Raw genomic sequence first — 266,362 nt, 5'->3', positions numbered from 1 at the left:
CTTTCCCACTTCTCTCCCTTTTTTCTTTTTCTTCTCTTTCCGATCATCAATTTTCCATGTTTGTTCCCGATTCAGTTGGGTTTTCTGTATGGAAGAGGGAGCGGAAGCGGATGCGCCCTCAGGTTCCTCCTCTGAGTTCATCTCTGATCTTGTCTATTCTTCATTCATTTGCTTTGGGGGTTTGATTTGATGTGATTTGACATTGGTGTTTGGCCATTTGGGTTTTGTTGGTTTTTTATTTGTTCTTTATAGTTTCTGTTTGCTTGTCCTCATGGATCTCTAATTTCCCTGCGTTATGCGCAGCTGATTGGTGTGTAGTTCTCTTTGTGTGAAGTTGTATTTGTGTGTTGTGATATAATTGTAGCATGGTTGGCAATCAATAAACTATTCAAAAACTATTAAAAACTATTCAAAACTAACCCTCACCCGGACCCAACCCTGAACCATAACCCTAACGGAGGAGGAGGAGATTGGGACTGCCGTCTGGGACAGGATGGCGGCTGTGTGGTGGCATCAACTTCGCAAGCACTACCCAGCCAAGGAGAGGGCTGAGGCCATGGACACGGCTGGGACTGGAACTGGGGTGGGCACGGCCCAGCCTCCTCATGTTTTGGCTCCTGATCTGTCGCCTCCGGAGCCTCTGGAGCCCGATCCCAATCCTGCTCCTTGCTCTGCTGCTGCTGCAGTCGTGGTGGCGGCGGATCGTAGTAGTAGTGACACACTTGCCCAGGACTTGGTAGGGCAAGGGGTGGGAATAAGGCAGCAACTTTTCAAGCTGCAGGCTTCCTCTTCGGCCCAGTCAGGACCAGTCACAGTGCCTGAGACTGTGGTGCCCACTGAAGGGGCCACGGTGCCTGAGGCTGTTGTGGTGCCCACTGAGGGGGTCACGGTGTCTGAGACTTCTGAGACTTCTGAGATGCCAACCGAGACACCATCCGCATCGGTGGTGGAGGGGGCAGCAGCACAGGTGGCACAGGGGGCGTCGACGGAGGTTGCAGCCCTCTGATGGGCCACTTTGCTCCAATCGTTGCTTGCCAAACATGGAGCTGCACCTGGTTTCTTGGAACTGCCGGCAGGTTGCATTGGACCCGCATGGGTGGGAGGACGCCTATTACCATTTGAGTAAGCTAGGGGCAGACTTGGTGGTGCTCCAGCAAATGGCGGTGTACACCCCCTGCGGCTCAGCACGCTTGGATCTGGGGGCCTTCTGTGTGGTCAGTGGGGGTGGATGAGGATGACACTGAGGCGGCGGGCGTGGCTGTGCTGCTTTCTCATGCAGCGGAGCACATCCGGGTCCGGAAGGTCTGGTTGGTGTGGCCTGGGCGGCTCCTGGTGCTGGACTTTGACATTGGCGACGGCCGGATGGCCAGGGGTGCACACCACTCAGCGGCAGTGGTGCGGAAGTGTTGTTTGTATGTGCTTCAGGTGACCAAGAGCGGCCCAATATGGAGGAGGCAGTGGAACGTGCTGGAGGGCTGCCTACAGACTTCGCGACACCTGGTGCTGGCCGGGGACTTTGCATGCCTTCGGGCAGAGCCAGACAGCGCCAGGCCGCTTTCGGTGGAGGAGAAGGCTGTGGCCCAGCAGCTCCATGGGTGAGCGGGATTGTTGGATGTCATGTCCCTGGACCCTTGTAAGATGGATTATCTGCCTACGCACTTTCGGGTGGCCTTCAGGGAGTGGTGGGCATCTTGCCACTGGCATCCGGGGGCTGCTGCCTCAAACACAGAACTGACGGTCCAGCACACTTTCGCTGTGGAGGCTGGGGGCAGGGAGACCCGGCTGGGCAGGGTCTGGACTTCAGCTGGGCGAGTCACGGCGGCTTCCAGGGTCCTGGGTAACCCCTGGTCGCAACATGGCATGGTGGCGGTGACTTTGGCCTTTCAGCCGACTAAACACATGCAGTGGTCCCCGCCCCAAGGAGGATCGGCCCCGCCCATCTCACCTTCGTCGGGGCCATCTCCACCAGGACCTCCACCGGGGCCTCCACAGAAAGGGCCTCCACATAACCCCCAACAACAACAGCAGCAGCAGCAGGGGGAGGCTTTGCTGAATATGGGGGAGAGGCACTGGATGTTGACCGATAAAGACATTTTGGCCTTTTGTATGCTGCCAGACATCCAGAGGATTGTGGCTCTTGCACTTTGCCGGCGGCCGGCGGCCGAGCGGGGGCACGATGGCAAAGGGGGGCTCTTGGCATGGTGGGAGTGCACCAAGAGGGAGATGAAGGATGCCTGCACTGCGGCCAAGCGGGTGAATGAGACCAAGCGGCTGGCGGCCTACCACTGTGCCACCAGACTATTTTGGCAGCTCGGTGGCGAGTGGCACAGGGCCTGCCCGCGATGGTGGATGAGGAGGAGCAGCTTCAGGCTTGCCGCCAGACGGTCGCTGAGTATCAGTGCCTGCTCATGCAGGGCAGGGAGCAGCAGCAGGAGGTGCATTCTTCCGGCCCTTTCCTGGTTCATGGCAAGTGGCAAAAGGACCGCAGGGAAAAGATGAAGGAGGGCGGCCAGGGAGGCAACTGGAAACGGTGTAAGAAGAGGGGCCTCCTGGCGGAGGGGCTGCGAGACGAGGGCCAGGAACAGGGTGGGCAGCTGTCCAAGGAATTGCACAAGGTCAAAGCTATCGTGCAGGCCTTCTTTGGAGACCACTTGGGGGAGCAAGACAGAGCGGGAGGCGGCAGAGGCCAACCAATGAGCCGAGGCCTACCTAGAGGAGATGGCAGCCAAGGGGTGGTTGAGGCCAGCATCGTTGACATATCAGCAGAAGGAGGCGTTGGACGGGCCCATCCGGCTGGAGGAGGTTGAGGCGGCGTTGCGGGTGGGCCGCAGGAAGTCAGCCCCGGGCCCCAACAGCTTTCCCTGGCCCAGAAGGTCCAGTATATCGTGATTTATTGTGTGGCGGCGGGCAACTTTGTGGCGGAGGTCAACCCCCCGCCCAGGGCCACTAAGGGCCTCTGGCATTGGCTCTTTGGCTCGGCAGTCTTCCCGGTGGACAGAGTGGTGGTGCGAGGACATGGACGGAGGGGGGCCTGGCCCTCATGGACTTGGGACTTTGGTTCTTGGCTCGGTTCCTCCTGGGCAATCTTGATGTCATGGCGGTGGCTTTGGCCCGGGGCCACCTGACCCACGGGAATGAGTGGGTGGCCGAAGTGCCTTGGGGAGGGAGGGCTGGTGGGCCCAGCTTCAGGCACAGCTTTGCCAGGGGGAGGAGGAGGAGGGGCAGGAGCAGCAGCAGGAGCAGCAGCAGCAATGGGAGGGGTGACTGGCATCACTAGCAGAGTCCCTGTTCTTGCCAAAGCCCCCACTTCCAGCATCCCCTCCACCAGTACTGCTCCCCCCACCGGGCGGGTCACCTCTGCTACTTCCACTACTGGGGCCTTACAACGAAGCAGGGGTAGGCCTTTAAAGAGCAGGGCGGACAGGCGGCATTTGCCCGACTTTGTGGTCAGGCGGTACCGGGTGAAAGTGACAGAGGTCGGTAGGGCGGTGCGGAGCTGTCACCAACAGCGACAACAGCGAAGTCTGCACCCGGTCAGCACGGCTAAGGCCAAGGGGAGGAAGTCAAGTGCGGCAGCGGCCCTTTATTGGTGACTCTTCTGGCTGGGGATGGCCCGGCCCTATGATGAGGTGAGGAGAGGGAGCCGGAGGGTCGGCGGTCAGCCTACCTCCAGCGGCAGGCCTTTCCGCTGGAGCCTTTCCAGGATGGTACCGTTCCTTATTTCCTGTGGGATCTACAATGGGTGGCCTATCATCAGGTCCTGAGTGTGGCTACGGTGCGGCAGGCGTATGGCAAGGATCCCTGGCATGGACGGAGGCGTGGCCTTAAAGCCCCCAGGGGCAGAGCGCACAGGGACTGGGATGGGGTGGGTCAGCAGTCGGGACCTTGACAGGCAGCGGTTGTCCATTCTTCTTCTTCCCTTCCCCCTCCTTCTCCTCCCCGGCCTCACTCCCTTCCCCCTCCATCCCTGCAGCCTTCGTCACAGAGGAGCACTTGACGGGGGGCCACTGGACGGGGGGGGGTGCAGGGTGCCGAAGGATGATTTATGTGCGCTGCTTTGCAGCAGTGCCCTTGGAGGACAGGCCACTGGAAGATGTGGCGCATGCAGTCAAGTACTGTCCAGCGGCATGGAGGAAATGGGCGGGCCTGGCCCTACCTGGTCTTCCAGGCCTGGGAGACGATTGTGTTGGGACTGGAGCCGCCAGGGGGATGTGGCCGGCTGAGGGCCCAAAGAGGGTGGGGGGTGAAGCCACCCCGCAAGCCCCCTTGGAGCGTGGTCCATCTTTTGAACTTTCTGATGCTGCAGAAGATCTTGGCGAATGGAGCTCAGGAAGTGCGCACAGGACTGGCGGTGCCGCTTGACAATACCTTGTGGACAGTTTTGAACAGCCTTGGCCGCGTCCGGGACTGGGAGCAGGGGACTATGCGGAGGCAGCGCTGGCTGGGGAGGTGGCAGTGGTTCTTTGACTTCAATCCGCCCATCCCTTGAACATGGCCCTCTCTTGGCATGCATTCATTCCCTCTCCCTTGTAGTGGGCTTGCAGGTGTCTGCCCTGTCCGCTCCTCCCCTTAGGGGTTGGAGGGCTGTTTTGCTGCAATAAAGAAGGCCGGTGCTACGGAAAGGGTGGCACAAGTTTGATGAGTAGGCCTATAGAGGGTTGTGCCCTGGAGTTTTTCTTTTGAGGCTTTCCTGTAGGTTCTTGAGTTGCCCATATTCTCATATACCCATACCCTTGCCCATACCCATGCCCCAATGTGCCCATGGGTCCATCTGCCCGTTTCCATTGGCCTTTGGCCTGAGGGTGGGGGTGGGGTAATAGATGTGGGGGGGGTTTCCTTCTGCTTTGTATTGACTTGTATTCTTAGTGTGCAGTTGATGCTTCTAGTTGTAGAATGATTTGCAATCAATAAATCTATTGAAATCTAACCCTCACCCTCACCCTGGACCCTGACCCCAACCCCTGGCCCTGGCCCTAACCCTGGCCCTGCATCAACCCCAAAAAGCCCTAGCACATGTTTGCTGAGAGCTGCCCTCCTCGGGCAAGAGTCTGCAGTTACTGTTCTAAATGTATTCTTTAGATTAATTCATTTATTTAAACCCTTATTTACTAAGGAAATTACTTCAAACCCACATACCTTATCCAAACAAAATTCTTGGTTTAACCTTGAGTGCAGACTCCTCAAATGAACAATATCCAGCAAACATAGAGAATTCAAAAGGAATAATACTATTTCAGTATTGAAGGAGCTTCCAACCATTAAAAAGAACTACAAGGATTTGGTAAATAGGAAGGGGAAAAGAGGCCTTATATAAAAATTGGAGGAGCTTGATAGCAGCTATAAATAACAATGATAATTCAACCTTCTGGCAGAATGTGAATTATCTAAGTAATGGCTATGTCATAGTCCCTGCATCATCGGTCTGCATAGCTTACTTCAAGAGCCTTTTCTCCTATTCTCTGGACAACCAAGGACTTATATCTGTAGCACCTCCTGTTTTGTTGAATTCCTGGTTTGCCTGCTTATACTTATTATTTGACAACTCCTCATCTTCCTAGAGCCTTCTGTTTAGTGTGGGGCCCTTTCTCCCATCTCTCCTCTCTTCCTGGAGAGACTCACAACTTCTGCCTAAAAAGTGCGCTTGGCCGGAAGCCCCCCTCCCCTTTGTCTCACCGGCTGTTTCTAGGTGAGTGGGTGGCGTGCCCTGCTCTGCCAGCTCAGTGGGCCCCTACGCGGCCCTCTCTTCGCTCTCCGACTTAAAGCTGCTTGGGCTCCCGGTGAGTGCGTGTGTGTTTGCGCGAGAGATCCCCTGGCCGCTGTGCAGCCCGGTGAGTGTGTGCGTGTGTGTGCGAGAGAGAGAGAGAGAGATCCCCAGGCCTCTGTGCAGCCCGGTGTGTGCGTGTGTGTGCAAGAGAGAGAGGGATCCCCGGGCCATTGTGCAGCCCGGTGAGTGCACGTGTGTTTGCGCAAGAGATCCCCGGGCCGCCCCTGTGCGGGATGTACTAAAACGAATGACAAAGTCAGCCCATTGGCAGCAATGGGAGAGGCTGCACAGCCCATTGAAGATAATGGGGGAAAAGAGTGTCGGTTGACTTGCATTGACTCCATTGAAAGACATTATAGCCCAAAAACGGTTCCAAAGAAAACGCGGAATGGATTTCGCAGTAAGGTTTCTAAACTGTTCTGAGGTGGGGATGACAGACCTCCAAGGGGATTGAAAGCCCCTGGGACCCACAGAGGTGTTCTACAGTGCGGATGACAGACCCCCAAAAGGATTGAAAGCCCCTGGGACCCCCAGAAGCGTTCTAGGGTGGGGATGAAAGCCCCGGGGACCCCTAGAAGTGAACTTAGGTGGTGATGACAGATCCCCAAGGGGAGTGAAAGCCTCTGGGACCCCCGGAAGTCTTCTTGGGTGGGGATGACAGCCCCTGGGACCCCCATAAGTGTTCTTAGGTGGTGATGACAGATCCCCAAAGGGAGTGAAAGCCTCTGGGACCCCCAGAAGTGTTCTTGGGTGGGGATGACAGCCCCTGGGACCCCTAGAAGTCTTCTTAGGTGGTGATGACAGATCCTCAAGGGGAGTGAAAGCCTCTGGGAACCCCAGAGGTCATCTTGGGTGTGGATGACAGCCCCTGGGACCCATAGAAGTCTTCTTAGGTGGTGATGACAGATCCCCAAGGGGAGTGAAAGCCTCTGGGACCCCTGGAAGTGTTTTAGGGTGGGGATGACAGCCCTTGGGACCCCTAGAAGTGTTCATAGGTGGTGATGACAGATTCTCAAGGAGAGTGAAAGCCTCTGGGAACCCCAGAGGTGTTCTTGGGTGGGGATGACAGCCCCTGGCACCCCTAGAAGACTTCTTAGGTGGTGATGACAGAAACTCAAGGAGAGTGAAAGCCTCTGGGAACCCCAGAGGTCTTCTTGGGTGGGGATGGCAGCCCCTGGGACCCCTAGAAGTCTTCTTAGGTGGTGATGACAGATCCTCAAGGAGAGTGAAAGCCTCTGGGAACCCCAGAGGTCTTCTTGGGTGGGGATGACAGCCCCTGGGACCCCTAGAAGTCTTCTTAGGTGGTGATGACAGATCTCCAAGGGGAGTGAAAGCCTTTGGGACCCCTGGAAGTGTTTTAGGGTGGGGATGACAGCCCTTGGGACCACTAGAAGTGTTCTTAGGTGGTGATGACAGATCTTCAAGGAGAGTGAAAGCCTCTGGGACCCCCGGAGGTGTTCTTGGGTGGGGATGACAGCCCCTGGGACCACTAGAAGACTTCTTAGGTGGTGATGACAGATCCTCAAGGAGAGTGAAAGCCTCTGGGAACCCCAGAGGTGTTCTTGGGTGGGGATGACAGCCCCTGGCACCCCTAGAAGACTTCTTAGGTGGTGATGACAGAAACTCAAGGAGAGTGAAAGCCTCTGGGAACCCCAGAGGTCTTCTTGGGTGGGGATGGCAGCCCCTGGGACCCCTAGAAGTCTTCTTAGGTGGTGATGACAGATCCTCAAGGAGAGTGAAAGCCTCTGGGAACCCCAGAGGTCTTCTTGGGTGGGGATGACAGCCCCTGGGACCCCTAGAAGTCTTCTTAGGTGGTGATGACAGATCTCCAAGGGGAGTGAAAGCCTTTGGGACCCCTGGAAGTGTTTTAGGGTGGGGATGACAGCCCTTGGGACCACTAGAAGTGTTCTTAGGTGGTGATGACAGATCTTCAAGGAGAGTGAAAGCCTCTGGGACCCCCGGAGGTGTTCTTGGGTGGGGATGACAGCCCCTGGGACCACTAGAAGACTTCTTAGGTGGTGATGACAGATCCTCAAGGAGAGTGAAAGCCTCTGGGAACCCCAGAGGTCTTCTTGGGTGGGGATGACAGCCCCTGGGACCCCTAGAAGTCTTCTTAGGTGGTGATGACAGATCCCCAAGGGGAGTGAAAGACTCTGGGACCCCCGGAAGTGTTCTTGGGTGGGGATGAAAGGACCTGGGACCCCTAGAAGTTTTCTTAGGTGGTGATGACAGATCCCCAAGGGCAGTGAAAGCCTCTGGGACCCCCGGAAGTGTTCTTGGGTGGGGATGACAGCCCCTGGGACCCCTAGAAGTCTTCTTAGGTGGTGATGACAGATCCTCTAAAGGAGTGAAAGCCTCTGGGACCCCCGGAGGTGTTCTTGGGTGGGGATGACAGCCCCTGGGACCCCTAGAAGTCTCCTTAGGTGGTGATGACAGATCCTCTAAAGGAGTGAAAGCCTCTGGGACCCCCGGAAGTGTTCTTGGGTGGGGATGACAGCCCCTGGGACCCCTAGAAGTCTCCTTAGGTGGTGATGACAGATCCCCAAGGGGAGTGTAAGCCTCTGGGACCCCTGGAAGTGTTTTAGGGAGGGGATGACAGCCCTTGGGACCCCTAGAAGTGTTCTTAGGTGGTGATGACAGATCCTCTAAAAATGTGAAAGCCTCTGAGACCCCCGGAAGTGTTCTTGGGTGGGGATGACAGCCCCTGGGACCCTAGAAGTCTTCTTAGGTGGTGATGACAGATCCTCAAGGGGAGTGAAAGCCTCTGGGAACCCCAGAGGTCTTCTTGGGTGGGGATGACAGCCCCTGGGACCACTAGAAGTGTTCTTAGGTGGTGATGACAGATCCCCAAGGGGAGTGAAAGCCTCTGGGACCCCTGGAAGTGTTTTAGGGTGGGGATGACAGCCCCTGGGACCCCTAGCAGTCTTCTTAGGTGGTGATGACAGATCCTCAAGGAGAGTGAAAGCCTCTGGGAACCCCAGAGGTCTTCTTGGGTGGGGATGACAGCCCCTGGGACCCCTAGAAGTCTTCTTAGGTGGTGATGACAGATCCCCAAGAGGAGTGAAAGCCTTTGGGACCCCTGGAAGTGTTTTAGGGTGGGGATGACAGCCCTTGGGACCCCTAGAAGGGTTCTTAGGTGGTGATCTCAGATCCTCTAAAAGAGTGAAAGCCTCTGGGACCCCCGGAAGTGTTCTTGGGTGGGGATGACAGCCCCTGGGACCACTAGAAGACTTCTTAGGTGGTGATGACAGATCCTCAAGGAGAGTGAAAGCCTCTGGGAACCCCAGAGGTCTTCTTGGGTGGGGATGACAGCCCCTGGGACCCCTAGAAGTCTTCTTAGGTGGTGATGACAGATCCCCAAGGGGAGTGAAAGACTCTGGGACCCCCGGAAGTGTTCTTGGGTGGGGATGAAAGGACCTGGGACCCCTAGAAGTTTTCTTAGGTGGTGATGACAGATCCCCAAGGGCAGTGAAAGCCTCTGGGACCCCCGGAAGTGTTCTTGGGTGGGGATGACAGCCCCTGGGACCCCTAGAAGTCTTCTTAGGTGGTGATGACAGATCCTCTAAAGGAGTGAAAGCCTCTGGGACCCCCGGAGGTGTTCTTGGGTGGGGATGACAGCCCCTGGGACCCCTAGAAGTCTCCTTAGGTGGTGATGACAGATCCTCTAAAGGAGTGAAAGCCTCTGGGACCCCCGGAAGTGTTCTTGGGTGGGGATGACAGCCCCTGGGACCCCTAGAAGTCTCCTTAGGTGGTGATGACAGATCCCCAAGGGGAGTGTAAGCCTCTGGGACCCCTGGAAGTGTTTTAGGGAGGGGATGACAGCCCTTGGGACCCCTAGAAGTGTTCTTAGGTGGTGATGACAGATCCTCTAAAAATGTGAAAGCCTCTGAGACCCCCGGAAGTGTTCTTGGGTGGGGATGACAGCCCCTGGGACCCTAGAAGTCTTCTTAGGTGGTGATGACAGATCCTCAAGGGGAGTGAAAGCCTCTGGGAACCCCAGAGGTCTTCTTGGGTGGGGATGACAGCCCCTGGGACCACTAGAAGTGTTCTTAGGTGGTGATGACAGATCCCCAAGGGGAGTGAAAGCCTCTGGGACCCCTGGAAGTGTTTTAGGGTGGGGATGACAGCCCCTGGGACCCCTAGCAGTCTTCTTAGGTGGTGATGACAGATCCTCAAGGAGAGTGAAAGCCTCTGGGAACCCCAGAGGTCTTCTTGGGTGGGGATGACAGCCCCTGGGACCCCTAGAAGTCTTCTTAGGTGGTGATGACAGATCCCCAAGGGGAGTGAAAGACTCTGGGACCCCCGGAAGTGTTCTTGTGTGTGGATGAAAGCCCCTGGGACCCCTAGAAGGGTTCTTAGGTGGTGATCTCAGATCCTCTAAAAGAGTGAAAGCCTCTGGGACCCCCGGAAGTGTTCTTGGGTGGGGATGATAGCCCCTGGGACCCCTAGAAGTCTCCTTAGGTGGTGATGACAGATCCCCAAGAGGAGTGAAAGCCTCTGGGACCCCTGGAAGTGTTTTACGGTGGGGTGACAGCCCCTGGAACCCCTAGAAGTCTCCTTAGGTGGTGATGACAGATCCTCTAAAGGAGTGAAAGCCTCTGGGACCTTCAGAAGTGTTCTTGGGTGGGGATGACAGCCCCTGGGACCCCTAGAATTCTCCTTAGGTGGTGATGACAGATCCCCAAGGAGAGTGTAAGCCTCTGGGACCCCTGGAAGTGTTTTAGGGTGGGGATGACAGCCCTTGGGACCCCTAGAAGTGTTCTTAGGTGGTGATGACAGATCCTCAAGGAGAGTGAAAGCCTCTGGGACCCCAGGAGGTCTTCTTGGGTGGGGATGACAGCCCCTGGGACCCCTAGAATTCTTCTTAGGTAGTGATGACAGATCTTCAAGGAGAGTGAAAGCCTCTGGGACCCCCGGAGGTGTTCTTGGGTGGGGATGACAGCCCCTGGGACCACTAGAAGACTTCTTAGGTGGTGATGACAGATCCTCAAGGAGAGTGAAAGCCTCTGGGAACCCCAGAGGTCTTCTTGGGTGGGGATGACAGCCCCTGGGACCCCTAGAAGTCTTCTTAGGTGGTGATGACAGATCCCCAAGGGGAGTGAAAGACTCTGGGACCCCCGGAAGTGTTCTTGGGTGGGGATGAAAGGACCTGGGACCCCTAGAAGTTTTCTTAGGTGGTGATGACAGATCCCCAAGGGCAGTGAAAGCCTCTGGGACCCCCGGAAGTGTTCTTGGGTGGGGATGACAGCCCCTGGGACCCCTAGATGTCTTCTTAGGTGGTGATGACAGATCCTCTAAAGGAGTGAAAGCCTCTGGGACCCCCGGAGGTGTTCTTGGGTGGGGATGACAGCCCCTGGGACCCCTAGAAGTCTTCTTAGGTGGTGATGACAGATCCTCTAAAGGAGTGAAAGCCTCTGGGACCCCCGGAAGTGTTCTTGGGTGGGGATGACAGCCCCTGGGACCCCTAGAAGTCTCCTTAGGTGGTGATGACAGATCCCCAAGGGGAGTGTAAGCCTCTGGGACCCCTGGAAGTGTTTTAGGGAGGGGATGACAGCCCTTGGGACCCCTAGAAGTGTTCTTAGGTGGTGATGACAGATCCTCTAAAAATGTGAAAGCCTCTGAGACCCCCGGAAGTGTTCTTGGGTGGGGATGACAGCCCCTGGGACCTCTAGAAGTCTTCTTAGGTGGTGATGACAGATCCTCAAGGGGAGTGAAAGCCTCTGGGAACCCCGGAAGTCTTCTTGGGTGGGGATGACAGCCTCTGGGACCCCTGGAAATGTTCTTACGTGGTGATGACTGATCCCCAAGGGGAGTAAAAGCCTCTGGGACCCCCGGAAGTCTTCTTTGGTGGGGATGACAGCCCCTGGGACCCCTGGAAATGTTCTTAGGTGGTGATGACAGATCCCCTAGGGGAGTGACAGCCTCTGGGACCCCCAGAGGTCTTCTTGGGTGGGGCTGACAGCCCCTGGAACCCCTGGAAATGTTCTTAGATGGTGATGACAGATCCCCAAGGGGAGTGAAAGCCTCTGGGACCCACGGAAGTGTTCTTGGGTGGGGATGACAGCCCCTGGGACCCCTAGAAGTGTTCTGAGGTGGTGTGAGAGCGCAGTTGGCGTAAAGGTCGAGTAGCTCAGAGGTTTGTTATGACCGTCTGTGTCCTGGCGCGATAGCTGTAATCTACCTTGGGAACCAGGCTCTGCCTGGTACCCAACGGTGCCTTTCTGATGTTTATGTGTCAACCTGCCAGCTCTCCCTTCACTTGACTCCTCTTACCTTTCCCTGTAAGTTGCCGCATTACAGCTTATGCTTCTCATATAAACTGCTTCTTAGACTACTCTGTTTGGATGCCTGTTGTTTTGGGATTTGACAGGTGGACTCAGACATTTCAGGTGGTGATGATGACCCTGTAATGTATGTGCGTCAGTTAAGACCATAGCGAAGGAAGCCCAGAAGCTTGAGTCCTGGGCGAAGGCTCCTAAGCCCTGCTCGCATGATTGGCCACAGCCAACACATCCCATTGGCCCTAAGCCAGGTCATGCCATTGGTGAACTGGGGGTTGTTTTCCCCCTATCATGGATCAGGGCGGGAGTGGCCACCGAGGGCCAGGGGTGCATATAAGCAGAGTCAGGTTGTACAGTTCCTCAGTTCCGTCTGTTCATTGCTGAAATCAATAAAGCTGCGTTGTTGTTGGAACTCCGTCTCGACCTCGTGTGTCATCCCCACGTGGAGTTAACAGTGGCGACGAAGGCTGGTAGGCAGTCCATCTTGCTAACGAAATCACTCTTGCTGAAATATCCTGCGATTCTCCACGACATCACAGTGCCTGGTAGGCAGTCCAGCTCCCCTTGTTGACTTCACTTCGACACACCAGAGACGCAACACTTCACTAACATGGCTACCTGGGGGTCTCTGGAAGAATTCGACCCCACGAGGCACCACAGACCGCCTGTGTGCGAGCTGTGGTGAGTGACACGACCGCCGCTCCTGCCGGTTCCACGACGCCTCTTGCCGGGCTTGCGGCAGGGTCGGCCACATTGCCAAAGTCTGTCGCTCGACGCCGAAGGGTCGGTCTTCGTGCCCAGTCAAGAAAGATGGACGACGACGAGCCCACCAGCGACCGCAGGGGTCGCCGCGATACCGAGCTGCACAGCGTCTCCCTCCACAAGGTGCACAGGGCAGACAAGGTCTCCATCGTCTTCGAGATCGGCAGTGCGCCTTGTGAGATGGAAGTGGACTCCGGGTTGGCTCTCTCCATTATATCGCTGGACAAGTACCGCGACCTGGGCCGTCGCACCGCCTCCCTCCCCGAGCCGCGACCATCCCGTGTCACCATTTGGGACTATCAGAGGCGCCGGGTGCTGGTCCGGGGGGAGGCCCGCATGCCCGTCCGATTCCAGGACCGTTCTAGGTGCCTCTGCCTCATTGTGGTCGAGGGGCCTTGCGCGAGCCTCCTGGGGCTCGACTGGTTTCCGGCCCTCGGCCTTCACATCGGCGGATTCCACCGCATCAGCCTGACCGCCCTTAACGACATTTGGGCGGAGTTTGAGGACGTGTGGAAGGGCCTGCTGGGCTGCTACAAGGGGTTGCCAGTCCGCCTGCATGTCGACCCCGGCGCTGCGCCCATCTGCCTGAAGCCTCGCTGCGTCCCCTTCGCCCTCAAGCCCCGGATCGACACAGAGCTTGACCGTCTCGTCGCTCAGGGTGTGCTGGTACCGGTCCCCAATGCCCCCTGGGAGACCCCAATCGTGACACCGCTGAAGCCCAACAGAGACGTCCGCATCTGCGCGGACTACAAATGTACTATTAATACAGCGCTGCGGCCGCACGCCTACCCCGTGCCCGTTGTCAACCACCTCCTGGCCTCCCTCGCTGGGGGTCGGGTGTTTGCCAAACTGGACCTCACTCAGGCTTACCAACAGCTGCCCGTGGACCCTGAGTCGGCCGAGGCACAGACAATTGTTACTCACCGGGGTGCCTTCCGATGACGCGCCTGCAGTTCGGGGTCAGCACGGCCCCAGGCATCTTCCAGAATTTGACGGAAGACCTCCTGAAGGGCTTGCCTGGCATCGTCCCATACTTTGACGACGTCTTGATCGCTGATGACGAGCTCCTGGATCATGTCCACTGGGTGCTCCGCTGTTTCCGAGATGCCGGGCTGACGGTCAAGCGAGAGAAGTGCCAGCTGGGCCTGCCGCAGGTGGAGTTCCTGGGCTACTTGATTGACGCAGAGGGCATCCATCCCATGCCCGACAAGATCAAGGCGATCCACAATGTCCCGCCGCCCCAAAGCAAGCAGGAGCTCCAGTCGTTCCTCGGCCTGCTGAACTTTAACCACGCCTTCCTCCCTAACAAGGCGTCGGTTGCCGAGCCGCTCCACAGTCTCCTGGACAAATCCTCCCCGTGGGCGTGGGGTAAGTCGCATCAACGGGCGTTCGAGGCTACCAAAGCCCTCCTGTCTCCCTCCAGCTTGCTCGTCCATTTCGACGAGAAGCTTCCCGTTGTGTTAACATGTGACGCCTCGCCCTACGGCGTCGGAGCGGTTCTGAGCCACCAGCTGCCAGGTGGTCGGGAGGCCCCGATTGCTTTCTACTCCCGGACCCTCTCCACTGCGGAGAGGAACTATGCGCAAATTGACCGGGAGGTGCTCGTCGTCGTGGCCAGCGTGAAGAAATTCCATGACTATGTTTATGGCCGCCCCTTCACCATCATCACCAACCACAAGCCACTTTTGGGGTTCATGCCAGATCGACAGACGCCGCAAATCCTGTCCCCCGCATGCTCCGGTGGTCGATTTTTCTCAACGCCTACAACTTCCGGCTACTGCACCGCCCCAGGTCCAGCATCGTGAACGCCGACGAGCTCAGCCGTTTGCCACTCAAGGACTCCGACCCAGACCCGTCCCCGGCCTACAACGTCATGCTGCTGGAGACCCTGCCTGAACCGCCCCTACATGCCTCGGACATTGCAGCTCACACAGCGAAGGACCTCACCCACGTTTTGAACTGGGTGGGGAAGGGGTGGCCAGCTGCCAGGCCGGAGGGCGAATTCAAGCCCTTTTGCACGCTGCAGCATGAACTCTTGCTGAATAAGGGGTCTACTCTGGGGGAACCGCGTCGTGGTTCCAGCCAAACTGCGCACCAAGGTCCTGGAGGCCCTTCATGCCTGCCACCCGGGAATAGTGCGCATGAAGGCCCTGGCGAGGAGCTACGTTTGGTGGCCGGGCATAGACGCTGCTGTGGAGGAGTGGGTGAGCTGCTGCCAGCCATGCCAAGAGTCACAGCCCGAGATGATGCGAGCCCCGACCCACCATTGGGAGTCCACCCACAAACCCTGGTCCCACCTCCACATAGACTTTGTGGGCCCGTTCCAGGGCAAAACCTTCCTGATCGTGGTGGACTCCTACTCCAAGTGGCTGGAGGTCGCTGGCATAGGCTCTATGACCTTGCGAGTGGTGGTTTGGGAACTGCGGAAGCTTTTCGCCACCCACGGCTTGCCAGACACGGTGGTCTCCGACAACGGGGCCCAATTAACGTTCGCGGAGTTCCAAGGGTTCTTTGCCAAAAACGGAATCCGCCACACAACCTCAGCCCCGTTCCACCCTGCCAGTAACGGACAGGCAGAGAGAATGGTCCGCACGACCAAGGAAGCGATGCGGCTCATTGAGCGCAATGACTGGGACAGAGGGCTGGCAGAATTCCTCCTGTACCAGCACGCTACGCCCAACTCCGCCACCGGAAAAAGCCCCGCGGAGCTCCTCATGGGCCGCCGGGCAAAAACGCCACTTGACCGGCTACACCCAGACCTTGTGCCAGAACGCCCTCACCACCGAGAAGAACCGGCAACCCTACGGGTCGTGGAGCAGGATGCCCCCGTCTATGCCCGTAACTATGGAATGGGCCCAGCCTGGATTCCGGCTACCATGCAAGATGCAACCGGCCCGGTATCCTACCTGGTTGCCACCCCCGAGGGTCGAGTCCTCCGGCGACACATCGATCAGCTGCACCGCTGACTGCCTGACAAGCCCGACCGCGCCGCTGCCACAGAGCTCCGGAGCTTCCCAGAGTGCCGGAGCAAGCCACGCCAGCGGAGAGCGAGCCGAGCGAGGAGCGCCTGTCTGCCAGCATGCAAAGAGAGCTCCTGGAAGCCGTTTCTCCCACCTCCTGTGAACCCGGGCCAACCGCTGCCAAAGACGTGGCCCCAGCACCCACAACGCCAGTTCCGGTACCGCGTAGGTCGCAGTGGTTACGAACATGACCAAGCAACCTGAAAGACTTTGTGTGCTCGTGAGTGTTTGAACTTGGGGGGGGGAGGGGTGTAATGTATGTGCATCCGTTAAGACCATAGCGAAGGAAGCCCAGGAGCTTGAGTCCTGGGCGAAGGCTCCTAAGCCCTGCTCGCATGATTGGCCACAGCCAACACATCCCATTGGCCCTAAGCCAGGTCATGCCATTGGTGACCTGGGGGTTGTTTTCCCCCTATCATGGATCAGGGGAGGAGCGGCCACCGGGGGCCAGGGGTGCATATAAGCAGAGCCAGGTTGTACAGTTCCTCAGTTCCGTCTGTTCATTGCTGAAATCAAAAAAACTGCGTTGTTGGAACTCCGTCTCGACCTCATGTGTCATCCCCATGCGGACTTAACAGACCCCTCAAGGGGAAAAACCCCAGCGACCCCTAGACGTGTTCTGTGATAGGGGTTACAGCCTTTGGCATGCCCAGAAGTGTTCTGAAGGGGGTATGACAGCCACCCAAGGGGATTGAAAGCCCCTGGGTCCTTCAGAAGTCTTCTGGCATCCATTTTATACATATATGTTAGCTAATTAGTTGACAAATTTGTGGTTAGAAAATGGAGAATACAATTAATTAAATGTAAACATATTAGACTAATGACAATGTTTGGTAGTTTATTTTTGAAAATTCAAAATGTGCTTGAACTTACTTGATTATATACATCAATAGATTTGTTAACATAAGATGGATTCCCTTGTTCCTCTCCTTTTTCCTTTTTGTACCCTTGTCTTTAAATGAAAACATTAAATAAAAACAGAGATGTTCTGAGGGGGGGGGTTAAAGCCCATGAGACCCCAAGAAGCTTTATGAGGGCGGTGATGACGGGCCCCCAAGGGGATTGAAAGCCCATTGGACCCCCAGAATTGTTCTGAAGAGGGCATGAAAAACCCTGGGACCCCCATAACTGTTCTGAGGGTGGATTACTGACTCCCCAGGGGATTGAAAGCCCCTGGGACCCTGAGAAGTGTCCTGAAGGGGGGATGACAGCCCCTCAAGGAGATTGAAAGCCCCAGGGACCCTCAGAGGTGTTCTGAGGTGGGGATGACAGCCACAGGGATGGAATGACAGATGCTTGAAGTACACTCAGTGTTCGCCACCTTGAATAATAAATTGTACAGTGGCATGAAATTTTAATAAATAATTCGGGAAAGTGTGTAGATTTCACCAAAATGGTTCCATGATTCTTAACTTGCCTATTAGAACCTCTGCAATATTTCCTGATGACATTACAATGTGTTTCTGTAATTCTCTAAATTCCCAACTTCCTTTTTTTTAAAAGTGTCTATCTACTATTATTGAAAATATGTTCCCCCCTTATATCTCAGCAATGAAAAGGGCTAGAGACTTTCCTGTTAAAATGAAAGCTGGAAATTAAGATATTCTGCAAGATACATCGTTATACCAGAAGACCGATATAATGCTGTTCATTTGCAGATAAAAAGAGTCACGGTCCCAGAGAGGGTTGCCAAGTCCCTCTTTACCATCGCAGGGGTTTTTTGGGGGCAGAGTCTGAGGATGGCAGGGTTTGGGGAGGGGAAGGACTTCAATGCCATAGAGTCCAGTTCACAGAGCGGCCATTTTCTTTAGGTGAGCAGTACTCTATTGGCTGGAGATCAGTTGTAATAGCAAGAGATCTCCTGGAACTACCTGGAGGTTGCCAACCCTAATCCCAGAGGGGGTTAACTACTGCTTCCGGGAAAGGGGAAGGTAAGATGGCTTTTGTGTGGGTTGGCCAGGAAAAATTCTACTCACATTACATCCATCCAGGGTTTGCTGAGATCTTTCTCAAAAATTTGCAGCCAAGCAGATTTGGGAAGAGACAACCAGGAAAAACCCCAGGAGATGCACAAATGAACAATGATGCAATCCCTGGGATTAGATAACAGCAGGAATAGGCGGCAACAGACATTAAATTCATAATGGTTCCACAGAAAACAGTGGCATGCATTGCGGATACTTCAGAACAATATTTTACAAATAAAAAAGCATAAAGAGCATGCTTTTATTTACCCTTGGGGATCTGTCATCACCACCTCAGAACATTTCTGGAGGTCCCAGGGGATGTCATCCCCACCCCAGAAAACTTCCAGGGGACCAACGGGCTTTCACTCCCCTTGGGGATCTGTCATAACCACCTCCGACAACTTCTGGGCGTGCCAAGGGCTGTCATCCCCACCCTAGAACACTTGTGGGGGTCCCTGGGGTTTTAATCCCCTTGAAGGGCTGTCATCACAACCTCCGAACCCTTCTGGGCGCGAAAGAGCCTTTAACTCCCCTTGGGGATCTGTCATCACCACATAAGAACACTTCTAGGGGTCCCAGGGGCTGTCATCCCCACCCAAGAAGACTTCTGGGGTTCCCAGAGGGTTTCACTCACCTTGAGGATCTGTCATCACCACCTAAGAAGACTTCTAGAGGTCCCAGGGGCTGTCATCCACACCCAAGAACACCTCCGGGGGTCCCAGAGGGTTTCACTCACCTTGAGGATCTGTCATCACCACCTAAGAACACTTCTAGGGGTCCCAAGAGCTGTCATCCCCACCCTAAAACATTTCCAGGGGTCCCAGAGGCTTACATTCCCCTTGGGGATCTGTCATCACCACCTAAGGAGACTTCTAGGGGTCCCAGGGGCTGTCATCCCCACCCAAGAACACTTCCGGGGGTCCCAGAGGCTTTCACTCCTTTAGAGGATCTATCATCACCACCTAAGAACACTTCTAGGGGTCCCAGGGGCTGTCATCTCCACCCTAAAACACTTCCAGGGGTCCCAGAGGCTTACACTCCCCTTGGGGATCTGTCATCACCACCTAAGGAGACTTCTAGGGGTCCCAGGGGCTGTCATCCCCACCCAAGAACACCTTCGGGGGTCCCAGAGGCTTTCACTCCCTTAGAGGATCTGTCATCACCACCTAAGAACACTTCTAGGGGTCCCAGGAACTGTCATCCCCACCCTAAAACACTTCCAGGGGTCCCAGAGGCTTTCACTCCTTTAGAGGATCTGTCATCACCACCTAAGGAGACTTCTAGGGGTCCCAGGGGCTGTCATCCCCACCCAAGTACACTTCCGGGGGTCCCAGAGGCTTTCACTCCCCTTGAGGATCTGTCATCACCACCTAAGAAGACTTCTAGGGGTCCCAGGGGCTGTCATCCCCACCCTAAAACACTTCCGGGGGTCCAAGAGGCTTTCACTCCCCTGGAAGATCTGTCATCACCACCTAAGAACACGTCTAGGGGTCCCAGGGGCTGTCATCTCCACCCTAAAACACTTCCAGGGGTCCCAGAGGCTTACACTCCCCTTGGGGATCTGTCATCACCACCTAAGGAGACTTCTAGGGGTCCCAGGGGCTGTCATCCCCACCCAAGAACACTTCCGGGGGTCCCAGAGGCTTTCACTCCCTTAGAGGATCTGTCATCACCACCTAAGAACACTTCTAGGGGTCCCAGGGACTGTCATCCCCACCCTAAAACACTTCCAGGGGTCCCAGAGGCTTTCACTCCTTTAGAGGATCTGTCATCACCACCTAAGGAGACTTCTAGGGGTCCCAGGGGCTGTCATCCCCACCCAAGAACACTTCCGGGGTCCCAGAGGCTTTCACTCCTTTAGAGCATCTGTCATCACCACCTAAGGAGACTTCTAGGGGTCCCAGGGGCTGTCATCCCCACCCAAGAACACTTCCGGGGGTCCAAGAGGATTTCACTCCTTTAGAGGATCTGTCATCACCACCTAAAAACACTTCTAGGGGTCCCAGGGGCTGTCATCTCCACCCTAAAACACTTCCAGGGGTCCCAGAGGCTTTCACTCCCCTTGGGGATCTGTCATCACCACCTAAGGAGACTTCTAGGGGTCCCAGGGGCTGTCATCCCCACCCAAGAACACTTCTGTGGGTCCAAGAGGCTTTCACTCCTTTAGAGGATCTGTCATCACCACCTAAGAAGACTTCTAGGGGTCCCAGGGGCTTTAAATCCCCTTGGTGGTCTGTCATCCCCCCCTCAGAACGGTTTAGAAACCTTACTGGGAAATCCATCCCGCGTTTTCTTTGCAACCGTTTTTGTGCTATAATGTCTTTCAATGGAATCAATGCAAGTCAACCGACACTCTTTTTCCCCATTATCTTCAATGGGCTGTGCAGCCTCTCCCACTGTTTCCAATGGGCTGACTTGTCATTCTTTTTAGTACATCCCTATATATATTGTGTAACATTAGACCTATAGTGATTTGTTTCAGTATGATCAGATTGTGTGCCATCAGTGCTTACTTTGGTGCTTAATTCCAATTATTTAAGCACGAGGTTTTCTTTTGAATACTAAACCTCCCGGTGGTGGCTGGAGACCTGGCAACCCTAACCTCCCCCCCACGCTCGCCAGGAGATCTACACCTGATATGGCCCCCGAACGAAGTTATAAGTGTGCAAATGGCCCTTGGCAGGAAAAAGGTTCCCCACCCCTGGTTTAGCTAGACAGAATGCTAACCCCTCTATGGTTATGCAAGGCAGAATTTTGAATAGACCATATCCAGACAGGACCTGTCCTTGCTCTTCTGGCTCTATTGATTTTTCGGTTCACGCCCTTTTGGAATGCCGCTTTTATGACGTTCTTAGATCACGTTTTATATCTCCCCTTTTAACATATCAATCTAATGTCTCGGTCTGACACAATTCCTTTTTTATTAATTGACAGGGATCCCAATGCTACATTGTCAGTGGCAAGATTTATTTCAGTCCTTATATCCCTCAAACATTAGATTAAAAATTACGGTGTTCAAGATCAATGGATCAAGGAGCTTCTAAGGGATAAAGGAAAGGAAAGTTAGGGTTAGGGCTCAGGTTCTGGCTTAGGTTAAGGTTGGAGTCAAGTAATTTAAAAATATTTCTTGGGATAGAAGTAAGTAGTTTAGGGTTAAGCTTCAGGTTATTGGGTTATTGGCTGTGCAGATTTTTTTAATGCTGTTTTAACAGCTGCTGCCAGCACAGCACCAGGATCTGTGTAACTGAAACGAAGCTGTGGCAATCAGTTTGGTGAGGGGCTGAGGCTCAGTGGTAGAGCATCTGCTTGGCATGCAGAAGGTCCCCGGTTCTCCAGTTAAAGAGGCTAGGCAAGGAGGTGATGTGAAAGACCTCTGCCTGAGACCCTGGAGAGCTGCTGCCGGTCTGAGTAGACAATACTGACTTTGATGGACCAAGGGTCTGATTCAGTATAAGGCATCTTCATGTGTTCATGTGGCTGTTTCTGCCTCTTGTAGCTGCCATTTTGTTGCTGCACCCACCATGCTATGTCAGAATTTCAAATGTCCATACATGCTCAAAATGTTTAGGCTTAGGGGCCTGTTCTACTGCTCTGTTGAGTAAGATACTGAGCAGCAAGTAGAGTGTACCAGAAGCCTCCTGGAATCCAGGATATAGCAATCCCGTGACCTGTGGAATAATAGTCCAATAAGCCAAAGAGTAAGCCTGAAGGTGACATGCTTCACTCTTGTTTCTATACTCAATTACTTCAGGAAAGAATTGTGGAGCACAGAAGCTAGCCCAGCTTAATCTGAAATACAGCTAAAAGGTTTTGGGCTAGCACAGCCAGTGGAATAGCCTTAATACGTTTCCAACGTGGTCCTGGGCCATCTGGTAGTTGTCCAAACTGGTGGCAGCCAGGACACTATTTGATAGGGTGGACTGAGGGGTGAAGTAAGGGTGTGAGGTACTGTGGACATAGCAACCCTCTCCTGAAATCCCGAAAGAACCTACCTGACTGGTGTGCTACCAATGGTCAGCACACCAACCCTTAGCACCCATCTTTTTCTTTTAAAATCCCACTATCCTCTTCATGGAACCCAAGGCTGCATCCACGGATTCCCCCCCGCCCGCCCGCTCCAGGCACCAACCAGGCCATGATCTGGTCAGCCTCAGAAAGGCGACTGCGGCCATTTAAGCATGGGAGCTTTCGCCTTGGATTTGCTGCTATCTAGATGCACATTTTCCCCATCCAAATTCTCAAAAATCAGCCCCCATGCAGAGTTTTGAGAATTCAGATGGGAAAAATTTGCATCTACACAGCAGCAAATCCAAGGCGACACCTCCCATGCATAACCGGCCTGTATCACAGACACAGAATATGGTAGGTAATTGTTTTGAAGGAGTTCCAATGTGTGCCCGAGATTGAATGCCCTGACAGACAGGAATGATGTCATTAAGGCCCTAGTACACAGCTGACTTATGGCTGATGGTTCACGGTCCCAAAGGCTTCTGGAGAAAAAAGCCCTGTTATAACAAAATGCAACCTTCAGTGGAACCTGTAAGAAATCCACAGCACTGTACCACTTCCACTTGGAGAAATAGGTATGGTCAGGGAGGGCTGGAAAAGGTACATTTTGAAATTGGGAGGGGATTTCCCTTAGGCTTGGCCATAGGATTGCCCTCTGTGGTCAGATTATAGTGCTCAACTGCTCCAGGGCATGAATGATCTTGTCCCATAGGCTCTGTCAGTTAACAGAGAGATTACTCAGGAACCACTATCCCTTTCAAGGGTATTCCCTCTCCCCACACACACACACACTCTGCCCAAACCACATTAGAAAGAACAAGGGCTCATTGTTTGACATCTGTAGGAGGATAGTTTACAGTTGCATGGCGGCACAGATTTGTGCCGAGACAGGGCCTGCAGCCTGGCAGGTCCCATGCCCAGCTTGGGCCTAGAGGCTGCCCTTGCATTTGCAGGCCTGAAGAGGAGAGGGAGGAGCAGGGGGAAAGGGAGGAAAGTAAAATTTAGATTTATGCCACTGGCACCCTCTAGAGGATGCCAGGCCTGTGCCAGCCAGTAACACTGTAGATTCTGCAGTTTTCCTCCCCAGAGCTATGTGGCTACTTCCAGGCAGGGGCAGCCGCTGAGGGGCTGTGGAGCCCTCCAGCCTTTACACTCCCTTATGTAGGCCAGTGCCCTTGCAGACATGCAGTTGATGCTGCTAGACAAACGATGTTACTGCCATTGTTGCAGATATTTTCCTGCCAAAATGAATCTTCTTCCTCATCTAGGTGCTACTGATGCCCACCTTTGGCATTCTGCGCCAACCTTCCCCAGCCCATGATTTCTACCATGCATCAGGGGCCTGTTTTTGAGGGGAGAAGCACAAGTGCTTCTGGCTCTCTGCAGCTACACACACTTTTGCAGGGCTCATCGGTCTGGCTGCACGGGGGAAGAGTTCCTTGCCACCCTGTTTGGGGAGGGACACGGCGACTCCACCCTCTGTGGGAATGAAACCGTGGACAGCTTCACTGATGCAGGTTGCCCTTCTATTTCTGAAGAACAGTTGGTTTTTATACCCCGCTTTTCTCTACCTTTAAGGAGCCTCAAAGTTGCTTATGATCACCTTTTATCCCCCACCCACCCACATCAGGCACCGTGGGAAGTAGGTGGGGCTGAGAGAACTGTGACCTGCCCAAGGTCACCCAGCAGGCTTCATGGGGAGGAGTAGGGAATCAAACCCGGTTCTCCAGATTAATCTTAATCTCTTATCCACTACACCATGCTGGTTTACCTATGTCGCTCCTCATCAGGAATGGAAAGCATGAGGGAATATAGAATTGGACAAAAGAAAGCAATGTAGAAGACAAATATGCTGTGGTAGCCCAGCTCAAGAGCTCCCACAAAAAACCTTGGCAGGCAGGAAATGAACTGAGGAATAGGGTAACCTCTGCTACTGGGGACAGGAAGTTTGAACCTAAGATCTCCTCCCTAACTGACTGGTGGGAATCACCCATACTACGATGCCCTCCTCCTCAGAATAAGCATGGGCAACCACAAGGTGGGCACCGGCTGCCAAACCACATTAAAGTGAAGCATGATAATGGAAGAATTTATCAGATTGCCACATGTGCCAGCGTGTTTCTCTGGCCCTTCTGAAACACAGCTGCTTTACTGAGCTGCCAATTTAAGAAGAGCCCAGCTGCTGTCCTCCAAGTACCCCCGAATAACAGGTTGATACAGTTAGACTGCCTTTGAAATGGGAAGTGCTATTTCGACGCCATTGCCCTTGAGAGAGCTGACCGCCCTGACCTTGGTTACTCTTCTTCAAAAGGAATCTCCCCCAACACCCATTGCCACGACTTGTCTAAGAACTCTCTCAGCCCCACCAACCTCACAAGGTACCTCTTGTGGGGAAAGGAAGGTGATTGTAAGACCCTTTGAGACTCCTTAAAGTAGGGAAAAGCGAGGTGTATCAACAGGCATCACTTCCAGATTGCAAGATGTCATCGTCCTGCTGTACACTACATTGGTCAGGCCACACCTGGAGTACTGCGTGCAGTTCTGGAAGCCTTACTACAAAAAGAATGTGGAGAGAATAGAGCAAGTGCACTGGAGAGCGACGAGGATGATCAGAGGCCTGGAGTCCAAGCCCTACGAAGAAAGGCCGAAGGACTTGGGAATGTTGTCTGGAAAAGTGGAGGTTGAGGGGGGACACGATTGCCCTCTTGTCATTTGAGGAGGGCAGCGAGCTGTTCTGTGTCCTGTGGGCAGCAGAGGATAGGACTTGCAAGAATGGGTTAAAATTTTTGGCAGAAATGTACCAGCTGGATATTAGGATATTTTTTTAACAGTAAGAGTTGTTCAACAGTAGAATTGGCTGCCTAGGGAGGTGGTGAGCTCCCCCTCGCAGGCAGTCTTCAAGCAGCGGCTGGACAAACACTTGTCAGGGATGCTCTAGGCTAATCCTGCATTGAACAGGGGGTTGGGCTAGAATAGAATCATAGAAACATACAGGTGGAAGGTACCCTCCAGGGTCATCTAGTCCAACCCCCTGCTCAATGCAGGAAATTCACAGCCACCTCCCCCACCCAACACACACCCAATGACCCCTGCTCTATGCCCAGAAGATGAAAACAAACACCCTCCAGGATCCTTGGCCAATCTGGCCTGGAGGAAAATTGCTTCCTGCTCCCAAAGTGGCGATTGGAATTAACCTTGGGCATGTCAGAAAAGACCACGAGAGCCAAGCACTGACGCAACCCTTCCTGCCCTCCCTTTCATTATCTGCCTAAGTTCACAGAATCAACACTGCTGTCAGATGGCCATGTAGCCTCTGATTAAAAGCCTCCAAAGAAGGAGAGCTCACCACCTCCCGAGGAAGCCTTTTCCACTGAGGAACCACTCTAGCTTTCAGGAAGTTCTTCCTAATGTTTAGCCGAAAACTCTTTTGATTTAATTTCAACCCGTTTGTTCTGGTACGACCTTTTGGGGCAACAGAAAACAACTCCGCACCATCCAGTATATGACAGCCCTTCAAGTACTTGAAGATGGTTATCATATAACCTCTCAGTTGTCTCCTCTCCAAGCTAAACATACTAGATGGCCCATATGGACCCTTTTAACTCTATGATTCTATGAACCCAATAAGGATGACAGTTGCCAAATTAGACAATAAAACTGTATTTTGTTTGTTTGTTTTTAAACAGACATTTGTACACTTTGTTACAAAACTGTAGAGAGCTACAACTTATTTTAAAAATCACTTTTTGGTCGGCAAATATTGTAAAATCTTTGTGTGCAATTACTGTGTATTTACAAGGTTTCCTGTTAGTGATTTTCAATTATTATTTAGACAATATCACACAGTCAACATAGGACATGGCTTAAGATAAATATATTAGTAAATAAATATTCTGAGAACATCTTTCCATAAATGAAATGTGCTGCTATACATATACAGAATATACATCAAGTAGTTTTCTAGCCTTAGAAACATTAATGGAGAAAGAGCCCTTTAGCCATATTACAAGTCTTTACAGTAAACTTTATACAAAACGGTTTAAGTGCTACAGAATAGTTTCATTTTATTTAAAAAAATCATTTAAAATAGTGCCTCATGAGCCCAACAAAATGGCAATTGTTATTTTAATAGGAAGGCATTTGGGATTAAAAACAGCTAATTGACCGTACTGACCCCTTTGCCCTGAAGGAGCAGCAGCCATGGAAGCATCAGACACCCCACGGCCAGGGAGAGGCAGGGAAAGAAGTTCCAAGGGAGGAGGAGGAGGGGAGGGAAGAGGAAGAAAAGAAGGAGAGAGAGAGAGAGACTCTGACATTCGGCTGTTTGAGCCCATGGCGCTCCCAGGCAGCCGACTAACGTTCTCTTGCGCAAGGGGCTCAGCTGAACAGGTGGTCCCACCCCCACCAGCTTGCTAGCCCTCTTTCATGGAGCCAGCAGTGGCAAGGTGGCCTTTTGTCTCAGAGTGACTCCGCTGCAGGGAAAGCACATGTAGAAAATGAAACAGGGCCTTCTCATTCTGCCTCGCCCCACCTGTGCTCCCTCAGATAGAAAAGAGGCTAACAGGTTGGACAGCTTGTAAATCTGACCTTCTCTATGAGTTAACTGAATAAATGCAGTACAAGGTTAAAATATTGGGATATTTTCAATGTAATCACTGAAACCCTCCATTTTTCCTATTAGATGGGCACAAAATGAAGTAAAATGCTGTGAACAGCCATACTGGCCTACGCAAAATCCAGAATAAGAAACAAAATCATGTGATACGTTTTACTAAGGCCAATTCCAACAATGCAAAACATTGTGTGTGCTTTCAAGTTCCACAGAGCCCCTTGTGCCAGTCGGCAGCTCAAACCTCACCCAGTAACACCCCACAATGCCATGGTCCCACCACATTACTGTGGGAGGGGGCAGGTGCCAGGCACTTCCCATTTAAAACAGACGCCTCCCACCAGGTATAGTTCAGCAGTCTCGCAGAGCACTGATGACACACGGAGAGAAGTACAGAAATACTGCCTGTGTACCCGCAACCACACATACACCCAACAGTGTGCCACCTGTCCATCCTGGCTACACAGAAAGGACACCGTCTGGAGTCACCTGGGAGCGGCCTGTTCTAGTCAGGAGCCATTGTTTCCATAGGAAACGATTAACAGCTGGCAGTGAGTGACTACAGGCATGAATGTGATAATGCTAAACCGGGGAGTGGGGGCCCTCCCTCCCCAGGGCCCAAAGGCAGGCCAGCAGGCACTGGGCAAAGGCCCTCGGAGCCCGTGGCAACAAGTCCCAGTAGCAGACCAAGGTTAGTATGGACAGGAGACACCAGGTACTCTTCCCATTTGATCTCAATCCTTGCTTGTCTCTCAACAGAATCACTGGAATTGCTCCCTCAGAAGCAGCCGTTGCCTTTAAACTAAGCTGCGTCCTGTGACCTGGCCTGGCCTGGGCGTGGGGGTGGGGAATCTGAGCTATTCATCCACTGGTAGCAGGTGGAACCCGCCCAGAAGGGTTCACAAGAGCAGCTATTTTCCCAGCCCCCACCACTGGGGCTGGATTTGCCATGAGGAAGGAAGGGCAGGCACTGAGGACTCAGCCAACTCGTAGCCTTTGGACAAATTCTGCTTCAAAGTGCTCTTTGTTTTCGAAGGCAGTCCAAGACTCCCTCCCTGAACAGGACTGCAATCCTGCTACGCAACGTGGCTTTAGTTACCCTAGACAGATGATGTCCTGCGACCATGGGTGGAGCAGTGGTCTCTAAAGGACACTTTGCGTCAAACAGCCACATGGCACGAAGTCTGCCCTGGACAAGCTCATGCCCAACACCACGCCTTCCGCTGGGGAGATAGCACGTAGCCTTCTCCAGTGTCAACTGCCATGAGTTAGCCAAAGCTAAACAGTTTTGAAGTCCAGCAGGAATGGAGAGTCCTCCAAACCGGTTCCTCCTCAGGTTAGTCCCCAGCCGGATATCTCCCCATGGAAGAACAATCTGCAAAGACAAAACGGGGGTCAGAAGAAGACAGGACAACAGCCACCCCGCTGAAGGGTGCGGACAGGGCTTTTACAGCTACAGATTAACAAGCAGCCAATAAGAACAACCTGCTCACAGGCAGCTACAATCTGTGCTAAAACCTGCCTCAGTTCTTTGCTCAGAAAAGGTGACACACAATCAAAAGCGTTAAACGAATGCCTAGTGTCCTTTAGAGACCACTGCTCCACCAATGGATTTCCCGTCACCGGATAAGCAGTACTGGCTTAAGAGACTGTTGGGCTCCCAGAATGGCCCTGGGAGGCCAGGCCGGGCTCTGATCTCCACTGGCCTCCCGTGCCATTGGCTGCTGTGCCAGCTCATCACCGTCACCCCATATCCTCTGCATTTGCACAGGGGCAAATATTTTTTAAAAAACATGCTCAACCCACCACTGCCACATCCATGGCAATCCCAGGGGAACCCAAATGGGAGCAATGTCACATGCCTAAAAGACCCACGTTCCTGAGCTCCATCACACACACACCCCAATTCCCCAGTGCCACAGCTGCCCCCCCCCCCCCAAGCAGGGCCAGCTGCAGGCAGCACAGACTCAAGATAAAGCACTCCCCCCCCCACCACATGCTGGGTCTGCCCATCTCACCTGATATCCAGGGGCCTACTGCCTCAGAACAGCTCAGGGCAGGGGTTGCAAAGAGCCCCCGGGCCCCTTTCTGCAGAGAGCCTCTGGACTGGCAGCGCAACTCCTTCTCCTGCTTACTGTGCACCTCCCCTGGAGCTGGCTGCAGCCCACAAGTGTCCATCTCAGGCGGTCCCTCCCAAGGGCCGCTGTCTCCTGGGCATTCTGCAGGCACAGCTGGCTCACAGTCTCTGTCCTCGGGAATGATGGTGATCCGCTGGCTTAGGTCACACACCCCCGAGTAGCAGCTCGGCAAGGAATCCTCAGCATACAAGTACTGCACATTCACGGAATAGTCCTCTCTGTAGCAGGTGGCTTGGCTGGGGCTGCTGCTGCTGGTCACCTGCTTCTCTTCATAGAAGCAGCAAGGCAAGGCCTCACATTCCCCCCCCTCCGTCCGAATACTGTACAAGCCCTGGCCTCTCCCTGCCGGAGGCTCTTGCCCAGGGCCACCTCCTGTCCAAAAGGGCGGCCCCAGGAGCAGTGTGCTGCGTTCCACCTCCCTGCCCCCCGCGGACTCCTGGCGGCAGGAACAGGCTTGCTCCTGAGCTCCAGCAAGGGCTTCGAGGCTGCCCTCCGAGATGGCGCCGGGAGGTTCCCTGTGCTCCAGCGAGGAGCTGCTGCTGTAATTCATCTCTAGGCTGCAGTCCGAAAGCTGGTCCCCTGCAGAGGCGGCTGAGGCGGGGAAGCACTCGCCGCCCCCAGTCAGGCGGGATGAATGGAGGCCTTCAACGAGAACCACGGCCCCTCTGCTCAGCCCACCCACTTCGCTTCCCCGGCAGGGGCTTTTGCTGCGGTAGATGTACGGGTCATAGTCACTGCTCAGCGAGCTGCGGAAGGTGGAGCAGCTCCCGTAGACGCCCTGGTTGCTCACCTCCGTGCAGTCCACCATGGAGTCACTGGAGGAGCAGCGGCAGCACTGGGCGGAGCTGCTGCTGCTGCTGTCACTGCCCGGACAATCCGCCAGGTAGCCACTGCAGACTGAGCGGTGGCCGTGGTGACAACCAAAGCTGGAAGTGCTGCTGCTCTCCAGGTGGGACGAGGGGGCGACATGGACCACCGGGGGGAAAAGCCTGCTGCCCACAGGCTGGAAGGCACGAGCGGGGGCCTTGGCAGCCATGCCCAGGGGAAGCGGGCCACTCTGCTCTGGGTAGCTCAGGCCTTGGAAATAGTAGTGCTGAAACATGGTTCCGTACTGCGAAAAACAAGCAGGTTTGGGAAAGGGGTGGCCGCTGAACCTGGGCCTCCGGAAGGGGTGTGCAGTGGGGCAGGCTCTGTGCTCCACCCCGCATGGATGGGTGCTCACCGTGTGATCCAGGTGGATCGGCTGGTAGCTTTGGAGGAAGGCAGGGGCCTCCCCGTGCCGGTCCACTGTCAGGACTGTGATAGGGTTCCCATGGTTGTCCATACTAGTCCGGGTTGGGTATGCGGTGATTTGATTGGTTCTGTGAACTCGGCCGGGATAATGAACCGGAAGGATCATTGGCCGCTGCTGCTGCCGGCTACGGATCTGATTCGCAAATTCCTCACACATCTGTCCTGGAGATCCTTTCTTCTGCTCTGTATAATGACATTATTTATTTTTATTACTTATTTTTATTATGTTTATTTCATGATGACAGCTGCCCTGAGCTCGGTCTCTGCAGGAAATGGAAAGTGAGGCACAAACCGGGAAAAACAAACAAACAAACAAACAAACAAATATAGTTTGAGTCGGAAACTTCAGCGAGGATAGGGTAGCTAAGCTCAGCTGCTGTTTTGGTGTATCTGTTGATTTCGGTTTTTTTTTTTTTAAAGCCATACATTTATTTAATTTAAAGATAGGATATAAGCTAGGCTACATATTAGCTGATTTTTGAAGCATTCCCAAGACTTTGAACGAGTCCTCTTCCCACTGGGGAGCTGCTAGTGTACCTCCTACTAGCCAGCTTTGCAGGTGGGCACACTGGAGCACACACACAAACTGGACAGAGGTGGAAGGAAGAGCAGTTTCCCTGTGCCAATGAATGGACACCTTCCTCCACTCTTGACTTACATTTCCCTAGACGAAGGACCCAGGACCACATGAGCACAGCTACAGCATCTTGCCCTCAAGTCACCAAAGAATTCCTAGGGGGCCATTCAAGGCTGTGGACTCACCAATGATGTTGTGACGACAATGTGGGCATGTGTGATGCTGCAGAAGCCACGGGTCCACACACTTCCTGTGGAACCGGTGAGCACAAGGAATCACACGCAATTCCTGCAGAGGCAAAAGGGGAGGTCAGCAGAAGGATGTGACTCTAAGCCTTCCCCCCAGCCAGCACTGGGCTTCCCCAGACAGAGAAGCAGGGCTTGCGTCTGCCCAGGCAATGCTGGGGTCTAGCTGGCTGGTGGCTTCACCTCTTGCCAGTTCAACCACATGCTAACTATGATTCCAATCTGACGTGCCAGTGAGCTCTGCAGCTGTTCACGCCACAGGTTCAGCAAGGAGCTCCCTGGATGACTGTGAATGGGATTGAGAGGGTTGGCACCTCTCTCCCTGCCAGGAAAGCCAAAACAGCAAAAAGAGACAACCCACCCTCTGCAGAACAAATCTTCACTTCTGCTGCCTGGGAAAGACCGCCCTCCACCAGAGGGGAGACTGGCGGCAGCATGCTCCTCGTGTTGTATTACACAGCACACCAGCTGTTCCAGCCAGCCAAAGGCACAATCCCCCCTCTGCCCCTACGTGTCCCAGAGGAGTCCAACAGCCCTCGCACCTCCCCATCAATGTATTTCTCCAGGCAAATGGCACAGTCTGAGGTAGAGCTGCTGCTGAGTGTATCCAGAGCCCCACAGCCCTCTTCGGAGTGCCCTTTCAGCTTGGATTTGAACTTCCGCGTCTCCATCTTTTCCAGTGCCTGCACAGCGAGCCTGTTCATGGAACTCTGCAACAGACGAAACAAGGAATTTACTCCAAGGTGGCCGAATGACCTCCTCACCAACTCCCTGATCCAGCATCAACAGCCGAGGGGCACAGGCCCAAGGAACACAGGTGTGACCACAGACAGCCACGTCCACTAGCAGGGGTGGGGAGGATGACTGGAGCGAAGACCCAGGACAAGACACACTGCCGAGGAAGCCTGGGGTAGGAGCAGGTACTCCTGACGGCAGTTTGCATTCCTGAGAGACCCCCAATCTGCATCACTACACAGGGCAGGGCAAGTCCAGAGCCTCCCTCCACCACCACTTGCTCATCCTATGCAGTAGAAGCAACACGGATGCAGACTCACTCGACAAACAAGCTGCACTGCCTGGGACCCTGTGGTTTACAAGACACAATATTGATTTTGTGAAATGCAGAGAGGCATATCTTGGGTGCTTCCGAACCGGGGTGGGGGCACAGGGAGGGAGGCAGGACTCATCAACACATGCCCAAGGATGGGACTGAACTTCTATAGCAATGTAGTAACTCACAGTAGTAGTATTCGCAGAGGCAATAATGTTTCCTAATGGGATTGAATAACCACTTGGATCCTGGTCTGGGGTGCCGCATCCAACCTTCTTGCCCTCCTTCAGCCATAAAGCCGGGCTGACTTCCAGCCTGGCTGCCCTCCCACTGCCTTGCAGCCCCCGGCACCCAGCCCACCCTGCGTATTCCCACTGTTTTTCAGTTTTGGTGCAGGGCGCTGATCAGCAGGTCACCCTCGACTTCTTCTGTCTTTACCTTTCATTTTGCCACAACCTTCTCCCTATCTCCCAAATTCCCCAAAGTTCCTTTTTCCATTGCTTCTAACCTGCTCTCCCCACTGGTCAGGCCAAGACTCAATCAATACACTGAAAACACTGATAGTCCCATGGGTGAAGGGAATGAAGGAGCCAGGACATCTTCTCTTCCCCTTCCCCCACCAACACCAAGCTGGCTAGTTTTCGACATCTGAAGTTTTCTGCAGGTTGTATACAGACCCAGGGCCCACCTCAGAAGGCCCGAAATAGCTGTACGTCAGGCTTTCTGGGAAGAGTCCTAAACCCAAGAACATCAACTGCAGGGCGTCTGAACGTTGCCTTTAGTTGCCAAGAACACAGGGTGCTCTTCCAAAAAGGACTTTGAGAGCAGAGTCACCTGGACAGAAGCCTGCAGGACAGCTTTGCGAAGGTCAAAGGCTTGCAGAGTATACCTTCCTAAAGCCCCACCTATTAAGAGTCAGTCGCCCCTGAAGGGCCACTCAGTGCCAGTGACATGATCACACCTCCCAAGTCCTAACGTGGCTCTTACCTGGCTGCGGCGCTGCTTCAGTTTGATCTTGACGAGAAGAACAAGGCAAACAAGAGACACCACCACAAAAAAGGCCAAGAATATCCCCATGTCGAAGTATTCCGTAGGTTGCTTGGAATTGAAAGGGACAGGGTGGGAGAAAGAAAGATAGACAGTTTAGCTCTTTTCTGCTCAGCAGTCACACAAGCAGAGAGTGTTAAGGGGACAGGATGCAACAAAACACTGGAACAAAAACTGGAAGATGCGGCAACATGACTGTGATACAGGAATGCTGTATAAACTACTGGACACCTGCAGACATACTAGAACCACCTCAATAAAACACCCTGGTTTTCCAAATGCACAGCTCCCCCACACCCAACCCTCTGGCCAATACTGAAGTAGCACAAGGAGGTCTGGGCTGCTCAGGCCCCACCGGTGGGAACGGCCCCACCAGCACTGAATGGGCGGTGAAATCTGGCATCAGCAACATGGCAACCGTGACAGCTGAGCATCTTCGCTGTTTCAAAACACTGCTGCAGATGTAAGGAAATCCCATATCCTGGAGTCTTCCTCTGGTGGCAAAGAATTGGGCCTACTGTATCCGACTTCTCCTTACTTACAAAATGCATCACAAGACAGAATCATAGAGTTGGGCCATTCGGGCCATCTAGTCCAACCGCCCCCCCCCCACTCAATGCACGATCCGCCTAGAACATCCCTGACAAGTGTTTGTTCCCCCCAGGGAGGGGGAGCCTCACCACCACCTTCCCATGGCAGCCAGGGAAATAGTGGGGGAGGGGAAACGACATTAATATTCACATGAAGGCAACTTTCAAATCATCGCTCCCTGAATAAAATCTCACCCAATTCCCCTCCTTACTACAGCCAACATCTCAAATGGCTTTTGTCCATGCAGGTCTCAGCCTAGTGTTTGGGTTGTGTGTGTTAATTGCACCCCCTCCTCCCTTTTGCACCAGCTGAAAAAGCTAATTGGAGTCAATCCATTTGCTACAAGAGTTTTACCACTTCAATTAAGCACATTTGTACAAACGCAGCATCTAAGCAACAATTATCTGGTAGCCCTACATACTCTTAACTTGGAACCCCACAAACCTGTGCCAGGGTGGGCAGCAGTTCTATTGATCCAGCAACCCACTGTCAATCTCGCCTACTTCTACTACAGACTTTCTTTCAGGACTTCTGCAGCTAGTCACAGTCTCTTTGTGACAACTAACAATCAAGAGGCCTCAAAGAAGCCAAGAAAAAAGGCTTCTTCCCATCCACGGCCTGAAGGAGCGATCCGGGGCACTTCCACAGCATTCCAACCTGAAGTAATCGGCTTGATTTTATTAGGTTCTTATGACCTGGCAAAATCCCACCATGTCCTTCAGACTATGGCATACCGGCAAGGGGCCATCTCTTGAAAACCTGCTGTCCAACTCAACCAAACAACCAGATTTTACACCAGCACAGTCAACAAGACCACTGACAGTGCCGTCTGTTAGGCAAGCCTAACGGGAGCTTAATTCGAAGCCCTGCTAAGCAGTTAGCAAATGACACTAACAAAAGCTCCACTTCCAGCCCCATTTGGGAAAAGGGAATTGGGACCAATAATCCATCTGCTAAAAGAGTGCTCCAAAGCCAGCATGGCCCTGATGGATGTCTTACCGGTGGAGGCCGGTGCTGAATCCTGGCCCGGGCTACCTTCTGTTTGTTAACAATGTTCATCAGCTTGACTGCATCAGCCCCCTTCACATACACGACTGGTCTCTTCAGAGGGTCTTCCAAGCCTTGGTTCAACTAAAAGAAAATGTGCAGAGTTCAATCCCACTCAAATCCTTCCACCCAAACAGGCCTCACTTCTTCCAGTGAGAATTTCAAGGGCAAATCACAAGAGGAGCCTTACTGGATCAAACCAGAATTCTACCGCCTACAAGATCCTGTTTCCTGCCCTGGCCAACCTGGCCACGACCCCATGTAAAGCCTCTCAGCCTCTGCCGGTTCTGGACGCCCAGCAGCCACCTCTGCCTACAGGGTCCCACCTAAGCCATCACAGGTATAGCTGCTGATGGACCCGTTCCCCATTCATCTGTCTAGTGCCCTGCAGAAGGGGTCTAAGCTGGTGGCCATCACTATACCCAGTGGCCACAAGTTAATTATGTGTTGTGTGAAGAACTACTTTTTCTCCGTGCCCTGAATCTTTGGCTCACCAACTCCACCGGGTGTTCCCATGTTCTCGTATAACGGGAGAGGGAGAGAAAAGGCCCTCTCTCTCTGCATCAGACATAACCACATCAACCTCCACCCTGTCCCCCCTTTAAGGTTTGTTTTTTTAAACAAAAGAGAACAGGGGAAGTTGGCAAGGAACAAACCCCACAGCTTTTAAAAGTTAACAACCCCTCGCCCATAATGCAATGCTCTCTCGGTCCCCTTTTCCACCCCCACCCCCCAGCGAAGGAGCTGTTGCATGCACATCATGGTCTGCGTCCGCAAACTAGGCTGCATACCTGATCGATGGCATCTGGATTTTCAGACACATCAAATATGACAGCGGTGGCCCCTCTTTGCACTGCCCGCTTGGCCTACAAGAAGAAGGGGAGAGGAAGGTGTCACCTCACTGCCAGCTGACCTACCTACGCTCCTGGCCAGCTAGCCCAACCCAGCTCAGCGCAGCCTGGAGGGGCTGGCTTCCTGGCCTGGCCCCCAGCAGGCTCCTCCTCCAAGAGCCGGAAGGGGGAGAACTGCAGGTAAAATTGGGCAGAGAGGGAGCCAGAGCAAGAACTGGGCATGGGGATGGGTTAGTGGCCCAGGGAGAAGGGGAAGGAGGGGTGTGGCACGCCCTGCTTCGCTTCACACCTCCTTTCTGCCTGCCTCTGCTCTCTTGCTGGGGGGGGGGCAGCAGACAGACGCCGGCTCCCGGGGATGCTGCTGGGGTGGCCACCAGAGGTCAGCCTCGGTCCAAACGAGCGCAGGAGAGACCCTCTGTTCACACAGGACCCTCCTGGAGCTTTGGCGCCAAATTCTGCCAGCCCTCCCCATTTTTCAAAGACCTGCAACTGCCAGTGGGGGGGGGGGCTGCAGACTCAGGGCCCATAGGCAGACAGGGACCTCCCGCTTTTTCAAGGGAAATGGGCACCCTTCAGCATCCATAGAAGATCCCTCTCCTATGTACCCAAGTTCACACAATCCCCCCACCCCGTGCAACCTAGTCACTTTCACACAAAAAATTATGGTCTTTCCCCCAGAAAATATCAGTCACCGCCAGCCCTCCCTCCCCACCAAATATGCACTGGGGGTTGACTCACTTAACTACTGGTTAGGGGGAAATGTTAAGACACTTCAAAGCTCACACTGACCCCCCCCCCCCGCGCAGATTGCATTGGTAGGTGAAAAGTACCTTAAAATACATTCCAGAAACGGGGGGGGGGGAGGTTTCAGATCCATCAGGCCAGAATCAGTGGAAGGCCGGTTCTCCCCTCCCCCCAGCCCCTTGGTCACCCTCCTGCTGCTCCGGCACCAGCAGTGGTCCGTCAAGCCAGGCGGGGGGGGGGACAGGCCCCCTCCCCGCCCCCCGCCCTCCCGGGCGGAGGAAAGCAGCCCCTGCCTGGTCGGGCGGGGGGGGGGCTCCCAGAAGCCGGAGCCAGGCGGCGGCGGCTCCGCTCCGGCATTCCGCGGCGCTCCGCTCTCCGCAGCTTGGCTGCAGCTCGGCCTGACCGTCCAGGTTTCCCTGGCAGGAGATCAAAGCGAAGGAGCCACAATCGGCCCACAGAAGACGCAGAGCCCCCCGCCGCCGCCCCGCCCCCCCTCTCCGGCAAGCTTTGAAGTCGCAGCCCTCCGCCGAGCAGGCTGGGACCTGAGCCCGGCAGCGAGGGGAGGCGACGCGGGCGTCCAGCCCCACCTCCCCTCTGGGGCAACCCCGCTGCTGCCACTGCCCCCGCCCCACCAAGCGAGCGGCGGGGGGGGGAAGCGCCCCCTTTTCTCCCCCGCAGGAGGCGCGCCGGGCGCTGGCCAGGGCCTCCCCCCACCCCACCCCACCCCACCCCCCGGCCGAAGGACGCTCCGGCGCCGGACAGCGAAGCGACACGCGGGGCGAGCGCTCAAGGCACACCCCTCCCTCCCTCCCTCCCGGGCAGCGCACCCGCCGCGCGCTCAGGGCAGCCCGGCCGGCCGCCGCGTCTCATCCTCCCCGCCCGCCCGGCCGCCCACCGCCCGGTCCCACCCGCTTCTCCGCGGGGCCTTGAAACAACGGGCGGGGGGGAGGGGGAGAGAGAGAGCAGCCCCTGCGCGCTTTTGCTTCAGCTGACGAGTGGTTAGATGCTGCGGGCCGGCGGGGGCCGAGTCTCCCGGCTGACCGGCGCCTGCCTTCACCGGCCAGAGAGGCGGCCCTCCTCCTCTTCCCAGCGCGCCTCCCCTCGCCCCCTGCGCCTGTGAGCGGCCAGGAGAGGCAGCCCGGCCCTCCCCACCCCCACCCCCACGCGCTCTGCAGGTCGCCAGGCTCTGGGGAGACCCAGCCCGTGTCTGGCCAGCCTTGAGGAGGGGGTGTCCTTGGGACACAGTTATCGGCCCCTCAAGCCAACCACCAAGCCGCCCTCGTTCGAGCGGCCTGATTCGTTCTCCTGACAAGGCCTCACTGGAAACGTCTCTTTCCACTGGAGCAGAGACAGAGCTGTGTTGCAGAGGCCTCGGGGCAAGGATGACAGCAACACCAACCCAGAAGCCCTGCCCTCGAGAATGAGGGGTCTCCCTTTGCCAAAGAGCCATTCCACGGCAGGACCAGCCGGGGCAGCTGCCTCGCAGGCCAACATTTCTGGTTACCGCGAGGCAAACTGCCTGAGGATGGTTTTCACTGGCCTCGCTTTGCAGCCAGCCTGAGGAAGAGTGAGATAAAAAGCCGTGTTAAGACTTGGGGGAGCGTCGGCTGGCGGTCCTATTCTGGCCTCTGGGAGGTGCCCATTTCCCGCAGGGCTCTTGGCGCTCTGGCTCATCCGTGCCTGTTTGCCAGGGGGGGGCTGGGCCCTTCTCCCCAGCAGGACTGGAGCAGATGGCTGCAGCTCACTGCTGGCAACAGAAATTCTAACTTGTAGGAGGTTAACTACCACCATCAAACAGTCAAGCAGGCAGGCAGGCAGGCAGGCAGGCACCCAGTAGGGACGGCAGCACCACTCGCAAACGTCAGGAGCCAGTTTCCAATCAGAGCCCTTTCTTTCCTCTTTCTCCCACAGTCAAGTTTGGTGCCTCCGGGACAGACAGGATCCTCTGGAGGGCATTTTTCCAATGTGTGTTTGGGAGATCACCCTCCGCATGCAAACTGGGCAGCTCATCCAGGAACCCCTCCTGAACAACCACAGGCTGTTCCCAAGCTGTTCATCTCCATGCCTGAACATCCTGGCAAAGAAATAAAACAGCCAGTCAAAGCAACTACTTCTAACATGGAACCCACTGTCTCCATTCTTTCTCTTGGTTCTGCTTGTCAAGGAAGCAACAAAGAACCAAGCAGGAAGTAAAGACGGTGGTTCCCTTTTGATCTTCTAGGAACTGCGTCCAGCTGCCTCAAAATGCAAAAAGAGCTCAGTACCTCCTTATCTTACTTCTGAGCTTTCTTCCCACTGCCTTGTGCGCCCCCATAATCCTGCCTCCCTGCCCAAGCTCACATCATGGAAGTAGGTACATCTTGAAAGCAGTCAGAAAATGACAACACTGAAGGGGACCGGGTAAAGGGCAGGACAAAAAAAAAGAATAAAGCACTTCTTTGCACAACACAGTTATTAGAAATACACTGCTCTCTGCAATATTATGACAATATTATGCGCAATATCAAGCAAGGAAAGGGAGGTTGATTGGACTGGAACCGATTTCCACAAACAGATTTAGGGAATAACACGTTTTGCTTATTCCATGATCTCTGGTGACCCTTACCAGGTTCAACGTCAAACTAACTAGTCCATTCTGCCTGGCAAACATGTCCCACAAATTAAACACACTTACAAAATATGCTGGAAGACACTTCCAGTTTCCAAGCAGCCTTACCCAACCAGCTAGTGCTTTCTTCTGAGACCATTTCCTGACCTCTGCTCTGCACCAGGTAGCCTGCTCCCAGAACTGGGCATCTTTGTTTGGAAGGATTGAGATGGCAGAGGGCAAACAGGAAACAGAGGAACACACAAATACACGAAGAGGCCTTACATTAAATCAGGCCCTCAGTCCATCAAGGTCAGCCTCCTCTACTCAGACTGGCAATGGCTCTCCTCCATGAACATGTCCACTCTCCTCTTAAAGCCTTCCACGTTGACAGCCATCACCACATCATGGGGCAAGGATTTCCACAATTGAGCTATGTGTTGTCTGGAGAAAAACTTCCTTTTGTCTGTTTTAAATCTCTAACCCTCCAGCTTCAGGAGAGGAAAAAAAAGCTTCTCCCTGTCCACTCTCTCCATACCATGCATAATTGTATAGACCCCTATCATGTCTCCCCTTAACCGCCTTCTTTCCAAGCTAGGCAGCCCTAAGCGCTTTAACGGCTCCTTATAAGGCAGTTGCTCTAGTCCCCTGATCATTTTGGTTGCTCTTTTCTTCACCTTCTAGAGCTCTGCAATATCCTTTTTTAGGTGTGATGACCAGAACTGTACACAGTATTCCAAGAGTGGTCTCACCGCAGATTTGTACAAGGGCAGTATGATAGAAACAGTTTTATTCTCTATTCCTTGTCTAATTATGGCCAGAATGGAATTAGCCTTTTTCACAGCAGCCACATACTGGGTTGACATCTTCATCGAGTGATCTACTACCACCCCAAGATCGCTTTCTTGGTCTGTTGCTGCCAGCACAGATCCCATCAGTGTACACGTGAAGTTGGGATTATTTGCCCCAATATGCATCACTTTACACTTGATCACATTGGATCTCATTTGCCATTTTAATGCCCACTCCTCTAGTTTGAAGAGATCCTTTTGGAGCTCTTCACAGTCCGATTTTGTTTTAACCACCCTAAATAATTTGGTGTCATCTGCAAACTCGGCCACCTTGCTGTTCACCCCCAACTCCAGGTCATTGATGAACAGGTTGAAAAGCACCAGTTCCAACACAGATCCCTGAGGGACCCCTTTATTGTGTGAACTGACCATTGATTCCTACTCTCTGTTTCCTATTTTTCAGCCAGCTCTCAATCCATAAGAATTGTCCTCTTATCCCTTGACTATGAAGTTTGCTTAGCAGTCTTTGGTGGGGGACATTGTCAAAAGCCTTTGGAAATCCAAATACAGCGTCCACAGGCTCATTGCTGTCCACATGCCTACTGACACTTTCAAAAAACTAAAAGGTTAGTGACACAGGACCTACCTTTACAGAAGCCATGTTTGGTTTGGCTCAGAAGGCCTTGCCCTTCTATATGCTTGACAAGTCTATCTTTAATAATGCTTTCCATCAATTTACCTGGAACAGACGTTAACTGGCCTGTAATTTCCTGGGTCCCCCCTGGAACCTTTTTTATAAATTGATAATTTTTTTATAAATTGATGTTACAGAGGCTGATCTAAGGGACATGTCACATATCATTGTTAGAAGTTCAGCGATTTCCCATTTGAGTTCTTGAAGAACTCTAGAATGAATACCGTCTGGTCCCAGCGACTTGTTAGTTTGCAGTTTGTCTAGACATTCTAGGACTTCCTGCCTTGTTACCACTATTAGCCCCAGTTCATCATTCTCCCCTCCCCAAAACCTCTGTTTAGGAGAAGGACCCTGCCCTGTATCTTCAACAGTGAAGACAGATGAGAATTCATTTAGTTTCTCAGCAATCGCTTTATCCTCCCTTATTGTTCCTTTACTCCCATTGTCATCCAATGATCCAACCAATTCCCTAGCTGGTTTCCTACTCCTAATGTACTTAAAGAATTTCTTATCATTGGTCTTGATGTGTTTAGCACTATGTCCCTCAAAATCTTTTTTTTTTTTTGCATCTCTAATTGTTTACTTGCATTTCCTTTGTGCAGGTTTGTTTTTGTTTGCCTCATTTGGGCAATCCAGTTTCTGAAGGAAGCCTTTTTTTCTCTAATAACTTCCTTCACCTTACCCATTAGCCATGGTGATGACCTCTTGGACTTAATACCACCTGACCTGACCTGCAGTATACAATCTAGCTGAACCTATAGTATTGTGGTCTTGAGTAACCCCCCAAGCCTTTTCCAGAGATTGAACCCTCCTAACTGTTCTTTTCAACTTCCTTTGTACCACATTTCTCATTTTAGAGAAGTTTCCTCTTTTAAAGTCAAAGGTAATTGTGTGAGATTTCCCAGGCACTTTCCCACATACATATAAATTAAATCTGATACCACTGTGGTCACTTTTGCCAACTGGCTCATCCACATCCCTCACTAATTCACTGGCAGCACCACAGAGTATTAAGTCCAGGGTCGCCTACCCTCTGGTTGGGTCCGTGACCAACTGTTTGAGGGCACAGTCACTGAGGATGTCTAGAAATTTTATCTCTTTGGCTTGACTGGAGCATGCATTTATCCAGTCAATGAGAGTAGTTAAAGTCTAAACTAAGGGACATGGATCAACTGATTTCCAATTTTTTACCATAGAGAAATTGTTCAAACATCTGTACAATCAAGTGGATGTTGATAGGTGCTCACGCCAACGTGAATCCTATTGGATATACACTTTGCAAACTTTGGTTCCCAAGGATCTAAATAAAAAAAATATGACCTAGGTGCTTTTGTGTGAAGGATTGTTGTTAGGACTTACTGGCACTTTAAGAGATTTTTTCAAGTGGTTAAAGGTACGCAGTTGATAGAATTTGTAATTATATAATGACCCTGAGAGTGGGTAACAGTGCAAATGGAATGAGGAGTTTGTCAGATTATGCATCATTTTGGACAAATAAGGTTAGTACGAAGTTTGATATTGTATGTTAACTTTTATGATTATTAGATGCATCACTGTATGAGGTTTTGCATTTGATTATAGACTGATGTGAAGTTCTGCTGAAGATTTTTACGAAATGGGATCAGGAGCCGGCAACCAGTCTAGTACCGAAGAGATTATTTATAGCCATTTTTCTATCGATACTGAAGAGATTATTTATAAATTTATTTATTAACTGAAATACTGGTGTTGCATTGTTGAAGAAATAGCCACAACATATGGAAGAACAAGCTCAAGGATTGTATATGGACTCTTGATTCTATGCCAGTAGAATTATTGTGTATTGTTACTTTGGATGTATTTCAGTCAGTATATACAGGTAGTTATAATGTTGGTACATAATTAAATCTATGAGTATTGTCCCTTAGCCACATGTGATTGTATTTTGGTGTTTGATGATAGTTAAAGTTATTACTTCATCACCTTTGCATGCTTCCCTGATTTCATTCTCCATTTCGAGATCACCCTGAGCATTTTGGTCAGGGGTCACCACCTCCTCCTACCCCATTAGGGTAGCTAGCATTCCAAGAGGGATGAGGGGGAAGAAAGTTCTCTTCCCAGTAACCACAGAAACAGGTTCAGTAGGTTCCCAGCCTAAGAACCAAGCAGCAGCGACCACCTTCGCCATGTCTCTCAACTTTCTCTCTCACACACAATCCCCTCCCCCCAAAAAAGAGGGGGATGAGGACAGGGAGAGGGCAGCCCCTCAAACACAGCTGCCACCATGCCGTGAAAGGAACACCAAACTGATGCTGACACACAAAGCTCTCCCTCCCACTTCTCACAGGAGCTTGTGTGAACAGCTGGGCACCCAGCATGGGCGTCAGCTGTAACCAACCACCAAATGATCTTCCTAGACAAGAACTAGGTGGGTTTAAGCACAGCAGGGCTCTGCGGCTGGAAGTGTCGAGTGCAGCACATGCTCCCCCAGCTGCCCTTGCACCCAATGGCAGGCCCACGAGCTCAACAGAACCCTCTCCAGTAGCCTTTTCTTCCATGACCACAGTTGGACTCTACAGGATATCAATGCAAAAATAAGCAAAATAAAACAGCTCCTGCCTTTTTACTTAATAAGCACACCACCCCCTCCTCTGAGCTTGTTGAGCTGAGGACTTGCTCAACTCAACAAAGGAGAGGCCCCTTAAAGACCAACACAACACTGACTCCGGCAGGAGCTTTCGTAGTCAGAGGTTGCTTTCTCAGATGCCTGTGGAAAGGCGATCATTTCAGAGATACTCCTAAGCAACCCAAAGAAGGGGGGGAGCTGAAGCTGCAAGGTTTGGTGTCTTGTCTTGCCATAAACCTTTTCAAGCCAATTCCTTATGTCAGTGACTGAAACAGATTTCACTGCAACACATAATGGATGACCCAAGAGGACAGAGGTTCCAGGCTCTGATGAAGTACAGATAAAAACATAAAGAAGTAGGACAAATGTATTTATTTACCAAATCTATGCCTCACCTTTCTGCCCAGTCAAGGGCACCACAGTTAATGAAAAAGAAGCAGTCTGAAGCCTACAAAAATTAACTAACATCTGTATGGGGCTACAGTATGATGCAACAATTAAAATCTCTAAGAGGCTCTCGCCAGTGTGGTGTAGTGGTGAAGATCAGCGGACTCTAATCTGAAGGACCAGGTTCGTTTCCCCGCTCGTCCACATGAAGCCTGCTGGGTGACCTTGGGCGAGTCACGGTTCTCTCAGAACTCTCTCAGCCCTACCTATCTCACAAAGTGCCTGGTGTGTGTGTGGGCGGGGGGCGGGGAGGAAGGGATTGTGGTTGTAAGCCGCTTTGAGACTACTTAAGGTAGAGAAAAGCAGCGTATAAAAACCAGTTGTTCTTCTTCCAGGATGGTTCATGGAAATGGAGATAGCTGATGCCAAGCAAGAGTTAATCTCCATGCCTAGAGATGGGAAGGATCTGAAATTTCTGGAGCCGTGGAAAACAATGTTCCTCTCCCCGACAAAGGGTTGTTTTCTTAAATAATTACTTTCTTATCAAATCTAAACTTATTTTACTGCTTCAACAGCACAAATACGTCATTTAGAACATTTAGCATATAAAATTGTACTATTTGGCATACTAGTGGATTGTAAAAGTATAAATGCCTTCGTGTTCTACAAGCAAAACCGCAAGTATATCCAATACGAGACAGACAGCGCAGCAAGAAGAGACCATCTACTCCCATATGAACCTGACTGATCACTTCAGTCATCTTTGGAGGCCTTGCTTTAGGTGTCCCTACCATCTGAGGCTAGACATGTGGCAACCCGGGAAAGGGACTTCTTAGTTGTGGCACCAGCACTCTGGAACTACCTCTCCAAGGAGGTTCACCCGTCTCCCTCTATTGTTGTCTTTCACCAGGGCGTGAAGACTTTTTTGCTTTGTTGATGTTCCCTCACTAACTCTTATTAGCCCTGCTCCCGGTGTGTGTTTTATGTGTTTACATGTTTTATTCAATATTTATAGTTTTTTATATGTATTAATATTAAAAATGTTTTTACTGTCCAACTCAGGGACCCTAAGTGGAAAGGTGGCTTAGAAATGTTTGAAATAAAATAAATAAATAAAATGCTACACTTTATGCTACCTTAGCGCCTCTGAGGAGCCCTGTGGCCCAGAGTGGTAAGCTGCAGTTCTGCAGTCAAAAGCTCTGCTCACTACCTGAGTTCGATCCCGACGGAAGTCGGTTTCAGGTAGCCGGCTCAAGGTTGACTCAGCCTTCCATCCTTCCGAGGTCGGTAAAATGAGTACCCAGCTTGCTGGGGGTAAAGGGAAGATGACTGGGGAAGGCACTGGCAAACCACCACGTAAACAAAGTATGCCTAGTAAACGTCGGGATGTGACGTCACCCCATGGGTCAGGAATGACCCGGTGCTAGCACAGGGGGACCTTTACCTTTAGCTCCTCTTCAGTTTTTGCCATATGAGAGATATCAGGTAACAATGGATGGCATCAGAAAATTTTCTTAAAAGTTTCCCCTGTTCAAAGTTTTCTGGAAAACCCCTTGCTGTGAAGAGCTGCTCAGACTCTAAAACCCAGAACTGACATCACTTGAGCCCCACTGACTGACTACTCCAGAGCTGCCACTACACCAACCCGAACAAGCCACTGCAGATGTATTTAGACTACAGCAGGAAGATAATTCCTTCTGCAGTTGTTTTCTCAACACCACAACCCCCCCCCCACTAACAAAAGAGAAACATTGGAAAGGCGCAAAGTTGGCTCATGCCACTAAATACAAAGTCGAGGCTACTTCACAGCCAGTAAGCTGCCAACACCCACCTTTCACTAGATCACCAACAACAGGGGAAAAACTAAAGAGCCATTAACCAAACTGACAATGAAAAGGCTTAAGGACTTCCGGATCAACCCAGATGCACTTTCTGGCCCAACTGAAACCTCCCAAAGGTATCTGGCTGGCCACGGTTGCCGGCCTACATGGGCCTTGTTCTGATCCTGCTGACGGGGTGGATTGGGAGGGGCACCAAAATGGCCCAGGCTTAGCTTGGCCCCAGGGGGCAGCAAGGATAGGCAGAGGCTCATCCCACTGCCTCGTCCCACACCGCTAAGGAGCCCTTGAGGACCTGGCTTAATCATGGCCAAACAGCAGTGATCCAGGACAGCAGCCCATGGGGAACGGCCCGCCCCCATAAAGGCCAGCTCTCTCTGGAGGCAGCTCTTGCACAGAGGCAGAAGGCAATCTCTGCCATCGACGAGAAGGGGGGGGGGAAGATGAAAAACGAGAGGAACTGCAGATACCACAAAAGGGTGACGCTGACCTTTCATGGACCTCAGCCACTCACAACAGATCTGGGAACACCACCCAAGGGATGCACTCCTAGATGTCTCATAATGTCACAGAGAATGCCAATACATCTCTCAGTAGATGAGACTACTGCAATGTGCTGTTTGGGAGGCCGCCCTTGAAGTGTCTGGATGCTACTCCTGGAACAGAAAGCTGAGGCCAGAAGGCTGACGAGAGTGGAACTATATCCACTCCTATTTTATTCCACCCACATTGGCTCCCAATTTGCTTCTGGGCCTATTTCAAAGTGCTGGTGTTGACCTTTAAAGTCCTTATATGGCTTGGGGCCAACATACCATAAGGATCACCTGCTCCCATATGAACGATCACTGTGGCCATTGCTAGGTAGGCCCTGCACTGTGTGCCCCCCACCATCTGAGGCTAGTCAGGTAGCAACCAGTGAAAGGGCTTCCTTGGTTATGGTGCCAAAACTCTGGAATTCCCTCCCCAGGGAGATCTGTCAGCCCCCCTCTGTCATCATCTTCTGTCAGCAGGTGGAGACCATTCTGCATTGTTTAGCGTTCCCTCATTCACTTTCAGTGTCCCTCCATCCATCCAGTTTATGTCTGTGTCTCTACATTTACATGCCTTGTTAAATTGTTTCTTATGTCTTCTACATGTTTATTTGTATCTTAAAGCTGGTTTGTAGACTGATATTTTGGCCGCCTGGGGCACCCTATATTGGGTGGGAAAGCAGCATACAAATGTTTTTAATTAACAAACAAAATGGCGTACTACTACCCAAGGGTTACTCCCCAGCATCACCTGCAACTTGACCCAGGAGCCTTCCAGATCATCAGGCTGCCCTTCAAACTATTTCTGCACCAAGTGGCTGCCTGAACTGCTAATGCAGCCAAGCCAGCCCTGAGCCACGAATAGCACGGAGACTTCAGGTCTCCAGATGGCCAACACGCCCTTGCAGTCTCTCTGTGGCCTCTGCAGTGCCCCCAAGATATTCCGGGATAGTCAAGCATCTAGAAAGAAACAAGTACATGCTTTGGCCAGGACTGGAGCCAGCCAGCTCCAGCAGTGATTAGATCCCACTGGCTCAGCAGCCGAGCTCCTGCTTTGCGTACAAAAGGTCCCACAATCAGTGCCTGCCATTTCCAGTTGCCAGATCTCAGGCAGTAGGTGCCACAAGAGACCTGTCTTCACCTGAGACCCAGGACATCCACTACCAGTCTGAGTAGACAATACAGACGCAGATGGACTAACGGTCTGACTGAGCGTCACGCCACTCTGCATGTTCACAGAACATCCATCTTTTTCAGGGTTGCTGCCAGACCCAGCAGTCATTTTACAACTAAGAAATGGAACAGATGAAATATCCCAAGGCCCTGTCCATTTGCTACAGCTCTGCCTTCACAAGAGCTCCCATCACGCATCTGCACAGATTAAGGAATTTCTTCACTCCATGACCGTTCATGTTTGTCTGTGCCAAGCTCCTCTGTTTGTAAAACTGCTTTCCAAACAAGGTGATGTTAGGCCCCCACTCATTAACTTACCTCAATCAAATGCCAATGGACAGGGGCCACAGATGGATGCCTTCCCCACTAGCTGTTGGCTCTGCTGGCACACTGAAAACCTTTCAAAAGTAGAAGTCTTGGCTCAATCCTCCCCGCAGACTATCTGTCCACCCATTCTGATTACCCTGAAGAAAGGAGGGTGCATGCCTTCCTTCCTTCCACCAGCTGCAAAGTCAGTCTCTGTGACCAAGACACAACAGAGGTTCTACTCCAGCAAGGCCTCAGCTAGCAGCCCTTGGGGCATCCCCAGCAAACAAGCTGCTCTGAGCCGGCAGCCTGCAAGACTGTGGCCAAAGAAGAGAGGCACCCATGGAAGAAAATAAGAGGGCAGCCAGAGAGCTAGCCGTCACATGCAACAGGCCTCCTCTTTAGTAAGGAAACAAAGAGTTGTGAAAATATTTTGGCACACAGGCCTCAAAGAGTCCATGATTAGGATGAATCTGCTTCATGGCAGATTCACTGAGGTGGGCGGCAGACTGCCAACTGGGACTGTTTCACTCACATGCAACCAACACGGAATCCAGCCCCTGCATGGCAGGCAGACGCCCCACGTGTCCCCACCAGTCAGCCCAGAAGCCACCCTGAGACTACAGAGGGGTGCGCAGGAGTGAGCCCCACAGCCAGGGACAGCTGCAGCCCTCTGCTCTGGCTTGAAGCTGGCCGTGTTATTTTCACACCTGCTCATTTAAATTCAAGGATGCAACAGAATGCCATTGGCCAGCATCTCTTAGCAGTACCTTCCACATGGCAAGGGAATACTTAGATTTATTGGGCGGGTTCCTTACCTTGCCCAGAACAGTGAGGCAGGGTTTGGGCTCCAGCTCTGGCTGCTCCAGTTTCACTACTCCAACCCAGCCATATTCATACAAGTCCTCTTCATCGTTGCTGTTGCAGAGCCCCAGTGGATGCATCTGGATTCAACAAAGGAGAAGACGAAGCCTCCATGAAGCAGACAAGGAGAACAACCCCCAGGCCCAACCACAGGCCTCCCTTCCCTCAGAACAGCTGCCCAGGCGTTACTGTCCCAAAGAACACTTACTGTAGTTTTCAATAATTTATTTATTCAGAAAAGGACCACAAAACATGGTGCAAAACATCCACGTGGGAACAGCCCATGCTACACGTCAGAGAGCTTTTCCAGTAGTGAAGTCTTTTTGAAACTCATGTTCTTCAAGAACCAGCTTCTGCCTGTCTGCTCAGTGGGATATACCTTAAAAGCAGTTCCAATATGAATTCTTTCCCTTCTCTACAGTCAACCACAGGAGAACTTCAGTTTTCAGTGTTATAACCAAATACTATGGGTAGGAATGCGGCTCTTCAGTCGTCATTCTGAGGTTTTATACAGAAGACAATTCCAGAGAAGAAACACTCCTGCCCTCTTTTTGCTCCACAACATGCCTACATTCTTCCCCTGGCGGGGGGACTTCCGGCACCAGCAAGACTTCCTCCTCACCCCCTTTCCAAGGTTTCCAGGAGCTGTCAGCTACAATCTGGCCAGATCTTCTGTCTCCTCAAAGCACAGAGCTGACTGTGATGTGCAGGGCTCACCTGCTTCTCAGCAACTGGCACCAGCATCTTTTGCTTTAACCATTTATTCACAGGTTTGCTCATATATTACAAAACATAGAAATAACATAGCTATGGAATACAAAGACTGACGTGTATACTCTATACATAATTATCAATTGGGGAGTGGGAGATTGCCTATCTAATTGAGCCAAATCTTCACCTTTTTAAAGGGCAGTCAATCTGATAACCATGTATATTTCTTTACAATTCATATTCCATTCTGCTGTACTAGGAATAGGATTGATTTCCCACAGTCGTGCATATAATTCTTGCTGCTGTTATCAAATGCAAGATTATATTATGTTGGGTTTTTCTTTAAGAAGAACAGACACATAGTTTAATAGAATAACATCTGGCGAATAAGGAAATTTCACCTTCAAACCTTTTTTCATACACTCTACCACTAACAACCAATCTTCTTTTGCCTTTGTACACAGCCACCACATATGCATGTAGTCAGTTTTCGCAGACCAACAATAATAAACTTCGGTTTATTAATGACAAGCCACAATTCTTTTTCAGCTGTTCTCCCAATCTGTTTCAAATGTTATATTTTGGAAGTTTGTTTTCAAGAAAAAGCCAAGCATTCACCTGTACTACTTAATAAACACGCAACTTCTTTTAGCAATAATGATATTTTAAAATGAAGGGCATCATGTTGTCTCTGAGGACATGCACTCTTCATCATAAGAACACACATTTTCTTTTTTAGAAAGGGATTGCACATGGCAATGCCTCACTCACGGCAATGCTTCCACAGCCAAGGCCCCTTTATTAATTGTGTGTATTTATCACACTACCGATAACAACACTGCTATTGACAGACTATCACAGCTAAACTTTCAATGCTGCTCACAGAAAGAAAATAATCATCACGCAAAGCTGAAATTCTGGGATTCAGGTGAAAGCCACACTTGGTTATTACCACCTATGAAGTCGGAGTGGTGTTTCACTCTCAGTATGGCAAAACAGAGCAAAAAACAGTTCAACTGTCTACTAGAAGTCACTTCAGCCTGTACCTCCCTAGGACCCCAGAAACAGTTACAGTTGTTAGGGCCAAGCTATTGGTAACCAACCAATTCTGGCTTGAGCTATAAGGTGACTGTGAGCAGCAGCAATGGATGTAGGAGCTCTTGCCCTTGCAAAGAGGGGGAAGGCCATTCTCTTCCTGCTCCTGAAGTGGAGAGTCCCTGCCCCCATTCTGACGCAACAGAGAGGGCTTCAGCCAGATGTGTGCAAGAAGGGCTCATTTGTCTGCCCTACAAGGATCCCTGGACCACTGGTTCCAGTATTCCAGCTTGAAAAATGCTGAGCTGGAGCCGATGCATCTTTGCTGAACCAAACCGACAAGCCCATCATTTAAAGCTGAAGCTATGAGAAAAGTCAGTCGTTAATCTATATTTACTGGAGCCCCCCAAACTGTTGTGCAAATGCAACCAACCTGGCCCTTAATGACTACTGCTATATCGGTTTAAACACTGCCTGCCACCAGCATCTGCCCTGGAAGAAGATTCCCTGACACCATCAAGATGGAGAGCCAGCCAGCCACCCTAATTATGAGATGACAGGCAATACCCTTGCATAACTATGACGATCTAGAGTTTGCCCGTCTAGGCCAGGGGTCCTCAGCCTTTTGCAGACACCTTTGGAATTCTGACACAAGGCAGAGGGGCACAACTACAAAATAGCTGCCACAGTAGGTGGAGCCAACCACAAAATGTCAGGTTATATATAAACCACAATAGTAACTCTTCAGCATTTCAGGCAGAAGCTCTGTTTAACAGGATGTCTTTTAACCGACACAGCCAGTCAGAAGCCCTGATGGGGAAAAGACCCGCCTGGCCCCGACAACCTTCTAGAGCACTGGGCAGGGCACCGGGAAAGGTGTTGGTGGGTGCCATGGAGCCCACGCGCACTATGTTGGGGATCCCTGATCAAGGTTAAAAAAAGGTTTGGCCAACAGTGAAAGCAGAGACACACACCCCATACACACACCAGGAATATGGGTGGGAGGAAACGCTGTCATAAACCGTGCATGCACAACAGCTCCGTTTCAAAGGAGCTCGTGGAGCAGAACCACTTCCCAGCGCAAGAAACCCACTTGCACAGAATTTCCCAGTCTCAACTTTTGTCATGGAAACACCTGTGCTGACCATATGGCCAGACATCCCTCCCCATAGTATCTGTCTGTGCGCAGGGGTCCTTCCCTACAAGTACTCCGCTTTTCTAAAACAAAGCTTGCAAATCAGGTGGATAAAAATCAATGATTATTATCACAGATGCTTCGTTTTGCAGTTCTCAAAACTGAGAATGTGTGTCTGCAGAGATAACATGTGTGACAAACAAGGAGTCAATCACTGAGAGAAGCTCAGAAAAAAACTGTCAGGGAGTGGGGAGAGCTAAGAAGCTCACACTCTCTTTTCTCTAAAGAGGGAGGGAATCTGTTTTCAGTAACCTGCGCGTCCAGTAGCTGTTCTTTGACTCTGGGCACCTGAGGGTTCAGATTTGCCTGTGCGGTTGTGGAGCAACAAGCAGAGATTGGGAGGAAAAGGGTCCCTTTCTCAGGTCCCTGGAAGGGAATAGGCTCTGGGAAGGAGATATTCCAGATACGGGGTTTTGTTAAGGGATTACTCCCACAAAACTGGGGTAGATCTATAGAAAGGACTGGAAGAGAGTTTAGAGGGACAATCTCCATACTTCCCTGTTGGATAGGCAGCAGAGTCTGAATAGTAACATTTATAGGAAGTTCTGTGAACTGAATATGGGAACTTAATTTAAGAACTGTAATTCTGTACTAACTAAGCCATCTAACATCTATGCCTTCTCAGTAGTAAAACTTATAAACTAGCTCTGGTTCTATACCTTCCCTATCTACCGTTTTCCCTCCAAATCCATCCATTGTACAGTGTTTAATAAATCTCTGTTATTTGGTTGTTGAAAACGCCTCTGGTGTCTCATTTCTACTGAAGTAAAATAAGTAAAGGGACTAAGGAGAAAAATTAAAACTCCAATTGAACATTTAGGAAAGCAGTCTCTCTCTCGCTAAGTATGCACGGATCGTGATAACATGCCTCTCCTTCACAGCAAAAAATGTTATAAAATAAACATACAGAGTAGAGAAAAAAACCTTAATCCCATTGCTCCTTTGCAAGTCTATGTACACAGAATCAACCCCTTACCCCTTAAGTGCTAAGTTTCAAGAAGGCTCATTGGAATGGAATGGATCTGAACAAGGAGCTAGGTGTGGGGAGGGAGAGGCAAGCAGTAAAAATGATGGGGAGACCTTTTGAGTAGAATTCTCCAGAAATCTTGGGATCTTTGTGTGTATAACCAGAGGTTTGTCATATTATTTCTCCCTGGAGGAGAAAACCTATGAATGGCAGCAGGCCATAAAAGAGACACAGTTTGGGAATATTTTAATGAAGTTCCTCTACCTATGGGTAAGGCAGGCATGTGTGCAAAATGCAAACACCGCAACAAGGAAATGCAAGGCCTGATGGCCCATATGAAGCAACATCATGGGAAGTGCTGTTTATGTTGAAAATCATTAATTAAATCTAGTGTTACTGACTTGTGTTGTAGATCGTGAAAATCTACTCTTACTGACCAGTGATTTAAACCATGATTTAAACCTATTTGATGTAAATCATAGAATCATAGAGTTGGAAGGGACAACCAGGGCCATCAAGTCCAACCCCCTGCACAATGCAGGAAATTCACAAATCAAATCTACCCTGTTGCAAACAGCTTCTAATCCTTTCCCACTGGCCACAATGGCTGCTTGACAAAGTTTAAACAGCCACTCAGAATGGGACAAGCACCCTCTGAACAGGTAAGTCAGTAATTAGAACCACCCCTGAGGAAGCTTTCCATATGAAATCCCTTGAAGAAATAAACGGAAGAAGATTGGCACTTTTTATCCAAGGTCACAATATTTGTCCACACTCCCAAGGGTTTAAAATAACTTCAAAGAAGGCCGCACAACTGTAAGTGGGTTACTGTTACACAGCAGCCAAATGCTGAATCAAAGAAGAGGGTATAAAAGCCACACACTGTAACCACATCTCCTAAAAGAAACAAGCCTGGCGATGAAACAGGGGAAAGCTTCTTCTCTTTTGTCCTTTTCTCATCTGCAGCATAAAATAAGAGGCTGAATCCACTCTTAAAGACACAGTTACTAGTTCAAAAAAAGTTAAATCCAAACAGATTCCACTCGCTTTCCCGCCACAGCACATGCGGCAAATTACCCTCAGAGTCTGAGAACTAGGGCTTAAGTTTCTAGATCACAGGTACTTTTCGAGTGCAACAGACACAACCTGCATTATAAAAGAAATGTTCTGCTGCATGCTATGGTTTCGGAAGTGCCTGCCCGTACCAAGGCCATCTTCCAGGGCACTGCCACTCTCACCTTTCGGTCAGCAGCTTTAGAGGACTTGTATCAAAGTAACAGTCTTCTCTATAGTCCTGGCGAGGGGGGGGGCACGTCACGGCCCTTGAGATGTACAGCTGGCAGTACAGATGTGAAGGCACAGATGGAAAGCACGGGGGGGGGGAAGAGATTTTTTTTCCTTTCCCCACCCTGGATGTTTTCACATTTCCCCCCTAGAAAAATTAGAGATATTGAGGAGCTCTTCAAGACACACCTATGAAATACTGTCTCTTTTACAATGAGTGAAATGCTTTTATAACAATGTGTTATCAAAAATGTGTACTACGAAGATTTCTATAAGACAATCTAAAGCATAAATGATAATTCCTGTGTAAACGGCAGAAGCTACATATTTTCAAAGACATGTACATTATCCAACTGTGACTACAACCAATACACTATAATGTGATAATAATAATCTGTAGAAGGATTCCATTTTTCAACATAATAAATATGCTGCTGGTCCTATTGCGACAAAAAAAATTATCTTTTGTTCCCTACAAAAGTTGTTTCCTATGTTCAAGTTTTGTTTTTTCCTACCCTTCTCAAATGGCAGAAACTAAAATATATGCAGAAAGGTAGTTCAGAATGCAATAGTTTGCTGCTCTGTTTCTCATGGACTGGATGTGCATTCAGTTTTCCTTCTAGTTATGTGAGTTTCCTAAGTTCCATAAATATGCCAATCACAACATAACATGTTTAAGCAGTGAAATATATTTAGGATTGATAAAAAGTAAGTATTATGTATGCTTTCACATTCCCCAAACTTTCAATTTTCACCACGGTTTCAAAATTTCTAGTTATTTTACACTTCTAAACAAAATTATTTGCCTTGACTGGATAGCCCAGGCTAGCCTGTTCTCGTCAGATCTCAGAAGCTAAGCAGGGTCAGCTCTGGTTAATATTTGGATGGGAGAACACCAAGGAAGCCCAGGGTTGCTACGCAGGCAATAGCAAACCATCTCTGAATGCCTCTTACGCTAAAAACCTCACAGAAGTCAGCTGTGACTGGATGGCAAAAAATAAACCTCTTTACTTAAGAAATGTATGCCTTGTCTTCTTGCACAGGGCCTCAAAGGTGGCTTAAAAGAAATACATGCAAAACAAAAACAGGAAAAAATAATTTAAATTACTTCATTTTTTTAAAAAAAGCATTAGCCTTTATAATAAAAAAGGTTTTTCACCTCAATAGTGATTATCAAGTTATCAACGTGCATTTTTATTTCAGAAGCATCTGACACAAAAGTGCAAATGCTAGAATTAAATCCGTGACGAAACCAATAGCAGCAAGGTCCAAGAAACACAAGAAATTTTTCTTCACACGTAATTACCTCAGAGAGTCTGCTGCCACAATATGTGCCAGTGGCAACTTTCTTAACTGGCTTTCTAAAATGGCCAAAAAACCAAAGCAGACATGCCTGCTGATGATTAAGCCAACACCGCCAAGCACAGAGGGCCGTCTGCCTCTGACCCCCAAGAGGCTCTGAGCTAGGTAAGCTGTGCAATGAATGACCAGAGGTTCTTAGATGTGGTCAGAGCAGATCAACGTGTGTCCATGATAAATTTAAGAGAAAGAAATGTTGATATCAGGTAGTTCCCATTTTTCAGTCGAAATGTTTTATCAGTACTAAAGTGGGGGAAAATATCCTACCTGTTTAAAAGAATGTGGAAGTCTAACATATTAAACACAGAAAATGAAGGATATACTGACTCTTCCACAGTTGCATGCTTTGGTAACCATCTATATAACAGGTGGTTGGTCTTTGAAGCATGTAACTGTGGAAGAACCCTGCATGTCCTAGAAAATGGCAGAAAATGTTTCATTGTAAAATCTCAGAACAAGAATGGGAAACATTTTTTACAATTTGTATTGATAAGAGATAAATATCAGTATAATAGAGTACTTTTATAAAATAATTTATGGTATTTTACTCCTTACAAATGGAATAAGTCCAGGAAAACAGTATAAATGTTAGAAGAGTGGATCTGTCTCTGAGCATTTTAGCCACATGAGGTAGACTTACTGTGGAAACAGAACATGTGACCACATACAAATTACCATTTACTGCAAAGATCATACCACTTGGTATCAGAGGTGACCCAGTTCCTGCAGTAAATACAAAATATAATGTATGGTTTGTTAATGGCTGCAAAATTGTTAATCACAAAACATGGAGAAATGGTAAAACAATTAACATCAAACTATGGATTCAAAAAGCATGTTTTTGGTGACATTATCTTGGGCTAAGAGAACTCTCTAGGGATGGGAGAACCCTACTTTATCAAATGCTGGCAAGCTTTCTTAGATTTTTGGTATGGAACGCCTGGCTTGGTTATTGATTTCTATCATAACTCTTTGAAGCAATTGCGTGATTCACATGTTATAATTCTCAGAACTATAAGTAAATGAAAAGTGAAGAACCCAAGTGCTCACAGCACACCCTGCCAAGGGAGGGAGGGAGGGAGGGAGGGAGGGTTGCTGTGAGGGCTATGTGTTCTGACTTCTCATCCCAACCCCTTTGAACTCGTAAAAAGCAGTTCACACCTCCCCGTGCCTTCCTGGGTCTCACGTCCCATCTGTCTTGCCCAGGTGCCAGCTCTCCCTCCCCTGCTGCACTTCCTGCCTACACTCCCTCAGGCCGAGTCCGGCCTTGAAGTGCTGATAGCCCTCACTGTCTCCTTGGAACTGTTTGATGTTTTGTATTGCACCAATCTGTCTTACTGTTTCTCACAATAGGAGTGTGAACCTCTTGCCCTGTAGGAGATATATACTGTAACCCCGATAAGCTAGTTCACTTGTAACTTTGAATCCGTGTCTGCTCATATCTTCTGAAGCCTTCAATAAATCCTTTGTTTCTGCACCAAGTCTGAGCAAGTGATTTGGCGAAGTAGCACAGGGGATTGGGACTCTCACAGTTGCGTGTTGGCTTCCCAGGGGCATCAGGCTGCCTGCTTATGGAAAAGTGATGTGAGTGAGAGGGACCCTTGGCTCGATCTTGGACAGCCCTTTCTTTGCAGTGCTTTACAGCCATTCATTCCCTGTGTCCAAGAGCACACGGGACTAGTGAGCTCTGCCCAGAGGCTGCCTCTTCTCTAGGACTCTCTGCCCCTCACAAGATTCAGCGGTGGACTTGATGCGAGCAACTCTGATCCACTCAGAGTGATATTGCTCCAACCAGCAGCAAACGGAAACCCCGAGCTCACGTTAGCAGCGTGGCCTCAGTTCAAGTCCTACATTGCAGAGACCAAGGCCTCATAAAACCAGGACAATTAAGACAGGCTATTCTCTGTAGGGATGAGAGGTGGGAATCGCACACGTGGCAAGTCTGCCTCCCAAAAGTACAAGTGCCGCAAACAAAAGAAAGCAGTTTGTTAATGTACCGGGGAATGTTGGGCCTTGCCCCCATCTGCCACTGTCCGAGGGTGCACAGAGCCGAGAGGGCAGGGAGCTGCTCCAAGGAAAGCTGGCCCTTCTCCCACCAGGGGGCGGGGGGGAGGGCAGGCCAAGCAAGCAGGCACTGGTGGACAATGCCGCACGGTGCCCAGGGCCGCTACTTGCTGCAGTATGGCAGGCCACTTCTCCAGGGCCCTGGGGAAAGGTCCTGCCTGGCCGCTGCCTGGTTGCAGCAGCAGACTGTGGCACTCAGGGCTCCTGCCTGCTGCGGTGCCATGCCGTCACTACTTCAGGGCCTGGGCAAAGGCCCCAGCCAACTGGCCACTTCACTGCAGTGGTGCCTGGAAGCACTTCTTGCTGAGGGATGCAGCTGGACTTCTGACATCACAGGCTCCTTCATATCTAGGACAGACTGGCGCCCCAGGCTATCGCCTAGGCACATCTAGTTGGGCTGACTGCCCCTGCCTCTCCTCTCAACACACACATCTGCTCTGGGGAACCTCACCAGGCTCAGTCAACAACCACATCTTCCTGTTGGAGAGCCCAATGGCCAACGTACTGGAAGACCTAGCCATTGTTATGGAGGGTGGGCAGTTGGAGCACCTTCTATCCCTGGAAGGCAGGCATCTTCCACACAGCCACTTTTCTTGTCTCCCATGCCCTAAGCAAAAAAAAGGGGGGGATAAGGCAGCACTCACATTGGCACAAGGACACCCTGCGACCACCACACACATCTACCTGGGTGGCTTTTCACATTCAGAAAGGGATCTGGGAAGGACCCAGCCAGAACTCTGGCACTCCAAAGAGCAGGGCCACTCAAGCAGTGCACGGGTGACACCCAGAACCACTGGGCCTGCAGGTCTGCACAGGCAAGGTGCTCCTGAGAAGATTTCCGGGGAGCCAGCCAGGGCCGGCTCCAGCATAGCCCAAGGTGGGGCAGCGGCCAGGGCTCAGGGCCCCCGCCCAAGCTTGCCTGCATACCTCCCGTGCTCCCCAGAGCTGCAGGGGAAGGGGAGTGCAGGCGGAACACAGCAACAGCGCTCCCCAGCCACACAAGCCCCCCAGCAGCACTGGGAACGGGCCCACAGGTGGTGCGTGCAGCTGTGAGTATGGGTGGGAGAAAGATGCGCAGGCCAGCAGGCAGGTGGGTAGAGGGTGGCTGACGGCAAGGCCCTGGGCACAGTGCTGGGGGCCCCAATCCCCAAAACAGGTCCTGGGGCTAGCCACCACCCCACACAATCTTCCCTGTCACAACTTCCTGCCTAGCAAACTACACTGGGGTTCCCAGCAGGCATTTACAAAGATTAGAGGGGAAAGAGCCCGCCCAAGGCTGGATTGATAATTGAGGTAAACTGACCATCACAAGATGGTTTAATTTTTAAAAGTCAACAAGGACATTTATTCAGAAAGATGCACACCCCTGAGGTAAAGATTAACACTTAACTAGGAGTTGTGAAAGTTAGGCTAGACATGTGCTCTCTGTCTCTGGCAAGTGTGTAGCCAAGGTTGCCAACTCTAAGCTGGGAAATTCCTAGAGATTTGAGGGGTGGGTGTTTGGGGAGGGGTTGGACCTCACTGGTATATACTGCCCTACAGTGCACCCTCCAAAGCTGCCATTTCCTCCAGGGGAACTGATCTCTGTAGCCTGGAGATCAGATGGAATTCCAGATCTCCAGGCCCCACCTGGAGGTTGGCATCCCCATTTACAATGCGTAAAACACAGCCACTGCAACTGAGTTAACACACCGGACCCAATAAAGCCTGCTGGCCAGCCCAGAGGGAGGACCAAAACCCACGATCTGGGTGGCTCCACAGACCTCCCACCTGCCCTCCTCTCAGACCAGCCTTCTTGCCCAGCCCTGCCCACCGTCCAGCTCCCAGTTCCTGTTGGCTCGGCCAGAGTGCCGCCCCCGCTGGCTCCTGGGTTGTTGAGGTGCACTCGTGCGCTCCACCTGCCACAACGGTCCACTCTCAGGAATAAGGATTCTTTCAAGGAGACACCAAGCTTTTCCTTTCACCTCTTCGGCGTGTCCAATAAGCATTTATATTGGAAAGTGTGACCACCAGAGCTGGCTCTCCTGCAAGCAGGCCCTGCAGAGAGGGCAGCAGCAGCAGCTCCCCCCCCCCCAGGACTGTCGGCCAGAGACGGCACCGGGGGCAAGACGATCCTGGGCTGGGAGAAGCACCTGACTAGTACTCAGCCTAAGTGTAAGGGGGAGGGGGGGAGAACCTTGGCAGCCGGGCTTTCACGGGAGGGGGGGTCAGCTGCATGTCAGAGCAGCTCCACCAAGAGGCCGGGGCAGCAGCCCCTTCCTCACCAAAGGTCTAAAAGCCACTGAAGTCTGACACACAGCTAGACAGACCCCCGTCACGAATGTGGTAGCTCTGGATTTCCTCCCCTGAACAAGGCTTGGACAAGGTGGTCTACAGGACCCCTCCATGACATTGGCGTGAAACACACGGGGTTAAAACTTTAGACAACGAGCTTGGCCACTGCTTCCTATGGGCCTCACAAACCCTGGCAAACTAGGCACGCTGCTGGTTTCCAACTTATGGGCACTCCACGAGCTTCAGAGCTGAGCAAGGGCTGGTGCCCACACCCCAAAGGCACCATTCCCATCTCAAAGCCAAGCCCACGGACACTCCCCTGCTATCTTCAGAGGGAAAGATTCAGGCCACCCAATGGAAGGCTCTCCAAAGCACCGTCCAGCCCCTTGGGCACTGAGAGCAGCTCGACTCGAGTCCAGAAGCACCTTACAGAGCAACAGGATTTTGGGAGTCAGAGCTCCCTTCGTCAGGGGCCTGGGAAGTGACCGCTCCTCTTGGCAAGGAAGCCGCTGTGGAAAGGCAGGCATGGCCAAATGTAGTTGGCTCCTGGCCCTGCTCTCGGCTGGGTGGAGCAGCAACTGACTGACCCAGCGGCATTCGGGCAGAAACCTCAAACCTTCCAGCGCTCCATCTCAAGAGCATGGAGCCAGCATGTAGTAGTGAGTGTTGGACTGCGATCCAAGTTCAAATCCCCACTCTGGCATGGAAGCAGGCATGCTGGGCCAAGGGTGACCTTGGGCCAGTCACATACTCTCAGCCTAGCCTACCTCACAGGATTGTTGCAAGGATAAAACAGAACAGGAGAGAATGTTGCAAGCCACTTTGAGCTCCATTTGAGGAGAAAAGTGGGATATAAACGACATAAATAAAGAGCCAGTCATCAGTGACCACGGGCTGACTTGCATATCATTACTGGTTTGAACTGTAAGCAAGCTGGGCTGAGAAGCAGGGTATAAATAATAACAATAATGTGTTTTATCCATGCAGTCTATTTGCACCCCTCTCTTCCTCCGTGAAGCCCACAGCAGTATGCGTCGTTCTCCTCCTCTTCGGCTTTATCCCAACACCCCGTGAGGTAAGTTAGGCTGAGAGTGAACGGGGGGTGGGGGGAGGTCACCCACTGAGTTTCAGGGCAAGCAAGGATCTGAACCCTCGTCTTGCTGGTCTTGTCCAACACTCTTAATCGCTCCCTAGTGTCAGCTTACCAGTCATCCCAGGGTTGCAGACAGAAACCTGTGATGAGTCCAGGTGGCCTGGAAGAGGCAAGCCAGAGAGACCTTTGGCCAGACTGGAAGGAAGGAAGAAGAAGAGAAGGCAAAAGAAACCATTCAAAGAAGAAAAAAAACCTTCAGAAATCAAGTTGCCTACTCAGAAGTTTCACTGTGTAGTCCCAATAAGTAACAGTTGTGGGTGGGAAGCTACTTATTTAATATAAAATGTGGTATGTTGACCCAGTGGAAAAACTCTCTCTCTCTCACACACACACACACACACACACACCCCGAGGTGATCAGAGACTGCCAAAGAGCTCCCTCTACTGGAGAGTCCAGCGGGTTCTTTGCACCTACACCGCTTTGTGTGTGAAAGCAAGGAGTCTCTGCCACTGAACAGTACACCTGCTCCCTCACAAGCATCCTCTCCTTAATCTCACCCAGCACTGAAAGAGAGGAAGGGGGGTGGGGGCTGAACGGAAGACCTTATCTGATGCAGCCAGAGGTCTGGTGTGTGTGTGTGTGTGTGTGTGTGTGGGTGGGTTCTCTCTCATTCAGCCAATGCAGCACATTGGGTCAGGTGCCAGATGGGGACCAGAGAGAGCACAGCAGGTCCAACCCCCCCCCCAATCCACCATGGGTGGAGCGACCTTGGGCCAATAGCTCAATCTCAGCCTCACCGACCTCACTCTCAGGGCAATTGCTGTGAGAATAAAATGGAGGAAAAGAGGACGGTGTGAGCTGCCCTGAGCTACCGAGAGGAAGGCGGTGATAAAAATGTACTATATAAGTAAAAACGTACACACACACCCCACCCACACTGGGGTTTTGACTGACCAGCTGTGCCCGTTTCAATTCAAGGCAACAGGCTCCCACTTCGTTGTGATGAAATATTTCAAAACACAAGAACATAACAAGTATTCATGGATATGCCCAACTAAGGCAAAACATTCACCTGCAACAGTGAAAAACCCAAAAATCCATTCAGGAACTGTAAAGGAATGGATTCACAAGTCCTTCCCTGTTCCTTCTGAAAGGGCTCCCAGGAGGTTTGAAGAACCAAGTCTCTCCTTAGCGGCAGCGGCACCCCTTTCCCTGGCTCCCCAGGGGTGCCAAAAACAAATGTGCCTGGCTCCATCTCCTGTGGCAGCAGTTTTGTGACTGTGCCCATCATGCCGTATTAGAATTCCAAAGGTGCCCACAAGATCAAAAAAAGGTTGGAGACCAAGAACATAAGAACATAAGAAAGGCCCTGCTGCTGGACCAGACCCAGGCCCCTCAAGTCCAGCAGTCTGTTCACACAGGGGCCAACCAGGGGCCTCTAGGAAGCCCCCAAACAAGATGAGTGTGTTGCCCTGCTCTAGGGCTCCTAACCTGCATGAGTGTCCAGCTGCACCTGTCCCTCCTTCCAAGACCAACTCACCTCACACAGAACTTCAGCTTGTTATTGGAATGCCGAGTTTTGCCTCATTCCCAGCTTCCCCCTGGGTGGGACTGCAACACCCGCCCTCCGGTTTTTCACATGAGTGTGCTGCTTTCTCCCCTAGTGTGCAGCATTGGGGAAGACGGGAGTGTCTCCTGTGAGCGTTGTGCTGCACGTCCACTTGTCCTTGAGTCTGCCCTCCCCTTGCCTGGCAAAATGACACCCCTCAGGGCCTTCTTCTCCCTTGGAAACGGAAACCTTCCAAATGTGGACTTTAAATCTCATGAAGAAAAGAAAGGTATCAGGCCTTGCTGAGGGGGGCGGGTGAGGAAATCTGGACATTACATTTTCAAATTTTGTGTCCTTGCGTGTGTTCAGAGAGAACCACACAAAAATCCTGGACTTCACTATTTCTCCCCCGTCTCAAACCAGATGTAAACGTGTTGTAAAACACCCCTTAAATACACGCGTGCTCAGATTATGTTCATGGGCAGCAGGAAAGTTTTATTTAGTGGTACACTAAAAGGTCATGCTAGGAAAAGTTGAGGGCAGCAGGAAAAGAGGAAGACCCAACAAGAGATGGATTGACTCAATAAAGGAAGCCACAGCCTTCAATTTGCAAGATCTGAGCAAGGCTGTCAAAGATAGGACATTTGGAGGACTTTCATTCATAGGGTCGCCATGAGTCGGAAGCGACTTGACGACACTTAACACACACACACACACACACACACACACACTAACACTAAAAGGACAATTAGCACACACATTTGGGTTCTGAATGTGTGTGTGTAATTACAAAAGCAGAAACTTGACTTAAATGTAATTATTTCAATGGGTAATTTTTTCCAGTAATTTAAATTATTTAGAGCAATCTCCCCCCCCCACACACACACACACGTGCCTTAGTTTCACATTACAGGCAAGGACAGACAGCTCCAGAACCCCTGAGCTGGTCCTTCAAGCATTTGTGCTTCGCCCAGTTGGAGGAACTCTCCTCGCCCAGCCAGGAGCTCAGCGGCTACACATCCAACACAGGTACTTCCGTGCCCTCCCCCCCACCGCCCCCCTCCACCTCTACTAGAGCCACTTCCCCTCTCTGAGTAAACAAGGGGTGCCTTTGTCTCTGTCTCTCTCAAAGCGGCTTAGAAACCCGTCTCCCAAGCTCCCATTACATCAGCAAGAGTCTTCTGGATTTCTGTATCAATTCTGCCTTCCCGAAGCTTTGAAGAGCCCGTGTGCTGGGCTGTGGTTCTACACTTTGATCTTTCCATTACGCTGCCGGAGGGGAAGAGCTGATAATATCTGCTTTGCCTGCACAGTTTAGGGCAACAAAGAAGCGACCATTCCTGCCCAGCGACAGATGTGCTAAAAACGGAAGCAGCAAGCACTTCCCTTGGGCAGCTGGCTCACACATGTACCTACATTCAGAGCCATGCCTGCACACAGGAAGACCACATCTACACAACCAGCTCAGCACCAGAAGCAAGTCCCCCTCACAGCTCCCTCCAAAAACACACAAAACCTGCTTCCCCACGAAGGGCACGAGAAGCGCTTCTGCTCACACAGTGTGATCATGGCAGCCAACAAGAGCCAAGAGGTACCAGTCCTCACGGACACTCAGCAGTGCCGGAGGCCCACCAGGCAGCTGGCTCACGCTCTTTCCTGGACTGTCCCTAGACTGCTCAGACACCCACGCTGCTGGCCTGCCCCACCAGCTCCCCCAACATGGGCAGAGTTCTCCTTCCGCAAGACCAGAACCTCTGCCTTCCCAGAGGTTATATATTCTCACACACCCCCAGAGAGACTGGAATTATATCAAGCTTTAACCCCTGGCTGGTCTGAAAGTGGCTCCCTCATGATGCTCAAGCACTGTGGATGAAGGAGGAGCCTCCCCATCCACTCCAAACAATGCTGTTGTCATAATTCTACACTACAGTATCAGAAACTGTAACTAACACACTGGACGACAGACTCACGCTTGGGCCAATCTATAAGAGCTGCTTCTAACACCCAGAAAAAAATCAATAAAAGCAACCCCACAATCGACAACAGGTTTAAAGTAACACCAGGAGGATCAACAACCAACCAGAAAACCACCAAGAGAGAAAGAGCGCAGCAACCCCAAATGAATGAAGCCGAGGTATACTCAAAATCCACATCAAATCTGTACAACTCAGCAGCCAAACAACATATCACGAGTAATGCTCAATAGTCAATAAAAGCCGATGCTCAAACTGTCTGGGAGGGAAAAAGAACTAGTACATTTTTATCCTGACCTTGCACAATTCTCTCCCTTCTTTCATTTTATTCTCACAACAACCCTGTGAGGTAGGTTAGACTTGAAGAGAGAATGATTGGCCCAAGTTCCATGGCAGAGTGGGTGGATTTGAAGCTGAGGCTTCCTAATCCTAGCCTCTAACCACTGCACCACACTCCCTCTCATTCAAGTCAAAGGCTGGGCAACAAATACAACAAAAAAACAAAACTATCTCGACCCCTGGGTCCTAAAGGAAAGCCCGGCAGGTGCCAGTATGCCACGGAGGGTGCACCCCCACCAAAGAAGCCCTGCTGCTGGGTGCCACCTACCCTCACTTGTCTGGGAAGGGCGTGAGGGAGGGGGACCTCAGTGGGTTTGCGGGATAGTATGGGAGGAAACGGCCCTTCAGACACTCCGGCCCTACATCGTCAGCAAGGGCTTCGAAGGTCAGAACCAGCACTCAAAATTGCCCAGAAGCCATTGAGCTCTGAGGCACCAGCTAGAACAAACACATCTTGGGGGGAGCCGGACAAGCAAGAGAAGCCATTCAAAGGATCAGTGAAAGAACTGTAAACAGACTGGGAAGGCAATTACATACCTTTTCAATGCACCTGAGGCTTCCTCACACACGCCCAACGCTGAAATAGCACAACTCAGACTCTTGGAAACTAAGAGCCAGAAAGCCCCCCAATTCAAATTTTCCCCCTGAGTCAAGCCCCTCTCAGCAGTAGACCATTTGCATGTCATACATCTCTGGTCTGCTGAACTAATCAGAGGCCCTCTGAGAGTCCGAACATTCACCTGTGCATTGGCATTTCTTTGGGATACCAACCAGTCTCTTTCACAATGAGTAGCCAACACCACGAGTAGTCAACATCCAAGAGAACTGGGAAATTCCACCAAGCATTTGTTGAAAACAGATGATTCCTTAAGACCTGCTGAGCTTGTGCCAACAGTGAGCACAGGGCAGAATTGCTCCCTGGACAAAGGGAATAGGAACCACAGGTTGCAGGCTACTGAAAATAATCTAGACTTAGGACAAACAAGACAGATGCTATTGCAAACCTGCTGGAAACAGGGATACATGTAATGAGGGTGGCCGGCCTGTGTGGAGCTCCAGACCAGCTGATATACTGATGGCCAGAAAACAGGACCACCCTAAACGCAGAACGGGTCATGCTTATCAGCTTGTTGTGTGCCCCATGACTCTGGAACTTTGCAGCAGGGGTTGGGAGAGATTTCCTTCTTGGGGAAAAGAGGGGAAGGGCTCCAAGGAGGGCAGCAGCCACAACGAAACCTGAAGTGGTGAGTCCTCCCAGACCAAGCAACCCAGTCCCTGGTCCCAGTGCACCAATGTGTGAGCTTTATGGGTGATCTGTGAACATTTCAATTATCAGCAATGTTAAGATGAATATCCTTAGTTATGCAAACAGGCTTTCTCACACTAGCTCTTCATTGATCTCTGGTTCTGAATTGTCATGTAGCTTCGCTCTTTAATTACAAATAGTGGCTGACAAGTCTTATGGGCCAACTGCATGATCTTTACACCTGAAATACCTCGAATAGTAAAAGGTGTTCCATTTGTGGACCACAAACTGAACATGAGTCAACAGTGTGATATGGCAGCTAAGAAGGCCAATGCAATTCTGGGCTGATCAATAGGAGTATTGTGTCTAGATCAAGGGAAGTAATACTACCACTGTATTCTGCATTGTCAGCCCTCACTTGGAATACTGTGTCTAGTTTTGGGCTCTACAATTTAAGAAGGATGTTGACAAGTTGGAGCAGGGCCAGAGGAGGGCGACCAGAATGGTCAAAGGTCTGGAATACATGCCCTATGAGGAGAGACTTAGGGAGTTGGGTTTGTTTAGTCTGGAGAAGAGAAGGTTGAGGGGAGACATGATAGCCATGTTTAAATATTTGAAGGGATGCCACGTTGATGAGGGAACTAGCTTGTTCTTGGTTGCTCCAGAGACTAGGACACGGAGTAATGGATTTAAACTAAGAGAAAAGTGATTCCACCTAAACATTAGGAAGAACTTTCTGATCAACAGTGGAATGCCCTGCCTCGGAGGGTGGTGGAATCCCCATCTTTGGAGGTCTTTAAGCAGAGGCTGGATGGCCATCTATCAGGAGCGCTTTGATTGTGGGATCCTGCATGGCAGGGGGTTGGACTGGATGGCCCTTGAGGTCTCTTCCAACCTTGTGAACTTGTGTGTGTGTGATCTTGCAATTCTTGGTCAATACAAAAACAACTAAAGGACAAAATGTTCAGTACACAAGATTATCAGTGCTGTTTTGCCTCAATTCTCCCGCCCAAACCATCACCAGCCCTAAATATATGAACTGCATTTGGAACTTGGAGGGCTTTAAGAGGGGAGTGGACATATTCATGGAGGAAAGGGGTATTCATGGCTATTAGTTAGAATGGATACTAGTCATGCTGCATACCTATTCTCTCTAGTATCAGAGGAGCATGCCTATTATTTTGGGTGCGGTGGAACACAGGCAGGATGGTGCTGCTGCAGTTGTCTTGTTTGTGGCTTCCTAGAAGCACCTGGTTGGCCACTGTGTGAACAGACTGCTGGACTTGATGGGCCTTGGTCTGATCCAGCAGGGCCTTTTTTATGTCCTTATGTCCTTAGCCCTGGCCAGCTTCTAGCCATGGTAGCCCTCAACTCTGGATATGGGCAGCATACCTAAAGCAGGGTAGTCACAGCTAGCAAAGGCATTTGAGTCGTGGCACATCACCAAGCATGCTGCCTACAGCCAGGAGCCACCAGCATCCTTTGCAGACTGACCCCACCCCAGCCTTAGGAGCACCCGGCCTGAAGGGGCAGGAGGAGAACAGCTCGCCTCTTCCCCCTCTGAGCCAGCAGACACCCAGGAACTGCCAACATTCCCATCTAGCATCGCCAGCCAGGGTGGTGTCGTGGTTAAGAGTGTCGGGCTAGCTCCTGGGACACCTCAGTTTGAATCCCCACTTCTGCCATAGAAGCTTGCTGGGTGACCTTGGGCCAATCACACTCTTGCTGCCTAATCTAGTTCACCAAGTTGTTGTGAGGATAAAATGGAGAGGAGAATGCGGTGAGCTGCTCTGGGTCCCCTCTGGGGAGAAAGGTGGAGTACAAATGAACTGAATAAAAAGACCGTAGGAATTTTGTGCAAGCTATAAAGCAGACCTTGGTCATTTATGCATGGTCGCTTTACCCTCCTTTATTTCCTGTTTCAGCCAGGATCAAATTTTTCAGTATGCACGTTACCTCATTCCTTGGAAGCTCAACGCTGTTTCAACGCTAAACGAACCCAGCTTTTCCCATTCCTCTTCTGGCCCGAATTAAATGGTTCATCCTGGCTCATTCCGGAGTCACAGAGCGTGCATACTCTGTTCTCGGGTGGAGCTTCGCCCCACCCTTTTCCAAACCCCTCTTCAAAATGAGACTTGCTATTCCTTCATGTTTATTTGGAGCACCCAGAGCGCTGCACAGACCTGGGGGGGGGAACCAGCTGACTAGCGCTCCCATCAACATACTGGGGGGGGGGAGAGAGAAATATGGCTTCACCAGCAGTCCATGAAAAATAAAATTTGGAAGATCACTTGTCTCCCCACCCCTCCCATCTCATTTTATAGATCCTTTACTAGATTGAGTAGTTTTTAATATTTTTGTGGTCCATCTTGAGTATTCTTGAGAGGCAGACTTTAAATGCTGCTAAAATAAGTGGGATCTCCACAAGCCAAACCAGAGTTCCCCCTCCCCTCCCCCTCCCATATAGCCCCTGACCTTCCACCAGGGGCCGTAGACAGCCTGTTCTGGACTCTACCTTTGCACTGCTGTGAAGGGAGGGAGGGATGCCTGGCTCCTGCCTCCAGACACACCACATCGCCCGGGACACCACATTAGCCAAACATCTGGCAGGACAGATACAGCAGCCAGCAAAACTGTGGCAGCAAGCAGCCCATTCCAGCCCATCTTAGTCCCTACACCAGGTTTTCCCCTCAGCCACTACTTGCTACACTTCAAAAGAAAGTATTTTTGAACAGCCCAGCAAGGAGTGTAAACTGGCCAGCTGCTTGCAAAGCAAAAGGAATTAACCCTTGCACACTCTGCCTCTTCTGCCTCCAGCCAGGGTGTCTTGGGCGGGGTGTGCGGGGGGGGGGGGAGAGGAGTCCTCTTTGCTGTGAGTAACCATCCTACAGAGCACAGCAGCTAAAAGTGCCACTCGGGGCCCTGCTTCAGACACTCAGCAGCGGCAGCTCCACCACGAAAGAGAGGCCTGGCTTTGCATCACCCAGTAATACCAACACACATCCATCTATAAATATCCTCTCCTCTCCAGCTGGAGGTTCAAAAGGATCTCAGCTATTCATCACTTCAATGGAAACTACAGCTTCCAAAATGCCCCTTAGATCCTTCCGTGCAGACAGGGATCCAATTCAGTTGCCAGGAAAGCCCCCCCCACACACACACACACAGCCCTCTCTCACATCAGTGGGCGCAGCCATCTCTGGAGGAGCAATTTTCAGACCCTGAGCCACCCTCAGACCCCAGCTCTTTGCGGGGGGGACGGGGGGGAGGTCGGCCACTGCCTCCGTTAAGCATAGCCCAGATCCATTCTCAGGCATTGGCTGGTATCTGCCTCACAGCTCCATCCCAGTCCCCAGCAGGAGCATCTATATAGGAAACGGATGCCACCCATCAGTGATGGCTTAGCCCAGCAGCTAAGCCGCCTCCCGTCCATGTGGATTAGGAGGTCTGTCCTTTTAGGAGAGATCTGACACATACCTGAAGCTCTGCGATTGCCAGCCAAGTCCGCTCTTCTGCTGCAGGGTTTATTTCTTTCTGGACTCAGCTTACATTGGTCAAATTCCAACCCGTATCATCAGAGCAGTAACAAAACTCAACTATAAAGGATGTTTCAGCTTCCCAAACTATGCAACCCAACACAGGCCAAGCTGGGAGCCAAGGATCTGTTTACGAGAGGCTGCCCTCTCGCCAGTCAGTCGGCAGCAGCCATTTATGAGAAGACCAAATGTTTCCTTAGCATCACAAATCTTCTGCTTGAGTTCAGAGGAGAATAAGGCCTGACGGCCCTGGGTAAAAGCCCATCAGCAGAATCCCGAACAGCATTCTAGGGGCACGTTTTCAACTGAGTGACCACTGCAAGTTCTCTAGCCTCACAGCACACCTGCAGACCCCGCAGTGCGTGTGCCCACCCTGTACTCTTCATTTATATACCACCTTTGTGACATTATGGAATTCAAGAGGTCTCCTGTCCAAGCACAGGTGTGCTTCACACCTCAACAAGGCTGCTGTCTCAGGGCACAGCAGTTCGGGAGACGGGGGCCTTTTTACGGCAGAACTTGCGGCATTTTAAATTGCAACGTGGGCCCAATCCTAATCAGGCCTGCAGCACGGCAGGACCTGGGAGGGGTTCTTGTCCCCTGCCCTTTGCAAGTGCTGAGACAGGCTTTGGGCACTTGAAAAGGTGCGGGGGGGGGGAGAACACAAGAGTGTGGTCCTGCCACACTGTGGGCCTGGTCAGAATCAGGCCTTTGTGGCATTTTTAGATGGCCCAAGTTCAACTGTAAAATAACAGCACTGACATCCACAGGTGAGATCATGGATGCCATAATGCCTGGCTGTTCCCCCGGTGGCTGCCCACCATACCCTGGCTGGATGTGCACATCACAAGCCCACTGTGGCTTCCCCATCTTGGGAAGGGAGTCTAGGCAAAGAGAAGGGGACAGCTCAAGGGGCAGCAGGCTCCTAGGTGACTACAGCTTGGGTGAGAGATGCCCATGTAACAACCCACCCTGCTGGGTACAACCTGGTGCCCAGCACTGCCTCTCCGAGGGGCTGCCCCAGGTGAGGAAAGGTCCCACCTGGGGATCAGTTAAGCTCTCTTTGCCACCCCTTCAGTCTCGAGGTGCCATTGCCAAGGTTTTAACTTACAGGAGGGAGGAACAGTGTGACTTTCCTCCATGCCCTGTGTTTCGTGCAAGGAAGGTCCCAGCTTCCCCGTGTGTGTGCAGACCTGCACACCTGCTCAGCCGCGGGAAACACCCCACTTCCAAGTCCCTCCTCTCAGACTACTTGTCACAGAAAAGTGCGAAGAAAAGCAGGAATTTATTGGCAGATAAAAAGAAATCGGAATCAGGACAAGTTTGCATAAATAAATCCCCAAGAGGCCTGGGACACTGAGGGCACCCAACTTAACTTAATGCCACACAAGGTAACTAACGGCGATTTCTGCCCCCTTCCTTCCTCCCTCCCCCTGAAAAGGACAGGATTCTGAAAGCTACCCTGCCTGCTGCACTCAAGCCTCCAGCAACCAAACTAAACCAACCACTCTCCCCCCCCCCCAACGGCCACCAGAGTTCTGGGGAAACATGGTTCACTGGCACAAGCACCGTCTCCTGCCAGCTGAAATGGTGCATGGCAACAGACGGACACAGGCAGCCTGCTGCTGACCGGAAGAGAGGTGTGCTGCTGGTAATCCAGAAAAGCCTTCTGCACCCTGGAGCAGACCGAGTCCGCCTGCTAGAGGAAAGGCTTCCAAACCTCCAGGGAACCCTTTGAAGCCAGAGCAACAGGCTCAGATGGCAGCCTGAACAGGCTTAAACCCCCCACCCCCGGAACTCCTGCCTGTGCTAGTGGAGCAGCGAGGGGCTTGAGCAGACGGTCCCTGCCCGGCCCCGCCTCACAATCCTAGAACGGAAGGGCAGCAGCAACTGGTGCCAACATGATGCAGAAACATTCAAACAACTGAGGGTCAAAGCACAACCTGGTGAACTGAGCCTCACGGGCCAGAAGAAGAATTTTCTCATTTACTCCCCTCCATGTAAAACAACAACAACCCCAAAACACCTCAGGGGATTCACCGTGCCCCTCGGTTGTCTGCCGTGTGCCTGATTTCCACACCCGGCTGTGGCATGATGCCCTGCTACAGCATCCCACCCACAAAGCTCACGTTGCCCTCGGTGCCCCTCTGCAGCCCCCGCCCTCCTTCCCGCCCCTACCCCTGGCCAGAGCCCTGCTGAGCGGTACAAGATCCCTGGTTGACGTTTATTCCACAGGCCTCCACTGGCAGCACCAAGACAGACCACTGGAATTATGATCTTCACTTTCTTTTCTGTTTAGCAGACGCACAGCCCAGTGATCGCAGAGCCGCCTGCTGCCATCAGTCAGTGTTCTGCTTTCAAACAGTGGGGACTTGGGGGTATCCCATATCAACCCATGTGCAGGCTGTGACTCATTCATGTCGCATTAATTTCACAGCTAGTTCTCAACGATGCTCTTGTGTGCCCACTCAGCCATCGCCCAGAGTCCTTGTCCACTACCATCCTGACAGGGGTTGTTCTAAGTGCTGGGTCATCCCAGCAATGGCAACAAAGCCCCTTACTGTGTGAACTGACAAGAGCGATACCTGGTGCAAAGGAGTGGTCAGTTGGCATGGCCAGTTACGTGCTACTTACTTTTCGGCATTACGGAACTTCACCACCACCCTCTCTCCTTGGCTCCCCGGTGAAATGAAGAGGGCAAGAGGAAATGTCCTCCAGTTTCACTGCTACCTTACAACATTGAAGCTTAATCCCAACAAGACGGAAGTGCGACTGGTGAGTGGAAGGTCTAACCCAGGAATTAAGGTATCACCTGTCCTGGGTGGGGTGGCACCCCCCCCTTGAAGGAACAGGTCCGTAGTCTGGAGGTCCTCTTGGACCCAAGGTCTCTTGCCTGAGAAGCAGGTGGCAACCATGGCCAGGGGTGCTTTTTACCAGCATCAACTGTTTAGCCAGCGGCGACCTTTCCTGGGCAGAAAAGATCTGGCAACCATGATGCATGCCCTGATTACATCTAGATTAGACTACTGCAACGTGCTGTATGTGGGGCTGCCCTTGAAAAGTGTTCAGAAACTTCCATTGGTGCGGAACGCTGTTGACTGGAGTGGGTCGTGGGGACCACGTCTCTCCAGTCTCAGCTCACCTGCGCTGCCTTCCATAATTCCAGGTGCTGCTCTTGACCTTCCCAGGTCCAGCCTGAGGACCTCCTACTTCCTCATGAACCTGCTTGACCACTGCACTCACTTTCGGGGGCCCTGCTTTGGGTGCCCCTGCCTTCTGAGGTCAGGCGGGTGGCAACCTGGGAGAGAGAGGGCCTTCTCAGTAGCGGCCCCCAATACCCTGGAACTCTCTCCCCAGGCAGATTCCCCTTGTCCCCTCCTGCTGCTGACTGCCGCCAGCAGGTGGAGGCTTTTTCGTTTGACTTGCCATTCCCTCAGTGATCCTTCCTTCTTCCCCAATGTTTTAAGTGTTGTTGTTTTTACCTTTTCTACTTAAGATCTGGATTTAAATTGTTTTAATGATGTATTTGTGTGTGGGTTTTAATGGCTTTTAAAATGAGATTTTAATCTGTATGTTTTAATTTGTTAGCCACCTTGGCGGCCCTATGAGGGCAGAAAGGCGGAGTAAAATCTTGTTGATACAGTCATAACAAATAACTTTTTAAATTACAATTATCACTGAACAATCCACCCCTCGTGCAAGTATCTGCCTTTGTGGGGGGGGAATCCCTCCCTCAATGTCAACAGCTACCAGTTGGGGTATCAAAGCTAGGAGAAGGGAGACCCTGTGCCCCCCCTCCTCTTTTGTCCAGAGCTCCCTTCCCTCCCCTGTCACAATAGGCCAGCCAGCCAGCCTCCCTCCCTCCCTCCCTCCAGGCAGCCAAATGGCCAGCAAGTCACCAGCTGCTGCCCAGGAAGGGAGGGTGGGCAAAAAGCCAAGCTGGCTGGAGAGGGGCAGGGCAGGCACGCCTCACCACACCAAAGCACTGCAAACACCCAGGAAACGTGCTGGCCACCACCACTCAGGTGGCACAGGGTGCTAAAGGGACTAGGAGGAGCGGGGCTCGGACCCTGACTCAGTCATAAGCTCTCTGGATCCGTCACTGTCCTCAGAGAGTTGTGAGGGTAACTCGGGATAATCCTCAGGCAAGAGGGTGGAAACCAGAAACGAGAAAGAACATTAAGCATATATCGACATACAGGCACTCGCACAAGATCCACAAGCCTCACCTACAGCTACATCTCGAGGCCTGGATTCACGGATCATTTCTATGAACAGAAGGATTCCCAACCACGAAGTGAGACTTCCTCACTCCCCACGGCTGCCACCACACCACTCCAGAGCTCTTCGGGGACGGGGGGACGGACGGGGGGCTCAGGAGCAGTACTTGGTGGGCATTTTGGGCCACAGCAGAAGGGGAGGGGGAAGCATGCTCCAGGGGCTCTGAGGCCTCCTCTGGGGCACCTGCAACTGCCCATGCTCCTTTCTTCCCAGTCACCTCACACCAAGACACACGGGCAGCCCTTGCTCCAGGGCCTCCACACTCACCTTGCCCCAAGGGAGCCTTCCCAGCAAGGCAGACATGAAGCCCGCAGCCTGAACTATGCCATGCCAGCCTTGCTCACTACAATGAGGCAGCTCGTGGAGGCAGGCGTTCCACTGCCTGGCACCACCGTGAGCAACAGAAGCATGGCCAGCGCGAAGCCACGGCACGGCCAGTGGCCTTCCTGGCTCAATTCATGTGGCTGTTTATTGGTTTATTCTTTGACTTCGACCCCTCCGCCATCCCCAGAGGCTAACAATGTCAAAAACAGAACAACAACATAAATCAATAAAACTATAAATTATAACCTTATAACCACTGGACCATTAAAATGTTGCCATGAAGACCCTCCCAGCTCCAAGAGCCACATACGGCTATTTAGCATCCCATGGCCACTTCCCACATGTAGGGGCTTGACTCTGGTGTGGACACTTCCAAGCCAGATAGGCCCTCTGGCATGAGGAGATGCATCCACATGTAGCCAATGCACAAGAAATTACTGGGGGTGGGTAGCTGTGCTCATGGGCTCAGTGCAACAGGTCGGGGGTCCACTTCTCAGCCAAGCCCCTCTGCATTCAGGGCAAAAGCTCCAAGCAAAATGTCAGACCAGATTCAAGCAGAAATGCGGCTGCGACTCCAGCCAAAGGAAGCCACTCCGGTGGGGCCGCAAGGTCTTCAGACCGTGCTACAATCCCCCTTGGGGTCTGGAGGGGGTCTCAAGCTTCCAAGGGGCCTCTTGCCTTCTTTTATTTCCCCCACCCTTTCATTTTCCACAATGCCCAAAATAAACAGCGAGCCCACAAAGGATACAAGATGAAAGGGAGAAGAACCCTCTGTTTCAGTGTAAAGAAGAGCAAGCTGGAGTGATCTGAAGCTGCCTGGAAATATGCGAGATCAAAGCAGGTCTCGTTAAATTAAAAATGCTGTCACACAGATAGGAACTAGCCGCTAGCAGTGCCGGCTTCAACATGCGCGAGCCTCTGATCTGAGGCAGAGGGAGGATCAGCAGCACAAGGAGCCAGCCACACTCCCCACAAGACGGGGGTGGGGGGTGGGGATGAAGGGAAAGAAGTTCACCAGCAGCAGACAAGTTTTAATAAGGATATTAAATACCTTATAAGCAAGCTATTAGAATTTAACTCTTTCAAGGCAACCTCAAGGCTTTCTCCTGAGAGGCCGTGTGCCGGGCTTTTCCTGATTCCCCCCAAGTTGGAGCACGACACAGACGAACGAGCAAAAGCCTGAGTCTCTGTGCAGCTTGCAGGCACTGCAGGACCCAATACAAAAAGTGGACAACAGTGGTTGCCATCTTAAGGGCCCGACCTTCCAAAATGCATAGATGGGGATTCGCTGTAAGGCAGGGCAGCTGTTCTGTATCCACCAATACCATCTTCCCATGTCTCTAAAGGAAAGAGTTTGTATGTGCTAATTCATTTGGGGAGAGGACAAGGACTCCGTGGCCAAGCGCCTGCTTTGCATGCTGAAGGCTCCAGACTGAACCCTGCCATCGCCAGTCAAAATAATCAGGCAGTGGGTGGGTGATGTGGAAGAACCCTACTGGAAACCCTTGAGAGCAGCTGCCGGTCAGGGTAGACAGGGCTGACCTAGACAAACCACACTTATTATTACGTGTGTCTATTTGATCAGCACTGATTCTGACCTCCAGAACACCACCCCAAAAGCCGGGTGGGGCCACAGAGGCTGGCTTCAGTACCTCCTCCTACAGAAATGGCTTTGTACAGCATCTTTCCACAGACTAGGTGGGCTTTCCTCAGATGCTAGAAGAGGGTCTTGACAAGACACAGAAACAACTACTCATCTTTCCCCACCCCCACCCCGGATGAACAGGTTACGCGCCCCTTCCCATGAACGCCTTGCCCACACTCACCCACAAACAGGCAGTTCAAGCCGTGGAACAGTCTACCTTTTCCATCCACATAAAACCAAGTCTGGCCATAGCTATGACTGAAGAACTAGAAAAATGCACAACACCTGACAGAATTTAGATTTTCCAGATGTTGCTCTTTGAGATCACATTAAATAAAAGTTTTGATCCCACATGTGCTAAGCAAAAAGGCCGCTGCGTGTCCGAGAAGCCAGGACAGGCCGTGAAGGCTAATCTGGGGACACTGAGCCTTTATGTCCAATACAGGTAGACCTTCAGTAGAACTGCTCTTCCAATCTGGATATACCTTGACACATTCTAAACTACATACCTGGTTCCATCTGCTTTTTAAAGAGTTTCAGCACATGAGAAGTCATAATTTGAATGCCTGCTGCAGCGTTCGCAAAGCAACCTTCAGTAAATCTGCATGTGTCAATATTAGAGATGAAAAGGCCATGGAGGGGACAGAAAAAATTGTTTGTTTGTTTTTTACAATTTCCCACATTCCACCACCCACAACTTCTTTTTCCATCTTTCCAAATGAAATTTTGGGGAACACTGGAAAAAAGCTCTTATGGAATAGTATCTCTTTCAGAATGAGTGAAAAGCCTTTAAAGACAAGGTAGATCTTTCTGAAATTTTGTAGAAAAATCTGAAATCTTAAAAACAAAAATACACTGGAGTGTTAAAAAAACCCCAAAATAATAGAAGTAGCACCTGTAGCTTTAAGAAATGAATGCCCTTATGTGGCTGTTGACAGGCAACCACAACAATGTTGCTAGCCTTCAGTCCTGGTTTCTGTTAGTAGACGGAAGGGAGAGAGGGGGCATGTTTTGGCCTCTGAGGGAGAACTGACCAGGGCCATGCCCACCAGCAACCACTGGCTGACTTGCATGACTCATCCAGGCCCAGCCGCTTGCTGTTGTTCAACAGGAGCCACCCTAAAAAGCCGGTGTGGTGCAGTTGTTGGAGTTTCAGACCAGGATCTGGGAGACTCAGGTTTGATTCCCTACTTTGCCATGAAAGCTCACTGGGAGACTTCGGGCAGCTTACACATCCTTGGCCATAAAGTGCCATAAAGTGCTGTTGTGGGGATAAAATGGAGGAGAATGACTTAAGCTGCTTTGGGTCCCCATTGTTAAGAAAGGTAGGGCATAAATGAAGTAAATAAATAATATAGCTGAAGATGGGGGGCAGATAAAAGGTTGAATGTTTGGTGGGTAGGAAGGAGAAAAGGAAGCAGAGAAAGGTGAGGATATCGGGGTTGCCAGGAAAAGGTGTAGAGGAAAGAGTGTGGGGGAGTGGGGTACAGGGAGAAGAAGTGAGGTGCCCTTCCTCTGAGAGTCCTTGCGGGTTCCCCAACACGCAACTGTGCCCAGTCTGGCAGCTGCCACCACCCAGTTTTCCCAGGGAGAGGCTCTGCCAGGAGGAGGGAAAGCTGAGGACAGGAGGGCAGACACAGGCAGGCTGACTGAGGGGTGGGAAGGAGAGAAGGAAGCAGGAAAAGGGGAGAGGCTATGGGGTTTTCAGGGAAGGGAAAGAGATAGGGAAAATGAGATGCCCTCCGCAAGTCCTGGTGGGTACCCCACTTGTATATTATAATAGTCTAATTTATAAAAGACTCAGCATTTAACTTGATATCCAATCATGCTGGTGGTCCTATTGTGAAGATATGAAACTGTTTCTGTCCAAATTTCTCTTGTTTCCAACTGCTCAGGGTTAGCAATTTACGGCTTGCTCGCCCCCTCTCAACAAGTGTATTCATATTTTTGCCTGCAGAAAACTACGGTTGCAATCCTGAGGGCCCTTTCCTGGGAACAAACCACATTGGGGAGCCCTTGTGGTGTAGTGGTTGGAGTGTCAGACTAGGATCTGAGATGCAAAAGTTCAAATCCCCACTCTACCGTGGACACTGGCTGTGGGGGACCTCGGGCCAGTCACATATTCTCAGTCTAACCCACCTCAAAGGAATATTGTAAGGGCAGGAGAAAGATGTAAGCCACTTTGAGTTCTCATTGAGGAGAAAAGTGGGGGTATAAACTAAGTTTTAAAAAAAGATTAACAAGTAGACCTGCTTAGGATTGCTCTCTACAGCCCTTATACGTTTAAATTCCTTAAACGTGCCACATAGTAGTAAGCAGTTAAACAAGTTTAGGTCGACAGGAAAATACTGCATATATTTCAATGTTTCCCCAAATTTCCATGTCTTTAGTATTTCCAAAAACGTTAAATCTCTACTCAATATAGAAGTGTATGTATTAATCAGCCCTTAGTATGCCTAAAGGTATGTAGAGTTGTGTGGTATAGCCTGACCTGGTCAGGTCTCAGAAACTAAGCAGGGACAGTATTTGGATGAGGGAGGACCCAGGAATGCTCTGCAGAGGGTGGCTGTGGCAAAACCACCTCTGCTTCTCACTTGCCCTGAGAGCCCCTTGATGGGCTTTGCTATAAGTCGGTTGCAACTTGATGGCACAAACATACATACGTACACAGTAGTAGAAAACAGCAAGAGTCCAGTAGCACCTTAAAGACTAACAAAATTTCTGGCAAGGGTATGTATGAGCTTTTGTGAGCCATAGCTCACTTCTTCAGATACATACATAGTATGCCCCCAAAACCTTACATCAAACTGCCTGAGAAGGTAAAAATTAGAGATCCATGTTAAAAATCCAAGGGGGTTGTAAAGTTCCGTGGGCAGCCTTGGATAACTCTCCTCTGTCTAAGTACCGAAGAGGATACAAGGAGAAAAGGCTAAAGATTGTCTGTAACTTGACTTGAGCAAGGCTGCATAAATATCATCCACCCCAGTAAGCAAATGATCCTCCTCCAGATAAAGGGGATACCACAACACTTGCAGTACCCAACAGATAATCACACTGGGCAAAATCCTGTATTCACTCTTCACTGCCATGGGAGCCACCCCTTAAAGAACTAATTCCAACCAAGGAACAAATTTTGCCACGGTTTTTGTTCTCAGGCAAAGCACATTTTCTACAGCTTTGGGTTATCTGGCACACAGAACACCCCAGAGTCAGTCTCCACCAAACCATCTCCACTGTGAAGAGACGGTGCACGGCCTCTCAGATCCCTGAAGACTAGTCAGCTGCCAGCCAACCATGCTCATCGCATTCTTTCAAGACCTACTTGCAACCACCAGATTTAAGAAAACAGGAGACAGACCACTGGGAGATCACTTGCCCAAGGGGGGGGGGCGCAGGCAGGTGGCACGCCTGGCTACGGAGCCTGCCCACCTCTCTGATGAAACGCCCCAGAAACGGCTGGCCTGCCCCCCACCACAGCCCCATGTGCTGCTTCGGAGGCAGCTGGGCCAGTTCAGCCTTGGCACTTCTTTCCTGGTTCACACACTCTGACACCTAGAATCAAGACCGATGACACCACTGGGGCACGCAGAATCCAAACAAAAATGGTTTCCCTGCCACACAACTGGGGGTGGGCGGGCGGGCGGGGGGAGGAATAACCACACACCCACAAACATTGGGGCACAAGTAGTTAGCAAAAGAGGGGAACACGCTGGGCATCAAATGTCACTGGCTTTGTGCACGTGTTTTGACAAGCAAACGACTGTGAATCCAAAGCCCGGCAATTTTGCCACCCGCGTTATTAGCCCCCAAATAGCTAGTCCGCATCCAGGGGGACATATTGACCACCCCCTACCCCACCCAGGCGTCCCTCGTGTGGAGACACCCGTAGGCACCACCCAGCCGCCGCGGGCTTCTGGAGAAGCTCCCCTGCGGGGGGGGGGGGTCCCTGACCACGCACGTGGGCTGCTCGCCCCCCGCCCACCCCCTCGCAGGTCTAGCCCGGAACCCGGCCTAGGAAGTGGGGGGGGGGGCGTCGGAGAGGCCCCAGAGCAAGGGGGACGGGGGGACGGGGCGCTCCCGGCGGAGGGCAGCGGCGAGCCCCACCGTCCCTCGTGGCCGCTCTCGGCCCTTCGGGACGGGGTGGGGCGGAGAGCGAGAAGTAAGGGGGCGCGGGGCGGGCCACACACACACACACACACACCCTGCGGCTGCCCCGCCAGCCAAAGCGCCCTTCCGTGGGTGGGGGGGGCGGGGGGGGCAGGGGTCCCGGCGGGCGGCCCGGCAGAGGCCCTCCCCGGCCCAGCGGCCACGCGTGGAGCTCCCCGCCCCGTCCCCCGGTCCGGCCAGGCCAGGCAGGCCGCGGGTGAAGCCGCCGCCGCCGCCGCCGCCGCCGCCGCCGAGGGCCGTCCCGCCCGCCCGCCGCCCGTAGGCAAGCCAGCGCGGCCAGGCAGGCATCGCCCCGCAGCGCGCCCTTACCTGCACGATCTCGCCCTCGGCGCTGAGCGTGGCCCCCGCGCGGGAGAAGCGGCCCTGCAGCCCGGTGGTGTAGGTGGTGTAGTCGCCGCCGGGGCTGGACTCGAACAGCACCACCTCCACGAACGCCGCCTCCTGCCCCGACCCCGCCGCCGCCGCCCGCGCCGCCGAGCACGGCCAGCACGAGGACGCCAGCACGGCCAGCACCAGCGCCAGCGGCGCCGGCGGCGGCGGCGGCGGAGGAGGACCACCCCGCCGGGAAGGCCCCGCCGACCGCGGCCGCAGCAGCAGCAGCAACGGCAGCCGCCTCATCGCCGCCGCCGCCGCCCGGCCGCCGCCACAGCAGGGGGGGCCCCCCGCGCGCCGCTCCCGGCCGACGCCGCCCCGCACAGGGCGCGCATCGCTCGACGGGCCCCGCCGCCGCCGCCCGACGGGCCGAGCCGGGGCCCCCTCTCGCCCGCTCTGCCCCCCCCCCCCGCCGCCTTGGCTCCGGCCCCGCGGGCCTCGGCTCCCCCCTCCCTGCCTCCTGGGCTGCGCGTCTGCTCCGGGGCGGGCGGGCCGGGGCCGGGCCGGGCTGGGCGAGCTCCGTGCGCGGCGGCGGCGGCAGGCGGGGAGGCGACGGGCAGCCCCTCCTCCCTCCCGCGCCGCTTCCCTTTCATCCGCCCCACGTGACGGGGCTCCGCGGGGTTATCCCCGCCCACCGACCGCCCCCCCCTCCCAGGCCCAGGCCCCGGCCTGCCGTGGCCGCTGGAGCCGCTGCGGCGACCCCCCTGCCCGCCTCCACCCGGAGCCCAGCCGGCCAGGCCAGGCCAGGCCCGGCGCGCGGGGGGCGGGGCGAGGGTTGCTCCGCGGCCTCCGAGGGGGGGAGGGACTGCCCGGGCGCCGCCGGAGGAGGAGAAGCGTCCCGTGTCCCGGGAGGGGCAGCAGCCGGGCCGGGCCCCCCCTTCCCTCCCTCCCTCCCTCCTCGCGCTGGCCGCTGATCCCCTCAGCAGCGGGAGGGGGAGGGGGAACGGGGGGGTGAGGCCCGGCAGGGCACTCGGGACCCCCCCCACTCCCCCAGTGAGAGGGGGCGGGGCGCCGGGGACAGCCTCCCCTAGCCGTGGGGGTGGGAGTGCCGGGGGGGGGGAAAGCAGCCGCCCAACCGCCACCCCCCTCCCGCCTTCCCGCCCGGGGCTCCCCTCCCTCAGACGGGCCACGGGGGGGGGGTTCACACCGCAGCGCCGCCCCCCCCCGTCTCCCGCCATTTTGCTGGAGGGATTCGCTCCTCTCCCCCCCCCCCCGGGAAAGCGGGGTGGGGTGGTGGGGCTCGGGCAGTAATATGTGTAAATGCAAGTTACAAAGTCTTTACACTCTGTTACAATGTATGCAGTAACAACATATTCAGTTACAATGTATGCAGTAAAGCAAGCAAGTCTTACATACTATTCAGTTTTAAAATCCAAATTTTAGAATAGAACAGTCAAATAATTCTGATTTAGTTCAAAGTATCTAATTCACAATATCTAGAATAAAATTCAAAGCCATACATACCAATACCATCTTTGAGAGATATCTGAAAATCTAGCCTTTCTGTGCCTGAATTTATTCTGTTTCAAGCACCTTGAAAAGGAGTTGTCTTAAAACCTTTCCATGTATTGTTTATTGTGAACCTTGGGGTCCCTGCACGGAACAAAAAAGTCCTCGTGGTCCCTGGTCCCAAAAAGGTTGGGAACCACTGCTTTAAATGGAACAGGTGTTTTCTCTTAGTCCTAAATAGAGTTTGTTTAGAAGTATAACAGCATCACGATTTCAGCAGAGTTCATAAGTGTAATGGGTTCAGATGGGTACCGTTCTCTCTCTCTCAAAAGTTCCTTAAATGGACCTGGCCAGAAAGGCTTAATTTCTCACTTGCCTCTGGCCAGTGATTTCCACACACAACACAGATTTATCTCCCGCTTTACAACACCTCACCCCACCTCATTCCTCTTTCCCACCCTGGACAAACTCTCCCCTCCCCCACCATATCCGGTCAACTTCGCCCCCCGCCCTTGGGTCCGGCCCAATCATAACACACTTCAATCACCCACGCAGCCCCCCCTTCCTTACTGTAGAGGCCTGCCTTTCTAAACCACAGCAAGATACATATAAAACCCCACATTAATACATGCAGCTAAAACACACACAGTGTTTCTATATCAAACCAACACAGGGGGTGAAAGCAGCAGGGTGCAACTAGATGCTGCCCTGGCAGATCCTGGAGTTATGCTGGCGTAGTGCCCTGGAGTGGTGTCACACCAACTGGTCGACTGTGCAGCTGTGCAGCAGCCTGCTACCACAGGGCCATGTGTGCGCAAGAGGTGTGAATGGGGGCAGGCGGGCGGGAGGAGGAGGCTCCTTAAACGGCCCCAGCCGCACGGTTTGTGCTGTTGACACAAAGATGCTATGCCTACAAGACCTGTGGCATAGGCACCCACGTCCCGAGCAGGGCCCACCCCCTGAGGCAAGGAGGGTGTCAAGTGGCTCAGTCCACAGCCACTGGCCCCCTACCCCCAGCTCCTGATGCTGCAGCCAATGCTGGCCCACAGTGGGCAACAGAAGCCCAGGTTGGGTCCAGCCAACCTCACTGCCATGTCACCCTGCTCCACAGTAGCTGGACTTCGTGTCCTGCAGCACAGCGGCAGCTCAAACACGTACCCAGGGAAAGGAAGCTCCGTACAGCAGGCAGTCTGCACCAACCAATCAGGTGTTAGAAACAGCTGCAGTGGGCCAGCAGGTCACTGCCAAACTGTGCCCTCCCCCCCCCCCCATAGACACACACAGCAGCTCAAGTATGTGCATGTTCCTTGCAGGCACTCCAACCAGGACCAGCCAAGGCAGCGGGCTGCAGGCACATGCCACAACACTGGGACAGTGGCCAAGGATACCCCCGGTACAAGGCAAGGTAGATGTGACGCCACTCATACAGTGTGGGCCCCCACCCACCCCCTGCTGCTACCTGCCCCCCTCAACCCCCACAGCTTGGCTGTCCCCCAAGCTGAGCTGGATTACGGTGGTATGCAGCCGCATCCACAGCACACGCACCAGCCCAGTGCCACACTCTTCATGGCCCAAGGACAACCTTGGTCACCGCCACCCTGCGTGTGCTACAACCCAGACGAGGGGGACGTGGTTCTGAGAGGCAGGCACACGTGGCTGGTGGCCGTCGGCCCCTGCAGTGTGGGAGTCTGCTGACCATGTAGTTCAACCCCATGCAAAATACCCACGGCCCTAGCCCACGGAGTTAGATGCGTTATCAACCAACCACCTCTCTTCCCAGGCTACACCCTCTCTTTGGGCCAGCCATGTTCCCTGTAGCGATGGGGTGCTACCCATGGCTCTCCCCGGGTTCGATCGCCTCGAACTTCTCCACTGGGGCCATGGAGTGTCTACGTGTCCTCACCCTGTCGAGATGGGATATGAAGGAGGGGATGGTCATCCTTCAGGGCTTGGGGATTCACAAAACCCCAGGCATTCGGGGATCCCCATGCCATCACAGCCAGCAGACTTCACCTCCTTGGATGGGGGTGGAGGATGCAGGTGGAACCGTAGCTGATGTGTGCACAGAAGCACCTGGCAAGGGTGAGGCCAACAAGGGCATGCAGGCTGGGGTGTGTGTGTGGGGGGGCAAATGAAACCATGCAGCTTAGGCCCACCCCAGGTACGGTGCCCACTGGCTGAGGCTGGTGAGGAAGTGCCTGGTCCCAAGGTATGGGGACCACTACCCACACAGCACATCGCCCCCGCCACTCCCCAACTGGGCTCACAGCAACAAGATGCAGCCTAGGGCACTAGTGAGCTCTGGCGTGGACACCAGCCAAGCAGAGTAGACCAGGAAAGATGCCCAAGGAAGATATGGTGCAGTAGAAAGGCACAGTTACTATCCCCCTAATCCCAGGCAGGGAGGACCTTGGGGCAGGCTGGGCACAGTTCCAAGCTCAGCAGAGAGTTTCCTCCATCACACATGATCACGGGGGTAGGGACCACTCACCCTCATTGGGTGCCCCCGTGCCCATCGCTTTTGAAAGCAAAGCCCCACAGTCCCCCTTCTGCGCCACTCCCTCCCAGTTGCCCCAGTGTCCTTTGCACCCTGTCCTTCCCACACACACACACACACCCTTTTGTAGTTTACTAAGGTTCCAGCAGTCGTTTGGGGAGAGTGTGGAACTCAGAGGGCCTCCCCCTCCTCCTGGCAAGAGCATACCTGTGTACATATTGGACAGGTTTGTAGCTTGGGCATGCTGCTGGATCCTGGCCTACAGTTAGAGGCCCAGGACTCCTCTGTGGCAGGTGGAACCTTTTATCAGCACTGGCTGCTATGCCGGCCACAGCTGCTCCTTGAAAAACATTATCTGGCCATGGAGTGCCAGGATCTGATCGCATTCACGTTCGATTATGGTAATACAGTCTATATGGGGGGTGCCTTTGAAAACTGTCCACAAACTTCATTTGGTCTAAATATGGCAGCCAAGTCTACTGTCAGGCTGGATGACAGGATGCTATCAGCCCTGCCCTGAAAGAACTTCACTGGCTGCACATTTGTTTCCATGCACAATTGAAGGTGCTGGTTGTTACCTTCAAAGCCCTAAATGGCTCAGGGCCAGGTATTTGAATTGCCAGCTTCCCCGTACAGTTCAGACCATCTGTTCAGATCCTCCTCATGAGCCCTGCTTTCTCTGCCCCACCTACAGAGGTGAGAAAGAGGGCAGCTATGAAATACCCTCGTCAGGCTTCCTTGGTGCCATTCTTGCACTCTGTGGGGTACCTCATCAAAACATTTTTTTTTACCTAGACTTTTTGACTGAGGTTTTTAAATTTTTCATGGTGTTTTGCCATCAGCTTCTAGCCCAAGGATGTTCTATGAATATCAGTTTAGGCTGGTAAACATTTTGTGCTGTTTTTATGCTCTGGCTAGATTTCCATTGCTGGATTTTTATGGCTTGTTTAATAATTAGAATGCTAATTTTGCAGTTTTTATCATGATTTTATCTTATTTTCATTTGTAAGCTAGGTCTCTGAAGAGGGGGCATATAAATGTTATAAATAAAGAAGCCAAATCCAAGTTTTCTTAGCCCTTGCTTCACACACTCTCAGCAATCTTGTCTCAGGAATCCTGTCCCAGAGAGCCAGCGTGGTGTAGTGGTTAAGAGCTGTGGTTTGGAGCGGTGGACTTTGATCTGGAGAACCGGGTTCGACTCCCCACTCCTCCACATGAGCGGCGGACGCTAATCTGATGAACTGGGTTGGTTTCCCAGCTCCTCCACATGAAGCCAGCTGGGTGACCTTGGGCTAGTCACAGCTCTCTTCGAGCTCTCTCAGCCCCACCTACCTCACAGGGTGTTGTGGGGAGGGGAAGGGAAGGTGACTGTAAACCGGTTTGATTCTTCCTTATGTGGTAGAGAAAATCGGCATATAAAAACCAACTCTTCTTCTAAAAATAAAATAAGGACAAGCGACGTGAACAGGGGTTTGGAACACCTTCCTGACTAGGAAAGGCTACAGGATTTGAGTCTTTGACAAATAAGACGAGGAAGAGATATAATAAAGGGTTATTAAGTATCATATCACCCCTATGCTGAAAGAACTCCACTGGCTGCCCCTTTGTCTCTCCGCACAATCCAGCGTGCTGGTTCTTATCTTTAAGGCCAGGCTTGTCCAAACTGTGGCCCAGGACGGCTATGAATGCACAACACAAAATCATAAACTTACTTAAAACAAAATGAATTAGCTAGCATTACTGTATTTTATGTGTGACCCAAGACAATTCTTCTTTTTCCAATGTGGCCCAGGGAAGCCAAAAGATTGGGCATCCCTGTTTAAGGCCCTCAGAGGTGTGGGCCCAGCGTCCCTGAAGGACAATTTCTTGTCGTATTTGGTAGCAGATAGGGTTGTCGAATTTTTTTTTTTGGCAAAATTCGGATTTGGCAAAATTCAGCCCATTTTAATTTGGGAAAAGCCAAAGTCCAAACTCCCCCGATTCGGATCGGTGGAATTTGGCACCAAGTTCTGAGTTCGGGGGAAAATTCAGCCAAATAAAGCCATTAAAAACACATTCGCGCCTTTCCGCGGCTCCGGGGGGAGCATTTTTTGGGGATAGAGGTCCGAAACCTTCAGGGTAGCTTGAGGGGACCCTTCTTGCAAGAACCCCCAAGTTTTGTGAAGATTGGATCAGAGGGTCCCGAGACATGGGGCCTGGAAGGGGTGCCCCCCCAAATCGCCTACAGGAATAAAGCCACTTAAAACACATTGGCGGCATTCCGCGGCTCCGGGGGGGGCATATTTGGAGGTAGACGTCCCAAACTTTCAGGGTAGGTTGAGGGGACCTTTCTTGCAAGAAACCCCAAGTTTTGTGAAGATTGGATCAGAGGGTCCCGAGATATGGGGCCCAGAAGGGGTCCCCCCCACCCATCTGCCCGGCCGGTGGTCTGGCTGCCTCAGCAGTTGGGCCATACCATTACCCCGGCCCGGGGGAGTAAAGCCATTAAAAGGGATGTACTAAAAGGAATGACAAGTCAGCCCATTGGAAACAATGGGAGAGGCTGCCCGGCCCATTGAAGATAATGGGAGAGGGGAATGTCAGTTGACTTACATTGACTCCATTGAAAATATATTACAGGGGATGCAATAAAACGAATGACAGGCTAGCCCATTAGAAACAACAGGAGCGGCTGCACAGCCCATTGGAAACAATAGCAACCAGCCAGAAAGAGACTCACTGACCCACAGTTAACTCCAGACAAAGTTGGCAACCGATGAAAACAGGAGAAAGCACAGTCCCACACAGAGGCAATCAAACCCACCCCACTTTGACTCCCCCACACACACACACAGGAAAAAAGTTATAAAAGCCCCCAAATGGGTCAAACTGTGGATGTCTTCTGTTCCAGCAGAAGCAGGGCAGCAGCAGCCTTTGTGCTGCACTTGTAGGCATCCCAGAAGCAACTAGTTGGCCCTTGTGGGAAGCATGATGGCAGGCTAAGTGGACTGGTCGTTATGATCCCACAAGGCTCTTTTATGTTATTGTGTTCTTGTCCCGTAACTAGACAACAGAGCACATCACTTGCCGGGAGTAGCCAGGCCCATTAACTTACTATTGGCCAGTGTGAGTTTGGCGCTCTGCAGGGTCGGCCTGAGCCCCACTGCACTGAAGATTTACCGGGGCAATGTCACCTGGGTCTGAGCAGAGTGGCTCCTGTGATGCCGCCAGCCCTGCTTGCTTCAGCACCATTGGAACGCCCCAACCTGCCTCGGGTAGCAGCCTCGATGTTTCTGCCTACTGCCTAGTCCCGGCTGGCCAGCTATAGGCCAGCCTCACTCACTGAAGTGACCAGAATGGGAGCATTTTGAAGAGCCACCTCCGGGAATGGCACATTTGTCCTCGGCCTCATGAGAGCCCCAAAACCAAAGGAGACCAGAGAAGCAAAAGACATTGCTGGGCCTGAGTCTGCTTTGCGAGATGGGATGGTTCCGCCTTCTGGCGACAACACACGCTGTCTCAGCTTTGACCACTGGAGGGCCTCATAATAAAGCCAGGCTGCCTAGGCAGAAATTAAACCTACGTTGAGGTTTGGACAGGCTGTAGCTGTACAGGAGTGAAGGAAAGCCATTCTTCACATGTCGAGGCAGTCTGCCACCCAGAAAGGCTGGATATACACATGTACAACAAAATAATTTTCATCAATCAAAAAGTGTTTTTTTTAAAAATCACTGCAATCCACACTGAGGACCAACTTAGACCAACTTTAAAAAAACTGATGCTCATTGTAATGATCTCACTCCCAGAGAATTTCTTCAGCTTCAAAGCCGAAAGGCAAGGCTCTCTAAATCCACCGTTTTGAAGAGCATGCATGGCAGGAATAGGCATGTCCTGTAATGCAAGTCTAGGAGCCCCAAAGTGGCGCAGTGTGGTCAGCTGCAGTACTGCAGTCAAAAGCTCTGCTCATGACCTGAGTTCGATCCCGACGGAAGTCAGTTTCAGGTAGCCTGCTCAAGGTTGACTCAGCCTTCCATCCTTCCGAGGTCAGTAAAATGAGTACCCAGCTTGCTGGGGGTAAAGGGAAGATGACTGGGGAAGGCACTGGCAAACCACCCCGTAAACAAAGTCTGCCTAGAAAATGTCAGGATGTGACATCACCCCATGGGTCAATAATGACCCGGTGCTTGCACAGGGGACCTTTACCTTTATAATGCAAGTCTAATAGCACTGTCCTAGAGGCAAGCCCCACTGAAGAAACTTGCGTAGGATTCAGTGAAGACCTCCTTAGGAGTGCACAGCTAAAGTCCGGACTTAGACGTGTCGACATTTTCCATGAGGAGTTTGGCCTTTGGAGCAGCTCCTGGTCATTATAGCTCCTGGAAGAGGGGCACCTTGAGTCCCAGGTCCTGAGTATGCTTCTTGCCTCGCTTGCGGGACTCCCAGGGCCTCCTGCCTGCCCAGTGCTGGAATCAGAGTGCTGAAAGAAATGGTCCTTTGGATCTCATTCTTCAAGAATAATTCTAGAGGGGCAGGAGTGCTAGTCTGCTGCAGCAAAAATAAAGAGGAACATTGTGGCACCAGCAACATTTTATCCCAGCACAAGCTTTTGTGGACTAGGGCACACTTCCTCAGGTGCAATTAATGGACCCTTGCTCTGCAGACCAACTCCACAGGAAGTATGAAAAGAATCAGGAGAGTCACTGGGCCATAAAATGCAGCAAGTCTGCTGTTTGTTTCTTTTTATACACCCTACATAAAAATGCGGGGTTAGGGTTAAACTCCCGTTTCTCTATCCAGCAAGGCAATTGCTTTGGTCACACGATTCAAGTGCGAAAGGGGCCTGCTCACAGTTCCCCCGGAGGCTTGGAGCTGGGCCCACTGCTGGCACCTGACAGGCTCACCTGCTCCATGGCACCAGCTCTAACCTGCAGGGTCTGCTCCTCAGTCTGAGCACAGAGGCGCAGTCTGCCCTGTAGGATATGACTTCTCAGCAAAGGACAGGCACGTCTGCCCATTACCAGGAAAAGACAGAATTGCATAGCTGTTGCTGGGAATGCAAACAGCCAGCAAAGCTACCTCCACAGCGCTGGTGTTGTCATGGAAGAAGAGAAGGAGGCGGGGGGGGGGGGCTTACCTTGGCAGAACAAGGGAAGCTAACAGAGCTGTGCAGTTGCTTCCAGAATGCCAGGGGCAGGGAGGAAAGACCCAGCGACAGTACAGTCCCAACAGAGGCCTGCGGCATGAGCGGCAGGAACCCCAGAATCAATGCACTTCAGTGCACACTACAGATGGGTGTGCGAGACCCAGTGTGTCACTGATGCACCATCTGCCAGGCAGGGGGACAGCAGACATTGGGGCACCAAGAGAGCCCCCGCAGCAAAGTCTATGACTCCCCGCTTTAGCCCACTAAGGAAGGGTGCCTAAGTAGGAGAGGGGATGAATGGCTCCATGCCACAGGGGAACGAAAACATAAAGGGGAAGAAAAAACTCAACCCCAAAAAGCCAGGTACTCAAAGGAGGTTGAAACATGGCCTAATAACAGTAAGAATACCAATGGGTTACATAAGATAAACTAGCAGAACCTTAACACAATACAAATTTTAAAAATATTTTCAATAAAGCCAAACACATATCGGCCACAAGGCCTTCCTCAGTGGTTCATATTCATAAAATACACACCATAAAGTAAAAGTATTTAAAATACAAAGTAGAACATCACTGAACAAGCTTTAAAACACTCACAAGAAGTAGGGCCAGTTCATTAATCCAAGTATTTCCCTCTTCAATATTGGAATAAATTAGGACCATCGACAATCATTGTTCAGATTGCTGTTGTTTATGGCCCAAATATCTCTCTAAGTAAGATCAGAGAGAATCATGGCTCTATGGCATTTATATCCCCCATCAGGAGCCAAACGACAACAGACCAGACCGGTGGCTGCCTGGGCCACGATGGTGCAGGACCTCAGCTGGAACAGGTGAGATGGCAGCCCCATGGCAGAGTGGCAGGATCCAGATGGGTCACAGCAACTAGCCCATATTGCACCAGGAATGTCGGCCTCCTGGTCTGCTCCCTGTTCAATCACTACCTTAATAGACACCTGAGACATAGGTGGCAGGGTCCGCGGATGCCCCATCACCACAGAGGGGGCTCCATTTGCTGGGCTACTACCCTGAGGTACATGCCCTGCCCATCCAAACAACACTGGCCCATCCCGTGTGGAGCAGCACTCCAACTGCCCCTGCTCCACCTGCTGCTGCTGCTGCAGAGGGCTCCAGTTCTGCAAAAGCAACGGGCTCTGAGGGATTGGTCAGCGGTCCCACAGAGGAGGGTTGTGCAAAAAAATAATAATTAATTTTTTAAAATCGGTAAATTTCAGGTTCAGGTTTATTGGGCCTGGGTTTTTTCAGTAAACCAAATACACATACCAGTAAATTGCAGAATTTGGCTTATTTCCGGGTTTACTGAAAAACTCAGGCCCATTATAGTCTATGGGGATTTTTTCAAAGCTCCTGTGGGGGCATTTTTGGAGGTAGAGTTCCCAAATTTGCACCATGGCTGCAAGGGACTCTTCTTAGACGGTCACTGATGTTTGGTGAACTTTGGGACATGGGGTCTAATTTTATGGGCCCGCAAAGGGGTCACCATGTGAAGTGATGGTATCGCTTTACTCTGCTCTGGTTAGAGGGTGGTTTTTAAGCAGAGGCTGGATGGCCATCTGTTGGGAGTGCTTTGATTGTGGGATCCTGCATGGTGGGGGGAGGGTTGGGGTCACTGGGGATGTGGGGGGGAGGTAGTTGTTAATTTCCTGCATTGGGCAGTGGGTTGGACTATATGACCCTGGTGGTCCCTTCCAACTATGATTCTATGATTCCATGACCTCATTTAGAGTATTGTGTTCAGTTTTGGGCACCACAATTTAAGAAGGATGTAGACAAGCTGGAACTTGTCTGGAGGAGGGCAACAAAGATGGTGAGGGGTCTGGAGACCAAGTCCTATGAGGAAAGGTTGAGGGAGCTGGGTATGTTTAGCCTGAAGAGGTGATATGATAACCACCTTCAAGTACTTAAAGGGCTGTTACATAGAGCAGTGGTTCTCAACCTGGGGCCATATGCCCCCCCGGGGGCGGGGCTAGGATATTCCAAAGGGGCCACAAGTGAAAATTGTGTAAATGGGGGGAGGGCACAGTACAAGACTAGGGGGCCACAGAGGGAAGTGAGAAGTGAAGAAAACAGAAGTGACCAAGAAAATAAAACAGAAAAAAGAAAACAGAGGAGTGAACAGGGAAGTGACCGTGCTTCCCAGTGAACAGATCGCCATGCGCACTCTGTGGCAACATTGCTGTGACCACATGCTGACACTGTATCTAAACACAGGTTTCATTTTGGAATACAATTTGTACCTTCAGTGGACTGAAAACCTAACACATGACTTTCTTCATTGCACTTCTATGCATCGTTTGCAACTGTGGATTTTTGCATCGCTGTAATCTTGTGCAATGGTGTACTCCCTTGTATGTGAACATTGTTTTTATTAACATGCTGTATTCCTTTTTGTGGAGTATTTTTTGCAAATGTCAGTTTCCCAATAAGAACTGCATGTGTGGATTTTGTGTGGCTGTTTATGCCTCTTTGTTCCTTTGCTATTTACAAACAAAACATTTAAATAGCTACCTTTCGAGGGTAGGACAAGGGGGCCACAGGAAGGAAACAAGGTCAGAAGGGGGCCACGGTTAGAAAAAGGTTGAGAACCACTGATATAGAGGATGGCGCTGTTTTCTGTTGCCCCAGAAGGTCGGACCAGAACCAACGGGTTGAAATTAAATCAAAAGTGTTTCCGTCTAGACATTAGGAAGAATTTTCTAACCATTAGAGCAGTTCCTCAGTGGAACAGGCTTCCTCGGGAGGTGGTGGGCTCTCCTTCCCTGGAGGTTTTTAAGCAGAGGCTAGATGGCCATCTGTCAGCAATGCTGATTCTATGACCTTAGGCATATCATGAAAGGGAGGGCACCTTGGCCATCTTCTGTGCATGGAGTAGGGGTAGGGAGGCAGTTGTGAATTTCCTGCATTGTGCAGGGGATTGGACTAGATGACCCTGGTGGTCCCCTCTAACTCTATGATACCATGATGGATGGTACCAACAGCTGTTTAGAGGTCCAGAGGACTCAACAGAGTCCATCTCTCAGCACAGGTCACCCACCAGGGACGCCAAGGCTGTTTCAGTCCCATAACCAGGCCTAAAACCAGACTGGAAGGGGTCTAAAACTTAGCCTCATCCAGGAAAGCTTGAAGTTATCCAGCCAGCACCCAGTCAATCAGCTTGCTCAAGAATGGAACATTGGAGACTGGTCGATAATTACTGAGATCTCCTGGGCCTAGAGCAGGCTTCCTTAGAAGTGACAAGGAGGCTTAAGTACCTCTCAGACCCAGCCAGCCAGCCTTCCAAGTAGATTTAAGCAGCCAGGAAGGGTCATATATAACCTCCAAGGAGTCTGTCCACATGCTCAGACTGAATAGGTGGGAAAGTATGCAAACAACTGGACACATCAGCACCTTGGTGCCATCTGACCTTGCTAATGTAGAGTCCAAGTTAGAATGAATACGAATGATTCTATACTCAACAAGTGGAATTCACTGCCAGTGGAGGGGATGATGGGCCATGAGCACAGGTGGCTTTGAAAGGGGGTTGTGCAGATGTGTGGAGGAGAGGCCCCTCAGCCACGGGGACAGAGACGAACCACTGCATATAAAGCCAGCAAACCTCTACGCACCAGTGCTGGGAGGTAGAAGCGGGGAGGGCCCTATTGGCTGGCCGCTGTAAGAAACAGGTTGCTGGACTAGATGGGACGCAGGTCTGATCCAGCAGGGCTGTTTTTATGTTTCTATGAGCCAGCTGGGCCCAGGAAATGACAGTACCAGCCGCACTCTGCAGGCTGAGGCCTTCCCCCTCCCCAGTGCACATGGAGCAAATACTTGCCCTGACTGCCTACACCAACTCCTGGCCTTTATCATGGAACAGAGAAGGACCACCGTTTTTGGGGAGCTGCTTGACGCTCAGCATCCTGGCAGCTCAGCAGGGATTTCTGGGGGGGGGGGGCAGTGGGGGGGGGGGAAGGGCCTTCCCAGGCAGCAGCTCCGGTGTTTATTCACCACGCTGCGCCAGTGGGCGCCTGCCAAGCCTCCTTGGGTACACGGACTCCCCTCGCGTGCGGGAAGGGATTCCGGTTCCAAACCAGGATATGCAAACAAGCAGCAGCCCGTTGCAAAGCGATTGAAGCAGAACCGGTTCAGCCGGCAGCCCCTGGAGCGAAGCCAAGGTGGGGGGGGGGCTGGGGGGGCGGCGCCCACGCGGCTGGATTCCCACTGAAGGCGACATTTCTCTCTCTCCCCCCGCACCCCCCCCGAATAACCCCCCGCCAGCGGCGGCACCAGGATGTGGCCCCGGGGCGCTTCTCCGGCCAGCAGGCCTCCCAGCGACCAGCTCCGCTCGGCACGTCGACTCCCCACCCGGCACGGGGGTGGGGGCCGCCGGGGGCTTTTGGGCCAAGGCGTCGGTGCCCCCTCCCTCCCTCCCTCCTCGGAGGCGCAAGAGGAGGGGCCCGGAGCGGGGGGGCCCAGCCCCCTGCAGCCCCCACTCGGGGCAGCCCCGCCTCCTGCCTCCCGGGCCCCGCGTGCGCCGGCAGCCAGAGGACGAGGCCTGCGCGGGCCTCTCCGCAAAGCCGGGCCGGGCCATGGCTCGGGGCGAAGGCCCCGCGGCAGGGAGTTCCGCGGGACGCGCGCGCGCCGCGCACTCCCGGGCCACCAGGCCACTCCCGCGCCTGCGCAGTCGCGCCCGCCCCTGCGAGGCCGACGTGGCGGCGCGGGCGCGGCCGCATGACGCCACCGGGAGCGACCGCCCCCTCCGCCAATCGGCGGCCTGCTCCGCCGCCTCGTCACCTCGCGCCAGCCAATCCCCGCCGGCCACGCCGGTTGGGAGGCGAGGCGCGGCCGCCGGGGCCGCAGTCGGCGCAGCGGCGGCCCAGCGAGCGGCACGCGGAGGAGGAGCGGCGCGGAGGCCGAGGCGCGGGCACCGAGCAGCAGACCGCCGCCATGCCGCCCCTCCCGGGCCCCGCCGCCGCCCCGCAGCAGCCCCGGCTCCTGCCGCTCCCCGCCGCCGCCGCCCCCCCCTCGCCGCCGCCGCGCAAGAGGCAGCGCCTGGCCCACCTCAGCGCCGAGGAGAAGGCCCTGCGCCGGTGGGTGGGGGGGTGGATGGATGGGAGGGGGGCGGATGGATGGGAGGGGGGGCGGCTCGCGCGCCCTGCCTTTCCTGGCCGTGCCCGACTGACGCGCCCCTCCCCCACTCTCCCCCCCCCCAGGAAGCTGAAGAACCGCGTGGCGGCGCAGAGCGCGCGCGACCGGAAGAAGGCGCGCATGGGCGACCTGGAGCGGCAGGCCGTGGAGCTGGAGGCCCAGGTGGGTGCCGGGGGCGGCGGGGGAGGGCTGGGGGCGGCGGCGCGGCGGCCTCTCTGACTCACACTTCTCTCCCTCCCTCCCTCCTTCACGGGGCAGAACCAGAAGCTGCTGGCCGAGAACCGGGCGCTGCGGGAGCGGACGCTCAGCCTGGCCCTGGAGAACCGGACGCTCCGCCTCCGCCTCGGCCTCCCCGCCACAGAGGTGGCGCCCCCCCCTCAGGTGAGCCCGCCGCCACCGCCCCCCTTCCCCTCCTCTCCCCTCCTCCCTGGCCTGACGGTTCTCCCCCCCCCCTTCTTTTTCTGGCAGGCGGAGGCGCTGGAAGACGTGGCTGAAGAGGAGGAGGTGGCGCCGTGCCAGGTGGAGGTCGGCCTGGGGCCGGCGACCGGGTCCGCTGAGTCTGCAGTACTTAGACTACGTGTTCCTCTGCAGCAGGGACAGGCCCAGCAGTCGTCGCCCCTCTGGGCTGCCTCCGCCTGGATGCTGACAGCAGCCCTGGCTCTGAGGTGAGGCGGCTTCGTAGGGCCCCACGGCCACCGCTCGTGACTGGGTGGCAGAGGGGCTGGCCCTGGAGGTGGGGGCCGCGGAGCGCCAGGCAGGCGCCGTTCTTCTGTTGCTGACGGGTGTCTTTTTGCTTCCTGCAGTCTGATCTCCTCTTGGGCTTTCTGGACAGCCTGGACCCAGACATGTTTCTCCCCTTCGGAGGCCCAGAGCCTGCCTCCCTGGAGCAAGTGCAGCAGCAGGAGGAGGACGGAGGAGAAACGGACCCCCTATCACCCTCTCCTAGTTCCTCTCTGGGGGCCTCCTCACCCAAACTGGAAGCCATTAATGAACTGATCCGTTTTGACCACGAGTACACCAAGCCCTTCATCTTGCAGATTGCAGCAGATGAGGTCAGCCGAGCTGGTATTGTAGGCAGAGTGGAGAGAGTGGCTTCTTTCTCCTCTGAAAACGTCCTCCTGGGACCCTCTCTGTCCTTGAAAGAGGAGCCCATAGACATTCTTTTACCCAAGCTGGGGATCTCACACCTGCTCTCCCCAGACGAGAAGCCGCTGATGGATGCCTCAAGCGATTCAGGCTACGAAGGCTCTCTCTCGCCCTTCAGCGATCTGTCCTCTCCCTTGGGCGCAGACTATGTGTGGGACGAGACTTTTGCCAATGAACTCTTTCCTCAGCTCATCAGTGTCTGAGCGCCTGTGGGCCCCTTTCCAGCCAAAATTGCAAAGGTTATCTTTCAGGAACATTCCTCTTCAAAGTGTTTCAGCAGAATTTTCAAGTATTGGTCCCTTTTGTACCTACCCTGTTTGTGCCTAAGTAGGGTTTTGAAGGTCCCCTTCTAAGAAATGGAGACTGGATTAGGAGTGGAAGTGATCATTAAGCAACGCCCTATGCCCCTGAGGGATTCTTTCCAGTTATGTAAATAAACATTAGATTGAGATGTTTTGGAAAAGGAAAAAAAAAACGGAAATAGCTTGTTTTTCTGCTGTAAAGTTACTGCCATTAAATGCAATACCACATGCCTCTTTTTCCCTTTTATAAAGGGGGGATTGATTATGATGAAAGGGGTAGTGTTTCTTTAAGACATTTATTAGCTGCCTTTCTGCCTTGCGGAACCTCAAGGCAGTTTACAAGAAGTATTTATTTTTATTTACATCATTTATATATAGTCCACCTATCTCACTTGGACTCAAGGCTGATCACACAGTCCATACAATTGACAGGATAGGACATTTCAGTTAACAAAAAAAGGTTAGCGTTGTAGAACCAATCAGAAATCTAAAAACAACTGAAGCCTTAACATGATATAGAAATTGCATAGTAGGATCTTAATTTCCGTAAGCTAAACACATCGGGTACTATCCTTAACGACTCATCTAAGCTCTGTGAATAATTGAGTACAGTGCAACCCTGTTGCCTGCATAAATAAGGTCTGTTGAATAATTCAGTTTGGGAGTTTGCGGAAAGGCAGGAGAGTTGATAACTATTCTTTGCCTTCTCAAGCAGGCCATTCCATAAGGTGGGGGCCAAAACAGAAGGCATGCACATGAGCAATTGTTTTTGCCCATTTGTGGGTTGGCACCTGCAGAACACTTTACTCACATGAGAAAACCTGTTGTGGCAGCACAAATGGGGAGAAGTGGTCTTGCAGATACGAGGGTCCAAGGCCACAGAGCTGCGTGTGATAGCCAATTCTTTAAATTGATAAACAGCCTGTGGAGTGACTGCAGAGTGAAGGTAATACACACACACTGTCTAGCTTCCAAACGAGTTTCTGAATTGATTTTGATGGGAGACCTTTGTACAGTGCATTACAAGTAGTTTAGTGTGGGTGTCTCATCAGCCATGCCAAGGTAAGGGGCCATCTTAAGGGCTACGCTTAGTTGGAAGAAAGCTTTTTTTGGGGGGGGGGTTGGTTAGTATAAGGAAAGGTGTTTTCTCTAATGCTCAAAGTGCTGGTGGGGAACGTCAGGCCTGCCATTTAAGGCCCGCAAAATCATTTGGTCTGGTCCTTTATGGGTCCTGGCAGATCTCTAGCTCAGAAGGATCTAAGATTGGCAATCCACCCCCTCCCGCAGACAAGAACAGCCTCTAAGAAGGATGAGAGTTTGTTTTGCTGAGAAAAGGAACTTTTCTCTTTCCCCCCCCCCCTTGCAGAAGAGTCATTAGCTACAGAGCTGCTAGGACCACCCAAGAAACGTAACCCTTTCCCACCTGGGCCGTGGAAAAAAGTATTCCCTCTGTACTACAAGAGGGCTGGGGGCAGAAGCGGCAACAATGGAGAGGTTAAAGGAGGCAGGGCCAGAACGTGTGTGTGTATGTGTTGGGGGGGGAGTTCTTAGCCAGTGCATCCTCATTTCATCCCTGCAGGCAGAGGTAGCAGGAGCTGGCTGTAGAATTCGGTGCCAACCATGTGGAGCAGGAGCAACTCCAGCATGCGGTTGGACGGCTACGCCTGGCTGGTGCAACAGACCATCCTATGCCACCAGGTGGGCAAGTGCGCCGCTGGTTAGATGCCTGCTTGCCCATGCGGGGGGGGGGGTCATCTGGGGCAGCTGCCTGCTTGGGGCTTGGTCAGCTAATTTTTAAGTTGATAATTTTGTACGGCCCGTGAATGATGATATAAATATCCAAATGGTCCTTGGTGGAAAAAAGGTTCCCCACCCCTGCCTTAGGGTATATCTGAAGTTTTGGGACGGTGATGCAGGCAGGCTGAAAGATGGTAGCACTATGGGATGAAGGGAGGTGCGACTTCATGTAACAACTGTGCAGGAGGAGAAAATGGGGATAAGAAGCAAGAATCAGAAATCTGTCACTACCAGCCAAAAGTGCTATGCAAAGTAACAGCCAGACAACCACCAGAATGGTCCACATGGGTTGTCAGTAAGGAGCTGCGGGTGGCAGAAAGGAACCTCTCAATTTTATCTTCACAGCAACCCTGTGTAGGTTAAGCTGAGAAAATGACTAGGTCAAGGTCATGCAGTGTTTCTGGCAAACAGGGATTTTGAAAATGTTCCCAACAGTCCTATGAACGCAGGGTGGTGGAGTGTTTAGAAATGCATTTGTAACAGATTTCTACTTCATGCATTAGAGACAAAACAAGTGAGTTTCCTGAGGTTTAGGAGCTTGTGTAAAACTTACCCAGTCTCCCTTCCCCATTGCATCAGATAACATCTGCTCTAAGCAAGATCGTATCAGATGCAAACCAAATTTGTCTCTACTGTTCAGCAGTTGAGGTGATGGCACTATTTTAAAGCAGAGTGGAATTCATTGTTGAAAGCTCTTGCTCCAGTGCTTGAAGCAATAGCCTAACGCCAAAGACTGGGCCAGGCCAGTCTGCTGTCCACTCCCAGCCGCTGCTCTGGCTCCTGCAGGCAGAAGGCACCCGTACCTGTCCCGTTCTTTGCTGAAGTCTAGAAGATCTCCCCTTCAGCCGATACAAAATACTTTTGAAGCAAGTTTGTTCAAATGTCACAGCCTCTTGTTCTGGCATTAATAGAAAGCAAAGTTGCCCAGGGACCCTTTGTTTTAGTCACCAGCGAGTACATATTAAGCACTGAATGGTTCTGCTTGCGCCCTGCCTGGCACACCTGTCACCTGAATATCAAACACAATAGGAACAGCAATAGCCAAAGCTGTGGCTTCAAGGGCAACTGTATCAGCTAATGAGTGGTTGTCTGCTATTACAGACAGCATCTCATTATTTCATTTGGTTAAGGTTAAACTGTCCCATCTGAGAAAAATGTATTTCTTTCACAAAGTGGCTCTTATTGCTGCAAGGTACCACAAGAGTAACACAGTGACAAAACACATCACAGTCTCCTGCCCTGGAACGTGTCTCTGTGTTAACTAGGGAGTTGGAAGCACCGCTAAAACCAACAGAGCTTCACTAGCTGAACATGCATGTCCGCCCTGAAAGTAACTACAGTACGTTCGGCGGCAAACTGATGTTTGCGCCCCCGCAAAACCAACACACAGCACTGTAGAAACATTTAAAAAATGTATTGAGAATGAGGATGTACAAATAATGATTTGGTCCAACATAAGACCAGAATCAGATGCATCTTAGTTCAGAGCAAAAAACAGAACCACCCCAACCACCTTCCTCGCATGGCACACAAAACAGAACTCAACCTGACAAACTAGGGAAATGAATCAGCAACCCACAATTCAGAAGAACCAAGTCTAGCAAGATTTAGACCAGCTTATAAAATACCGTATATACTCGCGTATAAGCCCAGTTTTTCAGCCCAAAAAAAGGGCTGAAAAAGCTGAACTCGGCTTATACGCGGGTCAATACGGTAGAGGGGGGAGGAGGGAACTTACCACCGTCACCGCCGCCGGGCCCGCGCACCTTTCCCCGGCCGGCAGCAGCCTGGAGGGGCCTCCTGCAGGCCCAGGAAGGCTTTGCCGCCGCCGCTGATTTGCCGCCTCTCCCGGTGAGTAGGGGGTTCAGGGGCCCTCCCCCCCTTGGATGGCACTGGGGTCGGGGTGGGTCGGGAGGGCGACCTGGGGCAGGGGCGAGATCATCCCTGCGCTCTAAAATGGCGGCCGCCATTTTAGAGCGCAGCATTACCGGTAAAGGGAATTTCTTATTGACCCTCGGCTTATACGCGGGTCAATAAAAAATCCCCTTTTCTGGCCTCAAATTTGGGGGGGTCGGCTTATACTCGGGTCGGCTTATACCCGAGTATATACGGTTCACAAACCTTGAGTATTTCTTGCAAATTCATTCAGGTAGTTGCTGGCTTGTTCTGCTGAGCCAGTCACATGGGCTGCAGCTGTGCAGCGGCAAAAACTGAGGGATGAAGGATTCATCAGGAAGCAGCAGTACTTCCCTCTTTCCGTGCCCTCTCATCAATATTCAGAGGGCTGTGAATTAACCTTCATAAAGCAGAACTTCAGCAAGGCAGTTCCTGACCAGGCGAATATAGATCTGCCAGGGCCACTAAATCCCTATTCCTATGTTAAGAGAGGTTCTACCTCGCATATCAGTCACAGATATCAAGGTTCTGATGCCCTCTGAGGGAGAGCAAGCAGCATCCTTTCACTTGCCTTAGGATTCCCCAGCCAATTACTTTGTGACGTTTTAGCGGAGTGTACAGGGCACCCTTTCCCACAGTGAGCAACTTGGCCTCTCCTTACTTATGCCAGGTCAGGGAGAAGCTGCAGGCCTCTTCAGCTGACAGGGATGAAACAGAAACTGCAGCAAAAAAGAAATATTTAAAAGCAAGACAGGTGTACACAGATAGAAATCAAGATCTAACATGCAAATGTTATGCGATAAGCTTATTTCAGATTTATGCAAAGTATTAACGTTTAATCCTATATCAAAGTAGAAATGCTCTTTGTATATTAGCCATGGAGGCTCACAGGTGTTGAAGGTAGAATAAAAAAATGTTTAGCAAATGGGGCAACTAAACACAAAGGTAAATGAAGCAGAAGATCCTAACGTCTCACTCAGGGAAGCAACCAAGAGGCAGCTCTGATACAGCCACTGCCCAGATTGCTGGCGTTAGTCAACTGTGTGGCTTTCTGGCACCCCAAGGAACTTCGTTTAGACATCCTGATCCAGAAGAAAGCAGTTCTGCGCTTTCCCGAGTGAAAGACTCTGCCATTTGTGGCAGTCCCTTAAGTGGCCATGAATCATACACCTTAGACAGAAATTAAAACTGATCAGCTCTTTCAGATGTTTCATTCTGGATGGCTTTAAATCAGCAATCATGTCTGGGTTAGTATAGTCAAAATCCACTTCTCTTGCATCTGCAGGAGGCTCAATGACCTGACAGACTGAAGCTACGCTTAGAAAAAAAGTATTTTCCAAATATCTGAAATACATATTATATTTATCAGAATCCTACTGAGAGCCCTGACAAGTGGATCTCCAATGAGACCTCAGAGGCCCACTAAAGTAAGCAGCAGTTCTGTGGACAGAAAATAAGCTTCAGTCTATCAAGCCCCTTGCTAACAATGCTTGAAAGGTCACTTTTTCCCCCTCAAAACACTGACCCAGCTGCAGGGCTCAAGAGATGGAAAGAAATATGTTTACAGAAGGCACCTGTCCCCGTGCAACTTAATTTCACCTTGTAAATCAGCTGGCAGCCCTTCTTCACTGGGGATCAACACTGAACAACACTCATAGCTTACCGGGCATAAAGGATGGCCTGAGCCCTGGCAATTCCTGAATTTTACTCCCCAAATTAGCAATGAACTAGACAAACCAAAATTTCTGTCTCTTGTTTAAAAGTCAGCTTGTTTTCTTGGATTATAAAATGTCTTTTTCCATCTCCTTGACTTGAAGCCATCCCATACGTCTGACCCCTCCCAAAAGATACACATCCTTCTTTTCCTGCACATCCAAAGGGTGAAGAAATATCAGCAGGCTTCCTTCCACCTAACCTTTGTCCCAGCTTCTACAACTCCATCTCCTCTTCTGAGCACCCAGTAGGAGGTTCCACGGCGCTGTAGAAAGCGGAAGGCATCTCTGTTGGCTGCAGCTCAGAGAACTTTCCTGTCTGCAGGCAGAAAGCAGCTCCAAGGGTTGCTGGTTTTGCAGGGCACCTTTCTGCCGTCAGCTTGTAGTTTTTAACAGAAACAGCCTTTGCTTTTTTGGTGAGGAATTCAGGGAGAGGCTTCCAGACTACTAGCTCCATGGAGGGACGACTCCTGGGTGGAAAACAGCACTTGAATCAAAATGTTCATCTGTGGGGAAGGACTTGTTGCTTCCTCAAGGCAATGGCAAGTGCTGGTATTTCAGCCCCTCCCCACATTTACACAGTTCCCCTTGTTTTAGTTCTACCACTTCGCAAGCCAATCAGAAGTCTTCAACCCCACTTCCTCAACTCGAATGCTCGGGCCCCCTGTCCCGCTGAAGCCAACTGACACAGGATGGCGGCTCAACGGGTTAGGCAAGATACAGCAATTGCTGCTTTAATTCAGGACCAGGGGTCCCGTTCTGCCTCAGTGGCACAAGTCCTGCCTTAGCCCCTTCCCAGCAGGCCCCTTTGGTCTATGAGTCACCACAACTTACATGGACTCTACTATTTTCTTTGTCAGGTCTCCAGTGTAATCCCTCTTCAGTCCTGTTTTAAGTGTGTCGGACAGGACAAGGGTGGGCAAATTGCTGAGAGGCGCCTCCACCAGCCCATCTTCGTCTTCATCTTCATCAGTTATCCTGCAAGCGCATAAAAGAAACAGGCTCACAGCTGTGGCGTTTGGCCAGACACCACGAGCGTGGCTGCCCACGGAGCTCTGCTCGAGGACAGCTTCTCCCTATCCCAACAAGTAGCAAAGTTTGAAAGCATCTGGCGGTTTCTCAGTGCGATGTCTAGAAGCACAGAGAAGCCACGCACATGTCACAGAGCTTATCTTTTCTGGCAGTGTTTGAGTTCCGGGTTTACAAACCCCTGGGAGCCGTCCTCGTGTGCTAACTGGAGACAGCAGCCTCGCGTCCCACTCAGACCTGCTTCCCCAGGGAGCGGCTTAGCCCCTGAGCAGGAGAGCCGGCCTGCACAGCAGGGCTCTGGGCTTACCTGGCCTCGATCTCCTGAAGCTTCCTGCGGGCAGCCTCGCACTGCTGCTCACCCGCTGCTTGCTCCATCTCTTCGCAGGGGATTTCGAGCGGGCCAGGTGCGCGAGGAAGGCCGCTGGGGCACTGGTGAGGCGTCTGGCCCGCGCAGAGCATCCACTGCTCCAGGGCGGGAGTCGGGGGGCAGAGCTCTGCTTCAGCGGGCCGCTTCTTGCTTGCAGGACAGCTGGGGAACCAACAGCTCAGCTGGCATCCCCGCCGGGCAGCGCTGCCATGGGACTGACCGGGCAAGGGGGTTGGGGCCTGTCCTCCCTCCCTCCCTGCGTCCGGGGTGGGGGTGCAGGGGCCTCCCTCTCCCCCAGCACCCTGCCAGAGAAGGAGGGCTCTCCAGGGGGGTGAAGCTCTGCCTGAAGCCCCCTCCCTCCCCCGCAGGACTCACCCCTCGGGCTCGGCGTCCATCCTGTGCTTCCTCCTGCAGAAGAGAGAGGCACTGGAAGCGGGGGGGGGAGAGAGGGGCGGACCAGACAGACAGACAGGGCGACGGGGCCCCGTGAGGAAGCCGGCCCCCCCGCCCCCGCAGGGACTTACCGAGGGTGGCCCCCGCCCGCGGGGGCCCGCGAAGCATCCAGGGCGGCGGAGGGGGCCGCGGCGGCCGCCAGGCCCGCTCCTGCGGGTCCGGGGCTGCGGGGCGGCGGGGCGGGGGCCGGCGGGGCCCCCCAGCGCGCAGCCCCCGGCCCAGCCCGCCCTCGCGCCGAGACCCCGCCCACGCCCAGGCCCAGGCCCGCACCGCCGGCCCGCACCGCGCAGCCCGACACCAGCTCGGCCAGGCCCCGGTCCAGCGCCGCCATCGCGCCACGGCAAGGGAAGGGAGGGAAGGAAGGAAGGAAGGGGCCCCGCCGGCGCCCCCACCCCCCGCGGAGCCCAGAGAAGCCGCCCGGAGGAGGAGGAGGAGGAGGACGCCGCCGCCGCCCGGGGCACGCCGGGAGCTGTAGTCCAGCCGCTCGCCTTCCTCGGCCCCCTCCACTTCCGCCGCCGCCGCGGCCGGCCTCGCCATGGAGATGCGGCGGCTAGAGCGGCCCTCCCGGCGCCACCTGCCCCGCCCAGGAGAGAGGGCGGGGCAGAGGGCGTGCGTGCGTGCGTGTTTGGGGCGGGGTCTGACTCGCACGGGCGACGCCCCCTTCCCTCCCTGCGGCGGGCGCGTGGGCGCGTGCGCCTGCCGGCTCTCGGCTTCGCCGCCTCTGCCCCCCAGCTGTGTGGCTGCCGGTGAGCGCAGCAGCAGCAGCAGCACCACCACCCCGGCCCCGAGTGGGTGCGTGGGGTCTGCGGGCCTGGCAAGTCTCTGGCTGCGTTGCGGGAGGAGGAGGGTGTGCCAGCTGCGGCCCCCTGAGCACCGCCCGTTCAGCGGCCCCGCAAGGGGAAACGCCCACCCCACCCCACCCCCCTCACCCGGCGGTGGGCTTCTGACCCCGACCCAGCCAACCGGGCCCCGCGGGACCAGGGCGCAGCCCGCAACATGCTCAACGGGCGCTTCCCGTCGCTGGTAGCTTTAACCTCTCCCAAAAACAGGAGCTTCCTGGTGCTGTTTATTTCCCAATCTTTGTAGATTAATTTTAAACAAAATATATAGACTACTTCAAGTCTCAAGGGACTTGAGAATGAATAAACAAACATGGAGAATTAGGCAGCAGACCTCCCACAAAGATGAAAGGCCTGGGACATCCCTTCTTAGAAATTACACCCCCCACCCCACCAGCCCACCGCCAGAATGAAGATATGTTCTGTTTCCGATCCTCCTCCTCGTCTCTAGCAACACCTCAAAACGTTCTCCTAACCTCCCCCCACCTTTTCTCCCTGCAGGTTTCCCCCCTCCCCCTGAGATCAGTCTGGGCAGAGGCCTGAGAATGCACAGAACCCTCTCCCTGCCATCTCCTGCCTCAGTCCAGACACACTGCAAATCCAGGAGTCGCTTCTGAGCAGTGGCCGGGGCAGAGCTTCCGGAGCCGACAGTCCCTTCAACTCTCTGCTGCTTCTTCGTTTTCCTCCTTGCCAGCACCCAAGAGGACTTTTTTCAGAAGACGCCTTTACCAGTTCAGTGGAAGGAAGCACCTTGGTGCTTGATCAGGAAAGGATATTAGCACGTGAGATTTAAAGAAAACTCCTTCCCTGCCTCCCTCTCCCCCTAATGTCATTAGGCTGGGAAAAGGAAGCAGCTAATAGTAAAAGCATTTCTCATTTATAATTAACTCCAATTAACAATTAAGATGAGTTCAGAGAGAGAGAAAAAATCAGCAAATGCATTTTGAAAGCATGTATTTTACACCAATTTATTTATCTCTGAGAAATTATATAATTAGGAGATTAATAATAATAGTTTCTAGGTATCCCCTAAAAACAACAAACATTACTGGTGGCAGACTTGAGCCCGTTACTCGCACATACAAAAGAGACAAGGGCACTAGAGGGGCAGGGCAGGAATCTTTTTTTTTAAAATTCAGGGTAGGAATATTTTCTTTAAAAATGGGACAGTTGGAAGATTTGTGCTTGGACATCTGGATACTAGGTGCAGACATGGAACCAAAAGCACAGCAGAACTCCAAAACAATTGTAAGAGGCGTAGAAGTGTGCCACTGCCCAAGTGAAAAGAAGCAAACCTCAGGAATTTTCCACAGTTCACCAAGTCTCTACATTCTTAGCAAGCAATTCTTGATTCAGCAGCGGTTGATGTGCAAAAGGGGAATACATTTTACAATTATAGAAAAATCTACAGCAGCCATTAAAGAAGTTGCTCCACTTTTTCACGTTGGAGTCTGAGTGGCACGTTTAGGAGTTGGCAGTTCTTCCTTTTCATGGCGCCGTTTTCTGCTTGTGGATGGCTGGAAGAGCAAGGGAGAACAAAATCTTTCTCCTGCACCTTCTGCAATAAGCAAAATGCATCACCAGCAGCAGCAGCAGCACTCAAGAGCAGCACACGACAGGCCACGTCCATCACTAGCATGCACTACTTGGAACAACACTCATCGACATGCGAGACCTGCTTCTTTCAGGGGAGTACAACCCCCTCCAGAGCAGGAGTTTTTGGGAAACTGTGGTTCAGTGTTAGCGAAATGTATACCCTGGGAACCTAAAATAATAATATTAGGGTGTTTGAAAGGTTATGTGGATCTCCCAGATATGGAACTAGTTTTAGGCTTGTTTATTGCTGCTATAATAGTTATAGCAGCAAACTGAAACACACACACCATAAATTAACAGTATATTGCCTTACTGACAACACTAATATTTTATCAGGAAAACATTTAGAACTATTGTTGGATTTAATAAAACATTGAATGGTGTTTATTATTGTCTGGATAAGATTTGTGAGTGATAAGGTTTGTTTGTTCACTTTTAATGAATTTTTGTAGATAATTTTGTTTGTGATTCACCCACTCCCGATACAAGTGTTTTTCTTTTTGTGTGCAAGTATTAGAAAGGAATTTTTTTTAAAAAGAAATATCTACCAAAGCTGGAGCTTCGGACGGAAGCACCAAGTCATTCATTTGTGTCAGCAGCTGCTGGAACCGGTTCTTCATACTTTTATCCTATGAAGAGTAATCATTAAAACACACTTATACTCGTTTTCAGGTATAGGGCTCACAAAGCAACAAACACAATCTAAAACAATGTGATGCTGCGGGGAGGGGTATTATTTGCATTTTCCACCTCAGGTACCCAGATCTCCTGGGCCGGCAAACAAACAACACTGGGGTCTTCAGCAGAAGCAAAAACGAAGGGTTCACTTTGCCTCTCATTGTGGAAAGCCCCAGGTCAGTCCGGCAGAGCCAAAATTCTGCCTTCACACACCCCCTTCCACAAGTGACCAGCCTCGGTTCAGAATCACTTCACCATGACAGGAGAAAGGCAGAATATATAAATACCAGAAAAGACCATTGCCTGCCATTGTGCGTCCTTAGTGAAGATACCGCGCCCAACACTTTGGCTTCCCCCATGCTGTTGTCAGAAGACCCCTCTCCACTCCATGTTGCTATTCTTTCGGAACTCAAGAAACATCTTCCCCATTCAATGAGGAATTTTAAGGATATCATAAGTGTCTCAGGCTTATGTCGTCACTCAAAAGGTTTCCTGACAAGAAGCTCCCTTCAGCAACAACATAGAGGTTACTATTTACATGTACAGGTACCTGAAGCCAGGGGTGCGCCAAGGCTTGTTCTATTTTGAACCGTTTGTCAACATCCACTGTCAGCAACTTCTGCACAAGGTCAAAGGCTGGAATGAAATGCAAGAGTTTTTCCCCTTCACTCGTCACTGTTAGTTGAAAAGCCACAACTGCCCCTGTGGGGCCCAGCAGCATTCTCAAGTGCCCCGTGCCACGCAAGACTACTTGCGAGCAAGGCCACGGTGCCATCGTTCTGTTGCCATCCATAGCCTGCTCCATCCCCAGGTGTCAAAGCGGGTGGCCATTTAACGCAGGCACAGCCAGCTATCAAAAAGTTCAGCCTATGACATGCAGGCTCCAGGCAATTTCCCTGCATTTACCAGGGAAGCACCAACGGCATGGCAAAGCATGTGGTCATTTGCTGCTGGAGACCCTGCATGCAGAAACCTGCTGCCACAGGAATGTCACTGAATAGAGAACAGCCACGAGCAATTCTCACATCGAATCACAATGAGCTTCACTTTTATACAGACCATTAGATGCTACAATTACGTTTATGTGCAAATCTATTCCTATTGAACAATCTAACAACAGGCCTTCTCATTTATCCCTACAGAATCACAACACCATACCTTCTTTTGATACGGGTTTCCATTTTTCTGCACAGTAGACATATTCACCCCGGGTGATCTGTTCTCTCAAAGATAGTCGAGCATTTTGATCCGAAAAAGGTGGATAACCAGAGAGGCTGTTCAACAAACACAAGTAGGGAAAACAGGGCTGAAGGACAGGAGAGAGAGCCCTGCAAGGGCTGCAGGAGCCCAGCCTGTGGACGGCACAAGTCTCCTGGGGGGCTTTTGGCACCTTGGGCCAACTTTGGGTAGTTTGTCAACCACAACTCTGCTTTGACAAGTGTAACTTGGCCTCAGTTACTCATGCTCTGATCACATGTATGTTATTTATTAAATAAATTTTAGAAAAAAACAAAAGTACATAGCTAACTTTACATAAACAAGTATCAATATATAATATGCTAATTTTTATTTATACACACACACACAAATAGTCTTATACACCACTACACTTAATACAGACACCATTTCTAAAGTCTGTTTAATAGTTCTTTCAGTCAGTGTGATGCAGCAGCAAAAAAGGCTAATGCAGTCTCGGGGTGTATCAACAGGGGCATAACATTCAATCCCAATATGTCACAGTCCTGCTGTACACTGCATTGGTCAGGCCACACTTGGAGTACTGTATGCAGTTCTGGAGGCCTCATTTCAAAAAGGATGTGGGCAGAATGGAGTGGGTGCACAGGAGAGCGACGAGGATGATCAGGGGCCGGGAGACCAAGAAGCCCTGCGAGGAAAGGCTGAGGGACCTGGGAATGTTTAGTCTGGAGAAGAGGAGGCTGAGGGGGACATGATTTGCCCTCTTTAAGTATTTGGAGGACTGTCACTTAGAGGAGAGCAGGAAGCTGTTCCTGTTGGCAGCAGAGGATAGGACTTGCAGTTAAAATTACAGATGGAAAGGTGTGTGTGCGTTAAGGGCTGTCAAGTCGCCTCCGACTCATGGCGACCCTATGGAAAGGTACCAGCTGGATATTAGGAAAAAGTTTTTTTTAGAGTGGAACAGTAGTCGGCTGCCTAGGGAGGTGGTGAGCTCCCCTTCACTGGCAATCTTCAAGCAGTGGCTGGATAAACTCTTGTCAGGGATGAGCAGGGGTTTGGCCTTGATGACATGTATGGAGAGGCAGCGTGGTGTAGTGGTTAAAAGCGGTACCATCCTCTATATGACAACCCTTCAAGCACATGGAGATGGTTATATCATCTCTCAGTCGTCTCCTCTCCAGGCTAAACATATCGACTTAATAATTTTATATCAATGCTGATGTAATTTGACTTAATACAACTAGATTTTATGTATTGCTCCTTTTAGCTAGCCTCTGAATCATTTAAATGCTGCCACTTACACGATTAGCATATTTCTATTGCTGCTGCTTATTTTTAGGGTACTGTTGGGGAATGCTTTGCAATTTTTATTTAATTTTGAGGGACTTACTGTCTTCACAAGTAAGTCACCTTGGGAATCACTGTTTAAGAGACAGAGATATACCATTTTAGTTAACGTTCCACGGAGTTTCCAACTACGCTCAGGATTGCAGCCTTAGTTCCCTGGCGAAAGGACAGAGCAAAAGCACAAAAGGAGAAAAAATATTTTTCTTTCCAGACTAACATTTAAACATGCTCAGTCGCTCACTCAAAGGCCTGCACAAAACTGCAGCAGGGAGTTTAACGAATGTATAGAACAAGTTGATGAAAAGTGGGAGTCATTTTACACTTACATGACTTCCAGTTAGGTAAATGAATGACGTACTGACTAGTTCAAAAATGTATAATAGGTAATATTTCACTTAATATGTCTTAACTATCTGGTAAGCAAATCTCAAGCTTTTATATGCCATACTTCTAAAAGTGTAATACCTAGATAATCTGGATGATATTTACATTTCTATATTCACATTTCTATAATCATTTTATATTTAAACACAGGGTACTATATTTGATTAATACATTGGCTGTATTTGACTGAGTTTATCTTCTAACGGAAACTGCTATATTGTTTTTATATATTCAACGTTTTACCCCGTTTTTCCTTTTTGTATCCCACCAATTATATAAATAAAAAAATAATAATTAAAAAAACTGCAGCAGGGAACAACCTGCAACGAAGCTCTTACCACATAAAGAGGATCACTCCCAGGCTCCAGCAATCCACAGATCGTCCATAGCCAGCTGTCCCAGCAGAAGTTAGAACTTCAGGAGCAAGATAATTGGGGGTACCACATAAGGTCTGCATTAGGGATGTTTCCCCAAGAATTTTGGACTGTCCAAAATCTGTGATCTTGCATGAAGGAAATTGAAAATAGATGAAGAAGTCAAAAGTTGCTGCCCCACACTTTTTGCACCTGGGACACTATGTACAAAAACCTCTTCTAGATAAAGCATTTTTGCATTAAAAAGCAATGCCTAGTCTACATGGCAAACCCAATGAAATCTGCATGACTGGGTGGAAGGGCGGTAGATTCTCAAACAAGAACATCTACATGCTACACATGCTGCTCCTCCACACATACCTTGCACTGCATGTAAGGACAACCTCCTCCCATACTGTCCAGCCCCCCCAGCAAATACCGTCTTCCCAAGCTTTGCTCTGTGCCCATCTGCAGGAGCAAGGCGGTTGGCGTGGCAGCCCGAGGACTGTTTTATGAATGTTATTTTAGGCTGCTATTTTTAGAAGCTGCTGGAAGTCCCATTGATCAAGAGGAAGCTAGCTATAAGTAAATGCGGTTTATGGCTTGCATTGTCATGACCTGGATAGCCCCAGGCTAGCCTGATCTCGTCAGATCTCAGAAGCTAAGCAGGGTCAGCCCTGGCTAGTATTTGGATGGGAGACCTCCAAGGAAAGCACCAGGGTCGTGACAGGGAGGCATGCGGTGGCAAACCACTTCTGAATGTCTCTTGCCATGAAAACCCAACGGGGGCTGCCAAAAGTTAACTGTGACTTTACGGAGTGAAAAAAATGGCTTGCATCATTATTCATAATTTTTTATGTTATTGTTTTCAGGATTTTAAAGTATCGTTTTTATTTTGTGAGCTACCTCAAGCAGGTCTCTGGAAAGGCACCGTATACGTTTCCCACATAAGTGAGACCCAGAATGATCTCAGAAGTTTCATATGAAAAAATTCTCAACCTTAAATATTTCATTACCTGTTAAAATGAGAGTACCCCTTGGAAAGCAGCTAACATTTACAGTCAAAACTCGCTCAAAGCAACTACATTTGAGGCAAGACAAATGGGAGGGGGTCTCCTACATACCTTTACAAGACAGTTTTCCTCAGGAGATGATAAAAGCACATTCTCCAGCTTTAAATCCCGATGAATAATTCCACGTTCGTGAAGGTACTTGGCAGAGGGTCAAAGAGAAAAATGACTGTGCATTGATCAGATTGTTACAGGGCCTGTGGATCTCAGACCTTTGCATAGACAATCAAACATTCCTTAAAATAAAGTTTATAGCATCCTGCATCACCTAGCTAAGCCTCTAGCCAGTTTTAATGACTATTCTAGTATTTTATACGTATGCTATATTTTAATTATTCCCCTAGGGTGACTTTATAACCATCCATCATACCAGTTCTAAACTGCAAGTAGAATGCACAGAACTGATCTTGAAGGACACGGTGTGTGTGTACAGGCACGCGCACACACGTCTATTTCCCAAAGCTTGACCAATCCCAGGCAGCGGGGGCCCTAGGAATGTTGCTGTGGCACCTAGTATTTCCAGAAACGGTTACATCATAGCACCTCTCATCAATTCTCAACTGAAGTAGTAAGGATTCGACTCCCCAGTTTTTCCACTGCCAAAAAAGGAGGAAGGAGCCCCCTTCCCCACATTGAACATCAAAAAAGCTATGTACAGGCTCATAAGATCTGCATGGACAAAAACCATGCAGAACAGAGCCTGTAATGAGGGGAACTCGTGGAAATTGAATGAAAAAGCTGACTGGATCCAACCCAAGTTTATCATTTCATACTGAAACGTGTTTTGTTGTAAACATGTGCATGAAGTTCTTGTCATTGCTTGTTTATACATAAACTTAACTTTATGTCAGTTATTGGTGGTGGATGACTTTATTTCTTGACCAGCTGCTTTCTATATTGGCTCAAATATATAATTAAATGTAGCTTTTTAAAGCAATAATAGAATAATGAGTGTCGGATCATGGAGAACTTTGACTAGGGTTAGAGGTTAAGTTTTTGCTCTGGTGATGACAATCAGGGTTACCCCTGTATTTATTTATATACTACAACACTTTTGTTATAGCTTTAATAAAACTGCAAGCAACTGTAAAGCAGGATTAGGTTTTGTGGCAGAAATAATTAGAAAGCATGATCATTAAAATTAAAAAACCAGAAGACTCAAAAAATTTGTCAAGTCCATGTATTTTTTTACACACACTTTGTCAGGGACAGAGGGTGTTGCTGGGAGAAAGGTTCTCAACTCAACACACTTTAGTATGTGGGGTCCCTCAGGGTGGGATCCTGCCTCCAATGCTCTTTAACATCTATATGCGCCACCCTGGAATTTTGGGCTTGGGTATCATCAACATGCAGATGCAAATGGACGGCCAGCCACGTGCCACCCCAGATACTCTGGCTAAGGGTTTAGAGGCCAATGGGTGAAATGGATGCAGCAGAGTCAACTGAAGTCAACACTCGGCCACTTGGTCAGTCTTTTCCTTCCTTTCCTTTATCCCAGGGGTGGGGAACCTCCGGCCCGCGGGCCGGATGCAGCCCGTGAGATCATTGTCCGGGCCCCCACCCGCCTGCCGAGGTCGGGAGCTTCACGGCCCACCTGCTGAGGCCGGGGAGCTCCACGGCCCACCTGCCGAGGCCGGGGAACTCCACGGAGCTAGCTGTCACTAGCCAGGCCCTCATCTCAGCACTTCGGGCTTCACTGGAAAGCCGGAGCACGTGCACACAAAGCTGAAGGTTGATTGGGTGATTGTGGGGCGTTTCCCCCAAGTCTCCCTGCTTCCTGTTCCTTGCGAGAGAGAGAAAACATGTGCCTGGCCAGCTCTCTCGGCAGCCCAACTTTGTTTCCTTGGCCCCTTCCCCTTCGCCCGTGCCCTACAGGCTTTTTCCAGGCAAGCGAGTGGCTTACCTTGAGTTCTTGCGACAGCGAAGCCCCTGCCTCCATCCTCCCCCACTGCCTGCGCACTTGCCCCACCATGGCCTCGAGTTCTTGGGACGTCCGAGGCCCCTGCCTCCATCCCCCCCGTCGCCTGCGTGCTTGCCGTGCCACTTGCTGAGGGTCCCCGCCCAGCCCTCCCTCTGCTTGAGCCCCTGGCCCGCGCGCTTGCTGCGCCACCGCTGAAGGGTCCCCCCCAGCCCTCCCTGTGTTCCATTCCCCCGGCCTGCGCTCTTGCCGCGCTGCTGCTGCCGCCGCCGGAGGGTGCCCCCTTGCCCTCCCTGTGCTCCATTCCCCCAGCCTGCGCGCTTGTGTATGTGCGTGTGTGTGCGAGATCCCCAGGCCACTGGTGAGTGCGTGTGCGTGCATGTCCGTGCGTGCGTGCGTGGGGGAGTCTCCCACCCTCTTTCCTTCCTTCTTTTTCCTTCCTTCCTTCCCCTTCCCTTGCTGCACCACCGCCAGAGGGTCCCCCCCAGCCCTCCCCGTGCTCCATTCCCCTGGCCTGCGCGCTTGTCAAGCTGCCGCCGGAGGGTCACCCCCCAGCCCTCCCCGTGCTCCATTCCCCCGGACTGCGCGCTTGCTGCGCTGCCGCCGGAGGGTCCCCCCAGCCCTCCCTGTGTATGTGCGTGAGATCCCTGGGCTGCTGGTGAGTGCGTGTGTGTGTGTGTGGGGGGGGGAGAGAAGCCTCCCACCCTCTTTCCTTCCTTCCCTTCTTACTTTCCTTCCTTCCTTCCTTTCTTGCAAACCTCCAGCTGGTGGTGTCAGGCCTGTATCTCAGTTACTTTGTTTTGCTTTCGTTTCTATCGCTGACCTGACTACTGACTAAGCTCAAGGACAAGCCTGCATACCGAAGCCTGTTTGAAGTCCTGGGAACAGCAGCTATGTTTGTGTTCTGTAATCACTTGCAAATATCCTAGCCTTTATACTGCTGAGTGTTAGACAGCGAGCTCACTGCTGTCAGCTTTTCTTCATGCTCTGTACTCCTATTTAGACCAAGTAAAAACCAGCTTCTTTTGGACCTGGCTGTCTCGATGTGGTTTGTTTTGGTTCTGATTTAGGCCAAGGGCTCACAGGTGGCTGGAGATCTTGCAACCCTAGCCTCTTTCCCCCGATCCCCACACCGGGAGATCTATGCCTGGTATGGCCCCCGAACGATGTTATAAATGTGAAAATGGCCCTTTGCAGGAAAAAGGTTCCCCACCCCTCCATTATCCCCTTCAGGGGCAGCGCAGCAAGCGCGCGGGCCAGGGGCTCAAGCAGAGGGAGGGCTGGGTGGGGACCCTCAGCAAGTGGCACGGCAAGCACGCAGGCGCGGGGGGGGATGGAGGCAGGGGCTCGGCCACCCCAAGAACTCGAGGCCATGGTGGGGCAAGCGCGCAGGCAGCGGGGGGGGGGAATGGAGGCAGGGGCTTCGCCGCCGCAAGAACTCGAGGTAAGCCACTCACTCGCCTGGAAAAAGCCTGTAGGGCACAGGCAAATGGGAGGGGTCCAAGGAAACAAAGTTGGGCTGCCGAGAGAGCTGGCCAGGCACATGTTTTCTCTCTCACACAAGGAACAGGAAGAAGGGAGACTTGGGGGAAACGCCCCACAATCACCCAATCAACCTTCAGCTTTGTGTGCATGCGCTCCGGCTTCCCAGTGAAGCCCGAAGTGCTGAGATGAGGGCCTGGTTAGCGACAGCTAGCTCTGTGGAGCTCCCCGGCCTCGGCAGGTGGGCCGGGGGGCGGACAAAATGATCTCACGGGCCGGATCCGGCCCGTGGGACGGAGGTTCCCCACCCCTGCCTTAGAAGCTTCTTGATCCATTGATCTTGAGCAGCATATATCTAATGTTTGAGGGATATAAGGACTGGAACGAATCTTGTCACTGACAATGTAGCCTTGGGATCCCTGTCACTTAGTAAAAAAGGCATTATGTCAGACAGAGGCATTAGATTTATATGCTAAAAGGGGAAAGATATGTGATCGAAGTTCCTCGAAAAAGTGGCATTCCAAGACTGCATGAGCTAATGAATCGATAGAGCCAGAAGAGCAAGGACAGGTCCTGTCTGGATATGGTATATTCAAAATCCTGCCTGCGTAACCATAGAGGGGTTAGCATTCAGTCTAGCGAAACAGAAGGCTCTAGAAAGACGAGTTGTCAAATAAGTATAAGCGGGCAAACCACGTGGTGGTGGTATTCCGAAAAACTGAGATGAACAAACATGGCGAGCACAAAAAGTAGTGCTGTTATAATCAAGCTCTTTAATGCGTTTTAATTTTGGTGAAAGCTTCAGTTTTCCCAAGATCTAATAACATATCCTGCGAGAAGCCCAACAATGACAATTTCTCATCTAAGATTTTTTGCCATGAGGATTTAAAAGGGTCGTGCTTCAGAGAAGCTAGGAGCCCCTCAGTGCTAAAGTGCAGTTTAAGTTGTAGCTTAAAGGCGACCAACCATGCCCTGGCTTCGAGTGACATTTGGCCATACTCGGAGCAAAGGGTAATGCCAGCAACACATTGAGGGGCATTTAAGAGTTTTCATAAAAACTGAAGCAATGGACGATCTGTAGATTCCTTGACAACAGTTATCCAAATGACAACACCAAAAAGAATACTTGGAATGATTTTTAGATTGAAAACCTGAATAGCCCCTGGAATATATTTGCCACCTTTGGTATGGAAAAAGTTGATAATAGCACCAACCCCAGGTTTAATTTTGTTGGATACTCCTTTTTGATGGGCATTCCCGTTTAGGTTATGGGAAAAAAGAATGCCAAGATAAACAAACTCCTTGACTTGGTCAACCTCAAAGCCGTCTAATACCCAGCAAAAAAGAGGCATTTTAACTGAAGTTAGTCCACCAAAGACAGAGGTTCTGTGGCTAGTTCGGAGTGGTTCGGAATGGGAGATTCAACTCCCAACCCTTGATTGGGCACAAGTGATACCTTCTGCCTCAATCCAGAGTTTGGGTGACCCTGGATATCGCCCTTTCATTGGCGGTCCAGGTTGCAAATGTTGCCAGGATTGTCTTTTTTCATCTTCATTGGGCCCAGCAACTAATCCCTTATCTGTCCCACTCTAATCTAGCCACTGTGATCCATGCAACAGTCACCTCCAGACTGGACTACTGCAACTACGCAGGGCTGCCCTTGAGGTTGCTCTAGCAATTACAATTTGTCCAGAACGCAGTTGTGCGGGTCCTTACAGGGACCCTCCATGGAGAACACATGTATGACCAGAGCTCCATCAGCTGCACTGGCTCCAAGTTGAGTACCAAATCCCTCTAAAGCCCTAAACTGCCTGTGACCTTCATATTTGCGGGACCGTCTCTCCCAATGTATCCCTCAAAGAGCATGGCGCTCGGCTGGAAACCATCTTCTGATGGCCTCTGGCCTGAAGACTCTCTGGCTGCCTTCAACCAGCATCAGAGTCTTCTCGGTGGTGGCTCCTAGCCGGTAGAACTCTGTCTAATGAGACCGGAGTGTTGCAGGACCAATTCCGCAGAGCACGAGACGAGATGCTCCACCAGGCTTATGGTTGAGGGCAGTGGCTTGCCTCCCTCACAGGACCCTTCCTTGGACTCCCCCATTTCTCCTGAAGACTCCTCTAGCGTTCTTTCTGTCAACAGCACCACTGGTTAGATCTCAGCTAGAGTACTGTGTTCAGTTTTGGGCACCACAATTTAAGAAAGATGTAGACAAGCTGGAACGGGTCCAGAGGAGGAGGACAACAAAGATGGTGAAGGGTCTGGAGACCAAGTCCTATGAGGAAAGGTCGAAGGAGCTGGGTATGTTTAGCCTGAAGAGGACAAGACTGAGAGGGGATATGATAACCATCTTCAAGTACTTGAAGGGCTGTCACATAGAGGATGGTGCCGAGTTGTTTTCTGTGGCCCCAGAAGATCAGACCAGAACCAACGGGTTGAAATTAAATCAAAACAGTTTCTGTCTAGACATTAGGAAGAATTTTCTAACAGTTAGAGCGGTTCCTCAGTGGAACAGGCTTCCTCGGGAGGTGGTGAGCTCTCCTTCCCTGGAGGTTTTTAAGAAGAGGTTAGATGGCCATCTGTCAGCAATGCTGATTCTATAACCTTAGGCAGATGATGAGAGGGAGGGCATCTTGGTCATCTTCTGGGCATGTAGTGGGGGTCACTGGGGGTGGAGGAAGTTGTAAATTTCCTGCATTGTGCAGGGGGTTGGACTAGATTACCCTGGTGGTCCCTTCCAACTCTATGATTTTATGATTAGGGTTTTTTATTGAGTCTTGCTGGAAAATATAGATTTTAATATAATATGTGAAATGAAATTAGATGTGGGTGCCATCTTTTAGTCAGGTTTATAATATGTGGATATTGACTGGTTTATATTTTTGTATGTTTTCAATTTTATCTTATGTTTATTGTATTGTTGATAGTTGTAAGCTGCCCTGAGCCTGGCCTAGGCCAGGAAAGGGCAGGATATACATCTAATAAAATAATCAATAATAATATAGAACAAAAAATATTTGAGGACTCCACACTGGGAACTCATATTGCAAAAAATTGTCATCCCCTCCCCCATCCCAACGTTTTTTTCTTGAGGCAAGGACAAAACCCCCGAGAGAGAGAGTAGTGCAAGATTGCCCGGTGTCCCCTCTGGAACACGAGAATCATGGACGAGGGGAGGAAGAGGAAGGGGCTTTTCTCACCTAGAAACAACCAGGCAAAGACTGGGCTGCCGCACACCTTTTCCACTTGAATTGGGGCCGGAGGCAGCAGTAGAAATTTATTATCGTTCTGTGTATTCTACAAGTGCTGGAGAACAGTTTATTCTTCAGACTCCACGGTCCAGAGTGAAGATCTTTTTTTGTACCCTGTATCTTGAATCAGTAAAGATATGAACAATTCTATGCAAATGCCCTTGTTCATCCCCAGGTTTACTGGAAGGAAACACAAACGATACTGCCTTGAAGTAGTACAACAGCATAAGGCAGGTTCTCTTGGTACCAATCAGCATTAGCAAACAACATGAATAGGAACTACAGTAGTCAAGACGGGGCCACAATCTTGAGAGGCAGCCAGCCACAATGATTTATTTTGCAGCACTGAGAATTACCTGCACAGCCAACAGCATCTGATAGAAATAAAACTTGCAGATCGCTTCACTCAATCTTGCTGGGGGCAGAATCCTATCGAATAGCTCCCCCCCTTCCATCCTGAAAGGCAAGTGGAGAGGAAGACCAGTTTCTTAACAGTGTTAATACAGGAACAATTCAGAGAACTGATTCAGCCTAGATAAGCTTTGAGTAGTTTAACCTCATTAAGACCTTTCCCAGAGATCTGGCTCTGAGTGCACCCCACCCCCCACCCCCATCCAGAGGGGAGGCAGACAACTACCAGGGACAAGGCCTGTCCTATGGCAACCCCTGATCTGTGGATCCCTGATCTCCCTCTCCCATCTCTTTTCAGCTTTTCATTCATAGATAGCATTTAGGTGAAAGTTTTCCTCATCTGGCCATGGTTTTCAATTTATCAATTTTGCTCCTGATTTAATTTGTTGGTATTTTATTGTTTTACTTTTAGATGCATTTTTAAACATTCTGCAACCCAACTATAAACCAGGCCTAAGAAGGGAGGTACCAGTATTTATGAATAAATAATAAAACGTATTTGTGTGGGCAAGCAAAGATAGGAATGGAGGGTTGGCCTCCCCCACCCCACAAAGCTCCGGAACACAAAGCTCTTGGAAGCCAGATTAAATTCTAGCAAGGCGAAGGGGGAGGAAAGGCAGCCCTTATTGATAGAAACCCCTCTGAACAGAGACGCTTTGCCCACAGCGTGTAAAGTAAATACTTCGCTATGGCAGGAGCTTTTACTGCCAAAAGACTCCATCAGATGCAGAGAGTGGATACCAGACAAGCACAACCTAAGAGAGAGCCAGCATGGTGTAGTAGTTAAGAGCGGTGGTTTGGAGCAGTGGAGTCTGATCTGGAGAACCGGGTTTGATTCCCCACTCCTCCACATGAGTGGCGGACACTAATCTGGTAAAGTGGATTTGTTTCCCCACTCCTCCACACGAAGACAGCTGGGTGACCTTGGGCTAGTCACAGCTCAGAGTTCTCTCAGCCCCACCTACCTCACAGGGTGTCTGTTGTGGGGAGGGGAAGGTGGGGAGGGGAAGGTGATTATAAGCCGGTTTGAGTCTCCCTTAAGTGGTAGAGAAAGTCAGCATATAAAAAACAACTCTTCTTCTTCTTCTAAGCCCAAGTAATCATCAAAATCCATTTCCTACTTTGCCATTACAGTAGAATTGCAAAAATAGGATTGCAAACAAGAGAGGGAAATCATGACCCTTTCGTTTGTCCATGTAACACCAAACCATGATTGGATTTTTACATCTGAATCAAGGCTGCTTCTGCCAAGGACCAATGAAGAGGCGCCCATGCTTCCCGCTACAGATCCTCCTTCTGCAAAACCCAGTCCAGATATCAATTCCCTTTCTTTAAATCGAATCCCCAATAATCTAGGGTGTGCGGCCATAGTTCATTGGTACAAAATCTGCTTTACATGCAAAAGGTCCCTGATATCTCTAGCTAAAGGGACCCGTTGGTAGGTGACGCGAAAGACACCCCTCCCCCATTTCAGGCCTGTGAGAATCCTTGAGCAGTCAAAGCAGGCAAGAGTGACCCGTGAGAGGCCAGCAGGAGTCTGGCAGCTTCATGGGGATGTTTTTTTACTACACTACCAGGTCAGTAATTCCCTGAAAAACTCCTCAGTCATTTCCATTTAAATTGCGGGGCTCGAGAACTCCTCCCTGAAGCAATATACAGAAACACAAATTCAAATAGGTTACTTACAGTTCCAACACAATGTAAAAATCTTTTCCTTCAAAGAAGTCAATAATCTTTATCAGGCAGGGCTGTAGCAAGCAAAGAAGACAGGAAGAGATCCGAGCCACCCTCAGAGAAAATGAGAGGAAAATTAAAAAAGAAAGGGGGGGGGAGAGATGAAAATACAACAAATGCACTTTGTTTTTGCAGCTGCTCTTCAGAGAATACTGTAGAAACTTGTGGAAAATGTGAGGCACATATATCCACGCAGAAGCTGCAATTTTAGGAATGGATGTCTGAAGAACTGAGGTGATGAAAGATGAACTTCTAGGATTATTAGGCAAATTGTAAACTAGTAAATCCACAGGTACAGATGGCATGCACCCAAGGGTTCTTAAGGAATTCAGATGTGGAACTCTTGATTTGCTGACAAGAATATGTAACTTGTCACTAAAACTGGCCAGATTACTTTATTAAATAAATAAAAAGACTGAAAAGTAGAAAATGTCACCCTTTAAAAAAAAGGGGGGTGTCCAGAGGAGATCCAGGGATTTACGTCGAGTAGCCTAAAATCTTTCCAGGCAAATGAGCAGAACCTGATATTAAAGAGAGAATTATTAAGCCCATTGAGGAATGAGCCAAACAGTCGTTGGCAGATCATAGTACATTATTCAGAATGGTGAAGACCAAGGTGGACTGCCAAGAGCAACAGGAGGATCTCTCTCTAAGCTAGGCGAGTGGCAAACAAAGTTCAAAGTGAAAGGTGATACATATTGGAATAAAAAAACAACAACAATCCTGATCTTAAACATATTCTGATGTGGTCTGAACTGTCTGAGTCTCAGATTAAAAGAGATCTTGGGGTTGCAGTGGAAAGCTCGACAAAAATGTCCACCAAATGTGCAGCAGCAGCGAAAAAGGCAAACTCCAGGCTAGAAATTATTAGGAAAGGGACTGCAGATTGAACAGACAATATTGTACTGCCCTTGTTTAGGTCTATAGTGCATATAGGAAATCCTGTGCCCTGTTTGTTTGGCCTCTGGGGCAGCTGATTGGCTGCTGTGTGAAATAGGATGCTGGACTAGATGGACCATGGGTCTGATCCAGCAGGGCTCTTCTTATGGTCTTAATCTCAATACAAATGAAAGGTTACGAATGCAAGACCAAGGGACAATTGGCAATGCTATGCTCTGTAATTGTAACATCGCTGGAGAGCCAGGGTGGTGTCGTGGTCAAGAGCAGCAGACTCTAATCTGGAGAACCAGGCTCAATTCTCTACTCCTCCACATGCAGCTTGCTGGGTGAGCTTGGATCAGTCACAGTTCTCTTGGAACTCTCTAAGCCCCACTGACCTCATAAGGTGTCTGTTGTGGGGACAGGAAGGGAAGGTGACTGTAAGCTGCTTTGAGACTCCTTAAGTTAGAGAAAAGCAGGGTATAAAAACCACTTCTCCTTCTTCTTCAATTAGATTTGCAGAAGAAAAGCAAAACAGAATTTCTCAGAACCATAACCAAGGCTTTACTGATGACAAGATGAAAGAAAACGAAGATGAGCAAAGCTCAAGTAACAAAGTAGATACAGTTTTATAGATACACTCACATGGTCAACTTTCTTCAGAATCTCCACTTCTGTTTCCACATTAAAAGGCCTTTCCTGCTTTTAAACAGTGAAACATCCAGTCACTTGAAAAGCACCAGCATCAGCCCAACCACTTCATCTGAGGCGCAGCGGCACTTAACACAGCAACAGGAGAAATCACACCCGCACCACACCAAGACTGACACCCTCGCCCAGGGAGTCAGAGCAGAAGGCAAAGCCCCCCACTCTGGTGTACCTTTCCAAACAAAAGACCCAGAGGACTCAAAACACTTGCAACTTCACAGACCATCAGAAACAAGGACACGTGTCCACGGAGAGGAGAGCTTCAAATCCAAAAATTTACACCCTGCCTCTCCAAGACCTTATTCCCTGCTGAGCCTGCCCCCCCTCCCCACTGCAAAGGTGCCACACCCTCAATCTTCAGGAATTACCTGTCTGGAGCTGGCCAACCCTCATGTGGTTTTTTTTCCCCGAGGGGGCTCCTCTTTTTGAAGCTGTTTTCGGCATTGTTATGTTTTAGAGTCCTACTTAATTATTATTTTAATTTTATTCATTTTTAAAAGGGGTACAGAAAAAGAAAAAAGGGGAAGAGACAGGGGGAAATTTTACAATTCGTTTTGTGTCCATGCCCGTCAAAACCCGTCTACAAATATACTTTTATTGTTGTTATTATTATTGATCTTTTGGAGATACAGGAAAGTGAAGGGGAGGGGTTGAGCAGGGGGAAAGTCCTATTTAATTTTTGCCAGGGTTGTATACAGGGGTTATAAAGCGTAATTCTTGCTCTTGATGTTTTATTGTTGATGCTAATTCAACCGGATGGGAGACACAGATTCTTCCATTAAGCTCTTCTTCCCAGCTGTGGTGGCTGGAGGAAGGAGGCAGCCCTGAGAGAGCCTCGTGAGCAGAGGGCAAGGGAAGGCAGCCAAGCTTGGAGCCGGTCTTTACATTTCCCCACTTATTACGGCCTGCTCCTTCCCCTTGGGCACAGTCGGGTGGGACCACATGGTTTACGGGAGGGGAGGAGCAAGTGTACAGAAGTGTGTCTTGCTTGCTGGATCTAGAGTTATTTTACCAGCAGAGTTATTGTGCTGGCTGTTTGCCCTTGGACAGCTGCAGCCAGCACACTTCCCTTTGAGCTGCCACCGCCAAAGGTAGCTGTTTAAAGGTCGCTGGCAGCATCAGTGCCAGGGGCTCACAGTCAGGCACGCTTTGCCAGGCACTTGCTCTCTTTCGCTTCCACTTTGCTGCTGTGCTCCAGCTGCATGCCACAGCATTGAGCTGCTAATTCCGAGGATTGAGGCTCATCCCCTCTGCCCCATGCAAGTGCCTGTATGGGCTGCCTGCTGGGCAGAGCTGGAAACGGCAGTGTGTGCATGAGAGTTAGGAGGTCTATGCAAGTACAGAGTTTGCATTTTCAATCTAGGGGGTTTGTGTGTGTGTGCGTGGGGGGGTGAGCCGTGTCTCCTCTTCCCAACCTGCTTGCACCTTCACCGCAAGTGGGCTGGGAGGAAGCACAGAAGCCCTGACCTCCACCACAACCGCCTTATCACCTTTCTCCTTGTTCCTCCCTGGGCAGGGACAGCTGCTACCCTTGCCCACCCCCCCGCACGCAGCAAGTCAACGGAGGAACAGCAGTATGCCGCCTGTGCCTGCAGACCCCCTCCCTTTGTTTTCAGACTTTTCTGCAAACCTGGGGGGGGCCCTCCAAGTTTGCAGAAAAATCTGTTTTTTCCCCTCTATGGCCCGTTATTTGGATTTAGGTTTCCGCAGATGGGGCCACAAGCTGAGTGTTAGAATATATGATATGTATACAGAATATATGGTATATGTGTGTGTATATAAATAAATATGTATATACTTACAGTTTGTGGCAAATCATCCATCATAAACCTTGACTTATTTATGATTTTGATAGCAACTTTGCGGTCGGTGGTTCTTTCAAAAGCCCACTTCACCTCTCCACAGGCACCACTAGCAGAAAAATTAAGTCTTTTTAGATGGTGAATCTTTGGAAAAAAACACATACTAAGTTCCATACTACTGGAGTGCCTGAACACAAGTTCTCCCCCATTCTCTCCGAAGTGAGCAAAGACTGCCACCTGGCTAGTCCCAGGCTCACCGCGTGGGGCTAGGAAAGGCAAGTGGGCAAGCTGAATTTGGATCTCATAAACAGGAAGAGGCCCTGGAAGTCACACATCCAACATGCCCCTTCTGCTTCCTCATACGTGGCTTTGATGTCGAAGATTCCTGCATTCCCGACGGGACATTATTTGACATTTCATCACATTTTGGGGTGTTATGGATGAGAACAGAAGGAGATGGCCTGTGTTGGACTTCTCAGTGTTTGTGAAGATATTGGGGCTGGAAACTCTCAAGTTCCCTGTGATAGGCCAGGAGTGAAAACCCTGAATCTCTTTGATATGCTAGTGCCTCACCATCAGGCTGAGTAGGCTGTTGCTGCCAGAACCCAAGACCCAGACTAGCTAAGACACTTTCACACATGGAGGAGGGAGGACTGAAAATGAACTGTCCCTTCTGTGTGTGTGTGTGTGACCACAGGGAAAGTGTGACCAAGCAAATGACGCATACACCCAATTTGAACCTTCCAGAGGGAGATCAGATGCTCAGGCTCGGTAAGTTCCAGCTTGGGTCAGCAATCTTTCTGTTTCATTTCTTTTATTAGTCTGCACCCTAGTGCTGCAGCCTGTATTTTATCTAGAGTTTTGCCAGTAGAATAAAGCTTGTGTTTAAGAGAAAGTGATTGCTTTGATTCCAACTACGCACCTCACTGTGGCTAACGTTATCTAAGCAGCCCTGGTTTGGATGCTCCTCTTGGCATCCAACTGCGGAGCAGTTGAGGAGGTGGGAGCAGGGAGGAGGTGGTGGTGGTCTACTGAAGGGAAAGGCTCTAAACCCCATTGAAGAGAGGGCTGGGGAGCAGTCCTGAGGGAGTCCTGCTGGGACAAGAGAGCTCCCTCGCCAAAATCACTCCCCCCCCCACAGCCCCTGAACAGGGCTGGGCGAGGGCTCTTTGCCTGAGCGAGGGCAGCCTGCTGGGCGCTGGGGCCCAGGCCTCTCCGCAGGAATCATGAACGGCAGCTCACTGGGAATCTTCCAGCCTTCTAAGTGCGGCATGGAGGGTGTGTCGACCCATATGGTACGTGGTCCTACCCTGGGAACCCTGAACTGGGTGGCAAGGGAGCACAGAAACATTTTAAATAAACAAAAAAAATGTCGGTGGCTCATCAGTTGGGCCACACACCCCTTTTGTGGTTTGCTGGAGCTAAAAATCAGGTGTGTACGGACGGCCTCTTTCCAGGTGGGGATTGAACCTGGAGCCCTGTCGATGCCTCCCAGTGCCAGCCCACCAGGTCACCCCCATCTGCTTAACATTCCCAGCCTGGTCATACACAGCTGGTGATGCCATCAGAGCAGACTATGGAGGGGTGTGTGCAAGACTTTGCTGGGGGGCGCCGTTGGGTGCTCCCTCCCCTATGTCTAATGTCCCCCTGCCTGGCAAACAGCAAGATGGCTATGGGCTGAGACCCAGGCACTTATCTGTGGGGGTGCCCTGAAGTGCTCTGGCTCCAGGGCTCCTGCCATGTGACTCTGCAGAGGCCGTTGCTGGGTCTTTTCTACCCATCCTCTGGCACTCTGCTGTGGGGGGCAGGGCGGGCAGGCATGGTATCAAGGGCTACATCTGCAGGCAGTGGTGGGCTGCACCTGTGCCTACCCCTCAGAGCGACACCATCAGCCACCACTGCCTGACTGGAAGGTGTGGCTGGAATTGCCAAGGACTCCCAGCACCCTTGCGACACGGAAGGAGGCATGTTGGTTTCCCCACCCCCACCCCGTGGAATGTCGATAGGGAACAGACCAGCGACGCCACTGCAGTGCCCCCCCCCAGATTGGTCTGCCCATTTTAGCCAGTCCCCCCTCCCCCTATGAAAGAGAATTAGATCACTTTTGGAACTGCTTTGCTGCATGCTACACCCCTAAGGGCAGCATCACACAGGAATGAAGCAAGGAAAAAAACCCTCTCCAAAATATATCCTGCACCACAAACACTACTCTAACTTACCTTCCCAAAGTATTTGAGATGATGTATTTCTCTCTGAGCTCCTTGGGATACTCTAATTGACTGTCCACCATGAGATCAGAAAATACAAACACTGGAAAAGTAAATGAACAAGGCAGCTTTGCGGTTACTAACATCCTGGCTCCCATTTTACTAATCCAATACCCACTACTATAAAAGGGGGAAATAATTTCAGGAACTTAGTAACTGCAGTTCACTTTGTATCTGAACACTTAAATAACTTCTAAGAATCATCAACCATGGTTACATTCAATCATCCATAATTATCTGCCAGAGAAAGAGACCCTCTAGCACTGAAGAAGTTCCGCCACGTGCCATGGAGCAGGACCGTACACAACTGTTGTTTCTGAAATGTTCATTACTATTTATTTATTTAATCTGCCATTTTCCTTTCTGAGACTCCAAGTAGATTACACAGATTGTAAATGGATACAATCTGTATGAAGAGACATCTAATAAGCCACATACTATGATGAGGATTAAAGACATCTGAATGAGCCTAGCATATTAGACATGATATACGGTGCAAGTATAATGCAGAAAAATAGTATGAAATTAAGCAGAAAACAATGCAGTGCAGCCAATAATATGCAGCCAACAGAAAATACATCCTAAATGACAATGGGGTATAGTACACGTAGTCCCTTTCCCTTGATAAAGCGCCTTCCTGAACCATTTGGGCATAAGCCCCCATTACATTAATAGAAAAGCTTTTCCGGAACAACTCTACTTTACACAGTTTGTGGAATGACAGAAGGAAGCACAGGAGGGCCTTCTGACCTCCTCAGGCCAGCCCATCTCTAACAAGCCAGAGAGCCAGCCTAGGAACAAAATGACGGCTTTTCCATGACGGGTTTGGCCTGAGCCCTTTTCTCCAAAACAAATCTAGGAAAAGGTTTTCAAAACTATTTCATAAAACTGGGCAGCAAAACAGGCACGAAGGTTGGTGGAGAAGCCCCCCTCCTTCACAATATTAATAGACCTCATGTGATCAAAAGACAGTTCAAACAGACACACAAACCAGAAAAGCATCATTTACAAAGGCAGTTATTTGCCTAGAACAGGGGTGGGGAACCTTTTTTCTGCCAAGGGCCATTTGCATATTTATAACATTGTTCGGGGGCCATACCAGGTGTAGATTTCCTGGTGTGGGGGGGAGAAGCTAGGTGTTGCGTACAGGCAGGTCTGAGTCTCTGCTTTCCACACAGCAATGGATCGGTGCTGAAGGAAGCAGATCCTGACGCGTATTTTACTCTTGCCGGGAGGGGCCGGCAGCTCCTTAATAAGGACAGAAACAGTATACTCACTATACAGGAACAAGGTCACAGACACAAGCTCCTCGCCCTTAAGGTCTTGGCTGCAGGCCACGGCTTTCTTCCAAGTTCAACAGCACGGCAAATCGGACTCTAAACGAAGCTTCTCAAGATAAGAGACAGGCGGCATGCAATAACATTGCTCCCACGAGGCACTTAACGGTCAGTCCTGCTTATATTGCCTTTGTGACTCTCCAGGTGTTTCAGCTCAACTGTCGGCTTCAGACTCTGATTCCTCCTGCACCAACTTACGTCTTTTGTCCAAAAGCCGGGCCGACTTTCTCCTTTGCTGCAATGCCATTCTACCTTTTACTCTTCTTCTCTCCACTGGTGGAGGAGACCCTGAAGGTGAAAGGCTTTCTCTTCCCTGTTCCTGTTCTCTTGTTTCAGCCGGCCGGTCTTCTGGCTCAGAGGCCCCGTCTTGCTGTTCCAGTGTTATCTCTTCAGAGGGAGTGAGGGCTTGTTCTGCCACCTCCTCTTCTTCTGAAGAGTAACTCTCAGGCTGACTCACGACACCAGGGTTGCCAGGGTGGAGCCTGAGGAGGGCAGTGTTTGGGGAGGAAGACTGCATAGCCATAGAGCCCAATGGCCAAAGTGGCCATTTTCTCCAGGGGAACTGATCTCTATTGGCTGGAGATCAGTTGTGGCTGGAGATCTGCTATTACCACCTGGAGGTTGGCAACCCTAGAGGAGACTATGCAGAGAAGGCTTGGAGGGTGCCTCTGCTCCTCCAGGTCTTCCCCCTCCTCCCAGGTGGGAGGGCAGCCACCGGTGGCCCCAGGCAATCGAGGTGCCAGGAGGGCGCAGCTTGAAGCCTGCGGTCAATCTGCGGGGAAGGAAGGAAGGAAGGAAAGAAAGAAAGGAAAGAAGGAAGGAAGGAAGGAAAGAAAGAGAAAGAAAGAAAAAGGAAGAAGAGAAAAAAGAAAAAGAGAGAAAGAGAGGGGGGAGAAAGAAAGAGACAGAAAAAGAGAGAAAGAATAGGAGAGTGACAGAAAAAGGAAGAGAGAAAAGCCTTCTCACACACACACACAGCCGGCTCCATGCGACCGGGCTTCAGCCTTCCCCCCTCCCCCCCATCCACAAAAGTCCTCCACCTGATCGGCTCCCATGCGCATGCTCCGCCGCCGGGAGTGGCTGGCTTTTTCCTCTTCTTCCCCCCTCCCTCAGCAGAGAAAGAGGTTTAAACTGTTGCGCCGTGGCATGCAGGAACGCTTCGCCTTCCCAGCTTGGGGGAAGTGTCTTTCTCCCTCTCCCCTCCTCTTGCCGATTAACAGCTGACAGTCAGGGAGAGGGGGTTTAAAGGGGATGCAGCATTCCTGTACGCTGTGGCTTCAGGGAGGGCTGTGCTGCGCTGTGTTTCTGTGGCAGGGCCCTGGAGCTCCCGAGGGCCACTGAAAATGGCCTGGGGGCCGTAAACGGCCCGCGGGCCTGACGTTCCCCATCCCTGGCCTACAACTTGAGCACTGTTGACGGAATCACAGACTGAACACACAAGGAAGCACACATCTTACCTTTGTTAGGAGTCTGAGCAAGAGCAATCTCAGCATTGTGCGTCAAGGGAAGTTTCTTCCCCTTCCCAAGGAGCTTATCATTGACAAACGTGCCATTTAAACTATGGTCTTCAATATAAGCCACGTGGGAGTTTCTGGGTCCTGGTTCCTTGGAGAAAGACAATTAACTACCCTGTGCCCAAAGGCAAGGCAGCCACAGCTGAGCTGCACACCAAACATCACGACCTAACTTCAGGCCACAGCACTTCCCCACACACCACACTTGGATACAGCCAGACAGCTGCTTTATCTGAACCCTCAAGAGAAAAAAAGGGCAGCCCATATCTCTTGCAAGCAAAAATCAGAAGGGTGCGAGGGTGTGCAGCACCAGCTTCAGACTGCACTGAATCTTTTGGATATCCACACACAACCCAGGAACTGTCGCATTAGACCACTGAGGGCTTCTCTTTCCCTGCAGAAAGGGGCACCAAGGCAGAGCACAATCATATCAGTCAACAGCTTAAATTAAGTATCTCCCACAACACCCCAATATAAAACAACATAAAACTGTCTGCTACCCTATGGCCCTCCTAAAAATAAGTCTCTCAGGCCTTCCTAAAGGACACCAAGCTCCTGACCTCTTCTGGCAGCCTGCTCCATACGGTTGGGGCCACTACTGAGAAGCCCTGAGAGCAAGCAGAGGCTATTCTAACAAGAAGCTATTAATCAAAGGAGCACGGCTGGGAGATGCGGGTGGCAAGAGAATTGCAATGCATCTGGGTCATCTTTAGAGGCCCTGCTCCGGGTGCCCCGTCATGATATACATGCAAAACATGTGCACTCTTATGTACTTTTTACAAACTTTGTAGAAAGTCCACCAGCCAGTCAAGAAATGTACAGGATCTTTGATAGCTAATTAATGTAGCTGAAGAAAGAGTAGAATCATTGTTTTTAAATTACCAGTAAAGTGCTAAATATAACCTTTTTATTTAATCTCACTGCAGAAAATTAATGGATGGTATCAGATATATTTTAGCACACCTATGCATGCTCTCATTATTATTTTGAGAACCAGTCATTTACATATAGAATCATTGGTGACTGTCACTTTGTCTATAAAAAGTGTCACACAGAGTTGATTAGGATTCTGTTGAAAGAAATCGGGGTGGGGGGGGGGCGCTTCCAAAGCATTCTAAGATAGTTATTTGAAATCTGATTTGCTTTGAAGCTCATCAATTCAATTATACTCGAGAAATGTTAGGAGATCTGATTTCCTTGCATGTGGCTTTTCAGTACTTGTAGGTTTAATGTTTTTTTATTATCTTGTCTAAAAAATTGTGTCTTTTTTCACTAAAACACCATTACCTGCCTGAAGTTTCTGTTTGGTTTTGCTGGGACAAGGTTAAACACAGAAATAATTACTGTATCATACATATAAGTTTCCCTCTCAGTGAACATTATCTATATAGATCCTTTTGAAGTCTCTGTGGACACTTAACTAAAAACAGGGAGAAGCTTTTCTCATAATACTAGAACACAGGGTCATCTGCTGAAGCTGGAGGGTGACAGATTCAGAACAGATAAAAGGAAGTGTTTCTTCACACAATGCATAGTTAAATTGTGGAACTCCCTGCCCCAGGAGGTGGTGATGGCCGCCAACTTGGAAGGCGTTAACAGGGGAGTGGATACGTTCATGGAGGAAAGGGGTATTCATGGCTACTAGTAAAAATTGATACTAGTCGTGATGCATACCTATTCTCTCCAGTGTCAGAGGAGCATGCCTATTATCTTGGGTGGTGTGGAACACAAGTATAACGGTGCTGCTGCTTCCTGGAGGCACCTGGTTGGCCACTGTGTGAACAGACTGCTGGACTCGATGGGCCTGGGTCTGATCCAGCAGGGCCTTTATGTTCTTAAAATAATTTTTCATACAAGCTAATTGGTACAGGCTTCTTAGCAGGATACAGGATAATTATCTCATTGCACCACCACCACCACCCCCCCATCATGATCTGAGGTGAGACCAGTGGCAACCCGTGAAAGGGCCTTCGTGGTTGTGGCATTAAAACTTTGAAACACTTTCCCCGGAGAGATTCCTCTACCTCCCTGTATGGCAAGGGTGTCAAAAATAAGGCCCGCGGGCTGGATCCTGCCCTTTGAGCGCTGTTATCTGGCCTGCGGGCCAAGGCAGTCTCCCCCCACTCCCAGGTTGCAGGGGCCTTCCGATCCACGGGGCTCGCTGGCTGGGACCTCCACATGGAAGTCTGAGCCCGCAGGCAGTGGGGACTGGAAGGTGGGGGTTACAGTGCAGCGAGATCGCCCTTCTCCGCCACCCTGACGTTGGGTGCTGCTGGGGAGGGCGGTGAATGTGCAGGGCTCACCAGCCGAGGCGGCCACACACATACACCCCAGTCCCAATCTGGGCTGGTGAGCCCGCTGCGGGCTGGTATGCATGGCCGATCTGGACTGGTACACTTGGCCCGGCCCAGCCTAATGACAATTATGTGATATTCGGCCCTTGTAACAAATGAGTTCAACACCCCTGGTCTATGGTCTCGTACTGGCAGGTGAATACTTTTTTGCCTTAACTGCCTTTCCCTCGCTAACTCTTATTATTAAGTCCTCCTCCCTGCTTGTGTGTGTGTTTTTTGCATGTATATTTTCTTTAATTGTTTAATATGTTTTATATTTGTACTGAAATGCTTTTTAATGTTTGCTACCTAGGAGACCTTGAATTGGGTAAAGGCATCACAGAAATGCTCTAAATAAATATTAAGGAAAAGCCACAGAAAAAACCCTAACAGAAATCAGAATTTACTTTCTATAAGACAAAAGAAAAACTGACCCAGTTCAAACTTACTCTGAAGATGCGGAAGTGCTTTTTGCTGCACTGTTTGTACAGCTCTGTGTGCGCCAAATTCAGCCTTGTGAAACTGTATCCGCAATCCGGGTCTCTGCCGAACCAGCATTCATTGCTCAGGCAGTCTGGGGTGGGAGCAAATATTTCAAAACACAGGGAGTTATCAACAAGTGAAAATCGCTCCTGGCGACTGGAACCTGTTTGGTATTTTCCCACCTGAATCAAAAATTCTGAGAAGATGAAACCCACCAGCGCCTTATCTGAAAGGGGCTTATGAGCCCCGCATCCCGTTCCTTGCAGATAAAACGTTACGGCACCATAAGAAAATCCAGAGGTACACTGATCCGTTTGAGCTTTCATGGGCCATAAAGACCCAAAGGCAGGATTTCCCCCCTCCTGCTCTCTCCGCTCCTCCCACCAAGGACTTTGATAGCAGTGTTCCTCTGGAAAGCTTGGGGGGTGCGGAAGAGTCCTCTGAAATAGTCTCTTGAAATGAGTGAAATGCTTTTGAAGGGAAGGCTTCTCTCAGGGACAGCGCGCAGATCTTTATGCAAGACGGTCGGCAGCGTCTGCTAATAATTCTCACTTATCCTTAAGACGTGGGCGCCGGGGTTCCCGGCGTTATTTGTTTAGATGCAACTCATGGGGGGGGGGGGCTTAACGTTTGCAGCATTATAAGATTGCGCTGGACCAACTTCAATGACCGTATGAAACACTTTTTCTGTCCAAATAATACACCTCCTTGTTTCTCCTCACTCTCGGGTGGCAGGAAGGAAAACACCCGCTGGACCTTTCAGTCCGGGGGGGGGGGGCGGCGGGGGCGGGGGGGGGGGGCACCCAGCGTGGGAAACCCGCAGCAGAGTCTCGCCCTCTGGGGCCAAAGGGGGTCGGGGAAGGGCTCGGAGGAGGGCCCTGCGCGGGAGGGCGGGAGGCCCCCCCCTCTTTTAACCCCGCAGGCCGTGCCGGGGAGGGGGGAGGGGGCACCGCCGCCACTCCCGGGTCCAAAGGAGACGCTCGCTCCATGAGGCGGGGGAGGCCGCGAGGTCAGCCGAGCCCCCCCCCCCGCCAGAGCCCTCCGAGTGGGGGTGGGGGCGGGGCCCGTACCGAAGCTGTGGAAGCCGGGGCGCAGGGCGAAGAGGCGCCCCCAGGGCTGCTGCGGCGGCGGCTCGTCGGGCTCCTCCTCGGCGATGGGCGGCAGCGACTCCGGCGCCGGGAGCGTCTCCAGCGAGCTCAGCGTGCCCGAAGAGGACGACGACGAGGAGGCGGCGGAGGGCGGCGCCTGGCTGCCCCCGACGCCGCTCTGCGAGGGGGAGGAGGCGGCGGCGGAGGAGGAGGAGGAAGGGGCCCCCGCTGCTGCTGCTGCTGCTGCTGCTGCTGCCGCCGCCGCCGCCGCCGCCGCCGCCGCCGCCGCCTCTCCTTGGCGGCCGGACATGACGGGCAGCCCCGGCCAGCACACACCTTCCCTCCTTCCCTCCCTCTTCCTTCCCTCCTTCCCGCGCTTTCCGTCAAAGCCGCTCGCAAAGGGCGCCGGGAAGGGGGGGCGGGGCCGGCGCGGCGCCTGCTGGGAGCTGTAGTCCCAGAAAGGGGGTGCGTGCGTGCGTGCGTGAGTGCGTGGGGCGAGCCAGGCGAGAGGCCGTGTGGGGGGGGGGGATGTGGCGGCTGCAGCGGCGGGCGCTGGCGGTGCCGGTGTGGGCGGCGCTGCGGGCGGCCTCCCCCGGCGGCGTGGGCGGGGCGCGGGGCCGGGGCTCGTCGTCGTCGTCGTCGTGGTGCTGGCGGTGCGGCGGGGCCCTGGGCGGGGGCGGCGGCGCCTCCTGCTTCTGCCCGGCCTGCCGCGCCCTGCAGCCGCCGCCCCCCCTTCACGGCGCCGACCTCTTCCGCCTCATGGGATGGTGGGTGCGGCGGGGGGGGGCACCCACGGGGCGGGGGGCGGGGAGCCGGGGGGGTCTGGCATGGAGGCTGACCTCGCGGCCCCCCCCCTCTCCCCCTCCCCCCCCCTCCCCGCAGCGAGCGCTCCTTCCGGCTGGACGAGGCCCAGCTGCAGCGGCGGTTCCGGAGCCTCCAGCGCCGCCTCCACCCGGACCGCTTCGGCCAAAGCACCCAGGTCGGTGGGGGGGGGGGGTGGGATGGGATTGGGGGGGGGCTGAGACGGAGCCTCCCTTCCCCCCCTGCTAGCCGGGCGGAGGGGGGAGGGGCTGACCGCCCGACTGACCGCCCCCCCTCCCCCCCCCCATACGGCGCTGCCTGCAGGCGGAGCGGGACTTCTCGGAGCAGCACTCGGCGCTGGTGAACCGGGCCTACGGCACCCTCCGCCGCCCCCTCAGCCGCGGCCTCCACCTGGTGAGCGGGGTGGGGGGGGGAGGAGAAGGGCCCCAAGGGGAGGGGGGAGAACCCGGAGGCGACCCCCGCTGAGGTTTTGCCCGGTCAGATATGGTGGGAGGGAGGGAGGGAGCTCCCTCCTGCTGATTGGCTGCCCCCCATGCTCTTAATTTTGAGCACACCCCCTCCCTCCTGCATTGGGGGTGGGGGAGCTGCTTTCTGCTGCCCCCTTCCCGTTGGGCGCCTGCACATGGCTTGTCCGGTAGCCACGGTGATGGGGTGGAGGGTGCGGCCCACGCTTCACACGAAATGAAGGGCAGGAGAACGAGGCCAGCCGCACTGACCGATTGTGAGCAGCCTCAAGACTGTCAGACTGAAGGGGTTGCCAACTCCCTTGGTGCAGCAGGGCTCTTGTTTCTACGCACGCTGGATTGTCGGAGCACAGGGTCGCCAGGAGAGCCGCCCACGAATTGGGCACCTGCACTGGTTGAACAAGCATCTGGAGCAGCTCTTAACGGAGCAGCAGGGTGCACATCGGTCAGCTCTGGGGCTGCTGTCAGCTCAGCACAGTTGGTGGCACTGGGAATGCAGTCCTTCCTGGCCTCTCTTCCTGTTGGATGGCTACCTGTCCAAAGAGATACAAGGGTCCAAAGAGATACAAGACAGGAATCCTCCATTAGGCTCAGTGGCCCCTAGCGATTCTGCCTTCTCCCTGCAGCGTTGGTTCCCTGGTAGCAGCTCACAGCAAGGGGGGTGGGGTTCCACAGGCTCCTGTGAGCAGTGAGCCAACACCCATCCCTCGTAGGGAGTCGAGGTGCAACGGTGTCTGCCCCGGGGGCTGGGGATGCGCCCTGGGTGGGCTCAGGCTCATGTCAAGCGATGGGTGTCGTGGCTGTTTGCTCAGCAGGCGGACAGAGCGGACAATGTTCACCCCAGACTGCAGCTGTGCATTCCAGATCCCCCACCGGCAGGGGAGGGGAGGGCACAGGCAGTGTTACTGTGCTGGTAGCATAATGATGGAGGGCCATCGTTTCTGTCCGTCTCTCCACTGCCAGCTGCACCGTGTATGTCCTTTGCGCTACCGGGAGTGCTGGGAGTCACAGTTGTTGAGGCAGCACCCAGAGGGGGCAGGGTCGGCAGTTGCAGCGACCCCATGTTGAGGTAGCTGCCCCTTGCTGTGTGGGGCGTATCGTCCTCCCACAGACGTACCGCTTGGCCCTGGTGGAGCAACAACCCGCCCCCCCGCCTTGGCGCCTGTGACTTGAGGTGCTGTGCCTGTCGGGGATAGGCAAATGCAGCCAGGGTGCTAGCTGCCTGCTTTAGAGGCAGGTACTGCTTCTCTCTTCTTTGTCTCCAAAGAGCCCATAGCATAGGCTTCTGAAGGGAGCCCTAGGCCTCGTGCCCCGCTATCTGAGCTCTGTGTGTCTGGGTGGGGTTTATATAGTGGTTGGGTGACTGGCTGCATGTTTAGTCAGTGTTCTAAGTTTCACCACTGCTTGGAGGCAGGAAGGGACATGGGAGCTCTTGTATTCCCCCCCCCCCCCGCATTCTCCTTGTATGGGCTGTAGGGTTTTCACTGGCGTACTCTTATGGCAGTATCTGGCAAATATCAAGGACGGGGAGCGGCTTAGGAATCTGACTGAGTCCCCCTCTACACATGGCAACCCCCAGATACTGTCCGTGTCAATGCCAGCATAGCATTACATCGGTATGGTGAGACATTTGTAGCTGGCATGTCTTTGGGATGTGCTCGTATAATTAGGAGGTACACCTTGGTGCATGGCCTGGTCGTCATCTTGAGTCCTTTTGACACAGAGCTCACAACTGGTCCATAAGCCGATGGCCCGTCCAGCTGTTTTTAATTGGAAGATATGCTTTTGCAGATGTGGTAATTGGAGGCATAGACATCTGTGCCAGTTGACTGTGGCAGTTCCGTACACATTCCTTTACAGAGGTTTGTCCTCACAGTTAAATATCTTGTGCAGCGCTGGGGTGGGGGTTGTATTTGCAGGAAAACTGGCTTTAGGTGAGGAAGCTTTAAACAGAGTTGTATTCTTCATTGCCAGCTGGAGTTAAATGGGGTGGAGCTGGAGAAAGGAACAGACAGTGAGGCAGATCCTGAATTCCTCTCAGAAATCATGGAAATTAACGAGAAACTGACAGAAACGAACAATGAAGATACAAGAGAAGAGCTGGAAAACTACATTGCAGGTTTGGGATGGGATCGTGGCAGGAGAGGGTTGCCGCCCACAGACTGCAGAGGGGCCAGTCAGAGCTAGTTCTGCATTTGCCCATTTTGACCATTAGCCCCTGCAGAACAAAGATTGTTGTGTGCCGCCACTGGACGTGAACTGAAATTTCTAGAACCCTCGTTAACCTGTAAACATCAGGTTAGTTACACAATTGTGTGGGAATTCATGTGCGCCAGCCGTACTGAAACAGGAAACCACCAGTGTGGCCATTGAGTTCTGTGCCAACATCATGGGAAGACATGTAAAAAAAGTGGTTTCTGTGCTGGATTCTTAACGAGTGCTTAAAATGTGGGATGCGCTGCTGGAGGATGTCGTGACGGCCACAAGCATAGAAGGCTTTAGAAGGAGAGTGGACAGATTCGTGAAGGACAGAGTCTAACCGTGGCTGCTAGCCCTGGCGACTTAAGGGAACCTCCACATTCAGAAGCAGTTAAACTCTGAATCCCAGTGTCAGGAGGCAACATCAGGGAAAGGCCTTGACCTCTGAATCCTGTTGTTGGACCTCTGGAGGAAGTAGTTGGCCACTGAGTGAGACAGGATGCTGGCCTAGATGGACCCTCACAGGTCTGATGCAGCAGGGGTGGTCTTATAGGATGCCAGTGAAAAAGAATTCCAGGTGAGCTGATGGCAGTGTGTGCATGCTCACCTGCCACATCGTCAGATGATCAGAGAATGTTCTTATTTCTAAATAAATAAAGTGGGATGCTCTTTGTGAAAGACAGCTTCAACTTGTTAAAGCACAGCTGCTTCTTTAGTGTTCAAATCATCTGTTTCGCTCTCTTTCAACTTTCTTTAAAGCTCCCTACATTCTCCCCCCAAATATATTTTGCAGCATTGGTGAGGCTGAAGGTGTGTGGGGGTTTAAGCTTTTATCATCTGAACCCATCCCTGTCTTTCCTTTATAGCCAAGCAAGAGGAGCTGGCCAGAGTTGTGGGCCAAGCCTTTGACCAAGGTAGGTCTCTCCCACCTTTGCTCCATGTGTGGTTGCAGAGGGCCTGTTGCAGTGTGACCCTGTGCCATTCCAAGCAGCACTTGTCAGGGGTACTGTCACCTGCCATGTTGCATTCACAGGGCTTGTGGGACTTTGTGCTCACCAAAAAGCTAGTCTAGACTGCAAGAAGCAGTTTCCTAGAAACTCCATGAGATCCTCTTACTTGGGAATCTTAAATCTAACCGTTTGCAATTTTGCCTGTCTTTTTGTGCCTAACAGGACGCTTATTAGCTAGTCCTGTTAGACGCAGGGGTAAGGTTTTAGACATGCCTACTGGCAAGAGCCACCCAGTTCCCAGAAGTAATTGAATTGCTACATCGCAGCTGGTTGCTGTTTGGGTTAAATATTAATCTACCTCACCACTATTGTCATTTTTGGAGGCCCTACTGGGGTTAGACAGGTAGGGACCTGCAACCAGGCCTTCTCTGTCATGACACCAAAATTATGGAATTCCTCCTCAGGGAGGTTTGTCTGTCCCTCTCTCATCACCGTTTCCCCCAGTGGGTAGGCATTTCTTTGTCAATGCCTCGTTCCATTGATATGTATGTGTTTGTTTCGTTGAATTGTTTTTTATTGTTTTAATATGTATGCATTTTAAAATTTGTTTTAATGTTTTTACTACTTGCCATCTCGAGAACCATGAACTTGGTGGAAAGGCAACATAAATAAAAGCTCAGTATAACCCTGCTTTTTCTTTCTATGCATTGCAGATGATCTTCAGAAAGCAAAAAAAGCTCTGGCCAAAATGAAATATTTTGCCAACCTGGAAGAAAAGGTGAAAAGAACAAAGATCCCTTCCTGACATCACATTATTCATTGTGAAGAGTTTTTACCATTTTAATATTTCCCAGGTAACTGACAGCGCTAAACCCGTTGTGTGCAGCTCTGGGTTTTTCTGTTCCTCAGAAAATATAAAGAGGCCCTGCTGGATAGGACTGCAGGTTCAGCCTCCTTCCTCCCACCAGCTGCCTCCAAGCAAGGCAGTCCACAGTCACCCCTGACGGCTGAAAGGCCGGGCACGCTGTCTTGGAGCCTGGAGGTTCCAGGGGGACACTGTTGCTAATAGCCATTGACAGGCCAAGAAGAACAGGGACCTTGGAGCAAGGGAAGCGGGTGCTGGTCCATGAAGGTGTGTTCTGGAATAAAAACGTCTTTCAGCTGCTGCAAGAGTCGCCTCTCTTTGTGCTGCCATGGGAAAGCCACTTCAGCCAGGGGCTGGCCACCACCTTACTTGGCAGCCCTCTTCGCTTATGACTGCTAAGTTTATTCTGGAGACTTTGGAGAGGATTTAAAAAACCTTTCTAATAGTTCAAATACATATTATTTACCAGGTAACTTTTATCCAGGTCCGTTAACAAATTCCATAAGAACGTGAGTTCTGCTAGGTCAAACCAGTGAGGGTCCATCTAGTTCAGCATCTGGCTCCTGTATCAAGTGGCCAACTGGTTGCCCTGGGGGGCCCAGCAGACAGGGCATGGAGGCCGCAGCCCCTCCCCCGATGCTGCCCTCTTAGCACTACTGTTCAGAGGTTTACTGCTTTTGTGTACGAAGGTTGTGTTTACTTACCGTAACTACTGATGGGCCTTCTGCTGCATGAAACTGTAAACCCCTTTTAAAACTATTTTTGTTCATCGCCATCACTATGTCTGGCAGCAAATTCAGTAAAAACAGAGTTGCAATCCAGGGGTGGGGAAAACTTTTTTCCACCAAGGGCCATTTGGATATTTATAGCATCATTCACGGGCCATACAAAAGTATCAACTTAAAAATTAGCTGACCAAGCCCCAAGCAGGCAGCTGCCCCAGATGACCCCCCTGCGCGCAGGCAAGCAGGCATCCAACCAGTGGGGCACTCGCCCACCTGGTGGCATAGGATGGCCTGTTGCACCAACTGGGCGTAGCCATCCAGCCGCACGCTGGAGTTGCTTCTACTCCGCATGGTCGGTGCAGAATTCTACAGCTGGCTCCTGCTACCTCTGCCTACAGGGATGAAAGGAGGACACACTGGCTAAGAACTCACACACACACACACACACACACATTCTGGCTCTGCCCCCTTTAACCCCTCCATTGTCACCACTTCCACCCCCAGCCCTCTTGTAGTACAGAGGGAATACGTTTCTCCACGGCCCGGGTGGGAAAGGGTTAACCCAGTTTCTTGGGTGGTCCTAGCAGCTCCATAGCTAATGACTCTTCTGCAAGGGGGGGGGGGAAAGGTTCCTTTTCTCAGCAACACAAACTCACATCCACCTTGAATAGAGGCTGTTCCTGTCTGCGGGAGGGGCTGGATCACCAGTCTTAGATCCTTATCTGCCAGGACCCACAAAGGGCCAAACCAAATGATTTCGCTGGCCTTAAACGGCCCCGGGCCTCACGTTCCCCACCCGTTGCAATCCTTTCCAGCCAAAATAGGTTTATGCTCTGCAAGGCCAGTTTCAAAGGTTTGCTGCTGGTTCTTCAGGATGATTTGCAAAGTGAAGTTCTCGGTCATCTTAATAGCTGGTCTGTAGTTGATTCCTATGAGGAGTGGTTGAAATGCTTAGGGCAGTTAAGCTTGGAAAGAAGGCGGTTAAGGGGAGACATAATAGAGGTCTATAAAATTATGCATGGTTTGGAGAGAGTGGACGGAGAAGCTTTTCTCCCTCATCTGCTGAAGCTGGAGGATGAGAGATTCAAAACTGATAAAAGTAAGTATTTCTTCACACAACACATAAATTGTGGAACTCCGTGCCACAGGATTTGGTGATGGCTGCCAACTTGGAAGGCTTTAAGAGGGAAGTGGACATGTTCATGGAGGAGAGGGGGTATTCATGGCTACTAGTCAAAATAGATACTAGTCATGGTGCATACCTATTCTCCAGGATCAGAGGAGCATGCCTATTATACTGGATGCTGTGGAACACAGGCAGGATGGTGCTGCTGCAGTGGTCTTGCTTGGCTTCCTAGAGGCACCTGGTTGGCCACTGTGTGAACAGACTGCTGGACTTGATGGGGCTTGGTCTGATCCAGCATGGCTTTTCTTACGTTCTTAATCAACAAGAGTGTTAGTCCTAGGGATAATAGGCCCTGATCCCCCTAAGGAATTTTGTTGCTGTTTCCTTCCTTGTTGAGACCAGTTGTTAACTCAAGCCTCCCCATCTCCTTTATGCAGATGTTCAAAATCCCAGTCAAATAATTATGAGCATAGAATGTGAATCTTCCCAGAATCCCTAAAATCCATGGGGTATCTGCTGAGCTGGTGACTTCTCCTTTGTCCTTTTTATCTGCTGTTGGCTCAGCTGTGTCAAGCATGGTGGCAGATGTCTAGATAGCAGGACCTTCCTTGCAGGTCGCTCAGAAAGGGCTGCTTTCTTTACATGAGGACAGTAGTCAGGTTGAGGAAAAGTTGGTTTTTATTGAACTGAGACCTTGCGCAGGCTACAACATGTGCTGAGGAAACCCAAGCATACAAATCGCATGGGCTGCAACCCTGGCATCAGAGTTCCACGCAGGTCCTCACTATGAGAGCCTGCTCTTTGCCGTTGGCTGGTGGGCCTCGCCTCTAGAACTCACAGCTAAGTTGCCATCTCTCGCATGGTTCTCCCTCATGCTCTTGGGTTCTTCTGCCAAAGTTGCGCTTATGAAATTCTCTCTTAATTTCCAGAAAGGTTTTATTCTTTGTCTCAGGAATAACAAAGAATATAAAGATGGCAACCAAGCAGCATTCCACCAAAAACACAAGAAAGCAATACTGTTTGAGACCTTTCTGAAAAACAAAATTGAACATTTGAGAATAGGTATGAATTCAGAATGAATCTTCGCTATGTGTAACTGAGCATCTTGCATTTTCTGGCACAGACAGCGCTCTCCATATTGATCAAATGCTTCCCCATTCACCCAAATTCACTAGATGAGGAAAATGCCAGCAGTGTTTGTCTTGCCATGGGTATACACCCTTTATTTTACAATTGCGCCACCCTTTATATTACAATTTATTTTTTACTCCACTTATTTCCCAAATGGGGACCCTCAGCAAGGTCAACCCACTCTCCAGTTAAATAAAACGAGAGTCCAGAGGCATCTCCTAGCCTAGCAACGTATATCCCACTTTCCCACATACAACAGATCAAGTCAGCTCTGGCAAAGGAAAGCTTCTTATAGAACATACAGTAAAAATACATAACAATATATAAAAATATAAAATACATATAAAATAGAATATAAAAAGTCTTTCAGGTGCCTCTGGATTCCTGCTTTCTTTTGCTGCTGCAGACAGACTAATGTTCTCCAATTGTGAAGCGTCCTTGACCCAATACAAAAAACAGCCACTGCCGTTGACTGCGTCAGTGGGAAAGGCAGCTGAGGCCATCCTTGCCCAACGGACTCCTTGTCAAGCTGCACCAGGTAGTTGCCCCGTTTGGCTTCATCTGCAAGCTTGAGGCAGACGCCAGCTTCTCCCCAGCAGCAGGAGCCACTTCAGACAAACTACTGAGAAGCACCGAAGGCATCTGGCGCTGGTGGGTCTTTTGACTGCGCTGATAGGCAAGTGCCACACAGCGAGATTGGAGCTCGTCAGAGCTTTCTCGGTCACTCCGTGTTTCAAGAGAAAGCCAGCGGGGCTGACCCTGCCTATTTCCCAGTCACTGCTTGGTGACTTCACCCTCAGATGAGTTCGCCGTTGTTTGCTACCTTGACACCATTTTTAATTTAACATCCAAGAAATTCTAGGTATTTTAATTAGCTGTATCTTGTCAGGGTGGGTGTATGTGAGTGTGAGGATTTGACTTACTGAAGATTATTAAAAGCTTCGAAAACATCATTCAGATGCGTTTCTGGGTTCAGCAACTGTTCTTGTCAAATTTCCTTGTGGGAAATGAAGGTGGCTTCTAAAATAAGTAGAGCAGAAAGGAACAGGCAAAACTCGACCATCCCCTTGATCAGCAAGAGCTCTCTGTTTCATAGGGATCGATGGGAGGGCCTCCAACCATGTCTCACTGAAAGGTGTGTGAAGAATTCCTTAAACAAAAGTCCCGGGGCACCTGAAGGTCTGAAAACATTTCTTTCAATATGAGCCTTTGTGAGCCACAACTCAGTTCTTCAGGTGTGTGAAAGGAAGACTGCCCCACCCTGGACTTTTGTTTTATTTTGCAAAGACAGACCAGCATGGCTATTCCTCTGCATTCGTGAAGAATTCCCAGTCTGGGTGGGAGGTTTTTCTGCTCCCGGGGAGTGCCTGCCTGCCTGCCTTCGGTTTCTTGGGCAGCCTCGCTTTGTCTGCCTGTGCATTTTGTCAGTTTGGGAGGGGCCAGGGCTGAAAGAGGCTGCTTCTTGCTGGGGCTCCTTGTGAGGGGCGATGCCAAACACCTGGGAAACGTCTCTGGCAGAAGACGGCAGAAAACAGGGCAGAACTGTGGCCTACGTACCACTATAAAGGGGAAGAGCATTCCAACGGTGAAGAAGCTCAGCCAGCTCATGGATCCGGCAATCATGTAAGCAGCAGGCCGTGAAGACTGAGTGAACAGCTCCGCAGTCAAAATCCCTGTCACTCCACCTGGGGTCAAGTTCACAAAGAGTCGGTTATGGCAAGAACAGCAGAGGCAGGTTTTCCGGGGCCATTTCGAGAAGCAAAAAGAAAACTGCTTGCAAAGGCCAGCCGCTTGTCTATGTCTGCAGGGTGGGGGAGGTTAGTGGAAAGCGGCTTGAGGTGCGAAAGGATTCCTGAAGCCTGTTTTGACACCAAAACAAGATCATGAAGAACAACCACTTTTACTGACTAGGGCTTCAATGCAATCATAACAGTAGAAATGAGCACCTAATACAGTCCCATCTCTTGAGCTATGCAGAGATGGATCTGAGGGGAAGGACAGCTGGGAATTGCTTCCCTCTCCCCAGAGGGTAATAACTTAAGTGCCTGAAGCAGGCAAATCAAGGCAGTTCTTCTTTTGGCAGTTTTAACCTGTTTTTATCTCTTTAAAAGACCGGGTATGTGGCTTTTCTCTCTTTGCAACTTGCTCTTGTATTCTTAGCCACCTTGAGGCTAAGAAGATGAAGTGGGTTATGAATATTTCAAACAAATAAGTAAGAGATTTAAAGAGCCAACAGCACATCACATTGCCACTGAATGAATGGCTTTGCTTGAGCCTTCAGTCGGGATCCTGGGGGCACCAGGTTTCCACCCCCGGAGCCCTTGTTTGTGTTCATTGCGGGGAGCTTTTTCAGTAAACTGCCGAGTGCTTTGTAGAAGGGTGGGATCTAAGCAAATACAAGCCAGGGCCTTGAAGATACCCTACTGGGCGGCAGCAAAAAGGTTTCTGCACCACTAACCCAAAGCCAAACACAGGAAATGGGTACCTGGTCCGAGCCCGAAGCTCAGGATGAAAGCGAATATTGAAGCCATGCTCAGATACGGTGCCCAGGTGTGCGACTGGAAGAGGAAAATACACATGGTTGGTTAGCTATTGCTGCTGCTGCTCTGCTCCTTTAGCAAAGGACCGGTGGGTTCCTTACATCCCCCACCCCAGCACTGAGCCAGACCGTGGGCAAGGGTCTCTGGAAGCTGAGCCAGACTGAAGTTCAGCATGGTTTCTCCCCCCCCACCACCACAAGCTGCACAACCAATAAGACTGAGAGGCTGTCCAGCCATTCTGGCACGACAGCCAAATGCCCTCCCATTCTCTTTCAGCCTCACAGACGGTGAGCATGTACAGGGCCATCAAGAAGCACAGCAAGGGGGACAACCCCCTGTATGGGGGCGGGGAGAGATCCCACAGCATTCTTTGTTGCAGAGTATTCTCCAGCCTACCTGGTACGTCAGAGAGCAGGTCAACACGACACACCACACCGTCATCAGGGAGTAGCCCCCCAGGATAAGACGCCTCCTCCCCATGGACTCAACCAGCAGGCCCTGCAGGGAGGGAGACCCCTTTGTGCTCAGCCCCAAGGACCCTTCCTTCCACCTCAGAAAACCCCAATCAGAATGTGTGCCACTTACGCAGGTGAGGGCGGTGAGGCATTCACAAGCCCCTGTCCCCAGAGTCACATAGGGGATCTTTGCTGAGGGGATTCCAGCTTCCGTGAAAACATAACTTGCATAGAAGTAAATCTATGGGAGGGAACCAAAAGCAGAGGGTGCGGCAAGTGACCAGGGAGGCAGTATCGCTGGCAGTCTGTGCTCGCCTGTGGCACAGGGCTCCTGCCTTGAATGAGCAAATCATACTTTTGACAGTTAATAAATACCGCCAAAGGCACTGCCGTAAATTGTTGGCCCCTGTAAGGAGTGACTGCAGCTAATTAGGCCTCAGATCCTGGCAGGGAGGGAGCTGGAAGCGCCCACAGGATGGCAAGAGGATACAGGTCAGCACGTGTTGCACCAATTAAGGAAGCCAACTGCAATGGCACTTGCTTGCAAGATGGACAGCCTGTTCTGTTGGCTGATTAAATAAAAAGGTGGGATAGCCTTGAAAAGGACAGCTGAGCAACCTGACTGGTTTCCCAACATTCATTTTGGAACAAGGGAGGTGTTGGTGGTTTACTTGTTTTCTGTGATATTCCAGAGGCATGGCTGTTTCCTGATTGATACAAATCTGATCTACCTTCGGGTTGGTTTTTCTGCCTTTGAGTGCTGCCTGTGTAAACTCTTCTCTGTTAGAGAGGCAGGTCCTTCATCTCGCCTTTGTGCTGTTGCTTAGGTCTTGTCTGCACTTCTCTGCACTAGTTTTGAACTGTTTAGCTCTCATAGGTTCTCGCTACAGTATCCTGCGGTTCCACCAAAACCGAAGGAAATCTGTCATTTCCCAGTACTCTCTTAATGCCAAAGTTAAGAGTTCCCAGGATTCTTTGGGGAAAGCTTTGACAATTCAGCCGGTTCTAAGCTGGTTTACATTTAGGGTGTAGCTGAATAGGAGGGGACCCTGATTCTCTTGGGAGGTGGCGTGTGTGCTTGGTGGGCTCTGGGGTCCACAGAGATGTCTTTGGGGGCAGGCTGGGCCTGGTTCTCACCGCGTTTATCCCGCTCAGCTGCTGGCCCATTGGCATGACAATGACGGTGATGAGCTGCCACCTGATGCTGCGGTCAGTGAAGAGTTCCCAGGGCTTCTTGGGCTTCTCACCCCCAAGGGCAACGCACTCCCTCTGAATGTCCTCCATCTCCGTCTGGTATTGTAGAGGGCCATGAAAGCTCTTCAGAGCTGGGAGGGGACAAGGCGAGACGCAGGGCCCAGGTGAAATCCCAAGCACAGAACCTGTGGCCCCTTGGAAAGCAGGCAAACCTGCAGCTCCTTCTCAGTCTGGATCGCATTTGCCCTCCCAGGAGCCCTGTGAAAAGGTCAGGTAGGTCGCCGTGATTCAGAGCGTTTCAGCCTTCACAGAGGGGACTCTGCTGAGGAGGAGGGATAAATGACTTGCCCAAGGCAGCACAATGAATCTGTGGCAGAGGGCTGTCTTGAACGGAAGGCTTGGGAAACCCTTCCTCCTGGATGGACCCCACTTCTTCCCACAGGCTAGATGCTGTTGGGTAACAGGACACGGCAGGCGAAGTCCGAAGAGGGGCCTGGGAGGAAATGGCCAGTAGCTATCAAGTCGCTTTGGACAGGAAGGCATTCAGGGTGCCGAGAGGCACTCGGGAGCGGGAAGGGAGCCAGGGCTGTTGCTGAGCTCCAGGGGCTCCTTCTGCTCTCGTTAAGGATGTGGATGGACACACGTCAGATGTGACTTACCTTGGAGACATTTCAGCTCATCCCCTCTGTCAATTAAGAGATACCGGGGACTTTCTGGAAACCAGGGAAGGGTCAAGAGTTGGAAAAAGGCTGGGAAACAGCAGCTTGAGAGCAGAAAAGGCCAGTACTTTTCTCCGCCGAGTAACTCCCTGTGAGAAGGGAGTTATTACTAAAGCTAGAAACATGAAGCAAGCAGAAGAATAAGCCTTGCTGAACTGAGGAAGCAGCTATCTAAGTCTCCCTCAACACAACTTCTGCCATGGGAAGTTCTGCCTCATCGACCTTTTGGAATTCCCTGAGAGAGTCAAAAAGCATATAGAGGGGGGGGGGCATCTGGTAGCCATTATAAACTGAGACTTTGATAAGAAATCCCTCCTCAAAGGCGTCTGAGTTAACTTGGAATACAATGGCTATGTCAATTGGCCGCAGTAAAAGCAAGGAGAAGTCTGTAGACCCTTCGAGGGCTGATCTTTGGGTCTGTGGCCACCGTGAGGACGTTCAGTCAGACGTGCCTGGGGAGCCCCTCAGTGGGAGTAATTCCCAGGCAGGCAGGCAGGCAGGCAGGGTCTGATTTGCACGGTGATCACGGGGGGCGTGTGGGGAGGAGCTGAAGGCTCTCTCCCAACACTGTTTTTTTCAACCTGAATTGGTCCCATGGGGCCAACATTTGCCACACTGGGGAAATTTACACTCACATATACATTTTCCCAGTGGGCAAATAGTGGCTCTGGGAGGAGGGGCTGTTTCAAGTCAGTAAAATGGCAAACTTGGCCACTACACTACTCACTCCTACAGCCAAGTCATTTATGAACAAATTAAATAGTACCGACCCTGATACTGATCCTTGTGGGACCCCACTGCTCACTTCCCTATAGAATCATAGAGTGGGAAGAGGCCATACAAGCCATCTAGTCTGACCCCCTGCTCAATGCAGGATCAGCCTAGACATCCCTGGCCAGTATTTGTCTAACCTCTGCTTAAAGACTGCCAGCGAGGGGGAGCTCACCACCTCTCTAGGCAGCTGATTCCACTTTTACAACTCTTACTGTAAACGCCCCCCCCCCCCCAATATGCAGCCTGTACGTCACCACCTCCCTGGGTAGCTGATTCCACTGTAAAAAACAGCTCTTACTGTAAAAAAAAAAATTATCCTAATATCCAGCTGATACCTTTTCGCCTGCAATTTAAACCAGTTATTGTGAGTCCTGTGATCCTCTGCTGCCAAGAGGAACAGCTCCCTGCCCTCCTTCAAATACTTCAAGAGAGCAATTCTGTCCCCCCTCAGCCTCCTCTTCTCCAGACGAAACATTCCCAACTCCCTCAGCCTCTCCTCCTAGGGCTTCTTGGTCTCCAGGCCCCTGATCACCCTCGTCACTCTCCTCTGTACCCACTCGGTTGTGTTCACATCCTTTTTGAAGTGGGGCCTCCAGAACTGCACACAGTACTCCAGGTGTGGCCTGACCAATGCAGTGTATGGTGGAACTATGACATCTTGCGATTCGGATGATATGTCAGAACTGTCCATTTTTTCCTACTCTTTTCTTCCTACCATTTCACCAATTTTTAACCCGTAAGCAGACCTGTCCTCTTATCCCATGATGGCTAAGTCTACTCAGGAGTCTTTGGTGAGGTACCAGAATCTCTGGGCTCTACCTGGAAGTTGGCAACCCTGAAAATAACAGATTGTAACTTAGAAAACTCACTGCCACAGGATACTGCAATCACTGCATGGCTTTACAGGGTGATAAGAGAGAGAAGAAAGGCGCAAAGGGAGGAAGACCCCTTTGTCGGCTGGGTGTCCAGCTCTGCTTGTGCCTTCCTATCCTGACCCATCAAGGGAAAGAGGGTGCTGACCTGGATGGGCCCTACTGGGTCTGATCCCGCAGGGATCCTCTTAGGCTCTGTGCAGGAACAGAATCAGCCCTTCCCAGGTGATGCCATGGCTGGAATCTGGTGCCACTGCCCATCTGCCCTTGGTGCAACAGGCCCAAAGCCAAGCCAAATCTTGGCAGGACTACTCGGATCTGAGCAGCCTCCCCTTGGTCCCCTCGGCCATCACAAAGGGACGTCGGCACTCACCTTAAGCCAATGACTTGTCCTGTCAGAATCCCCCCGGTCAGAAATATGGAGCTGCCCATGGTCATCGCCCCCCGCAGGTGCTTGGGGGCAGCTTCTCCAATATAGAGGGGCTGCAGGCAGAGGCCGATGCCTGGAAAGGAAAGAGCTGGGTCACTCCCAGGGCCTTCCAGCCTAGCCACACATTGGCCATTTCACCCCCCCGGTGCCCCCTACTCACAGGTAAATGCTATTTTATTTTATTATTTTAAACATGTATACCCCTCCTTTCTAGCTCTTGGTACCCACCACAGGTGAGCAGTTCCAGAGATCCCCTCTAGATGCAGTCTTGCCCTTATTTGCCACTGCAAAAAACATTGCTAGATGTGCAGCGCACAGCCTTCCAAAAACTGGAAAAGTAACACTAAAATCTTGTTAGCCTTTGAGGAGCCAGAAGATTCCTGTTCATTTGTGCAGCAACAGACTGACATGGCTGCCTCTCTGGAACTAAAATCCTTGACTCTAAAAAGCCCCGTAAAAGCTTCTGTCATCAAAGAATGGAATTATGATTCCAAAAGAGGAAAGAGTAGGGCTATTTCCCTGTGACCTCAGCTGGCACTCTGCATAGTGTGTGTGGGGTCGGGAGGAGGATACACACTACAATCCCCATTCGTATCCCAAGGGCAACAGGGGTGGGTGGGGGAATTGCTTCCTCCCAGGACCAAAATCTGTTGCTCAAGGTGCCCTCGAGAGGCAGCTTTCTCTCAAAACAGAACCACCTCGTGGATCGGGAAGTCATCAGCACGCCGCACCTCAAAAGCAAATACATTTTGAGCTAACTAAGAAAGAAGACTACTTATGAAAGATTAATCACCGGAGACTTAAGACATTCATTAGCGGAAATTTATAAATTGCTGTTACAATATGAAACTGAAACAGAGCAAGTAAAATAAAATGGTTGCGAAATTTGGGAAGAAATATAAACATGAGACAGTTTACGGAATGCCAAATATTGAGATAGATTTGCGATAAAATGTGTTTTAGGTAGTGCATCACACCACCAAGACATAGCACAAGCCAACAGAGACTTCAATGGGAAATGCTGGAAATGCCATAATACAGATGCGACATTCAATCATTTGTTGTGGACTTGTAGGAAAGCAAGAAAATATTGGATAACAATACATGATGAAATGCAAAAAATATTGAAAATTAAGTTTGCGCTAGATCCAAAAGGCGTGTTATTAAATATCTTGTCAAGCAATATGCCAAAAACTCCAGTGGGTTTCTGGAGAACATGGCAGCCCCACAGGGCCTCTTCTGGAGCTGGCAGGTGAACTCTCCTTTCTGTCACAGGCTGCGTGTCTTTGCGGGCTTGGTGATCCAAGTGGATTTAGCAGCCCTGAACTAAGATGCATGAAGAATCAGCCCAAGAACTCTATAGAAATATGGTCTTGCACCAAGCCCTGTTGCAATTCCACAGAGGAAGCTCAGCATAGCAAAACTATCCAGCTAATCAGAATCACTGATAAACACGTTCAGCTTTACATTTACTATTACAAAAGGCTTTTACCTGTGTTTATGCCAATCAAAAATCTCCCAACAATTAGTAATTCAAACAACCCTGTCGGAGAGCTCAAACCCATCAGAAGAGCAGCAAGGACAGCTATGAAGTTGTTCATCAAAAGGCCTCCTTTCCTGTAAGGAGGACAAGTGTGGAGAGAATGAGAGAGAGAAGTCCTTTGGTTAGACCCCTGGGAAATACCAGCATGGGCAGTTCCCTGTCCTCCTTTAACCCATGACAGACACCTTAACCAGCACACCATGCTGTCTCTCACCGAAAAGCATGCCTTGTAGAAAATCCTGATCCTGGAATTAAACTAAACATTTTTGCAAAGCTATGTTTCTGGACGAAAAGCTAAAGTCAGAAGGGCCATGGTTCTTTTCAATAAAATGTTTGCTAACGAGATATGTATTCTCTTCAACTTAATATTATGACTACCATCTACAATACGTGTTTTCAAATGTCTACCATGTCTTCCAATGTAAAGTTTTTCATGGGGACATTTCATAACATATATAACCTGTGCAGAATTACATGTTGTAAAGTCCTTTAGTACATATATTTTCTTATCCAAAGTATTGATGAAACATCTCATATGGCATGTACATTTGCAAAAAAATACAATTCCCACAGGTAAAGTGTCCCCCAGGGAGGATTGGTATCCAGTAAAACCCTTTGATGATTCACACATTGATAAAAATTGCTAGGAATATTGGCAAGGACCAGGAAACAGAGGTCTTTTATGCATGGCTGTTTCTCTCGCCTTCACCTCTCCGACGACCCCGGGTCCCTGCCTGGACCACGCATGCCGCCTCTGACCGCCAGAGGTCGCCCCACTCTGCCCCTGCACTTCCCTGCATTTTCAGGCACCTGGTTTATCTTGAATTTCAAAACGTGGGGAAATGCAGGCGGAGAGCGAGGCGACCGCCGATGGCCAGAAAAGGCACGTGCACAATCCAAACAAAGACCCAAATCCACCAGAGGGGTGATGGGGAGTGAAACAGCCATGCATAAAAGACCAGAGTGACAATGAGAAGGCTGGGGGGGGGCTGGATGGGGGCCGGCTCAATATGATGCTTCTTTTCGGGGGGGGGGGGATGCTGTTGCTTTTTGCAGGACTAATACAGGACTGTGTGTGTATTGAGGGGGAGGCTGCATTCTTTAGATGCCTGAATTACAAAAGACCCTGTAAGCCTCCAGCAATCTTTTCTCAAAACAGAACCTGCCTCTGAAGGAAGTGGGGTCAACTCACTCGTTTGTGGTAAAACAGAAATGCAGTGGACTCGACTGCAATATTAAAAAAACAGAAGCAAAGCCAGCCTGTGCAAAATATTTGTTCTGCCCTTAATTGGGGAGTCTGGAAAGCATTTCCTCCCCCATCTAATCCATATGAAACCCTTATCATGAAATCCTGTCTAATCTTGGAAGGACATTTTGCTACACCCCTTCCCTTTCTGAAACAGTAGCAACCCCCTTGCTCAATGAATGACTCCTCACTCTGCTGATTCATGAATCACAGAAGCCCCCACCCCTCCCTTCTGCACATCAATTCATTTTTTCTCTGAGATGATCATCTACTTATGGCTCTCCAGGTTTACTTTGGACTGAACAAGCTATGCATGTCACGACTCGCTGGCATTCCATCACTGAATTTGGTCCTGAAAAGGAACTGTGTGCGTGCACAGTGGTGGGTTTCTGTATGGACGGAAGCCAAAGCAGTGGGGAAGGGGAGGGATTAACTCCTCTGAGCAATTTATCCAATGGTGGTCTTCCTAAAATAGCAAGGGTGTAACCTGCCTGTGGGCTTTGGACCTCTGGCCACTGATGAAGGCCTGAAGGTCCTTCTCCAAGCATCCCACAACCGTACGTAGCTACACAGGTGTAGCTGGATGCCGGTCCACACGGGGTGTGTCTGTACTCTGTACCCTGCATGGCTAGCAGATGTTCAGGGCAAGCTAAACTTAAAACTGGGCAGACTGCATGGCTGGAATTCAAGGGTCTGTCTTCCAGAGGGACCCCTGTATTTCTGCTGACAAGATTGAACTGGGTTCAAATCTCCACTCAGCCATGAAGCTCACTGGGTGACCTTAGGCCAGTTCATACATCTCGCTCTAACCCTAACCCCACAAAGCTGTGCAAACTGAAGGGAGCTCCAAGGAGAAGGTTGTATAGGGTACACTGAAAAACAAGCAAAATGTCCTGGTTTTCCCAAGATGCTTCCCTCATAATGGTTTGGGATTTTTTTGAGCTCTACTAAAGTACTATAAGAAACACACCTCATAGAATCATAGAGTTGGAAGGGACCACCAGGGTCATCTAGTCCAACCCCCTGCACAATGCAGGAAATTGACAACCACCTCCCCCCACACACCCCCAGTGACCCCTAATCCATGCTCAGAAGATGGCCAAGATGCCCTCCTTCTCCATCATCTGCTTAAGGTCACAGAATCAGCCTTGCTGACAGATGGCCATCCAGCCTCTTCTTAAAAACCTCCAAGGAAGGAGAGCTTGCCACCTCCCGGGGAAGCCTGCTCCACTAAGGAACCGCTCTGACTGTCAGAAAGTTCTTCCTAATGTCTCCTCTGTTAGAAAATTCTTCCCAATGTCTTCCTAATGTCACCACTTCCAGGATGGAACTCACCTCCCCATCCGGATGGCCAGCCTGCCTCCCAGGTGTGCCCCAAACAGGCCTCCAAGTGAAAAGATGGATGCCACAGTGGACCAGAGCAGGGTCAGCATGCCGGGACTGAGGGTTGCCCGATGGCGCTCCTGCCAGCTTTCGTTCAGGAACTTGTGGATGTGCTGAAAAGGCAAAGAGGGCACCTGCAGTGCAGCCTGTTTCACGCTCACCGGACGGCCCTCTGGGCAAAGTATGATGCTGGCCTCCACAGGGGAGCCCACAGCCCTTCCCAGAGGGCAGCCAATCACACGGCAGCCCACGCCCAGGGAACTGGGGAGCTTTTGTGTGGGATTTCCCTGCCCTGGATGATGTCCAGGAAGCTCACCTGCCCCCCCCCCCCGGCCAGGAGTCTTCACACTGACCTGCAGGAACGTTCCAGCCTGATTTGAGGCGGAAACCGAGCCCAGCCCGGCCCCTCACCACCCGTGGCACCCCCCCCCCTTTGTGGGAATCAGCCTGGGGCTTTGTGCTTGCAAAGGTTAGCTTCAGTTGCTTGCTGGTCCCAGGCAAGAAGTCCATGGTGCCCCCCCCCCACCCGCTGGGCCCCCATCCTCTCCTCTCTTCAGTCAACCAAACACAAGGCCGACTGCTACAGAGCTGGCCTGGAGCACCTCCCTCCCCCCAATCTCATCGGGTCCTGCTTCTGCTTTCACACGCTTTGACCTTCCCATGGTTATTTGGGTTTTAACAATCTTAACAAGCATGAAATGTTACAGTAAACGGACATTGCACAGTTTAATCAGAAAAGTCATCAGCTGATACATCTGCCTGTCTCACGTCAGAACGCCCTCGATTAACAGCGGGGAGGCCAGGCCGACACTCCCAGCCTGGAGCCAGTTTGCCCAGCCTTTGGGTTTCCTTGGGCGTTGGGAGCCCTTTAGACTTAGCCAGTATGAAGAGTGGGATTCTTGGAGTTTGCTTTCATCCCCTGAGCTATGTAGGAAAGGAAGACCCCCTCACCCCCAGTGGAAGAGGGATACGGGAAGCCAGGCTGAAGCACAGGCCCTCATGGCTCGGAAATGAATCTGGGGCATCCACTCTGGGTGGACTGGACCGGGGAAGCGGAAGCAGGGTGACCCTTCACCAGCCAGCCAGCCACTCCTCGTGCCATGCATATGGAAGGAAACGCCGAGTCCTGCTCCATTGGCAAGGCAGGAAGCGTTTCATGCAAGCCACATCCTTTTCAACATTCTCAGAGTCCTTTTCAACGTTCCACAGCACCTGAGAACCAGAAATAACCCCACCGCCTGCCCCTGGCCGTCTACAGTGTCAGCGAAGAGACACCCCTGACTTCAGAGATGCTTACCTCGGTGGGAGCATTGATTACAGACACGTTGTACCCGTACTGGAAGGTCCCTCCGATGCCAGCTGCGCACATGGCTAGAAAGAGAGTCCCAGTGGGGAGCTACAGAAAGAAACAAGGCAGCTCAGCAATCAGGACAGCCAGGTCTGTCGCCGGGGTCATCTTTGAGGGGAAACAAAACACATGCACACACACCCCGCACGGCACGGCGCCCCACGCATGCTATCTTTGCAAAGCAAAGACAGCGTGTCACTGCCTCGTGCGTGGTGGTCCTGAGAGCTGGCCTGGTGGGTCTTCCCACAGGCTTACCAGACGAGAGGACAGAGGCCCCTCCCTTCACGCCTGCAGCTCTGTCTGGAGAGCAGGCCCTTGGCCGCAGGAGATGGGCGCCCCAGGGACCGATGCCCTTCCCTGGCCCCAGGTCCCGCTGGGCATTTCCACGAGAGCCAGGAGAGAGCCAGCTGGAGCGAATCTTCCTTCGGTTTTCCAGCACACGTGTGGCGTGTCGGAGCCCAGCGGCCTCCGTTTGGCCACGAAGCCCTGGAGGTTTTTCTGCTGCCTGCTTCTCTCCCCCGGCCCCCCCAGCTAGCAGTGCCTTTATTCTCTTTGGTATTAATGGACAGTCACATAGTGAACAGGTGGGGATGCAAAATTTAACAGAGCCCCATTATGTTGGGAAAGCGTCAGTACGTAACAGCTGCTTGCTGGGCGGTCATCGCCCAAATTGTAGGGTTATAAACCAGTGGCCATGGCACTGCCTTTAACAGGATTTCATTACGCACAAATTTAAAATCTTTATCCCACTTTTACATCCACAAAGAGAATAATCATAATAACAATACTAAAAATAACATGTTACCTCAATGACAAAGAAGCATTAAACAAACAAAAAACCACCAACCAACAAAAAAGTACACCCTGGGCTGCTGCCGAAGAGGATTTAAACACCCCTGGGGCCAAAGGCAAAACTGCACCTTCTTGATATCTGGTTTGAACATAAGCCGAGAAGGCAGCTAACAAATCCTTCATGGCGAGCTACAGATCTTCGGCACCTTCACCAAAGATGCCTGTCTTTTAAAAAAATATTTTGTTTTTTATGAATATATAAACAGAACAGAAAAAAGAGGAAAATAAAAGCCGTATCACAGCAACAATTACGATTACATCAAAGAAAAAAATGTTTTTATGGAAGGACAGCACAGATAGAGTGGCGATAGCCGGGGGATGGGAGGCAGAAGTAGAGCACAACCCACTAGTAAAGCCCTCGGCCAGTGTCTAGAGGACCCAGCTAGTTGCTGGGGGCCTCCAAAGACTGCTGACCAGGATGGATCTCGGGCTGATTCAGCAAGGCAATTTCTTCTCTTCCGAAGCCTGGGTGCAGGTTCAGGGTCACCTGACCCCGATGAGTTGTGTCTTGCTAAAAGATCCTGATGCTGCATTCTGGCTTTGAAAAGTTAACACACGTTAGTGGACCACACGGATTTTAGTTAAAATACGAAGGCAGCGTGTGTAACTTGGAAGTCAGACCGCTGTCGGGCTACAGGGTAGAATGGCCTTTGACTAACTCTAGATTTGCCAGCTTGAGCATTTCAGTTCCTGAGGTCAGAACGTTTGAGGGGCAGCAAAGTCCCTTGAAGGGTAGCATCATTCAATTTTCCTCAAGGGTTGAAAAGACAGCTTGGGGGGGGGGGAGAGAAGAGAAATGGCTTGAAGGGAAAGGGCTATAGTTCCCCCGAAATCTGCCACTGTGGGGGATGGAATGCAGCAGTCAGGGCCTGTTCCAGGTGGCCCCTCATTGCCGCTGCGGAAGGCAGCACCAGGAGGATGCCTGCCTGCATCTCCCAACCTTGCAGTGGCTTTTGGTGAGGAGGACGGCCGGGCCTCTTTGCCTGAGGAATAATCCCTCAGCATGTGACTGCAGGGGCCAGTCGAGCACACGGAGACCCGCTGCACGGACTGTGGGCACGGTGGTATCTTAACATGAAGGCCACCCCCTGGACTGGGACGGATGTCAGGAGTCCAAAGGCGGAGGCCTCGACCTCCCAATTCACCTCTCTTCCCTCTAGTCTAGCCTCAGGCCTGGCAGACAAAACTTTGCTGCGGGTAGATGCTGAAGAGTCCGGGGCCGGGCTCTGCCCCCCTCCTTCCCTCCCACCCAGCAGGCAGGCGGGTGGGTGCGTGGGCAGGCAGCTGAGGCAAGCACCGTGCCGACAGGGCCCGGTGTGCCTCTCAGATGACTGAGCCATGACTGCTGATGAGAGCTCATGACTTCTGCCTTGTGATGGTGCTATAGGGAGATCAGTGGGGGAACGAATCCCCCCCACTGCCCTGCTGCCTGTCTAACTGCATGCTGAACACCTCTGGAATGCCAGCCCACATAATTTACCCATCCCAGGGCAAGACGCCGGGTTTGGGGGTGGACATTTTTCAAGTGACAAACAGTTCCCATGCTCACTGTCTTGAGAGTAAAAATCCAGTCGTTTCCACAACAGACAGAAAACTAAACTGGGATGTTCAAAGTACAGTTGGAACAAATGTTCACTTACATACACACATCTTCTGCATCCCAACCAAGAACCTATGTAAGGATGTCAATAAACTGGAAACCCAGAGAGAGCCCCTTTGAAAATGTTGCCTCCTCACCGGTTCCGCTGCCCCTCAACACTCCCCCCCACCCCAGCTCATGGAACAGCCTGGCTGACGGCCGCCCGGCACCCTTCTGCAACAGTTTCTGCCTGCAAGCAACTCATCTGAGGTTTGCACAGCGGGATGATTAAGAACAAAGCAAAAATTATTACTAGCCCACCCCCCAAAAAAGGAGTAGTAGCAGCAGCAGCAGTGGTTGTCCAAGGAGATCCCGTTTGACTTCCACCAGGGAAGGCAGGAGGTTCCAGAGATACTTTCTCAGTCTTGCCAGGCACAATTGAACTGTCTGATCACAGCAGTCACCCTCAACTTATGGAAGGATGGCACAGCATGTTTTAATAAATATATAAAAGGTTTTTGTAAAGTTCAGGGGGGAATGCCTCAGGGCTTTAAAGAAATCTCCTTGGGCCATGCAGCTGGGGCCTCTGCATGCTTACTCACAGGTCAGTCCCGCTGAGCTCCACCAGTTGCTTCGGACTCAATGCGTGGAGGGCTGTGCTGCCGGAGCCAATGGAATGGCACAGGATTTGTGCCCCCTTCCCTCTCCGCTCTGCTCCCCAAAGCCTCCAACATGCCTTTGCCCCTCGGGCAAGGGCTGCTTACCTTTCTACGGGGTCCAGTGCTTTTCAGCAGTGGCTGGTACTCCATTTTCAGCACCGGGCTGGTTGCCCTCCCTGAAAAGGGGACTGAGCTGCAGCAGCAGACCAAGAGAGATGCCCAGCAGGGACGGGAAGGGCCACCGGCTCTGGCTCCAGCTGCTGGCGACCCGAGCCTCTTAGCCCTGCCAGCCCACTGTGGCGCCAGCATAGCCCCCACCAGCCACCCAGGAAGTCAGGGCACTTGGGGGACTGCTTCTCTCAAAAGAGCTTTCTCGTGAGAGTTCGCAGCTAAGGGGTGACCAATGTGCACATTTCCTAAGCAACTGAAACAAATGAACTACAGAGAAATGTGCAAAGAAAAAGCTCTTTATCAGAAATTTCTCCCCAAACACTGCACACACACCATTGAGGGTTGGGGAGAAGCGGAGAAAATTACCTTGTGATTTGCCCTCTTCCCTCCCGTGGCTCTTGAGCCGCTGGCAGGGCGCTTACAGCGTTCCATGGGTCATGAAATTAGGAGTGCAGCTAATGAAATCTGCAAGTGTGAAAGCCGCACACAGACCTGCCCTCTGATCAAAGCCGCCGTTCCAGCACAAGTAAGAAAGGGACGGAGCTCCTCATCTGACTCTGATTTGGCACGCTGGTGAGAAGGGCTGGGGGGAGGGCTGCGAATTCCTACTGGGCGCACGGCCCACTGCCAGAAATGCAAGAGAAGGGCTGGAAACGATTTAGAGCCACGTCTGGCCCCTTCGGGTGATCCAGCAACCTTTAACACAAGAGGAAACGCAGGGTGGGGCTGTCCAGACTGGAGAGGTGAAAAGTCTGGGAACTTTGAAGCCATGGAGAAATTGGGCAGGGGGATTGCAATGCTTAGTTTCCTATCAAACCTAATAGAAACGTATAAAATGTGCATGATTTATTACTTAGTATATAAAATTATACTATTGGGCATATTTATGGAATTTACGATTAGCCATATTTATTAAAGTTATTACTGGAAGTCCTTTTTTTAAATTTTTAATAAATTTTTAAACAATACAAAATACATCAATATAGACAGCTACATAATAAGAATAATATATCTATGAAAAAATTCAAAGACTAGCCAAACATACAATTAATACATTCTTATTACAATTATCTTAACCATTATGTTCCCACCTCCCTCCACCAGTGTACCCTTAAGCCCTCCCACCACTGTGTTGAACTTCCGGAGAAGTGTCTAAACAGTTTGTTAATAAATCAGTTAGCGTAAGTAAAATTACAAAATTGATTCTACAACTTGTTCACTATACACATAAAATTCATTTTTGCCAGTTTATCCCAATATGCGAATGCTTTGGACCACATATTTTTAAAATCTTCCATATCCTTCCCCTTCAGGGAATCTGTTAATTTAGCCATCCGCACGTATAACCATAGTTTTTCCCTCCAGTCCTTAATTAAAGGTCTATTTACAAGCTTCCAAGATTTAGCAATAACCATCCTAGCTGCTGCAAAACTATATTGGCATATGACTCTATCGTTCTTATTCATATTTTCTCTAGGAATTCCTAATAAACAAAAAGCTGGATCCATATTTACTTTACTATTAATCAAATTGTTTGTCTCCTGCACTACTTGTCTCCAGAATTTTTTAATTTTATTACAAACCCACCAAGCATGCATAAAAGTTCCTTTGTCAGTTCCGCATTTCCAACATAAATCAGAATTTCCCATCTTAAATTTACTTACCATCTCTGGTGTAATATATCATCTATAAAACATCTTATACATGTTCTCTCTTATTTCATTAGTAATTGTAAATTTAAATTCTGTTTTCCATAACCTTTCCCAAACCTCCAATTAGGAAGTCCTAATTGGAGTCTTTAAACTAACATTTTATGGGTTTTATAATTGTTTTAATTGTATTTTTATGTTTTTATAATCTTTTGTTTACATTACAAGCCGCCTTGAGTTCTACAAGGGAGAAAGGTGGCTGACGAATGTTTAAAAATAAATAAATAAATAATCTTTATTTTCTATTAGAAAAATTGCGAGTGTACCTAATCCTTGAGGGGGAAAAACTGCAAACTGCTACGTCCTGTGGCTGCCCCAGAACCACAGCCCGGGTAATACCCGCTCTTGCCACCTGAGAGGCAGGAAAAATCAAAAGTTGAAGGCAGAAAACACATTCTGTGTCTTATTTGAACAGAAACCCCCTCATTTAACAGAGTCATAAGAAGTAGTACGACTATCGACATGTTTGGATATTAAGCTAAATTATGAAGCTAAACTGATTTAACAATATATTATTAAGGAGTTCAGTATTTTCAATCTTCCAAGCACATTTGAGCATATTAATTGCTGCCAGTCCTATTTACATTTAAACAAAAAAATCTTGAAAATGTTGTACATCTACAGTTTAGACCTCACCTAGAGTACTGTGTTCAGTTTTGGCACCTCCACTTAAGAAAGAAGTAGACAAGCTGGAACGTGGCCAGAGGAGGGCAACAAAGATGGTGAGGGGTCTGGAGACCAAGTCGCATGAGGAAAGGCTGAAGGAGCTGGGTAGGTTTAGCCTGAAGAGGACAAGACTGAGAGGGGATAGGAGAACCATCTTCAAGTACTTGAGGGGCTGCCATATAGAGGAGGGTGCCGAGTTGTTTTCTGTTGCCCCAGAAGGTTGGACCAGAACCAACTGGTTAAAATTAAATCAAAAGAGTTTCCAGCTAAGCATTAGGCAGAACTTTCTGATGGTGAGAGCAGTTCCTCAGTGGCACAGGCTTCCTCAGGAGGTGGTGGGCTCTCCTTCCCTGGAGGTTTTGAAGCAGAGGCTAGATGGCCATCTGTCAGCAGTGCAGATTCTGTGAACTTAGGCAGATCACGAGAGGGAGGGCAGGAAGGGTTGCGTCAGTGTTCAGCTCTCATGGCCCTTTCTTACATGCCTATGGTAATGCTGACCGCCACCTTGGGGTCATGAAGCAACTTTCCCCCAGGCCAGTTTGGCTAGGGATCCTGGAGGGTCCCCCCCCCATCTTCTGGGCGTGGAGTAGGGGGTCACTGGGGGTTTGGTGGGGAGGTAGTTGTGAATTTCCTGCATTGTGCAGGGGGTTGGACTAGATGACCCTGGTGGTCCCTCCCAAGTCTATGACTGTGTTGGGGGAAAAGCCAGTTTTTTGTGGCGCCTCCCTTCCTGTGGTCCAGACCGGTCACCCCATGCAGAACCGTGCTGGAGCTGCCCAGGCAGTCTGTGGGAAATGAACGGGAGGAACCGGAGCTGGAGGCCGACGGGGGGTTGACGGGCAGCGAAGGCCGCCTGGGGCCCAGCTGGGCACCCCGGCAAACGCACATCCGCAGAAGGGGACCCAACTGGGAGCCACTGTCCGGGCGGGGGAAGGCCGGCCAGCCAGCCAGCCGGCCGGCCAGCCAGGGGCCCCGAGGGCGGCGGCGCTCTTGGTGGGCCGGCCTAGAGAGCCCATCGAGGGTCAGAGCCAGGCGCTGGTCAGGAGTGTAGAAAGAGAGCGGGGGGGGGGGGGGTCCCTGGGGCTGCAATGAAGGCCCCAAGCGGGGGGAAGCGCCCCCCCCCGCCGGCCGAAGGAGCGCTCTAGACCTGGAGATACGCTGGGGGCGGGCGCGGGGGGGTGGGGCCTCTCCGTCCAGTTTCGGGACACGTGGGCTGCTGCAGCGCCAGCGCGGCTCCTTTGGGGTGGGGGGCTGTGGCCCCGGCGCGACCCCAGCGGGGGCTGTCCTTCCAGTGGCGGGGGTCCCGGGAGCCTTCCTCCTCCTCCTCCTCCTCCTCCTCCTCCGCCCCAGCCCCGCTCGGCCTCAGTGCCGCCCGCCGACGGGCCAGCCCGCACGGCCCCAGGGCCGCCAAGGGGCGCCAAGGGGCGCCAAGGGGCGCCAAGGGCCGCCAAGGGCCGGCCGCCGGGCCGGGGCCGGGGCGTCGGGGCTCCGCCAGCGAGGGGCGCGCCGGGGCCGGAGGCCTCTTTCGGGGCAGCCGCCGCCGCCGCCGCCGCCGCCCCTGGGCCAACGCCCCGCCTGCACTTGCCGGGGGGGACGGGGGGGAGGGAACTCGCCCGCCCATCCCGGGTCGCAGGCGGGCGGGCGGGCGGGCTCTCCCCTGCGGGGCGGGGCGCCTCCGAAGTGCCCCTCCCCCCCGCCCCCCCCGCGAGGGGCCGGAGCCCGAAGATGGCGCCGGTCGGGGAGCGGGGCCGGGGCGCGCTCGGAGCCGCGTGAGGCGCCCGCGGGGCCCGGCTCCCCCCCTCCCTCCGCCCGCCCGCGCGCGCGCGCCGCCCCATGGAGCCACAGGCGCCTCCGCGGAGGCTCCGACGGGGCGGGCGCCGAGGCAGCGCGGGGGACGCCGAGCACTCTCCGACGCGGCCGCCTCTTCTGGCCCGGGTGAGTCCGAGGGGAGGGGGGCAGGGGGGCCGGCCGGGCGGGCGGGCGGGCGGGCGGGCGGGGGCCCCTTCCTTCCCTCCCTCCCCAGGAGGCTAGGGACGTCCGCGCCGCCGGACCCGCGTGCGCTGGGGCTCGTTGGGGGGGGGCGCGGGGCCTCCCCCTGCCTCGGCCCCGCCGGCCAACGGGCTGCGGCTCCTTCCGACGGCGCGTCCTGCCGCGGGGATGGGGCTGGGCCGGCCTCGGCGTCCAGGGGGGGAGGGAGAGAGGGCGGGGGGGGGAACCTCCTTGCCTGCCTGCCTGCCTGGAGGGGGCGGCCCCCAACCTCGCCGGCCCCGGCGCCTCCGAGCCCAGCGCTGGCGGGAGGGGAGGGGAGGGCGCGCTGGCCCCGGCCTCCCCGGGCTGAGACGTGAGGCGCGCCGGGCTCTTCCCCGGCCTCCCCCGCGCCGGTCCGGCTGGGGCCCCTGGCCAGGAGGGTGTGGCGGGGGAAGAGCCCCCTCCCCCCGCTGGGCGTCAGGGCCCCCGGGGGCTGCCCCCCGCCCCCTCCAGGAAGGCCTGGCCAGCCTGCGAGGCCCCCCTCCCTCCCTCCCTCCCTCCCTCCCGGGGCTTTGCTGCGCCTGGGCGGAGGGTGGCCGGGAGTCGTCCGTCCGTCCGTCCGTCCGCGCCTCCCGCGAAGAAGGGCCGTCCGGCCAGCCCGCCCGCCGGCCCGCCCGCCGAGGAGACCCTTCCGCAGCCCGGGCACGGCGGCATGCAGCTGACCTGAGCAAACGGAGCCCGGGACCGACCCGCCCCGTCCGGTCAGAGGCCAGTGGCGGCGGCGGCGGCGGCGGCGGCAGCTCCCGGCCCCTGCGGGGAGACGCCGCCTCTCCTGGCCCCGGCGCAGAAACAGCCTCCGCCGGCCCGCCTGGAGGAGGAGCAGGAGGAGCAGGAGCCCGGCTGGCCCCTGCCCGGGGGGGGGGGAGAAGCGGGCCCCCTGAAGCCCCGCGCCCCCCGCCTGGATGCCCGCCAAGCCAAGCCGTGCGTGCGCGCGCGCGCGGCGCTCAGAAGTGCCCTGCCCGGCCCACCGGACCGGCGAGCAGGGCCCCTCCCGTCCAGCCTCCCGCCTCAGGCACAGGCCCGAGAGGCCCTGGCCTTCCTCCCCCCCCCCTCGGACTAGCTCTCACCCCCTTGATGAGCTGGCCTTGCCGGGGCCTGGCTCCCTCCCCCTCCCCCGGCGGCCCAGTCCACCCTTGAACCACCGCTCCACGAGTGGAGGGCGGGGGCTCCCTGGTGACCCGGGAGTTCTCCACGTCATGCCTACTTGAATAAGCCTCTGTCCCCTTTTCCCCTCCACTGTCTTCCTTCTAGAACAGGGGTGGGGAACATCAGGCGGGGGTGGGGTGGGGGTCTGGCCCTTTGTGGGTCCTGGCACATCTCGAACATAAGAACATCAGAAAGGCCCTGCTGCTGGGTCACACCCAGGCCCCTCAAGGCCAGCAGTCTGCTCACACAGGGGCCAACCAGGGGCCTCCAGGAAGCCCACAAACAAGGCGACTGCAGCAGCACCGTCCTGCCCGTGTTCCATCACAGCCACGATAATAGGCCTGCTCCTCTGATACTAGAGAGAACAGGGATGCGGCATGACCAGCATCCATTCCAACTAATAGCTATGAATACCCCTTTAGCTCAGAAGGATCTAAGGATCTAAGACTAGCAATCCGCCCCCTCCTGCGGACAGGAATAGCCTCTATTCAAGGCGGATGTGAGTTTGTTTTGCTGAGAAAAGGAACCTTTTTTTCCCCTTGCAGAAGAGTCATTAGCTATGAAGCTGCTAGGACCGCCCAAGAAACTGTGTTAACCCTTCCCCACCCAGGCCTTGGAGAAATGTATTCCCTCTGTACTACAAGAGGGCTGGGGGCGGAAGTGGCAACAATGGAGGGTTTGAAGGAGGCAGGACCAGAATGTGCGCGCGGGGGGGGGGGTGTTCTTAGCCAGTGTGTCCTCATTTCATCCCTGCAGGCAGAGGTAGCAGGAGCCGGCTGTAAAATCCGGCCCCGACCATGCGGAGCAGGAGCAACTCCGACGTGCTGCTGGACGGCTATGCCCGGCTGGTGCAACAGACCATCCTGTGCCACCAGGTGGGCAAGTGCACCACTGGTTGGATGCCTGCCTGCTTGCCCGCGCCGGGGGGGGGTCATCTGGGACAGCTGCCTGCTTCGGGCTTGGTCGGCTAATTTTTAAGTTGATAATTTTGTATGGCCTGCGAATGATGTTCTAAATATCCAAATGGCCCTTGGTGGAAAAAAGGTACCCCACCCCTGTTCTAGAATGAGAGGTTCTCCAGGATGGGGGTTCCACCTCCCTCACCCCCCTCACCCCCCTGGTTGCCCTCTTTTGCAGTTTTTCCTGCTCTGCGATATCCTTTTGAGAATGAAATTAGGGAAGCATGTAATGAAATAGAAATAATGGGAGACTTTAACTACCCTCATATTGACTGGATAAATGCATGCTCCAGTCAAGCCAAAGAGATAACATTTCTAGACATCTTCAGTGACTGTGCCCTCAAACAGTTGGTCATAGATCCAACCAGACGGGAGGCGATCCTGGATTTAATACTCTGTGGTGCTGCCAGTGATTTGGTGCAGGATGTGGATGTGGTTGAGCCAGTTGGCAATAGTGACCACAGTGGCATCAAATTTAGTTTATATGTAAGTGGGAAAGTGACTGGGAAATCTCACACAATTACCTTTGACTTTAAAAGAGGGAACTTCTCTAAAATGCGAAACTTGGTAAAGAGGAAGTTAAAAGGAACAGTTAGGAGGGTAAAATCTCTGGAAAAGGCTTGGGGGTTACTCAAGTCCACATTATTAGAGGCTCAGCTAACTTGTATACCACAAGTCAGGAAAGGTAGTAATAAGTCCAAGAGGTCACCACCATGGTTAACGGGTAAGGTGAAGGAAGCAATTAAAGAAAAAAAGGCTTCCTTCAGAGACTGGAACGATTGCCCAAACGAGGCGAACAAAAGCAAACACAAGCTTGCACAAAGGAAATGTAAGCAGATAATTAGAGATGCAAAAAAAGATTTTGAGGGGCATATCGCTAAACACATCAAAACAAACCATAAGAAATTCTTTAAGTATATTAATTCACAGTGGGTAGCCGTGTTAGTCTGTTTGCAGTAGTCAAAAAGGGCAAGAGTCCAGTAGCACCTTAAAGACTAACAAAAATATTTTCTGGTAGGGTATGAGCTTTCGTGAGCCACAGCTCACTTCTTCAGATCTTCTTGATCTGAAGAAGTGAGCTGTGGCTCACGAAAGCTCATACCCTACCAGAAAATATTTTTGTTAGTCTTTAAGGTGCTACTGGACTCTTGCCCTTTTTAAGTATATTAGTAGTAGGAAACCAGCTAGGGAAGCGGTTGGACCATTGGAAGACAATGGAAATAAAGGAACACTAAGGGAGGATAAAGCGATTGCAGAGAAACTAAATGAATTCTTCTCATCTGTCTTCACTGTTGAAAATACAGGGCAGATTCCTTCTGAACAGAGATTTTGGAGAGGGGAGAATGAGGAACTGGGGCAAATGGTGGTAACAAGGCAGGAAGTCTTAGATCGTCTAGACCAGTGATGGCAAACCTTTTAGAGACGTAGTGGCCAAACTGCAACCCAAAACCCACTTATTTATCGCAAAGTGCCAACACGGCAATTTAACCTGAATACTGAGGTTTTAGTTTAGAAAAAACAACTCATACATTAACATCCCCACTTCATCCCTGCTAGCAGAGTCGCTCTGCACAGGATCGCGCTGCCAGACGGTCTCCGGGGGGGAACGCCCCTCACCTTTTAGAGCGCATAGTGCAGGTACAAGTAAGGGATGCGTTGCTGGAAGTAGATGGGCAGGCCACGCTTGCAGCGCCGCAGGCAGGAGGCACGCCACAGGACGCACCCAAAGAGATCCAGCTCAGCCAGCCCCTCGTCCGGCACGGCACTAGGGCCCGGCTCTCAAAAGGTCGGCTTCCCGAGCCAAGGCTCCCCTGGTGCCTCACCGCCGCTGCCACACTCCTGGTGACAGTGCACCTCTCTGTCGCACAGCAGGTGGTGGAGGCGCAGGCTGGCCTCCAGGGCATGGACACTCTCCTTCCAGCCCTCGCCCTTGTACTGCTCCAGCACGTAGGCATGCTGCAGCGGCAACAGCTCGACCGCTGGGAAGCCGTGGAAGCAGTACTTCTACTGCGTGCCGGCCAAGGCGGCCAGCAGCAGAAGCAGCAGCACCTGGCTTCACTGCTTCATGCCCGCCCTGCCACCGCCTGCTGCTGCTCTACAGCCACTCGGCCGCTTGGAGGCCCATTGGGAGGCTCCGGGAAGCAGGGGGGAAAGGAAGGCAGGACGCAGGCCTGGGCGGATCCCGCAGGATCTTAGCCAGCGGGCGAGGGGAGGGACCAAATGGCCAAAACGCATGGGAGGTTTTGCCTTGGATTTGCAACTCTCTAGATGTGCTGGGGCGATGGCGCGAGTGCCCACAGAGAGGGCTGCGTGCCGCCTCTGGCATGCATGCCATAGGTTCGCCACCACTGGTCTAGACAAACTGCAAACTAACAAGTCACAGGGACCAGACGGTATTCATCCTATGGGAAATTTCCCATTCATCAAATGGGAAATTGCTGAACTCCTAACAAAGATATATAACATGTCCCTTCCATCAGCCTCTGTACCAGAGGACTGGAGAATGGCCAATGTAACACCCATTTATAAAAAAGGTCCCAGGGGGGACCCAGGAAATTACAGAAGAGTTGGTTTTTATATGCTGACTTTCTCTACTACTTAAGGGAGACTCAAACCAGCTTACAATCACCTTCCCTTCGCCTCCCCACAACAGACACCCTGTGAGGTAGGTGGGGCTTAGAGAGTTTGGAGAGAGCTGTGACTAGCCCAAGGTCACCCAGCTGGCTTTGTGTGTAGGAGTGGGGAAACAAATCCAGTTCACCAGATTAGCCTCTGCTGCGCATGTGGAGTTGTGGGGAATCAAACCGGTTCTCCAAATCAGACTCCATGGCTCCAAACCACCGCTCTTAACCACTACACCACGCTGGCTCTCTAGTTAGCTTAACATCTGTTCCAGGTAAATTGATGGAAAACATTATTAAAGATAGAATTGTCAAGCGTATAGAAGGGCAAGGCCTGCTGAGCAAAACCCAACATGGCTTCTGAGAAGGTAGAGTTTTTTGAAAGTGTCAATAAACATGTGGACAGGAATGAGCCTGTGGACAATGTGTATTTGGATTTCTAAAAGGCTTTTGACAATGTCCCCCACCAAAGACTGCTAGGCAAACTTCATAGTCATGGGATAAGAGGACAAGTCCTCTTATGGATTGAGAGCTTGCTGAAAAATAGGAAGCAGAGAGTAGGAATCAATGGTCAGTTCTCCCAATGGAGGGATGTGAGTAGTGGGGTGCCTCAGGGATCTGTGTTGGGACCGTTGCTTTTCAACCTGTTCATCAATGACCTGGAGTTGGGATTGAACAGTGAAGTAGCCAAGTTTGCAGATGACACCAAATTATTTAGGGTGGTTAAAACAAAATTGGACTGTGAAGAGCTCCAAAAGGATCTCTACAAACTGGAAGAATGGGCATTAAAATGGCAAATGAGATTCAATGTGAGCAAAGTGATGCATATTGGGGCAAAAAATCCCAACTTCACCTATACACTGATGGGATCTGTGCTGGCAGCGACAGACCAAGAAAGGGATCTTGTGGTGGTAGTGGATAGCTCAATGAAGATGTCAACCCAGTGTGCGGCTGCTGTAAAAAAGGCAAATTCCATGCTGGCCATAATTAGATGAGGAATAGAGAATAAAACTGCTGATAGCATACTGCCCTTGTACAAACCTGTGGTGAAGCCACACTTGGAATACTGTGTACAGTTCTGGTCACCACACCTAAAAGATATTACAGAGCTTGAGAAGGTGCAGAGAAGAGCAACCAAAATGATTAGGGGACTAGAGCAACTGTCCTATGGGGAGCTGTTAAAACAGGGCTGTTTAGCTTGGAAAGAAGGCGGCTGAGGGGAGACCTGATAGAGGTCTATAAAATTATGCATGATTTGGAGAGAGTAGATAGGGAGAGGTTTTTCTGCCTCTCCCATAATACTGGAACGCAAGGTCATCTGCTGAAGCTGAAGGGTCAGAGATTCAAAACAGATAAAAGGAAGTATTTTTTCACACAACGCATAGTTGAATTGTGGAACTCCCTGCCCCAAAATGTGGTGATGGCTGCCAACTTGGAAGGCTTTAAGAGGGGAGGGGACATGTTCATGTAGGAAAGGGGTATTCATGGCTACTAGTTAAAATGGATACTAGTCATGATGCATACCTTTTCTCTCCAGGATCAGAGGAGCATGCCTATTATCTTGGGTGCTGTGGAACACAGGCAGGATGGTGCTGCTGCAGTTGTCTTGTTTGGGGGCTTCCTAGAGGCACCTGGTTGGCCACTGTGTGAGCAGACTGCTGGATTTGATGGGCCTTGGTCTGATCCAGCAGGGCTTTTCTTATGTTCTTAAGTTCTTACCATGATCAGAAGCTGCACACATTATTTCCGTCTAGACATTAGGAAGAATTTTCTAACAGAGCGGTTCCTCAGTGGAACAGGCTTCTTCGGGAGGTGGTGAGTTCTCCTTCCCTGGAGGTTTTTAAGCAGAGGTTAGATGGCCATCTGTCAGCAGTGCTGATTCTGTGACCTTGGGCAGATGATGAGAGGGAGGGCATCTTGGCCATCTTCTGGTCACTAGGGGTGTGGAGGGGGGAGGTAGTTGTGAATTTCCTGCATTGTGCAGGGGGTTGGATTTGATGGCCCTGGTGGTCCCTTCCAACTCTTATGATTCTGTGATTCCAAACGAGGCCACAATATAGTTTTATACAAGGGCATAACAATGTTTACTGTTTTATTTTCAGTTCCTTTCCTAATAGTTCCTAGCATGGAGTTTGCCTTTTCTACTGTACAGTACACCTGGGTCGACATTTTCATCTATCTTTCCACTACAACCTCAAGATCTCTTTCAATATTGGTCTCAGCCAATTCAGACCTCATCCACATATATTTAAAATGGGGAGGGGGTTGTTCCAATATGCATTACTTAACAATGAATTTCATTTCCCATGTTGTTGCTCACCTACCTAATTTAGAGAGATCTTCCTGGAATTCTTCACGGTCAGCCTTGGTTTTATAATTTAGTGTCATCTGCAAACTCAGCTACCGCACCACTCACCCCCAATTTAAAATCATTTATGTAGCACCAGTCCCCTTGTTGATCCTTGTGGGAGCTGTGGCTCACTTTCATCCATTGCGAGGACCTCCCATTTATTCTTGCTCTGCTTCCTGCCACGGAATCCCAAAGAGGGCCTGCCCCTCTTATCCCATGACTGCTAACCTTATTCAGGAGTCTTTGGTGTGAGGTACCTTATCTAAGGCAGAAGAAAAGAGCCAGAGCACCTTAAAGACTAACACAATTTCTGGCAGGGTGTGTGGAGCTTTCGTGAGCCACAGCTCACTCCTTCAGCTTCGCTTCTTATCTAAGGCCTTTCGGAAGTCCATGGCCCCGCGAGGTCTGCTGGATCGCCCGTACCCACTTACTTGTTAACCGGCTCAAATAACTTGAAGAGGTTGTTGAATCAGGACCTTCCTTTTGCAGAAGCCAGGCTGATGGTCCCTCAGCAGGGTCTGTACCTCAGTGTGCTTAATAATTCTTGCTTTAATAACTGTTTCCACTAACGGAACCGCAATAGACGTTAGGGCTTCCTGGCCTGTAATTTCCTGCGTCACCTCTGGACCCCTTTTTAAAAATTGGTGTAACATGTGCTACTCTCCATCCATCCATCCATCCATCCATCCATCCATCCATCCATCCATCCATCCATCACAGAGGCTAGTTTTAGCGACAAGTTACCTTTGCTGGTTAGGAGCACAACAGTTTCACATGTGAGTCACCTAAGAACCCTCGGGCATACACCATCTGGACCTGCAGACCTACGAGTTTTCCCTTTGCCTGGTAGTCTTCAAACATCATCTCTTGTAATCTTAATTTGAGTCAGTTCTTCAGACCCCCTTCCCAAAAACAGCAGCTCCGGTGAGGATGCGTGCCCCACATTTTCCACAGTGAAAACAAATGTAAACAATTCAACCTGTGTTTGTGCCACCTCTCCATTTTCTTTAAGCAATCCTCTTATGCCTTTGTCTCCTGAAGGCTCAACCGCCTCCCCGGCCAGTTTCCTGCTCCTGCTATATTTGGAGACAGGCTGAAAGTTTGTCTTTCTGTTTTCAACAATCTGCCTCTCAAAGTCTCAATTTTGCTCATCTTATTGTCAACTAACATTTGTTTTGTCAGAACCTCTGCTCCATTCTGGTCTCCTTGATCAGGGAAACCTTCCATTTTTTTAAAGGAAACCATTTTACTTTTTATGGCTTCCTGGACTTTTGTCTTCTTGATGTTCAGCTGTAATTCTGCTTTGGCACTTTCTCCTTTAACCTTCATCAGTAGTTGTTTCAAGTCTTCACTGTGTTCTGCCAGCAATGTGATGTCATCTGCATATACCAAATTGTTAATGTTCCTTCCACCAATTTTCACTTCTCCTTCATCAAAATCCAGCTTTCCTTATGATATCTTCTGCTTAGAGATTGAAGAGATAAGGAGATCAAATACATCCTTGTCTGACACCTTATCCAACTGGAAACCATTCTGTTTCTCTGTATTCTGCCCTAACAGTAGCCTCTTGTCCAGAGTACAGGTTGTGCATCAAAACAATCAGATGTTGTGGCACACCCATTTCCTTTTAAACCAATCATCATGAGCCACACAGTCAAAAGTAGCAAGAGGCTACTGTTAGGATAGAATATGGAGAGACAGGATGGTTTCCAGTTGGCAAAGGTGACAGACAGGAATGTATTTGATCTCCCTATCTCTTCAATCTCTATCCAGAAGATATAAGGAAAGCTGGGTTAGATTTTGATGAAGGAGAAGTGAAAGTTGGTGGAAGGAACATTAACAATTTGGCATATGCAGATGACATCACATTGCTGGCAGAACACAGTGAAGACTTGAAACAACTACTGATGAAGGTTAAAGGAGAAAGTGCCAAAGCAGAATTACAGCTGAACATCAAGAAGACAAAATTAATTATTACTGGGGAAGTTAAAATTGTTCAAGACTTTCTATTCCTTGGCTCCATCATCAACCAAAAGGGAGACTGCAATCAAGAAATCAGAAGGAGGTTGAGACTGGGAAGGGCAGCCATGAAGGGGCTAAAAAAGAGTCTTAAGTGTGAGGATGTGTCACTGGCCACTAAGATCCAGTTAATTCATGCCATAGTATTCCCTATTACTATGTATGGGTATGAAAGCTGGGCATTGAAGAAAGCTGACAGGAAGGAAGTTGATTCCTTTGAAATGTGGTTTTAGAGGAGAGTTTTACAGATACAGTGAACTACCAAAAAAATCAGTGGGTTCTAGAGCGTATCAAGCCAGAACTCTCCGTAGAAGATCAAATGTCTAAACTGAGGCTATCATAGTTTGGTCACATTATGAGAAGAGAAGACTCACTGGAAAAGACCAAAATGCTAGGAAAACTTGAAATGAGGAAGACCCAACTGGAGTTAGATTGACTCGGGTTGTAAGACCTTAGCAAGGCTGATAATGGTATGACATTTCGGAGGTCATTAATTCACAGAATCACCATAAATTCTTGATTGTGCTTACACATGCACACCCACACAAGCACAGTAATATCATGGATCTCTTCAACAATGAACCATAGTTGCCTGCAGTCTGACCATCATTGCAATTTTGGACAAGTTATACACATGAAACCCATCTTGTGTCACTTAAGAAATGAATAATATGCCTTTGAAAATGCAATTTTACTTATTGATGTAATTAATGTAAAATATTTATACTCTGCCTTATCTTTGTAAACTCAAGGTGGCTCTCAAGTTTCTTTTTCTCACTAGAGTCAAGCCGCAGGGAGATCTCGTTTTTGGGCTCCTGATTTTACCTCTAGGGATGAGAGGGAACGGGAGGCTTTTTGGAGCAGGAAGAAGTGCTCTTTGTTTTTGCTGGCTTAACCCCACTGAGGAATTAGAAGCGAGCAAGAGGGGGTCTGTAGGAGGCAACCGGGGGGGTTGGGGGGAGGACTACCATTCTTCAATGTTTTGCATGGTCCCCAGGAGGCATTTTGAGGGAAGAAACAGCAGAGACACCTGACCATTTACAAGCTTATTTTAAAAAGAATTGCAATTGCTAAAATAAAACATAGAATGCATCTCTTTTCCAGAGGAAAATCTGAAAATGGAGGGTAGGGGAAAGGACATTAGAAAAGAGGGTCTCCTCTCCTTCTTTCCCCCCAATTTGGCTTCAAATGGCTTTCTTTCAGCTTCTAGCTGTGATAATTCCAGCTCTGCACAGGATTCTTGGTGCCACAGGAAATCCTGCCCTGGGAGGTTCAAGATGTGACCGTGTCATGCGTCACCTTTTGGGACCTGCCACAGTGTCCAGCTGCCCTAAAACAGGGAAAGGGGAGCAAAACTGGGCAATGGCTTCCCCCGCCTCTTCCATCGGGTGATCACAGAGCAAGAGAATTCAGCCCTTCAAGCAGCAGAGCTTGGAAAGCCCGCAGGCAACTGGTTGGCTGGCAGAGCAGCAGCTGCTTCTTCCTCTAAAACGGATGTCCATGAAGGTGAGAGCAGGCCGTTGACCTAGACCCTGCCAGGAGTCCTTCCAACGAGGAACTTCTAGTGGCTTATGGAGCTTTTGTCCCTCAAAAGCTGTGACTCTGACGAGAGCGGCTGAGGGGCACAGCTGGAGATGCGCATCTCATTTATGGTTGGGATCAAATCACGCCAATTCTGCAGTTGTGCCGTTGATTACCACCCCATTTCCAGATTCAGTTCCAGGTGTCGGTTATTCCCTAGCTGCTGCAGGACTGCCTGTTTGTTGAGATGCTCTACGGCGGCTGCAAAGGCTTCTGGAGGTGCTGCCCTGAAAACGGGTGACACCGGTGGTGGCCCAAGGCCGGCCACCTCCAGCTGCTGGTCTTCCTTGGCAGAATTCTTGGTTTTCTTTTTTCCTCCCCTTAGTGCATTGCTTATGAAATTGTATTATGCTGCACCTTTGAGGTATTATACTGTTTTTTTATTTCATTGTCCCGTAAAGGTGTGACCCACTTTTACTAAGCAGCGTTCTTATATTTCACTCATCTTCATTTTTTGTTCGTTTTATAATTCTGTGATCCACTCTGAGTCCCTGCAAGAAAGGTGGACAATCAAGGAAATGAATAAAAGAAAATGGAAGAGAAATAAGTCTTGTGGGAGCTGATTAATTGTGGCTGCTGCATGCCAGGCGATGCGAGGACTTGGGGCTTGCCTGGGCCTCCTTTGTGTGATCGGGGCTTGTGTTGGGTGGCAGGAATGGGCTGAGGGGATAACTTGGATCTGCGCCTGAACGAGTCTTCTGGCTTGGCCCCTTCCGTGTACGGTCTGGTTATCCTGTCAGCAGAGGTTTCGTCAAGGGCTAAGCAACACCTGGCCTTGGCACGGCTTTTAGTTTTAGAAATGGTGCTTTCTCAGACAGCTCATCATTGGTTAAGCTCTGGGAGATGTAAGTTTTAGTGTTATGTGGTTTGCTGGTGCTGAAGCACAAGTTTGTTCAAGCACCAAAGGCCAGAATTGCTTGGCGATGCCACCGTCGCAGGCTCTCTCCAGCATCGGCAAGCGAAGCCACTTTTCAGCTGAGCTTCCCGCAGGAAAGTTACTTTGTCAGTCCTGTTTGAGAGCTTCACATCCAGAGCAGGTAGGAGGCGGAGTGGAGGGGTCTTAGTAGTCTCTGCTGTGGTCTCTGCTGTTTACTGCACTTGAGGAAGGACTGCAAGAGAACCAGGGTGCTTTCTAGGAGCCCCATGACACCACTGCATTTTCTCCTCAGAGGAAGTGGACAGGAAGTTAATGTGAGGGAGGTGAGCGTGCCCTCCCAACTTGGCTGTTTTACTGAAGGTCACTTGCCTGTAAGACCCTAATGACCGGGGAAGCCCTTTCTTAATGCATCTTAGACAGAAAGTGATACTATCTTAGCAGTAGTGTGCGCGAAAAGGATTTTGGGGTCTTAGTAGACCAAACACTGAACATGAGTCAGCAGTGTGATGCGGTATCTAAAAAGGCAAATGCGATCTTGGGCTCTTATCAACAGAAATTTAGTGTCCAGATCATGCAAAGTGATGGTATCGCTTTACTCTGCTCTGGTTAGACCTCACCTAGACTATTGTGTTCAGTTTTGGGCACTGCAATTTAAGAAGGGTGTAGACAAGTAGGAACGTGTCCAGAGGAGGGCAACGAAGATGGTGGGGGGTCTGGAGACCAAGTCCTATAAGGAAAGGTTGAAGGAGCTAGGTATGTTTAGCCTAAAGAGGAGAAAACTGAGAGGTGATATGAGAACCATCTTCAAGTACTTGAAGGGCTATCATATAGAGGAGGGTGTTGAGTTGTTTTCTGTTGCCCCAGAAGGTTGGACCAGAACCAACGGGTTGAAATTAAATCAAAAGAGTTTCCGTCTAGACATTAGGAAGAATTTCCTAAGAGTTAGAGCGGTTCCTCAGTGGAACAGGCTTCCTCGGGAGGTGGTGGGCTTTCCTTCCTTGGAGGTTTTTAAGCAGAGGCTGGATAGCCATCTGTCAGCAATGCTGATTCTATGACCTTAGGCAGATCATGAGAGGGAGGGCACCTTGGTCATCTTCTGGGCATGGAGTAGGGGTTGCTGGGGGTGTGGGGGGGGGAAGTAGTTGTGAATTTCCTGCATTGTGCAGGGGGTTGGACTAGATGACCCTGGTGGTCCCTTCCAACTCTTATGATTCTAGGAATCTGCCACGTGTTGGTCCTGGGCAGGGAATAGCCGTGGGGAGGAGAAGGGAGGCGCATGGGAAACGCTAGGCCGCTCTTTGGGCCAGCAGTCCTGGCTCTGCGGTAGGAGGGAGCAGATGTCTCTCTCTGCAGGCCCAACAGTCCGCCTGCATTGTGTTTGGAGAAGGTGGGCGTGGGCCAGTCCTGCATGCGCATCACTCTGACTGTGGAAAAACCTCTGCGGTGTCGCCCAGCGAGGCAACTGAGAGGACCCGCCTGCCAGCTGCTTTTCACGTTGGTGTCACAGGTGGACCAAAACCATCGGTCAGTGACTTGGCTGTGGCTCTGGTGCTTCACTAATGCCTAGATGGACTTTCAAGAAGGACTTAGATGAGTTAATAACAAGCCACATGTGAGCCATGTAAAAAAATGTATTCATGTTGAAAAGTGTATTGCCTCGTTTCACTTGCAAAGTTACGAAACACTAGCCTGGAAACACTGACCTCGAGAGGGAGGCGCCTATTGCGGGAGGGGGGGGCAGGGGGTGGGTGGGTGGGAAGGCATCTGGGCCTGGCAAGAGGCAGAAAAAGGAGGGAAGAGGACTCCCAAGATGGAGACTCAGCTAGAGGAGAAGCTGAGGTGTTTTTCCTCCAGATGTTGTGGGGAGTTGAGAGAAGAATCTCCAGAGAAGGAAACAGCTGGGGACGCAGAGAGCGGCAGCTGGCAGAAGAGCGGCCGTCTGCCGGACTGAGCCTGTTCGGCTCTGAGTCTTCCTCTGGGCCTCCTGCTGTGGCGGTGAGGTCAAGCGGCTTCCCTCCGTGACCGTGAGGAGAAGGGAACCTGCCGGCCGGCCGCCTGTGAGTCAGAACCCAGAGACCGAAGAGACTTCCTTCTCTTTCCCCACTGACTTTGGGACTGGTCAACATAATTGCTATTCACGCTGATTTATTTCACACTCCAAGTCTGATATTATTGTTCCCCTCCCCTCTCAATAAATGTTACTTGTGTGAGTGTTGAGGCGTTTCAGGTTTTGAATGGGGGCATCTACAATCCTGCGGTCACTAACCTGGCCCTTTTCACTGCAAAAGGGGTTACGCTCATAACCCCCTTCTGCCACGTGATTTTGCTAGGGTGGCATCATGGCCAGCAATGGCTGTGAGCACCCCTGAAACACATGAAATTGTTGACGCCTGGGAGTTAATTGTCCTCCTTTTTCACTTGCAGATTCCGTTGCTGGGGTCCAGGACCTTTGGGGGGACCAGCCCTGAGGCCCCCCTGCTGAGCAAAGCAGAGTTTGTGGAGAAGGTTCGCCAGAGCAACCAGGCCTGCCACGACGGTGACTTCTGCAAGGCCGTCGCCCTTTACAGCGAGGCTCTGGGAGTCGATCCTCAGAACTGCATCTTGTACAGCAATCGCTCTGCAGCCTACATGAAGACCCAGCAGTATGACAAAGCTCTGGATGATGCCATCAAGGCCCGGCTCCTGAACCCCAAGTGGCCAAAGGTAGGGAAGTCTGGCAGGCTCCCCGCGGGGGAGTGGCTGCGGGCGCTCAGCTGCAACGATGGGCCTGACCCTCTTTGCTCCGTTTGTGAGGGATGAGGTGTGCTGCATTGTGCCTGGAGGGCAGCCCGGGAACACTCTGGCTGGGCCAGCCTGCCTCTGCAGTGGGGTGTGGAGAAGGGCTGTGTGTTCTGCCTGTGTTGGGAGAAGGCGGGTCCCCCGAGCCTGCCTCTGACCACGGAGGGTCACGTGCCAGTCTCACGTGCCTTTGCCAGATGCTGCCCACGCTCTCCCAGGCTGCAGATTTGTTGGCACTGGTGTTCTGCTCTCCCCCTTGAGAGATCCGTGCGCATCACATCCGGTCCCCAGGTGGGCGGTATCCCCTCCTTGGAGCTGGCAGGGCCGCTGCTGCTTATTTTACGGTCCTAGCAGAGCACATGGTGGTTTCTGAGCACCATGGTTAAGTGCTGGATGCGTCCTTTCAGAAAGGCCCTCAGGAGTCTGCTCTCTGTGCTCCATTGGTGAAGCATTCCATCCTGGCACAGATCCCCTGGAGATCTTGTTTAACGGCTGCACATCAAGCCATTTCCCGGCATCTTGGTTATTAACTGAGCTCTCTTAGTGTCCAAATGGCCACTGTTGCCTGAGTATTGGAATTCAAATGCCTGGGCATTTGTGGGGGGGGGGGGGTCTGGCGGTCTGTCTGTCTGTGGTGTTTCTTCGTGAAAATCGGCCTGCAAGAAGTTCCCTTGACTTTGCAGGACATGGCTGTAGCACCCATTCAGGCTGAACAGCTTTCCTCTGTTTGTGTGTGCCGTGCCGGCAGGCTTGAGTGCTGGTGAGTGGTGGAGCATCCCTTGAAGCTCTCTCTTGAGAGGCCTCTGAACCTTGCTGGGTCTGTAGCTCCAGGGGTGAGAGGACCTTTACATGCTTTTCCTGCCAAATTTGCTTCCCCCCCCCCCCCCAAGCAGCAGCATGTTTCCTGCCTAAGGATGAAAGAGGATACCCACTGTATTGGGGAGGGGGTATTGGGAAAGGGGCTTCTTTTCCTTTTTGTTCTGCTTATGGTGGAAATGGCAATTCCTCCATAACTGTTTGTCTGCGATTGTGCTTGCATTTCCATGGCAACCACAGGGGTGTTACCCCACTGCCTCTGGTTATATGAAGGGCATTAATCCACTTAACATTGTAGGGAACTGTGGGAATCGAGATTAGGAGGCAGGAAGTATCTTTGCTTTCCTGAAATGTTTGCAGCTCCTATTTGTCTGTTTTTATTTGGAACCCCCGTGTCAACGTGAGAGGCAGCGCGAGTCTTTTTCAGGTTGTAATTTCCCTTTGTCCTGCATCGTGTTCAGAGCAGCTGAAGTGAGTGGCCAAGCAGGGCACGGGGCTGCCGCTGCATTGGGAATCAGAAACCCACACATTTCACAGTGAGCTTTGCTGCTTGATCTGATTGCACACCAGAGCTTTTCCCTACCTCGACAGCCCAACAGCAGGGGGTCTCCTGCGTCCATGTCTGATTAGCCTCTGTGGGTTCTTGGGACCGATAGGCCCAGTCATGAAGGTTTCGGAAAAGGTGCAGTCCAAATTTTTACGTGCAGTTCTGCAAGTACCGAGGTTCGTCCCAAATGCTTTGATTCGATTGGAGACAGGTATGATGAGGATTGAAGCCAAAATCCACCTCATGTCCTTTAATATGTGGACTAAGCTAAATGAACAGAAACCAGGCTTGCTTGCATTGATTACTCAAGACACATATCAGTCCAAATGGTTCAAGGAGGTGCAACTAAACTTAAGGAAACTAGGGTTCATCTGCGTGGCTTTTATGCAGTCCCACATTGGGACTGCGCAGGCCAGCCACGGATAAGATTGGTCAGTTTCTAGCAAAATCGAAAGTGAGAGTGCTCCCCCTCCCCTCGGGGCATGCAGCCTTCCCGCCCAAACGGTCACATGACCAAGGGGGAGGGAGCACTCTCCCCTCTTTCTGCCGCCACGGAGAGAGAACGTGTCTTTAGCTTCTCTTCATTATGGAGTCTAAAAAGGCTCCTCTCTTCAAAACTTGCCACTCTTTGGGCACTAAAATGGCTAAAACTGATTGCCATAAAGACTGCCTTCTTTGTCTGGGGGAAGGTCATATTCCTTCCTCCTGTAAGAGCTGTGCTAAGCTCACTCTGAGGCATTGAAGGCATTGAAGGCCCGGACTGATCATCTGAAGTATCATCTTTACATAGAGTCCCTTCGTCCGAATCCAGGGGAAGGTACTTCCAAATGGCTGGCTGACCCTGAAGAACGGGCTTCGACTTCCACAGAGCTTGCGAAGAAACTTCCTCGTCGGGAGACTCGACAGGATGCCGGAGGTACGTCTAAGAGAGACAAATCCTCCCTTCGGTCATCTAAGAAAACGAAATCCATCATTAAACTGGCCACATTCATTGCCCCGGTCGTTCCGGAGCACCAAAAGCCTCCGTTGAAATCGCCTCAGGGCCGATCTCAGTTGAAATCGCCTTGGCGCCACCGGTGAAATCGCCTCGGCGCCAATCCTCGTCAACGTCTCCCCAACACCAATCGAACTCTCCTCTGCGCCTATTGTCGGTCGTCGTTGATGTGTCTCTGCACCAACCAACACTGCCGATAGTTCTTGAGGACACGCCTCCTCATGATTCCCTGGCTAACCCCTCTGCTACGGTTCAGAGCGGGTCCCAGGATGATCATCAGTTCTGCACTCCTCCTCCAGGCTCTCCTGCCATTGTCATGGACACCAATGCAGAATACAGAGGTAGTATTACTTCCCTTGATCTAGACACAATACTCCTATTGATGCATCGGCCTTCTTAGCTGCCATATCACACCGTTGACTCATATTCAGTTTGTGGTCTACTAAGACTCCCAAATCTCTTTCACATGTACTGTTGTCAAGCCAAATATCTCCCATCCTGTACCTGTGCCGTATGTTGTTTCTGCCTAAGTACCTTACACTTCTCCCTATTAAAATCCATTTTATTGCTTATGGTCCAGCTCTCTAGTCTATCAAGGTCATTCTGAACTCTGACCCTGTCCTCTGGCGTATTAACTACCCCTCCCAGCTTGGTGTCATCTGCAGATTTGATTATCATGTCCTCTAGTCCATCATCCAAGTCATTTATAAAAATATTAAATAGTACCGGTCCCAGGACAGACCCCTGTGGCACCCCACTGGTCACTCCTCTCCAGGATGAAGTTGTGCTGTTAATGAGCACCCTTTGGGTTTGGTTGGTCAACTAATTACCAATCCACCTATCAGTAGCAGTGTCCAGCCCACATTTTACTAGCTTTGCTTCAAGAAGATCATGGGGGACTTTATCAAAGGCTTTACTGAAATCAAGGTAAACTACATCTACAGCATTCCCTTCATCTACCATACTTGTCACTCTATCAAAAAAAGATATGAGATTAATTTGGCATGACCTGTTTTTGAGAAACCCATGTTGATTGTCAGTGATCACGGCATTACTTTCTAAGTGCTTACAGACCGTCTGTTTAATTATCTGCTCTAGTATCTTACCTGGTATTGATGTCAAGCTGACTGGGCGATAATTGTTTGGGATTTCTCCCCCCCTTTTAAAGATGGGGACCAAATTTGCCCTCCTCCAGTCTGCTGGAACCTCTCCTGTTCTCCAGGAATTCTCAAAGATTATTGCCAGTGGTTCGGAGATCACTTTGGCCAATTCTTTTAACACCCTTGGATGCAGTTCATCCGGCCCCGGAGACTTGAATTCATTAAGAGTAGCCAGGTATTCCTGTACTATCCCAGTGTCTATATTATGCTGTAATTCCTCTACTGCATCCTCTGCTCCATTATTCCCAGGTTGAGCACTATTTCCCTTTTGGGAGAAGACTGAGACAAAGAAGGTGTTAAGTAATTCTGCCTTTTCTGCCTCCCCTGTTAATAATTCACCGTCCTCTCCACACAGTGACCCAATCATTACCTTGATCTTCCTTTTGCTCTGGACATAACCAAAAAACCCTTTTTTATTGTTTTTAACTTCCCTGGCAAGCCGGAGCTCATTCTATGCTTTAGCCTTCCTGACTTTCTCCCTGTATGTGCTGGCTACTTGTTTGAATTCCTCTTTGTTGATTCCCCCCCTTTTCCATTTCTTGTACATACCCTTTTTAAATCCTGTCTCAACCAAAAGTTCTTTAGACATCCACCCTGGTTTCTTCCAATTTCTACCATTTTTTCTCCTCATTGGAACTGATACAAATTGCACCTTCAATATCTCAGTTTTAAGAAATTCCCATCCTTAATGCACTCCCTTCTCTTTCAGTATTCTTACCCATGGGATCACACCCAGTAGTTCCCTAAATTTATTGAAATCAGCTTTTTTAAAGTCTGGAATGCATGTCTGACTACTCCTGGCTTCTCCTTTCTGCTGTATAACAAACTCCAGGAGAACATGGTCAGAGCATCTTTTCCAGGAGAATATGGTTTTCCAGAGCATCTTCCTTGGCTTCTCTGCTGCGCTTGTTAAAGGGGCTAAGATTATTAATGGTCTGATTCTGTATTCTTGCTGGTGACCCTGAATAAAATACTGTGTTTGTTTAAGATGTTGCCCAAAGAAACACCTTATTATGGTGGTGGTGGTGGCCCCCCGTGATGGAGCGGATCAAGCGCCCGTGGGGGGGATCCGAGGAGTCGCTGCTGGCGAAGCAGCTCAGAGGGATGCCCGGGGGCGCCTCTCGTGGCCGAGTGCGCCCTCTGGTGTTTCTCGCTGAGACTGTAGAGTCACTAGAGCTGCCCGCCGCCTCCTTGAATGGGGTGGAGCGGGGAGAGGCCTGGCGGGCATTCCCTCTCGTGTGGTAGGGAAGGAGACCCCGTGGCTTTCAGGCACCATCGTCTAGGCAAAGTCAGGCTGCTCTTCAGCACTTGGACCCAGGATGCAGAGAGAGGCCAGCCTGTCTGTCCTGGCGCAGCCAGGGAGGGCTTTTCCTGTGGCTGGGGGAGGAGGGAGAGACGGTTCTGTTGGCTTGCAGAGTTCTCATATTAGAAAGAAGAGGCCTCAAGTGGATGTCCCTGTACTCAGCTCTCCCAAAGTCCTGAAGATAAAGAAGCGTAGTCATAGAACTATAGAGTTGGAAGCGACCACCAGGGTCATCTAGTCCAACCCCATTCACAATGCAGGAAATTCACAGCTACCTCCCCCCCCCACACTTCCAGTGACCCCCAATCCATGCCCAGAAGATGGCCAAGATGCCCTCTCTCTCATGATCCCTGTCATAGTGGTGCTCTGGAGCAATGCAGGGCCTGAAATGGGCCTTGCCAAAAGTAATAAGCCTGCGGGGGACCCGAGGGCGAAAGACGATGGCACCTTCTTGACAGCACTTGGCTCTATGCCTCCTTTCATGTTGGGTGCACATTGCTGAATATTGGCCCAGATTTGAATCTGCTAACTGCCTGCTCCTGATCTTGCACTGGTAGTTCTAACCTGCCTGGCTTATGAGTTAAATCTAGCCTGTGTTTAGCTGACCGGTAGGTTGGCTCAGTGGAGGGAGTTCAGTTGAGGCCATGTAGGATTAAGGGGGAGAGCGGCTGCTGAACCCGTGGAGAGCTGCTTCTACTGGCAAGAGCTCGTGGTGCCTCCTCTTGGGTCAGGCCTAGTGGATCAGTTACACACTAGCAAAAACCCCAAAGCAGACAGACGGGTTTAGAGGTCTGCCTGATCAACTGGGATGCCTCTCCAGCTGTTGCAGTCAACTGCTGGTTGATGACCCGAGACAGGGAAGCCGTAGAAGACCAAAAGGCTTCATTTAAAAAGTGGGAGGTTTTCTCCCATGGAGTGAACAGAAAGGAGCAGAGGTTCCGGCATAAGAAACGAGGAGCAGGTGGCTAAAAACATGGATTTATTTATAATATCAATGTGCCTGCCTTCCTCCTGATCACGTCAGGATCCAAGGCGGACCCGAGGAAAATATATCCCACACTTTCTGCTGTCGCGCCTTCGGTTACTGGCTGCAGGTCAAAGTATTGGTTAGCAATGCAGCCCTTAACGGCCTTAAACCCACGTCCCTGTGGGACTGCCTCTCCCGCTGCACTCTGCTGTTGACATTTGCTCATTTGAGCTGCACCTTATATCAGAAAGCTCCTGGGCACAGCAGAGGTGGGTAATCTGCACCAAAACCATTACCTGAGCTGGGCATTACCTGAAGCAGGGCATTGTCTTCAGAACAGCACCCCATGCCCAGTATGCCTAGATCCAAGAGAATGCCCAAGAAATGGGGGAATGAAGGGTCAGTGACCAGAGCCAGTGTGGTGTAGTGGTTAAGAGCGGTGGTTTGGAGTGGTGGAGTCTGATCTGGAGAACCGGGTTGGATTCCCCACTCCTCCACATGAGCGGCGGAGGCTAATCTGGTGAACTGGATTTGTTTCCCCACTCCTACACATGAAGCACGCTGGGTGACCTTGTGCTAGTCACAGCTCCCTTAGAGCTCTCAGCCCCACCTACCTCACAGGGTGTCTGTTGGGGGAGGGGAACGTGATTGTAAGCCAGTTTGATTCTCCCTTAAGTGGTAAAGAAAGTTGAAATATAAAAACCAACTCTTCTTCTTCTTCCTCCCATTCCCATTATACTGGCACTTGGGGGCACTGCAACGACTTCAAGGGGGGAGGACGGAGGCTTCCTCTCGGATGGGGACCGTGATTCGGCTCTGCGCCCTCATGGTAGCAAAATGCCAGTCGAGCCCTCTGTCAGCCGCTCCAGTGAGGTAATGGAGCTGGAGGGAGCAGATTCGGGTGAAAATGTGCCCAAGAAGCCCCGGCTCATAGCACCCGGCATAAAAGGTGCGAAAAAGAAACGCCCCGTGAAAACATCAGCCCTCGCGGTCCCTGCCGGACCCCATGCCGCCGTTCAGCAGACCCAGGGAGAGTGTTCCCCTGCCGCTCCAGTCAAGAAGACTTCAGAGGCTAATGCTCATCCTCATGTGGACGAAGGTGTGAGTAAAAAGCTGCTTACTCACCAGGAGATCGTGGCTATGATTAGTAAGGCAATGCAGGAGCATTTTCAGCCAATGCAAGCCCTGCAATACTCCATGCCTCCTCCTGGGTGTTCCACCTCCCTGGTCAATTCCCCTTTGCCCTCCCAGACCTTTATGGATCCTTAGAATCACAGAGTTGGGAGGGACCATCAGGGTCATCTAGTCCAACCCTCCACAATGCAGAAATTCACAACTACCTTCCCCCCACACCTCCCCCAGTGACCCCTATTCCATGCCCAGAAGATGGCAAAAACAACAATAAGCCTCCAGAATCCCTGGGCCAATCTGGCCTGGAGGAAAAATTGCTTCCTGACCCTAAAGTGGTGATCGGCACTACCCTGGGCATGCCAGAAAGGGCCACGAGAGCTGAGCACAGACACTGCCCTTTCTGCCCTCCCCTCTCATGATCTGCCTAAGGTCACAGAATCAGCATCGCTGACAGATGCCCATTTAGCCTCTGCTTAAAAACCTCTGGGCCTGCTTCTTTGCCTGGGCAGCATGTTGGGACTAACCCCCTCCCATTTGCATCTGTCTTTTTCTTTGGATCAGGAATCTGCCTTTGTAGATTTGGGGAATGTTTCCTTGGAGTGGTGGGCTTTTCTCTGCCCCCCCCCCAATGGCAACTGGGTTGGGGATGTGAGCCTGTCATGTGACCGCAGGGCATGCAGCAGCATTCCTTGAATGTTTTGCTTTCCCCTCCTTTTGCTGCTAAGCCCAGGTGTTGGTCATGCGACCAGTTTGTGGGGGGTTGTATGAGGCTGTGCCTCACCTCCTTTACCTTGGGATGGTGCGTGTTGCAGGAGGGGGCAAGGTTGCACCGATGCGCTTTGCACGTGGAATTCTCTCCCCACGTTGCCCATAAAAACTTGTGGCGCAAAGAATGTGACTCGACCAGTGAAGCCTTTTCTATGAATAGGGTTCTTGTTTTTAATTTGATGAGCAGGGAACTTTCCAGCTCCATTCCCCTCTCTACAATCTGTCTTTAATTTGCAGGGAGCTGCATTCCAGTTTTTCAGACATGAAACTGTTTAATGGGGTTTTCTTGGCTCTGCTGGAGCGCTCCGGTTGTGTTAGTTTATCCTGAGACTTAATATGTTCACCTCCTTGCAAAGTGTAGCTAGATACACTTTTGGGGGCTACTTTGACAGATTTTTCTTTGCCTTTCTTGGTAGCTTCTTATTTTGCTGTGGGAAGTAGCAGTGTGACTGGTCAGATTATTTCCAGTGTTGAGTTTTGCTAAAAGTAGAGTGGAAATACTCTGTGCGTCCTAGACTGTTTTTGCCAGTGCCCTTTGGAAATCTCAGCTTTCTCCTAAATGGACCCAAATGGCCCAAATAGCTGGCCACCCAGAGACTAACAGGCCATTCCCAGGCGAGGGGCTTGAGCGGGGTGTTGGCATGGCAGCTTCGATGGATGATGTAAACCCATTTCCACCTGGATTCAGGCTTGGACTTGGGAAGGAAACGGTGTCTTGGTTGCCCTGACTAATGACTTTCGCCAGGGGAGTGGGATGGATGAAGGCCGGTAGACTGAAGCTCGGTCTGGCGAAGACAGAGGTGCTGCTGGTCAATGGAGAAGCGGCTTCAGGACGGCGGAGTCAGCCTGTCCTGGAGGGAGGGGGGCACTCTCCCCCGGAAGGAGCAGGTTCACCGCTTGGTGGTGGTGCTGCTGCTTCGATCCTGGCCTGTAGTGGGCGGCTGAGGTCTCCTCTGTGGCCGCTGCTCCTTCTGTGAGCTTGGAATGATGACGCCAGCTAGGGCTGCTCCTCAAAACAGCCTGTGGCGCCAGCCCTGCTCCCTGGGCATGCTTCTGCCATTCGCCATGGTCTGGGGGGAATTGCCTAGCCTCAGAAAGGGCAGGTCTCCTCAGGAGGACGGCCGTTAACCCGGCTGCAGTGTTGGTTGCAGAAGCTTTGGTTTTATAGCTGCAGGTAGATACCAAGAAAGGCTCTGGGTAGGAACCAGGTGCTCTGGCTACTGAGCTGTATGGATTCGAGGAGCTAGAGGCAGTCTTGGGCAAAGCCTATGTGTGAAGCTCTTTCTGTTTCAGAACAGCTACCAAAGATCACTTAGGTCCAGCTCCGATTTCTCTTCATGGGTGAGGCTGCCACACACTTCCCATGGGTGACTGACTGCCCTGTGGAAACCACCACCCCCCACTTTGGAATGGGTACTCTCCATCTGCACCTGCCAAAGAGGGGGGGGGGGAGGCCACCTTTGCAGCAGTAGCGTTCCAACAGAGCTCATGTCCCAAAGAGACCCAAAGAGACGGAGAAGTAAAGAATGGATTATCAGCAGAACTTGGGAAGTTGCTGCTTACTCAAGTCTGTTCTAGCATCTAGTTAGAATGGCCCTGTGGCTGGAACCATTCTCTCAGGAGTCCAGCACAGGTGAGTTGACACAGTTTTGGTGTGCCAAAAGGAAAGTGAGAGCCAGCGTGGTGTAGTGGTTAACAGCAGGAGGACTCTAATCTGATGAACCGGGTTCGATTCCCCACTCCCTCCCCAGGAAGCCTCCTGGGTGACCTTGGGCCAGTCACAGTTCTCTCTGAACTCTCTCAGCCCATGCGGAGGCCGGCAATGGCAAACCACTTCTGAACGTCTCTTGCGTTGAAAACCCTATGGGGTCCCCATAAGTCAGCTGTGGCTTGATGGCACACACAACACACCTGCACAAAAGGAAAGTGAAAACGGGTGAAGAACGAGGCACTTGAAGAGCAAGTGGGGGCAGGCAAGTCAAGAAAGCGAGTCCTCTGGCTGGGTTACGTTAGAGCAGTGGTATCCAGGGGCTCGGGAGCCACATGCGGCTCTTTGACATGCCCCCTGTGGGCCTGAGCACCATCCTCCAGTGCAGCCCCCACCTCATATTTCAGGAAAGCGGGCAAGGCTTGGGCTTGGCGGGTGGTTTCCCCCCTTGAAATGGCCACTGCTGGAAGGTCTGGAGGATAAGTAAGCTGTGAGCCAGGGAGGGCAGTCCAAGGCCCAGTGTCTCCAGCAACCCCCCCCCACACTTCCTTGCAGCCTCAGCCCTCTCAGCTGTAGGGGAAGGGGTGGAATCTGGGTGGACCTGACATGGCCAATGGACTGTTTCCTTGGAAGGAGAGGCCCCCCCGAGAATGCTGCATGCTTTGAGAAAAGGGGCTGAGCGATCCCCCCCCCCCCGCACTTCGGCTGCCCCAAAACTCTCTACTCCAGAATCTCTGGATGGGGGGGGGGGCTGCGGCTGCACGCCTGGAGCGATCTCTCTGCACAGGATTCTGATTCTTTGTGTGCCCCATTCCCATGTTTATTTTATGTCGGGTTTTGCTTTCCTTTCCAAAACGCATTCAAGGAAATTACATTTTTATCATGCATTCTTTGGATAAGAAATGTATGCAACTGTATTTGAGGGAGTAAATTTTTCATGACTAGCACATGGATACTAAATAAAAAATGACAGCTTCTTGGATGTGGCCGCGCTCTAAATGTGTGCCTAGAAATAATGAAGTCTGTGACGATCTGGAAAAGGAACAGCCCAGGAGAGTGGCAGATGTGTGTGTGTGTGTGTGTGTGTGAGAGAGAGAGAGAGAGAGAGTGGGGTCCGTGGGCTTGGGCTCCAGGAAGCGTCAGTGGGGCTGTCGCTTTCCAGGCGTCATTTGGGGGGGGGGACGTGCCAGATTTCTGTGTCATTTGGTGCTGTTGGGCTCCGTCTGTCCTGTTTGTCTGTCCTGCCAGGGTTTGCTTTTCCTCTGGAGGGTGTCCAGGTTTTAGATTTGCAGTTGCTGCACATAACGATGAAGCTGGGCAGAGGGGGAGTCTGGGCCCAGGAGAGGCGCGTGGTAAACATGATTCCCTAGCCTGCTCCCCCCCCCCGCCCCACTATACATTCCACAGCTCACTGCACGTTTCCATTGATCCCTGATCTTTGAAGCAGAGGCAGGAGAGGGAGAAGCTGGACTCGTGAATCCTTCTTTTCCATTTTATATGCTATGTCCTGACGGTTCAGTGGACGGCTCTGTTTCTTCTGCGGAGAACAACACAGATGGCAGCTGCAGCGCCTCCTATCGCCTGCTGCTGGGAGGGGTGCAGCCACGGGGGTCCCCCGTGGGATGGAGGGCGAAGCTTTCACAAGCCTTTGCAAGTTCTGTTGGATCTCCAAACCTGAAACAGAAGTGGGTGCCGTCTGGTTATCCTGGCTGCTTAGATCAGCCAAGCGCATCCACAGGGGGGCGGGGGTCTTCTCCTAACAATGGCTCAGAGTTAGAGCAGAAAGTATCAGGTTCAGGCCCCAGCCTCTCCCACTGAAAAAGAATCAGGCAGTAGGTACTATGAAGGACCTCTCTCTGCCCGGGACCCTGGAGAGCAGCTGCCATCGGTGCTGACCTTGATAGGCCAAGGATCTGACTTGGTAGAAGGCAGCTGCATGTGCTTATTTTAACATCAAGCCAGAGGTGAAGGAGACCTCCCCCCCTCAAAAAAAAAGGATTGAATGCCCACAACCAGAAGCAGCTCATGCTGCAGACCTGCTGCAGGCAGGCATTCGACCCACAAAGATTTCACCCCAGACACGCAAGGGCCGATTTGGCCACCCTGGGCCTTATGCACAAAGGCAGGTAGCAAACCCCCGCCTCAGGGAGAGATTTGGAGAGGGTGGGGTGCTTGACCCTTTGTCCCTTTGCCAGTTTCCCACTCCAGGTTGTTGTCTGGCCACTTTTCTTCTTGCAGGACTCCAAGCGTGTGATTGGAAGGAGGCCGAAGGAGTGGGGTGAAGTTTACCCAGCCTGGCTGCCTCTTCTGAAGAGGGCCATCCGTCCCATGGGGCTCCACATTGTACGGCACGCACCAAAGCTATTGTTTGTTGAATCAGTTTAGGGGATTTATGTGCTGCCTGTTGAAAGACCTGCTTGAGATGGCTCACGAGGTAAAAATGCAATGGACGCAGCACTTGCGTAGCAACAGCAGAGCAATCCTGTGGGCCGTAAGCATCCTTTGCGCCTTGCATGGCTCTTCAGTTGCCTCACCCGGTCCATGCTGCAGAGGAAGGAAAACAGAGCAGGGAAAACCAAATTAAAGGTATGCGTCATGACTAATATTCATTTTGAGTGGTAGCCATGGATAGCCCTCTCCTCCATGAACATGTCCACTCCCCTCTTCAAGCCTTCCAGGATGGCAGCCATCCCCACATCCTGGGGCAGGGAGTTCCACAATTTAACTATGCGTGGTGTGAAGAGTGTCCCAGGAGTTTGCCTCTGACCTCACAAGGCAGCATCCACAGAATTCTCTGCCAGAAAGTAAAATCTTTTTGATCCCTTGAAGCGTTCTTGAATTTATAAAGTGTTATTGTTTTTCTCTTTGAATTGCTTTTTGTTGTGGAATAGTTCAAAATGCTTCACCCGGGTAAGAAAATAGATGAATTTGGGCTACCTTTCCAGCCAGTTCTTTTAAAAATTTGAAATCCAAGACGTTTACAGAAATTAAAACAATATATGCCAAACAGATTTTTAAGAATTGTAGAGACCCAGCATCCCTACTCAACAGTATCTAGTAGGACGCTTGGCCATCTTTGACTTGCGTTTTGTGATGATGCTCTTTCTGTCCCGATCCCCCAACAGTTCTTTCCAACAGGACCTCTCGGTGTGCAACAGTAATGGTGAAGGGGCAAGGTTTGTAAGGCTGCTTTTTAGGAGAGACGGGGTGTCTGGCCAGTAAGCTCTGGAGATGGAGCAGCGGGAGGGACATTCTAGCCAGTTCCACAGGAAGCATCAAAGAGGCCCTTGTGTGCAATCCTGGCAGTAAAGTAGGTAGTATAAAGTCAAACAATGCAACAAAGAGGCCTGATGACTTGGTGCTGGCAGCCAAACAGATCTTTCTCTCTCCCCCCCCTCCAGCTACAGTGAGAAAACTGTGACTCTCAGCAGAAATTGGGGGAGGGTATATGGCAGAGCACATGATGTCCAAGTTGTGGCAGCTGGAATATTGCCTGTAAATTAGGGGTGGTGGTGGCACTTTTGCCCTCTTATGCAAGCAACACACCCAATATGGTAGAAGTGGCTGGTTTTACCTCTCTCTCTCTGTGTGTGTGTGTGTGTGTGTGTGTAAAGTGCCGTCAAGTCGCAGCCGACTTACGGCGACCCCTTTTTGGGGTTTTCATGGCAAGAGACTAACAGAGGTGGTTTGCCAGTGCCTTCCTCTGCACAGCAACCCTGGACTTCCTTGGTGGTCTCCCATCCAAATACTAACCAAGGCCGACCCTGCTTAGCTTCTGAGATCTGACGAGATCAGGCTAGCCTGGGCCATTTTACCTCTACCCTAAATTAAAAAGGGCAGACCAGGGGACCATGATGCTTCTGCTAGGCAAGACTCAGGATTTTCACTTTACCCACAGTAGAAAAGCATGTCAGGCACACTAACCTATATTCAAAAAACAGGGTCTTCCATGTACAACTTGTGTTTACTTACTTTAGTTACAGTCCCGCTTTCTCACAGACTCAAGGTGGATTACGCACTGTAAACAAATGCAATCAGTAGGATGAAATAAGCAATGTAATAGGACAGGGATGGCAGAAATCTGCATGACCCTCCGTCGTGGCATTCATGGAAGAAGACGGTAATCTTGAGGAGTGAGGGGGATATGCAGCAGTTTTCTCCACCCTCACCCCCCAATTATGTAGCTTTTGCCAGCCCAGACTCAACATTCTCTGTCTGCATTATCTCTTAATCCTTGTTTTGTTGCATTGTTTTGCTAAACTGTGCTTCTCCCCACAGGGGAGTAGGAAGGAGGACTGCAACCCTATCTGTACTGGATGCTGGTCCACTTCCAATTAGCCTGGGAGAGTCTGACATGTTTCACTCTTCCCCAAGGCCAGTATAACTAATCCCTGCAGTTAAATGTATAAAAGCCTAGGGAATAGTTTAGAGATTTGAACCTCAGCCCAGACTGATATCGTAGAATTGTAGAGGTGGAAGGGGCCATGCAGGCCATCTAGTCCAACCCCCCCCCCCCCGCTTAATGTAGGATCAGCCTAAGGCATCCCTGACAAGTGCTTGTCCAGCCTCTGCTTAAATACTGCCAGCAAGTGGGGTGGGTGGGGGGAGCTCACCGCCTCCCTCGGCAGCCAATTCCACTGCTGAGCTACTGTCACTGTAAAATAATTTCCCCTAATATCCAGCCAGTACCTTTCCACCCTCCTCCTTTTTTGAAAATTGGGATACTGTTCGCCCTCCTCCAGTCTTGTGGCGCATCCCCCATCCTCCAAGAGGTCTGGTGGTCAAAGGCTCCACAAGCTCTCTAGAGAGTTCTTTGAGTGCTCTTGGGCGCATCCCGTCCGGGCCGGGGGATTTGTGCTCATCCAGTGCATGCAGGTGCTTCTCAACTATTCCTGTCAACCATATCCTGAAGCAGTGCTGAGCAGTTTCCTGGGGTGGGGGGTCTGCTGCTGTTCTTTGGGGTTCCCCACAGCTGAAGGGACAGAAGCATATTATTTTCTTGCACAGACTCTTCTGTAGATATGATTTTCTTCTGTAGACTACTCTAGATTACCTAAATACATTATTTTCTTTCATCAAGTGTGTTCCTTAGAGGAAAAGAACCATTCCATCTTTGAAGTATACCCTCTGCCTGGCATGTCAAAGTCTGATGCCATGGTAAGAATGGGACAACCACCCTGCTGGATCATGCGGAAGTCAGCATGGTCCAGCACAGTGACCAACCAGATGTCTCCTGGAAACCCACAAGCAGGCATGAAAGCAGCCCCCTCCATATGTTCCCAGCATGTGGTGTTCCAAGATATACTCATTCTGAAGCTGGAGGGTCCATTTAGTTCTATAGGAGCGTTACTTTTGGTCCTGCGAGGAGGGGTGGGCTGCAAAGACTAAATTAGCAGCTCTGGAAAGGAGAAAGAACAGTGAACTTCTTACTCTGTCCTGATGGGCAGGTGTCTGGAGGAAGTTTCCACACAACACAAGAAGGTCTCAGTGAGGGTCTGAAGGCATCAGGGATGTGGCCTGATTCCCCTACAGAAGTGTGGCCTTGCGGAGAAAGGAGTATCAGACTTCTGGAATTTCTCATCCGTTAATAGCTTTGTATCAGACTGCTGGACTTGATGGGCTTGGGTCTGATCCAGCAGGGCTTTTCTTACATTCTTATAAATCAAGTTGTAAAAATCTTAAGCAAGTGATCTTTTTATCATGGCTTAGACTGACAACTGGCTGAGAATGAAACGGTAAAATGCACTGAACCCTTCAAACTGCAGGGGTCAGGGCTTTTGTGGGGGTGGTTGGTTTGTTTTTTTAATGCTTTGCTTATAGGAAACAGCGGAGCAGACAAAGGGTGGGGCTTCCTTCCTTGCTTCCCAAAGGGTTTTCTTCTAGCAGGAAGCTATTAAATGTTGGGGGGGTGTTAAAAAATGGTCATGTCCCCCCCCCGCCCTCATTCTGAAGTGGTGCAGTCCCTTGCCCCTGCCTCTCCTTTTTGGGCTGTACAGCTACCCCAGGCCTGAAGTTGAGGGAGGTAGGTGGATGCTGATCGGTGAGGGTTTTGCTTGGAAGATTTCACGTCTTTATGTTCACATTGCAATATTCTTGGCAGCAACAACCGAGGAGGCTTCTGTTGGGTTTGGAGATGCTGCTTGGCTGCCTGTCTTCTCCCATCTGTTCCCAAGGCTGCCTCCTTCCACTAACACAGGGCGTGCTGTTGTAGACTCTTGTTCCGGAGCAGCGTGGTTCAGTCTGACCCAGCAGCAACTGCCCCCCCCCGCTTCTGTGACTTTGTGGTTTGTCTTAAGGGCCTAACAGCCGCCAGATCCTCTCCTGATCCTGCTGTCTGGAGGAATTGCAAGCAGATGCCCCTCCTTAGGTGACCATTTGCAGGCAATTGCTGTCTGTGGTCAAGCCTCCTTGTGCAATGGTGTGGTGGAAACGGGGGAGGGGGTTTCTCCTTGGCCCACCTAGAGATGTGAGGTCCTGGGAAAAACCCAGAAACTATTGGGGGTGGGGGAGGTTGTCCTTGTTGTTTTTCCTGAAACCCTTTTCAATTTTTCAAGCAGAAAAATAAAAAATGTGGGGGATCTCTTTTTTTAAAAAAACAAGCACCTACAAAACATTTTATCTAATGTGTAGGTTAGATTTTAGTAGGGCAGACTTTAATGAACTAAGAGACATGATGAGAGTAATTAATTGCAAGAATGTTGGAAGGAGTGACAAGGACGATCAGGGGCCTGGAGACCAAGAAGCCCTATGAGGAAAGGCTGAGAACTTGGGAATGTTCAGTCTGGAGGAGATGAGGTTGAGAGGGGGACAGGATTGCTCTCTTTTAAGTATTTTAAGGGCTGTCACTTAGAGGAGGGCAGGGAGCTGTTCCTGTTGGCAGCAGAGGATAGGGCAATAAAAAGGTAAAGGTCCCCTGTGCAAGCACCAGGTCATTCCTGACCCATGGGGTGACGTCACATCCCGACGTTTACTAGGCAGACTTTTGTTTATGGGGTGGTTTGCCAGTGCCTTCCCCGGTCATCTTATCTTTACCCCCAGCAAGCTGGGTCCTCATTTGACCGACCTCGGAAGGATGGAAGGCTGAGTCAACCTTGAGCCGGCTACCTGAAACTGACTTCCGTCGGGATCAAACTCAGATTGTGAGCAGAGCTTGGACTGCAGTACTGCAGCTGACCACTCTGCACCACGGGGCTCCTATAGGACTCACAATAATGGGTTTAAATTGTAGGTGGAAAGGTGTGTGTGTGTGTAAAGTGCCATCAAGTCGCAGCCGACTTATGGCGACCCCTTTTTGGGGTTTTCATGGCAAGGTGGAAAGGTACCGGCTGGATATTAGGGGAAATGTTTTTACAGTAGGAGTTGTTCAGCAGTGGAATGGGCTGCCTAGGGAGGTGGTGAGCTCCCCGTCACTGGCAGTCTTTAATCAGAGGTTGGGCAAACACTTGTCAGGGATGCTCTAGTCCAGAAGTTTCCAAACTTTTTGAGACATGGAGCACCTTTCAGGAGGGAAATTCATTACGGAGCACAGGCTAATTGGAAGTGGCCCAGCATCCAGCACAGACAGGGATGTGGTCCTCCTTCCTACTCCCCCTGTGGGGAGAAGCACTGTTTAACACAGAAGGTACGCTGCCAGAAGGTACTCTTGTCCGCCTCCCCAACCTACTTTTCCAACAGCCAGGCAGGGACCGTGAGCACCCCTAAACCTTTAACATACTCTGGAAAAATGGTATGAGTCTTTTTCTGTCCAACTAGGCCATGCTTGCTTGTTTGCTACGGAAATTGTTCAAGTTTTGCTTTTCCCTGGTTGTCAGATGGCAGGCCCCTTCTGGATGCACACCTTAACGTGGTGAGGGGGTTTGTGTGTGTCAGGGAAGCTGAGAGCAATACCGTAAGGGGTCTAGACTCTTATCAAGAGACTAAACTCTTAGCAGAGTCACTCAAGACGGAATGGTCACAGCTGAGACACCAGACGAAGATGCATCCACCCCCTTAAGGGATCAATGGCCACATCCGCAGAAGAGAACAGGCAGTTCCAATGGGGATGGGGGCAGAGGAATCCCTGAAGGTTAGCTACTGGGCAGCAGCAGTAGTGGAAGGTGACACTGGCGGGAGATCTTTTGTAGACAACGGCAGTGCCACTACGGCTAACTCTGGTTAGTACTTCGCAGAAGAAGGCACTGGTAAACCACTTCTGACCAACCTTTACCTTGAAAACCCTATGATGAGACAATCCAAAATGAAAAAAAATATAGTGCTGGAAGATGGGACCGCCAGGTCGGATGGCACTCAATATGCTACTGGGGTAGAGCAGAGGACAAGTACGAGTAGCACTGTTCTTAATGATGCGATTGGACTAAAGCTGAAAGGACGTTCAGTGGTTGACATGAATAGATGCAAAAGGAAAGTCCGAAGCTGTTTGACGCATATAATAGGAACATGGAATGTGAGGAGCATGAATCAGGGTAAGCTTGAAATCGTTAAACAAGAAATGGAACGTATGGACATTTCAGTCCTGGGAGTAAGTGAATTAAAGTGGACAGGATTAGGACATTTTCAATCAGAAAATTACAAAGTGTTTTATTCAGGGAATGACAAAAAGAGAGGAAACGAGTTGCTTTAATAGTGAGGCAAGATGTAGCAAAGGCAGTCAGGAGCTATAATGCAAAGTCTGACCGAATAATATCAATCAGACTTCAGGGAAAGCCTATCAACGTAAGTATCATTCAAGTTTATGCCCCAACTACAGATGCTGATGAGGAAGAAATTGAAAGTTTTTATGCCAGTGGTTCTTGTAGGTTATCCGGGCTGTGTAACCGTGGTCTTGGAATTTTCTTTCCTGACGTTTCGCCAGCAACTGTGGCAGGCATCTTCAGAGTAGTAACACTGAAGGACAGTGTTACTACTCTGAAGATGCCTGCCACAGTTGCTGGCGAAACGTCAGGAAAGAAAATTCCAAGACCACGGTTACACAGCCCGGATAACCTACAAGAACCAATGAACTCTGACCGTGAAAGCCTTCGACAATATTTTTATGCCAGTGTTCAGGAAGAAATTGATCAGACACCTAAACAAGATATGCTGATAATCATAGGTGATTGGAACGCAAAAGTAGGAAACAAAGCAGAATCAAATGTTGTTGGCAGATTTGGGCTAGGAGCACGGAATGAAGCAGGAGAATGCCTCATAGAATTCTGTGAAGACAACTATCTGTTCATTGCAAACACATGTTTCAGACAACCAAATAGACGATTGTATACATGGACACCACCAGACGGCCAGTATAGAAATCAAATAGATTATATAATTGGAAGCAGAAGATGGAGAAGCTCTATTCTCTCAGCCAAAACAAGACCAGGAGCCGACTGCGGTACAGATCATGAATTGGTAATATCGAAAATCCAGATAAAGCTTAAGAAAAATACCAAAACATTCATAGCACCGAAATACAATCTAAGCAATATTCCGGAAGACTTTAAAGACCATGTAAGGAACAGATTTGCATTACTGAGTTCAAGTGAATGTAAACCTGAAGAACTATGGGTGGTAACTAAAGATATTATCAAGGAAGAATGTGCAAAGACTATTCCTGTAGCCAAAAGAAAAGAAAAACCTCGATGGATGTCTGAGGAAACTCTTAAAATTGCCAGAGATAGACGAGAAGCAAAAGTAGAAGGTGACAGAAATAGAATCAAAAGTCTAAGTGCAACGTTCCAGTGACTCGCACGTAGAGGCAAAGAGACCTATTATAATAACCAGTGTAAAGAAATAGAAGAGAACAACAAAAAAGGAAGAACAAGAGATCTGTTCCACAAGATCCAAGAAATCAAAGGGAAATTTAAAGCAAGGTTAGGCATGCTGAAAGATCAGCATGGAAATACATGGACAAAATAAAGAAAAGGTGGGAACAATACACTGAAGAACTATACAAAAGAGATGAAAGGATAAAAGATTATTTCCAAGAAGAATCTTTTGAAGAAGAAAAACACAGTTGCACTTACCTGTAACTGCTGTTCATTGAGTGGTCCTCTGTGCAGGCACACATGGGATCTGCGCATGCGCAGGCCAGCTGCAGGAAATTTTGACTATCAAGCTTATCTGCCTAGAGATAGGGACGCTCCCCCCTCCCCTCTGCCAACGGCTCTTCCCGCCATTTGGTGATGTGACAGAGGGGGGAGGGAGCGGCCATCCCTCAGTTCTCACTTCGCTGCCGTGGGACCACCACAGAGAGCTGCAGCAGGCCACAGAGGGGAAGGAGGGAGGGATGTGTGCCTGCACAGAGGACCACTCAATGAACAACAGTTACAGGTAAGTGCAACTGTGTTTTACATTGTCGTGGCCTCTGTGCAGTCCCACATGGGAGAATAGCAAGCTAATAAACACAAGGAGGCGGGAGTGAGGCTTCAAAGCTCAAACTTTATTTAAGAGCAGACATGAGAACAGCCTTACCCACTGCTGCTTCCGCAGACACGTCCACATCCATTGCATAATGCTTAATGAATGTTGACACAGATGACCAAGTGGCAGCTCTGCAGATGTCCCTCAAATCCACTGAGGAAGAAAAGGCTGCAGAGGATGCCTAGGCTCTGGTAGAATGGGCCGTCACCTGCAGGGGGCATACTTCGGAAGCAAGGTCATAAGCTCGCTTGATGGCCTGTGTCACCCACCTCGAGATGGATTGAGAAGAGGCCGCTTTGCCCTTTTTTGGCCCCGCAAAACAGATGAACAGATTGGAATGAATCCTGAAATGCTGGGTGCGGTTTAAATAAATCAATAAAGCCCTTCTAACATCCAAAGTGTGAAGTGTCTCCTCCCCAACAGTCGAAGGGTGTGGGAAAAACTCAGGTAAGGTTATCTCTTGGGATGTGTGAAAGGTGGAAACCACTTTGGGAAGGTGTTCTAAAGTAGTGCGTAGCACCACTCGATCAACATGGATTTGAAAGAACGGGGGGTCGTGACGGAGAGCTCGCATGTCGCCGACCCTCTTAGCTGAGGTGATGGCTACCAGGAAGGCCACCTTGTACGATAGATAGTCCAAACCACACGAAGATAGGGGCTCAAAAGGTTCTTTAGTTAACTGAGAAAGAACCAAAGACAGACTCCACTGAGGAATCACCTGCTTAACAGGAGGAAAAACATTATTTAAACCCTTCAAGAACCGCTTACGTAAGGGATGCAAAAAAAGGGAATTGCCCTCTAGCCCTTCATGGAAGGCCGAGAGGGCTGCCAGGTGTAGTTTAACTGACGAATTGACTAAACCACTCTCTTTTAGAGAGAGCAAATAATCGAGAACCTTGGGCAGGGGACAAACGAAAGGATCTAATTCAGCTGCCAGTGCCCACCTAACAAACCTGCTCCATTTAAGCTTGTAGGCTTTCCTGGTGGAAACCTTGCGGGATGATAAAAGAATCTCCGCCACCCCGTGTGAGAAAGATGAAACTACAGAATCAGCCAAGCTGTTAGGTGCAGGGAGGGAACATCGTGGTGCCTCACCTGACCTATTGCAATCAGGTCCGGCACAGTTGGGAGGGGAATGAGTCTGCCCCTGGCCAAGTTCCACAGAATTGGGAACCAGGGTCTCTTTGGCCAGTATGGGGCTATTAGAATGATGGAGGCTCTGTCTGACACAATTTTGCTCACCACTCTGTTGAGCAGCGGAATTGGGGGGAAGGCATACATTAGACTGCCGTGCCATCTCAGTTGGAAAGTGTCCCCTAGGGACAGAGGATCCAGAGATGCGCGTGAGCAATATCGAGGACACTGGGCGTTGCTGCCCGTGGCGAAAAGGTCTATGGTTGGCATGCCCCACCTGTTGAATATGGGTTGTATGTAGCGGGGATGCAAAGACCACTCGTGAAGGTCTGATGTGTCCCTGCTGAGAGCATCTGCGGTGATGTTGTCTGTGCCTGCTACGTAGATGGCAGAAATAGACACGTCATGGGCAACCTCCCAGTTCCATAGTGTGATTGCCTCTGTGCAAAGCGCTAAGGAGCCCGTGCCGCCCTGCTTGTTCAGGTAGTACATGGCTACCTTGTTGTCTGTAGCCACAAGCACGGTCTTCCCCGTCACGATACCTGCAAAAGAAATAAGCGCGTACCTTATAGCACGCAGCTCCAACAAGTTGATATGTAAATTGGACTATGAGTGAGACCATCTGCCTTGGGCAGTCAACCCTTCACAGTGGGCGCCCCAACCGCCCAAAGATGCATCAGTAAATATCTGGACATCGAAAGAAGGGGAGCCAAAAGGCATGCCTGATAAAAGATTGTCCGCAACCGACCACCATCTTAGGGAACGGAGAACATATCTAGGAATGGAAAGTCTTTTCCATTGAGGATCCACATTGATTTTAAAATGACGCCGGAACCAGTTTTGCATTGGTCTCGTGTAGTCTAGCCAGGGGAACTACAGCTGTGGTAGAAGCCATCAGACCTAGTAGTTTTTGAATGGTCACCGCTTTCTGGAATCTGTTGCGCTCAAAGGCAGAGACCAGGTGTCTAATGGCTGCAATCCTCTCGGGGGGGGGGGAAGAGCTTGCCCACCTGAGAATCGAAGATAGCACCAATGAACTTGATGCGCTGTGTAGGTGTAAGGTGGGATTTCTTATAATTCACCACCAACCCTAAAAAGGAAAGCAGGTCAATTACATCAGAAACCGAATCCTCAAGACCTGACTGGGTATGGGAAACCAACAGCCAATCATCCAAATAGGGAAAAATGGTGTGGCCCCTCATAGAGAGGTAACCCACCACCTCTGCCATGCATTTGGAAAAAACCCTGGGGGCAGTAGAAAGGCCAAAAGGGAGGACATTGAACTGATAATGAACCTGACCGCAGGTGAAACGAAGGTACCGCCTCTAACTCTCATGAATGGCAATATGAAAGTAGGCGTCCTTGAGGTCAAGGACCTCAAAGTAAACTCCTTTTGTAAGAAGTAGGCGGATATCCGAGACGGACACCATCCTAAAGGTACGAGTGTACATGTACTCATTGAGGTCCTGGAGGTCTAAAATAGGACGCTTACCACCGTCCTCCTTGTCAACCAGGAAATAGCGTGAGTAGAAACCGTGATGCAGGGAATCAGCTGGCACCACGGAAATAGCTCCTTTGTGGAGCATTTCAAATACCTCTTGGAGAAGCTCAGGAGGAGCAGGGGTATGCACGGATAAAGGAGGACCACATGGAGGCTGCAAGTAGAACTCCAGCATATATCCTGATTTTATTATTGACAGGACCCAACTATCAGTAGTAACATATAACCAACAATGCAGAAAACCTGACAAACGGTTAAAGAAATTCGGGGCTTGAACTACGGCCCTCCCTTGGGTGGTTAGTCATACTGACCCCTTCTTCCCTAAAACCCTTGGGGAAGACTGTCGATCCCACTTGTTTCCCCTGCCTCTGGGAGGGAATTTTCTCTGCTCCTGAGGCGGGTAATGTGGTTTAGGTTGCTGGTAGCTGTACGAATTGGGCCCAAATCTAAACCCTCTCCTGTAAAAGGCGTTCTGCTTAGGTTGATATCTAGGTTTAGATGTGGATGTGGCAGGAGTTTGGGTGACCCCTAACGATTTAGCCATTGCCCTATCCTTCTTGAACTTGTGAAGGAATTCGTCTGTAGATGCATGAAACAGAGCCAGCTCATCAAAGTTCATGTCTTCCAGACGTAACTTCGTGTCATATGGGAGATTAGAGGAACGAAGCCAAGAATGGCGCCTAAGGACAATGCTGGAAGCAATGGACTTACTGGTTGCATCAGCTGCATGCCGAGCTGCATAGAGCTGATGACAACCCAGTTTATACCCCTCAGCCTGCATGGCTCTACCTATGGGCACCTTATCCTCAGGGAGGAAATCCATCAGGGGCCCCACCTTTTCCCAGAGCAGCATCTGGTAACGAGCCATCAGAGCCGAGTGGGAGGCCACTCTTAGACCCAAGGAGCCTGCCGAATAAAAATGCCTCCCTAGCACATCAAGTTTGTTCCCCTCCTTATCAAGGGGTGGCTGCATGAGGACCAGGTTTTCCTTTATTAGGGAGAGTCTCCGCTATAAGGGAGTGTTGGGAGGATGTTGATATAAGAAAGAGGAATTCTCATCCTCCACCCTGTACAGATTCTCTACCTTCCTAGGAATGGGAGGGTAGGAAGCAGGCTTTGCCCAATTTTTAAGGGCCACTTTCCTGATCCCTTTAACCATAGGAACTTTAACCGGTCGAAAATAGGAGTCTTGGAGGACATCCATGATAGGGTCGGACTCTTCTTGTTCCACCAGAGCCGCCACAACCCCCAACGCATTGGCCATTCTGGTCAACTGTTCGTTGTAGGAGTGGGTATCCTCAGTGGGGGAAACTGGGTAAGGATCCCCACAACATCATCTGGAGCTGTGGTCAAAGCAGACTCGAAATCTCAGAGTCATAAGAATGGTCGTCGGAGGTGTAGTTGAGAACTTGCCTTGGGGAGGCGACATGGCGCGTCCGGCTTGAAGGTTGCCTTCGCTACGGAGTGCCTGATCTCAATGATCGCTGGTTACCCGATGGTTCCCTGTGGCGGGGGTGGTATCGGTGACCCGGACGAGAGGAAACAGAATCAGACTCAGAGCAGTCGATCACCAGCACGTCCCTGCTGACCGAAATAGGAGAGCGACTACGATGAGAGCGACGGGAGTGGTATGAAGAAGATCTCCGGCGCCGCTGAACATGAGCCGACTCATTCAAACCACGGAGCCGGGGGGAGCATGCTGTGCTGTGTCCTGGAGATCTTGCTGCGCGGTGCATAGGAGACTTGGCACCCCTATGCTGAAATGGAGAGGAGCGGCGCTGAGCCGGCTCCAAGGCATGGCGCCGATGGGGCGCGTCCGTGCGGTTTGCAGGCGCCGCTCGGTGCCGCGGAGGGGTAGGCGTGCGGTGCCGAGGCGACACAAGATCCTGGTGCCTGGTTGATGTGCAGTGCCGAGATGAGCCGCGGACCTGGTGCCAAGGGGTCAGAGAGCGCCACGCCGAGTTGTGTGCACCCCCCCTGCTGGCGTCTGGGGTCCGGCGAAGAACGAGAGGCAGACCTTCGCGTCGAGCCCGGCGTGCGGTCCCTGGTCCAGCGTCTGGGTGAATCTGGAGCTGAGCGAGACGTCAATCTTCCGGTGCGAGAGCCCCTGGAGGCGGGCCGTCCGGAGCCAGAGCCCTTGGAGGCAGGCCTTCCGGTGCGGGGGCTTGGCTGTTGAGCGCTGTGTTCTCGGCTCCGAAGCTCAGAGTCACGGTTCCGATGTGACTCGGCCCCTTGGGAGGTATTTGCTCCCTGCGCAGACTGCCGCCGCCAGACGACCCCCCGCTCCTGGACGAACCACGACGACGGGGTGATAGCAGAAGACGTGGAGATCGAGAAGTGCTGCGGCGCCGGGAGCCCGAGCGACCGGAGGCAACAGAGATGGGCTGCGCCGCTGGAGAGCAATGGAAATTCCCGCCTGACGAGATGCCCTAGAAGAGGGAGTTGGGGGGGAGGGCGACCTCTTGGAGTGCCCAGATAGCCCCTTAACATGGCCGTCAGGGTTAGAAGACACTGGGGAGTGTTGCCGAGGTGATACAGACGGACGGGACGACCTGGTACCCGCAGCCGCGGGTTGCTCAGAGACCGAAGACCTCTTTCTACCCGCCTTTGAGGTAGGTCTTGGGGAAATGGGGGCGCTGGAAGTCGACGGGTGGTTGCCCCCCCCCCCACTGGATTGTCCCATGGCAGGAATTCCGGGGCTTTGCTTATCGTAGAGCGCCCCTTTCAGACGTCTTGCCCAGTCTTTATGGGCCCTCTTAGTTAGGCGGGAGCAAGCCCGACAAGCAGACGGAACATGAGTCTCCCCCAAACAAAGAACGCACCTATCATGGTCGTCCTGCCGTGACATGTTGGTGCCACAGGCAGAACACTTTTTGAAAGGTGCCATAGTAAATAAATTACCAGAGACTGCAGACAACGAAGCTTAATAAGTCCTCTTCCCACGGCGGCGAAAAGAGAACTGAGGGATGGCCGCTCCCTCCCCCCTCTGTCACGTCACCAAATGGCGGGAAGAGCCGTTGGCAGAGGGAGGGGGGAGCATCCCTATCTCTAGGCAGATAAGCTTGATAGTCAAAATTTCCCGCTGCTGGCCTGCGCATGCGCAGATCCCATGTGGGACTGCACAGAGGCCACGACAATGTACCTACAGTTTTAGAAAGTGAAGTGAAAGCTGCATTGAGAGCAATCGGGAGAAACAAATCACCAGGAGCAGATGGGATATCAATAGAGCTATTCCAAGCCGCAGAAACAGAGTTCATCAAAAATCTTGACAAGAATATGCCAACAGATATGGAAAACAAAACAATGGCCCACAGACTGGAAACGATCCATTTACATTCCAATTCCCAAGAAAGGAGACACCAAAGATTGCAGCAACTATCGGACCATTGCATTAATTTCTCATGCAAGTAAAGTGATGCTCAAAATCTTACAGCAAAGCCTGTTACCATATATGGAATGAGAAATGCCTGATGTTCAAGCTGGTTTCAGAAAAGGAAGAGGCACTAGAGATCATATTGCAAATATACGCTAGTTACTGGAGCGTACGAGAGAATTTCAGAAGAAAATCAGCTTGTGTTTCATAGATTACAGCAAAGCTTTTGACTGTGTGGATCATGAAAAGCTATGGCTGGTTTTAAAGGAAATGGGTGTGCCACTACATCTGATCGTTTTAATGCGCAACCTGTACTCTGGACAAGAGGCCACAGTTAAAACAGAATATGGAGAAATGGAATGGTTTCCAATTGGCAAAGGTGTCAGACAAGGATGTATTTTATCTCCCTATCTTTTCAATCTATATGCAGAACATATAATTAGGAAAGCAGGATTAGATTTAGAAGAAGGTGGGGTGAAAATTGGAGGGAGGAACATTAATAATTTGAGATATGCTGATGACACTACATTATTGGCAGAAAATAGTGAAGATTTGAAACGACTACTGCTAAAAGTTAAAAGAGAAAGTGCCAAAGCAGGACTACAGCTGAACATCAAAAAAACAAAAGTAATGACTACAGGAGAATTACACAACTTTAAGGTTGACAATGAGGAAATTGAAATTGTTCAAGACTTTCTATTCCTTGGCTCCACCATCAACCAAAAGGGAGACTGCAGCCAAGAAATTAGAAGGAGATTGAGACTGGGAAGGGCAGCCATGAAGGAGCTAGAAAAGATTTTGAAGTGTAAGGATGTGACTCTGGCCACCAAGACTAGATTAATTCATGCCATCATATTCCCTATTACTATGTAAGGGTGTGAAAGCTGGACAGTGAAAAAAGCTGATAGGAAGAAAATAGATTCCTTTGAAATGTGGTGTTGGAGGAGAGAGTTACGGGTACTGTGGACTCCCAAAAAAACAGAGGGTTATAGATCAAATCAAGCCTGAACTGACCCTAGAAGCTAAAATGACTAAACTAACGCTGTTGTATTTTGGTCACGCCATGAGACAACAAGAGTCACTGGAAAAGACAGTCATGCTAGGAAGAGTTGAGGGCAGCAGGAAAAGAGGAAGACCCAACAAGAGATGGATTGACTCAATAAAGGAAGCCACGGCCTTCAATTTGCAAGATCTGAGCAAGGCTGTCAAAGATAGGACATTTTGGAGGGCTTTCATTCATAGGGTCGCCATGAGTCGGAAGCGACTTGACGGCACTTAACACACACACACAGAGATGGCAGAAACTAAGATACACATGGAAAGACAGCAATAATTGCATCGGTTTGCTGTTCTGTCTCTTAAAGATTGTTTATATTCCCAGTTTTGATTGTAGGAAACTACAGTTTCCCCCAGAATTTATTTTTTGGGGGGCAGGAGGTGTAGATTTTTTAAAAAAATCCCTGTGGCTTCCAGATTTTTGGGAACGTTACCTCTCCTGGCCCTCCATTGTGCCACATGGGCCTGACTTAGCTGGGATGTAGCTTCTGATGAGCTGAGTATACCGGCTCGGGTTGCCACCGCTGGCTGTCACCCCCCTGCTCTATCAAGCTGAATTTCCACAGAAAGGAATTGCTTGTGCTTTCTCTCCCCCCCTCCCCAGTGCAGCTGGGGGCCCAAAAGGACATTGGCTAGGGATGCTTCTGCCGGAGGTCGGTCGAAGGAAGAGCCAGGCCGGCTGACGCTCTCTTCTCCCTGCCCCAGGCGGCGATTCGCCGCTGATCCTGGGTTTCCCTCGCTGTCGCCTTTGGGCAATAAACCGTTCCAGGTGTGGCCCCTGTTGCAGAATCAGTCTCTGTGCAATGAGAATCCAGCCTAGGGTGGAGTATGGAGTGCAGGAAGGAGGAGAGCCTTGAGAGTGGAGGCAGAAAGCTGGTGAGATGGAACCCCCCCCAGAGAAATATCAGAAGGGCTTTCAGCTGCCCTGTGGGGAACTAAACCCCTTGAAGGAGGGAGGGGAGGAGCTATGGGGGGAGGGGGTTGTCCAAGGAAAAGGAAAGGGGGAAAGGAACTGCAGAGAATATGCAGAAAGGGAGGTTGCACGTGTAGGAGAGGAAAAGGAAACTGGTGCTGGGGGGGGGAGTTTGGAGCAAGATGCCAGTCATTGGCTCTTAGGAGGGAGGGAGCTTGCTAGGTAGGGTGGTGACCTTTGTGCTCTCCCTCCCCCCGCCCCCGCCTTCAGACACGGTTTTGGTGGTCTGGGCATGCAGCCGCTGAACTTTGGCATGCAGGCAGAGGCATGACGTCACTGAACGGGGAACATGAGCCCCCGGGGCTACTAATGGCAGTGAGTTCAGCGTCGGCCAGATGTGTGTGCTGGAATGGAAAAATCATCCCTGCTAAGGAACCAGGAAGGGAAGTCAGAGGGCCTCCTTGAGATCAAGGGACGGTGCCAAGAATGAGCGTTCGTTCGCCACAAAGTTCCTCCTTCCTGATTCCCCAGCTTGCTGGGCTGTGTGTGTGCGTGTGCGTGTGTTGGCTTAGTGTGGGAGCATCCTGTCTAGAAGCCCTTACTCAGCATGTTCTTCCTTTCTGCAGAGTGGAGAAAAATGAGGAAAACTCTCGTTTTGTTACATTGTTTGTCTGGGTGATGCACAGCGACTGAGAAGCAAATGAATCGAGTATTCGTGTGTCTGCCAGATTCTCTTTGCCTTCTGTTAGGAAAGCTCAGGGATCTGCAAACGGCCAGCGGGATTCCTCATTCTGGTCACAACACGAATTTAGCCTTGTGGCCAGTCCTCCTGAAGGTCGCATTTATTTTGTACCGAGCATCGTGAATCAAGACACTTCATTCTCCAGAAGAACAGGCGTGCCTGATATACAAAACCAAAAAGAGGTGTGCCCGCTGGAGGTTGGCCGTGGCAGCCATATTTGTGGGCTACAGCTGAACAAAGAATGCTTTTGAGAGGACAAAGCCCCTCCCCTCTCCTAACGGGGACCGACCACAACTTAATCCGCTGAAGGAAGGACGAGGTGAAGAAGGCGAGGACAGAAGACTACCCTTCCAAGGGCAAAGATTTATTTCGTACTGAGACAGATGGCAGGGCCTACAGAAACGGCTGCATCCGAATCCAATGCAAACTTTGCCGTTCGTCAGAGCTGCTCCGGGTGCTCTCTTGGCCAGGGCCTCATTGCCCCTAGAAGGCAGGACCTCTCTGAAGGCCTGAGCTGCAGCCTTCGTAGCCAAGTCACTTTGGTCTGTAAGGGGTGTCCAGAGACCACTAGTATTTATGGCCGGCTCCGGCCCGGGGGTGATATACGCCAGCCAATGCTTCAGACCTCAACAGCATTTGTTTCTGGGTCATCGCTGTCCAACGGAGGACTCACAGGACAGAACACTACTTCTGCCTTCATCGGTAATGTAGTCTCTCTAGAGGTGGGCCCATTGAGACAACTTGGACCAGGTTATTGTCTTCTCATCTCCAGAACTTCATATTACTGAGACGACAGATGCCTCTCTCTGGGGCTGGGGGCACCCACTGTGACAGAGATTCCCTCAGTCAAGCATAATAGGCGCAAGAGAGGATGCTCCGTATCAGTCACCTGGGACTTCTGGTGGCTCAAGAGGCCCTTCGCGCCTCCCTCCCAAGGCTCCATGGCAACGCAGTCCACATGGCCACGGACAGCGCAGCCAGCATGTGCTGTGAAAAGAAACGGGGTAGAACAGCATCCGTGTCTCTGCTGCCTGTGGGAGAGATGCATGCGTGGAATCCAGCCTCCTGCCAAGCCCCGTCCATTATGCTGCACGAGACACACCATCCTTCCGACACAGACCTCCTCACACCTCACCTGAACGCTGTGTTGTCAGTGCTGCTCCCCAGCAGGGAAGGTCCCCCATATCTCATATTGTTAATGTTTCTCCCTCCAATTTTTAACTCCACCTTCATGCTGCTTCTGAGTCATAACGTGCATCTTATTCATGTCATCCCGGCAGAATATTCAGACAAACACGAGGCCCTTCCCTTTCCCCTGCTTAGCCTTGTAAATCAGCTAGTGAAGACTTCGCCAAGGGTTATGGGAGCTGTTGCTGACTGTTATAGTATCCTTTGCCAGATCCCTCCAGGGACCCCAAACAGAATGAATGTTGTAGCATGCTTACATTTCCAGAGTATGGAGGAGAGTTTTGAATAGACAAAACAGATCTTTTGCAAGACAATAGTTTTATTGTGCAGTAGTTTGGGGAGGAGGGAGCTTGCATTTCAGTGGAGTGCACTGACGTTATGGCTAAAGCAGCCGGGCAGGTCTGATAAAGGGGCCAGCTGGCGGCTGCAGCCACCTTTGCCTGGTTTCCTCTGGCGGGTGGGCGGGCATCCCAGGACCCCCTGCAGAAATGCAGGAAGTCTGTGCCTTTGGGTGGGCTGGCTTTGTGAAGTTCCTGGGTGAGTGGAAAGCCACCCCCTCCTCCCCCGGGAACAGCCAGAGCTGTGATTTCTCCGGCTGGTTAGCCAGAAGGGACTTACAGGAGTGGAAGATGAAAATGGCTGCTGGTGTGTCCGTGAGCCAGTTGCAGAGCAAATCGGCGTGTGGAGTGTTTCCCACTTGGATTCCTGCTGCCACCTGTGGCGTCCCCCACATCTTGGAAGCAGCCAGTGCTGTGACGCAGCGGTTCTGGAAATGGCTTCCCTTCCTGGAGAGGGTTGGACCTACTTGGGATTTCTGTGTGTGATTCTTATCAGGATTGGCTGTGGCAAGCTGAGGAAGTGGATTTGCACAGTGCTGTTGCAGCCCCAGGATTGTACCACAGTCCAGAAACTGGAGCAGAGCTGCTGGTCCCTGCAAACCTCACCCACCTGTTGCTTTCTGGAGCATATTTTGTCTATAGTGCCTCAGCAGATCTTTTCCACAGCTGATAAAGGCCTCGCAGGGGCGGTTTTGGCTGCTAAATAGAGCTCTGCCCTCTTGGGGGAGGGGGGAATAGAAACCATCCCCTCTGCATTTGCTGGCATTTTGTCCTGCTCAGCTAGTACATCCCACCTAGCAAGCACCTTTGCTGTCTGCTAGGATGACGTTTAGTCAAACAGAAGCAAAGAAGATGGCCTATAAATAGGCGATTCTCTGCTCTTCTGGATTTCCTGTGAATGGTTAAATTTGATGAAGTGCTAATGACGAACGATTAAATTATTTGTTTGTCTTTGCCGCTTGGGGCTCTGGGCAAATAAGACGATCCCTCTCACGATGCAGCAGGTTCTGGAAGGAAACCCGCCAGTGCCCATTTGTCTTCTCTTCCACCTCTGTGAACAGAAGGAGCTGCCCTCTGCTGACCACTATTGAGGTCAGTCCCACTCAGCTCTTTGGGATCTCTGGTGGCTGCAGCAGCCTTTCCCGCACTCTCTCCCTCCCCCGGGGGTTTTGAAGGGGGGGAGGGGGTGCTGCCCTGGGCTGAACCAGGCAAAAGGCTGCGGCATCCCTGCTTCCCTCCCCCCCCCCCCCGCTCTCATTTGTTCTCTGGGATTCTCATTTCCTGCTGGCCCTTTTCCTGGTGGGCAAGCCCCTCCCCACCTTTCCCCTGTGTTTCTCAATACTGAGAGTTTCCTTCCTTCAGCTGTGTAATTTGTGGCACCCTGATGGCTGTCCTGTCAGCTGAGTGGTGGTCCTGTCCGTGGTCTCCCCCCCCCCAATTCCTGCTGAGCACCCAGGACCAGGCTATTGCCAGAGACAGTGGTCTGCATTCAGATGGGATTCCCAGGGCCATTTCCAGCCGAGGCTGCGCCACCCCCCCCCCCCACTCTCTCCTTCTGCCTCTCCCTGCCCTGGTGGGCCGGCCAGCCAGCCAAGCTTCAAGCTGATCCCAGGACAAAGGCCCCACAGAGCTTATCAGAAAAGGAAGCCTGAAGCTGGCATGATAAGAAAACCAAGAGTCATGGAAGAAAGATGTGAGGAACTAAAAGGATATTTCATCCAGCCGGGAGGGTGGAGCCTGCCCTGAACTTGGAAAGAGGAAATGAATCTGGGAGCCAAAGGGGTTAATAGAGGCCGTTGGGCATCCTGGTTCACTGGTGGTTGTTTTGAAATCAAGTCCTGATGACTTTTCAGTAGGGGTGAATCCCAACCCTTGATGGAAATAATCCATTCATCCATAAAAGCTGGGGCTGCATTTTTGGACGGGCCTCTCTGGACCAGCTGCTCAATATAGACGGTGCTGCTGCTGCTGCTGTAAACGGGTCGGATCTTCCTGACTGAGGCAAGGCCTGAAACGGGCACCCTTCTTCCAGCCTTTTCTGGCTGCTTCAGACTTTCAGAAGTTCTGTCTTGGTTCTGGTGGCTCTGTTTGTAGAGCATCTGCTTGGCATGCAGAAGGTCCCAGGTTCAATCCGCGGCATCTCCAGTTAAAGGGACTAGACAAGTAGGTGATGTGGAAGACCCCTGCCTGAGACCCTGGAGAGCTGCTGCTGGTTTGAGTAGACAATACGGACTTTGATAGACCGATTGATTCAGTATAAGGCAGCTTCATGTGTTCATGTGATCAAGGGTGTGAAATGTGTTTTCCCTCTGTACTCTCCTTTCCGTTCCCCCTTAGAAGCTACTTGATTCATAAATCTTGAGCAGCATAATTCTCAATCTATTGTTTAAAACAAGGGTGTCAAACTTATGGAGGAGCTGTAAAGTTTAAGCAGTTTAAGCAGGCAGACAGCATGGAGGAGGGATTCCAAAGAACTGAGATGAGCTAACGCAATGAGCAATCTCTTTAATACCCTTTTTTATTTCGGAGAAAGCCTCTGGTTTCCCAAGGCCTCTTATATCCCACGGTATGCCCCTCAATGACAATTTCTCATCAACATTTTTTGCCATGAGGATCTATATGAGTCATGTTGTTGTTTTTTATAAAAAAAACCCACTAGATATCCCTCAGTGTTAAAAAAAAAAACACCACAGCCTAAATTGTAGCTTAACAGCAAATCACCATGCCCTCTCTTCAAATATGGCCAAACTCAGAATGAAGGACAACACCAGCGACACACCAAGGGGCAAAATCTTGTCGAAGGCTTTCACGGTCAGAGTTCATTGGTTCTTGTAGGTTATCCGGGCTGTGTAACCGTGGTCTTGGAATTTTCTTTCCTGACGTTTCGCCAGCAACTGTGGCAGGCATCTTCAGAGTAGTAACAGTGTCCTTCAGTGTTACTACTCTGAAGATGCTTGCCACAGTTGCTGGCGAAATGTCAGGAAAGAAAATTCAAAGACCACGGTTACACAGCCCGGATAACCTACAAGAACCACATCAAGGGGCATTTAACAGCCTCCTGTCCCCCTCTGTGCTGCTGGCACACTGGGCCAGGTGGAGGGACTGGGTAAGGAAGCCCTTTCCCAGGTGTTTCCTTGTTCTGGATTCCCAGCGTTTCCAAGCCATTCACACACACACACACACACTTGGTTTTCTTGGTTTTTGCATTTGTGTGCGCTGCATTCTCTTCCTTGCATTCTGCAGACTTCACTCATTGTGCATCTGCTGAACAATGCAGGTCTTGATTCCTTGCATGGAGGATTTTACTGCTGTGTTGTTGCTTATGACATTAAGGAGAAATTCTGCCCGCAGCAAAAGTGTGTGTGTGTGTGTGAGAGAGAGAGCATTATCCACCTGGAGCAGAATTCCACAGTACAAGCTAGAGGGAATAGAAGACACGCCCCCCCCCCAGCTGTTGAGGCTCTGGTGGATTGGGGACAACTCCCCTGCTGGAGGTCTCCCCCCACCCCATCCCGTTCTTTACAATTTTTGTCTATACATCTCTGCGTGAATAAATGTGGTCCTGAAAATTGGTACGAAAAGCAATAGGGTCGGGGTTGCCTGGCAACCGGGGGAGGGGGGCAGAGCAGCAGGCTGCAGGAGGGATAAGCCAGGCGGAGGGGCTGCAGAGTGGGAGTGGAAGGGCGGCTGCTTTGCAATGGTGGGGGCGGGGGGGTGGGAAGAGGCATTCCCCCCTCCCCATTTAAAGCCATGTTTCCACCCCTGCTTGGTGCTCCTGGGGTTGATGCCGTGTCTTCAGGGTCCCAGAGTGCCGGGTGGCACACGTGTGAATGAGCCAAGGGAAGCGGTCCCTCTGCCCATAGCCCTTCTGTTCCAGACCACGGCTTGCAGTCTGGACTGTGGAAGAGGCCTTGTGGTCCTGCTGAGCTCCTTGAATGGCAAGTGGTGCGGGACGCTGTCTTGTCTCTCCCCCGATGCTCATTTGTGGAAAAGAACTCCTTCCAGTTACAGGTGGTTGGGGCCAAACTAGTTAATTCGCTTTCCTTGCAGCCACACAGCAGATGTGGGGAGAGCACCACCCCTCCCAGAGCCCAATCAGGCTCCAACTCATCCCCCCCCAAAAGTGTAGTTTGGCCCTTGGAAGGCAGGAATCTCCTTTTTTTGAGAAAGTTACTACCATGCTGGATCAGGGGAATGCTGTAGACATAGTTTATCTAGATTTCAGTAAGGCTTTTGATAAGGTTCCACATAGTATTCTAGTTGACAAATTGGGAAAATGTGGTTTAGATCCTATTATTGTTAGGTGGATCTTCAACTGGTTGACAGATCGTACCCAAAGAGTGCTAGTTAATGGTTCCTCATCCACGGGGTGGAGTGACTAGTGGAGTTCCTCAGGGATCTGTGCAGGGCCCTGTGTTGTTCAACATCTTTATAAGTGATTTGGATGAAGGAATAGAGGGGGTGCTTATTAAATTTGCAAGTGATACTAAATTGGGAGGGGTAGCAAATACGGTAGAAGACAGAGCAAGATGCAGGATGATCTTGACAGGCTGGAGAAGTGGGCTAGAACTAATAAAATGCACTTCAACAAAAACAAATGTAAAGTTCTTCATTTAGGTAGGAAAAATCAAATGCAGGATGGGCGAGACTTGTCTGAGCAGTAGTGTGTGTGAAAAGGATCGTGGGGTCTTAGTAGATCGAACACTGAACATGAGTCATCAGTGTGATGCGGTAGCTAAAAAGGAAAAAGCGGTCTTGGGCTGCATCAACAGAAGTATAGTGTCCAGATCACACGAAGTGATGGCATCGCTTTACTCCACTCTGGTTAGACCTCAACTAGAGTACTGTGTTCAGTTTTGGGCACCACAATTTAAGAAAGATGTAGACAAGCTGGAACGTGTCCAGAGGAGGGCAACAAAGATGGTGAGGGGTCTGGAGACCAAGTCGCATGAGGAAAGGCTGAAGGAGCTGGGTATGTTTAGCCTGAAGAGGAGAAGACTGAGAGGGGATATGATAACCATGTTCAAGTATTTGAGGGGCTGTCATAGAGAGGAGGGTGCTGAATTGTTTTCTGTTGCCCAAGAAGGCCAGACCAGAACCAACGGGTTGAAGTTAAATCAAAAGCGTTTCCTTCTAGACATCAGGAAGAATTATCTAACAGAGCGGTTCCTCAGTGGAACAGGCTTCCTCAGGAGGTGGTAAGCTCTCCTTCCCTGGAGGTTTTTAAGAAGAGGTTAGATGGCCATCTGTCAGCAATGCTGATTCTGTGACCTTAGGCAGATGATGAGAGGGAGGGCATCTTGGCCATCTTCTGGTCACTAGGGGTGTGTGTGGGGGAGGTGGTTGTGAATTTCCTGCATTGTGCAGGGGGTTGGACTTGATGACCCTGGTGGTCCCTTCCAACTCTATGATTCTATGAAAGGGAACTTATTAGGCCACACCCCTTCTCCCCAGGGCTTTTCCCACTTCAAGGTGGTGCTTGGAGTTCTCCTGAAAGGTGCATCTGGTCTCCGTACTACAGCAGTCAGTTCCCCTGGAGGAAGTGGCAGCTTCAGAGGGTGGACACGCCGATATATCTTAAAGTCTAGGAGAAATGGAAGTTTTAGAGTGGCTACAGAAGGAGGGCTTTAACCACCAGTTTGCAAGGAGAAGTACATGTGCTCTGAAATGAAACTGTCTGCTGTGCTCTGCTAAACCCAGGCCCCGAAGGTGCCCTCTGCACCCACTCTGGACCTGGCAGTGAGAAAGCCCGTCCCCTGACCATGGGCAGCCAGACATCCTTGAGCGATTGGCACGGTGGCGGGAAGGCTTGCCTGAAGAAGGAACGCAGCAGGGAGGAGGAGGGGCTTGAGAAGGAGGAGGGCCCCAGGCTGACTCTGGAGGGCTTTAGCGGAAGGAACCAGCCCTTTAAACTGGGCCCAGAAGCATATAGGCAGCTGCATATTGTGCCACAAGAAGTTTCCGAACCATCTGCAAAGGCAGCACTGTGTACAGCGCGCTCCACAAGTCCAGTCTGGAGGTTATGACAGCAGGGATCCGGCCGGCCGATTACAAACAAGCATCCCGAAGACCAGCCTGCTCCCGAAAAGCGTGTTCCGCTCTGTCCAGAGCAGTAAGGAGGCCCATTCCCTCCAAAGCAGCAGCCGGATCCAGCTGGGTCCAGCTTCAGCTGGCTCTTCCTTAGCCAGTGGGCCAGGGCCTCCCCAGACTTTTGGCTCCGAACCCAGACACTCTCTTGGGGAGGCTTCGGGTCAGAGGACCACTGTCTGCATGAGGGCAGAAGACCGTGGGGTGAGGGTCAGGCTTCTAGTCTGAGGATGGCTTTGGATGCACATCTTGATCAGATTAAGTGTTTCTGAGGCTACCCGACTGCCTGTGTGCCTCCTGGGAGTAGGTAGCAGGGGGTGTGGTGGGGGCAGGGCTGAAAACAAGGCCATTTCTATTCAGCCTTCTAAAAGTCTCACTGAGGTAACCGGAGCTTGTTAAATAACCAGGTCACAGCTGAGGTTGCCCATTAAAGCCGTCTCCTCCTACCTGGAGATGCAGTGTTTAAGGCCTTGAACGGAAACAGAAATGGCTACATGTTTCCTGTCCAGTGAACCGCAGGAATGAACAGGGTGCCTTGAGAGTATCCTGTAAATAATTCATAGGCTCAGCATCACAGTAAAATAGTGCTGCATTCAGGACACGGACAGCTACCAGCCGGGAAAATCTCTCCTGGAACTGGCCGGGTGGGGCGGAGCGGGCAGGCAGGCAGCAGTATAGGGCGCTGGGGGGGGGGGGCTCCTGTGTAGGGGCCAGAGGGAAGCAGCTTTTTCTGCCTGGCTTGTCCCTGGTGAGAGGCCAGCAAGCCTTGCATTGGGTGGGCTGCCTGTGGCACAACGCCCTTTAGGGGCGAAGCAGCGATACACAACTCGCACAGTTCTGTTCCTCAGTTGTGAAACAGGCTTTGGAGTCAGCAGAAGCCCTGGTGTAGTAATCATAATAATCTGCATTGCTATTCAAGAATCCATGAGGATCCCACAAGATTAATTAAAAACCACAACACAAGTTAAAAATAACGGTGTTCCACAGAGACCCCGCTGTGACAGCAGGAGGTTTTTTTTTGGGGGGGGGCTGGCCTCAGCATGACCACTCACTGCTTGCCCCTCCCCCTGGGAGACCCTGTTAATTTAGCCCAAGCTGCTTTGTAAACCATTAAAAGTGTCAAGATTTATTTATTTGGCAAATTTATATGTCACATGATCTCCAGAGCCCTGCTTGAGGTGGCTTACAGTTAAAACAGTAAACATAAGAAGAGCCCCCTGGCCTGGTCAGACCAGTGAGGGTCCATTTTCCTCCAGGCCATATTGGCCAGGGATCTTGGAGGGATTTTTGGCCCATCTTCTGGGCATGGAGTATGGGTCACTGGAGGTATGGGGTCGGACTAGATGACCCTGGTGGTCCGTTCCAACTCTGTGATCTAGTCCAGCGTCCTGTCTCACACAGTGGCTCACCAATTCCTCTGGAGGTCCAGCCCCAGGGCACAGAGGCTGAAGCCTTCCTCGATGGTGCCTCCCAGCCCTGGGATTCAGGGGTTTGCCGCCTCTGTAGATGGAGGGTCCTTTTAGTCCCTGTGGCTGATGCCCCCCCCCCGCCACAAATCTGTCCTTTTAGAAGTCATCCACGCTGGTGGCCAGCACTGTGTTCACTGGCAGTGAGGTCCCACCAGATAATTACTCGTTGAGTAAAGAAATATTTCCTTTTGTCTGTGTTGGAGTGGTTTCCCAACAACTTCACTGAGTGCCTCCAAGTGCTAGTATTTTGGGACAGGTGAGGCTGGGAGAAAAAGGATTGCTCTGTCTCCTTTCTCTGTGCATAATTTTATAAACCTCTATAATGTCTCCCCCCCCCCCCCGCCCCTGCGGTCCTCTCTTTTTGTAACTGGGCAGTCCCAGGCTCTTCAGCTTTTGCTTACAGGAAAGGTGCTGCAACCCCCTAATCATCTTGGTTGCCCTCTTCTGTACTTTTTCCAGCTCTGCGATGTCCTTTTTGAGATATGGTGACCAGAACTTCACACAGTATTACAAATGAGGCAGCACCATAGATCTAAACAGGGCATTATAATGGCCATTTTATTTTCAGCACCTTTCCTAATAACCCCCAGGGTGGTGTTTGCCTTCTTCACTGGTGAAACTGAGAATTGTGTGATCTCTGGCTCATGCTGGAATGAATGCTGTTAGCCCTTAAGGTGCTGCTTATTTCAGCAGCAGCAAGAGGGAGTTTGTCGTGTGAATAGTGGGATCACTGAATTTGTAGTTCAAGTAGGGAATAACCTGACAAGCATATTTATGAATGGAGAAATGGCAACATTCGTCTGTATGTTGGGTAAAATTCCGACATGGTAAGTCAGTCAAGGGACCCTTTTATTTCTGGCACAAGATTGCTGCACTTTCCTTCCTGGCAGGGGAAGGGATTGTGGAGGCTGACCCGAGAGGCGGTCAGTTGAGCCTTTGAGTCATGGGTTCTTTTTCCGACCTCCGCTGCTTAGACCCTTCCAGGGCATGAAAGCGCCGGGAGTCTGGAGGGGCCAGACCAGGCCTGCTGCCACCACTGTAAAGTCATGTAGAAGTGCCACAAGGGCCCGATCCTGATTGGCCCCACAACGTGGTGCTCTTGACTCCCCCCCCCCCGTGCCCTTTCAAGTGCTGAAACGGTCACGGGGGGGCGAGAGAGGGAGAAACCAGCCTCCGCCTACCCAGCGATTCTAAAAGGATGCCCCCCCCCGGGGGTTATCTTGCCTGCTTGGTTCCTCTGGGTGGCAGCCGAGAGGGAGGGAGTCCTTTGGGTCACCACCCATTCGATGCCCGGTTGGCTCAGAAGCGTGTGAAGGGAGGGGGCGTGGGCATGCATGCCCTCCGGCTCCTGGGAGCGCCCCGGTTGCTGGGGGGAGCTGGGCTGGCGCTGCTCCAGTCTGCCCTCGAAAGCACCCCAACGTGCCCTGGACCGAGGTGGTCGCCCCTCCAGGCCAGCCTGGCCCGCTGCGGGGAGCGGGAGGTGCCGCCGGGGACGGGCCCTAGGCTCCGTGGCCGCGGCGCTCCCCGCGGGCTGTGGGGCTCCGGCTTGGCCGAGGGCGGAGCGGAGCGCGCGGCGGGGGCGCTGGGCGCCCTGCGTGGCTAGCCCCTCTGCCCCACGAGAGGCCAGGCCAGGCCTGCCGGGGTGGGGTGGGGTGGGGTGGGGAGCGCGCGTGCTGCCTCCAGGCTTGCGGGGGCCCCTCCAGCGTCCGCCAGACAGGCGGGCTGCAAAGGCAGCGGAGCCTGCCTCTCGGCGCTCCCCCTCGCCTGCGCTGGGCTGGGCTGGGCTGGGCGGGCAGCGCTAGGGCCCGGGGGGCGCGGCGAGGCGAGGCGCGGCGCGGCGCGGTGGAGCCGGACCGGGCGGGCGGCGGCGCCACGGCCGAGCGGCGTCGGGGCTGCTGCTGCTGCTGCTGGCGGGCGGGCGGGGCCGGGGCGGCCGGCGGGACCGTCCTTCCCCTGCGGGCCGGGCTTTGCGTGCAGCCAGGAGGCCCGGCGGCGGCGGCGGGCGGCGGGCGGGGGGCGGCGGGGGCCGCCACGCAGCGCTGGGCGGGGAGAGGCGCGGCCAGAGGGGGGGCTGTCAGGCGGGCTGGGCCGGGCCGGGCCGGCGGCTCGCCTCCCGCCCCCTCCGCCGCCGCGCATGGGAGCTGGCTGGCCGCGGCCCGGCGGGGAGGATGGGGCGCCGCCTGCCGCGGCACGTGCGGCTCGGCCTGCGCCGGCCCGGAGCCCCCCCGCCCTGAGCCCCCCGCCGCCGCCCCCCGCCCGCCGCAGCCCCGCCGCCGCCGCCGCCGCGCCTTGACGGTCCGCAGCCCTGCCCTACAAATATGATGAAATGGCAGCCCCGGAAGAAGGTGAGCCCCGGCGGGGGCGGGGGGCGGGGAGGGGGCCGGGGGCGTCCCCCCCACTCCCGGCGCAGCGCAGGGCGGCGGCGGCGGCGGCCCTGGGCGTGGTGGGCGCCGCAGCTGGCAGCGCCCCGGCCTGGGTCGGGCCATGGCCTTATATGGCCGCTTTGTTGGGAGCGGCGGCCCGCCGGACGGACGGCCGGCCGGGCAGGGCAGCCCGCGTCTTCTGGACGGGCCGCCGGGGGACGGCAGCGCCTCCCCGCCACAGCCCTTTGTGCCTGGCGGCGGCGGCGGCAGCAGCAGCAGCTGCAGCAGCAGCCCAGCTTTCGTGGCCGCCGCCGGGCTGCCGCCGCCGCCGCCTTTGTGCAGCCGCGCCCGCCGGCCGGCCGGAGGAGACCTGGCGCCGCTGCGCCCCGGTGCCACGCGGGGCTGGCGGGCGGGCTGGCACCCCTGCGGGGCGGGCGGTCGGCCGCCCGCCCGCCCTCTGGAGGCGAGGGCCGGGGTCTGCTTCCGTGGCCGGGCCGAGCGCGACTGCAGGCCGGAGTTGGGGAGGCCTTCGGGGCCCGGGCAGCCGGCCGGCCGGCCGGCGGGCAGGAGGGCGGCCCGGGCGCGGGAGGCGCGGCGTCGGAGAGCCGCCGCGGGGCCGGGGGCCGGGCTGCTGGCGCTGCGCTCTCGGGCTCGCTCGGGGCCGGGGGCGTCCGGGCTGCGAGGCCTGCTGGGGCGCGGCGCGGAGGGGCTTCTGCGGGGCCGCGCTCGACGCCTTCGGCCGGCCGGGCCGGGCAGCGGCGGGGAGGAGGAGGCGGCGGCCGCCGCCTGTGCCCCCCCCCGCCGCTCCGCCTGCCGCCCCCACCCCCCCGGCGCCGAGGCCGGGTGGCAGAGCCCCTGGGCGGGCAGTGGGAGGGCGGGCAGAGGGAGCCGCTCCCCGGTTGCCACCCCCCCCCCCGGGAAACGGCAGAGGCGCTTCTCTGTTGGGGTCATTGGAGCCCGGCTCCTCCTCCAGGCCCGCAGAGCCGAGTGGCCAGGCGAGAGGGGGGTGCTGCTGGGCTCTTTTAAGTCATCGTTGGCAAACCCCCAAGAGAGGGGCTGCCCTTCCCTGTAGCCGGGGGCTTGTTTGACCCTCTACTCTGGCTGCGGGTCTACAAGAGAGCAGGAGGCAAGTCAGGGACGGCGCCGGAGGGCGTGCCAGGAACTCTCAAGGAGTCGGCACTGGGCCATTCGAGAGTGTCCAGGTGCTCTTGGGGACCACGAGTGGTGTCTGAAGGGAACCTCCCCACCCCGAGGCAGTCACCCTTGGAAACCCAGGGCCAGGTGGCAGCATCCGGGGAGGGGGCCTCGGCCTCTCTGCCCTGTTTGTTGGCCGTTCCTCCAGGGCAACTGGTCGGCCCCCTTGGGGGACAGGATGGTGGACTAGATGGACCCTCACTGGTCTGGCCCACCAGGGGTCTTTCATTCCGAATCCTGGTCTTTTCTTTAAGCAGCAGGATTAAGTTCAACAGAAAACTCTGCAAAACCTCCCCTCCCGTTCCTCCGCTGTACTAGCATGGTAGGAGCAGCTCTCTTCACTTGATGGGGCTGGGTAAATTAGCCCCCAAGGAGCGTCCCCTGGCTTCTAAACTGTCAGGTTGAGGTGGGAGGAAGCGCAGGGAATGCCTTGGGGCTGTTCGTTAAAACAGGGGAGCCGTCCCGTTGGATCAGGCCCGTGAGGGGCCGCCTAGTCCAGCGTCCTGTTTGACACTGGCCCCTTGCTCAGCAGGGGCAACCATCAGGGCACAGAGGTCAAATCCTGCCCCTGGTGCTGCCTCGCAGCACTGCTTCTGAACGTGGAGGTTCTATTCACTCACCAGGGCTTTAAATGGCCGATGGTCATTACTACAGCCACTGACAGCGAATTGCGCTATTTAATTACTTGTTGAATAAAGTGCTTTCCTTTGTCCATCCTGAATCTTGCCCATCAAGTTTACTGGGTGTCCCTGAGTAATTGTCTCCTTCATTTTATCATCACAACAACCTGGTGAGGTAGCTTACAATGAGTGTGTGAGATTGGCCCAAGGTCACCCAGCGAGCTTCCCTGGGAAAGTGGGGATTTGAACCCAGGCCTCTCAGATCCTAGTCTGACGCTCGAACCATGACACCACACTGGCTCCTTACCCGCTTTCTCTACCCCATGCATAATTTTATAAACCTCTGTCACGTTCCCCCTTAGCTGTCCCTTTTCTAGACCCCAAAGTCCCAGATTCTCCAGCCTTCCCTCCGAGGGAAGGGGCTCCAACCCCTGGACCATCTTGGCTGCTCCCATCTGCCCTTTACCAGCTCCGCGGTGTCCTTTTTGAGCTAAGGGGGCCATCCGTGCTGCTCAGTGAGGAGAGGGGAGGTCAAGCAGGCAGACTGGTGGCTGGGGAGGGCGAGGCGGGGCTCTTGTTCACAGGGTCTCTTGACGGTGTGCTGCTGCATTTGGGTGCCTGAACGTCTCCTGCCCGAGCACTGGGACTTTGTGTTGAGGGTCTGTGCCCGGGATAGACTTCATTTCCTAGCCAAGATCAGTGTCTGAGAGCCTCTCACGGACTGTAGGTGGTGTCCGGGTGGGGGCACTTCGCTCTCCTGTGCTTTCCTCTTATATCCGTGGTGGGTGCAAAGTGGGCTTGGATGTGGCAGATGTGGGTACAAGTCCTGCATCCTCCACAGACTCTTGTGTGGCACCTTGGGCAAGTTGCTGGGAACGAAAGAGCATAAAGCTCTTGATAGCATGCAGTCGTTCACTTTCCTATGGGAGATTTGGGTCGTAGTCCTGCCATGCACCTTCAGGCCAGTATCTTCATATCCACCTGTTACCAGCTGACGTAGATTGCATTCTTAGGCTGAAACCAAATGTACCTACAATTCAGGAACGGTCATGGTTTTTCCTCCCATAGAATGGTTTTCCTGTCTTCAGAGTGTAGTCAACAGACTTCCCAGCCAATGATCCAGAGGCGGATTGAGTTGCCCATTTTGCCATATCCCCGTTTGCTTAAGACAGACCGTCGGCCTCTTTGAAATCATCGATTTCTTTCTGGCTTTTCTGTATTGCTGCATCGGAAAAATAATCCTGTTAAAGTGGGTTGCAGACAATAAAAATCACAACATACTGTTTTTTAAAGGGGCTCCTTGAACATTTTGAAGTGTATACATCAGCTGAAATGCATCCACCACAGCCCCCCCGCTTTTAAGTTGAAAAACTGTTCCAGGGAGTTGTACAATCATCCCCAGTTGCTTCTCAGCACGATGCACGGAGTAGCAGCGTCTCTTACTGCTGAGCTCGGCCCTGGCCAGCTCTTTGAGGCGAACTTGCTGTGTGCCCCTCACGCACTCACTCTGCTGCTGCTGCTTCAGTAATGCAGGCCGCTCACACGCACGCACACACACATGGGTTGTTTGCTGGGGCTTGGATCTTGGCTACTGATGGGAAGCGATTCCTGCCACCCCCCGCCCCCCAGCAAACAACCCATGTGTGTGTGCGTGCGTGAGTTTCCCCCCTCTGTGATCTTTCCCTAACCTGCTTTGCTGTGATGTTTTGGGAAAGATCACAGGAAAGCTGGGCTGGCACCCACGCGGGTGGGAAAGGCTGGCTCTTTCTTGTCCTGCCCATATCGGCACCATTTCCCCCGCCCTGGTCCCCTTTGTTCCTGCCACCTGAGGGTGGTTTTGGTTTTGGTTTTTTTAAATCAGCAACTGAATATCCTCAGAGTGTTGACAGCCATCTGTCTATCAGGTTCTTTGAATTCCCAGCTTTCATTTTAAAAAAATCTCTTCATCCTTTCATTGTAGAGAGATGCCATTCCACTTATACCTCAGTAAGAAAAGGGGCGAAATGAAAAATGAAAGCTGAGAATTCAAAGAACCCGATAGACAGATGGTTACAACTTTATGATGATATTTAGTTGCCAGTTTGTTTTTTAAATCATCTGAAAAAGCCCCTGGCAGTGGGGCAGGGAGGAAATCAGCACCTGCTGCTGGGTGGGGGGGACTGGAGTAGGGAGGCTGTGGGGGGAGACTCTTGCCACGTAGAATCCCCATTGCCGCTGCACTGTATTGGTAGCTGTCGTGGCGCCCGGGAAGCAACACCAGCCCATCCCTACACAGAAAACACTGTAGTTGTCTGTAATGGGTTTACATGTCTTTGGAGCGCTCTCAAAAACATCTAACAATTAAAACATGAAATCCCAGGTAGGGATGGGAGGGGCTGTGGCTCAGTGGTAGAGCAACCGCTTTGCATGCAGCAGGTCCCGGGTTCAAACCCCAGCAGCATCTCCAGTTGGAAGGACCAGGCAGGAGGCGACGCACAAAAGCCTTTTCTGCCTGAGACCCCGGAGAGCCGCTGCCAGACTGAGTAGACAAGACTGAGCATGGTGGACCGAGGGGTGTGTGCGTCTGATTCAGCGGAAGGCAGATTCCATATGCATGTTCAGGACCCAGATCGGTGGTCCTTCTCCTAGTGGTTGCCTCACTCTTGCTGCCGCCTTGCAGGGCCATAGTGGAAGCCCCAGTGAGCAAAGTGGGGTGTGTGTGTGCGGCCTTGACGAGCCTTCTGGCTGGACCTTCTCCTCATCAGTAGATTCGCCCACGAGGGAAACCTCTGGAGCGCTCTGTGCACCTGCAGTGGTGAAACATCACAGGCCGGCACGTTCCGTTCAGTCGCCGCTCGATCCTCGCCTAGAAAAGAGCAGCTACCCGCTTCTGCTGGCCTTGAATGAAACTGTAGAAAGGGAGACGGCTGGGCAGGTCCTGACTGTAGAGGGCAAGAGGCAGGACCTTCGACCCAACCTTTGGACCCTGTAATATGTAAAGGGTCCCTTTCTGAACTCTGCCTTCCCCCCCCCCCCATTCGTGTGACCCAGTTAAGCGTCTTGGCAGACTGGGCAGAGCCTGCAGCTCTGTGTTGCCCTGAGGCCAGCCTGCTGGGCGAGGGATCTGCCTCGAACAGCCACACTTGCCCCGTCTTGGAGCACACAACCGAGAGACATCATCCCTACACACACCCACTCTGCTTGCATTCCCCAGAAGAATGAGACTCTGAAGTGGATCCTTTCACTTCTCCAACCCCAAAACGTTTTGGAAGGTCGCAGAGGCTTAATTATTCCTTAGGCCAAGCTTTTCCCACCCCATAAATTTCTTCCCTTCAGACTGAAGGCAAGCATGCCAGCGTTGCTTTGGAAAAGGGCGGATGGTATTGGTGGCAGCACTGAGAAAAGTAGGTCAGAGGAATTCATTTATACTTCAGCTGACACAGAGTAAATCATCTGCTTCATGTATTTGTGGGTAGATTGGTGATTCCCCCCCCCATTTCCCTAGATTTTTAGACAGATTGTGAGTTCTCAGCGACACCCTGGTGCCTTCCGGTGATGGCCATGGTAGCGATTGATGCTTCCTTCTGGCCAAATTTCTTCCTTCTCCAGTGTGGGGCTGAGGGCCGTTTCAAGCAGATGGCTAGGCAGACTGGTGGGTCTGTTCCACAGGAGGGGGTCTGTTGGAAAAAGGGTGCGTGTCTCTGTGTGTCCTGGCATCTCTTTGCTGCCTTTCCAAAGCGGTGCTTATTGCAGCCGGCCAGGGCAGTGAAGGCGCTTCGCCCTGCTTGCTGCCTGGCCCCCCCGGGGCACTGTTGCCATGTCTGGTTGGGCGGCCCCCAGCTGCAATGCAGGACATCGCTGTGGAGGGCAGAGGAGGCAAAGCTCTTGATCACACCTGGGAAGTCTTCCCTCTGAGGAAGTCTCCCAAATCTGCCCGAGCAAGGAGACCATTCTAATTCCCAGGGACCAGGTTGCATGACTTCCGGGCTCACCCAGAGGCCTTATTATCTGAAGAAGCAGAAGAGTTGGTTTTTATATGCCGACTCTCTCTACTATTTAAGCAAGAATCAAAGTGGCTTACAATCACCTTCCCCTCCCCACAACAGACACCCTGTGAGGTAGGTGGGGCTGAGAGAGCTCTAAGAGAGCTGTGACTAGCCCAAGGTCACCCAGCTGGCTTCGTGTGCAGGAGTGGGGAAACCAACCCAGTTCACCAGATTAGCCTCCGCTGCTCATGTGGTGGAGCGGGGAATCGAACCTGGTTCTCCAGATTAGAGTCTGCCACTCCTAACCACTACACCACCCTGGGTGTGGGGCAACTGTTTTTATGGCAAAGATGCTACAAATAATGACCAGGGGGGCGGAGCAGGGTTGGAACAAGCAGAAGGCATGGTGTTGATGAGGTGAGTGATGAGGGGACCTTTCTAGACCTGTCTGTTCCAGCTGCCACTTGGGACACCCTCCATGGTGTTGGCGACTCAAGGAAGAATCTCCTCTCCTGGAAGGCATGCACCCCGGGGCGGGGGGCGGGGGGTCTTTTGCAGTGGGCGTTCTGTGTTCCCTTTGGCTTGAAGGGTGGCTGGCTGCACGTATACAGGAACTGTGGCAAATTGTTCTGTTCTGGGGTCTCGTGATTTGCCAAAGTGTCATTCCTGTCCTGGCTGGCCCAGATTTCGGAGGAGTGCATTTGAGGTTCTTCACAGAGGTCTGGCTGCCAGAGGAGGACATGTGCCGGTTGGGAAGCAGCAGCAGCACTTGCCTGGGGATGGAGGGATGCCATGAAACGACTTCTCGCTTGGGAGCTCCCTCCTGACTCTGGTGGCAGCGGGGGGGGGGGGGCTAGTTGGACTGCCTTTGTGAGGACAGTGGGGCTGAAGGTCTTCTCCTCCTCCGGAGATGGGGGGCGGCTGCTGTGGCCGGGCAGGAAGATCAGGGATCTGTGAGTCCCTCCCGCCCCTTGGCCACAGCTGGGCCTGACAGGAGGGCGAGAGGGAAGTGTTGGGGAGCTGCCCCTGGCCAGAGGAGCAGCGAGAGATGGTGCCGGTATCCTGATGGGTCCTCAGCGGGGCAGTGGGGCGGGAGGGCTCCAGCTGGGTGGTGCTCTTGGGGTGTCTTCGGCGCAGAAATGCACAGAATCTGCTTTCCTTCGGGTCCTTGTTTGCTGATATCCTTGACAGGAGGCTTGATACACCCCTGGGGCTTGTAGGAGGGACTGGGGGGGGGGGGAGCAGGTTGGCCAAGCTCCAAGCTGGCCCGAGCTTGAGAAAGAGACGAGGGGCTGGAATTGGTTCCGAGGCTCCAGCAGGGGTTTGCTCACGCAGCGGCTTCAGGAGGCTGGGTGCTGCTGTATCTGTTGCGGGTGTGTGTGTGTGCGTGCGCATTTCTCTTGGCGTCCTTTGTTTCCCAGGATTTAAGAGACTGAAGGGAGCTCCGTTCTGTGTCTTCTTGCTATTGCTTGTTACGTGCTGGGTTACCCCCGCCCAGAAAGAATGGAAATTTTGGGGGGAAATTGAAATATATGCAATACTTACTTTCATATCAAACAGAAACGTCTCTTAGTGATTTAACGACAAGAAATGCATTAATTATAACTTAGTCTGCCTGTAAAATTGTACCATTAGGCATATTTATGGAATTTAAAAGTGTAAATACCTTCATTTTCTGTAAGAAGAATTGGAAGTATATCCAGTATTTGAGAAAGAGTTTGCAGAGCGCTGAACCCGCCCGGTGGGACCGAAGCACCTGAATCTGACATTTTTGCCATCAGAGACCTTTTCTTGCTGTACATTTGGAATCAGTGCAATGCTTTTTCCGACAAGGTTTTTCTCTCTCAAAAAGGCAAAGTGTTTCTCAGGAGGTTTCTTCCAGTGCTGCCCCAAATTGACCAATTTTTCCATTAGAAAGGTCTCAGACTTTTTTAGGCTATACATTTTGCATGTAAAAACCTTGCCTTAAGGAGCATCTTACACATTCTAAAAGAGACAGCATTTCATAGGAATTTCTTCCATGTTCCTCTAATTTTTCCATTTTTTTTGGGAAACCCCCCCAAAATGTTCCCTCCCCTGAATTTTCCTTTTTTTTTTCGTGAGCCCTAGCACCTCTACCCAGAGCGAGGCTTTGGAAAGCATGGGGTGGGGGGAGGGTTTGCTCACCCTCTAGTCCACCACCCCAAGAAAGCCATGGAAAAGTCCCCAGAAGATTCTTGGAAGCTGCAGTGTTTTGCTTGGCTTGGAGCAGTTTCTACAAATGCTGCAACAGCTGTTGCCATGTTTTCCCTAATTGCCCTAAGGAAAAAGAGCCAGACAGAGTCATGCCTTTGGGTTGTGCACACCCCTGGCCAAGTGAGAAAAGAATCAGGCCTGACAAAGAGGCTGCCGTCCGCCCTGCCCTCCCCCCCACCGTCACAATCCACTTGGGAGGGGAGCTCTTTTCCTAGGGAGATAAAAGGTTGTTTCCACAGGCTGACCCTGCCCTAATTGACGTTGTCGCATATGTGTTTGTGGGAGCAGTGCTGCTGCTTCCTTCCCCTACACACCGTGCTCTCCTCTCCGGTCACTGGCCAACTTTTTACCATTAAAAAAAACTATTGATTGTTTGTATATTACTACAGAGTTAAAACAGTATAGCAACATCATGACTACCAATAATAATAGTAATACTAATATATAATATATAGTCAAAAGAAGACCCTGAGATCTCCATTTCTACTTGGTCTGACGAAGGGAGCTTTGACTCTTGAAAGCTCCTACCCAGAAACTCTCCGGTGCTCCTGGACTCGAATCTCACTGTCCAACTGCAGGCCCATGTGGCCCTTCCCTCTAAAACTACCAATAACTAAAACTCAGCAAAAAGGCTGCCAGCAGCACGGAGAGGAAATGGTGCCGAATGCGGGTGGGTGGGTGTCCTGAAATCCGAACCTTCGCTTCCACACTTCTCTAAACTGGCTTTGGGTTCAGTCTTCCAAGAAAGATCCATACCAAAGCAGGTTTGCCGAAAATCACAGTGGAGGCAGAGAAAACCCTGGAGGTTGGCAGAAGCACAATTATGGGGTGTAGAAGCCAAAATGAAATCTGCAGTTATTTGGGCTGGAGGGGGGGATGTGGAGCAAGTCTGGTTGCCAACTCTGGTTTGGGAAATATCTGGAGATTTTGAGGGTGGAGCCCTGGAGAAGGTAGGGTTTGGGGAGAGGAGGGGCCTCAGTGGGGCATAATGCCACAGTCGGCCCTCCAAAGCAGCCATTTTCTCCAGGGAAACTGATCTCTGTTGCCTGGAGATCACTTGTAATTCCAGGAAATCTCTAGCCACCACCAGGAGGTTGGCAACCCTAGGAGGAAGGGCTCCGTGTGGAAGCAATCAAAGATAGATTCGTGCACCAAGCAGAACTGGATGTCAATTTGTGAAGGGCTTCCAATCTTTGCAGTGAATTACCCTGCCTCTCTTTTCCCTAATAAAGCTCTAAAAAGGGATGCATGGATGAGAGTTTCCAGAGTGCTTTGAACAATACTTGAAATGGACATTTCTGTAGAAGAATTCTCTTAAAAATGGATTTGCCTGAGCTGCAGCATTTAAATGAATGTTGAAGACACCCAGTCTCTGAATGGAAATAGTTATCTCCTTGTGATACAGCGAAAGCAGTTTCTTTTCAGCTTTCACATGAAGCTATCTGGGGTTGCTTCCACATGCAGGTTTTGTGCTGGTTTTGATCCAGACTGGCATGGGATTTTTTGGGAGCACCAGCACGATGTTTCCTAACCACCCACTTTCTAGGTTTTCCTTTTCTTTAGTGTGATCTTTCCCAAACTTGGTTTGAGATTATCATCATTTTGGAAGGAGCACAGCCACACACTTTGCTGGGCCGTGCGGAGGCGAAAGTGTGCATTTTTTTAAGGCCCCCTCCACACTGGCGCCATTTTCTTAGCCTCAGCCCTCTATGTCCACCATTTCCCTCTTTTAAAAAAGCTGAAAAAGCCCTCGGGTGGTGGGGAGGGTTGTGGCCCCCATGGTGGGGGTCAGAGGCAAGGAAAGAGCTGTGGAAATGGCCGTGCAGGTGAGAAGACCTCTGAGAATGGGGTGGAAATCGCCTCCCATCGGATGTTCTCTTGAAGATTTCCTCCCCCCCTGCCCTGATCATGGAGGCCCCGGCCCCAGCCAGTGTGGAGCCCCTGGATCAGGCAAAGGGTGCCGTGCCTCTGAGCCTGCTGGCGTGGGCGATGTGCTGCAGCGTGATGCTGCAGAGGCTGCTGTTTGTGGGGCTTGAATCGTGCTCATTTACTTCATGTGCTGGGCGCACAGTAGGTAAAGGCATAATGGCAGTTGAGACATTTCGTGGTTTGTTAGCTCCCACTGAAAAGAGAAACCGGAGTACGGAGCTGAGCTGCACTGGGGCCACATGATAGTTCTTGAGACCCTCCAGAATGGCTGGCTTTCTCAGTTGAATGGAGACAACCACTTCTCTTTGGGCCTCCTGGGCCTCCTAGATCTCCCTTCCTGTGGTCTTGCTTTGCAAAGGGAATTAGGCGCTGAACCAAAGACCGCAGGGTGTTCCCAGACCCAGCGCCTCATTTTCAGCCCTGTTTGGGTAGTTGCCTCTGCATCCAAGGAGAAGCAGGAAGACATGGACCTTCAGAGGGTCTCACAGGAGACACAGGAGGTCCAGAGATGCAGACTTAGATGCATTACAAAAATGGCAGACCCTCTGTGCCTCAACTTTTTCAAGACAAATATCTCTAGAAAATGATTCACACGAGAAGCCAGAATGATTTACAAATAAGGAACCTTGATTGGAACTTCATTTGATATTTAGATAGAGTTTCTGCAAGAGGTTCTTTGGTATTCAGAAGGCACCCAGGAAAAGCAAGAGGCCCAGTGTTTGCTCCCTGCATGACCTAGAGATCAATTATTCCACTTTGTTCTCTCAGAAATCTAAGTAAAATGCTTCCCAAACACTGTTCTGAGAACCAGCGTGGTGTAGTGGTTAAGAGCGGTGGTTTGGAGCGGTGGACTCTGATCTGGAGAACCGGGTTTGATTCCCCCACTCCTCCACGTGAGCAGCAGAGGCTAATCTGGTGAACCGGGTTGGTTTCCCTGCTCCTCCACATGAAGCCAGCTGGGTGACCTTGGGCTAGTCACACTCTCTCAGCCCCACCTACCTCACAGGGTGTCTGTTGTGGGGAGGGGAAGGGGATTGTAAGCCGGTTTGAGTCTCCCTTAAGTAGTAGAGAAAGTCGGCATATAAAAGCCAACTCTTCCTCTTCTTCTGCCTTCAGAGATGGCTTGTGATCAAAGTGCTCCAGGAGAATCTCAGTTGGCTGAACAGGCAACAACATGGCGAATGAAATTTGGTGTAACTAAGTGGTGCACACGGGAGAAAAAAAATCCTTACTTGAAATATATACTGATGGGATACGAAGTGGCTAAAACTGAGAACGAAAGAAACTTTGGGGTTGTAGTGGACCATTTGATGAAGATGTTGGTGTGTGACAGTGGTGAAAAAGGTGGCCCTTCATGCTGGGGATTATTAGAAAAGGAATTGAAAATAAAATGGCAAATATTTTAATGCCCCCACATATAGATCTGTGGTGCAGCCTCATTTGGACTACAGTGTACAGTTCTGGTCTTAGTGCATCTGAAGAAGGGTATTACTGAGCTGGAGAAAGTGCAGAACAGGGCAACCAAGACAATTAAGATGTTGGAGCGCCCCTTTCCCATGAGGAAAGGCTGAAGAGTCTGGGACTTTCCAGTTTTTTAAAAAAAGATGGCTAAGGGGGGTGGGTGGGACATAATGGAGTTTAATAAAATTATGCCTGGGATGGAGAAAGTGGAAAGAGAGAGCTTCCCCCCCCCCCGTCCTATAATACTAGGACTTGGGGGCACCCAATGAAGTTGATGGGTATAGATTCAGGTTGGACAAAAGGAGATTACTTCTTTACTGAACCAGTAGTAAATTTGTGGCATTCCCTGCTAGTGGAGGTCATGGTGACCAGGAGCGTGGTGGTGGTGGTGAAAAGTGCTGTCGAGTATCAGATAAGTTATGGTGACCCTGTAGGAGTTTCAAGGCAAGAGACATTCAGAGGTGGTTCGGCCATCACCTGCCTCTTCGCAACAACCCTGGTGTTCCTTGGTGGTCTCCAATCCAACCACTAACCAGGGCCGATCCTGCTTACCTTCTGAGGTGTGATGAGATCAGGCTAGCCTGGGCCATCCAGGTCAGGGGGCCAGGAGCCCCGGCAGCTTTAAAAGCGGATGTGGCAGATTCGTGGAGGAGACGTCTGTCATTGGGGCCACTAGCCATGATGAGTGTTGAGGGAACGGCTGCATACAAGGCAGCAAACCTGGGGGGGGCGGCAACATCAGGGAGCGGCCTTGGCTTCTACGCCTTGTTTGTTGGCTGCTGTGTGAAAGGGTCTTCTGGTCTAGATGGACCACGGGGGCGGGGATCTGATTCGGCAGGGCACACCTTATGCCTGTGAATTCTTCAATGGTTTCAGGCATGCCAGCCCGCTAGATGGGTGCCAAGTGCTAGTGCTCTGCCAGCTGCCCTTTGCTTGCCTAAATGTCCTGTGGGGACTTTGGGTGACCCAAGTGGGGGACCTGACTGGATCTCTGTTCAGTTCTCGAGGCTGCGCAAAAGGGCCACCGGGAGTTGCAGCTGACGGGCATCTGAGAATGCCACTTCTTTCTGACTGGTGAGAACCTGAGGGCAGCCGGGCCTCCTTGCTGTGCTGGGAGATGTGGCCATCCTCGTCAGAGTGGCCCAGAACTGCTGCTCAGATTTTCTGCCTTGTTGATCAGTGCCTGGCACCATGGCAGCCCCCCACCCCTCGGGGCCTGGTATGGTGCAGGGTGGCCTGCTGAGAGGAGGGAAGGAAGGGGAGTCCTTCCTTCCAGGCCCAGCAGTGGCCACGGGGAATCACTGCCAGCTCTAACCTTCCGAGGGGTAAAGGCCTGCTCAGGAGTAGGTTAAAAGCCCTGGAAGTGGGCGTGGCAGGCAGGGAGGAGGTGGCGAAAAGGCCCGGGCCAAGGGGAGAGAGGCCAGGGCAGCGAGGGCAGCCCGCTCGGCCTGGGGATCTCTGCAGTCTCCCTGCTGCAAAGCTAGGTGGCATTCTTGGCTGAAAGGGCTGCAGGCTGCGCACCAGGGACTTTGCAGGCACAGCAGCCCTGGGGGGGAGGCTGGGGGGGGCAGCTAACTCTGAGGAAGGGGGGAACAAGGTGGGGAGCCTGGATGGAGGCCTTGGCTGTGCAGTTGGCTTGTGGCTGTCCTGGCTGAAATGTGCCTGATAAGCTCAGGCGTTTACAGCTAAAAAGTGAGATGTGCAACTAAACCAGACCCGCGGCTGTTCCCCGGTGGCTGATTGATGTTGGTGAGACTCCCGGGAGAGGAAAATCCCTGATAGGGAAGTGGCCTCAGTCCCAGGGGCTTGACAGCTTATTACGTGGTTGGTAGAGGTGTCTGCTGCACAGAGACCAAACCAGCTCAGAGCTGGCATAGCAGGTGATTTGGACAAGGATTGCTGTTGCCTCTCTGGTTTTGTCTTGGCTGTTCCAGTGCAGCGTGGGGAAGGCAAGGTAGGGGCTTTCCTCTGTGTAATGCCGAAGAGCTTCTGTGAGCCCCTCTGGCAGGAGGAGGGCAGGTGTCGTAGGGAAGGAGCCCTCTGCTGCTTGGTTCCCAGTGCAAGAGCAGGTAGACACGCTCAGATGCTCCAGGAAACAGGGTGGCCACTTTTGAAGCATCTCAAGCCATAGAAGAAGGATCAGGCATACCTCTAGGCTTCCAGCTGCCTTGACCCTCTGGCCAGGAGTCCTTGCCAGCAGGGTTCGTGCCAGCTCTCTCGTGGGAAGTTTCCTCACTCCCCACCTGGTCTCTTTCCTCCTCCTCCACCTGCCTGTAGTTCATCAACTGAACAGGACATGCTTTGGGCCCTGATGAGGTTGCAAACATCACAGAATCCTGACTTCGCAGAAGTTGCAAACTTCACAGAATCAGATGAGCATGCCTATTATGTTAGGTGCTGTGGAACACGGGCAGGATGGTGCTGCTGCAGTCGCCTTGCTTGTGGGCTTCCTGGAGGCACCTGGTTGGCCATTGTGTGTGAACAGACTGCTGGACTTGATGGGTCTGGGTCTGATCCAGCAGGGCCTTTCTTATGTTAACTTGAAAGGGGCCTTAGAGTCCATCTAATCCACCCCCCTCCTCAGTGCAGGACGTCTGAACCAGAGCATGCCTGACAGAGGGCTGTAGAGGGAGAGTTCAGCCCAGGCAGTTGGCTCTGCTGCGAAACCACGCTGACCTTTAAGGATTTCCTCCTGGTTTCACTTGAAATCTCCCCTCCTGTAACTGAAGCCAAGTAGATCTCAGTGTGCTCTCTGGAGAAGCAAGGTGGGTAACGACTTGAAAGCCTGTCTTGTTCTCACTATATAGGAGAGGGAGGATCTTAGACCGCCAGGTAGCATAGAGCAAGCCTGATTTGCAAATGGGTCCTAGACAGGAGCTGGAAACTTGCCTCCCTCATTCTCCGAGTCTGTAGAATTCTTGGCAGCTGCTCTCTCAGCTGCCAAAGCAGGCGGGACTCTGCATGTGGGCGTGTGTGCTTGCTTTGGGGGACCTGGGCTGTGGAGAGATGCTTTGCCTTGTCCCTGGAGTTCATTCGAGCGGCCCTTGTACGGCGGCCATGTGCAGCTGTTCAGACTCCTTGGTTGGGATATCAGAGCGTTTGGATTCCACCTGCTCAGCACTTTCCTTCCTCAATTGCAGGGCGGCCTCGGCGACATATTCCGTTCGGCGCTGGAGACTCGCTGCTCGGCAGCCACAGGGAGCTGGGTGCTGATGGAGCGTTGCTGAAAGCGCAGTGTGTTTTCCTCCACAGCAACCGACCTCCTTAATAGGCAGTCTAGAATAATGATGGGGAAGGAGTTCTAGTGGGCCAATTATGGACATTTGTGGTGGCTTTCCTCCCAAGTAGCCTGAGGTCCGCGAAGCCTGGGGTTTTTTTTTGGAACGTGTGTGTGTGTGTGTGTGTGTGTGTGTGTGTGCGTGCGCGCATGTGTGCTCAGATGTCTTGGGTGTGCTCAGGGACAGCATGTACTTCTCGGCAAAAGGGTCCCCAAAGCCACAGGACTTCCCAGTCCTTAATTTCCAATGTTCCCTCCGTTGCTGAGGTCTGTTCCCAGCAATCTCCTGTGGGCATGGCGGTGGGAGGTCCCAGAGCTGCGTGTGCCCGTGGGCAGTTGCCCAGTGTCGGGGCTTAGGGGAGGAGTCCTGGAAGGCAGGCCGGAGAGGCAGGGGACCAATCGCAGCAGGAGAGCTTTGGTGAGTGGACGGCAGGGGAGGAGGCTGAGCGCAGAGCAGAGAGGCTCTCCTGTAGCCAGCCAGAGCAGAGGGGCTCACGGGGGCAGCAGCTCCCCTGCGAGAGAGATGGTGCCCAGGGGGCACAGGAGGCCTCCTTGCTCAAGCCCTCCCCCACCTGTGCTTGTGGGCAGTTCCTTCTGTGCCGGTGCTGTGTTGGGACCCTACACTTTAAATAATCCTGTTGCCATGTCCGGTGCGGTTTTCTGGTAGGGCACCTTTTCTGTTATCTCAAATTTTTGGAGGTGCCCTTAACCAGTTTGCGATTCTGTTCTGGGTTTGTTTGTTTGTTTGTTTGGGTTTTTACTGGAATTGTTGGGTATCAGAATAGCTGCTTGGTGGCCTCTTGTCCCTCTCCACTCTCTTGCCTCCAGGCCACTGTCTTGTATGAAAGCAGACCTGGCCTGCGGAGTTCTGTAACAGCTGGTAGTTGGCTAAACCTCTTTGGCCTGCGGGGCCCCACAAGGTTCCATCCTGTCCCCGCTGGTTGTCTGGCAGTTTGGGCTGTGGGGGGCAGCCCCCACCAGTATGTGGATGAGACTCAGCTTTTATCTCGCGCTTCCAGCTGATCCCAGGGAGGTTGTGGATACCCTGAGCTGCTGCTGCCGGGAGGCAGTTTTGGAGTGGATGTCGGCTAATAAACGGAAGCTTAATCCCGACAAGGTGGAAATGCTGCCGGTGAGAGGAAGGTCTCACCCAGGATTCAAAGTGTCACCCGTCGTGGTTGGGGATGCCTCCCCCTTGAAGGAACAGGTCCATAGTCTGGGGGTGCTCTTGGACCCAGGCCTCTTGCTTGAGAAGCAGGTGGCAGCTGTGGCCAGGGGTGTCTTTTGGCCCCCTTTGACTGGTTAGCCAGACCAGCCTTTCCTGGGCAGAAAAGATCTCTGGCCGCTGTGGTGCGGGCCCTGGTCACATCTCGGTTAGATCACTGCAGTGTGCTCTTGAGAAGTGTTGGGAAACTCCAGCTGGTGCAGAAAGCAGCCGCCCAGATGTTGGCTGGAGTGGGTGGCAGGGGCCGCTGAACTCTAGTCTTGGCTTGCCTACACTGGCTCCCAATCTGTTTCCAGGCATCACTGGAGGCGCTGGGGCTCACCTCTAAAGCCCCGCATGGTTTGGGACCAACATACTTGAAAGACTGCCTACTCCCCGATGAACCGGCCCGACCACTACAGTCATCTTCCGACGCCCTGCTTTGGGTGTCCCTGCCTTCTGAGATTAGGAGAGGGCCTTCTCGGTCATGGCACCAAAACCCTGCAGCTCTCTCCCCGGGGAGACACACCTGTTCGCTTCATTGCCATCCTCCACCCGTGGGTGAAACCTTTCTTGTTATGTTTGGTGTTCCCTCAGTGATCCCTCCATCCTGCCCAACCTATGTTTTTGTATATATATTTAGCTCTGGTTTTGTTTTAACAATTTTTATTGGTTCTAATAGTTTTTAAGATGTGGTTTTATTATGTATGTTTTGATTTGTGAGCTGTCTGGGTGACCCTTAAGAGGGCAGGAAGGTGGTGTGCGTTTTGTTAAATAAAGAAAGAGACAGGTCTGGGATCAGGAGCTTTGTGAGGCCCTTGCGAGGGTGGCCCAGGTCTCTGCCTGGGCGGCTGCGCCGGCTGCTACGGCTGCTGCTGCGGCTTGTTTCAGACTCCAGAAGTTGTTTGTTTGTCCCAGGTGTTGGAGGGGCGCCTTCGGCCCGTAAAGAGGCCAAGACGGAAGGCAGGTGCCTTTGAAGCGTCCACTCTGTGCCTGTGTCTGCACAAGTTCCCATTTTGTCCCTTCGTTTGGTGCAGGGGCAGGTGGGAGAAGGGGGCCGCATGAGCACAGAGCGGCATCAATTGCACGTGGCTGTTGGAAGCGACGCTTGCTCCCTGCGGATCGGATCCCAGATTGTTTTTGTTAGTCGAGATCTGCTCTCTTTAGGGGCCATGTGGATTTCCCGGGGTGGGGGGTGGGCTATGTGTGATTCAGAACATTTTACACTTGGGGGAGAGGGCAGTGCGCTTCCATGCCTCATTGGTGTATGCTGAAGACTTTCATTTCTTTGACTGATGGAATTGCTAACAAAGGCCTTTGTCTTTGTTTTGCTTGGGAGGTTACAATTTTTTGTCTGTTGTGGAGCCTCCCAAATCCATCCACACTGGGACCTTTGGCAGTAAAAGTCCGGATGATTCCGTGGGGGGAAGAGCAGCTGTCCTGAAAGGCAGTCTCTCCCCCCACCTTGATGGACTGAATTTTAGTGTGGTTTCCCAAGGAGATGTTCAGTGCATCCTGTTAGCCATTGTAACTTGGATGTGGAAGATGCAGAAGGAAAATCCAGCACTGTCTATTCGATATGTAGAAAGCAAGTCCTGGTGTACTCCAGTTACAGTTGTCAGAGGATTCTTCTGAACCGAGACCTTGAATTTTTAATTTTTGCTTTCTCGGGCTCCCTGAAGAGGAGGGGTGAAATGGGGCATGAACCGCAACTCCCCCTCCCTGTCTTGGGCTCCTTTCTGGCTGTGTGCCTGGCCAAGGGTTGTTCGGCAAGGGCCCTGCGCTGGAGCCTCAGTCCACAGTGAGCAATGTGCCCCATGCAGCAGAGCATGGGGGCAGGCCCTTCTGGCCTTTGCAACGGGGCTCCACTCTGGGCTCCTGAGTGCTGCGGGGACCTGACGTAATCACAGGCTTGCCATGGCCCCTGTCCCAGTGCGCCTGCGCTAGCCCGGTAGTTTCTTGGCAATTCATTGTTCTGCAAAATGTCTCTTTAAAATATTTCAGGAGTTACAGTAAAACAAACCCATTTTATTAATATCTGGAGCTTATGGACTCCAGATTTAAAGAGCGAGGGACTCAGCAGCAGATTTGGCCCTTTTATTAATGAATGAACGAGACTGCACTCATTTGTTTGACTTGACTTGGCTGTCTGCAGCATCGCCTTCTAGACAGACAGCGTGGCACCCGGAGTCCTTGACGTGACACTTGTGAAGGGCAGAGTCTGAAGAGGTTCGGCTCTGGGACGATTTGTGCTTGCTCGGCTGAAAGCCCTTTTGGGCCCCTGGGGTATGCAGCCGAGTCGAGGTGCCTGAGGGCAAGGGCGTCCTTTGGTGCAGCAGGAAAGGCACAGAGGGCATCGCCCAGCTCACCGAAGCCCTCAGACCAGCCGGCTTCTGTTTCTGCTCCCTACACAGGGACAGCAGTTCAGGCGCCGCTCTTCTGCGGGAGGGCTGACTCCCCCCTTCTGGTCACCTTGGCTTGGTGTGGCTGCATCGTGAGGCTTAGAGAGAGAGGCCTGTGCTGGGTTTCCATTGTAACTTGCTCTCTGTGCAGGTTCTCCAGGTGGAATTATTTATCATGCCCCCAATGGCCACCTGCTTGGCACTCTGCCAGAGAGGATGAGTGGCAGAGGGTGGCAGCGCCATGAAGCAAGGAGAAGCAGCTCTCCTCTGCAGCCGGGCTTGCAGGCGTCTTCTGTCTCTGTAGCGCTCTTGCTGGAGCCCACACCAGGATCGGCGGGCACTTTATAGAAGGCACGGAAGCCGCCCATAAGGAACCCCGTACTAAATAGCTGGAGAAAAGGAATTCCACCTGGGTGGCCTCTCATTTACAATAAGAGTCGTACAACTTGCAAGTGGAATTGATTGTATTACAAGAGATTTTTAAAATTCTAAGTTGTGTTACCTCTCACCAGTTCAACAAATTGCAAATAAAATGTTGACCTAGTTTGAGAGGGATAACCAAATTTTAGGGTGCACTGAGATTAACAGTATAAAAATAAATAAAACAAATGAAGGTCTCATGGTTGGGTAGGATTTCCATAATCAGAATGAATATAGCCTTGAAGTTTCTGTACAATTTTGATACAAGTGTTGACATTTTTCTTCAGAGGCTGAGGTCCAGCCGTGCACAAGCAGAGAGACATAACTGGATTTCACACGAGGTTTCCCACAACACTCAGCGCTTTCTTCCCTGTATGTTACAGTGCCAAGAAATTGGTTGCCCCAGATCTGGTGTAAGCAGAAACATAAGGGAGGAGACCGTAAGTCTGATTTAAGCGCCTGCGGCTACCAGCGTCTTTTCCTTGTGCTCTTTTTTTACTCTGTGTTGCTCTCACAGAACAGAGAGCAGGCGTTGGAGTTCCCTAGAACGCTAATCTGCCTGAATGATTGTTTCTTGGCGGTCTACCTTCCTCATTGAGATTAGTGCAAAAATAAAAAAAGAAGCAGCCGGTGGGGGGGAGAGGGGGTGTTTCAGGGTCCACGCATGATGGAGAAGCCCAAAGTCTGGGAATGTAGTCTGGAGATGTAATTGACCTTTTGCTGAATTATGGTGGTTAAGTGTCCAGTTCACAGGAGAAGAGAGTCACACCAAAGTCAGCACAAAAAAACACAATAAAAACAAAAAACAAACCACCCACAGAAGAGCAGTGGTGTGTAGTGAGAATGAAAACCCATTTTATTTGGGGAGAGCCTAGTGTTGGGGACAGGGGGTGCACAAAGGATGCTTCATCCTTGCAGTGAGGGCAGGGTCTGGCTGGCATAGCAGAGGGGTGGCCGGTGAAGCACAGGCATTCTGGCAAGACGCCCCTTCTTCCACCCAAGGGCTTGCTCACCTCCTTCAGTCTTTGCTTTCAAGACAGCCCTGTGAGGGAGGCAGGGCTCAAATACCGCTTCAGGGGCTGGGTAGGGAATTTACACAAGTCTCTTGTGTCCAGGTCCCCTGCACTGGAAGGAACTTGGCAGACCTCCTCACCAGAGACATGCCTTTGTGGCTTTTGTTTGCTCCAGAGAGAGTCAGCCGGAAACCCTGGAAGGGACAGGCTGGCTGCTCAGCAGCAGTGGGTACTCGCAGGACCCCGTTGTGGGCTACGTGCTGAAGAGAAAGGGTCCAGAGCAGCGGAGTGGGGCTTTTCATTTTGCGATTGGCAGTTCCAGCAGGCAGGCATGGAGGGAGGGGTGTCCCCCTTGGCTGGGGAGGGGCCGTGGCTCAGTGGTAAAGCATCTGCCTGGTATGCAGAAGGTCCCAGGTTCATTCCACAGCACCCTCAGTTAAAAGGACCAGGAAGCGAGTGATGAGAAAGAGCTCTTCAGCTTGGGATGCTGCAGAGCTGCTGTCAGTCTGAGTAGACACTACTGTCCTTGCTGGACCAAGGGGGTGGGGGGGGGGCATCTGATTCCAAATAAGGCAGCTTCCTCTGTGTTCTTCCTTCCCCACTGGGCTGAGGTCTCTCCAGACCCTCCTGGGGCACTGCAGCTGCAGTAATGATGTCAGTGAGTAGCAGAGGTTCCATGTGAGCCCTGGGCACTAATTCAGCACATGTCCCACTGGGGCCTAGGACCAGGAGGGCTTCCCTTCCGGCTGCTCCAGAAACTTCAACTGGTCCACAGTGCAGTGGTGCGGGTCCTTACGGGGACCCCTTGGAGGGCACACATCCAACCAGTGCTCCGCCAGCTACACCAGCTCCAGATTGGGCACCGGATCAGGTTTAAGGGTTTGGTATTGACCTTCAAAGTCCTAAACGGTCTGGGACCATCATACCTGCGGGACCGCCTCTCCTGGTACACCCCTCAAAGAGGGCTTTGCCCAGCTGGGGAACATCTGCTGGTGATCCCTGGCCCCCAAAGCATCCAGCTGTCCTCAGCCAGGGCCAGGGTCTTCTTGGCTCTGGCCCCGGCCTGGTGGAATGCCATGCCCAATGAAATTTGAGCCCTGCAAGACTTAAAGCAATCCTGCAGAGCTTGTAAAACTGAGCCTTTTCGCCAGGCATATGGTCGAGGACAGCGACGTGGTCTTCCGTTGGTCTTCCATCCGGCTAGCCTCTCCTCCCCCCTCCTTCGCCGCCTCTGCTATGCGCCCGCAAATGATGTAGCTTGTTATGCTGCTATAGTATTGGTGTTTTTATTGGCTTTTACTATTAAATCTCTTATGTAATTTGTATGAAATGTTGTAAATGGTTTTAGAGTGTTGTTCGACACTCTGAGCCTGGCTTCAGCCAGGAAAGGGCGGCCTATCAATGGGATCAATCAGTCCAAACATGGAGTTTTTTCTAGGGAGGACGGTGGAAGGCCCTACATGCGTGTGCCGCCTCTAGGTTGTCCTGTGAGGCCGTCGTCACTTGGCTCCCCAGGAGACAGGTGTGCCCCCAGTGCGGGAGCAGGCCTCCTCCTCAGAGGAGGAGCTGCTGACAAATGGGCAGGCCCTGGGTTGGGCTCAGGCGTCCCCTTCAGCAGAGAGCCCCGACTCGGTACACCTGGCACGGGAGACGGACCGCTCGGAAATGTCTTGGAAGGCGATGGTTGCAGTCGCTGCCATCTGGGCTTCCCATGAAGCAGCCAAAGCAAATGTCTCTCTGCTGCCTGTTGTACCACGCAGACGGCTTCATGCGGGTTCACAGGCAGCTCTGTCGCAGGCTCCCAGGCCTCCGGCCAAGGGATCTGCCTTCAGGTTCCCTTCTGCCCGCCCGCCTGCCTGTGTGGTGGTTGGGTGCAAGGGTGTGCCTAGACCTGTTGGCTGTGTGGGGCCAGAGCCTCCTCAGGGGGCTCATTCGATTGACATCTGCTGCCTTCCCTGCTCAGGTACGCACACTGACAAGGTGATACTGAGGCTGCATTCTGACTCCAGCATTAAGCAGCAGATGGGCAAAATGGATGCCAAGAGGGCATCACGCGCCAGGAGCAATCAGGCGGCCTCACTTGTTTCTCGCTTTGTCTGTGGCTCAGGTGTCGGTTTTAGGGGCCACCTAAAAGAGGGAAGGGGGTCCTTTGAGTGCACCCACAACTGGGCAAGGAGTAAACAGGTTCTTTATTTGACAGGAGAAATGATTGGTCCCCTGTAGGTATGTCTGCCTTGGCTAGAGGCTGGTGGCTCTGAATTGTGGGATCATGAAGGAAATTGTGAGGGAGAACAAGTCTCAGAAGCAAATACTTGTGCACAAAGGTTGAATTGAATTACTGTGATTTCCCTTGGTGTAGAAACCTTGTTCTTCTACGTTTGCATCAAGTGAAGCTGTTATTACCTTCCAGGTTAATATTTTTTTACAAAAAAAATGCAGAAGTGAATATTTAATTATCACTGTACATTGAAGAATACAAGTGAGGGACCTGCAAGGACTTGTGGGGGCATCTAATTTCCCCCTCCCCCACTATTTCCTCTTTCCTTCAAGCTAGCAACTCCCACACCCTCGCTTCCCTGCTTCCTTCTTTCCTTTCCTTCCACCAGCCAACCTACCTTTATCTGCCCCCTCAACTTCCCTCCCCCTTCCCACCCGCTGGCAGCTTCTCCCTGGGAAAGCCCTGGTCCTTTGCACAGTGGAGGCACCTTCAAGGAATTGTTGGGGGTACCTCATTTTCTCCATCCCCTCCCCACACTATTTCCTCTTTCCCTCTTCCTGGCAGCCCCCATATCCTCACTTTTCCCTGCTTCCATCTCTCCTTCGCATCAACCCACTAACCTACCTTTTATCTGCTCCCCCATCTTCAGCTATATTTATTATTTAATTTACTTCATTTATATCCCACATTTCTCCACAATGGGAACCCAAAGCAACTTACATCATTCTTGTCTCCATTTTATCCTCACAACAACCCTGTGAGGTAGGTTGGGCTGAAGATGTGTGACTGGCCCAAAGTCACCCAGTGAGCTTCCACAGCAGAATGTGATTCAAACCTGGGGCTCCCAGATTCTCATCTGAAAATCTAACCACTATACTAGATTAGTTTTCATGGACTGGCTGCTGTTGAACAAGACCTGGGAGAGTCATACAAGTTGGATGGTAGCAAGTTACCTGGCGGTTGCTGCTGGTCCTGGTCCCAGTGAGTCCTCCTTCAAAGGCCAAAAGGGCCCTGCCTCTTCCCCCAGCCTTTTATTGACAGAAACCAAGGCTTGAAGGCTGGCAGTACTGTTGCAGTTGCCTAGCAGCAGCCACTGAGAGCATGTTGGCAGAAACTCTAATTTCATCTCTAACTTTATCATTCTGGATGAATGTGTCTGATTTTACATTAGCATCCTCAAGACCTAATGTTGGTCTGTCTTTTTACAGGCTTAGGAAATTTCAGGCTAAGGTTGCTGAATACACTGTTCCAGGGACAGTTGCAAATGCCAATTCTTGATCCTGCAGACTTAGAAGCAGACATAGAGGAATTTAATGAAGCATTTCATAGATCATAATCTATTAGTAACCAGTGTTAGCTACAGATCCTTCATTCCATATCTGATGCCTACACATAACAAAGGACGTACTTCAGACATTTTTTTTGCCTGTGCCATGGTCTGAGCTGGGGTAGGGGCAGATAAAGTGGTCTTCCCATGGAGACGTACAGAGTCAACTGGGTTTGGGGACTCCCTGAGGGATTTTAGATAACAGTTGATAGCTCTGGTGAGGCTGTGATGGGAACCGGGAGAAGCTGCTGGAAGCTGTCGAACTGGTTGCCCCGGGTCACCTTGTCCCACCTTTGCAGTGGAATCTGGCACCTTGATTTGCCACAGAGCTGGGGGACTCGAAGAATGCCAGATGTCTAGAATGGTGTTGGCAAAAAACATGAATGGGGTCAGGCAGAGGGTGCTTTAGAGCTCATGGAAAGGTGGTGGTGGTAGAGGTGGGCAACTGATAATCTTTTCCACCTTGTGGAAAAGGGCTGCCTGAGGAGCTCAGAAAGGCTCCCACACCTCTGCACATGTGCAGAACATTTCTGTTCTGCAGAGCAGTATAGTGGGACAGTCCAGAAGGGGGCTTTTATACGGGAACAAGGTGGTATTCTGTTGCAATGTTGTCTGTATCTTCTTGCTTTTACTGCAGCCATCTGCCCTTGCAGTCCACTTTCCGCATCGTCGTGCCTTAGACAGTTTTCTGTTTGCATTGGCTTTTTTTTTAATTTCAGTAACCCTAATTCTGTCGCACTGTTGATTGGATGCGTTCTGTTCTTTAATTGAATTTTTATTTATATTTTGTAATCCTCCTTGAGTCTCACTGAGAAAGGTTGGCTATAAGTGAAGAAATAAATAGCAGGCCAGAGACCCTTGGGCACCATGAGGGTGAAGAAGAAGGGCTGTGCTGGAATACAGAGGGGTCAACAGCATCTCCTAGTGGAGCTGTTCTAGGAGCAGGGCCGGTATTTCATCTTGTTTCCATCACTGTATCCATCATTAGGTTTGGGTGAAGGAACGAGTACCTGAAATTAAGAGAAGCAAACTGGAAGTGCAGAATCGCTTGATGAACATGGAAGTGATGGAGAACCTCAAGGGCCAGAGATGGCAGAAGGATCTGCCTGCGACTGGCGCACTGGCACCAGGAAGTTCTGTCTGGTCCGCGACACAGATGCAGCAGAGGCTTTGGGGGTAAATGGAGTCAAGCGGCAGATATGGCCAGCCCCACGCAGCATGCCCTTTCATGCAGCTCTTGAAGCCAAGATACTTCTCCTGAGCTAAGACAGCATGCCTGTTTGCTGCAGACCTCTCGACCATCTCCAAGGAGTTCAGGGAATAAGAGAGGTGGGTCAGAGGTCTGAACCTCTGCCGGATCCTGGGGCAGAGTCTCGGGTGCCTTTGAGTCGAGGGCAAAGCAGAGGCCTGGGTCTTCCTGGGCTCCAGCACCTCCCAGCATCGCTGTTGTCAGGAATACAGGACTTTTTGGAGGCCGGCTCTAAACCGAGGCGGCTGCTTCTCTCACGCTGCGGCTCTCTTTGTCAGCGGCTGCCCCGTGTGATGCTCTGAGGGGCCTGTGGAGTCAAGTGATGCATCTCATCTGATTTCATGCTTTCCTGTGCTGACATTTAAGATTCCTTGGCGAGTGAAGTGGCATTAAGATGGAGGAACGGCGAGGCAGGCTGTGTCTTCTGATCCGTGAAGTGGAGCACAAGCGGGGATCGTGACCCGCATGCTCTGCAGGGAGGCCGGGCCGGGCCGGGCTTGCCTTGCCACGCGTACTTCAGATGGTGGGGGAGGGGGAGCGCCCTGGGCCTGTTTCCGCAACCTGACTCTGAGATCACGGAGGCTCGTGGGGCCAGGCGGGGCCCCGTCTTCAGTGGCCCGCCTTCAGCTCGTGGGCTCAGCCAAGCCTCCTGTCTCCCAGAAGGGGTCCAGGTAGATCAGGGATGGGGAACCTCAGGCCCTGGGGCCGTATGCAGCCCCCAAGGACATTTTTCGTGGCCCTCAGGAGCTCTGGGGCCGTATGTGTGTGTGTGGGGGGGGAGGCATGGAGGCTGGGGCCTGGTCGCGTGGGGGCGGCGTGCGTGGGTGTGGGTGTTGAAGGCTTTTCTTTCTGCCTCTTTTTCTGTCACTCTCCTTTCTCTCCCTCTCTCCCTCTTTTTCTGTCTCTTTGTCTATCTCCATCCTTTTCTTTCTTTCTCCCCTCCCTCCATTTCTTCCCCCCTTTCTCTCTCTTTTCCCCTCCCTCCCTTTTCCTCTTTCTCTGTTTTCTTTCCTTCCTCCCTTCCTTTCCTGCGGATCGGCTGTGGGCTGTGCCCCCCTGGCGCCTCGTTTGCTCGGGCCCACCACTGGCTGCCCTCCCGCCTGGGAGTGGGGGAGGATGGGGGAGCAGGGGCACCCTCCAGGCCTTCTCTGCATGGCCTCCCCTGGGGTTGCCAACCTCCAGGTGGTACTGGAAATCACAGGCACTTATGGCAAAAAGACGAATTATAGACAAAAGTATGCTGTTACAAGGTCTATTCAAAACACAAAGTGCACATACATACAAAATACAATCAATGGCAATTACATGAAATACATGTGTGAAATCTGTATGGTAAAGCATCAATTGTCTGTAAGACTCTAGGTCCTTGAAGGTGTGTTAAGACTCTAGGTCCTTTAAGCTGCGTGGTGAAAGCCAAAATAGGTCTCCGGTAAGTATCCTATTTCGCAAAACGCTTTTTCGTCATTGGCAGTCCCCAGAAGCTGATCAATCAGAACGAGTGTTCCAAATTGCAGGCACATAGCCTTCCTGTAAAGCCGGATGGCGAATCTGCGTCATGACGCTTGTTTGTACCTGGCCCTTGTTGTGTGAGTTTTCCGATTTGCAGTCTGGGGTCCAGGCTCAGAATTAGCTTCCTGATTATATTGGGCTGGCATTTCCGCAGCCAGTTTATGCCCGGGACATTGTCTACAGTCATCCGTATGGTTCGCTGGTCTGCCAGCCTCCCTGTGGCTAGAGAGGGTTTTCTGGTGCCTGTCCTTTCTGCTTCTGCTTTCAAAGAGGGTTCTTGCGAAGGGCCAGGTTTAGTCCTCTGTGGCCAAACATGGATGGCTGTTCTGCATTATTGGCAGGAGGGTTCCTCTGGGGCGCGGCGGGCAGGAGAGCCGAGTGACTGCTTCTGCCTGGCATAGGGCAGGCTTCCCTTGCTTCTCTTGTGTGATGTCTGTTTGCCAGCCTGGGCCGCCTTGTGTTGTTCGCCTTGTGTGTTAGAACCTGCATCTCTTGCGCACGTGCCATTGGTTTACGCACGGGGAGGGGGGTACAACTGAGTCTTCCTGGACAGAGGCGGGGGGGGGCAGGAGGAGCTTTCCCTCCAGCAGCATTTGTCGTGCGGTGGGAGCGCTGCAGAGGCCGTCCTCTGGAGGACTTGTGAGGTCCGTCACTTGTGGGTGATCCGTGGATCTGTCCCAAGAGGCCCCCGGCTGTGTCTCTGAAGGGGTTTCGGTAACTGGAGGCTCCAGCTGTGGCTCTGGGATCTCCGGTGACAGTGTCCGGGGTGGGGGGCAGGGGGTCCTAGGGGAGCCACGTTTGCAGGGCTGAGGTGAGGGGCGATTTCTGCAGAAGGCCAGGGCTGCAGCTGCAGAGCGGTGGGCCAGCACGCCCGCCAATGGCGAAGAAGGGCTGGCGGCTAAAGCAAAGCAGATGTCCTGCTAGGAGGGGATCTGTGCGGGCTCCACCAAACTGATGTTTCTCGACCTCTTTGGAGCAGTTCACTAAAAACAAGGGGTTTCCATAGCAACAGCTGCGAGATGTGTGATAAAGGGAAAAGAGCAGACTGGAAGCGGCACATGGCCAGGGCAGGCCTCCCCTTCGCGTGCCAGACTCTTGGAAAGACGGGGTGGGCGCGGGCAGCCGAAGGCACGCGGAGCCCTCCGTCTCACCACCCTTCGCCGGAGCTCCCTCGTCTGGTCTGTTTTCCCTCTGGCGACGACCTTGTTCTCATGCCGGTCAGAGGATGGGGGCTGGAGGGGAGATCTTGTGTGGCAGCCGGGTCAGAAATCGCCTCACAACGGGTGGAGCTGAGCCAGAGGGCAGACTCAGGTGGGCCCTTTTAAGGGCAACCAGGACTTGGGCAAGATGTGGAGCAGATCCGCGGCCCCTTCGCCACATGCCGGAGGTATTCTGGGCGGCGTCTCTGGCCTTTGCTGCCTTCTCTTCCGTTGTGCCGTCTGCTCAGGGAACCCACCTGGCTTTGTGGTTAGAATGCTGAACTAGGTAGGACCTGGAAGCCCACGTGGACAGCCCCCCCCCCACGCTGTCGTGGAAGCTTCCTGGATGAGCTTGGGCCAATCCCACACACTCAGCGCATACCCGCCTTGCAGGGCTGTTGCCTTGCCCGAGGAGGTCAGGAAGGCTGCCGTGTGCTTCTGTCATTCATTCCACAGGGTGTGCAAAAGCAAAGTGTTTAGGAGGCTGTTTTTACAAAGAGCCCAGGAGGACAGCCGCATGGCAGAACAGTCCACTCTGTGGTTATGGCTCGTAGCCCCTGTTTTTACAGCCTTGTGTTGTACATTTTAACCCACTTTCTGTCTTGTTCGTGCTTTACCTGCTTTAGATAGTTTTTGTTTAGACAGTTCCCTCCTTCTGTGGCCCCGGTCCTGTTTCGTTGTCCGTCTGGTTGCCCTGTTTATATCCTGTAATCCTGCTTGAGTCTCGGTGAGAAAAGCAGGCTATAAATAAAGCCGCTGAATAAAGGGGAGTCTGGCCTGCCTTGCCCAGACAGCACAGCCTGGCTGCGGTAGAAGGGGCTGCTGGGTGTCCGGCGCCATCTCTTTCCCAAGAGTCCCATTCTGGCCACTGAGCCTGACCCCCCGCTCAGGGGCAGGGTCTCCAGTCCTGGCAGGCTACTGAGGAAATGCTCCTCCAGCCCGAACCAAAATGCCCCCGGGGTCCTTGCCAGGGCCAACAGCGTGTGTTGTGGCTGGAGTAGAGGCCAGGTGGGCGACCCCGACTCTTCTAGGCCAAGGGCTGTGTTGGCTGTTGTCATAATCTCCCCTGCCACCCCCACCCCCTGCCAGGCATGTTTCTTCCTCCTCCTCCTCCTTGTGAAGAGCGTGGATTTGTGTGGTACCATGGGGGCGGGGGTTGAAATTAAATCAAAAGCGTTTTCGTCTAGACATTAGGAAGAATTTTTTGACAGAGCGGTTCTTCAGTGGAACGAGGCTTCCTCGGGAGGTTTTGAAGCAGAGGCTAGATGGCCATCTGTCAGCAGTGCTGATTCTATGAACTTAAGTAGATGATGAGAGGGAGGGCATCTTGGCCATCTTCTGGGCATAGAGTAGGGATCACTGGTGGGGGGGAGGTAGTTGTGAATTTCCTGCATTGTGCCGGGGGTTGGACTAGATGACCCTGGTGGTCCCAACGCTATGATTCTGTGATTCTTTGTTGTCAGAAACTGCCTTTCTCTTTCTTCCCTGTCCCAAATACCGACTGGATTTGGGAGGAGGGGAGGGCATCCTGTGATTTCTCTGAACTTTGGGAGCCCTTCGTTCATACCTCAGTGCCACGAGATTTCGTGCCCCTTCTGGGATGCTGTGCCTTGTGCCCTCAGGTCTCCCTCCCTCTCCCTGGTGCTGAGTTGAACAGTGAGCCGGTCTTCCTTCTTCTCTTCCCAGCCTCCTTGGGGTATGCAGGCTGCAAAGACGTGGCCCTTTGGTAGCAAGCCCGGCCTGTTTGCCGCTTCTTCCTGGGGGGGATCCCTTGGAGTCCAAATGCTCTCCAGGATCTGGTTGCTCCTCAGCTGGGTTTGCAGTACAGCGACCTGTTTGGTTCAATAACAACACATTTATGCTAAAGGTTAATGAAATGAATTCTGCTTCTATCCAATTCATTAAAAGTGGTTCTACAGTCATCGCTTGCTAATGGAAAAGAGATTAAATATTCATGTCTATAAATTTCCCCTGTCATTTCTGATTTTGCTTAATCCCTGCCTCCGTGCACGGGCTCCTGAGCCGTGAATCCCCTCCGTGGATACTAATCGCAGAGCGGTTCCACTTGGGTAACAAAGGCCTTGGACGTGTGTGGCAGCCCCACGTCTCTGGCACTGGGGAGGGGGCTTTGGCTCAGTGGGTGGAGCCCCTGCTTGGCACAAAGCAGAAGGGCCCAGCTTCAGTCCCTGGCAGCAGTTTGACAAGGACCAGGTAGGAGGTGATGTGAAAGACCCTAACCCCCTCCCGGAGACCCAGGGGAGCTCACTGCCAGCTCTCGAGGAGGGCAGATTTGGTAGATGGTGCAGAACGGTAATCTGGGCATTTTCTGAGGAAAAAGAAACGTGGGTGGGTATGGGTGTGTGCAGAAGAAGTGCACCGTACAGTCCAGGGAACGGGCAAAAGTCAGATCAAAATTATTTAAAACAGATCCTCTCTAATTCATGTGGCTTTTGCACTGAAACAAACTATTTGTGCCATATTAGCAGCCTCAAGGCGCATCAGAGCCGAGGTTTTCTAGCGTGTGGTTTATGGACATGGAGGGTTGGGTTGTGAGTGGGAGTTCTGTGGATTAAAGGGCCCACCAGGAAGCCCGTAGACCCAGTTTTGCTTTTCCCTGTGGGCCACGCACAGTCAGCACTGCAGGGCGCGAGTAAGCGAATCTCTGACTGGCTAATTGCTAAAAGGGGAGTGTCGGCCTTGCAATTATGCAGCCAGTCCTGGAAAAAACCTGATTCCCCGCCTGGGTTTGGCTTCCTTAGGACGAAAAGGCACTTTGTAGTTCAGGTCGTGAGAGGAGATCCTTTTCCTCCTGATAAAGTTTCCTTATACTGGATCAGAGCTCGTGTCTTTCCCAGCCCTGCTTCCTGGCGTGCTTTTGAGGTGCCGTGGAGGTCTCTATTTACTACGCCTTCCTCCTCAGTGGGAATGCAGAACAATTTGCATTGTTCTCTCCTCCGTTTTATCCTCACAACAGCCCTGTGAAGTAGGTTAGGCTGCGAGTGCGTGACTAGCCGAGCCAGTTATCATGACAAAGTGAGGATTTGAACCTGGGCCTCTGAGATACTTGTTGGACACCCTAAACCAGTGGTTCCCAAACTTTTCGGGCCACCCCCCCCCTTGGTTCCACAACTTCAACCCAAGCGCCCCCCTACCCTATCCTATAAAAAGCAGTATTCAAAATAGGGGTTTGCATGATGCACTAAAGATAATAACAGTAAAATTGTTCCTTTGCCACACGGCTGCCTGCCCACCCAGGGCAGAGAGAGGGGGAGAGGGAGGGAGGGGGAGGGAGGGAGAGCCCCCCCCCGTAGTGCTTCACAGTCCGCCTTGGTTTTCACCGCCCTGAATCATTTTTGAACAAGTGACCAAGCGCTGCCCCCCCCATACTGATCCTTGTGGGACCCCACCGCTCACTCCCCTCCGTTGTGAGGACTGTCCATTGACTCCTGCTCTCTTCTTCCTGGTTAACCCATTTTTAATCCCTAAGAGTAAAGGGGGGAAAGACTTCCCATCACCCTTCTATCCCATAACTGCTAAGCTGACTGGGGAGTCTTTGGTGAGGGCTGTCGTCCCAGTTCAGCCCCGTTGGCCTCCTGGAGTTTTAAGCAGGGCCGTTGCTCCGCAGGGAGTCCCTGGTGCGGGAGCTGCCTGCCTGTGCCTGGGGTATATGCCCCTGCCCCTGGGGGGTGGTGGGGTGGGGCGGTTGCACGTGCCACCGGAAGCTGTCACGCTCGGGCAAGTCGCTGTGCTTCCCGGTGAGGGGGTGTTCTGACTCCGTCCTCCTCCTGAGGAGCTCAGGGTCGCACCCGTGGGTCTCCCCTCCTCCACTGGGGCCTCAGAAGAAGCTTCTGAGGTAGGTAAGGCTGAGGGCAAATAGCTGGACCGAGGTCACCGGCTGCATTTAGAGGCCAGCTGGGGGTCATTCCTGCCCCTTGGGGCTCTGCGCTGGCTTCTCGACAAGAGCAGCGGTGTTATTCTCCAGAGATGACCCGGAGCTCCGGCTTGTCTGAGTTTTAGTGTCAGAATTCTGCCCCAGAAGCTCAAGTGTCATAATAACTGCTGTACGTGTTTGTCTCTCCAGAGTCCTGCTTGAGGAAAGCTTACAAGTAAAAAAGTCATAAATGATCAAGAGAAAAACAAATATGTCTCTGGGCATGTGCAAAGTGCTGTGTAGGAAGAGCAGGGGCAGCTTCTGAGCACTCTCGGGCTTCCACCAGGCCTTTGCTTACACAGTGGTGCTCCTGTCCTTGTCCAGTGGCGGGTGGGGGTGGGGGTGGGGGTATGCGTGGGTGTGCCGAAACGGCTTCCAGGCTCCTTCCCCGGCCACCAGCCAGTTTGGGAAAGTGGGGCAAAACCAGCTGAGATGCTGCCTGCCCCCCCCCCCGTGGGTGATCTGCTGAGCCTGCGTCTTTCCCACATTATGAGCAGCCGTGGGGAGGGGGAGGGAGCCCCTACTCGGTCAGGGGGAGGGGGCGGTTAGCTGCCAGCCTGGTGCCGGGGCCCCTCTCCCTCTGAGGAGTTAAATAGCCATGGTGGGGGTGGGGGGTGGGGGTGGCGCAGGAGAGCCGGTTTCGAACTTTAACCAACAAGAGTGGGCAGTCCAGAGGCAGACCTGCCGGGGCCTGGCCTGGCCTGACCCTCGGGGCCCGGCCGCAGGGGGGGACCGCTGGGCCGCCTCCGCTCTTGGCTGAGACCTCCCTGTGCTTCTGTCGTTGCAGGCCTACTTCCGACAGGGTGTCGCCCTCCAGTACCTGGGGCGCCATGCCGACGCCCTGGCAGCGTTTGCCTCTGGGCTGGCTCAAGACCCCAAGAGCCTGCAGCTCCTGGTGGGGATGGTGGAAGCCGCCATGAAGTCTCCTATGCGAGGTGAGTGCGTGGGCACTGCCCAGTCCTGCTCCCTGGTGCTGTGGGGTGTAGCAGATCCCCCGGGCCTCCGGCACACTCCCAGAAGGAAGCTCTGTTTGCCTGTGGGCTTGTCTGGCTGGCCGGGCACCCGCCCATCCTTGGTTTGGATTCCGCTTCCTCCAGCAGAGGAGGAGGAGGAGGAGGAGGAGGAGGAGGAGGAGGAGGAGGAGGAGGAGAGCAATGGAAGGGAGTGCCGGCCAGGGCACTGCCGCATTGCTTGCTTGCTTGCTGCCAGGAGGGACCTGCTCTCTCCCACTCCTGGGCACAGCAGGCTGATTCCTGGTGGGTCAGGGAAGATTGTCACAGTCCTGCTTGTCTCCGCTGTCTTTCTGAGAGCCCGTTTCCATATCATCCTCCCTCTCTTAGCAGCCCAAATAGCCTAGCTTAGCCCACTCTAAGCGTTGTTTGGGAGCTAAGCAGGGTCAGCCACAGCCAGTGCTTGGATGGGAGACCACCAGGGGAGGCTGGAGTTGCCACGTGGTGGAAGGCCAGGGCAAATCACCCCCACTCCCGTTGGGGTCCCCATAAGTCAGCCATGACTGTTCTCTGAGGAGCAGATGGGCTGGGGATGGGGGAGTTCCTTCTACGTACTTTCTACGCGGTGTAGTGGTTAAGAGCGGTGGTTTGGAGCAGTGGAGTCTGATCTGGAGAACCGGGTTGGATTCCCCACTCCTGCACATGAGCGGCGGAGGCTAATCTGGTGAACTGGGTTGGTTTCCCCACTCCTACACATGAAGCCAGCTGGGTGACCTTGGGCTAGTCACGCTCTCTCAGCCCCACCCACCTCACAGGGTGTCTGTTTTGGGGAGGGGAAGGGGAGGTGATTGTAAGCCGGTTTGATTCTCCCTTAAGTGGAAGAGGAAGTCAGCATATAAAAACCAACTCTTCTTCTTCTTCTTCTTCTACTTTTTGGGTGCGAGGAGGCTTTCCATCCTAGCAAGATGTGAGAATAGAAACCCTTGTCCTGCTTCAGCCAGAGCCCATTAGCGCTGAAGTGCTCTGAGCTTGGGCTAGAAGCTCGACCCCCTCAGCCCCCTCCTTTCTGCCAGCTACACATTTGCAGCTGGGCTCCCATTCACAAACAGATTGCAGATTGCAGTCCCAGTGGCTGAAATATTGGGGTGAATTCTAGGGTGCTGGTCCTCCATCACCCCTTTCCCCCAAGCTAAGGCATGGGACAGCCGCAGGTAGGTTGTGTTGGAGCCCTGGAGACCTGAAGAAACAACTTTCTGGGTTCTTCAGTTGGAGAAGTTAGTCCATCAAGTTGTTTATTGAGGATACACAGAAATATGGGAAATAGGAGGGAGTGAGGAGAAAGGAAAACAAGAAAAAGCTGCCCTTTATGTGGTCTGTTCATTTGAAAATCCTGGCAAGCCCTAAATACGACATGGAGAGACCATGTGAAGGAAAGCTGCCACGTGCGTGTCCTGAGCCAAGGGGCTTCCTTTTAATCCCTTGTCCGGTTTGCACTGGGGCCGGTCTCCTCCTAGGGGACTGGAAGAAGGACCTTCCTTGCAATGAGCGGAGGTGAGCAGCAGGCTCTGGGTGGGGGGTGGGGGGGGCCACATACACTGACCACACCTGAGGGCTGGAGGCCGCCATCTTTCCTTCTGGGGTCAGACAGGAATAGTTCCCGGAAATGGAAGGGAGCCCTCCTCTCGGGGCGCTCGCGCTCTTGGGAGGATGCGGCCTTTGAGGGGCAGGAAGGTGGGACACGAATGCGGTAAATCAACCAAAATAAGAGGGGGAGCTGCTTTTAGTTGAGTCTTCTTAGGGCTGGTGTTGGTATTTCCTTTACTGGCTTGCCACGGGTTTGGTGTTTGCTGCTGTGGTGATGTTGGGTGCTGCTTTTGGTCAAGTGGACGAGGCCCCCGAGGAAGAAACAAGCACCCGGCTCAGCCCCATGGCTTCTGGGGGGCTTCTCCAGGCAAAGACGGCTTCCTTCGGAGTCGACCCGAGCAGCTGCCGTCGTGGAGTGGGACTGCTGAGAGTGCTTCTCCCCCTCCCTGTCCCCCCTCCCTTTAGAGTCCCTCGAGCCGACGTACCAGCAGCTGCAGAAGATGAAACTGGACAAGAGCCCCTTTGTAGTGGTCTCTGTGGTCGGCCAAGAGCTGCTGACGGCCGGCCACCACGGCGCCTCAGTGGTCGTCCTGGAAGCGGCCCTGAAGATCGGCACCTGCAGCCTGAAGCTGAGGGGCTCCGTCTTCTCCGCGCTCAGCAGCGCCTACTGGTCCCTCGGCAACAGCGAGAAGAGCACCGGCTACATGCAGCAGGACCTGGACGTGGCCAAGACTTTAGGTAGCCGGATGCCTCGTGTCATGAATTCGCTTGCGGGGGGTGGGGGGGCTGTCGTGGACCAGCCCTGGGAGGCCCCGTCGTTGGACTGGCTCATGGGCAACCCACCAAAGAGGACATTGCGCCCCCCCCCCCGTCACGCGAGAGAGCTGCACGTGTCTTCCCTCGCACAGTCCGGAAGCCGCCTGGAGCCGGCCTGAGAGACGGTTCCGGGAAGAGGGTTACCATCTCTGCTGGCACCGGGAGCCCGAGAGCAGTGTGGGGGCTGAGATCAGTTCTTTCCCTGAATCCCTTATGCTGGGGGTGGGTGTGTGGGGGGAGGGTGCTGGGTGAAGGGCCCGGGCCAGCATGGCCCCCGAGAGCTGGGCACTTGGTCTCACTGCCCTGGCTGGCTGGTTGGCTTGCCCTCCCACCCACCCGCCTGCCTCTCCGGAGGCCCCTTCCTGGCTCAGACGTGTGTGTTGCTTGCCTGTCATCCAGGTGACCAGATGGGCGAATGCCGAGCTCATGGGAATCTGGGCTCTGCGTTTTTCTCCAAAGGAAACTACCGGGAGGCCTTGACCAACCACCGGCACCAGTTGATGCTTGCCATGAAGCTCAAGGACAGAGAGGTAGGAGGGGGCAGGGGGCCTGCCTGGGCAGGTGACGGCCGACTCCTGAGGCGGTCCTGTGTCCACACTGACAGCTTCCTACCTGGGGGTCGGGTCTCTTGCGCCCCTCCTCCTTCCAGGGATTCAGTATTTCCCTGGGGCTGGGGGGGGACACGGGCGGGCGGGCCGACACTCCCCGCGTGGGATGCCGGGTGGGGGCTGCGGACCTCTGGAAGGGCTGCTGGTCCAAAGCCCAGTGAAAGTGGCAAGGCAGGAAAGTGGTGGGCCAGTCCCTCTGGCTACGGCCTGACGGGCCAGGAGCCCTGCCAGGTCCTCCCGGGGAGTGACGGGGGATCCTTTCCCAACACAGCTGCTGGTCCTCAAGGAACAGGGGCCGAGCCCTGGGACGGGTGGCAAGCCTTGGCTCTCCATGCCGCCCTTTCCCCGGGGTGGGCTCAGCAGCACGCCGTCGGTGGGGCCCAGGTAGGGCATGGTAGGGCCCATGGCGCTGCCCAGCGGGAGGCTGGCATCTCTGCCTCTCTGGCTGGTTGGCATCGAGGCTTTGTGGAGCAGGCGGCAGAGCGCGATTGATGTCCCATTCCCGTTTGTGGCCCACCTGGGCACATAATCAGCAGCGGCTGCCAGCAAACGGCTACTTGGGCTGTGAGAAAGCCGAGAGCCTCTTGCATTTCCTGCGGACGTCACCGCAGGGAATTACTTTGGCGCTTTCTGATGACATCATTCCAACCTCAGGGCTTCCCTCTAAAGGCACAGCTGTTTTTCTTGGCCCCTTTGCAGCGGCGGGGGGGGGGGGGACAGCAGCAGCAGCAGCAGCACACAATTATTGTAAAGGCTGCAGCAGAGCTGATGTGAATTTCCACCCGGAGGCCCCCCGCTGCTCTGGGCTGTTCGGAAATGAGGTCATGGTTTTGCCCCCCCGCCCCAAGGGGGGTGTCAGGAGCCGGAGGAAGAGCCGGTAGAGCACAAGATGCTTCTTGCCGAGTGTGGGGGTGAGTGAGTGAGTTCGGCAAGGATGGCTACCACTGCCCCCCTCCCCCCAGGAAATCTCTCCTCCACCATGTGCCCCTTTGGCCAAACACAGGGCATGGGAGGGGGGTTCCTCTTTCTGCCCAGATTCCCCTGCGTGGTCTTGGGGCTTCTTTTGAGACAACCTGTTGCTAATAAGCGGAGCGGAGCTGTGTTGTTAACACACCCCTGTTTGCCCAAGAGCTGCCAATCGCAGGGTTGGGCTTGATAATGGAAACGAATGGCCAGGGTCGCCACGAGAGCCGGACTGTTCTGGGTGTGGAGGGAGGGGGTGGCCGGAGCTTTTGTACTGGTGGGCCCTTGCTGTGTGACCCGGAGTCCCAGGACACATCTCTTTGCACAGCCCCACAGGGCAGTCTTTGAGGCCTGCTGCTGCTGCCCAGTTTCCAGCGTCTCCACCACCAGGGTGGCAGAGCCTCTCTTAGGCTCCGCCCCGGCTGCCTCCTGGGACCCTAACCCTGCCGGGCCCTCTGCTTAGCGGGGAGTGTGTGTCCCTGTGCCAGGCAGGCCTGCCTCCCTGATGCCCCCTCCCCGTCGACCACCTTTCTCTCTCCCTTGCAGGCAGCCTCCTGCGCCCTCAGCAGCCTGGGCCACGTCTACACGGCCATCGGTGACTACCCCAACGCCCTGGCCAGCCACAAGCAGTGCGTCCTGCTGGCCAAGCAAGGCAAGGATGAACTCTCGGAGGCGCGAGAGCTGGGCAACATGGGCGCCGTCTACATCGCCATGGGCGACTTTGAGAACGCGGTGCGCTCCCACGAGCAGCACCTGGAGATCGCCAAAGGGCTGGGCAACAAGCGTGAGGAAGCCCGGGCCTACAGCAACCTGGGCAGCTCCTACCACTACCGGCGCAACTTTGACAAGGCCATGTCTTACCACAACCACGTCCTGGCGCTGGCTCAGGAGCTGGGGGAGAAAGCCATCGAGATGCGCGCCTACGCTGGCCTGGGCCACGCTGCTCGCTGCCTGCAGGATCTGGAGAGGGCCAAGCAGTACCACGAGGATCAGCTGCGCATTGCAGAGAGCCTTCAGGATCGCGCCGCTGAGGGGCGGGCCTCCTCCAATCTCGGTCAGTGGTGCGCGGTGGTCTGCTTTTTCCTTGTCCCCAAGCCTCAGGAGTAGTGGATGCCGGAGGGGGTGAGCAGAGGGGGGTGGGGCAGGGGATAAAATGCCCCTGTCATTTTTAGGGTGGTTAAAACAAAATCGGACTGTGAAGAGCTCCAAAAGGATCTCTTCAAACTAGAGGTGTGTGTGTGTGTGTTAAGTGCCGTCAAGTTGCTTCCGACTCATGGCGACCCTATGAATGAAAGTCCTCCAAAATGTCCTATCCTTGACAGCCCTGCTCAGATCTTGCAAATTGAAGGCCGTGCCTTCCTTTATTGAGTCCATCCATCTCTTGTTGGGTCTTCCTCTTTTCCTGCTGCCCTCAACTTTTCCTAGCATGACTGTCTTTTCCAGTGACTCTTGTTGTCTCATGGCGTGACCAAAATACGATAGCCGCAGTGGAGGAGTGGGCATTAAAATGGCAAATGAGATGCAATGTGAGCAAGTGTAAAGTGATGCATATTGGGGCAAATAATCCCAGCTTCACATATACACTGATGGGATCTGTGCTGGCAGCTACAGACCAAGAAAGGGATCTTGGGGTGGTAGAGGATAGCTCGATGAAGATGTCAACCCAGTGTGCAGCTGCTGTAAAAAAGGCAAATTCCATGCTGGCCATAATTAGACGAGGAATAGAGAATAAAACTGCTGCTATCATACTGCCCTTGTACAAATCTGCGGTGAGACCACACTTGGAATATTGCGTTCGGTTCTGGTCATCACACCTAAAAAAGGATATTGCAGAGCTCTAGAAGGTGAAGAAAAGAGCAACCAAAATGATCAGGGGACTAGAGCAACTGCCCTATAAGGAGCAGTTAAAACGCTTAGGGCTGCTTAGCTTGGAAAGAAAGCGGTTAAGGGGAGACATGATAGGGGTTTATACAATTATGCATGGTATGGAGAGAGTGGACAGGGAGAAGCTTTTCTCCCTCTCTCATAATATTAGAACACAGGGTCATCAGCTGAAGCTGGAGGGTGACAGATTCAAAACTGACCAAAGGAAGTATTTCTTCACCCACAGCATAGTTAAACTGTGGAACTCCCTGCCCCAGGACTCTCTGCCTCACCTGGGTTTGGAAGGCTGCTTGTTTGCCGTAGTAACAAACTTGATTTTTTGAATTGAAAAAGTAAATGCTCTCAGTTGTGTCGCAGCTGGACACTTGTGCTGACTCTTCCCCCCCCCACCCCCCACGGCTGCTTGCTTGCAGGGATCATCCATCAGATGAAGGGGGAGTACGAGAAGGCCCTGCAGCTGCACAAGGGGCACCTGTCCATCGCCCAGGAGCTGAACGATTACGCCGCCCAGGGGCGGGCCTACGGCAACATGGGCAACGCCTACAACGCCCTGGGCCTCTTTGACCAGGCCGTCAAGTACCACCGGCAGGAGCTGCAGATCTCAATGGAGGTGAACGACCGCGCCTCCCAGGCCTCCACCCACGGCAACCTGGCCGTGGCCTACCAGGCGCTGGGTGCTCACGACCGGGCCCTTCAGCACTACCAGAACCACCTCAACATTGCCCGGGAGCTGCGGGACATCCAGAGCGAGGCGCGGGCCCTGGGCAACCTGGGCAACTTCCACTGCTCTCGCGGGGAGTTTGCACAGGCTGCCCCCTATTACGAGCAGTACCTGCAGCTCTCCCCAGAGCTTCAGGACATGGAGGGTGAGGGCAAAGTGTGCCACAACCTGGGCTACGCCCACTACTGCCTGGGCAACTACGAGGAGGCAGTGAAGTACTACGAGCAGGATCTGGCCCTGGCCACAGACCTGCGCGACAAGCTGAGCCAGGCCAAAGCCTACTGCAACCTGGGCTTGGCCTTCAAGGCCCTGGCCAACTTCAGCAAGGCCGAGGAGTGCCAGAAGTACCTCCTGTCCCTGGCCCAGTCCCTCGGCAACACCCAGGCCAAGTTCCGGGCCCTGGGCAACCTGGGCGACATCTTTGTCTGCAAGAAGGACCTCGGTGGTGCCATCCGGTTCTATGAGCAGCAGCTGAGCCTGGCCCACCAGGCCGCGGACCGGAAGCTGGAGGCGAGCGCCTACGCGGCCCTGGGCTCCGCCTACCGACTGGTTCAGAAGTACGACAAGGCGGTGGGCTACCACACGCAAGAGCTGGAGGTGTACCAAGAGCTGGGCGAGGTGCCAGGGGAGTGCCGAGCCCACGGGCACCTGGCCGCCGTCTACATGGCCCTGGGCAAGTACACTGTGGCCTTCAAGTGCTATGAGGAGCAGCTGGAGCTGGCCCAGAAGCTGAAGGACCCCGGCGCCGAGGCCCAGGTCTACGGCAACATGGGCATCACCAAGATGAACGTGAGCTCCATGGAGGAGGCCATCGGCTACTTCGAGCAGCAGCTGGCCACACTGCAGCAGCTGAGTGGCGGCGAGGCCGTGCTGGACAGGGGCCGGGCCTTTGGCCACCTGGGCGACTGCTATGAGGCACTGGGCGACTTCGAGGAGGCCATCAAGTACTACGAGCAGTACCTCTCCGTGGCCCAGAGCCTGAACCGCATGCAGGACCAGGTGAAGGCTTACCGGGGCCTGGGCAGCGGGCACAGGTAAGGGATGCCCAGGAGGGGGGGAGGGGGGCACCCTCACTGGGCGACGCGTGGTGGAGGGTCTTCAGTGGCGCCTGGGGAAGATGGGCATTACAGGGCTGCAGCACCTTGTAGATTTCTGTGGGGAGGGGCACTGAGATGCCGGGAGAGGGCTGAACGGCAGAGCCCAGAGCCCAGAGCTGGTATATCTGTTTAGGCTCCCGCTGACCAGTGCAGCAAAAGGCTGAGAGCCCAGGGGCTGTGTGTGTCCGTTGTCTCCTGCAGGGCGATGGGGAGCTTGCAGCAAGCCCTGGTCTGCTTTGAGAAGAGGCTGGTGGTGGCCCACGAGCTGGGGGAAGCCTTTGACAAGGCCCAGGCCTACGGGGAGCTGGGCACGCTCCACAGCCAGCTGGGCAACTGTGAGCAGGCCGTCTCGTGCCTGGAGCGCCAGCTCAGCATCGCCCGAGAGATGAAGGACCAGGCCCTGGAAGGGAGCGCCGCTTGTGGCTTGGGCAGTGTCTACCAGCAGATGGGTGAGTACGACACGGCACTTCAGTACCACCAGCTGGATCTCCAGATCGCCGAGGAGACCAACAACCCGGCCTGCCAAGGACGGGCCTACGGCAACCTGGGCCTGACCTACGAGGCCCTGGGCACGTACGAGAGAGCCGTGGTGTACCAGGAGCAGCACCTCAGCATCGCTGCCCAGATAAACGACCTGGTGGCCAAAACTGCTTCCTACAGCAGCCTCGGTAGGACTCATCATGCCCTGCAGAATTACTCTCAGGCTGTCATGTACCTGCAGGAAGGTGAGTGGCCAAAGCAGCTGGGGGTGAGGGGAAGGGAGGAGTTGCATGGAGTGCAGTCCCACCAGAAAACGGGGCAGCCCTCCCTGGGTAAAGGGCGGCCAAGTCACCTGGCTCAGGGCGGGCTGAATGTTTGAACTGTGTGCTGGAGAGAGGGGGGAGGAGCCAGCTGAATTGTGTGGGCATCTGGAGACACCAGTGAGCATCCAGTGTGACGCAGCAACAAAAAAAAGCTAATATGATCTTGGGGTGCATCAACAGAGGCATAACATCCACATCGCAGGATGTCATAGTTCCGCTGTACACTGCATTGCACCTGGAGTATTGTGTGCAGTTCTGGAGGCCTCACTTCAAAAAAGATGTGGGCAGAATCGAGCGGGTGCAGAGGGGAGCGACAAGGATGATCAGGGGCCTGGAGACCCAGAAGCCCTACGAGGAAAGGCTGAGGGAGTTGGGAATGTTCAGTCTGGAGAAGAGGAGGTGGAAGGGGGACATGATCGCTCTCTTTAAGTATTTGAAGGGCTGTCACTCAGAGGAGGGCAGGGAGCTGTTCCTGTTGGCAACAGAGGATAGGACTCCCAATAATGGGTTTAAATTGCAGGGGTGGGGGGAAAGGTATTAAGAAAAGTTTTTTTACAGTGAGAATTGTTCAGCAGTGGAATCAGCTTCCCAGGGAGGTGTTGAACTCCCCCTCACTGATGGTCTTTAAGCAGAGGCTGGACAAACACTTGTCAGGGATGCTCTAGGCTGGTCCTGCACTGAGCAGGGGGTGGGACTTGATGTGGTCTGTATGGCCCCTTCCCACTCTATGATTCTGTGGCTTCCACAGGCGGGGTGGGGTGGGGTCTGGCAGAGGGGGGGTGCTGCTGATCCGGTCTCTCCTTCTTTGCCTTTGCAGGGCTGAGGCTGGCGGAGCAGCTGGGGCGCAGGGAGGATGAAGCCAAGATCCGGCACGGCCTTGGCCTCTCGCTTTGGGCCAGTGGGAACCTGGAGGAGGCCCAGCATCAGGTCTGAGGGGGTAGGAGAGGGGTGGGGGCTGCAGGATATGGAGGTGGGGGCTGCACGCTGGCACACACTGCGTAGGGCTGGCTCACCTGCCCTCATGATAGTGCAAGGGTCCTAGCTCCAGTGAGTCAGCTGCTCCCCGCAAAGCTAGACCAGGATCTCCCCAACTGACCCCCTCCCCTCCCCACAGCTCTACCGGGCCTCGGCGCTCTTTGAGACCATCCGGCACGAGGTGCAGCTCAGCACAGACTACAAGCTCTCGCTCTTTGACCTGCAGACGTCCTCCTACCAGGCCCTGCAGCGGGTGCTGGTCAGTTTGGGTAAGCAGAGGAGGCTCCCGGTATCCCTGGGTCATTCATTATTAACTGTTGGGGGGGTGCGCTTAGTGGGTCTTCCACCCCTCTGCCCCTCGGCATCTCAAGGCCTGGCTGGCAAGGGGGCTCCACCGAGTGGGTCAGGGCGTGGCTCCTAGGCTAGCTGCTGTTGCCCTGGGCACCCGCTTGGCTTTTGCTCTACTGGGGGGGGGGAAGGGCGCGTGGCTTCTCTCTCTCACACACACCCTTCTCTGAGGCAGAGCACCGCGGCTGGATTTCGTTCCCATCAGGCTGTGCCCAGAGCCTCTGCCTCGCGGGCCTAACACACAGGTGTGTCTGGCTTTAGGGCACCACGACGAGGCCCTGGCAGTGGCGGAACGAGGGCGCACGAGGGCCTTCGCCGACCTGCTGGTGGAACGTCAGATGGGGCCGCAGGAATCCGACCCCTACTCCCCTGTCACTGTGGATCAGGTCCTGGAGACCGTCAACAGCCAGCGGGGGCTGGTGCTGTACTACTCCTTGGCTGCAGGATACCTCTACAGCTGGCTGCTGGCACCCGGGGCAGGTAGGGCAAGGGGGCAGGGCAGAGGGGGCCTTGCCAAAGCCCTGCCCTCCCTCCTGCGTCCTCACATCCCCCCCCCTTTTGGCCGAGGGGGAAGGACAGGCCGTGAGAGGTGAAGGGGCATTCCTGGGAGCGCTCGTGGCTCAGGCGCGGCTCTGTCCTTCCCCTCAGGCACGGGCGTGCAAGTGGTACCTTTCTGGGCTGGGGACTTAATGGTGGGGAATGCAGGGTCTTCGGGTGACAGAGCAATTCTCACTCTCACGCAGCCGAGGAAGAACGCCATCAGTGGATGACATGTGGGGCCCTCCCAAAGCATTTTCACGCAAGCACTGAAGGGGGCCCCTAAGGACAAGCCTGTGGCCCTGTCCCCCATTTCTAGCTGGCCCCCAGAATCCCTTTGCTGCCAGAGTTTACTAGAGAGGAGGGCTGGGAGAAGATCTCTGTGCTCAGACAGGCTCCTCTTCAACTCCTAGTAATGCCAGGGCATCCTCACAGGACACAGCTGAATTATGGCAACTCTTCAGCACCACACAGTGGAAGACACCGGGGTGGGGGCTGGGGGCTGTGATTCTCCCCTCCCCTCAAGGGGTACAACAACGGCAGAGGATCCCAAGGGTTTTTGTCTATTTGAATCAGTGGTTCCCAACCTTTTTTTGACCAGGGACCACTAGGACTTTTTTGTTCAGTGCAGGGACCCCAAGGTTCAAAATAATAATTCAGAGAATTTGAAAATAAACTTTAATCATAACTGTTAGTTAAACATTAAACTTAGAATAATATTTGAATATGTTTTTTTATAATAGAGAACTTTTAATTGACCTTAATTTAGTTCTCGCGGACCCCTGGGGGTCCGTGGACCCCTGGTTGGGAACCAGTGATTTGAATGAAGATGGCGGGAGAGCTCTCGGGTCAACTTGGAAGCCACCAACACTAGGGAGAGGCGGCTTCTTTGTGCTGTGATTTGCCTGATCCCCAACTGAGATGTTTATTTTAGAGGAGGAAGAAGAAGAGTTGATTTTTATATGCCGACTTTCTCTACCACTTAAGGGAGAATCAAACCAGCTTACAATCGCCTTCCCCTCCCCACAACAGACATTCTGTGAGGTAGGCGGGACTGAGAGAGCTCTAAGAGAGCTGTGACTAGCCCAAGGTCACCCAGCTGGCTTCGTGTGGAGGAGCAGGGAAACAAACCTGGATCACCAGATTAGAGTCCACTGCTCCAAATCACCACTCTTAACCACTACACCATGCTTCCCCAGGGGGGCTCTGGAACATGACAAGGCAAACCGGCTTTATCTAAAGTTTGAAATGGGAGGCATGGCTGGGAGCAACGGAGGAAGAGCATTTTCCACTGCTGCCATGTCTGGGGAAGTCACAGTTGTTTTCCGTGCGCTTTCCCCTCTGACCCCCAACTCTCTGCTCCAGGTCAGGCCCATTGGTATAATCAAACGTTTTTGTGCCGGGGCTTGTGGGAATCTTCTGTTGTGTCCTCTTGCAGTGTGGAGAGATGCCTGTAGCGCTGTGGGGCGTTCAGAGGGCTTTGGCTCCCCATTCAGCCCCCGGCTCACAGCCTGTGGCTGTCTTCGGCCGCATCTTGGGAGGTGGTGTCGCCAGCTGCATGGACAGCTTGGAGCAGGAAGGGGGCCAGGTGCATGGCCCCCACTTTCCCCCCGCTCTGGTGTCTTCCCTGCATGGTGTTGGGTCTACCGCTGTCTTCCCTGGTCCTGTTTGTGGGCTGGTTCCTTTCACAGCATTGTGACCTTTTCCCTCCCCTGCCAAACCAGTTTGAGGGGCAAGGCTGCTTCTTCAGGGTGTTGACCTTCCGACATTGCTGGTCTGGGTGCCGCCTTTTCTACTGGCCGGGCTTCTGAGCCTTGAGCTGCAGCCGAGTGACCCACAGAGAGTAAATGGCGGAACCTTTCCTCATGAGTACTGTGAGCTGTCCTACTGGCACAGGAGCGGAGCCGGTAGCCGAGGGGGTGGCGCGCTCCGGGCGACCTCGCAGGGTGGTTGCTGCAGCTTTGTGCCATTCTCCTCTGTGCTCTCAGGGATCCTGAAATTCCACTCGTGCTGCCTGAGCGACGGCCCAGCAGAGGACTCTGCGGACTTCCCAGAGTGCAGTGTGAGCCTGCAGGCCGCCACCTGCTCCACCCTTGAGCAGCTCAGCGCCAGTGTGCGAGAGGCGCTGGGAGTCGACTCCTACTACATGCGGTGAGCGTGTGTGTCTCTGTGGGGGGCTTTCCCCTTTTCTTGACCCACATTTCTGACCAGCAGCCAGGGTCTCCCACCACCAGAGTGGGCCATTTCCTCTGGGTGGAGCGTGTGCAAACTCAGAGCCAAGCCTGAGAGGTGACAGATGCCCAGAATAATCCCTGCCATCCCCACCAGCTCAGGCAACGTTCGGGGCAAGACACGTGCCCAGCTGTTCTGCGGCGAGGGCACTAACAGGTCTCAGCCGAGGCAGCGTTTGGGCCCGTGAGAACTTGAGCCCAGATTCTCCAGCCAAGGTTGCTCATTGGCATGGCAGGCGGTCCATCCGGGATGCCGGCCTGCTTGGAGTTTTGTTGGTAGCGGAGGAGGTTGATGAGGAAAGCGTGGCTGGGCCGCAGTGATCCATGATGTGATCACAGCCAGATTAGATCACTGTAATGCACTCTGTGTGGGGCCTGCCTTTGAAGACTATGCAGAAGCTTCAGTTAGTAGAAGAAGTGGGTTGTTGAGAACTCAGAATGGGGGCCAGAAGAGTTGTGCATTATTGCCACCTGGAGCTGCTGGGAGGAAAGGTGGTGTCAAAGTGTGTGAGGGGGGGCAGGGAACAGGCTTCACTGAGACATCTTATTTGTGAGTGTTTTCTGGCTCAGTGGAGGGGGCAGTGAGGACTCCTGCACCCCCCTGCCAGATTCCCTCCTTGCCATCTTGGGCGTGGGGGTAGAGAGGGCTTCTTTCCCCCCTGTCACCACCAGTGAGCCTTGCTGAGGCTCCCCCCCATCACCTGACACAGGAGGATGAGGTAGGAACATTTAAATCCCCCAATGTAATTTTAAAAAAAGATTTCTTATTTTTCTACAAACTGGGGTGGGGGGTTCCCCCAAGTTTGTAGGAATATCTGTTTACTGTCAGTGTGGCCCTGAGCCACAGATTTAGATACCTGTAGATGCGGCCACACTTCACGATTAGATACACTTGTCCCCCAAAGAACTTGGGGTAACATATGTGGTCTCTCTCTCTCTCTCTCTGTCTCTCTTTTCCCAGTTTTTGTCCTCTTGTGAACTAGAAGGCTGAGATTGACTGGCCCCAAGTCCCTCTGTTTAAGGCCAGGTGTCCCCAGGGCCAACCCATCTCCATAACTTCTTTGCTTGCTCGTGCCCCCTTGCACACACACCTGTACTTGCTCTCCAGTGGCAACATCTGGTGATATCTTGGCCCTTCTCTCTCCCCCAGAGGTTGCACCAGCAGTGAGACCGAGAGTGAGGCAGGAGACATCATGGATCAGCAGTATGAGGAGATGAACAACAAGCTGAATTCTGTGACGGACCCCACCGGCTTCCTGAGGATGGTTAGCAGGAACAATCTGTTCAACAGGTACATCTAGGCTGCCCACTAGAAGAGAGGGGTGCGGGTGGCAGAACAGAGGCCCCGGAGCTTGGCTCTGAGGTCAGCCAGAACCTTTGTTCCTCAGGAATCATAGAATCATAGAGTTGGAAGGGACCTCCAAGGTCATCCAGTCCAACCCCTTGCACAATGCAGGAAACTCACAACTACCTTCCCCCACACCCCCAGTGACCCCTGCTCCATGCTCAGAAGAAACCTTCAGGATCGCTGGCCAAACTGGCCTGGAGGAAAATTGCTTCCTGACTCCAAAGTGACAATCAGCATTACCTTGGGCATGTAAGAAAGGGCCACAAGAGCCAAGCACCGACACAACCCTTCCTACCCCATCTCATGATCTGCCTAAGTTCACAGAATCAGCATTGCTGTCAGATGGCCATCTAGCCTCTGCTTAAAAACCTCCAAAGAAGGAGAGCCCACCACCTCCCGAAGAAGCCTGTTCCACTGAGGAACTGCTCTAACTGTCAGAAAGTTCTTCCTTACGTTTAGCCATTGAAATTCATTTTATTAGTTTTAGTCCAATTTTTCAGCCTATAAAGATCATCCTGTATCCTGGCTCTTTGCTACCCCTCCCAATTTAGTATCATCTGCAAATTTTATAAGCATCCCCTCTATTCCGTCATGCAAATAATTTATAAAGATGTTGAACAGCAAAGGGCCCAGGACTGATCCCTGAGGAACTCCACTAGTCACTCCTCTCCAAGAGGATGAGGAACCATTAACTAGCACTCTTTGGGTGTGATCTGTCAACCAGTTACAGATCCACCTAATAGTAATAGGATCTAATCCACATTTTACCAACTTTTCAACAAAAATATTATGTGGAACCTTATAAATTAAGATAAAGTATACCAGGGCAGCCAACGCCGGTTCAGTCCCATAACCGGGCCTGAAACCAGATTGGAGCGGATCCAAACAAAGTTGAGCTTTATGAAAACGAGGTGCAAACTGAAAGAAGTCCCCCTCCCCTGTCCCCTGTTAGCTCTGTTCCATGAAAGGATGTGTGTATTTTGGAGAGTTCTTTTGTCTGGTGCAGAAGACGGGGCTGGAGGCTGTCCACTGCCGGACCCTCCCCAGCCTCGGTCCGGGGTCTGCCGACACCCCTCAAGGGCTGCCTCGGAAGCTCTCACCCACGCACACCCCCAAACAGCCTTGCCGCTCGCATTCAGCTTGCCAGTAGCAGCATTACTTCTTTTGCAGTCCTGCTGGAAGAAGCGCCTCACTCCTTTGGAAAGAGGACATCTCCTTCTTCAGAAGAGGGCCCCGTTTTACCACTGGGGAAAAATTCTGGGGTGGGGTGGGGTGGGGGTGCAGGTGAAGAAAGCGGTGGCCGGAGGACCCCTTGAGCCCGCAGGAGTCCGTGAGAGGGAATCACGCCAGGACAGCAGGAGGGTGGAGGCTGCTGCCACCTACTGGGAGCTGCCTGGAATTGCAGCCTCCCCCTCCCTCTCCGGCATTAAACACCGTCCCCATATCCCACCAGACCTGGGAACGGGGTCCTTCGTCCATATTTTGGAAGCAGCTGGTGGGTGCAGGAGCGGACCTGAGAGCAGCATCTTCACTCCTTTGTGTCACCTGGAGAGAGCAGAAAGTCTTCAGTGCCTGCAACGGGCAGAATCCCTTCCTCCTCCTCCCAGCTCTCCTGGATGAGAGCCTGCCCTGGCCAGAAATGCAGCAGGAGAGGCCCCTGGGGGAGGGGGGGGCTGGGGGGGTAAAGGGTGGAACCTCACCTCGGGCTGTCTGGGAGAGGGTGGGCTATGGAAAAAGGAGGGAGAGGCCCAAGGATTGGGGTGGGGGAGGGCAGCAAAGAGGGCAAAGCAAGAAGAGGGGGATAAGCTGCCTCACAACCTCCCCTGCATGAGGGAAAGGCTGGGTGGTGAGAGAAGCCTTCTCCCAGTGGGGCTTTCCTCCCCGGAAATGCTGGCTGGGATGCCCCCAGGTGAGTCCTGGTTCCTGAAGGCAACATCTATTCGTTTATTCATTTACTTCATTTATAGCCCCCCTTTTTCACTGAGTCTCAAGGCAGATTACAAAATACAGAAAACAATTCAATCAGACAGCACCAAACATCCAAAAAACACCGCAACAGGATCAAGTTTACAGAATTGGAAAACAATGCAAACGGAAAACTGTCTTTAAGGCCTGTCCTGCCATAAACAATGCAGAGAATGGGTTGCAAAGGAAGAAGACAATGCAGTAAAAGCAAGGTGATAACATGGACGGCAGAGTGTCCTCCTGAGCAGTTTCATTCTACTACAGTTCTTTAATCCCTTTGTAAAAATGCCCCCCTGAACATTTCTGTTTTGCACTTTCTGCTAAATGAATAAAAGCGTGGGGGCCTTCCTGACCTCCTCGGGTAGCCAGGGTCCACTGCAGAAAAGGCATGTTGTCAGTAAGATAAGCAAAGATGCCACAGCAGGAAAGGCAGCCTGGCTGGTATGCGGGCTCGGTGTTTTTTATGCTGGGCGTTAATTACTACTACTATGTTTGGTTTTTGTTATTTTTATTCTGTGAGCCGTCTCAGGCAGGTTCCTGGAGAGGCGGCATAAACATTGTCTAAATAAATAGGGACCCTCCCCCACAAAAGTGGAAAGCAGTCCAGTCCAGTGTTCTCCAGGACCTCTGCTCTCCCTGTTCGCATCACCTCTGTTGTCCCCTCTGTTCCCGGCGTCTCCAGCTCAAAAAGGACCGGGCTGTAGGTGATGTAAAAGACCTCCGCCTGGGACCCTGGAGAGCCGCTGCCAGTCTGAGTAGATAGTGCTGCCTGAGGGTCTGATTCAGCAGGAGGCAGCTTCATGTGACTGACGCCACCGGCACGGTCTCTGTCCCGTAGCCTGGCCTGAAGCTGGACTGAAAGGTGTCCAGAGCAGATGAGTCAACCAGTGGGACCTGCCATTGCTCGGCACCCGCTCTCTTTTATCATCTTGCCCAGAAAGGGCAGGTCAGAAACCACACAACAGTCGGCCACCTCGTTCTTCCCGAGGGCTGTTTGTGAAAATAGTGGCAGGATGACCAAGGAAAGGGGCCCCAAGCCAGTGATTGGTTTATTATGGACACCAGGGACTCATTAATGTGATCCCTGCCTGCATGATTTCAGTAATCAGGACAGGCAAGGATCCCAGGTACAAAGGGTGGCTGCCCAGGATCCCTTCAGCATCCACCAAATCAAGGGCGGATCAAGATGCTCCATAAACAGACCAGGCAGAGTGTCGGGGCATTTCTAGTGTTGCAGCGGTGGTATAACCAGGATCCACATCAGAATGCATGGGGAAGACGTTCTCCTTAAAAATCTTTGCCAAACTATCTCAACTAAACGTTAGTCCTTGAGAGCTTAAAAGCTCAGAATTTGGGGTCAGTGAGTGGCGAGCAAATGTAGACAGCTGAGCTGGGTGTGAACCGCAGACACACCGCAGAGCAGGTGGGGCACATAGGGAGAGAAGGGGGGATGCTTGGGGCAATGTGGCGAGGCAGCTGGAGTGACCACGGATGCTGCTGGGCCAACAGGAATTCCTCCAGACCTGCACGGAAACCCGCTGCCTCTCCCCCCGCCCCAATCATGGGGAGGCCCTCGGGTGGTGGTGGGCCTTCTGACTGGCACCTGCAAGGGTTGTGTTGCCTTGAACTTCCCTTGAAATCAACTTGGACTCACTTCAGCTTGTATTGGGTCAGAGGGCCCAGCTGACTGTTTTGCACAACAGGGCTCCTTCAGCTCATCCGGTTTTTAACCTGAACCCATGAAATCTGCCCAGATTCTGGGTAGACCCTCCTGGGGTGGGGGGGGGAAGAGATCTGGAGCCCTGCAGCCCCCACAGACTAGATATTGCTGTGGGTGATCCGATCCCTCATCTGTGGGGATCCCAAGGGGAGCAGCTGGCTGCACCATGGGCAGGGGCGGGAAAGAGCACGCTCACTGTGCTGAGCAGGGAGGGAACGGGGGGGGGTGTGTGGATTCTCCCGGGCTCCAAGACGGGGGGGGGGAGAGCCGGCCTTGGCTCCCTGCAGCAGCGTGCCTGCCTGCCCCCCCCCAAGTGCCCACCTTGTCTCCACAGGAGCTGCCAGAGCATGAGCAGCCTCTTCAGCAGCCCGGCTTCCCCGACCAAGGAGGCTGCTTCTTCACTGCCCCGGCGGCCGAGCTCCCTCAGCAAGTCCCCGCTGCGTGCCCTCTACGACCTGCTGATTGGGCCCATGGAAGGGGTGAGTCCTGAGTTCTCCCTCTCTTGCCCATCTTGGGCCGTGCGCCACTGCCTGTGGGCTCCCCCCGCGGCACAGCTCGCCCCCCCCAGGGAGGAGCAGGGGTCCCACTTGCACCCAAGGGGAGGTACGGCATGGGGCTCACGGGGCTGCGGTGAAGCCTGCGGCTGCCCTCACCTCTGCTCAGAAGGTTACCTCTCTCCCCCCCCCCCTTGGTATACTGTGCCTGGCTGTGGCTCTTTTAAGGGATGCTGGTTGGTGTTCCTTCTTTTAAAGATGCTCCAGAATGAAGTTAGACAGCCGGAGCTCCTCCAGGACACAAACAGTTGTCCCCATCTCTAGGCAGGCTCTGTAATCATTTGAACAGGTGCCCTTGTTAGCAAGATAAAGCTCCCAGAAGGAAAAATAACAGGTGAAAACAGAAAAGATTTTTGTTGTACAGAAATTAAGGAATATTATTTTGACAACAGCAGCCTCTTTCTGTTGAGAGAGCCCCTTGCTGCCGGCACATTGAGATAAGAAGTTAATCTTAATGACGCTGAAGATGCTGAACTCTGTAATGCTGTATTATCATCAAACACACTACAGTGTATTAATTGTTGCTAAAATTGTTCACATTTAAATGTATTCTTGAATATCTGATGTATAGGTCTGTAGAATAAATAGGAGTTGCCCTTATCTGGATGGCCGAGACTGGCCCGATCTCCTTGGATTTCAGAAGCTCAGCAGGGGCCGGCCCTGGTTTGGACTGGGATGGGGGAACCACCAAGGAAGCCCAGGGCCACTACGCAGAGGCAGGCAGCGGCAACCCCCCACTGGACGTCTCTGGCCTTGAAGACCCCTTGAGAGGGCCGCCATAAGTCAGCTGTAACTTGACAGCGCTTTCCACGGCCCCTCTAAATAGGGGATTATCCCAATGCAGTAGACTGTGTTGCTTACGAATCTTGCTACACATTCTAAGATATTGTTTTAGAAAGCATTTTACTCATTTCAAAAGGAAGCGTTCTCATAGGTGTTCTTTTTTCAGTGCTTCCATGTTGCGAAAACAAGGGAGACCCTTCTGGGAGCAAAAGGAAGTTCTTTTTTCTTGAGACACACATCCCTCACACCCCCGTAGCAGCAGAGCTCTGGGCACTGGCCTGGAAGAGAGGCTGGTCACACAAGGAAGGCCCATGAGGGTCTCCACCAGGGGAACCAGGGAGGAGAGGTCGGGTTCCCCCCAAGGTTCAGGAGTGGGAGTGCCCCAGATTCCAGCCGGGGCCTGGGCTGGCCTCTGCCCCCATTGTGGGCTGCAGGGAGTTGGAACTGGTGGGCAGGGAGGTCCGGCGGGCAGGGGCAGAAAGCCCTCCACAGGGCTGTGTGCCCACAACATGGCTTCCCCTCCCCTGCCAGCACCCACACAGGCCCATCTCCTCTGGTTGGGATGCCTCTGCACTAGCCAAATTGCACGTTTCAGGGAGAGCTGAGAAAGAGGGACGGCCAGAGTCCCAGTCAGGGCGGAGTGAGTGGACGAAGGCCCTCCTGGGATGAGTTTCTGAGAAGGCCCCATCGGGAGTCTGCAGCTCTCGAGGAGGCGTCTTTGGGCTGCTGATTGGGGGCGGCCGGGGGGGGGGGTGTCGCTCCGCTGGAAGTCCTTCCTCTCAAAGGGTCCGTCGTCCGCATCCTCTGGGGCCACCACACACACCCCGCCCACACGGCGCCTCTCTCTTCCAGGGCCTGATGCATTCCAGTGGGCCCGTGGGCCGCCACCGGCAGCTCATCCTGGTGCTGGAGGGGGAGCTGTACCTGATCCCCTTCGCCCTCCTCAAGGGCAGCTCCTCCAACGAGTATCTCTACGAGCGCTTCAGCCTCCTCGCCGTGCCCTCTGCCCAGGCCCTCAGCCCCCACGCCAAGGTAAGGCGCTCCGTGCCAGGGGCAAGCCATGGGCTCCGGGGGGGCGGCTACCTGGACCTCCCTAGCCCGTGTGCTGGAGGGAACTCCTGGCTGGTCCCCCACCCACCCAAAACCCCACAAATTGCTTGCCGGCGTGCCCTTCGCTGGGTCAAGGCAGCGCAGCTGGAACTCTGGGGTGGAGCCGTGTGTGTGTGTGTGCGGGGGGGGGGGTGTCCCAATTTTGCTGGGTCTGCCTTGCACAGGTCACTGCAGGGGGTCGTTTCAGAGAGCAGCCATGGTGGTCTGCAGGAGAAGAGCCCAATTCGAGTCCCGTCGCACCTCAGAGACCAGCAAGGTGTCTGGCATATCGGCTTCTGTGAGTCAAAAGTGTCTCTGTCAGACCAGTAACAGACAAAGGGAGCACTCTGACTCTGAGCTGCGACTGGACTGGAACCTCCCCCCCCCCTCCCCTGCAGGGGCGAGTGATGTTGTCTCCCCTCCACAAACACACACACCCTCCCAGAAGACGTCGAGGCCGGGCAGAGCCACAAGAGAGAGCCCCACCCGTCTGGCTAGTGACGCTTGCAGCGGGCCTTGAGCAGGAGCCACCGGGGAGGGGGCACTCAAGTCAGACCCCCAGATCAGCGGGCCCCGCGGTGTCTTCTCTGACTGGGAGCCGCTCTCCGGGGCTCTTGGGCAGAGGAAGGTCCTTCCCCACACCTGCCGCCTGAGACCCCCTTTGTCAAGCAGAGGCGCCCGGGGCTGAGCCAGGGAGGGGCCTTGTGCGTGCCCTGCAGGGGCACCAGA

At 52.3% G+C, this 266,362-nt stretch overlaps 7 protein-coding genes and 1 pseudogene across 7 annotated transcripts in view; 4 read left to right on the top strand and 4 right to left on the bottom strand.

Annotated features, from left to right (window-relative positions):
- Positions 1 to 12,855: 12,855 nt before the first annotated feature.
- Positions 12,856 to 14,990, top strand: LOC130485992 (uncharacterized protein K02A2.6-like; annotated as a pseudogene).
- A 12,758-nt stretch (positions 14,991 to 27,748) lies between these two features.
- ZNRF3 (zinc and ring finger 3) lies at positions 27,749 to 79,263 on the bottom strand. The gene is made up of 9 exons (XM_056859132.1): positions 79,123 to 79,263; positions 47,725 to 47,850; positions 35,192 to 35,266; positions 34,353 to 34,484; positions 32,703 to 32,813; positions 31,207 to 31,374; positions 30,605 to 30,707; positions 28,430 to 30,025; positions 27,749 to 27,786 (listed from the first exon to the last, which is right to left on the bottom strand). Exons 2-9 carry the CDS (start codon positions 47,848 to 47,850, stop codon positions 27,749 to 27,751), a joined length of 2,349 nt encoding a protein of 782 aa, XP_056715110.1. The 5' UTR covers positions 79,123 to 79,263.
- Positions 79,264 to 92,983: 13,720 nt separating this feature from the next.
- XBP1 (X-box binding protein 1) lies at positions 92,984 to 94,752 on the top strand. Its single transcript, XM_056859131.1, has 6 exons — positions 92,984 to 93,342; positions 93,466 to 93,562; positions 93,659 to 93,781; positions 93,869 to 93,929; positions 93,992 to 94,065; positions 94,204 to 94,752. Exons 1-6 carry the CDS (start codon positions 92,984 to 92,986, stop codon positions 94,747 to 94,749), a joined length of 1,260 nt encoding a protein of 419 aa, XP_056715109.1. The 3' UTR covers positions 94,750 to 94,752.
- Positions 94,753 to 100,470: 5,718 nt separating this feature from the next.
- On the bottom strand, positions 100,471 to 102,433 carry CCDC117 (coiled-coil domain containing 117). The gene is made up of 5 exons (XM_056859129.1): positions 102,174 to 102,433; positions 102,025 to 102,075; positions 101,590 to 101,811; positions 101,088 to 101,231; positions 100,471 to 100,723 (listed from the first exon to the last, which is right to left on the bottom strand). Exons 1-5 carry the CDS (start codon positions 102,431 to 102,433, stop codon positions 100,471 to 100,473), a joined length of 930 nt encoding a protein of 309 aa, XP_056715107.1.
- Positions 102,434 to 104,380: 1,947 nt separating this feature from the next.
- CHEK2 (checkpoint kinase 2) lies at positions 104,381 to 131,080 on the bottom strand. Its single transcript, XM_056859128.1, has 15 exons — positions 131,060 to 131,080; positions 130,753 to 130,948; positions 129,649 to 129,773; positions 126,810 to 126,957; positions 123,968 to 124,058; positions 121,749 to 121,857; positions 119,884 to 119,937; positions 118,312 to 118,373; positions 116,571 to 116,670; positions 109,621 to 109,707; positions 108,482 to 108,645; positions 106,374 to 106,489; positions 105,766 to 105,851; positions 105,086 to 105,166; positions 104,381 to 104,458 (listed from the first exon to the last, which is right to left on the bottom strand). The coding sequence occupies exons 1-15, from the start codon at positions 131,078 to 131,080 to the stop codon at positions 104,381 to 104,383; spliced, it is 1,518 nt and encodes a 505-aa protein (XP_056715106.1).
- Positions 131,081 to 131,298: 218 nt separating this feature from the next.
- HSCB (HscB mitochondrial iron-sulfur cluster cochaperone) lies at positions 131,299 to 136,025 on the top strand. The gene is made up of 6 exons (XM_056859127.1): positions 131,299 to 131,537; positions 131,638 to 131,749; positions 131,896 to 131,985; positions 134,031 to 134,175; positions 135,122 to 135,169; positions 135,919 to 136,025. The coding sequence occupies exons 1-6, from the start codon at positions 131,299 to 131,301 to the stop codon at positions 136,008 to 136,010; spliced, it is 726 nt and encodes a 241-aa protein (XP_056715105.1). The 3' UTR covers positions 136,011 to 136,025.
- Positions 136,026 to 138,748: 2,723 nt separating this feature from the next.
- On the bottom strand, positions 138,749 to 154,796 carry LOC130486303 (solute carrier family 2, facilitated glucose transporter member 11-like). The gene is made up of 12 exons (XM_056859552.1): positions 154,752 to 154,796; positions 151,506 to 151,604; positions 150,161 to 150,321; positions 147,529 to 147,653; positions 145,980 to 146,109; positions 143,901 to 144,049; positions 143,185 to 143,372; positions 142,178 to 142,288; positions 141,989 to 142,090; positions 141,538 to 141,610; positions 140,610 to 140,737; positions 138,749 to 138,952 (listed from the first exon to the last, which is right to left on the bottom strand). Exons 1-12 carry the CDS (start codon positions 154,794 to 154,796, stop codon positions 138,749 to 138,751), a joined length of 1,515 nt encoding a protein of 504 aa, XP_056715530.1.
- Positions 154,797 to 159,025: 4,229 nt separating this feature from the next.
- TTC28 (tetratricopeptide repeat domain 28) overlaps positions 159,026 to 266,362 on the top strand; it is a 114,353-nt gene continuing 7,016 nt past the window's right edge. The window contains exons 1-17 of the mRNA XM_056859126.1: positions 159,026 to 159,127; positions 159,674 to 160,141; positions 169,714 to 169,821; positions 173,198 to 173,476; positions 245,445 to 245,592; positions 247,657 to 247,929; positions 248,407 to 248,537; positions 250,125 to 250,632; positions 251,876 to 253,217; positions 253,482 to 254,005; positions 254,901 to 255,010; positions 255,198 to 255,327; positions 255,668 to 255,886; positions 257,932 to 258,094; positions 259,325 to 259,465; positions 263,542 to 263,686; positions 265,397 to 265,576. Coding sequence (XP_056715104.1) covers positions 159,026 to 159,127; positions 159,674 to 160,141; positions 169,714 to 169,821; positions 173,198 to 173,476; positions 245,445 to 245,592; positions 247,657 to 247,929; positions 248,407 to 248,537; positions 250,125 to 250,632; positions 251,876 to 253,217; positions 253,482 to 254,005; positions 254,901 to 255,010; positions 255,198 to 255,327; positions 255,668 to 255,886; positions 257,932 to 258,094; positions 259,325 to 259,465; positions 263,542 to 263,686; positions 265,397 to 265,576 — 4,971 coding nt within the window. The remainder of the gene's footprint in view (positions 159,128 to 159,673; positions 160,142 to 169,713; positions 169,822 to 173,197; positions 173,477 to 245,444; positions 245,593 to 247,656; positions 247,930 to 248,406; positions 248,538 to 250,124; positions 250,633 to 251,875; positions 253,218 to 253,481; positions 254,006 to 254,900; positions 255,011 to 255,197; positions 255,328 to 255,667; positions 255,887 to 257,931; positions 258,095 to 259,324; positions 259,466 to 263,541; positions 263,687 to 265,396; positions 265,577 to 266,362) is intronic.

Source organism: Euleptes europaea, chromosome 13 (assembly GCF_029931775.1).
Source record: "Euleptes europaea isolate rEulEur1 chromosome 13, rEulEur1.hap1, whole genome shotgun sequence".
In the NCBI taxonomy this organism is placed as follows: domain Eukaryota; kingdom Metazoa; phylum Chordata; class Lepidosauria; order Squamata; family Sphaerodactylidae; genus Euleptes; species Euleptes europaea.
This window is presented reverse-complemented; position numbering and strand designations above follow the sequence as displayed.

Excerpts from the sequence above, each read along its gene's own strand:
- XBP1 (XM_056859131.1), top strand. The coding sequence starts at position 92,984 with ATGACGCCACCGGGAGCGACCGCCCCCTCCGCCAATCGGCGGCCTGCT. Across the intron at positions 93,563-93,658 it reads CCGTGGAGCTGGAGGCCCAG|AACCAGAAGCTGCTGGCCGA; the intron begins GTGGGTGCCGGG and ends TTCACGGGGCAG. Across the intron at positions 93,782-93,868 it reads AGGTGGCGCCCCCCCCTCAG|GCGGAGGCGCTGGAAGACGT; the intron begins GTGAGCCCGCCG and ends TTTTTCTGGCAG.
- LOC130486303 (XM_056859552.1), bottom strand. The coding sequence starts at position 154,796 with ATGGAGTACCAGCCACTGCTGAAAAGCACTGGACCCCGTAGAAAG. Across the intron at positions 144,050-145,979 it reads GGACAAGTCATTGGCTTAAG|GGAGTTACTCGGCGGAGAAA; the intron begins GTGAGTGCCGAC and ends CCCTTCTCACAG. Across the intron at positions 138,953-140,609 it reads TGCTCTTCCCCTTTATAGTG|AAAGGTCTCAAACAGTATTG; the intron begins GTACGTAGGCCA and ends TTTGTTTTTCAG.
- CHEK2 (XM_056859128.1), bottom strand. The coding sequence starts at position 131,080 with ATGTCCGGCCGCCAAGGAGAG. Across the intron at positions 116,671-118,311 it reads TTTTACATTGTGTTGGAACT|GATGGAAGGGGGGGAGCTAT; the intron begins GTAAGTAACCTA and ends CTTGCCTTTCAG. Across the intron at positions 105,852-106,373 it reads GAAACCCGTATCAAAAGAAG|CCTTTGACCTTGTGCAGAAG; the intron begins GTATGGTGTTGT and ends ATTTCATTCCAG.
- ZNRF3 (XM_056859132.1), bottom strand. The coding sequence starts at position 47,850 with ATGCATCCACTGGGGCTCTGCAACAGCAACGATGAAGAGGACTTGTAT. Across the intron at positions 31,375-32,702 it reads TGAAGCAGCGCCGCAGCCAG|AGTTCCATGAACAGGCTCGC; the intron begins GTAAGAGCCACG and ends CGTCTGTTGCAG. Across the intron at positions 30,026-30,604 it reads TTGTCGTCACAACATCATTG|AGCAGAAGAAAGGATCTCCA; the intron begins GTGAGTCCACAG and ends GTCATTATACAG.
- CCDC117 (XM_056859129.1), bottom strand. The coding sequence starts at position 102,433 with ATGGCGGCGCTGGACCGGGGCCTGGCCGAGCTGGTGTCGGGCTGCGCG. Across the intron at positions 101,232-101,589 it reads CTTCAGGAGATCGAGGCCAG|GATAACTGATGAAGATGAAG; the intron begins GTAAGCCCAGAG and ends ATGCGCTTGCAG. Across the intron at positions 100,724-101,087 it reads AAGAAAATAGTAGAGTCCAT|GAGTCGTCCCTCCATGGAGC; the intron begins GTAAGTTGTGGT and ends TTTTCCACCCAG.
- HSCB (XM_056859127.1), top strand. The coding sequence starts at position 131,299 with ATGTGGCGGCTGCAGCGGCGGGCGCTGGCGGTGCCGGTGTGGGCGGCG. Across the intron at positions 131,750-131,895 it reads GCTTCGGCCAAAGCACCCAG|GCGGAGCGGGACTTCTCGGA; the intron begins GTCGGTGGGGGG and ends CGCTGCCTGCAG. Across the intron at positions 135,170-135,918 it reads GGGCCAAGCCTTTGACCAAG|ATGATCTTCAGAAAGCAAAA; the intron begins GTAGGTCTCTCC and ends TATGCATTGCAG.